Raw genomic sequence first — 209,838 nt, forward strand, 5'->3', positions numbered from 1 at the left:
GTGGAAAATGAGTGAGAGTGATCTCCAAGAGAGGGGGGCGGGAAGCGCACGTTGTCGAGCTTCTCGCGCACTTCGCGCACGAAGTCGGCGATGAAGTCCTCGTCTATGTGCTGAGCAGTGCGAAACGTCAGTCAGTACTCCAGGGCAGGCAGAAGTGCGAACGGGCACGCACCTTGATGGCGTCGAAGCGGAATCCGGCCGCGCCCGTCTCGCGCTGGACCCACTGTGAGCACATGGAAGAGCGTCAGCATATCACAAAGGTCGGCGCGCGACATGGCCGGGAGGGAAGGCGCAGACTCACCTCGCCCCACTTGATCATGTCGCCGCGCGCCTCCGGATGGCTGTGGTCCACGTCGGCAAACACTGCCACCCGACCGCTCGTCAGCTAGGACATGTGCAGAAGGAGAAGAGTGCAGAAGACGCACTGAGGTAGTCGTAGTTGCCCTGCTCCTTGTCGACGTGCTTGGCCCACGTCTTGTTCTCGCCCTGGATCTTGAAGATGGCCTTCTTCTGGCCCTTGTCGTCCCAGTCGACGCCGGTCTGCCCCACGAGGACGGGTCAGCGTCGTCGGGAGCGAAGCAATGCCGCGTCCTTGAGACGAGGAGAGGAAACGCACAAAGTGGATGTGCGACCAGACCATGTCCGAGTACTTGCCCTTGCGGCCGGGGAAGCTGAAGCCCGTCCATCCTTCGATCTCGTACTGCCCCCGTGGAGTCCGTCAGTTCCGCCTCCGCGCGTAAGAAAGGCAAGGGAGGGAGCAGCGCCGGCACGCACCAAGTCGCTGACCTCCTTGTTGCGGTCGTTCCAGTCGACCTCGGTCGCGTGGAACTTCTCGGTGTAGTCGGCCCCCGCCTTGTGGTTGAGGACGGCGTCTGCAGTGGTGAAAAGCAGTGTGAGAAACGAAGTTTAGAGCGGCTTGCCCTTTGCAACGAGACCTACCGATGTAGACGACGATACCTGCGTCGTATCACAGCGTCAGCGCTTCAGCGGGATACAATCACCGCAACACGAAAGCGCGAGAGAGAGAAGGGCACGCACCGCAGGCCTTGAGCTTGTTGATGCAGCTGAGGAGCTCGTCCTTCGTGCCCCACTTGGTCCTCACGCTGCCCTTCTGGTCAAACTCGCCGAGGTCCCACATGTCGTAGATGCTGTAACCGACCGACTGGTCCGTGTCGCACTTGGTCGGCGCTGTCCGAAAGCAGAGTGAGCGGGTTGCACGCGCACGCAGCAATAGGGGAGAGCACGAACGGGGGAGCCAGATGGCCGTGATGCCCAGGTCTCCGAGCTCCTGCGCCTTGCCCTCGAGCCACTTGTAGTAGGTGCCGTCGCCGCGGGTGTACCACTCGAAGCTGCGGCCGCCGTCGTCAGAGGGTCAGGGATGCGAGACGGGCAATTGGAGCAGCAGCGGGGAGGGTTCGAGGCGCACCCCTGCAGCATGGTGTAGTTGCTCGAGCCGGTCGGGTGGTCGGCCTTGCCGAGGGCGCGGGCGTTGGCCCTGTAGTTCTGGGTGCGATAGCGCGGTGCGGGCGGGGTCTGGTCGACGGGCATGGTGGATGCGGCGGTGGAGCGGGCTGGAGTGCGGAGCGAGCAGGGGCGGTGGAGTGAGAGTAGCTACTTGAGAGACGCTGTCGACTAGAGATGCAGACACTCGGAGCACGGGAAGGAGAGGGGCGGGAGGACAAGAGCGAGCAGAGAAGAGAGCGGAGCCGAGGAGGCGATCGAAAGCTTGAAGCGCAGCACGTGCAAAGGGGCGCCGACCCGCGAGATTGCGGTCTCGCTGCGCGGCAGACGGGAAACGGGAAGCAAGTGACAGCCAGGCCGAGCGAGCACCGAGTGATCGAGCGACAGAGTGCGGGGGATTGCCAGCACGTGCAGCAAATTCGGTGCTGGGGCAAGGGCGTCGCACAGCCTCGCTGAAGGGGAGCAAGCAGGTGTCAATCCCAGCTCGAACTGTCTCGCTACGCCTACTCTGCCCGTCTGCTCACGCGGGCGTTCGACCTCGGTTGAGCGACGGTCGATCGAGCCGCTCGTGGAGGCTCTTGCTCCCGCTCCTCACTCCCTCGCCGCATAGAGCTCCAGCACACTCGTGAGTAGTCAAGCTACGTGTGAAAGAGCTCCCCTGATCCCTGCCCCCGCCAGCAATCCCGTCCACCGGCCCCGTCGCCCCATGCGGTCCTCGTCCCCACTCATCCTCGCGGCGCTCTCGCTCGCGTCCGCCGTGCACGCCTTTACCTACTCGGTCGGCGTGGGCAAGTCCGAGGTCACCGGTGACCCTGGCATTGGCTTCGACCCGTCGAGGTGAGCGTCGTCGCCACCCCCACCTCTTCCCCTCAACCGTTCTTGGCGGCCCACTTCGCCCCCGTCTCTGCAGCGACAAACGCTCACGTGCCCTCACGCACCCGCAGGATCGTCATCATCGGCCACGAGGACGAGCAGAACGAGGTCGTGTTTGAATTCCTCGAGGGCATCCACCGCGTCGTCCAGGTCTCGCCCGACCAGCCCTGCGCCTCGTCCGGCGGGTTCGACAGCGGCGTACAGCGCGTCCAGGCTGGCGTGCTCCAGCAGCAGGGGCCGAGCGCCACCTTCAACATCGACAACAACACCGGCAATTACTAGTGCGCTGCTTCCGTTCGTCACGCTGAACCCTCTCCGAACGCTCACCCATGCCCTCCGCTCGCGCAGCTTCGCCGACATTGCCGAGGACAACTCGCCTTGCTACCTCGGTGCCGTATTCTGCATCAAGTCAGTCGCCTTACCCTTCTCCTCCGCGCCCCGTACTGACGCTCTCTCTCCCTCGAGCAGCTCGGACGAGACCTCCGCCACGGACGCCTGCCACGCCGTCATCGCGCGCGCCCAGGCCCTCGGCACCCAGTACGGCGTCTCGACGACGCCCGCCGCGCCGGGCGCGTCCTCGTCGACCTCTGCCTCCTCGTCGGGCAGCGTCTCGTCAGCGTCGACCTCCTCCTCCTCTTCGACCTCGTCGATGTCGGCCCCGAGCTCGACGGCCAGCCGCACGTCCAGCGGGACGGCCGCGCCGGCACAGCAGACGGGCGGGAACGGCGGGAACGGCGCAGCGGCGATCCAGGTCGGCATGGGCGCCGTCGCCCTCGTCGGCGCTGCGGTCGCTGTGCTTGCCTGAGCAGACACTCTCTCGCATCCTTCTTTGAGCTGTCGTGACAGACACTGCTTCTTTTTGTGTGTGTCTTCTGCTAGTCTCGGTCTCCTCTGTCCTATCGCCTCTACGTTGCGCTGTTTTGCCCGCCCCTGTCGTCCTCTACCCTTCCGCCAGCATTGCATGCCGTTCTATCCAGAGTGCAGTGCCAAGACAGCGCTCTGTTGAGAGACGAATCGCACGCTGCCAGATATCGAAGGACGATTCGCGTGAAGTTCCGGCTCAAGCTCGCCAAATGCGAGCCTTTGCCCTGCGACCAAGCCCTGTGTGTGCCAGCGATATGATGGTGCACATGCGCTTTACGACCTCTCGGCGACGCAGTAAAAGAGGAAGAGCCGACCAAGGTTGAGAAGGTCAAGGCAACTGCTGTTCGGACACAAACATGCACAGACACGTCCAGGCCCGCCTACAAACCCGCGCCTCACCCGCGCGACGAAAAGATGCGGTGCCCATGCTTGTTGTACAGCTCGAACGCCGGCCCGCCCTCCTCGTCGGCCGCGCGGAGCACAAACTTTTCCGCGCCGTTGTCGCCGTTGGTCCCGCTCGCCCAGCACGGCCCGCCCTCGGCGTACATGACAAAGTTGCCGTCGCCCTGGAACGTCAGCCACGCGTTCTTGGGCGCGGGCTGCACGGGCGGGTTTGGGACGGACCAGTGCACGTGCTCGGGCTGCGGGTTGGTCGGACCGGTCGGGGACGAGTGCAGGATGAGCTGCGACGTCTCGGGCGAGAGGTACAGGAACGTCGGGACGAGGTGCGGCTGCCCCTCCTGCTGCGGAGGAGGGAGAGCGGGAGGGTGCGAGCCCGGCCGCGGCGGGATCGGCGGCGGACCACCCGCGCGGCTCATGTTGGGGAATGCCTGGCCGACGTTGATTCCGCGGTCCTGCAGCGACTGGCCAATGTCGCGCACAAAGCTGCTGAACCGCCCGCCGTGGTGACCCTGCTCATGCGGCGGCGGCTGCTCCGACGATGGCGGCGGGGGCGGAGCGGCGCCTCCGTCCTGCGGGTTCTCCTCGATCCCTTGCGGGTCGAGGTACCCGCGCAGCTGGCGCGGCGCGATCGCGATCCACTGCCCGGCGTGGAGCTGCCACCCGTCCTGATTCGTCCACTCGTACGACGTCGAGTAGACGAGGTGGCCGTCTCGGTGCTTGAGCTGGAGGTACGGCTGGCGGTTCTGGAGGATGAGCTTGGGGTGCGCGAGCCACTTCTCCGGCGGCGTCGGCTCGTTTGGGTCCGGGTCGCTCGGCGCCGGCGGGAGGTGCGCGAGGAACGGCGCGAGGTACGACGTCGGGTCCCACAGCGTGTCGCCGTGCCCGCCCTTGCTGCGCGTCGCGAGCGTCCCGTCGAGGTGGAAGTCGAGCTGCGGCTCCTCGACCTCGCGCACGCCCTGCGCGACGGCGCTCGACCCGCTCGCCCAGATCACCGACCCGCGGCCGTACTCGCCCTGCCCGAACTGGTCCGTCTTGCCCTCGACGCGGCGCAGGAGGAGCTCGCCCGCCTTGCCGACCTCCCAGCGCGCGCCGCGCAGCGCGAGGCCGCCCTCGCCCGCGCGGCTCATGCCGCGCACATCGAGCGAGACCTGCCCGCCCTCGTACTCGAGCTTGTCCCCGACTTCGGGCTCGATGCCGATCACCCACTGCAGCTCGCCCTCGACAAAGTCGGGCTGGACGTCGCAGCCGAGTACGCGGCCGCGGTCGGGCCACTGGCGCACAAAGGCCGATGGAGGCGCGTTGATCGTCGCAGGGTAGAAGCGGTGCGTCGAGCCGGCGAAGCGCGTCGACGGCATGATTTCGTTGCCCAGGACGGTAAAATTCTTGGTGCCGGAGAGCGTGATGCCGTAGCCGAGCTGGCCCGGGCCAATGTAGTTGTGCAAGACTTGACCGCCGTAGTTCTGCGAGCGAGCTGTCAGTCGCGTTCTGCCTGGACAAGAGTTGTGAGGCGCACGAGCGTGTGGCCCGGACCCCAGGGGTTCCAGCTCGTCGGGCCGCAAGCAATGGCGACGCGGATGAAAGCGCCTTCCGTCTTGATCGTGTTGCCGATGACCCGGGTCTCGTCAAAGTTGCGGTCGAAGGGAAAGTCGTCGACCCTGTCGCGCGGGTTGCGTCAGCCTCTTCGCCACGAGATGGACAAGTTCTGCGTCACGCACATGTTGATCGCGCCGAGAAGGTTGCGCTCGCGGGCGATGATCGTGTTGTTGGCGCAGACAGTTCCGGGTGCGCAGAAGAGCACGATCGCCCCATCTGTCGCATCAAAGACGGTGTTGCCGGCCTGCAGTGCATATAGTCAGTCGCAAGCTCACGATCGCGCGGAGGGAACACTCGCACCACCACCGAGTCCTTGCCCGCGATACTCAAGCCGTCAGCCCAGGGTCCAGGAGCTGCAGACGGAATGAATCAGCGAAACGACGTTGTGCAGCACGCGTGTAACGCACCTTGCTGTCCGCAAGGTCCGACGAGGTTGTTAATGACCCGGCAGCGCTGGGCAAAGTCGACGAGGTGGACCTGCGGCACGCAGTCTCGTCAGCCGGCAGCTCAGCCCGACGAGGGAGAGCCACGCACGCCCGTCCAGCCACGCGGGTCCTCAAGCCTGCACCCTTCGACCATCTGCTCGTACGCCTCGGGCCCGCCCATGACGATGAGCGGGCCGCCTCCTTCGAGCCAGCCCATGCGGCCCTCGTGCTTCCAGCGCTCCTTCTCCTCGTCGCTCGGCGCCTTGGTGCCCCAGCCGCGGCACCCGCGGATGTGCACGCGCTTGACGGCGCAGCGCGGGAGGTTGAGCATGCGCACGCCGACCGAGTTGTCCTGCGCGCGCGTCTCGAGGACGGCCTGGTTGCCCGACTCGAACGTCGGGAAGCCCTGCGTCGCGAGCGTCGTGCCCGGGTGGGCCATGTCGATCTCGCCGAAGAGGACATAGGTCTGGCGCTGGGCGAGGAGGACGGTCGTGCCCGGTCCGCCCGAGCGGAAGAGCTCCGAGATGGCGGCGCCGTTCTCGACGTCGGCGCCGCCCGGGCGGGCGTGCGGGAGCGGGTGGAAGATGTGTGTCGGAGGGCCCATGGTGGGGAGGCAGATCTGGCGGAGCGAGAGGAAGAGCGGCGGGGCGAGCGAGACTGCGGAACGTGCAGCCCAGCGGAGCGAAACCAGCTTGGGCGCGAGGAGCAGCGGCAGCCTAGGAACCTCTCTTTCGCGGGCTGTCAAGCGGGAGCCCAGCGAGCACGAGGAGGAGGCTGAGGAGGAGAGGCAGAGCGGGAGCAAGTGGGGCAGGGCTCGGGGACCAGCCTCTCTGCGCTGGTTACGCAACGCAGCGACTCTTGTCAGGCCGTCCCGGCGAGACTTGCTCGAAGCGGCAGGAGTGGGACGAGCGAGAGCGTCGACCGTCGAGGTCAAGATCAACGCTTCGACCTCGCTCGCGCTGCTCGAGCCGAGCGGGCACGCATTAGACACGAGCACACAGATGAGCGCACCGCCAGGCCCGTCCCGCCCACCTCAGCCTCGCGCCAGCTCGGGCAACGGCCCCACTTCGTCCACCGCGTCTCCGTTCTCCGCCAATGCAGCTCGCGCGACTCCGCCGAACGCGCAGTCGAGCGTAGCGCGCGGTAAGCAGCCGGTACAGGCGGGAGCGGTGACACCAGGTGCAGCGGCAGGTGCTGGAGGGAGGGTCGTACAGCCGGGAGGAGGAACGCCTCAACCGGGGGCTGCAGGCGGAGCGGTGTCTGTAGGAGGACCAGGAGGGATCGTCAGAAGGACCACGCTCAACTCCGTCCTCGTCAACACCCGCCAGGTGCGTTCCCGTTTGCCGCTGTCCTCCTCTCCCACGCTTCTTCGAGATCCGGTCCGCTCATGCTCGCTCCTTTGCACGTGCAGAAGGGCAATCCGGTCATTGAGCATATTCGCACCGTGCCGTGGGAGTTCAGCGACATAAAGTGCGATTATCAGGTCGGCGCAACAGCCGGCGTGCTCTTCCTCTCGTGCGTTGCGCTTCATTCCTGAGCCACGACTGCTCTACTGATGCTTGTACGATACACAGCATCCGGTATCACCTTCTGCATCCCGAGTACATCCACCAGCGCATAGCCGACCTCGGCCAAAACTACAACCTCCGCATCATCCTCGTGCAGTGCGACGCCGACAACCATGTCGCCGCGATGAAGGAGCTGACGAAGATCGCGCTCGTCAACGGCTACACGCTCATGACGTGCTGGAGGTGCGTGGTTCACCTGTTTGTCGGCGGTCTTTGCCTAGGCCATTCGCTCGCAGCAATCGGTCCTGTGCAAATGCTCGCGCGACAGTTCCAGTCTGGTCCGCTGGAACAGCAACTGACTACGTCGCTCTGACAGCGCGCAAGAAGCGGGTCGCTACCTCGAGACGTACAAGCAGTTTGAGCGCAAGCCGCCCGACATGATCCGCGAGCGCACCGACGACAGCTACCAGGCGCACCTCCAGAGCGCACTCACGCAGGTCAACAGCGTCAACAAGACGGACGTGACAACGCTCATTTCGAACTTTGGGGTGAGTCGCTCGCTGGCAAAGACCGGTTGCGCCGGCGCTGGCCTTACGGGGTCGACCGCTAGTGCTGCGGTCGAAGTCCAGCTACGAGTGGCGAGCTGACTTAGTTGCCTCTGCAGTCTTTCTCAAAGATTGTCACTGCCCCCGCCGCGCAGCTGTCTACCCTCCCTGGCCTCGGCGACAAGAAAGTTCGCCGGCTGCGCGAAGCCTTCACGTCGCCTTTCGTGCTGCAGGGCGGCAGCGGTGCCAAACGCCGCAAGACGGCGCCAGGGGCGGCGGAGAAGAGGGGCGAGAAGGGCGAGAGGGTGCTCAATTGAGCGTTCGGTGGTAGAGCGGTAGAGGAGGAAGAGCGGACGCAGCTCGCGAGCGCGCACGGGCGAGGAGCTCAATGGTGGATCGGCCAGAGCGCGGTCCGCATGAGCTGCAGTACAGTGCATTTCACATCGCAGCTGTGCGACAACCTCGTGCTCTGCTCGCTAGACGTAGAGGATGCCGCTTGCGAGCCGCACGCTTTCGCAGGTCAGATCCGTGCTTGCCCGGTGAGCGGAAGCTCGAGTCCACTTCCGGTCTTGGGTAAGCCGTTCGGAAAGCACGTTGGCAGGAGTGTCTTGCGAACTGCGGAGTGTCTTGCGAACTGCGGCGGGACGACGGACAGCCGTCGCCGTTCCGCGTCGAGGAATCACGCGCAAGACGTCCCACTACGCTTGCCCAACGTCGTCCGCGAGCGGCGCAGACGAGCTCCACCTGCCTGCACCGTCACCTGCACGCGCTGCGACCCGGGAGCTAGCCTGGCAGCGTGCGCGAATTGACCTTCCCGCTTGCTCGACCTCGGCCTGTCCCGCAGGCCTCACCCACTCTGGCCACCTGCTTGTTCGGTGCTGATGCGGTCATGGCGGCCGAATTGCGCACAGTGCTCCTGGACTCGCATCTGTCCCGGGCAGGACGGGCGAGGAACCCTGCATTAGCCGAGGAGGGCAACGGGAAGGAGGGCCTCATTCCGGCGACGGGCAGCTGCGGGGGCTCAGGGGGACCGCGCTGCCACGCTGAGGGACAATCTACACGATGCTCAGCCGGGCAAGGCGCGCTCTGGGTACCCTGACGAGCCGCAGACGCGATGCGACGCACTCGCGGATTCGTCTCTTTTCCTCCTTCTCTCTCGTCGGCTGCTCGTCTGTCGAAGCTGCGCGCGCGTCTGTCGTTTCTTACTGTGCTGTGCTGCCACGTAACGCGTCGAGCGCGACAGCGTCGTGCGCGCCCACCTTCCCTTCCCAGCCTCCCGCCATCTCGCCGCGCCCGCCAGCTTGCCTCGTTCGCCTAATGCAACGTTCGCCGCGCCTGCCCAGGCGTAATGCCCCACTCCACGATCGTTAATGCGGCATTAGAAGCCGTCATCCAGCCGCCGTCTTCGGCCTCGCGCTCGTTCGGGCAGTCGTCCACGCGACCCACCCAGCCGCGCACGCTGCGATACTCCAGGCGCCGCATCGAGGAGGATACCCTGTTGAGGCGTTGATGCAATCAGTGGGCACTCTCCGAATGCGAGGGACCGACTGCTCGTTTGGGCCAAAGGCCACTGCGGCCGCTTCGGATTTCTTCGCTGGCCTCGCCGAACGCAGCGAACAAAGCAAGGGAGCGTCCCGCACTAGCCTGCGCTTGTCCTCACGCTGCGGACTGGTGCCCGTCTTGCCTTGCTTCGGTCGGGCGCTTCTTTCTTCTCTCTTCTTCACTCCCCCTCCAGGCGCACTCCCTTCGACAGGCCGCTTCCCTTCCAGCGCCACCCTTTTCCTCTCGACACCGACTCGCTCCCCCTTCTCTCCTACCTGCTCTACCGCACCCCGGCCTCCTTGCGGCCTCGGCTCCCAGCCCAGCACCCTTTCGTTCCAGCTGCCTCTTCACGCGCCGGTTCGCTCTGCCCAACATGCGCTCTGCTCTCTCGCTCTCCATCACCTCGGCGCTCCTCTTCACGGCACCTTTCGCTTCGGCGGTGCCCACTCGCTCTCCGCGCGACGTTGTCGAGCTGGCCTCGCCCGTGTCGCCCGCCTCGCCCGAGGAGACGACGACCGGAGGCCACAAGATTGCGCTGCACCGCCGCGGCAGCGCCGAGATCCAGAAGGAGGACGGCACGGTCGACTTCAACAAGGCGCACGTGAGTCGAGAAGTTCTTCAGCTGCACTTCGGCGAGTTCCAAGTCGAGCGAGCCGGCCGCTGACCCGCAACCCTCCTTCCTTTTCGGACGAAATGCAGGCCCACCTCGCTCGCGCCCGCGCAAAGTATGTCCGCGGCCTCAAGAACTTTGAGCTCAACACGGGCGAGGCCCACTTCCTCGCGCCGTCGATGGTCGACCCGTCGCTTCTGCCCGGCGCAAAGGACGGTAACAATCTCGCGCGCCGCGGTGCCTGGGGCGCGGGCGACGACGCGTCGCTCGACTGGGAGGGCGACCGCGTCAGTGCGGAGAAGCGCGACAAGATCTTCGGCGCTGCGGGTTCGGGCCGCCTCCATGGTGTCCCGCCGCAGAAGCCCGCGCCCGTCGCGAACCGCCGCGCGCTCGCCAAGCGCGCAGTCAAGAACCCCAAGTACGTGTGGAACCCGAAGGCGCACCCGTCTTCGTCGAGCTCGGCAGCACCGGCGGTCAAGACGGCTGGCGTCGGCCTCGACAGCCACAACGGCGGCACGCTCTACACCGGCTCGCTCTCGATCGGCACGCCTGCCAAGAGCTTCGTCATCGACTTTGATACTGGGTGCGTCTCCACGTCGGCGCGCCCCTTGTGAGGCAAAGCGACGAACTGACTTTCGCGTGTTCCGCCCGCGCAGCTCTGCCGACCTCTGGGTTCCGTCCAGCACTTGCAACTCTGCGGCCTGCAACACGCACTCGAAGTACAATCCGTCCGCGAGCACGACGGCGGCCGAGGTTGCGGGCAAGTCGCTCAGCCTTACGTACGGCGATGGCAGCTCGACCCGCGGCAACGTCTACACGGACACGGTCACGATCGCTGGACTGACCGCGACGGCCCAGACGCTCGGCGCAGCGACGTACCTTACGTCCGACTTCCAGGACGACCCGTACGACGGCCTGATGGGGATGGCGTACGCGTCGATGTCGACGCTCGGCGCCAACCCGCTGTTCCAGACGCTCGCGGCGCAGGGCAAGGTCGCGCGCAACCAGTTCTCGTTCCTCCTCGCCGACTCGGGCTCGGAGCTCTTCCTCGGCGGCATGAACGCCGCGCACTACCAGGCTGGCTCGACCGTTGCGTACCCGGTCACGTCGAAGTCGTACTGGCTCCTCGGGACTCAGGCGAACGTCGCCGGCTCGCCCGTCAGCTCGACTGGCACATTCAACTCGATCATCGACACGGGCACGAGTGTCATTGTTGTATGTCTGCCTTCCCCCGGCTTCCAGGCGGTCTTCCGAGATTTACCTCTTTCGTCCCTCGCAGGCTCCTACGCAGTCGGCCGCTGCCTTCTGGGACTCGGTCCCCAACTCGGGCGTCTACGGCTCGGGCTACTACACGTACGAGTGCGCCAACCCGCCCGACGTCTCATTCTCGTTCGGCCCTCAGTTCGGCGAGCAGTGGGCGCTCTCGTCCGAGTCGCTCAACCTCGGCCGCGTAAGCGCCGGCAGCGACCGCTGCGTCGGCGCCATCGTCGGCGCAGACATTGGCATCAACGCATGGATCCTCGGCGCCTCGTGAGTCTCACCTTTTGCGCTCGTTGCCGCGCTCGACCCGACCAGCAGGCTGAACTGTTTCTCCCCCTTCCCTTCCGCCGCCGCAGCTTCCTCGAGAACGTCTACTCGACGTACGACTTTGACACCAACAGCGTCTCGTTCTCAGACCTCGCATAGGCCGCGCACTTCAGTTCCGCTTGTACACCTAATCTTGCTTCGCTTTCGCTGTTGTTTTCGTTCCGCAACCACCCGTTCATAGACGCCGGTCCGCCCGGCCCTCCCTGCTGTAAATAGCCCTGCATGCACGCTTATTAAGTCATTCCACCTCACCGAGTCTGCACTTACGCTTGATGGGCGGGAGAGCGAGGCTATGAGGCAAGGCCGAGCCCAAGGGGCGAGACGGAGCGACTGGGCCTGTGCGCGGATGTGACGGTCCGGTACTGCGAGCGGAAAGGGCGAGAAACTCTGCGCTTGCCGCCACACGCGACGGAGCGCCTCGCACGCCTCCACTCTCGACGTGAGCGAGTGCGGGGACAGTTTCGGTGCCGACTGCGCCCCACCTCGTCCGTCCGCCTCTCTGCTTACTTCTCTCACACTCACAAGCACACTCGAGTACTGCACAATATGGTCAAGGTCCGTTCAGCGGTCGCAATCCCCTCCTCCCGCTCGACCTTCGCAATTCCCCACATCGCTTCGCTGACCCTGGGGACACCATCCTGTCGCTCGTGCACTCTGTCCAGGTCCTTGCTATCCTCTACGACGGCGGTCGTCACGCTCAGGAGCAGCCCCTCCTGCTCGGAACCGTACGCCGCCTACCTTCACCTTCGTCCTCGCAACCGATCACGGGGCTTTCTCGCTAACCAGCTTTCTCCATTCTGCAGACCGAGAACGCTCTCGGATTGAGGCCCTACTGCGAAAAGCACGGCATCGAGCTGGTTGTCACGTCCGACAAGGAGGGACCGAACTCGGAGTTCGCAAAGCACATCGTCGACGCCGACGTCCTCATCACGTGGGTTTCTTCTCCTCGACCTGCTGCGTCGGCTCAGAGTTTCAGTCGGAGTCGTCTGCGGTGCGAGAGGAACTATTGAGCTCTCCGTATCGAACTGACACGCCCCTCGTCTTCGTCTCTTCTCGCTTTGGTTCGCCATTCCGCCCGCACAGCACGCCCTTTCACCCGGGCTACCTCACGCGCGAGTACATCGAGAAGGCCAAGAACCTCAAGGTTGCGATCACGGCTGGTGCGCGGCTTTTCGCTTTTCCTTGCGGTGCCAAAATGGACAGCTCACGTCTTGCCGTGTCTTCACTGTGCTGCAGGTGTCGGCTCGGACCACGTCGACCTCAATGCTGCGAACGAGAAGAAGATCACGGTGGCAGAGGTCACCGGGAGGTGCGCCGATTCAGCTGGATATGCGCGAGACGACGTTCTGAACTTCCTTTAATTTTCGCAGTAACGTCGTCAGTGTCGCCGAGCACGTCGTCATGACGATCCTCCTTCTCGTCAGGAGTGCGTACCACTCGTTTCTGGCCAAACTGCCGACGATGCCACGCGAGCCGGCATCAATGCAAGGAGACTGACCGACGTCTCGCGTCGCAGACTACGGCCCCGCTCACGAGCAGATCGTCAGCGGCGGTTGGGAGGTTGCCGCAGTCGCCAAGGCCGCGTGGGACCTCGAGGGCAAGGTCGTCGGTACCCTCGGCGCCGGTCGCATCGGCTACCGCGTCCTCCAGCGCCTCAAACCGTTCGACTGCAAGGAGCTCCTGTACTACGACTACGCCGAGCTCCCCGGCGACGCTGCGCAGCAGGTCGGCGCGCGCCGCGTGGAGGACCTCAAGGAGTTCCTCGGGCAGTACGCTTGTTTCCGCAACGCCCTCTGTGGGGACCAGGTCTGACGATCTGTCTCGCAGGTGCGACGTTGTGACGCTCAACTGCCCGCTGCACGAGGGTACGAAGGGTATTATCAACAAGGTCCGTCACTTCGATTATCAAGCTCCGCTCAGCGCTCACACTTGTGGTCGAACTGCCCTGCAGGAGACCCTCTCGTACTTCAAGAAGGGCGCGTGGCTCGTCAACACGGCTCGTGGCGCGCTCTGCGTGGAGCAGGACGTCGCCGACGCGCTCAACTCGGGCCAGCTCGCGGGCTAGTGCGTCTCGTTTGCCTCGCCGCCCTTCTCTCCTGGTCTCTATGTGTGTGCGCTGCTGTACTGACGTTGCCGGGTTCGTGAAGCGGCGGAGACGTTTGGTACCCGCAGCCGGCGCCGGCCAACCACCCGTGGAGGAAGGCGCTCAACCCGTTCTCGGGCGGCGGAAAGTGAGACCCTTCCAGCTGTCATTCGGCCGAACTCGGGGGCACAAGCTGATCTCCTGCCCTCACAGCGGCATGACGCCTCACTACTCCGGCACAACTCTCGGTGCGCCCTTGCCGCATCTTCTGGTCGCGCAGTCAGACGTACTCACCCGCCTCGTCTCCCTATCGCAGACGCCCAGAAGCGCTACGCCGACGGTGCAATCAAGATCCTCGACAACTGGCGCAATGGCAAGCCCCAAACGCCGAGCGACCTCATCGTCGAGAACGGCGAGTACGCCACCAAGGCGTACGGCCAGCGCAAGTAGACCGGCGTCCCGCCTCTGTATTCTTGAGTCTGGCAGGATCGGAAACGACATTCAAGCAGTCTTTCATCGTTTCCGGCGGTGTTCGGAGTTGTGGCGAGTCGTAGGAGCACGTTGAGCGAGGTTAGGAAGGTCGCAAGCGAGTCCGCTGCCGCGGCGCAATGCGATGCCCTTGCGAGGAAAGCCCGAGCGTCCAGCTCTGATGCCCACCTGCAGTATGAGAACGTCTACAAGACCCTGTCAAGGCGCCTGGAGAAGTCGAGCAGAACTTCGTCACAGGCGAGGACAGCTGAATAGCTTTCGGGCTGCATTCACCTTCGTATTCGCTCTTTTGCGCGTGGGAGGCGGTATTTTCGGTCGTCGGAGCCTCGTCGTTCTCTGAACAGCTTCGGCTGGCGCGCTCAATGCAATACTAGAGCAGCTGAATCCTTTGCGTCGCGTCAGAAGCTTCAGCGTCAAGGCTAGTTCTGTTCGTCTCTCATCGGTTTCGCCTCTCTGCTCACGCGCATCTCCCACGCGCAAGCCAGAACTTCACGCTCCGAGTGTCTAGAGTGCCTGCTGTATCCGCCGCCCTCAGCACCATCAGCAGCAGCGCGATGCTCCACGCGATTCTGTCGATGAAGCGAACCACGGACTTTATCGCTCGCTGCATCTCTGCTCGTATTTGGGTGCTCAGCAGCTCAGGCTGTCTCTAGCTCTATGCTCGCAGTCGTAGACTGGTTGCTCGGTTCAGTTCATCGAGGGAAACGCGACCACTTGATCAGCTTCATCTCGGCCGAAGCGGCCGGACTCCCCCGCCTTTCGTCCCTGCTTGTACAAAGCAAAGGCTCCACCCCGCTTTTGCTGTCCGATACAGTCGAGCCGAAGTTCCGAAGTTCCGAAGCCGCAACGCGAGCGCCGCGCCCAGCTCCAGCGGACGCTTTCTCCTTATCTTTCCTCATCTCATACTCACCAACAAGCTACTGCTCGCAACATGCCGCACGCTACTGCTCAGGAGGATCCTTACAACTTCTCGACGGCCTGGGCGGAGCGCGACAGCTACGGCTACGGCCGCAACCCGCCCAACCCTCAGTGCGTTTCGCTTCAACCGCGTATTTCGCAAGCATTGGCTTACCTTGCTCGCGATTTCAGCTGGCCTAACGGCGCCAAGGTTGCTGTCAACTTCGTGCGTGTGCTCGACACGCGAGTAGAGATGCGCGGGCGCTCACGCTGACGATTTCCCTTTTCCCCTCTCCCACTACGTTGATCACGCGCTCCCCACAGGTACTGAACTACGAAGAGGTGTGTACGGCGCTCTTCAAGCCACTGTGACCTGCTCTAATGTCGGCTGGTGCAGGGCGGCGAGCGGACCATCGAAGACGGCGACGCGGCAGCCGAGACCAACGGGCACGAGATGCCCGGTCTTCCCGCGAAGGCTGGCGCCCGAGCTCCGGAGACCGAATCGCAATTCGACTATGGTAGCCGCGTCGGAATCTGGAGGATCTTGGACCTCTTCGAGGAACGCGGGATCGTGCGTGGTTGGTCTCTCCTCCTCTTGCTCGTCCATCGTCCCTGATCCTCCGCTCTACAGCCCATCACGTTCTACGCTGTTGCACGTGCATTCGAGGTGCGTGCGCAAGCCTCATGGCACGGTACGAACGGAGTCTCGCTGTCGAACTAAGCTCACTTCGTCTGTTCCGGCAGCGCAACCTTGATGTGGCGCAGGCGGCGATGGAGAACGGTCACGAAGTCGCCAGCCAGTACGTCAAGTCACACTCAGCGAGTGGAAGCATGTGCTGATGATCCCGCGGTCTTTGCCTTTCGATCGCAGCTGCTACCGCTGGCTCCCGCACCACGAGATGGAACCTGCCGAGGAGGAGGAGCTGATTCGCAAGGCTGTTCAGTCTTTCCGCAAGACGTCAAAGGTCCCGTGCGGCTGGTTCTACGGGCGCCCGTCGGCCAACTCGTGCGCTTTGGTTGAGAAGGTCTACAAAGAGGAAGGCGAGGAGTTCCTCTACTGGGCCGGTGAGTCGACGCATTGCTGTGCGAGCTTGTACTCTGACTAACTAGCTACTTTCGTACGCATAGACTACTACGCGGACGAGCTCCCCGTCTGGACGTGCCGTCCGACGCACGTCTCGGAGGAGTCCAAGGAAGGCCTCCTGCTCATGCCGTACAAGTGCGTTGACCGCACGGCACATACACTTGCCGGGTACTGAATATATTCTGGTGATTGCACAGCCTGCACAACAACGACTTCAAGCTCTGGCACGGCCAGTACGGTGCGTTCTGCCTTCCCTCCTCGATCGACACTCCTCTAGCGCAGGTCTCATGCTGCGTTGTCTACAGGGAGCGCCGAGTTGTGGGCGCGCAACTGCGTCGACTCGGTCAAGACGGTCATTGACGAAGCCAAGGCGGGCAAGCGCCACGGCTACATCACCATCCCGCTGCACACACGCTGGTCGGTCCTTCTCACACAAATCCATTCTGCCCGTCAGCGTCGAGGAATTTCTGACCCAGGCCCTCTGCTTGCTGTGCACCCGCAGGATCGCGCAGCCGGGCCGCTTCCAGGCGCTCAAGCGCATGGTCGAGGACATAGTCGCCATGGGCGACGTGTGGTTCGCCACGCGCGAGTCGATCGCGCGCCACTGGATCAAGGAGTACCCGTACGGCAGCCTGCCGAAGCGCAAGCCGACGCACGAGAAGATTGCGTAGCTTCGGCTTGGACGGAGGAAGGTCTTGACCATCATGCAGTGCTTTTTCAGTCTTCGGGGCTTTCATTCATGGAGAGCTGCATCCTGCCGTAGTTGCTGGGCAAGGGAAAGGCCGCGCTAAAAGTAGTCGGAAGGTGGGTGAGCGTTCGACGGCGAGCGAAAGGAAGAGAGCGAGAGGCGAGAGACGCACGCTCGTTGGTGATGGCGGCCTGGCGCATGCGGTTGAACTGCGCACGACCCGGACCCGCGTCAGCACGTGCACCGAGACGCTCGAGAACGGAAAAGAGAGAGCGCGAGAGAGCGTGCGCGAGAAAGAGAGTAGGGGACGAGAGAGAGAGAGAGAGTAAAAGACGAGGGAAACGCACCTGCATCTGCAGCTTGCCCGACATCTCGTCGGCATTCTTGCTGGCATTTTCCATTGCATTGCGCCTCGCAGAGATCTCGGCAGCGTAGCCCTCGACGAGACCGGCGTAGATGGCATTGGCCATCGCAAACGAACCGAGGTCGGCAGACAGTCCGTTGCTCTCGATCTCGTCTGCGGCAACCGACCAGCACGAGCTCCGACACCCTCAGGTTCAGTCGTAGTCAGCCCGCTGAGTCCCTCTCGTCCAGGTCTCGTGCAAGGATCGCACAGAAAAAAGAGGATTCCAGCCAGTTTTCGACTCTACGTCTCGACAGACCCACACAACTCGAGCGCTCTGCCGTCGTCGTCGTTCTACGCTTAGAGCGCACTCGCACCGGTGATGATGTCGACGACTGCACGAGAGCGAGATGTGAGTGAGCCTTCGACGGCGAGCGAGAGGAGAGGGACGCACGCTCGTTGGTGATGGCGGCCTGGCGCATGCGGTTGAACTGCGCACGACCCAAAGCCGCGTCAGCGCGTGCGTCAAGAGCTTAAGAACGGAAAAGAGAGAGCGCGCGAGCGAGAGAGAGAGGGCAAGAGAGAGAGAGAAAGACGCGGAAACGCACCTGCATCTGCAGCTTGCCCGACATCTCGTCGGCATTCTTGCTGGCATTTTCCATCGCGTTCCTCCTCGCAGAGATCTCGGCAGCGTAGCCCTCGACGAGACCGGCGTAGATGGCGTTGGCCATCGCGAACGAACCGAGGTCGGCCGACAGCTCGTCGCCCTCGACCTCGTAGGCGGCAAAGGCGGGCGAGGCGGCGAGCGCCTTGGGCGAGTAGATCTCGAGGGCCGACGCCTCGTACGAGATGACCGAGACGAACTTGTTGTAGATGACCTTGACCTGCGTGACGGGACGAGGGTCAGTTCTCGGCGTTGGAGCATGAGAGTCACACGAATGAGCGGACGCACCTTGTCAAAGTCGAACTTCTCCTGCTCGATCTTGTCGGCGATGGCGAGGGCGTCGCCAAAGGTGGGGACCGACTTGCCGATCTGCGAGAACGAGAGCTCGATGTCCTTGGCGCCCTCGCCACGCGCGAGCTGCTGCTTGGGCTTCTCGCCGAGCGCGACGACGCGGATCTCCTTGCCCTGGCCCTCGCCGTGCTCAATGTCCTTGCGCGCGGCCTTGGAGACGGACGAGTGGATGCCGCCGCAGAGGCCGCGGTCGGACGACGCGACGATGTACAGGATCTTCTCGACCTTGGTCTCGGACTTGGACGCCTCGGACTGCTCAAAGACGGCGTTGTTGGCCGCGCCGTACTGCTTGGCCTCGTTCATCGAGCGCTGGGCGCGCGCAAGACGCGACGCGGCAACCATCTTCATCGACTTGGTGATCTTGCCTGCGAGTGTGCGACGTGTGTCAGTGTCGAGTGTGCATACGGCGCCTGTGCATGGGCGAGCGCGGCTGGGTAGCGTGGGAGACCGTCGACTGACCGATGTTGCCTGGAGGGGCGGCGAGATAACAGCGAAGTCGGCGAGTGAAGGGCGGATGCGAGGCGTGTGACAGAGTAGAACAGGACCAGAGGCGATTGAACGAGTCAGCACATGTCTGGGCCGTTGACGAGACGGGACAAATGATGCGGTGACCGCACGCTGAGGTGCCGAGGCGAGGCGATGCTGCATCGCCTCGACGGCACCCGCGCGAGTGCGACCGCGGCCAGGTGAGAGCTGCACGCACCGACCGACCTGCAGGCATGGGCAGGAGTGGAACGCAGCGACGGGAGCGGGTGCGCGAGGGAGCGAGGGCGAGGGCGGGAGGACGAGGGCGGGCGATGCAGGACGGCGACGACAGCGCGCGAGGGGTTGGTTCGAGCGGGAGCGGGTCAGCGAGGGGGCTACGGGGAGCGGGCGCGGCGGGCTGCACGCACTTGATGCGCTGCTCGAGCTCGCGGAGGGTGGCCTGGGGGGCCGGGGTCGACGAGAAGGAGCGCGCGCCGGCGACGGCCTTGGGGGCGGCGCGGCGGGCGGACGAGGCAAAGATGGTGGCCATGGCTGCTCTGCAGTTGCTCGGCGGGTGCTCGGTCGCTGCGTCTGGGCGCGGGAGCGGGTGCGGGCGAGGGGCGGCGGCGGGCGCCGTGAGCTGGGCGCGCGTGTTCGGTCCGCGCCTCTCGACGCCCCCGACCCCCGCCGCTGCAGCCTCGCGCACTCCATGAGAGGTCATGCTAGCTGCTTCCGTGTGCTCCACCCGCTCAGGTTGTGCTTCCGCTTCTTGTCCCGCACGCCGAGGTGCCGCCGCTGCACAGCACGGCGCCCTTCCTCGCTCGCCTCCTCGGCCATCCTGTATAAATGCTGCACGAGGCACTAGGGGCCTGCAGACTCTCTCATGCACTTGCGCTTTCTTGTCGATGCTCGGGCTGCTCTTCCCGAGCCAAGCTTGCTAGACCTGTCTTCCAATCGGCTCCCAGACCGCCGCCCTCGCTTGAATGAGTCGCTCTTTGCATGCTCCGTCTGTATACCTACTGGAACGCCGAAACACCCGTGATGGCCTTGCCGAGAATGAGGCCCTGCGAACAAAGTGCACGCCGCGCATCGTGAGCCGACTGGTCACCCTTGTCATGTCAGGAAGTCGGCAAAGACAACGCACGTGGATGTCGTACGTGCCCTCGTACGTAGAGACGACGCTGTACGCGGGCAAACAGTTCGTGAATGCGGGGAGAAAGTCAGCGACCCATCTCTGACCTCGCCCACAAGACACAGGCCGCAGGACGCACTGCGCGTTGGCGGCGATGCGCGCAATCGGGTACTCGTCGCTCGCGGCGTTGCCACCAAAGACCTCCATCAGGAGCCGCGAGTGGTACAGCGCCTTTTGGCAGTTGTTGCGCTTGAGAATCGACACCATCTCGGCTGTGGGCGGGTACGTGGTCCGATTCGACGAGTCCGGTCCGAGATGGTCAGATGCGGTTCCGGAAACGTCGAGCGTATGCACTACGGAGGAAGCGCTGAGCTGCAGGACGTACGAGACCAGTTCTTGCTGTCCTTGAGGCGGCCGAGCTGGATGCACGAAACGAGCCCGACTGTGCAACCAGACACGAGCCGAGCAAGGTCAGTCAGCTTATGCCCTCTCTTCAGCGCATCAACTGGCAGTGTAGTGCCGCGCTCGCGCGAGGGACGCACTGGCAGCCTCGGTGTGCGCGTCGGCGAGCTTCTTCTGCACGAGCTGGAACGACGCCAGCGGCTTCTTGAACTGGTGCCTGTGTTCACGGTCGACAATGCAAATCAGCGCGATTGCGCACGTATATAGACACGCAGTGCACGGCGAACGAGCGAGTCGAGCGACAAGACGTACCGCTCGAGGGCGTACTCGCGCGTGACCTTGACCGCCTCTTCGAGCGCGCCGATGATGCCGTACGAGATCCCGTATCGCGCGTTGCTGAAGTGCAAGCAGTATCATGAGTGAGCGGGCGAGGCGCATGAGGTCCAGGCGGAACGAGCAAAAGCGCACTTCAAGCACGAGAAGGGGCCCTTGAGCCCTTCGACGTTGAGCATTTGCGAGGCCGGGACCTCGACGTCGTCCATGAAGATCGAGCCCGCTGCGAAGCGGGCGCACTGCGTCAGTTCTGCCCATCAGAGGAGGGAGAAGAAGCGCGGAAAGACGCACTGATGGATGCGCGGAGGGCCGTCTTGTTCTTGATGGCCGGCGCACTCAGGCCCTTCTGGCCCTGCAGAAACAAGACGAGCGTCAGCACCTTGTGATCTTTACTACGCGGGAAACTTCCACCGCCCACGCACCTTGTCGAGCACAAACCCGCGGATCTTGCCGTCCCACTGGCACTTGGCCCACACGACAAAGACGTCTGCGATGGGCGAGTTCGAGATCCACGTCTTGGCGCCCGACAGGATGTAGCCGCCGCCGCCGGGGGCCTCGCGCGCCGTCGTCTTCATACCAGCGGGGTCTGCCGGGTACGAGATAGAGGAGTGAGCGGGTTGTGGCAGGCAAACAAGGGGACCGGGACGGACCAGACCCAACGTCGGGCTCGGTCAGACCGAAGCAGCCGACGAGCTCGCCCTTGGCCAGCCGCGGGAGGTACTTCTCCTTGAGCTGCTCGCTGCCGAAGGCATCTGCCGCGAATTTATCATTAGCCGGCGGATCACCAGAATCGAGAGGGCGAGAAGGAGCACGCACTGATCGGGTGCATGACGAGCGAGCTCTGCACCGACATGGCCGAGCGGTACCCCGAGTCTACGCGCTCGACCTCGCGCGCGACGAGCCCGTACGCGACGGACGACACGCCCGCGCAGCCGTAGCCGTCGATCGTTGGCCCGAGCAGGCCCAGATCGCCCATCTCGCTCAAGATGGCGCGGTCAAAGTCTGGAGGAGAGGAGGAGAGGGGTGAGATAGGCACCGGAAGGCGAGGAGGAAGAGAGGAACGACGAACTCTCGGTGCGGTACGCCTCATGGACGCGCGGCGCGAGGTTCTCCTGGCAGTAGTTCCGCGCCATTTCCCTGTGAGCTGGGTGTCAGCCAATCCCGCTGAGATGACGAGACGGTGTGGGTCCTCTCACAGGATGCTGCTCTCCTCCTCCGTGAGCATCGTGCTCTCGACCTTGAACGGGTCCTCCCACTGAAAGGGTGCAAATGCAGGCGTCTCTGTGGGGCCATACAGCGTGTCAGCGAATCGTGAGTGCCGCGTCGCTAAGGCCCGGCGTACTCGCGAGTTCAGGCGGTGCAGCAGCCTCGGACGACAGGCAGCGCGCCTGGAGCGAGCGTGCACCGGTCTGGCGCGCAAGTTGACGGAGAGGCAGGCGTAGCGACATTCTTCTTCAGAGTGCGGGTGGCGTGAGAGAGCAAACGGGCGTCGAAGAAGCGGGGGGGGCGCGGGGATCGCACGAAGCCGGCTTGCCGGGTCTCGTCCATCGCAGTGTGCAGGCCTGGTAGTAGCTTCATGATGCATACGAAGGCTTCACATGTAGCTGGCACCGACCACAAAAGCAGGTGAGGACTTGAAATTTCTCGTGCATGAAGAAAACGAATCTTCGGTCCGTGACAAGTTGAAGGGCGTGAGGGCGTCTACAGCCTGCAGCAAGCTCACCTAGCCGCTCGATAGACTCTGCGAGCTGTGCGAGACGTCGTTGCGAGGTCGTCGCCGGCCTTCTCAAGCGAGTCTGGCGACCTCGACTTGGCGCGCCTCGTACAGTTGTCTCGGCGCAAGACACCACTCCGGAACATTTGACACCGTCGCATCTCGAAGCGAATTGCTTGCATGCAGGCTTGGAGGGACACAAGGCGCGCGAAGCGATACAGGACCGGAAATTTAAGACCGCCTCACGTCCGCTCGTCATGCACCTGGACTGCAACGAATTCCTCCTCATCCTGCCTGAGAGCCGCTGTAGGTCAGCAGCTGCGGCGCCGGCATGCCCTCGCCCTTCCTCTCGTCCATGTGAAATTCGAAGCTGGGTTCGGCCGATATCGACGGTGAGCCTCGCTGCTCATCTCGTAGGTTGACATGAAGCCCTTGCTCGGAGGCTGGTGTGTATTGCTGCACTTGCTGAAACTGCTCAAGCGCTCAGCGGACTCGTTGCGTCGGCTGAGCGAGGTCGTCTTAGCCTTAGGGTGTGGCAAGCAAGCGGGCGAGGGCACCACAAGAAATCGATGACTGCGAGAATCCAGGCATCTCGACAGGGTCGGAGTGTAAGCCAGGCTGCCTGGGCGCTGCTCTGCTCCAGCTCGCCAGACGTAGCCTCAGTAACAACACTAGCAGCACAGTGGCAGTCTTCGTGTGCGCGCGACGAAGTCGGACCGGAGCGTCGGCGTGGCGCAACTCGGGCGCAACTGATGAAGGGAGGGTTGGGGTCGAGGGCCTCAGGGCGCATTGTAGCACACAAGGCCGAAGTCAGTGTAGCTCTGCCCAGCCGTTGCGGGCGCACATGGTCGCACCAGCTGACGCCGGAGTGGCGTGCGCCGTGCAAGCCGGGTGCTTCCCCACCTCAAGCTCGCAGTCTCCACCTCGCCTCGCTTTCGCGCTTCTCTCGTTTGTTCACTTGCTCGCTACCCGTAATGGCTCCCGACGCTGCTGCTCTCGCTACCGGCCCTCCCAAGACTGGCACACGCCAGGACGGCGACGCCGAGGGCTTCGGGTTCGGAAAGGGCGACCTCATCTCGCTTTCGACGCCGCCCAAGTTCGACGACGTCGAGGCCGAGAAGACCTACCTCAAGACGCGCCTCGCCCTCGCCTGCCGCATCTTTGCGCAGTACGGGCTTGACCACCATGTCGTGCGCTTCCGCTTTCGTTCCGACCGTCCACCCGAACAGCTTGCTCATTCGAGTTGTGTCGACAGGCGGGACACCTCACTGTGCGAGTTCCTGACGAGCCGACGAGCTTCTACGTCAACCCCTTCGGTCTCGCTTTCAAGCGTGAGTTTCGCATTGCGGTTTCCTTCTGCTGCACAGCACAGCGCTCCCGGCTGTTCTGATGCTGTAGCTCTTGCTGATGCCGGTACACTGCCGCACAGTTATGACTGCGGAGGACATCATTACGGTGTCGCACGATGGCGAGGTCATCGGTGGGGGCAAACCGGGGCGCAGGGTTGTCAACAAGGCCGGTTTCCTGGTCAGCTCCCTCTCTCATCCTGCGAGAAGCTCCATCGTAGCTAACACAGCACCCCGCAGATTCACAGCTCGGTGTGGCAGAGGAAATCGCTTGATTGGCTGCTCTTCCACGTTGCTGACAGGCCGACCCGTTCATCAGATCCACAAGGCTCGTCCCGACGTCCAAGCCATCTGCCACAGCCACTCGCCCTACGGTAAAGCTTGGTCAACTCTCGGTCTTCCGGTACGTTTGCCCCATTTCGCGACAAGTTTGCAACAGATCCGCGTATCCCTCTCTATGCACATCTCGCTGATGCCCGTTTCCTTCTGTGCAGCTCGAGTGCACGACGCAAGACTCGTGCTCTTTCTACGGGCGCCAGGCCGTCCTCGACTCGTTTGGCGGCGTCGTCCTCTCCAAGTCCGAGGGCGCTCGCATTGCCGAGAAGCTCGGGAACGGAACGCTCATCATCCTGCAAAATCACGGCCTGCTGTACGTTCACTCTCAGCTATTTTGTGCTGATGCAACTGACACATTTGCAACCGCGCAGAACCGTCGGCACCTCAATCGATGCCGCCGTAGCGTGGTTCCTGCTTGCCGAGGAGCAGTGCAAAGTCCAGCTCCTTGCCAACGCCGCCGCGGCAAACCCGGCGCTCAACGCGAGCGTCATCTCCATTGATGAGGAGGAGGCCAAGTTTACGGCAGAGACCAACGGCGAGAACATTGGGTACTTCCTTGCGAGCCCGTACTTCCAGGTTGCAGAGGCCGAGTGGGGACAGGCGGTGCGGGCTTAGGCCTCCATCTTGCGGTGTCATTTGCGTTGAGTGTTGTACATGATTTCGGTTTGTACTGGCTTTGCTCATGTCTCCGGTGCCTTGACATGTATGAGAAGTTCCCATCGTTACGGACGAAACGGTGCTGTCTGGCTGCAGATTGTACAATACAGCTACGGCTGCATTACATTTGTGTAGGAAAGGGGAGACGGTAGGGATCAAAGAAGGAACAAGTCTATGAGAAGTGACAGGGCAAGGAAGAGATGCGACGAAGCAGGGTAGTGAACGAGTGGTGCCTATCCCACTCCTCCTTTCCGTCATTCAGTCTCCTGTACTTGCTGTGTCCACTCCTGAACATTGGTCCTGCGCAAATCAAGCAGACAGTGGTCTCTGTCAATGCAGCCAACACAACGGGTGACGCTTACATCTGCGTGTTGGTCTGTGGAACAAATGCGCCACTCAGGGTCAGCTGCGCATTCAAGCTATCAATATAAGGGAGGCGCACAAAGAAGTAGTTGCCTGCAGCCTTCTGCTCGCTGCAGACGTCAAACATGGCAAATGTCAGCCACAAGTCCCATTCACTCGCCAAGGCGCCAAAAAGAATGACATGCACGTATTGAGCTGCGAGCCCATTATTGATACGTGGGCGCTGCAGCAAACAAGCCAGGGACCGGTCAGGACTTTGCCCGTGACCGGGGAGGGACGAGGGCAAGGAGGGGACGCCCGAAGTTGGTCGGGTCGCGGCGGAACATTGTCTCGGTTAAGCTTGTAGAATGCGGGTGGTGAAATATCTCCCCTAGGACTTTTGCCTTGATCCCAGGTGCTGGGCTGCGCAGAGGCCGTTGTTGTTGACCTTGAAGTGGTTTGTGGCGTCGTTGCAGCCGTAGCCAAAGCACTGTGCGCCGTCGGCGTTGATAGTAAGCTGGACCGTCATGGTGCCTGTGACCGTTGCAACCCGCTTGTTGTTGTGGTCAATCCGGAAGAAAGGGGCAATGAGCAACCAGTCCGCAATCTGGCTGGTCCTGTCACTGAAGAAGAGCAAGACCCGAATTGTCTGGGCGGCAGTCTTGAGATGAAGAGCAATGGGCGGAGACGGGTAGGACGTCATGCACAGGCGGCTGGTTGCCAAGCTCACATGCGTGAAGCAGTGTGCGATGTTGTCGAGAACCTCCTGGCGCTCCACCCGGAAAGTCGCAATGACCTGGTGTTTGCACGCCTGCGCAAGGGTTGTCCACTTGCAATTGGCCATGTAGTGGCTCGGCAGTGCAGCAAGGGCATACCTGCAACGGAACTGGAAGTCAGCATGTATCAGTTGAAGCACAGAGATTCACGCACGTCTGCAAGATTGGGAGGCGCAGCTCAGCGCGGCAAGCCTGGTTGGCAAAGCAAGGGTGCCTCGTTGCAATGACGGGCACAAGCAGACCATCCATGTTGACGAGGTACACCTGCAAGCCTATGACAGGGCACGAGCCGCCCGTCGAAGGAATGTGGGGCGCAAAGTTGGTGGCAAACAATGCCGTCAGGACAACAAGAACGGTCGGAAGTGGGTCGTTTGACTCAAGAACGGCTTGGAGACAGCGCTTGAAATCTTTCTTGTTGGTCTTGGACATCGACATCAACTTGACATCCGTGCTTGTTGTGCAAGCTGTCGGCAGCAAATCTATGAACTGCCCCTCGACGTCTGTGGAGTTCAACAGGTCAGTCAACCGCCTTGAGAATTCCGGAGAGCCGCACTCACCCTTGAGCTTGTCGAGGAAGTCTGCACAGAGGATCGACTTGAGCTGCGCATTGAGGAGCCGCTGGCTGAGCGCGACGCCGCCGCGCTTGTTGAGTGGCGGCGGGGCAGTCACATGGACAACTGCGATGACTTGTGCGCCTGCACCGCGCTGCTTGACAAGCAAGGCGAGCGCCAGGTTGAGGGACGAGCGCAAGATGATACCGCCGCCCATGGCGTTGAGCCACGGCTGGAAAAGCACCATCTCGCACATTTTGGCGGCATTGTCTGCCAGTTCAGAGGTGCTAGGCAAGCCTGGCAGCTTGGTGAAGACAACGCGCGTTGCGACAACCTGGCCGTTGGCCGACTTCCGCACACAGATGCTGCGCTTGTTTGTCCGCTCCATGCGCGCGCGCCTGCCGTTGCAAGCAATGCGGTTGAGCTCTTAGCGGAACAAGAAGGTGCGCTTCTTGTGCCCAGCGTGAGGCTTGACACTGCCAGAGGACGCCTTGTCATCGTCCTCGTCCTTGTCCTCCTTGCCCTCGTCCTTGTCCTCAGCTTCCGCCTTGTCCCTGTCCTTGTCCTCAGCTTCCTCCTTGTTGTTCACCGTGCCCTCCCCGCAAGCACGGGCAACTGGCGTGCGCTTTGGGCCGGCAAGGCCGAGCACGCGGAGGAGAGCATTGACACGACGACAAGCGAGGCAGGGAGCGCAACGCGGCTGTGCCGCTTCTTGAGCCCCCGTTGGTGATGCCAACATAATCCTTGTACGCTTTGGGCAAGCTGGCCATGCGCTTGAGCACCGAAATGAGCTTGCGGCGGAGCAGAAGCGGCTTCTTTGCCTCCTCCTACATGAGCTCAGCGGCGGCCTTGCAGAGGAACGGCGTATTGCAGCAGCAGACAAGGAGCCAGTATGTGCATGACATGACCCCGTCGACGTGGCGCATTGGCTCGCGGAAGGCGTCGGCGATGCGAGCAGGCGCATCATCAATGGGACCGGCCTGCAGCACTCGGACAATCTCGTTGTGCACAACAGGCGCATTTGGTGACAAGGCAAGGCGGTGGGTCCAGTACCTTGTGACGGCTGGAGCAGGGGTGCTGCCGCCGCAGCGGGCAACGGCGGCAAGGTGCTCCTTGACACCGTTCTTGAGGCGGCCGGGGTGGTGCCGACAACCATGTCGACGATGGTGTTGTAGATGACGGGAAGGGCGTCAGCGAGAACCTTGAGCTGCCTCACCAGGTTGTTCGTGATTGGGCTCGCGCTTGTCCGCGAGCGGGACGGCGTCGTCGCGGTGGCCGGCGACTGGAGGCAGCCACCTGACGTTGCGCCGATGACGATGCCGGCAAGCGGGACAGGTGGCGGAGGCGGGGGCGGAGCCGTGGGGAAGGCGAGGGGCGGCTGCTGCAGTGTGGACAAGCCGGGCGAGACGTGTGCGGCGGCGTAGCTTGTTGCGACAGGCAGGCGGTAGGATGCAGTCAAGGTGGATGGGAGGCAGGATGGGCGAGGGTGCGGGATTGGCGTGCCGTTGGGGATAAGCGGGCCCTTGTAGTTGTACCGCCTCGGCCGCGCCGATCCGAGCTGCGCCGCCGCTTCCACCAGGTGCCAGCGCGCGAACAGCTCCTTCGCAAAACCCGTCTTCCCGCCCATGGGCGTGGTGTCCCCCTGCGGGTACCCGCAACCCTTTGTCATAGAGTGGTTGAGGGTCTCCTTGTGCGGGATGTTCTTGGTCTGGACGGTCAGCCTGCTGTTGACAATGCCGAGGAAGCCGACATAGTTGGAGGTGTTGAGAAGCGAGGGCGTGAAGGCTCCTTGCTTGGTCTCTGGGAGGCAGAGGACGGTGCAAGAGTGGCAAGGACGGGCAATAAGGGGCAAGTAGGGGCAAGGAGGGAAAGGCAAGCAGGGGCAAGGAGCGCAACTGGAGGAGGTGAAGCGGGCCAGGCAAGACACCACGCCAAGGCAAATGTTGCAGACCACTCCCGGCGGGCTAGACCAATGGGGGAGACGCTTTGTATTATTACTGAGCCAACTAGACGTGAAAACAACTCGTACCTAGACCGAGCGGGGAGACGCTTGAAGGAAAGGAGCGTCTCAGTCCTCCGGCTAAGGCAAAGCTATTTACCAAATAGGAAGCTATACAAAAGGGTTTCGCCAACAGACGAAGACTATCTGAAGCAAAGCTAAGCGACCTATTCCGCCTCTCCACAACAGCAAGCAACAAGGCTTGTTTGCCATTTGCAACGTAAGAGTGGCAAGAGGCAAGGCAAGAACAGCACGTCAGCAGAGAGCTTGGAATAGGACCAGGCCCTTGCACTCTGTAAGCCTCGAGCGAAGTCGGCGGCTGACGGAGGGATCGTCCTGAGACGTCAGGCGCGCAAATAGACGGTCGATGCGGTATGGGATAGCAATCTAAGCAACTCTAACCAAACTCTAGCGAGAGTGAGGGGAGAGCGAAAGATGGTGAGGACTAAAGGGAAGAGCGGAGCGAGCGAGGAGGCTGGGAAGGGGAGCGAATACAACGGTGAGATAGGGGAAGTCTAATCAGAATAGCCCTGGCTCACACACTCCTTGTTCACAGGAACTTCCTAGAGCCCATGTTGACAGGTTACAGAAGCTGCGGCCAGGCAAGATGTGACGCAGAAATCATCTCGCAATGGTCATTCTCGAGAGGAGGCACAGAGAGCTACTCATTTGACGATGCCTTTGTCATTCAAGTCTTCGGTGCGGCACGGGAACGGAAAGGTTTTGTCTCGTTCGAAGGGCAACGAGCTGTGCGGCTGCAAATGGTACAGTACAATTACGGCTGCAGTAAAGGTGAAGACAAGAGGGTGGCAGTGAAGAAAGGAACGAGTCTATGACAAGCGACGGGGAAGGAAGGAGGAGAGGACGAGGAGGGTATCGTACAGGTGGCGCCTGTCCCGCTTCGCTTCTCGCCACCAATCTGTCACCCTCAGCACACCCTCTCCTGCACCATTCTCCTGCACAAGTGCGGCGAAGAAGGCGTGCAACCCTGCGTGGCGCCGCCACCGCGTCCACCGGATGACACTTAGATCTGCGCGTCGGTCTGCAAAGCAAAGGCACCAATCATGGTTAGCTGCGCATTCAAGCTATTGATAGAAGGGAGACGCACGAAGAAGTAGTTGCCCGCGGCCTTCTGCTCGCTGTTTGTGACAGATGGCAAGGATCAGCCCCAAGTCCCATTCACTCGCCCAGTTGCCAAAAAGAATGACACGCACGTATCTAAGATCGAGCCAAACTTGTTGATACGTGGGCGCTGCCGCAAACAAGCCAGGGACCGGTCAGGACTTGCCCCGCGACCAGGGGAGGGACGAGGAAGAGGGGGGGACGCACGAAGTTGGTCGGGTCGCGGCGGAACGTCGTCTCGATCGACTTGAGGAACTGGTTCATGCCGCTCAGGAGGCTCTGGGGACTGTGGGACCATGCACCGTCAGCGCTGCGGCGAGAGGGAAGCGAAAAGGGCGAAAAACGCACGCGGTCGCGAACGACTCGACCGAGGGCGTGCCCGAGTAGACGACGACGCGGTCGGCGAGGTAGGTCGCCATGACGATGTCGTGCTCGACGACGAATGCCGTCTTCTTGGCGTGGAGGATGAAGCTGCGAGCGCGCGGAAGCCGTCAGTTTCAACCGCAGCGTCAGGGATCTTGCCAACGCAGAGAGAGGACGCACCGCTTGATGACGCGCGAGGCAATGATACGCTGCTCCGAGTCGAGGTACGCCGACGGCTCGTCGATGAGGTAGATGTCGGCGGGCTTGCCGAGCGCGAGGACAATGGCGACGCGCTGAAGCTCACCACCCGAGAGGGTCGTGACGTACTGGTCCATGATGTTTTCGAGGTTCATGGGCTTGAGCACGTCCGTGTTGAACTGCGGGTGCATAAAGGCGGCGCGGATCTGCTTGAGGAGGAGCTCGCGGACCGTGCCCGGGAACTTGGGCGCGATCGTCTGCGGCTTGAGCGAGACGGAGAAGTGCTGCACGTCGTCCTTGTTGTCGGGCTCGAGCTTGCCTGCGAGGAGCTTGACAAACGTCGTCTTGCCCGTGCCGTTCTCGCCGAGGAGGACGATGATCTCCGAGTCGGTGAAGGAGCCGCCCTCGAGGTTGAGCTTGAAGTTGCCCTGCGTCTTGGTCATCGGCGGGTACACGTACCGCCGCGTCTTCTCGCTCAGGACGTCGTCGGTCGCCTCGGCAATCTTGAACGTCAACGACTCGTCGCGGAACCGGAGGTTCTCGGTCGGGATCTTGCCGTCGAGGAAGATGTTGATGCCTTCTCGCACCGAGAACGGCAGAGTGACGACACCGTACATCGAGGGCATGCCGTAGAGGACGCAGATAAAGTCGGAGAGGTAGTCGGCGACCGACAGGTCGTGCTCGACGACGATGACATAGTCGGTCGGGCGGAGGAGGGAGCGGATGATGCGGGCGGCGTTGAGACGCTGCTTGACGTCGAGATACGACGAAGGCTCGTCAAACATGTAGCTGCGTTGTGCAAAAGCATGAGTGCGGGTTCAGAAAAAGTCACGGAACAGGAGGACTCACATGTCGGCCGCCTGCACGCACGACATGCCGATGGCGAAGCGCTGGAGCTCTCCACCGGACAGCTGCGAGATCTCGCGGTCCATGATGACCTCGAGGTCGAGGTCGCGCACGACGTCGTCAAGGTTGTCGAGCTCGAGCTTGCCCTCTAGCATCTGGCGCACGGTCTGCTTGCCCTTGATGGCGCGCGGGATGTGGTCGACGTACTGGGGCTTGATGAGCGGCTTGAGGTTGTCCTCGAGGACGCGGGTGAAGTAGTTCTGCAGCTCGGAGCCGCGGAAGTAGCGCAGGATCTCCTGCCAGTCGGGCGGCGCGTCAAACTTGCCGAGGTTCGGCTTGAGCTTGCCCGCGAGGATCTTGAGCGCCGTTGACTTGCCGATACCGTTGGTGCCGACGAGACCGAGGACCTGGCCTGGTCGGGGAGTGGGGAGACGGTGGAGCTTGAACGAGTTGGCCGAGTAGCGGTGCGTCACCTGCGACTCGAGGTTGGTGGGAAGGTTGATGATGTTGATGGCCTCGAACGGGCACCTGTGGATGAAGCGCGTGAGCTGCAGCAGTCGGAAGGCAGAGAGCCGACCACACGCACTTCTTCGGGCAGATACCGCAACCGATGCAGAGCTCCTCCGAGATGAACGCGATCTTGGACGACGGCGAGACCTCGATACAGAGCTTGCCTGGACATCGAGAAGGCCCGTGAGCTGCGATGCACAGCGGAAAGCAGGAAGTAGGGGAAGCGCACCCATCCGCACGACCGGGCACGACTTCTTACACTCTTGCCGGCACTTCTTCGGCTATGACCGTACAAGAGCACGTGTCAGCTATCTGCACTCCGGGACAAGATCAAGGGCGGTGAGAAGTACCTTGCACCTGCACACGACGAGGCGAAGCGGGGTCAGCAACCTGGTCCAACTGTCTTCAACTCGAACAGGAGCGGCGCACCGGTCCGGGTTGACCAACGCAATCCTCGTCAACTTCTCGCTCATAGTGGCTGGGCTGGGTGGGGCGAGCCGGTTGAGGGAGAGGGAAGGGAAGAAAGGGCGAGCTGTGAGACGAGGAAGATGCGCGAGTCAGCCTCAAGATCGGATGCAAGGATGCCTGGCTTTCTGTTTGGCAGTAGTTCTGTCCCTCTGGCCGCACTCAGGCTCCGCCAGCGCAGCGTAGAGACGAGCGCAGTGCCGTCAGCCGTAATGCGCTCGAATGCGGTGCAGCCGAGTGTCGTACGGCTCCTGCGGATCTGCGCGCCTGGCCAGAGCTCCTGGCTGCCGGTCTTGACACCCGCAGACTCGCTCTTGACGCTCCTAGGCGGACCAGTCGAGCGATGCGACGGGTTCCCGACTTTTTGTCGGCGACGGTGCTCGACAGAGGCACCTCCGGGACCGGGTCGTTCGGGCGTCGAGTGCGCCCGAGCTGGCTGATTCAGGCTGCACAAGCGAAGAGAGCTCACGAGGCGAGGCGGTGCGGTGCGAGCAGGCGAGTTCGCTGGTCGCTCGTCGCTCGTCGCAACCACGCAAAGTCGCGCGTAGCCAATCGCAGCGAGCCCGTCTGGAAGTTTCAGCAATCTGCAGCGATCTAATGGAGCAGTGCAGTGCATTCCGTTACTGCAAACATTGTACTCGGCCCTGTCCGCCCTCGCACTCGCTCGCTCGGACTTCGACTTTGCCGTGTCTCGACACGCGTCTCGCCGTCGCCCGCATCCTCGCCCCGCCGCGACCCCGCAGCAGCCCGAGCGATGCTGGCCTCGCTCGCTGCACGCGTCCTCTCGCCAGTCAAGCCCGCCCCGGCGGACCCTGCCCCCGCTCCCGCCGCCGCTGCTGCCGATGCGCAGGGCGACGCGACTCCGACGCGTCCCTCGCTCGTCCGCGCTGCGTCGGAAGACAGCGCGCTGAGCGAGCTGCCCGAAGGCGACCTCGACGCGCCTCCCGCGGCCAAGAAGGCGCGCGTGTCGCCCGCGCCGGCGCAGGAGCAGCTCCCGACGCTATCTCCCTCGCGCTCCGTTGCCTCGTCGTCCGCTGCAGCAACGAAGCAGCGCTTCTCGGCTGCTGCGCCCGCAGTCAGGAGCCGCACGACGCGCGCCGGGATTGCAGACAATGAAGTCGCCACTGTGGACGAGAATCCGGCGCTCGGGAGGGACGGCAAGGCGTACCTCACCTCGGGCGTCTACTGGTCTGCTGCGCTCCCTGCCCGTCCAACGAGGCGCGACGACGGAGAGGGCGCCGTGCCCTCGTCGTGGCGAGCGGTCGAGCCGTCGAAGGAGACGGCGTTCCCGCCGCCTGCGTTCTACGGCGAGACGCTCCTCGACGAAGACGGGCCCATGGCAGAGCGCGGCTTCCGACTCCCATTCGACATCCTGCGCGACTTCTGGTACACGGACGAGGCGGCGGGCCGCAAGGGCAAGGGGCGCGCAAAGGGTCGCGTCGTCGACGACGCGCACCTGCCGGTCAGGGAGGGCAAGGGCGGCGACAAGACGACCGAGGAGGACATCGCGCGGCGGGAGAAGAGCAAGAAACCCGATCCCTACCGCTACATCAGCAAGAGTGCGTTTCCGTTGCTCCCCTTTCTGCGCCAGCCTGTGCCGCTCACCCTCCTCCGGCGGAAACAGACGTCTACTTCGGTCGTGGACCGGACAAGTCGCTCCTCCCCGCCATCTGCGCGTGCAAAAAGCCCGCACGGCCAAGCGAGATGGGCTGCGGCCAGGACTGCATCAACAGGTGCGTCTTGGTCGGCGTCGCTCCGCGCGACCTTCTCAATTCGTGCAGGAGGAGGTCTCGTTAGTTCCATTGCGCATCGAGCTCACGCTCTGCACCTTCGATGCGTCGACAGGTTGATGCAGTACTGCTGCGACCCGAAAAAGTGCCCCTGCGGCGAGCAGTGCGGCAACCCGCCGCTCAACAAGCGCGAGGGTGTCCCCGAGGGCAAGGACGGCCTGCGGGTCATCTGGGTACGCTCGCTCCCTAGTATTCCCGCTGTATCGTCACTTACGCGATGTCCACAATGACAGACGGGCAACCGCGGCTTTGGGCTGAAGACGATGGTGCCCATCAAGGAGGGCGAGTTTGTAATCGAGTACCGAGGAGAGGTGCGTCGCGCTCGCTGGCTACACTCAGTCCGTCTGCTTCGGGTATCAGGGACACGAGCTAAGACCTTTTCGTGCCGTACAGATCATCTCGCGGGACGAGAGCTACCGCCGCGTCCTGACCGACTACAAGGACCGCACTTCCTAGTCCGTCCCCTTGCTCCTCCTCGCTCGTTCGCAGCTGCTCATCGGATGTTTCGAGCAGCTACTTCATGGACTATGACGGCTTCGAGGTTGTCGACGCCGGGCAGCGCGGCAACTCGGCGCGCTTCATCAACCACTCGTGCGGGCCCAACCTGCAGGTCGTCCGCTGGAGGCTTGCGACGATGGAGGAGTGGCAGGTGCGCAGCGCGTTTCAGCTTTGTCTGCGCTAGTGCGTCTGTGTGCTCTTTACTGATCAACTCCCCACGCGCGAGCGCAGATGGGCCTGTTCGCTCTGCACGACATTCCCGCCGGTACCGAGCTCACCTGTCCGTCCCGCTCCTTCGCGCTCGCGTTGCCGCTACTGACCATGGCTGCGCACGTACAGACGATTACGGCTGGCAAGACTTTGCCTCGATCAAGCCCACCGCCGCAGCTGTCGCCGCCGTCGCAGCTGCGACCGCGGCCTCGGCCGCTGCCGAAGCCGCATTCGCCGACGCTGCAAACTCCGCTCCTTCGGCCGACGCACTGTCCCCCGCCGCACCCACGGTCACTCCCGCACCCGCGACCGCGCCCGAAAGTGCGCCCGCCGCGCCGCCCGCATCCGCGTCGCTCATCGCGCTCTCGACGAGCACAGCGATCGACCCGGCGCGGCAGCGGTGCTACTGCGGCGCGGCCGAGTGCTCCGGGTTCCTCGGCGGGCGGAAGAAGGGCGGGCCTGGGGGCGCGCGCAAGGGCAAGGGCAAGGGCAAGATCGAGGTCGAGCTCCCAGAGGAGCGGGACGAGGGGAGCAAGCCTGCCGTCGCGTTCGCCAAGGCCAAGATTCGCCTCGAGGCGCTCGTTGGCGCCGGGTCGGCGAAGGAGCGCGTCGCGCGCAGGGGCAGCGCGGCGGGCGTGGCCGAGCGGCGCGCCAAGGAGAAGGAGGAGAAGGTCGGGCTGCTCAAAAGCGGTAGGGCGGCGGCGAAGAAGGCACTGGGCAAGTTGCTCGGGTGAGTGCGTGCCGAGGTTGGGATGGCGTGCCGAGGTTGAGAGGGAGTGGGGGCCTACAGGAGATGAGGGATCCCGTATAATTAGCCAAACCGAGTCATTCGATTGCTTCTCCTGCATCGCGCATCGATTTGTCGTTACCGTTCTGTCTCGATGAAGGCAGGTTCCCGCTGTTGATGAGACGATTTGCGGTACACCAGAAACGACGACCGACCAATCTACAGCGGAATGACGAGCGGACCAATCTAGATACAGGCAACTTGGAGAACGCGACCACGGAGAATTGTGTACGACCGGCGGGATGAGAACAAGCTCAAATGAAGAACAGCTTGTTGCCGTGCCCGGCGTGCACCGTCGACCCAACGCGCGTCGAGTTTGTCGTAGCGAGGTACAGCGCCGCACGTGTGCAGACAAGATCGGCGTAGTACGCCGGGGTTGCAAGCGAGACGGAGCGGGTGCAGCGGGCAAAGGTATAGCAGCTTTGTTGCCAAGTCAGCTCGGGGTGCGGGAACAGGCAGAGGGTTAGTGACGCACATGTTGTAGCAGAGCGCCTGCAGGTCGTCGGCGCTGAAATGCGAGTCATCCGTTAGCACGGTGAAGTGCGCTGACCTTGACGTGCCGAGGAGCGAGGCGTGGCTGCGAGAGCTGCAGGTCAGCCGATTATTCGTCTTGCGTGCGTGAACGGGACGGACGCTTGCGTGTACCAGTCGAACTGGAAAGGACTGGTGATGACCGTGTCCTGCAAGCGAAGCAGCGTAGGTCAGCCGAGCTGCAAAGGACTGGAGCAATGCGGAAAGGACACACGATCGTGGTGTCTGCAGGAACGTTGCCCGTCTTTCCATCGCTGTCCTGTGGGCGGTCCGGGAAGATCGAGATGTGGTGCTTCTGCAGGCGCGACAGCGGGCGTCAAGGAAGGGAAGGTCTGCGCGCAATAGAGAGGTAAAGACGGCACCTTTCCGCAGACAATGAACGTGATTTTGGGCTTGAAGTTGACGTCGATGCGCTGGCAGGCGAGGCGGATGGCGTTGACCTCACCCGTCAACACGCGAGCATACTCGCCCTCAGACACGCCGTCACGGCTGAGAAGGAGCGCGGTTAGCAAGCCCACCGTAGGAGCGCAGAGTACACGCACAAGAAAATGAGCTGCGGAAGGGAAAGCGTGAACTTGGAGTCGAGCACATTCGATGAGCGGTACAGACGCACCTGCTCCGGCTGAATCCTGACCTCCTTGCGGAACTGCTCGAGGAGCGACTGGACCATCTCGGCGAGGTTGGCAATGATCTCCTGTCGGCCCTGCTGCGTTGCCATGCGTGTGCCATAGCGCGTGATCTGCAGAGACCAGAGTCGGAGACTCAGACTAAGATCGAAGTGTTGAGGACGAGAGGCGGACGGACCTCCTTGTTGAGCGAGCCGACGACGGCTGCAACTGAAGGTCCGTCTAACCCCGGCTTGGGATGCGTGACGTCGATACCGAAGATCATCTGGGAAAGACCGGTGAGCGCAGGATCGATGTAACAATGCTCTGCGGACGCACTGTCGGCTTCTTCAAGATCGGACCAAGCGACGCGGTCCAGTTGGTCCCGCCGAGACGAGCGTTGCTGTGCGTGAACCAGGTCAGTTGGATGGAGCAGTACGAGGCAGGTTCCGCATTGAGCGCAAGAGGCGTACATCTTCAAGGCGACGTTGGCGAAGTCTGCGCGAACATCCAAGCGCGAGTTAGCAAGACATCCCGAGTGCCACCGAAGTCTCAAGAGCGTACAGTTGCGGTCGTTCCTTCTCGCTTTGGTGATATTGAGGCAGTGAGTCGGCGTTCCCGTCTGCACGTCGCCGAGGAACTGCAGAGTAGCGGTGTCAGCAATGCTCAGCAGCCGCAAGAGCTGACGCACTTTGATCTTGCCGTAGAACGGAGACGGCTTCTCCGCAAGGAAGCAGACAATGAGCTGCGGCGGGTTGGCGGGAGCTTTCGCTCCAGCGGGCACAACCTTGGAGCGGATGAAGTTGGGCGCGTCGTCCGGTCGGACGTTGACAGCGTAGTGAACGGGCGGCGGAGTGGGCACAACGCGAACGCCTGCGTGATGTAGGGTCAGCCAAAGTCAAGAATGACGGAAGCTAATGACGAACCCGCTTGCGTGAGCTGCTGCTTGAGCGTGCCGAGGAGAGCCTCCGTTTCTCTGCGCGGAAGCTCTGCTTCCCTCGCGAAGACGAAGACAACCCTGGAGAACAAGGCTTGAGTATGCGCTCAAGTCAAACCTGTGCGCGAGCGGAAGCAGCGAACCAGTTGTCGAGACTCGCGGGCTGGAGGAACTTGCCGCGCATCTGGAATACTCCGGCTTGCGGACGGATGGCACTGTGGGAAAAACATGTCACGGTCTCGAGAGGACAAAGGAGACCAAGATCAGTCACGCACTTTGCAGCGGTGACCTGAGGAGGCGGAAGAACCCGCGCCTGCACCCGCAGCGGCTCGGTCGCGACTTGGAGCTCCCACTGCTTGAGGCTGCGCAAATATGAGCAGACATCAGTCGGACTACGTCAAGCGAGAGTGCGGAAAGGAAGTGCAGACCCACGCCGGGTTGTTCTGGTTCGGCGTGATCGCACGCAAGCCAGCCTGCAGCTTGGCGAGGCGCTCCCTCGGCCTGATGCGATGCGAGTCTGCAATCAGCGTGCTGTCGTACCCTCAAGAACAAGTGCAAACGTACTTGATGGTGGTAAAGCGGATGACCTCCGAGACCTGCGAGGGGGAGAGCTCCATCGTGTACTTCTGCCCGACGTCGACCTGGCACAGCTCAATGGGCCAGCGTGCCGTGCGCGTGACGAGCACGCAGGGCCACCCGGGGTGACGGAGGTTGACGCCGTAAGCGGAGCGGAAGTAGTTCTGCGCGAGGAAAAGCGGATCAGCGCCTGGCGATGCGCCCGAGTCGATGCGGTCGCAGAAGGCCAGCGAAAACGTACGGCGACGTTGATTGTGCCGGTCTCGGTCTGGAAGTGGTAGTCTCGCGCGCTTTCGGACGTGATCGACCTGATCCTGCGCTTGACGGGCTTGCCATTGCGATCGCGCACCGTCAGGGTGATGTGCAGCCCTTTCACCATGCTGTGGGAAGTAGAATGCCTTAGTTGCCCCTCTATGCCAACACAGAGCATCGGGTGATCCGTACCGCGAAAGCTTGATGAGCGCGACCGGCGGAATGCTGGCCAGGTTCCCATGCGTAACCCTGCCAAGCTCGACCTGCGCGAGATCGACAAGCACGTCGGGAAGGCTGCCTGGCTTGTGGAATGGTGCGCCGGCGAGATCGAGGTTAATGTAACCGCCACCGATCCCTGGACGGAGAGAGCTGCACATGCGGAAGCCTCAGCATCTTCTGTGGCCGAGGAGCTGCAAAAACTGCAACGCACCTGTAGTAGCCTCGCCAAAGCTCGAAGCCGCGCGCCTGCTCCGGGTTGTCGCCGCGAAGGAAGAAAGAGGCTCCGCGCGAAGGGTTGACCATCATCGGGCCATGCTGAAGCACGACGTTGACTGTGCCGTGGTAAGACGTGAAGGTCGGGAGGTCAGACGTGTTCTTCTCGGGGCATCGAAAATGAGAGACAGCAAACTCACGAGCCTGCAAGCACTCCATCACCGTGTCGGAAGTGGCCCGCCCGCCGACGAAGGCACGCAGGGCACCAAGATTGATGGGCCCGATGAGCTTGAGCTGGACGGTGAAGTGATTGCCGCGCCGGGCGGCTGACCCGTCTTCCTCGGGCAAGTCGAACGACCAGGACCCTTCGTCGGCCGGCAGGCGAACGGGCGAGTACGCCATGGCTTTACCGTCGTACGCGACCGCAACACGGCCGAAAGGTGCCTGCGAAGAAGCGAAATACTGCCAAATACGACGGTTGAGACGCTTTGGGCGGTCCGCGTCGGTCGGGAAGATCTTGACCTGCGGGGAGAGAAGGAATGTAAGCACGCTGGTCGTGCATGAGATCAGGCAACCCCGCTCGCGTACATCGTAGTGGTAGATGGTCTTGTCCGGCGCATTGACCGGGAAAGCGTTGACGCGAACCGAGATGACCTGACCAGTCGTGCCGACGCCCGGGCGGCGCATGGGGACGAGGAGACTGGATGGCGGAGGAGCAGGGCCCCCAATGGCGAGACGGCCGACCTGGGTTGCGAGAGTGGAAGCCATTCTGCGCCAATCGGTCGCTCGGACGAAAGCGCAGAGTCCAGAAAGGCGGGAAGAAAGCAAGAACGAAAGCGAGCAGACCGAGCGAGCGGCGCCTGGCGCAACGTGGCGGCACCGCCTCGTTGCGTAAGAGACTCACGGAGCTTCCGGCACTGAAACACTGGCTGCGGAGGACGAGAGCCGGTCCGGTCAGCGGGAGAGACACGGGGCGAAGAGGGCGTGAGCGCAAAGCGGCAGCAGCGGAGACGACGAGCGACAGACAGTCCAGCCTGGCAGTGCGAACACGCAGGGCCCAAGTCAGGCAACCTCGGTGGCGAGCAAGAGAAACAGACGCAAGAGTTCCCGGGCAACCTGCGACGACGAAGGTCGGCTCCGTACGACCGCGCCGACATCGCTCGACGACCGCGCGAAGCAGACAGCAGCTGTGACACACGCTCACAGAGCTCACACAAGCTTCCACCGGTTCGACAGACTGCGGGAAGGGCTTCATCGCCTCGTTTCCAGTCGAACAGTCTCTCGCTCTTGATCTCGCTGGTCACGCCTGCGAGCCTCATTGCCAGTGCGTGGACACAGCTGTATGGGCTTGGTCAGTGCTGTGTTCGCTGACGTTTTCGGCTCCGACAGCACTCGGCATGGACACCTCCCTCGTCCCCCCACTCCTCCTCCTCTCGGTACCCGTCGCCTACGTCGGATACCGCGTCTACCGCGCCCTCCTGTCCACGCCCGCATCCAAGCGACCCTACGACCCGAAGACCGGCGTCGGGCGCGGCGCACCCGGGTTCCAGACGGGCGTAAGGCGCGTCGCCATCCCGCCGCACATCGCGGCGCGCATCCGCGCAGGAGAGGAGGTCAGCGGCGAGGAGATCACGGCGGCGCTGGAGGCGGAGCGCGAACGGCTCGACCGGGAGGAGAGGGAGGGAGCGGAGGAGAAGGTCAAGCTGCCCGAAGGCGTCGACGAGGACTGGTTGCCGGCGGGCGCGGTGAGCGGCAAGAAGAAGGCGCGTAGCCGGAAGAAGTAGCGAGGCGCACGGCGTTAATGCAGGATCATGTATTGGCTCTTTCGACGAGAGCTGGCTATCGGGAACATGAACCCTCGCCAAGAGGAGTCGTGGACGGAGGCTGCTTCTCATGAGCGCCAGGCAAGGATGCGACGAAGGTCTACCGGTACAACAGCGGTTGGTACAGGTTCTACAAATGGTGGCCCGAGTGCGACCGTGTGAATCAGGAATCGAGTTCTGTTCACCAGTACCCCTTCGGCAAACAGCTGTTGCTGTCTTGGTCGTATTCATGGCCAGAGCTGCACGAGACTGCAGTTGCGAGAAAAAGAGCAGTCAGTAAAGGTAGGCGGCAGCACTAGAAGGGCAAGTTGGAACGCACAGATGCGGCACGTCGAGTCCACGCATGCAGAGCTCGCAACGCCGGGCAGCGCCGTGCAGTCGACGCCCTCAGTCCCTTCCGCATTCCACTCGTCGGCGTTTGCGCCCGTGCACCCGCCGCAGTGCGTCGCGCTGCTCGACGTGTCAAAGCACGCGAGGATGAAGCCGCTCTGGCTGCCCTTGCGCGTGATTGGGCACACGTTGAAGCCGACTGGGCAGGACGCGCCGGCGGGAACAGCCGGACGAGGGGCACGAGAACCGCCTTCGTCGCCCGACGTTCCCGGGCGGTAGCGCTGTTGCTGCGCCTCGACCTCGTACAGCGGGCCGGAGATGGCGACCGGACGAGGGCGACGGTTCTTCGGCTTTGTGCCGCAGGTCAGGGTCGCAGGGTTGCAGTAGTCTACGCAGGCACAGGGCGGCACGAGTCAGCCGAGGGGAGCCTAGGGGGCGCAGGAGCGGATTGGACGCACTCGACAAGCATGCACCGTTGTTTGGTGACGCAGCAGGCTGGTACGAGCCCGAGAAGGAGCAGTCGGCGCCGAGCCCGCCGCAAACAGCCTTGCCCTTGACCGCGTCCACCTGACAGCCAAGGTTGCCGGCGCAGAGCGAGTCGTCGGGCCCATCGGGTCCTTCGCACGAGTCTCCTAGGCCACCACTGCAGGTGGAGAAGGGCGCACCAGGTCAGCGGGATGGCGACACGAGCGGACCTGGGTTGCCGAGGTTTCGGGAAACTTGAGAAGGTCAAACGCACTTGCACACGCCCTCACCGCCGTCTTCCGCTGTGCAGCTGCCAAAATCACATTGTGCGTCTGTCGTGCACCTGCAAGCATAGGCAAACAACGAGCGGAGTCAGTCTCGAGCGCGACGGAACTCCAAGTCTCCAGGTCATATCAGCCCGAGGGGCGGGCACCTCGCGCCTGGCAAGGACGGCGTGGGACGGAAAGGACGCACCGTGCACCTGCCCAGCCGCAGAAATAACCCGCCGACCCTGCACGGACGCACTGCGAGTCGACAGGGACGATGATGCCGCGCCGCGCCGTCGGGTGCGAGAGCGACTCGCAGGTGCGCTGGTTCGGCGCCGACGAGCCGCAGGGGAAGCGACCCGGCTGAGCGTGCGCGACGGCAGCTAGGAGGATAGAGAGCGCGAGGATGGAGCGCTGCATTCGCTTCTTTGCTGGTGAGAGCGAGAGGGAGTGTTGACGGCGTCGGACACGGGGGACGGCTTGCTCGGTGTGGAGGACCCGCACAACACGTCGGTCGCAGTGGGCACCGTCGACGCGAACGTAATGAACGGCAGACGCGATCGAAAGTCTCCACGCAGAGGGCGCGGCAGATCTGGACAGCGTCGAGGAGTGGTAGCAGCGAGGGCGGGCGGGACAGCAGCAGGCGCGGCGATGGCAGGTGGTCCACGAACGCCAGCCGGTCAGCAGGGACTCGCAGCAAGAAAAGGGCAATCCTCAAACTGGAGCCTCGAAACAAGAATTGCGGGGGGCCAAGCATGATTGCCCAAAGGGGCCTGGCCCGATGCCGGCAGCGAATCACAGCGCAGCTTCGAGCTGCCGGACCTGCTCCCTGCGGGCTGTCCGCTCGTCTCCCGACTGTCCAAGTTGCCCCTCTGAGCGGCACTCGACGGTGCGGATTGTGATCGCGCCCGCGCTGTCCCGCTCGTATGGCCCAGCGGATCTAAAGGCCGGCGGGTAGCCTGCCTGTCCTGCAATGCACGGGACGTTTGCCAGCCCATCGCACGAGCGTCGATGATCAGGCTGGTCATATTAACCCGAGCGCGATCAGGCGACTTGAGCGCAAAACGCCGACATTGCTGGCGCGGTCCATCCAAGCGCGCCTACAGTACGACGACGCGCCTCGATCAGCCGCGGAATGTGTCTGAGAGCCTGCTTGAAGCCCACCTTTGTCGGCGCGGCGGTACCGATTGCCGATCAGGCGCATACTGGTGGTGGGCAGCGCAGAGTGCGTTCTCGAGCATTCCGATGCAAATCGCGCTAAAGCATGATGAAGCAAAATGACAAGTCTAGGCTGCAAAGCGTCGGAAATGAAGCAAGCGCCAAGGCATCGGCGCGGGCACGGCAGACCGCCGGAGACAGCGCGAGAAATGCAGCACAGCTGTTGCGACAAATGCGACGGGTCTACAAAACAAGCGGCAGAGTGAGAGAGGGCTATACCTTGACTACCGCTTCTCGGCGAGCCAGCGGTTCGTCCCGCCTGGCCCGCGCTGGTCCCAGATGATGTCGATCCGCTCGCCCTCGCGGTTCTTGTGCTCGAGGCGGAAGATGCCCGCCGCGTCGAGCTGCCGCACGTTCGAGAGGTAGTACGTGCGCTTGTCGACCGCCTCTTCCTGCCCTGGGCGGATCGGGTGGAACGTCTCGAACTCCCACCAGGTGTGCTCCTGCGAGCGGACGCGTCAGCATGGCGTTCTCCCCTCTTCCAGCACGCTCGCGAACGCACCGACTTGTTGAGCTCGTCGAATGTGAGCGGCGTCGCCTCGACCGTGATGCTGTACCCGAGCGCGACGATCACCTTGCCGTCCTCGAAGACGTACCTCCTCCCCCAGTTGTCTCCACCGACGGCCTGCGCCGCCTTGCCGACGAGTACGATGCCCTTGCGGAGGTCGCCGACGCCTGCGTCGGTCCAGGGCGGGAACAGCGTGTACCAGCTGCCCCAGTGATGAATCGACGTGAAGAGAAAGCCCGACTGGAAGAAGCCCGTGCCGTCGCCGCGGATGTCGAGCTGGTGCATCGTCGGCTCGATAGTGAGCGCGCGCTCGACCGACATGTCCATCGCGAGCGCGGCGCAGTGCGACACCATCGCGTCGCCGCCGAACGCGGCGCCAAACTTGGCGAGGCAGTGTTCCCCTATGGAAAAGCAGCTTCAGCGGATGTACAAGAGAGAGCGAGAAAGAGCAACGCACAGACGCCGTCCTGGTTCATCTTGGCGAGCAGGCCGCGACTGACGATGATGCCGGCACCGCCGTAAGCAATGTGCCCCCACTGGTTGACCTGTCGTGCAATGTGCATGCGTCAGCCACGCTGCTGAAGGCAGACCCGGTCTTTCGCTCGGGCTGATGCACGCGGTCGGAACGAAGCGAGCGATGCAGACGCACCTGCTTGGTCGACTCGCTCAAAGCACCGATGAGGTGGTCGTCATGCGAGTCGAGACTGCCGAGCATGCGCCCGAGCGCGTCGACATCAGGGAAGAAGGTGTCATCGTCGCTGCGGAATGGAGCGGGTCAATGCGGGATGACCACAGATGACAGGCCCGTGCTGGTGAAGGCCTGCGCAGCTCGAGACAAGCGAAGTGGACCCACGCAAACACGAACCACTCGGTGTGGACGCCCTCCTTCTCCTCGCGGGTCTTCGCCTCGCGCCACATCTCCTCGGCGAGGGCGAAATACCTCGTCTCGAACCGCTCTGCCGCACGGGGACGCAGCGCAATGTGCATCCCATGGATCGCCGCCTCCTCCTCTGCCTCGCGCGCGCGCAGCCGCTCAGTCGCCTCGATCGCGTCGCGGTGGCGGTTCGAGTCGCTCGCGGTCGTCGGGGGCGTGAGAACGAGCACGAGCGGGAGACGCGCGACGGCGCCCTTGTCGTCCGGGTCGAGCGGCGGCTTGGGCACGCCGGGGAGCCACTGGGCCCAGACGGGAAGGTTCCACAGGACGCGGTCGGCCGTCGTGCTCATGCCGTACATGACCTTGTGGTGCGCGAACGCGCCCGCGAGGCGCGGGCGCGGGCTCGACGGCACGCGGTACACCTTGCACAGCTGCGAGCCCGACTCGTCGTCCGGGTGCACGCCCTCGTGCAGCCGCCCCATGCCCGGCCGGTGGTGCTCCTTGTGGTTGAGCGCCTCGTTCTGCGGCGAGATGGTCTGCGCGAAGCGCAGGTCGCGCGGCGGGTACGAGTAGGGGAGGAAGGGCGCGGGGACGTCGCCCGGCTGGTCGACGACAAAGACTGTGCGGTTCGCGTGGCGGTCGTGCGCCTGCGTACCCTGGAGGATGACGGTCGGGATGTGCTTGCGCGAGGTCGAGAACGGGCAGTGCACCGTCAGCTCAGCCAGGCTGCGCTGCGCGGCCGACTGGCGTCGCGTAGAGCCTTTCGAGTTGCCGCCGGTGAAGTAGAAGAGCGAGAGGGAGAAGAGGGCGAGGGCGAAGAGGAGATGGCGGATCTTGAGGCGGAACGAGGGGAGGGTGCTGGCGAGCCCACCGCTGCTCGCGTCGCCCGACGGCTTGCGGCGGTGGTTTGTGAGCACTCGCTTGTGCGCCAGCTTGGCTGCTCGCGGTGGGAAGGCAGAGAGCTGGGTCGGGAGAGGGGGCGCAGGTGGAGCTGCAACAAACGAGGGTCAGCGCACGAGGACGGCGAGCAGCGAGCACCTGCGATAGACTGCGCACCTGCAGTTAGGATCACTACGGCCAGCACGCAAGCTCAGCGTGCGCCAGGAGACGAGCGACGAGGTCGAGTCTGCGCGGGGTTGAGCGAGGACGGCACGACCTGCAGCTGGCGCACTACGAGGCGCAGTAGCGAGCAGACAGGGCTACGAGCGTGCGTGCGAGCAGCGTCGAACCAGTCGCGCGCTCTCCAGCGATGCAAACGGGCGAGACCAACCGTCACGGTGAGAAGGCTCGCTCCGTGCAAGCCAACTCGCCCGCTACACGCCCACCTCGCGCGATAGGCTCAAAAGTGCGTGCATGCAGTGCTAGAGTTACAACAAACCGACTCGATCTACCCAGCAGTCGAAGGAGAAACATGCTACCATCGCAAAACCGCCTTACTTCCGGATCTCGTGCTCGGCAAGGAGCTGTGCATGTCGGGCAGTCAGCTCGCTGCACTGCAAAGGGACATAGAAGTACCAAGGAGAAGAACGAGGGCGCACCATGTTTGGGATGGTGTCCTTGATGCGGAAGACATGCTCGCATTGCGGGCACACCATCTCACCTTCGGCAACCACAATCTGCGTTGAGCTCTCCGATCACCTCAGCAACCGTCGCTTCCGAGCGATTGCAGAGACGGGCAAGAGAGGCGCGCCGCACCTCGAGCAAGACGTGATGCAGCGTCTTGAGGAGGTCGAGCGAGATGGCGTCGGGCTGTGTCAGGTCGGGCGACTGTTCCGGCAAGTCCGTGTTGCCGAGCTACTCAGGGAGACGATGGGCATAGTCAGCGAATGCTCGAGACGGCACAAAGGCTGCGAAGCGATTGGGTTGTGCGGGAAGAGGGAGGTCGAAGAGCAGCAAAGTCCGGAGGAGCTCAGAGCGGGGTCCAGCGGACTGCGCGGCTGCACCCTCTAGAACCTCATCGTCCGAGCAGACGGCCTCACACGGCCAGACTGCCTTCGAATGCTGCTGTTGCGGGTCCTGCACCGCCCCCTCGACGAGCTGCAAGGTCGCCCCAACTTCTGTCCGCGGCCTGTCCTGCGTCTCACAGCCCTCACAAGTGCCCGAGCAGTCATTCCAACGCACCTCTGCCGCGCTCTTCCTGAGCGCAGCCCACTCGAGGCGGCTGAGCACGCCGCGGAGGAACTCCTCGTTGAACTCTGCGTCGGTCATTTCAATCCGCTCGACGTTGCGGAATGAGAGCGGGAAGTTGGTCGGGTAGGCGCAGGCGCGCGAGGGGCACGAGAGGAGGTTCTGCGTGATGAGGCGGACCATGGCGGGCGACGACGGGGAGGGCGAGGGGTCGGAGGGCGGTAGGAGCTGCTTGGGCGTGGCAGGAGGGTGCGCAGGGCTGAGCAGGAGCAGTGCGGAGCTGGCTGGACTCGTCGGAGCAGAGTGGGCGGTGCGAGCCTTGCCCTCGTCCTCCTCGAGCTCGAAGCTGCTTCAACCTGGACGTCTCCGTCAGCTCGCTCTCAGCAACCTGCGACTCTCTTGCGAGCTACTACTGGTCCACTGCTGTGATCTCGCTTCACTGCTGGACACTGGCGGCTGTTGTGTCGCTCTCAAGCCTCTCGCCAATTCTCATCAGCTGCAATTGCCAGACGGGAATATATAGCTCGCCAGGACCTGTACTTGGCTCGAAGGCTACAGCATGGAGCTCGAGGACGCGATGCTGGGCTCTTTAACCGTGCCTGCTCGCTTGACTGCTTGACCTTGTGCTTGCTACCCAGCTCCTGCTCGTTTCTGTCCAGCTTCGACGCACTCGCATCTCTTGGGCTTTCTTTCGAGCCGAACCTTCATCTCCGATGCAGGATCGAGATGCGAGGGCCGCCTATCTTGGTTAGCCGGGTACCCTCGCTTCGCTGCGCAGGTCCCTCGCGCGCTTCTTGCAGACTATCTAGGTCTCGCGTCCCGGGACGGAAGGTGGCAAGAACCGCTGTATGGGTATTCTGAGCAGGTATCTACTAGCCAAAGGTGACCAACAACAGCTGAAAGTGGCGACAGAAACGGTGGGCGTCGCGGTCGTCAAAGGGGTATCTAGCGCGCACCGCACGCACGTGGGCGTTCACGTGCTCACGCTTCGCACGGGCGCAGTGTCGGGAGTGTACCAAGAGCTACGCGACCGTCGACAGGAGCCTCACGAGTTCCCGCACCTCCTCGAGCTCCCTCTCCCGCTGAGCATCACCAATCGTCTTCGTCGGACCGCCCAGCACCTCTTGCTGCGTCTCCGCGGTGTCACCCACGACGGCCGCCGCGAGGCTATCGACCTCGGTCCCGACCTCGCCGAGGAGCGCGACGAGCGCGTCGCGCTGCGCGGCTGGGAGCGCGGGGAGGAGCGCGCGGAGCGGCGAGGTGCGCGCGTGGAGGAGGGTCAGAGTCGAGAGGAGCGCCGAGGCCGGGGCGGGCTGCGAGAGGTGGTTCGTTCGTTCATACGCGGGGAGTCAGTCGTGGTGCTCGCGAGACGCGGGAGGCCGACGCTGAGGGAGGACGCACCGCTTCGCGCAAGGGAAGGTTGCGCTTCGTCACGATTGCGCCGGAAGGTTGCGGTACCGGGGATGCGCTCGCGGCAGCGAGGCGGGGCGCGTCATCTGGCGCGGCTGGCCGGAGGGGCACGATGGCCTCGCTGTTGCGCTTGGCGGAGCCGCCCGAGGTACTGGCGGCGCGGCGCGCGGGGCGGATCGAGGTGCTGCCTAGGGCACGGAGGATAAGGTACAGATTATCGTGCTGCTCGCGCGCGGGCACACGGGGAGGTCAGGAAGGTCCACTGCGAATCAGGCCCCAAAAAACGCACAATCGCCTGTCCCTCTTCGGCAGCGACCTCCGCAGCTCTCGCGCCCGGAAGCGCCCGCCGAACCCGCTCGGCGCGCCGCCCAAGCTCGTCCCCGTGCACGCGCAGCTCCCCCTCGAGCTTCACGAGCTGGCGGACCGTGTCGCGCGCGTCGCGCGCCGCAACGGCGGCGGCGAGGGAGGCGGGAGAGGCGGGGACGACCTGGCGCGCGCGGACGAGCGCGCGGAGGGCGCGTTCGGGGGTGAGAGGGGTGCGGGCTGGGGAGGAGAGGTGCGCGTGGAGCTCGACGCGGTCGGCGTGGATCGCAGAGGCGAGGGTGGCGAAGGCTGCGAGGACCTTGACGTGAGCGTGTGAGTGCAGCACGAAGTTGCAGAGACGCACCGCAGAGACAGACGAGGGCGACGAGGAGAAAGGAGCGGAAGGGCGAGGCCGAGGCGGACATGTCGCAGGCTGGTGAGTGAAAAGAGTGACGGACAGGCTACAGAGCCTGTGTGGTGAGAAAAGTGCCGAAGGGCGGTGGGAGTGCGCGCGCAGAGCGACGGAGCGAACAGTAGCAGCAGCAGCAGCAGTTGACAAGGGAGCGAGTTGAAGAGGAAGCAAGCGAAGACGATGCGCCGGCACCATTCAGAGTTGCAGTGCTCAGACCCTCGAGAGGGAGAACAATGCGACACGCCCGAGGCTGACGCGCCAGCACAGAGGGCAAGAGGCGCGAGCGGGCGGAGCGAGAGGCGCCGTGAGAAGGCCCGAGCGGAAGAAGGGCCCGGGGGCCTCAGCGAGCGAGAGAGTCGGATCCTGTACAACGAGCACCGCACATTCTACGCACTTCGCAGATGCGCGTGCTCGTGATACGGACCGGAAGGGAAAAGGGAGGGCGGGGTAACGAGGGGAATCGAAGCGAAGCGAGGCCGAGAGCGGCGGGAGCGGGAGGAGCAAGCCTCGACGATTGCCGAAAGGGGTCCGGTCGCGATACCAACTGCGCGAGACACACTTCGTACGGCACTTCGTGCACTGCAGACTGCGTGCGTGTGCACGGCAGCAAGAGTGCAACTCGGAAAGAACTGCTCGCGCGAGAGAGAGCCGCGCTGACTCTGCGCCTCGCAACCCGGCGCACCCGCTCGAGCGCGCGCTTTGCTGCACCCAGAGCCGCTCCCTGCCCGGCCCAGTGCACCCACCGCGCCACCGCACCCACTCGCACCGTGACCGCGGGTTAAGCGAAGCGCCAACCTCGCCCCTGCGCCCGTCCTCGCTGCTCGAGCCCGCGAGCGCCGACCGCGCCGAGCGAGCGAGCACCGCAGCGCCTGCAGAAGCGTGCCCCTGGCTGGCAGCACGATGAGCGGCCCTCCCCACCCGCAAGGTGAGCGCGATCCGACAAGGGCAAAGGGGGACGCGGACGCGGAAACGGGCGCTCGTCCGCGCCCGACGCGCCTCGAGGCGGGCGGGTCACGCGCCGAGGGAGCTGCGATCGGCTGGGACAGGGTCTCTGGGCTGCACAGAGAATCGCGCGCTGGATGGAACGGGGCAGAGGGGAGCCGTGTTTGCACTGCCTGGAATCGCCGGATTTGGCGCTACCGACCGCGACGAGGTCCGTTCGGGCCATGTGGGGGCACGCCGAAGCGGTGCACCTGCTCCTGCACCCGCTTGCTCGAGTGCAAGCTCGCGTGGACTGGCGTCTCTGCGGCCTCGCACCGCGGCTGGCTGTCTCGCGCACTTCACTCGACGCGCGCTCCTTTGGGCGAGACTAGCAGGTCGACCTGTTCCGCGTGGACAAACTCGAGCTGACTCTCTCGTTCGTGCCTCCCTCCTGTTGCACTCGCAGACGACGCCGCGTCGGCCAAGCGCCCCCTCGCCGACTCTCCTACCCAGGCCGTTCAGCCGGGCACCGCCTCCCCCTTTGGCACCACCGCCGACGCGTCCTCGAACCGCACCATCTACTCGTCCAGCAAGCTCGGGTTCGGGGCGGGCGCCGTCAGCAACGGCGGGTCCGCCTCGCCCGCATTCGACGGGTCAGCCGGCGGCCAGGACGACTATGCCAATGCGAGCTTCTACCAGGGCGCCCGCACGACTGGCATGGGCCGGCAGCCCTCGGGTGACTCGTCGGGCGTGGGCACGCCGGGCGGGAACGGGTCTGTCTCCGCGCAGGACCAGCCGAGGAAGCGCTTGAGGCGCGGCGGTCCTGCTCCGGGCGACGAGGTGCGTTTCGATGCTCTCCATTGCGATTTGTCAGCCTTCCTCATCGTCATGTGCGCAACAGGCCGACGAGGGACCTGGCAGTTTCACCGCGAACCTGCAGAGCCGACTCGCCGACGTGCACGTCCAGTCGGCGGGCAATTCGGATGCCGGTTCTGCGTTCGGCAGTGCCAGCGCGAGCATGGCTCACACGCCATCGTACAACGGCAGCACCGACATGAAGCCCGACCTACAGTCCGCGTCTTCGCCTCCCGTCGTCCGCCCCGGCACGCGGCAGCGCCCGCCGACAGTGCAGGACTCGCCGTCTGCTGGCGGCGGCTCGCCTGGCATGAACACTCAGCCGCTCCGCTCCCCTTCGATGGGCTACAGCGCTTTCCCACAGGGCCAGCAGCAGCCCCATCCGCAACACCCGGCTCAGCAACACTCCTCCCCCGCCCTCAACCCGGCCGTCCTGAGCGATCCCGCCTTCCGCTCTTTTCAGACGTCCGTCGGCTCGTCCTTCCCCATCGAGCAGGTCTACGCCGCGTTCGTCCAGCATCCGAACAACCAGCAGAATGCGATTGCCGCCCTCGTCGGCGCGAAGCCCGCCTCGAATGGCGGCGCCATGCCGAGCCAGCCGAGCGCGACTCCGCCTCTGTACAGCACCGCCTACTCCGCCGTCAACGCCGCTGGCTCGCCTGCACCGGGCACGCCCGGCTCTTCCTACGCGCCGCCGCATCAGCAGCACCCGCAGCAGCAGTATGGCGGTGTCCCTCAGCAGCAGCAGCAGCAGCAGCATCAGCCCGTCCCGCGCGTGCAGACGGTCGTGCGCACGGTCGCGGGTCCGGCACCGGGCACGCCAGGCGCGTACGGCGCGGGGCCGCAGATGCGCGGGCCGAACGGCGTCGCGATGACGCCGCAGAACGCGGCAATGATGGCGCAGCAGCAACAGCAGCAGCAGTATCAGCAGCAGATGGCGTACCAGCAGCAGATGGCTCAGGGCCGCGGAGGGCCGATGACGCCCCAGCAGCAGCAGCAGATGGGAGGGCCGCAGGCGCGCTCGGCGGGGCTCGTCCCCGGGCAGCCGTACATCTTCCCCGTCGCGCACGAGGGCGTGGCGGGCATGACGGGCGCGCACGTTTCGCACTACAAGCAGCTGCAGGCGGCGTACGAGCGCGGGACGATCACGAACCAGGAGTACACGGCGCTGAACCAGTACCTCAACGTGCTTCACAAGTTCGAGGCGAGCAAAAACCCGAACTACTCGCCGTACCCGCCCGGCGCGGGCGGGCCGTACGCCGGCGGGCAGCCCGTCGCATACTCGCCGCAGGGCGTGTACGCCTACTCGGGACAGCAGCAGGCGTACCGGGTCGGGCCGAACGGGCAGTACTACGCCGCGAGCGGGCACCCGTATGCGCAGCCCGGCCACCCGGGCCACCACGGCGGGCACCCGCCGCCGCCGCAGCCCGTCAAGCAGAAGGCGGCGCCCAAGGCTCAGGTGCCGCAGACGAGCGGGTCGATCCTCGCGCGCCAGCTGCAGCTCGCGAACGTGCACTCGAGCCAAGCGAGCGCGAGCAAGAAGAAGCCCAAGAAGCGCGCGTACGCGAGCGACTCGGACGACGACGGCGGCGACTACGACTCGGCGGGCTCGGGCGACGAGTATGGCACGAGGGAGAACCCGGCGCTCGTCGCCAAGCGCGAGACGCTCGCGGTCGAGTTCTTCAACGACTGTACGAAGGAGATGCTGATGGAGCTGGCCGGTGCGTGCATGGGCCCGTCTCGTCTGCGGATCCTGCACATTAGCTGACCCCATCCCGCGGACATAGGTTGCAACGCCACTCAGGCGACACTCACGATGAAGCTGCGACCGTTTGCCAGCGCGAACGACTTCCGCACGCGTACGCGCAAGCAGAAGGGCGTCGGCAACAACATGATGGACACGTACCTCGACGTCGTCATGGGCATGGGCGAGGTCGACAAGGTGCTGAGCGAGTGCGAGGCCATCGGCCGCGAACTCGCGGGCGTCATGCAGATCTGGGCGTCGGGTGCGGCCGTGTCGGCGACGACAGACGCGAGCCGGCCCGGCGCGTCGGGGGCCAACGAGGTTGGCCTCGACCTCGTCGCCATTTCAGAGGAGACGATCGCGACCCGCGTCGACACGTCGAACGACCCGCGCGTGCGCGACGCATTCAAGGACTACATCCGCAAGCAGCCGCAGGGCGTGCCCGACTCGATCTCGCTCAAGGACTACCAGATGCTCGGCGTCAACTGGCTCAACCTCCTGTACCGCCGCGGCACGTCGTGCATTCTCGCCGACGAGATGGGCCTGGGCAAGACGGCGCAGGTCATCGCGCTCCTCGCGCACCTCAAGGCGACGAACGAGGAAGGCCCTCACCTCGTCATCGTGCCGTCGTCGACGCTCGACAACTGGATGCGCGAGTTCAGCGTCTTTGCGCCCGACCTCGTCGTTCGCAGCTACTACGGCTCGCAGGGCGAGCGCTACGAGCTTCGCGGCGAGCTGAAGCACATGGGCGACGAGCTCGACGTCGTCGTCACGACGTACAACATCGCGACCGGCTCTCCCGATGACCAGAAGTTCCTCAAGCGCAAGATGGACTTCAAGGTGCGGTTCAGACCCTTCTGTGCACGACGACACGCACAGCTGACTGTCTCGCTCCCGCAGGTCACGGTCTTCGACGAGGGTCACCAACTCAAGAACTCCGAATCGAAGAAGTACAAAGATCTCATGCAGGTCCGCGCGCAGTGGCGATTGCTCCTCACCGGCACGCCGCTGCAGAACAATCTGCAAGAGCTTGTCGTACGTCTCCCTTCCTTGTACTCGAGGTGCAAGACCGCTGACGAAGACATTGCGCAGTCTCTCCTGTCCTTCATCCTGCCCGACCAGTTCCGCGATGCGAATGAGTCCCTCCGCGCCATCTTCAAGGTCCAGCCCGGCTCGCAGACCAACCTCCTCTCGCGCGAGCGCATCATGCGCGCCAAGAAGATGATGACGCCGTTCGTCCTGCGGCGGAAAAAGGCCCAGGTGCTCAAGGACCTGCCGGAAAAGACGGAGCGCATCGAGTACTGCGATATGACGGACCTCCAGCGCGAGGTGTACGACGAGGCGATTCAGCGCAGCCGGCGCGCGCTTGTCGACGCAGGCGAGGAGGACCTTGACGCGCTTGGGTCCGAAGACGATGAGCCGGCGGCGGCGGCGGAGGGCGATGAGGCGGAGAAGAAGCCGGCCAAGCGCGGCCGGCCCAAAAAGACGGTGGCGCCGTCGACCAAGATGGGCAACAAGGCCGACACATCTTCGAGCGCACATGTCTTGACGGACTTGCGCAAGGTGCGTGCTGCTCTGCAGCTAGAGAACGAACAGCTTGCTAACGGGCTATTCACGCTCGCAGGCCTCGAACCACCCGATGCTCTTCCGCCGCCTGTACGACGAGAAGCAGCTCAAACTCATGTCGCGCGACTGCTTGAAGGAAGAGGAGTTCCTCGACCGCAACAAGGATCTCATCTTTGAGGACATGGAGGTCATGACCGACTTTGAGCTGCACCGCTTCTGCCAGACGTACAAGGTGTGCTTTCACAGCTTATCCGCCTCACGATTCACGCTCACCATGTATGCTTCGGCACAGCAACTCAACAAGTACGCGCTCAAGAACGACGAGTGGATGTCGGCGGGCAAGATTCAGAAGCTGCAGGAGCTTTTGCCTGGCATGAAGGAGAAGGGCGACCGCGTCCTCCTCTTCAGTCAGTTCACCCAGGTTCTCGACATCCTCGAGGTCGTGCTCGATACGATGGGCCTCAAGTATCTCAAGCTCACGGGTCAAACGAACGTCGCCGACCGCCAGGGCCTCGTCGACGCTTTCAACGGCAACGACGACATCACCGTCTTCCGTGCGCCAGCCTTCCATTTCTTCTTTCACTATGGAAATGACTTGATCTCGTCTGTGCAGTGCTCTCGACGCGTGCCGGTGGCCTGGGCCTGAACCTGACCGCAGCAAACACGGTCATCTTTTACGACTGCGACTATAAGTGCGTCCCATCGACTGCAGGCTTCACGGTGCTCCCGAGACTGACTTGGAAACTTTGCAGCCCTCACAACGACAAGCAGGCGGAGGACCGGTCCGTCCAGTTTGCTTGCGTTAATTGCGCAAGCACGAACCTGACTGGTGCTTCCCTCTCTTTGCAGCGCATACCGTATCGGCCAGACGCGACAGGTCAACATCATCCGGCTGCTCACGCGCGGCTCGCTCGACGAGGCCATGTACGATCTGGCGCAGACGAAGCTCAAGCTCGACGCCGAGGTGTCGGGCCAGGCGACGGGCAAGGCCGAGGGCCAGGCGGAGGGCGAGGGCGAAGAGACGGGCTCGGCCGAGCGCAGGATGAAGAAGTCGCTCCTGAGCGGGCTCAAGCAGCAGTTCGAGCGCGAGCAAGGCGGGACGCAGAAGGCGTGAGCCGAGCCGATGTGGACGACGTTGCTTTTTCCTCTCTCCCCTTTTCCCTTCTTGTACCTTTCTCTCCTGTCTTTGCAGTACTCTGGGCTTCTCCCCTTGCCTATGCGGTTGCCGTGCAGCGCAGATCAACTTATCTCGCGGCAACGAAATCGAGGCGAGACAGCACGTCTGGTCGGAGTTCCCTGTCTTCCAACAAGCGCGGCCAAGCAAGTGGCTGCAGCTAGCGCGCTTCCCAGCCTGCGGGAACCAGGCAGCGAATCAGCGCGAGCCGTCGACAATGACCTGGCTTTCTCAGAGTCCCGCGCTCCTTCCCTTCCTGGACGCGACCGCTTCTCATGCTGTCGGCGTGGCGTGTCCCGCTGACCGCCTTGCTTCCCTCGCGTGGCCCTGGCACTGCACTTCCCGCTGGCAAGAAGACCAGCACGACCGGGCGGCGGGAACTGGGGCGTGCTAGACGGCGTCGCTGCGCTGTGCGTTCGGCTGATGAAGTCGCATGGGAGCGCGACTGACCGCGTCGTACAAGGCGACGTCACGTGTGTGCAAATGTCTGGCTTCGCATCGCTGCGTCACCGTCGGCCTTTGGTCTTTTCATCTCCTCGAGCTTGGCCGCTCCGCTGCGGCTACCCGGCTGACGTCCGAGGCTGCCAGGATTCGGTCAAAGGGTCTCGGAACTCGACAGGGGCTCTCGGGCACGCAACCCGTGGCTGCCGACCTTGGCTCCCGCTTACGTTCCCTCCCGTCTCCGTGTTCCCACGGCCACGCACCCTCGTGTTCGCGGTGCATTTCGGCGCTACCCAAGCATTCATCGACTAGTCAGGGCGCCTTTCATCGATGGTGCGCCCGCTTGAGCAGTCTGAGGTGCCTTCGCCCCTCGCCGGGCAGACGCGATCTCGTGGGCCCGCAGCCTGCGCGTGAACTGTCCTTCGGTGTGGGCGTGCTCGCATGAGAGGCTCCCCGTTTACTGCTCGAATGAATTGGAGCTCCATCTGGGAACGTGCGCTACGGAGAACGTAGCCTGCGCAGCTAGGGTACCCCCTTCGTTTCCGGCCACGCAAGCTCGCTCGTCCTCAAAAGCGCGCGCTCTCCTGCTCTCCTTCCTTCTCTCTCTTTCTCCATCAACTCGTCGCCTCTTCCGTGGCACCGTCGACGTCTGCCCTCTCCCGCTTGTCGCTACCTCCCTTCCCCTCTCGCATACCAACCGACCTCACACACTCGCTCAACTACACTCTCCTTACTACGCACCATGCTGTTCAAAACCACCCTTCTCCTTGGCCTCGCGGCTTCAGCTTTTGCGGCCGATGTGGCCAAGCCCGTCGAGGCTCGCAGCGTTGTGCGTTCTTCTCGCGGCGCGATCTCGTCTGCCGTGCACGAGCTGACCCGCCTCCTGCGTTTTAGGAAAAGTCCGCGAATCGCATGGTCAAGGTCAAGCGCTCGCAGGCGGACTCTGTCGACACGCTCGCCAAGCGCGCTCCCACGCCTGCCGAGGAGGCTTCGCACCTTGCCCGCCGCTCTGGCGTCAACCGTCAGGCCAAGCGCCACCACGGCGACCTCATGAACGCCAAGCGCCACGAGGCGCCCTCGCAGGAGGAGCTCACCAAGCGCGAGTTCGGCCTCATTCTCCAGCTTCAGCAGCTCCTCCGCAACGCTGCACCCCACCTCGAGACCACCCTCGGTGGTGTCGGCGGCACGGTCGACTCGGCTCTCACCGACGTTGACAAGATCCTCAAGCGCGATGGCGTACGTTTGCTCGCCTCAGCCACTTTTCGAATACTCGCTTATGTTGCATCCGCCTGCAGACTGACAACGAGAAGCGCGACCTTGGCCTCATCTTCGGTCTTCAGCGTCTCCTCCAAAATGCTGCGCCCAATCTCCAGGTCACCCTCGCTGGCCTCGGTGGCACGGTCGACTCGGCGTTGACCGACGTTGACAAGATCGTCAAGCGCGACGCGGTGCGTTTGCTTCCCTCCCTCGCAACCAAACAAGCACTGATCAGCTTTGTGTTCCGCGCAGAGTGATGCCGAGAAGCGCGATTTCGGCCTCATCCTCCAGCTCCAGCAGCTCCTCCGCAACGCTGCACCCCACCTCGAGACCACCCTCGGCGGTGTTGGCGGCACGGTCGACTCGGCTCTCACGGACGTAGACAAGATCCTCAAGCGCGATGCTGTACGTCCTGCTCTCTTTCTTGGCTGTCAGCGGCGACCTCGAGCTGATCGTGCGGTGAAACTCAACAGATCGCCGCTCCTGTCAACGAGAAGCGTGACCTTGGCTTGATTCTCCAGCTTCAGCAGCTCCTTCGCAATCTTGCGCCGAACCTCCAGACGACCCTCGGCGGCGTTGGCGGCACCGTCGACTCTGCGCTGGGCGATGTCGACAAGATCCTCAAGCGCGACGCAGTGCGTGCACTCCCGTCTGTTCACGTAGTATACATGGCTGACGCGTGTATGACTCTAGAGCGACGCCGAGAAGCGCGACCTTGGTCTCATCCTCCAGCTCCAGCAGCTCCTCCGCAACCTCGCGCCGAACCTTCAGACGACCCTCGGCGGCGTCGGCGGCACGGTCGACTCTGCGCTCGGCGACGTCGACAAGATCCTCAAGCGCGATGCTGTGCGTGAGATCTACCTCGGGGCCACCGGCACGATCTGACTGGCCTGCCATCCTCAGGGCGACGCCGAGAAGCGCGACCTCGGCCTCATTCTCCAGCTCCAGCAGCTTCTCCGCAACGCGGCTCCTCACCTCGAGACGACGCTCGGCGGTGTCGGCGGTACGGTCGACTCGGCCCTCACAGATGTCGACAAGATTCTCAAGCGCGACGCCGTGCGTGCCCGTCCTTCGCCTAGCCACGGAGCCAGAGACTGATCCTTGCGTCTCTGCAGAGCGATGCTGAGAAGCGCGACCTCGGCTTGATCCTCCAGCTCCAGCAGCTCCTCCGCAACCTTGCGCCGAACCTCCAGACGACCCTCGGCGGCGTCGGCGGCACGGTCGACTCTGCGCTCGGCGACGTCGACAAGATCCTCAAGCGCCAAATCAACGACAACCAGATCCTGATTGGCGCCAACCTGAACCAGCTCCTCGCCAACCTCCAGAGGGCCCTCGCCGGCCTCCTCGGTGGTCAGGGTCTCGGCGCCCTCAACCTCGAGGAGTGAACGCTCCGCATTCCATACTTGCACCTTCTCTCACCGCATGTAACTAGACTGATAACCCCCTCCTCCGCCTTTGTACATAGCCTCCCTTCCGCGTTTCTCAACCGCAGCATCAGTGTCGTGCCCTCGTGCCTGTAGCTATAGCCTCGCTGATCTCTGACGACCCGTCTATCAATCTGCCAAGCAGTCCATCATACCGTTTCTCGCATACTTTTCGTTGCGCTGTGATGAGAGAGGGCGCGCCCGAAGAAACGCCTCGCCGGTCTCTCGCAAAGCTTTTTCTGTGACCGTCTCTCGAAGAGTTTGAATTATTGATAATGGCACTACTGGGCTCGCTGGCCCACAAGAAGCAGGGGCAGTGTTCAAGGGCGGCGTCCCCCGCCTCCTCGCGTTTCGGCTCCCCTTGTCTCGACTTTCGCGCCTTCGCCGCGTCCAGAGGCCGCGTGAAGAGCGCAGTGCTCTCCAAAATTGACCAGACTAGCTGCAGGGCGCTTCTCCCGTCAGCGTAGACGGACACAGACCCTCGCTGCCCTTCGTCTCCTTGGATCGCCGCTCTAGCGTCTCCTTCTCCGACGACGAGTCAGGCTGTCCAGTGCGCCCGCCCAGCCGTGACAGTACCTCCCTGCGGTGCGGTAGGCTCGCTCGGACCTCCCGACAATCGGTGTTGTCGCCCCACGCACTCACCTCGCCGTCTCCCGACCCCGACACGCGCTCCGTTCGCCCGCTAGACGGTCTGGCAAGGCGGGCCGATCATCGAGTCGTACTCGGCGACACTTAGTCACCTGGCTTAGGCGTCACGGAGACGCGTTGAGGGGTCGCCTTTTGGAGCACCTGCGCCGAAAGAGGGACTGTGAGTACGCGCCTCTTCGTCATTCGAACGCGAGACGGTGCTGCAGGGACAGTGCATTGTCCAGTGATGCACTTGGCGTCGGAGTGAGGGGACTGCAGAAGAATGGCGGACCATGCGACGACTACAACCCTGCGTCGGGAGTCGTGCAGTCGGGCGTGAGCACGCTGGGCACCAGTCGCACAGGTACTGACATGCCGTCGGGTTTTCACAGCACAGTGCTTGACCGTGTCAACGCACGCTCGGCCCACCGTCGACTATGTCGGCCCCCGACGCTCCTTTCGCCTCGACATCCAAGTACCGCGCCTCCGCCGTTCCCCTCTCTCCTCCGCTCGGCGGCGATGACGAACACCCTCCACCGACACCACCCAAACCATCTTCAATGTCCTCGCCTCACCCGTCGGCAACATCGTCTTCGTCCCCATATGTCGCCTCTACCACCTCTCCCCTCTCGAGCACACCCTCCGGCTCGCCCGATCTCTCGTCGAGCAGCATGTCGCCTTCGCGATCCTGGCAACGCATCACGCCGCAAGCAACGTTTGTGAACGGGCGCGGGAACGTGCAGCTGCCCGGTGCGGCGAAGCAGTACGTTCCCATCGGCTCATCGGCCGGCTCGCCCGGCAACGGCAGCACGTCGCCTGTCGTTGGCGTACAGCGCGAGGGACAGCAGATGTACGTGCGCGGCGAGTCCTCGGTGCCGATGGGCCGACGACCGAGCGAGGGAGGCGGTTCGCTCGACGGCAGCGGCGCAGGGGGAGAGACGGCGGCGGTCTACCTGCCGAACCAATTCGGCGTGCGGCAGCGGGTCGCGATCAAGACGAGCTCGAGGCCGCAGGCTCCCCGAACGCCGTCGATCGCCTCGACTGCGACTGGCCCGAGGCGGAGTTCGGCCGTTTCCACCGTCTCGACTATCGAGGCAGCTTCGCCTGGCGGTTCGACCACGCCGACCGCCGCGACGCCGAGTGGACCCTTTCCTCCTACACGGCCCGAAGAACGCGCCACCGTGCCTGCGTACCCGCCGCTCTCCGTTCCTTCGAGCCGCTCGAACTCGCTGCAGCCTCCCTCGCCATACGCGTCCGTCGCGTCGGGCTCGACGACTCCGACTAGCGCTCGCAGCCCTTCGCCGTCGCCATCGGCTCGGTCAGGCAAGACATCCATCCTCGACCGGCCGCGACCGCGCGCCTCGGACGCTCGCAACGACGACTCGAGCGTCTCGTCCTTCGCCTCTCGCCACGCCGGGCACGTCAGTGGCTTCTCGCAGCCCTCTTCGCAGCCCATCTCGCCTTCTGCATCTACCTCTACTTCGGCTTCGATGCTCGACCGCCCGCGTCCGCGAACGCCGGACCCGAGCGAGCCCTTCCGCTCGGCATCTCCCGCCGTGTCTGTGCCCTCGCTCGGTGACGACGCGACACCCTTCACCGCGCCGCTGCCCACCAAGACGAGCGTGCTGGACCGACCTCGCCCGAAGACGCCCGAGACTGGCGCCGTGTTCCGCTTCGGCGAAGCGCGCGGCGGGACAGTGGCTGGGAGCCGACCGCGCACGCCCGACTCGACCAGCGTCTTCAACTTCAACGCGGGCGGTTCGGCCGCCAGCTCGAGCGCGCTGGACCGCCCGCGGCCAAAGACGCCAGACAGCTCGAGCGTATTCGCCTTCAACGCGCCTAGTCCAAGCACCTTCCCGGCCGCGGAATGCGCCGAGGCGGCTGAGCCGGCCACGAAGCGGAGTATGCTCGACCGCCCGCGGCCCCGCACGCCCGACTCGCAGGCGTGGCTCGACAGCGCGTCGACCGTCCGTGGTGCGCCGAAACCGTTCGGGAGCACGTCGCCGTCGTATCAGCAGCATCAGCATTCGCCGTCGGCACCGGGCAGGTTCTTCGGCGCGCACCACCATCGTACGCCTGGCTCGGGTACGACGACGAGCGGGTTCTCTTCGTCAAAGGGCGGGTCGTTCGACTCGCTTGGTCGGACGGCGCTGTCGGCGTCGACGCCAGCGTCGACCACGACGGCGACTTCTGTTCGACCCTCGCTCGACTCGAGCTATTCGGCCGCGTCGGCGAGCCGGCTGTACGACCCCGCGCCGCTGCTGGACTTTTCCTTCGATTTCGGCAACGCGTTCGGCAGCACCGAGACGATGTTTGGGCTGAGCGACCTGCTCAAATCGAGTGCAGGAGCTGCGGAAGAGGAGTACAAGGGCTCTGCAACGCCCAAGCCGTCGTCGAACGCGTTTCAGCCGGGTCCGACCGTCGTGCAACCCGCGCCCTCCGCAGAACCGCCGCTGCACGCGCGCACGCCCTCAAACACGAGCCACTCGAGCAGCTTTCTCGGCGCGCCGCTCGGCGGGCCCAATGGGCGCACGACGCCGCGCAAGGAGCCGCCCAAGGTCGACCTCAAGCTCGAGCTCGAGCTCGAGATGGAGCGCGCCATCCCGCCCAACCGCCCCATCGTCGCGCCGGACGAGGGCGGGCGGCTCGTACGCGAGCAGGCGTCGATGAGCTCGATTGGGAGCAGCACGGCCGCGAGCACGAGCATCTCGGGCCGCTCTGCCTTTGGGGCTGCGGGCGCGGCGGGCACGGGCGCGAGTCCCAAGCCGAAGCGTCGGCGGAGGCGGAGCCTCGCGAGCTTGCTCTCGCTTGGCTCGTTCTCGCAGAGTGGGCACGGGCACGGCGAGCCGGAGGAGGTCGCGTCGGAGCGGGAGAAGAGACTCGACAAGGGCAAGGGGAAGGAGCGCGAGCGCGGTGCTGACGACGAGGAACAGGACGAACGGGCACGGAAGGTCCCCGCGTCTGGCCCGGCGGCGCCGAGTGCATCTGTACCGAGACCAGGACCGGCGCTCGGAGCGATGCGACTTGTCCAGCCCTCCTCAACGTCGCTTGCGCCGCCTGTCGGGCGCCTCTCGCTCGACAAGTCGCTGCCGCCCACCCCGGTCGGTGTCTCCCCACTGCCTCCCGCCTCACCGTCCCGCGCAACCTTTGACACCGCAGCGCCTCCGCGGCCAGATGACTCGCCCTCGAAGCGGTCATTCGGCGCTGCTGTTGACGGCGCAAGCAAGGGTCTCGGTCGTCAGCTTTCGCGCCTGCGCAACCGCAACGCCACCTCGCCCGATGCGACGCGCTCGCGCAACCCAAATTTCCAGGTGCTGTCGGCCACGACGACACGGCGCCGCTCGCACGAACGCAAGGCGTCCGTCTCGTCATTCGGGACGGCTGACACGCACGCGTCGATGCGTCGCCAATCGACCGAGTTTGGCCAGCACCCGTCTCCCGCGCCCTTCGTCTCGACTTTCCCTTCCTCTATTGCTCCCAATGCCGATGTAGCCGAACCGATTCTCGCGCCTTCCGCTCCTGTTCCCACGCCCGCCTCGACGTCGGTTCCGTTCGGCCGCCGCCTTGTCGAGCGCTTCTCGAAGAATTCGGGCAGCAAGCAGACCGCGCCAACCGTCCAGGCAAACTCGTGGACGATGCCCGTTCGCGACCATTCTGCCGAGCCGAAACCGCGTCTGGGCCGGCGTCGGGCTTCGCTTTCGAGCCTCCTCGGCGTCGGCAGCAGCAGCGCGAGCGCCGACGGGCACGCCGGCGCGTCGACATCCGGTGCGACGGCGCCGAAGCGGATCCTCGGCATGAGCCTGCCTGCGGGGAGGAAGAGCGAGGACCTGCTCACGAGCGGAAGGATGCGCGGACCCGAGCGCGACATGCGCCGCGAGTGGGAGTCGGGCACTCTGCCTCAGGAGCAGAAGGAGCCGCAGGCCAGCGGCATTGACGGGACGCAGCGAAGGAGCTTTGACTTGCTTACAGACCGTTCGGCTGTGCCGCGCAGACCCAGCACGGATGACCTTCTCGTGCGTCTGTCTCTTTCCTCAATATCCCTCATCCAGTACTGATCTTGCGCAACCAGGCTCTCGCATCTGCCAAGCTGTCGAAGATTGGCTTGTCGACCGAGACCACAACGGGCTCGTCCGCTCAGCCGTCGACGGCTCAGTCGGCACAAGCCTCGGCGTTGTCTTCGGGTATCTCGACACCGGTAGAAGAACCTCCCGACAAGCCAGTCATCGCGCATGCGACGGTTGTCGATCGCGTCGAAGGCGGCGCCGGAGCAGCTCAGCAGCCAACCAGCTTGTCCGAAGCGTCGGTCCCGCAGCGAGGCGGCGCACCTGTCCTCGTCAGGTCTGACAGCCAGAAAGGCGCGAGTCGCCGTCCGTCGCTGCCGCTCGCGGCGACTCCGCAGCGTACCACCTCACCCGCGCCGTCGAAGGCTCCTGCTCCTGCCCCACTTCCTCCTCGACAGACTGTGATGCCGCCAAAGCAGCCTGTCTCACCGACCGTCGAACCGATCTGGGCGAGGCCGCAGACTGCACAGGTCACGCCGGCGCCGCTAGCCTCTCGCATGACGCAGGACTGGCACGAGGTTGAAGAGGCGCTTCACGCGTGCGTTCACTCGTCCGATCAAGCATCTCAAGACCGCGTTGACACGGTTGATTCCCAGATACGTCTCGCTCGTCCGCGAGAATCGCTCAGACCGTGGCTATGTCGTCAGCAACACGCTGCTCCCGTTCCTTCGGCGCGAGGAGGACCACCCAAGCCCGCAAGCGGTCGATGCGCTCGCGAAGCACCAGCGCGCACTGCTCTTCGATTGGTGCGTCGCAGTTGTACTCGGAACGGGAAAGCAATTTACCGATTGACCTTTGCAGGCTTAACATCTTGACGACGGAGCTGACCGACCTGCAGCCGTCGCACCGCGGGGCCTGCCTCGATGCGGTCGCTGCCATCGCCGAGAGGTCCGAGCCTGCCCTTGCTGCACATGGAAGCTTCGCTGACACTCCTCCTATGCAGCCACATCCTGTCAATCGCGGCTCTACAAGACGATAAGGAGGGTCAGGATCGCTACCGCGTTGCGATGGTCCGCCTCGTCAGTTTCGCCGTCGACAAGCTCAACGACAAGGGTACGTGGCACACGATCGTCGGTGAAGAGCACTGTTGACGCGCACTCTGCACAGCCGTCTACGCCAATACGCTCGTCTTCTCCGGCCGCATCTTTGCGCTGGCCTTCTTCCGCATCGCCGGTGTCGCGCTCAAGCTTCTGCGTGCACTGCCGCCCGTCAAGCGCTTAAGCTTGCGACGAATCCTGCAGGAAGCCGGCCTGAACGAGGAGTGGGTCCTCACCTGCCCGATAATTCCGAATACCGGATAGCTGATCTGTCTTCTGCAGCGCGCTCCCGCCTGCGCCGACGCACGTCTTCCCCGCCCACCTGAGCGACCTGTGCCTCCGCGATTTCCAGGCGTATGCATCTCTCCTGCTCCTGCCGAAGCAGATGTCCCAGAACGTCGACGTGCTTGTCCAAGCGGGCGATATCACCATCGAGCTCACGGGCAACTGGTCCGTTCTCTAAGGCCAGCACCGAAGTTGGGTGATAACGCGCTGACTTGGCATTTCACCAGGCTCATTCGCTGGACCGCCTCCGACTCGGATCTGCCGTTTGCGTTCTACCGCGCGTATCACCGGCAGCTGGCGACCTACCTCGTTCCCTTCAATGCCCGCGCCGACGCTGCTGGTCTCGCGCCGGTGTCGCCCGCCGCCGTCGTCACCGCTCCCGGCTTCCTTTTCCTCGCCGCCTCACTCCTCGACAAGAGCGATTCGCTCGTACACCGCAATCTTCGCTCGGTCACGTCCATTGGGCCGACCTCGGGTAGCTTCAACACGAACGACTCGGCCAACCTGTCCTTCGGTCAGAAGCCGAAGGTGCTTGAGCTCGCGCATCGCCGGATCGTGCAGACTATGGTCGACATCGCGGGCGGTCCACCCTCTCCTCCTCCTGGTGACGCGGATGTAGCGCCGGACGCTGGCGCTCGGCGCTACGTCTTCAGCGGCATGCTGCAGGTCTGGATCCGCGCGTGCGTCAAGCGCACCTCGATGTGGGACGTCCGTAGCGTCTTCCTCGTGCTCGACCTCGTCGAGGGTCTCCTCTGGGCTCTCGCCTACACGACTGCCGCGCGGGGCTCGCAGGACGACGAGGCGCCCGGGCCTAAGCCGGACGATCGCGGTCTGCGCCTGTTCGACATCCCGTTCCTGTTCGACGTCGTCCGCATCGTGTTCACCAAGGCGGACAATACCGTCAGCATCCTCCGCGTCGTCTCGTTCTGCTACAGCTTGTGGGACAGGTGAGTGCCCGTGTCGACGCCCAAATCAAAACTCAATCTGATCACATCGCAATCGCAGTTTGACGCTCAACGTCGAGCACCGCAAGGCGCTGTGCGAGCTCATCCTCGATGAGACGGTGTTCCAACGCTTGCTGCTGCACTGGAACAGCGGCGTCCGGGGCTACTACATCCGCCTTGTGCGTTCAGCCCGACCCAGCGCTGCGTACCTAGGCTGACTCCCCGCTTTGCAGCTCGTCTGGCGCCTCTCGCGTCTCGGAGCCGTCGCACAAGAGCAGAACCCTCAGGCGAAGCCGGACGAGGGCATCGTCGCCATCTTCAAGCTGCTGAACGTCCGGCTCGAAGCCATCCGCAAGCGGCACGACCAGCTCGAGCCTGTCGACAACTTGAGCGACGACAACGTGTTCTTTCGTCCGAAGCGTTCGACGATCTGCTCGACGCGAGGTGTCAAGGAGGCGCCGTGGACGGTCGACGAGCTTGCAGAACCCCTCGAGGAGGAGCCCGAGTCGGACGAGCAGTCGCAGGAGCTCATGCGCTCAAACCCGCCGTCGATGCACAATGGCGTGGGCAGTGCCAGCAGCCTGAACGGCAAAAAGGGCGACAGCAAGGCCATGTCCAAGGTTGTTTCGTGGCTCAAGGGTGGACGGGGCAAAAAGCAGGGCGGCAAGGGCTCACGGCCTGCGCCAATCTCGACCGAGTCTCGCATCGACCCATTCGTCCTCGAGCGCACCGACAGCAATTCGTCACGCCGGACGGGTGTATCGGCCTCGACACTTTCGCAAGAAGGTCCGGCGACCCCGCTTCCGACCACAATCGAGACGGGCCTCGTCCCTTCCGATGCTTCGCCAGGTCCGCACACACCCGCAGCACCCATCGACGGCAATCTTCTCTCGCCACCAGTTTCGCCCAACCGGCCAAACGAGCCGACGCACAGCGTTTCGAGCAGATCGGAGAAACGGCGGTCGCATAGCCCCGCGTTTTTCTCGTTCGAGTTTGAGAACGGCGTTGTCACCCGCTCGGACGTGGACCCTACTCTGGCCTCGTCCGCTGCGTCTGTTTCGTCAGTTTCGACCACGGCTACGAGCGACACGACCTTCCCGACCTCGCCCATCCGCACCCGCCATGCTGACGTCGCGCACGCCGCCCTCTCGCCGCGCGTGTCGCTCCGGTTCTCGAAGCGTATCTCGATCCTTCCACCGGCAGCCCTCGATCTGCTCAAGGAGGTCAACGGCGTCGAGGCGGTCCCGCCGATCCCCGCCCGCTTCCGCGAGAACGTCGCCGTCGGCTACGACAAGAAGCTCCACCCGTACGCTGTGCGCGGCCTGCGTGACTACGAGGACGCGCTCGATGAGTGGAACGACTGGGTCGCTCAGCTCGCCGAAGACGACGAGTTTGTCCGCACGCGCGGCGCCTTCGACACGGTGCGATGCTGGTGTTTGCGAACCGGGCGCATGCAGTGGCTGACGTGGACCTTGCCCGCAGGTCCCCCGCCTTGGCGTCAACTGGCCTTTGCAGCAAGGCGAGGACTAAGCAGACTTCCTTATCTCGTGCGTCTCTCTATTCCGCTTGGGTTGAGTACTCGCAGCCACGCATGCTATGCAGGTACTGACGACGGTCTTTTGCAGCTTGTAGCACCTTCCGCCTGCCCTCTTCATCGACGTTCCTCTCTCGGCTCTCACCCTTCCGCATCCGTGTTTTCTTATGTGATCTTACCGCAGCAGCGCAACTTGGCTATTTCGCAGCGAATTGAGAGGCGCCTGAAGAGTGACTCTGCGCGAGGTGCTTCCTCACCTCAAGAATGCCTCGCTTCAATCCCGTCTTGCAGGCGGCATAGACAGCTTTCTCGCGCTTGGCACGGCTCCGCATGCTATGCAGGCCCGGACCTCTTACTTCGCGACCGCGATGCCGTCGCAGTTGGTTAAAGCTATGGTGGGACCATTGCATCCGCGGTGCGGAACCGTCATACGACAGGACGTCGCGGTCAGGTCTTCGAAGGAGGCGTTCGGCCGCACGGTAGACCACGACGAGCGGCACACGGTGGCGAAAGGAGCGGGCTGTGAGTCTGTGGCTATTCAGCTCGAGCTCCGCTCCGAGCGGTTTGCAGGGCAGGCGTCTCGCGTCCCCGGCGTCCTGTTTGACGCAACTCGCAAGCCTTGGTCGTAAACCTTACCTCCCGGCTGCCGCCTGCGCGAGCGGTTCGAGCAGCTGCGTGACCTTCTCGGCTGCCTGGCGAGCACCGCACTCGGGCTGGTGGTGCCGCTTTGACCGCGTTCCGGCCCCACCGCCCGCGTCCCCTAGCCCCCGAACGCTTTCGTCTTGGTCCACCGGCTCGAGCTCGGCGAGATGGACAGCGACGAGCTTCACAGGCGCTTGTGTCTCGCAGTCGAGCAGCAAGACGTGCTCTACACTCTCGTCTGGCTCCGCGAGCTCGAGCAGACGGGCGACCTGAAGGAAGACGACGACGACGGGCTCAGCGCTTTATTGCGCAGGAGTGGGTTGCCTCGCTCTCTCGTCGACCTGGAGCGACTGCTGACAGTAGGTCTGATGCTGCACAGCCTCGCCGGATGATCGCTCTCCACTTGACATTGCGACTTCCGCGCAGGACTCTCCGTTTGCTTCCCTCATCCTCAGCGTCCTGGCGCTCCGTCTTACTCTCGGGACCCGCTTCAGAGCTGCCGAACGGGCGAATACGGCCTGGGCGACAACTCTGCTTCGCAGCAGCGAATCATCGCAAGGTGCGCTTCTTCGTCGCGAAAGACGAACCACGTTGGCTGACTGACTCCGGTTCCTGCCCATCGCAGACGCACAACACCTTCTCGAGCTCGACCTACACTCGGCGGCCGACTGGATCGACCGGAGTTTGCCGCCTCATCCCGCGCCCGATACTCTCACAGGCTTCGGCCCTCTTCCGTCCGCCGCCTGCGGCCATGGGCAGACTGAGCCGGCAGCCTCTACGCCGCCGGAGTCATCGGAAATGTCAGCAGCCGAGGCAGTGCCGTCCATTGCGGACGGCCCGAGCAATAATCGCTCGCCGTCTCGCGCTTCGGCGGGCTCCTCGCGAGTGACGAGCACAAACGTCCCCATTCAGCCATCTCGACAGCTGCTGCAGCAACGGCGGCCAGTCCAGATCCATCTCGGTGAATTGCCACTTGACACAAGTCTCGAAGAAGTGAACCGCCTTTTCCGCGAAGCGGGCGTCAAGCCGTGCCAGACGTTCCTACGTCGGCGCGCCAACAAGTACTCGGCTTACTGCCACGTGCAGCACGCGTCCGACTATCGCCATGCTTCGACCGCGCTTCACGGCCGAGTCTTGCGCGGACAGCGGCTCCTGATTGAGCGCAATCCGCCGCCAGTCGAGTCTGCGTCCGACCCGATCGTCTGCGTGCGCGGCCTTCCACCGCACATGGACGATTCGTCCATGCGGTGGATCGCGCGCGCGACACGGTGCGGGGCGTGGGGCGAGCGGATCGAGCAGCGCTCTCCGGCGCCCGACGCAAGGACCGCGAGTGGCGTCTTCCGCGTGCCGAGCCCGGTGTCGGCGCAGGAGGCGGTGAATTACCTCGACGGGATGACCTTGCTCGGAACTGAGGTCCTGGCGGATTGGAGATTCGGCGACGAGGACGAGGGCATGCGGCGGAGGAGTGCGCAGTACGAGCGCGGACGGGAAATTCAGGGTATGCGCGGGCGCGAGCGGCACACGGCACTTGATCAGGAGGCGAGCCGCGTCTCTCGCTCGCGCTCGCCGCGACGGCGCGAGACAGCGGGCACAACGCGACCGCCAAGAGGGAGGTCTCGCTCGCCAGCACGCTCGCCACCGCGGCGCGCCCCCTTCGCCACTCGACTTCAGGCGACCGCGCACAAGGAGTATCTCGAGCACGACGGGATGAAGCAAGACTCGGTCAGAGACGAGGGGGACTGGTTCCAGCGGTATGAGCGAGAGAAGGTGAAGGGAGTCAGCAGGGTGGAGCACCGGTCGCAATAGGAGCGAAGCAGGTCGCGACCTGCTCTGCAAATCCGTTTCTTGCAGAAGTCCGAAACTCGTTCGCGATCCGCGCGTGAGTCAACTCGAGAGGGCCAGCAGACGGAATGGCGAGGAGGAGACGCAGGGCAGCAACTCTGCGCGTAAAGCGGACCAACTCTACGAAGTGAGCGATGCAAGCATTCGACGAAGCTGTACGAGCAAGCACACGCCGTAGGAGCGGGTAGAGGGCGAGAGCACACTCTCGTGCTCGGGCGTTTTCTCGGCGACGAGGAAGACGTTGACTTGTCGCTTGCTCGGCTCTCCAGTCCGGTCAAGACCAGGTCAGGGCTTTTCGATCTGGGCACTGCAGACGTGCGCACCTTCGCTGACGGCTTTCCCGCAGTCGAAGAACAGCTCGAGGTTGGCTCACTCTCATCACCCGCGATCCCGACTCGCTCATCTCACAGAGCGCGTGGGAGCTTCACAGTCCACGAGGAGCGCTAACTCGTCGCCAGCAGGCCAGTGCATGCTCTTGCGCCCCCTCAAGCTTGTCTCCCGATCCGCCTGCACCGCTCTCCGCTCCCCGGCCCCTCTCGCACGCCCGCTCTTCGCCCTTCCTCCCTCGTTCAAGCACACGATGGCCAGCGTTCCCACTCCCGAAGTCGCCCCTGAGCAGGCCGCCAGCGCACCCAACCTCCAGAAGGACCCTGAGACCGGCGAGATGATCTCCAAGAGGTGCGGTACTGGACAACCTCTTGATTCTGGCGTTCCGTCCAGGCAAATTTGCTGCTGAAGCTGACGAACCATGCTTGTGGACTCGCAGCGAGTTCAAGAAGCGCCAGAAGGCCCGCGAGGTCGCCAAAAAGAAGGCGGAGAAGGTGGTTTTGCGGCGCTCTTCTCCCGTGTCGCGGCTTGCTGACGGTATTTCTCCATAGGCTGCCAACGCGCCGGCTCAGCCGACCGCCAAGACCTCGGCGGCAGACGCTGAGGAGGAGCTCTCGCCCAACGTGCGACTTATCCGCGATCTCGCACGCTGTCGACTTGTAGAGCTGACTCGTCTCCCGCCGCAGCAATACTACGAGATCCGCTCGCGCGCGATCCAGAAGCTCCGCGCCATCCCCGATGCGGAGCGCACCCTCACGACCCCGAACCCGTACCCTCACAAGTTCCATGTCACCATCTCGCTTCCGTCCTTCGTTGAGAAGTACGGCGCCGAGTGCAAGGAGGCCGGCTCGCGCAGCGACGACGTCGTCTCGGTCGCTGGCCGCATTCACAGCATGCGCGCGCAGGGCGCCAAGCTCCGCTTCTACGACCTCTGGAGCGAGGGTGTCAAGATCCAGGTCATGGCCAACGCGAGGTGCGTTTTCAGGGTTCTTCTTTCACGCAATGCACGTCCTCACACAGATCTATACGTGCAGCGAGTCCGAGTCGCCGGAGCAGTTCGAGGCGCTCCACAACCTCTTCCGCCGCGGCGACATCCTCGGCATCACGGGCCACCCGATGCGCACCAAGCGCAACGAGCTCTCGATCTCGCCGTCGACCTGCGTGCTCCTCTCGCCCAACCTGCACCAGCTCCCGAAGGAGCACTTTGGCTTCAAGGACCAGGAGCAGCGCCACCGCAAGCGCTACCTCGACCTCATCATGAACCAGGAGGTCCGCGAGGTCTTCATCAAGCGCGCGCGCATCATCAACTACATCCGCAAGTTCCTCGACAACCTTGGTTTCCTCGAGGTGCGTTTGCCGTTACTTGTCGCGGGCGCAGGCGACTGACCTTGCCGTGCCCTCAGGTCGAGACGCCCATGATGAACCAGATCGCTGGCGGTGCCACGGCCAAGCCGTTCATCACGCACCACAATGCCCTCGACCTCGACCTCTTCATGCGTGTCGCGCCGGAACTCTACCTGAAGGAGCTCGTGGTTGGCGGGTTGGACCGCGTCTACGAGATTGGACGCGTGTTCCGTAACGAGGGCATCGACCTCACCCACAACCCCGAGTTCTCGATCTGCGAGTTCTACATGGCCTACGCCGACATGCACGACCTCATGGACCTCACCGAGTCGCTCCTGTCGGGCCTCGTCAAGCACATCACGGGCGGGTACAAGATCAAGTACCACCCCGAGGGCAAGGATGGCAAGGAGCTCGAGCTCGACTTCACGACGCCGTGGAAGCGCTTCGACATGATTGGCGAGCTCGAGAAGCAGCTCGGCGTCTCTTTCCCGCCCGGCGACCAGCTCCACACCGCCGAGACGAACCAGTTCCTCCGCGACCTCTGCGTCAAGGTTGCTATCGCGCTCGTCACATGCTCTCTGCTGCGTCGACTGACTCTTTCCCCGCACAGCACAACGTCGAGTGCAGCGAGCCCCGCACCAACGCCCGCCTCCTCGACAAGGTCTGATCTCTCCTCTCTACGTTGCGCGGCCCCGCTGACGTTCCTGCTACAGCTCGTCGGCGAGTTCATCGAGAACCAGTGCATCTCGCCGTCCTTTATCGTCGGCCACCCGCAGATCATGTCGCCACTCGCCAAGCACCACCGCTCGATCCCCGGCCTCTGCGAGCGCTTCGAGGCGTTTGTCGCGACGCGCGAGATCTGCAACGCCTACACCGAGCTCAACGACCCGTTCATCCAGCGTGCCAACTTTGAGGAGCAGATGAAGCAGAAGGCGCAGGGCGACGAGGAGGCGCAGGGCTACGACGAGACCTTCGTGGGTCCCTCTTTCCTTTTCGTTTCCCATGTTCTCCAGTTCTCCGTGCTAGCAGAAGTCGTCGTACACTGTGACTGCTTGGCGGAGCTCTGTTGCCGGGAAAGGAGCTCTCGTGCTGACCGCCTCCTTCGCCTCGCCTCTTCGCCCTCACCCCTTCACTGCCCTCACTCGCTCTCTGCAGGTCGATGCTCTCGAGCACGGTCTCCCTCCTACGGGCGGATGGGGTCTTGGTATCGACCGGTAAGTGAAGAAACCCTTGGAAGGCCGATTCTCGCTGCGCTGCCCTCCTCTCGCCTCTCCCGCTCCTCCCTTCGCTTCCGGACACTCGCCTGACCATTCCTGTGCGTTCAACAGCCTCGTAATGATGCTCGCCGACCACGCGTCAATTAAGGAAGTCCTCTGCTTCCCGGCAAACAAGCCTCTGCCGCGCGCCAACGTCCCGGGCGAGCAGCTCGCCAAGCCTGAGGAGTCGACCACGACGGGCGACGTCAAGGCGTAGAGGGGCTGTCGACAAGTCTGCAACTCCAGTGTCTCTGTGCTGTGCCTCCATCGAGCCGCGGAAGCTCGTCTCGTCCGCCTCAGGGGGAGGAAGCTTGAAGTTGGCGACAGTGTGCGGTATTGCCAGGTTGGCTGTCGGTGGATGCTGACCTTCGGATCAGCACGTGGCTGCCCTACGCTGATGGGTCCGATCACGGCGTGCGGGCACAGCTGGAAACGGGAGTCGCGCCCAATCTCGTTGTTTGCCTTTTCACGATGGCCGAACGGCAATCGCGCTGATTTGTACATCAGTGCCCCGCGGAAGTACAGCAACTGTAGAGCGAAGGAGCTCGACTTAGCGAAAGGCGCCGAACGGCCAGGAAGTTGGCAAGACAGTCTGACGAGTGTCCTACCGCCGATGCAGGCTCGAGCCGGCAAGCGGTGACCCTGCATCACATGGGCGGGTCAGCAATGTAACTACCGTCTTTAAACGCGAGGAAGCATGTCGTGCAAGAGGGAAAGAGGCCAATCACACTGCGTTTCTCCCCTCGAGGTCCACCTCGTAGTGAGTGCTTCAGATTGTCACCGTCGCCACCGGGCGATGAATACGACAGCGTGGTGTGACCGTGAGATATCCGGAAGGAACCCACGCTCGAATTGCAAGCTCCGTCCTGTTCTCTCACATCTGTGCGTCGAGATTGCCCCTTGCGAAGGTCATCCAAGTCGCAACGGCGTCTTTGTCAAGCACGGCCGGCGTCGCTGGATCGCAGCTGCAGATATCGGGCAGATATAGAATGTCATTGACGTCCACGTGTCAGGAGTAAGGCGATATGAGGATGCTTGAACCAAGGCTCAGCAGCGAGGGACTGGCGCGAAAGGCAAAGCGGCGGCTCGGCGGTGGCGGATTGGCGAAGCATTTATCGCCACGCGCGAGGTATGCAACGCCTTTACCGAGCTCAAAGACCCCTTGATCCAGCCTGCCAACTTTGAGGACCAAACGAGGCAGCATGCGCAGGGCAATGAGGAGACCTTCGTAGATTTCTCTTTCCTCTTCCTTCCCCATCTCCACCGATCTGAAGTCCGAGAAGCAGCTGCCACACACTGCGGATGCGAAGTCGAGCTCTATTGCTGGGAAAGGAGACCTTGCGCTGACCTCTTCCTTCACCTCGCCTCCTCGCCCTAGTTTGTCCACTGCCGTCTCTCGCTGTCTGCAGGTCGACGCTCTTGAGCACGATCTCTCTAATACGGGCGGATGGGGTCTCGGTGTCGACCGGTAAGTAAAGAAGCCCTTTGGGGAGGGCCTTTCTCGCTGCGCTGCCGTGGCCCTTCTCTCGCCTCTTTCGCTCCTCCCCTCGCTTCCGGAAACGCGCCTGACCGTTCTCGCCCTTTCTACAGCACCGAATGTTGGAAGTCAAGGAGAGGAGTCTTACAACAAATCCGGCTTCCAGTACAGTACGAGAACGACTTGCTGGGTGTAGGGCGTGGGCTGTACCTTTCTGGCGGGAGCACCTTGTGAGAGCTCGAGGCACGTCTACTGCTCGTCTCTAGCCCGCAATCTTGTAGACACAGTCAATAGTGTAGACGCAATCAGTAGTCCGCGGGATTGAAGCGAATGCCAGTGTCTGTGCAGTCTAAGCGAAAGAGAGAAAGAAAGAGGGTATCTACAAGCCATTCAGCGTCTTCATGGCGGGGAGGCGTGAAGGGATCTAGAACAATTGTCAAGGCGCCAGAGGAATGTGAAGGACGTGATGTTCGATGCGAGGGGGACGTGAAAGGACTAGGTCCGGGAGCGGAGGGAAACGGGCTGGACATGACGGTGTGTCCCCTACGCAAGGGCTGCTGCGCCAGCCAAGGCACCAGCCACCATGGCAGCGAGACCGCCAAGACTCGACAGCGAAGTGGCGCCGCTCGTGTTGTGCTGAGCGACGGCGGTCGCACCCGAAGCGGACGTCGAGCTCTGCGCGGAGGCCGCGCTCGCCACCTGAGTGAGCATTGACGACGAGGTCCCAGTGCTCGAGGCGGAGGCCGGAGCGCCGGTCTGAGCACCGTACGAGCCTGACGCGGTAGCGAGAGTTTCCGACGCGGCGCCTGCGGCAGTCGGAGCGGCCAGCGAAATCGAGTGCGTGCCAGCCACGTATTGCGCGTAGTTCGGATAGGTGTAGGCAGACGTCTCGGCGTAAGGCTGCGTGTTGCTGCGAGAGAGCGAGAGACATCAGTTGGAAGATAGAGAGGGGTGCAACAGCAGCGGACTCACTTGAGGCAGACAGCGACGGGCACGACGCCACCCGTGAACTGCTTACGGATCTGCGGCAGGAACTCTTCGGACAGCGCCATTGTGCCGTTATTGCTGGCGTGGTCAACGCTAGTCAGCAAGACGTTCGTTCGCTCGACGGTGTTCAGCGGTCATGCAGTGTGACAGGCGAGCCGTCAGCCAAGGCGCTTCCACTTACAGCTCGTGCGAGAGAACGATGACTCCGCTCGCGTTGTATTTGCCGGCGGCCTGCTTGTTCAAGATGCCCTGGTAGTTCTTGCGGATCGCGTCCATGCCCAGCGTGACCCAGTTGCTGCGCCGTACAGACATGTAAGCATGGAAGCCCTCCCGCAAAGAGAAAGGTGCGATCGTCTCCACACGCACTAGTCATCCGTGTCCTCGTTCCAGACAACGGTGCGCATATCGAGCGCTTGCGCGATGAACCGAATGCGATCATCGACGTCGCCGTAAGGTGGGCGCCAGCAGCGCACGGTGACGCCGAGGATGTCGAAGATCGCCTTCTTGCTGAAGTAGAGCTCAGCAAACGCTTCCTCGTTGGTCATCGAGGTCATGTCTGTGCGCAGTATTGTGAGTCAGGGCGGACCGACAGGAAGGCGTGGACGACTGAGCTTACACGGGTGCGACCAGGTGTGGGCGCAAATCTGGAAGAACGGCAGATGGTCAGATCAGTTGCGAGACTGGGGGGCTCGCATGAGCAGCCGCAGCTGCCGCACCTCGTGCCCGTCGGCAAGGCCGCGCTGCGCCTCGAGCGGCCAGTCGAGCACGTTGGAACCAATGTCTGTGGAAAGCGTGCAGTGAGCGGCTGTAAAGCCTGGACGGCGTATCGGGCACGGCGGATCGCTTCGACAGGATCGGCTCGCAGGGCAGACTCAATGCAGAACATCGACGTACAGAAAAGCGTCGCCTTCTGGTCGATGGTCTGCAGGTAGTCATAGTAGGCATTGTGGGTGCAGTTGGGACCTGTTGTGTCCGGATTCGCGTCAGGGCCTTTCTCATCAGGCGCGGCCGGACAGCGGACCGTCATCAAGCGTGAAGCCCCAAGTGTTCGGCTCGGGGCAGCGCGTGATGTCTGCGTTGAGCCCCTTCATCTTGGGTTTGTCGCAGCGCGTGTAGGACCACCAGCAGTCCGGGTCCGTGGTTCCATCTGCATCACCGCAACCCAAGGGTCAGCCTCCGCGCGTGACATAGACTGACGGAAGGACCTAGACGTGCCGTAGCTGACGCCCTGGAAATTGCCCTCGCGATCACCGCGAGGCGCAATGTTCGGGATGGATTGGTTGATGGAGGCGAAGAGCTGTTTTGGTTCGTCGGCGATTCCGCTGCGGCGAGGGAAGCGCGTCCAAGCGGTGAAGGGGTCAGCACGCAGCCTTCCGAGACGCGTTTAGTCCAGTGCGGCGGCGGCAGAGGCTCGGTGTCGCGCTGCGAAGTAGGTCTGGCGGCAGAGGCAGAGGACCGGAGGAACCGACGAGGATGCGAAAGATGACTGTGGGACGGCAGGACTCACGCTGACGAGAGCGTAGCCGTCTCCCAGATCTCGGGATACGTGTTGACCTGCGTTCAGACGTCGAGAGGGGCTGGTAAGCACGCGTCGCTTGATCGGACCTTCTCTGTCGCGAGATTGGGTCGCGAGCGGGTACATACGATGTTGTTGACGGGTGCGTAGTCGTAGTAGGTGCACTCCTGCGTCGGGTCTGTGATATTTGCCTCGCCTTGCCAGGTCGTGCGGTCGACAGCCCGGCGAGCCGCGTTGAGCGCACGGCGCTCGACCGGGCGGTGGTCTGCGCAAGCAGCGAGAGCAAGCGCTGGGAGGGTCGCCGAGAGGAGTGCGGCGCGTCGAGGCATCTCTGCGGTGGTTGTGGCTAGAAAGAGACCCGACGGAAGCGCGTTGAGCAGAGAGCAAACACGCTCTCGCGGCAGCCGAGGACGCGGGTTCGGCCCGTCGCAGATCTGCACTCCGCGTGCGCGCCAAATGTGGATCACGCCCAGAAATACTCGCAGGCGGGACCCAAATGTCGCGGAAAGTGAGACCAAAGCAAAGGAGGAAGTGCGGGCGAAAGAAGCGGAGCAAAGGGCGCGGAGAGGGGCGTCGGAGACGACGACTTCGAACGCGCGCGCTGTCAAGCTGGAGGGACACGGTGCTAGCGGGCACACGAGCACGTGCCAGCTCGCCCGCGTCGACCTGTACGCCCGCCTTGGCCTGTCGCCATCGTCGTCGCAGGCAGAGATCCGGCAGGCGTACCGCGCCCTCATCCTCGTGCGCCATCCCGACCGTGCTGGTCACGATGCTGCACAGCTAGCGGAGGTCGCTGCACGCGGTCAAGCGAGCGCAGAGGAGCTGAACGAGGCTTGGGAGGTGCTGAGCCACGAGGACAAGAGGCGCGACTACGACGCAGCCCGTGCAGGTGCGTACCGTGGCGCGGCACTTGAGCGTGTATGAGATGTTACTGACTGCGTTGAAGCGACCGCGCAGCCCATCTCGCCGCGTCTCGCGCCTCGGTCAACGCCTTCGCCGTCTCGCTCTCGCTCGACCTCTTCGAGCCGCACTTCGCGCCGCTGAAGGAGCAAGCCGGCTCTGAAGGCGGAGAAGACGAGGACGAGCCGGCGTACTACACGCACCCGTGCCGCTGCTCGTCGCAGTTCCGCATATCGCGTGGGCAGCTCGAGGACGGCGTCGAAGTCGTCACGTGCGAGGGGTGCAGCGAGCGGTGCCGCGTTGAGTACGACGTGGTTGAAGAGTAGGAGCTAGAGACGCTTCCGTTATCGTCATTGCGCATGTTGTATAGATCCCGGACATCTCGCTTCTTCAGGGCCGCTCACTTGTGAGAAATGCACCCGGGGCAAGGAGCAATGCACAGGGCTCGTTGAAGAATTTGTGAAGCTTACTGGAGCCCAGCGAACGCCGCTCGTGCAAGCTGGAAGACCCGATCGTTCGTCGGCGGCTTCATCGTCTGTCGTTCGTCGACCTCCATCTTCCGCCGTCCGCAGCTCGAGAGCAGACCGGCCGGGCTGCTCACTCACCCGAGAGACTTCGTTTGACGCGAGTGGAGCGTGTAGAACGCGTCCATCGCGCTCTCCTCGCGCTCCCGCTCGACCCGACATGGCCTTGGCGGCACCACCGCGGCCGCGACCTGCCGCAGGCGCAGGCACTTCGGGGGCGCCATCAGTAGCAGCAGGTGCGTCTTGCCGGATGCTTTGCAACTGTCGCGGCGGTCCAGTCGACGCAGACTGCGATCCGGCCCTGTTGCTCCTTGTTGTGCTACCCGCTGCGTCGCATTGTACGGCGAGGAAGCTCCATGGGGGTTGCTGACAGTATTGCGTGCTTGTGCAGAGGACGTGGCTAGCGCCGACAGCCCAGCAGAAGCCGGTCCCTCGAACCCGACTTCGTCCTCTTCCCGACGGCGAACCAACTTCTTCCAACCTCCCGCTCCGCTCGCCCCTCCTGCCTCCACCGTCTCGACTGCGCCGAACGCTCCCGCCCATGCATCGTCTCGCAAAGCTTCCAAGCTCCCCATGGCCGTCCTTCTCGCGCAACACCGCCTCGCGACGACTGTCCTGTCCGATTGCGACGGCCCGCTCCTTCCGCCAGTACCTGAGCCGCTCCTGCTCCGCGACATCCTATATCTCTTTCAGGGCATCGACGGCGAGTTTGTCCGATTCAAGCCTGTGCCGCCCCGCCGGTCCGGCCCGAAGCGCACTCACGTTCGCGGCGAGATTATCGTCGAAGGTGGCGGCGTGACGGACGCCTTGCCGGAAGACGACGATGGCGCGGGTGAATACGGAGGATCGTACGAGGACGGCATCGAATTTGTCCTCGACGGCAGCGGGTTCAGCCTGCCTGCGCCGATGCGAACCCTCCTCCACCAGCTCAGCGAGCTCGGGTGGCTCTATCGCAAGATCGACGACGCCCTGCTGCGCTCGACCGAGGTGCTGTCCGCCGGTCGCGCCAGGGGAAAGGCGCGCACCGGGACGCCCCGCCGACCGGTCGGCATGGTCGAGCAGAGTCTGCATGCGGAACTCAAGACCGAGATGACGGAATACTTCCGCCTCGTGTCGGTCCTCGAAGCCAAGCTCGAGGGTGTAGAGGAGGACGAGGCCGCCGACGAGCTGAGCGGGTTGGCGCGCATCGAGGGCTTGTCGGGCTGGTTGACGCTGCGCAAGCTCGACGTCTGGACGCAGGACGTCAGGTTGCGCATGCGCATGATGGGAACGCTGGTTGCAGACGTCGGTGGTACGTCTTCACGAATCTCGCGCAAGCAAGATCGCTTACGTTTCGCACCTTCAGGTCCCAACGTTGGGGGCGCGTTCCTCTCGACCCTGCACGCCTACACCTCGAACGGCGACCCCTTCATCTCTTCCTTCTCCTCGCGCCTACTCCAGACGCTCTCCGTTCCCTTCTTCGCCACCCTCTCCGCCTGGATCTATACGGGCGAGCTGCACGATCCGTTTGACGAGTTCTTCGTCGCGCTCAACCCGGCGCTCCTCGAAGGCTCGGCGAACCAGTCCGCCGGGAGACGCGCAGCGGACGAGTTCGCGGACCGCAGCGCCGAGGCAGGCGTGCAGCCGCACGAGCTTTGGGCGCAGAAGTTCGAGTTCCGCGTGGAGATGCTGCCAGCCTTCCTGGGCGAGGCATTCGGGCGCAAGGTGAGTCTTCGCCATGTCCTGCCATCAGACCGTGTACTGAACATGCTGCCGATGAAGATCTTCTCGACCGGCAAGTCGCTCAACTACATGAAGTACAGTTGCGAGGACGCCGAATGGGTCGTCGAGCGGAACCGCGCCGAGTCTCGCAGTAAGTCTCTCGTCGATCGCCCTGACACTCTAAGTACCGACCACTGTACCGATACAGCACTGCAATACGCCGACATGCTCGACCTCGAGCGTTCGATTGCGCTCGCATATTCGCGCGCGTCGCAGCGGCTGTTCGAGCTGTTTTTCGACAAGTTCCGTTTGATGGATCACCTTCGCACGCTCAAGGACTACCTCATGCTGGGCAAGGGCGACTTTGTCGAGATCCTCATGGAACAGCTCGGGTGCGTTCAGCACTCTTGTCGTTGAAGACCAGAGCCTGACGGCTCACACCTGCCACTTCAGACCGTCACTCGGCAAGCCTGCCAATACACTGTACCGTCACAACCTCACCTCGACGCTGGAGACCGCCATTCGCGGTTCGACGCCGCCTTCCGATACGCTAACCGATGTCTTGCGGCGACTCGACGCGCGCATGCTCGACTTCGAGCAGGGACAAGTCGGTTGGGACGTGTTTCTCCTCGAGTACAAGGTCGACGCGCCGCTCTCGACCGTGCTCGACCCGCAGAGCCTCGAGGGGTACCGCAGCATGTTCAAGCATTTGTGGGAGATCAAGCGGGTCGAGTACGCTCTCAACGAATGCTGGAAGACGCTCATGACCAAGACCAGGCTGCTCAAGCAGGGGTCCAGTGCGTGACAACAATTTCTCCTCTTCGTGCCCGCGCCCAAACTCAAGGAACCACGCTGATACGTTGTTCGCGCTTCCGCAGCCCTCGCTTTCGACCTTCATCAAGCGCGCATCTGTCTGAGCGAAATGGTTTTCTTCGTGCGCCAAGTCGAGTACTATTGCCATCTCGAAGTCGTCGCGTGTCAATGGGCCGAGCTTGAAGACTTTGTCGCCAAGAAGGACGGCGACCTCGACTCGCTCATCGATGCGCACCGCAAATACCTCGGCAAGCTGATCGAGAAGGCCATGCTGAAGGCGCAAGGGCGGCGGAAGAAGGAGGTCAAGCCGCTGTTGGACCAGCTGCGCGACATCTTCAAGGTCATGCTACAGTGGAAGAATGTCGCAGTGCGTCGTTTCTTCCTCCGCCGAGTGGCCACGAGCGCTCGACAAAGAGGTTGACCGGCCGCTATTTGGGCGATCGCAGGACGACCTCTTTGCCTATGCCATGCAGCACGAGTCGTACGCACGAAGCACCGCCGACAGTACTCGCGTGCGTCCACGTCTTTCGTCGGTCTACGTCCCTGTGCGTCACTGACGTCTGTGCGTTGTCGCAGGCTCTGCACATTCGACCGCCGACAGCTGAGCAGCTCGAGAAGCTCGAGGATCGCCTCGCGAGCTACGGGACCCAGTTCCGCGAGCGCGCGACAGAACTCGTCACGGGCCTCGAGCGCAGCCCGGACCTCGACATGAAGTTCCTCGCTGTGCGACTCAACTTCAATTATCAGTTCCGTGCGTCACCACGTCTCTGTGCTCAGGCGAGGGAACGAGCGTTGAGACTGATGTTGGGACGTGGTGCAGGTCCCGATCCGACGAGCGCAAAGTCAGAGGCCTAGTTTCTGTACTGCGCAGACTGCGAGTCGTACCTCTGTTCTGTTGTACTACCTAGCTCCAAACGGGACAGCATCGCGACGGCGAGAGAGGGGTTTTCAAGTTGAGAAGGCTGATCGCTCATCTTCGCGTCATCCTGCCATGCATCTGTCTTGCCTTCTAGTTCCGGCTCCGATACTTTCAGACGCTTACGTCCGGGTGCCAGACTTCCAGCGGCGTTTTGATCGTGTCGTCACCACGACCGCGCTCGTCCGTCTTCCCCACACCGGCTCGTGCATCTCGCTCGTTTGCTTCCCCCAGTCGAGCTGATCCGCGGTCGGTCAAGTCAAGGATGGTCGACAACGGCTGGCCTGCCGGTCCCAGCGCGCGCACAGCCTCGTCGTCGAGTCGCACTTCGGGCACGCTCATGCCGCTCGAAGGCACTCACCGCGCGCATTGCGGCGGTGGAGCGGCGGGCAACGACATGACGCAGGACCTTGTGAACTACCTTGTCGAGGCGTGCGAGCGCGCAGACGTCCAGGCGGTCCTCAGCTGCCTCGAGCAGCTGCGCTCGCTCGACTTGTCGCATCTCGTGCAGCGCAAACGTCCTATCTGGGATCCCTCCTCCTCTTCGGGCGAGCAAGATTGACCTGGCACTCCCGCAGACGGCTACAAAGGTATCACGGCCCTGACCGCCGCCCTCGGCAGCCCGTCGCACCAAGGCCTCCTCCTCGTCCAGCTGCTCCTCCTGCGCGGCGCCAAGCTTGACGGGGGCGAGCTTTACCAGTTCCTCGGAGATGACGACTACTACGTGGCGGAGAAAGGCTTGCGGATTGTCGACCGTTTTGCGGCGCGGCGGACAGACGGCTGTGAGTTCTTTCCGACTTCGGCGTCTTGGGCTGCAGCCGAGGGATTAGGTCTTGTCCATCGCAGTCGAGATCGCCTCTCATCTACTCGAATCGACCGTCTGCAACGCAATCAGCTACCTTCGCCTCGTCGACCTCGATTCCGTGTCAATTACGCCGCGTGCGTCCAGCGTGTTTCACAATTCACTCCACCTCGGCCGCGACCGCTGATGACGGCAGCCGCAGCTCCTTCACCGCGCCCTTACTCTACCAAGCCGTCTGGGGTACCGCAGCGGCCGCTTGCTGCGCCGAAGAAGCGTAAGCGTCCGACGCCGACCGAGCACAACGGCGATGCCGCCAAAGGCCGGTACTGGCAACAGGCGGACAGCGTCAGCTCGGCCATGTCGACTGCAAAGGGCACGAAGAAGACCAAGAAGTCAAAGAAGAAGGTGCGGAAAGAGGTGAGGGTCTTGTCGCCAGCGGAAGGTGCGTTCTGCCGGCCCTACTTATCTCTCGCTCGCATCTTCCGCCCTCGCTCACGACTCGGGTCACAGCACACCACGAGCCCGAAAAGAAGGTCGACAAGCCGCCGCGCTCACTCTCGCCTGATCCGTTCAGAAACTCGACCGAGTTCATCCAGCTCTCCTCGCCGACCCCTCCGCCCGCTGCATCTCCCGCCCCGCCTTCGCATGTCAAGTCCGCCGCTGACCCGTCAGACCTCGCGCGCATGAAGGCGCTCGAGCTCGAAGAACCGGACGTTCGCGCGATCCTGCGCGTCGAGAAGCTCAAGGCAAAGGTGTCGGCGGCGGACTTTGAGGCCGTCATGAGGGTGCTGAGGGCGCTCGGGAAAGTGTAGCCTGCGTCGTAAGGAGCGGATTCTCGTTTGGAGACGGTGCTCGCGGTCCTGTGAGAGCGGGAGAAACGGGCAAGTGACATCCGGAGTTGGGAAATCTGCAGTCTGCCATTCTGTTGGTATGCGAGAGGCTACGTTTGGTGAGCGCATGCGCGCTCGACGTGTTCCTCTCTATGGTCGGATGCCGCACTGGCTGCTCTGACTCTGTGAGCGGCACGTTAAAAGCGTTCGCAGCACGGCCTGCTTGAGGTCAAGCGCTCTCTCTCACTCGCTATCGAGAGTGAACGGCATGATGGAATGACAACAACAGGGATAGCACTGACAAAGGGAGGCCACAAGAACACCACGGAGCGAAACCTTCTAGAGTCTAGACGATACCGAGACCGGCAAACTGGGCAATGACTGGAGCAGACGGGCTCGTGTCGGGCTTCACGGCGGCAGACTAGTCAGTGAGCGGCTCAAGAGAACGTGGAAGCAAGCACAGCGCACCTTCGGTGCTGCCACCATGGCCTGCAAGTCCCGCATCGACACGGCCGCGTAGCCGAGCTCGAAGCCGTACTCGCCGACCTTTTCGCCGACCGAGTCGAGCGTCGTGAGGTGCTCAGCATGCGGAAGTGTGGGTGCGACAAACATGAAGACCTTGATGATCTGCGGCGGGTTCGTCGTTGTCGCACGGGCTTTGTCGATGGCCGAGTTGAGCTTGACGAGGCCGCCGGTCTTGAGCGGGTGACGCTGGCCGACCGTCACCTGGAGCATGACGATGAGCGTTGTATTGGATGGCAGTGTTGGCGCTCCAGGCGAAACACCGGGGAGGACGAGGAGGGCGTCGCCGGACGCTGCCGTTTGAGGGAAGCGGTAGAGTCCGCTTTGCAGCAGGCTGACGGGGGCAGAGGCGGGCAAGTACAACATCTCGACCTCGGCGTTGTTGTTGACGACGACCGAGAGGGACGGAAGGTGGAGCGGCGTAGGCCGGCGTGCAATGTGCTCAATCGCGAGGTCTGCGTACGGCAGTGCAAAGAGGTGTGGTTCTGACTCGAGCTGCGTGCAGATGTGCAACCTGACTCTCAACGAGTGCTGTTGCAGCGCGTCCATGAACAGCCGGCGGAGGAAGACCGAGGGAATGTAGACGTGACGGGCGGGCAGCGTTGCCGACCAGGTCCACGGGCGGACCGGGCGCTCGTGGAAAATACGGTGGAAGCTGGGGCCCTGTGCCACGCTTGAGAAAGCAAGACCCGCTGATGATACTCCGTAGTCCGACACAATGGACGCGATGACTTTGGAAAAGTTGATGTCCGGCACAAGGTCGTGCACAGGGTCTGGAGGCGATGACTTGTGGAAATGGGTAGTTGCAAGGCAAATTCTGGGCCCCAGGTGCGCGTAGATCTGAATTGGCGTGTATCGGTCCTGGCCGACAGTCTCGTTGAGCCAAGAAGCAATGATGGCGACGCGCTGCTGCAGCGCGCCGTCTTCGATCGGCGCCACCGTCAGATCCTCCTGTTCTGTTGTGATATCGTCGTCGTCAGGCACGCTGGTGCTGCTTGCAGGCGATGGAGCGGGGAGGGAAGAGAGCCGGAAGCAGGAATCGGAGGAAAGGGGCTCAGAGTAGCTGCTGATAAGGTGACGATAAGCGTAAAGGATGGACCTAGAGATGTACAATAGGTCAGATGCGTGCTGCGCTTGGTACATGATCATTTTGACGCACAGAAATGCGACAAACTCTCGCGAGCGCCACGGCTCGAAGCAGTAGAAACTGGCGCGGGTCTGCTTGGCCATTTCGCGGAAGCGAGACTGGGGCGGTGAAGAAGCAAGCACAAGGAGATACCGCGAGTGAGTGAAGTACAGAGCAGCTGGGACGGCGTCTGCGTCTCCGTCGCAGAGGAGGAGCATTCGCTGCGAGAGGTGGACGTCCGCGATATGGTGACGCCGAAGCATGAAAACACCTGTACAAGCAAGGCGTAAGCGGAAGTCGCGCTTGTAGAAGGCTGACGGGGCTGCTACTCGTCACCTTCATTCGAGAAGAGAATGGCCTCGGTCGACGCGGTGGACGTCCAGAAGAAGGAGCGCTTCGCCTCGCACTCGGCCAGTGCAGCGTAGCGGAGGAAGACGCTCTTGCCTACGGTGAAGCATCAGCAGACTAGCCTTGCGAACATGGCTCGGGAAAGAGCGGACCGATTCCAGGCTGCCCCACCAGCACGACCGCTTTCTCTTCCTCCTCCAAGCGCTCGAGAATGCCCTGGTACACGTGCTGATACTCTGGGCGGATGTAGAGCGGGAAGTTCTCGTCCACGTCGAACGAGTGGGCGAGGTGGAGAACGCCGTCGGTGAGGGCAGCGGCAGGATGGCCCCAGCAGGAGTCGTAGAGCTTTTGCCAGTCGGGCGTGATAGGAAGCGCGACCTTGCGGATATACTCGAACACGTCTGCGTCCGCCATTGCCCGTTGAGCGCGGACAACGAGCTGTCGCCGTCGTCGTCGCCGTCTCGCCGCCTCGCGGCTGCGCGGGGCTGCGCTGACCAAGCTTCGGCTTCCCTCCCTCGTCCCCCCGGCGCTGATCGAGCGAGCCGGGCAGCACGAGCACTGCCTCTGCGCGCGCACAGTCCAGCAGCAGAGCCGCGCAGACCCCGGCGCAGCGCAGCCGTTTCTTGATCGCCTCCGCTTCATCGCGTGCTCGCGGCCCGAAGTTCGCGCTCGTCCGCTCGGCGAAGCACGCCAGCCCGGACGCTCGAGAGCACGAGCACACAGCAACGCAGTGATCCCCGCCCACCCCGCCTTCCTCTCCCGCCGCTCTCGCCCCCGCTCTCGCGCCGGCTGCTCACGACAAGGCCAAGATGGGTCTCCTCGCGCTCGGCACGCCCCTTCCGTGGTCCGAGGCAAAGAAGCACGCCGACTACGTCCGCGAGCATGGGATCGAGCAGCTGCTGCACATCTGGAACCGCCTCAAGGACCGCACGGGCGACAGGCTCCTCTGGGGCGACGAGGTGCGTATCGAAATGGAGCGCGCTCCTTCTCCTGTACCAGCGAGCACCGAGTGCGGCTGCGTGGGCGTGCAGCTAGCGAGTCGTGTTTGGCCGCGCTCGCCCTGCTGCCGCACGACTACCGGCCCCTCTGCTTACCTCCACTTTCATGCTGACGCTTCCGCTTCTTCATAACGCAGATCGAGTACCTCGTCATCTCGTACGACGACGAGGGCAAGAACGCGCGACTTTCGCTTCGTCAGACCGAGATTCTGCAGGACTTGCAAGCCGATGCACAGGAGCGCAGGGATGCCGGAAGTGGGAAGGGCAAGGAGTACGTCCTTCTCAAGCTCGCACGCACGCCTCCCTCTTTTCAGTGTCACTGTTGGGAGGCTGTCTCGCGGAATGCGAGGAGCAGACTGCTGACATATCACGTCGCTCGCAGGGCGTGCATCCCCGTCTTCCACCCCGAGTACGGCCGCTACATGCTCGAATCGACGCCCGGTGCACCCTACGGCGCAACGCTCGAGGATCTTCTCCTCGTCGAGGGGAACATGCGCTTCCGGTCCGTCCTTCTCTGAATTCGGGCTGCTCAGTCAGCGCTCACGAGTCGATTTCGCGTACAGACGCAAGCTCGCCAAGTCGCGCATGAAGCCGCATGAGGTCCCACTCACGCTCACGAGCTTCCCGCGCCTCGGCGCGCCGGGCCAATTCACCGACCCGTACTACCCGCCAGGCGGAGGCGTCGCGCGGAGCTTGTTCCTCCCGGACGAGGTCATCAACCAGCATGTGCGGTTCCCGTGAGTCCAATCGTCCGCTTGCTGTCTCTGCGCGCGAGAGCTCCTTAATTTCGAGGAAACTCGTACGTGTTCAAGACGGAATGCACGCTCACGCTGCAACTCATTGCGTGCCGCAGGACATTGACGGCCAACATCCGGCGACGACGCGGCTCAAAGGTCGCGATCAACATGCCCGTCTTTTTCGACGAGAAGACGCCGCGACCCTTTGTCGACCCGACCGTGCCGCGCGACCGGGACGAGTGGCCCGAGGACAAGAGTGCGCCTCTCGCCGCTCGATCTGGATCACTCGCCAAACTGACACGCTGATGCTCTTTGCTCTGGCCGCAGATGCTCGCGAAGGCGCCGCGCTCGACGATCACATCTACCTCGACGCGATGGGCTTCGGCATGGGGTGCTGCTGCCTCCAGCTCACATTCCAGGCGTGCTCGGTCGGCGAGGCGCGCAGAATGTACGACGCGTTTGTCCCTGTCGGACCCATCATGGTGCGTCATCAACTCTTCTCCGTCCTTACCTCAGACGACGGAGCTGATGAAGAGGTACATAGCTCGCTCTCTCGGCTGCTGCGCCAATCTTCCGCGGCTTGTTGGCGGACGTCGACTGCAGGTGGGATGTCATTGCGGGCAGCGTGGACGACCGAACACCCGAGGAGCGGGGACTCGAGGTGCGTCGTCGCTGCTGGTCTCTATCCTCCGCGGCGAGAGAGGCTGACTTGACCACCTCGCGCCGGCACAGCCCCTCAAGCACGACCGCTTCCGCATCCCCAAGTCGCGCTACGACTCGGTCGACTGCTACATCGCCGACACGCCGTCGAATCGGCCCGAATACAACGACAACGACATGCCGATCGACACGGCGATCCGGGACCGCCTCGTCTCGCGTGGCATGGACCAGCTCCTCGCGACCCACTTTGCCCACTTGTTCATCCGCGACCCGATCGTTATCTTTGAGGAGACGATGTGCCAGGACGACGAGAAGAGTTCGGACCACTTCGAGGTGCGTGCCGCGCCCGCCTTGTGGCTGTCTGCGCTGCCCTTTGTGGCAGACGGTCCCTGCGGTCTATGGCTGATATGTTGCCGCACAGAACATCCAATCGACAAACTGGCAGACAGTGCGCTTCAAGCCGCCGCCGCCCGGGTCGCCGATCGGCTGGCGCGTCGAGTTCCGCTCGATGGAGGTCCAGCTCACCGACTACGAGAACGCGGCCTTCTCCGTCTTCATTGTGCTCCTGACGAGGGCAATCATGACGCTTGGTCTCAACTTCTACCTTCCCATCTCCAAGGTGCGTCCTCTGCCCCGGTTTCGGAGTTGCCTGCTCCTCGTGAGCCGCAGACATTGCTGACGCGGATGCCGCTTCAACTCGTCCAGGTCGACGAAAACATGCACCGCGCGCATCGCCGCGACGCAATCAACACGCAGCGCTTCTTCTTCCGCAAGAACCTCTTTGACCCCAAGCCGGGCCACCCGTGCGATCCCGGGCTCGACACCAACCCCGCTTCCACCACTGCCTCCTCTTCCGCCTCTGCTTCCGCACCCCCGCCGACGCACGTAAATGGTAACGGGCACGCGCGGGAACCGTCGAGCGCGAGCGATTGCCCCTCGTCGCCCGTCACGGCGTGCTCGTCGCACGCGCCCTCCCGCGCGCCCTCGCCCTCCGCCTACTCGAGCCCGTCGACCGCCCCTTCCTCCGCTACTTCATCTCCGGCGTCCTTCGGTCCCGTCGAGGACGAGTATGCAGAGTTCACTCTCGCAGAGCTCATCAACGGCTCGACGCGGCCCGAGCACGGCGGCGACTTCCCGGGTCTGATCGGCGTCGTGAGGCGGTATCTCGCTGGGCTGGACGTCTCGGACGAGGTGCGGCGCGGGATCGAGCGGAGCTTGGAACTCGTGCGCCGGAGGGCCGACGGTGCGTCGTCTCCTACCTCGCCCATCTTTCCCACTCTAACTCACGCGCTGACACTGCATCGCGCTGTCCACGCAGGCTCCCTCGTCACACTCGCGACCTACATCCGGCGCTTCGTGCGCGCGCACCCGCAGTACCAGGGCGACAGCGTCGTGTCGCAGGAGATCAACTACGACCTTGTGCGCGCGCTCGACGAGATCGAGCGCGGCGACCTCGACGCGCCCGACCTCCTCCCCGCCGGGTGGCGCGACGAGTACGAGCGCGACGACGGGTTTGCGCGCTGCTGCGGGGACGTGCTCGGAGAGGCGCCGCGCGGGGGCGCAAAGGTCGATGGCGGGATCAGCACGGGCGCGGCGGTCATCGAGGACAAGGGGCTGTGCGTGGGGCCGATGGAGCCTGCGCCGGCGGCGTCGGTGTGAGGACCGGGGAAGGGTCGGGGACAAGGTAGACAGACGGCCGAGTCGTTCTCGTTATTCCCAGCATTTTCCCTTCCAGGCAGAGATTCTTCCCTACACGTGCTCGTGCCCGGTCGGCTAGACATTGTACTTCTGCCCTCTGCGTCTCTTACCTTCTGGCTCGTTCTGTCCGCTCGACGCATTGCATCGGATCGTTCTTTCTCCTTGTCCATCCCGGCACTTCTTCTGTCACTGCGCACCTCTACTATACTCCTCGCTCGAATGGAGAGACCAAGCAGCTCTGAGAGGCAAGGGAGGCAGGAAAGAAACGTCGTTACGGCAAGATTGCAGACTGCGAAGGTTGTACAGAGACCCCAGCGCACGAGTGCGGGACTGATGCGGCACTCGGCGAGCGTAATCAGAGCGTCTCGACGTAGTCGCTGCGGGCGAGCGCAAGTCAGCTCGGAGGCAAGAGCGAAGAGGAGAGGGGAATGCAGTGGACGGACCCGCACAGCACGTATTTGTTGGCAAAGTGGCCTGTGCGCGATCGACAAAACGGTTAACCCGTCTGATCAACCCACATGGAGAAACATAGTAGGCGCAGAAGTGACTCGGACGCACTCTCCCAGTCCTTGAGGTTGTCCCACTCGCTCTGGGTGAGGTCCTCGAGGCGGTCGATGGGCTCGTCGACGGGCGTGAGCATCTCGGCCTCGAAGCTCTGCTTTGCGAGCCCGCGCGAGGCGTCTCGCCCGGCAAAGATGGCGTAGGGCCCGCCTGGTGCGTGCGAGACCGTGGTCCGAGGGTCAGTCTCGTGTGGGGGACAGGAGAGAGAGGAAGGGAGACGGACCGGGCCCGTAGAAGTTGCGGCCGCTCGAGACGTCGTAGACCTTTCTGCGGATGGCAAAGAGGATCCTGCCTTGCTCGTGGGCGGGGTCGGTGCCGTCGAAGGCGCGGAGGCGCTGCGGGGTCCAGGTGCGCCAGCGGAGGGCGTCGGGGTGGCGGGCGGGGCGCCAGTTGTAGAAGCCGTCGGCGGGCGAGGCGGGGAGGCCGTAGGGGGCGGGCGGGTCGGGCGGGGCGGGGAGGGCGAGGCGGAGGACGAGGACGGCGAGGAGGAGCGCGAGCGCGAGGTTGAGCGGGTTGCGGAGGTGCGCGACGTCGACGAGGAGCGGGAGCGGCGGCGGCAGGTAGCCCAGCGCCGTGTCGAGCTGCATCCTGGCGCGTTTGAAATGCTTGCAAGAGTCTGGACAGAGCCAAGTACGGAGTGCGGCCGGACCACCTTGTCCTCGCCGTGTCTCGGCTGCCTCGCTGTTCCGCGCGCTAGTGCCTGCTCTGCGGTCTGTGGCCTCGAACGCGCGGAATGGAGCCCGCGTGGGATGCTCGCGCGCTCCTCAACACGGCCCCGCTCCGCCTCGCCCTCTCGTGCGCTCCTCCCCTCCCCCCACTTGCTCCCCGCCCCGTCGTCACCGCGCACTCTTCCCGCTGACTCGCTCTGGACGCGCCCGCCGAGCAGCGTGCACTCGGTCTCGGGCTACCACGGGCCCTTCCACCCAGACCTCGTCCTCGTCGACCGCCCCGCAGACGAGTCGTCGCGCTGGACCTCGCCCTCGCCAGAGTCGCGCAACCACTCGGCACGCAGGAACCCAGGCCACGCCCGGCGCAGAGAGCCAGAGTGGATCATCCTCGAGCTCGAGCAGACGGCAATCGTCCGCCGCATCGGCTTCGGAAAGACGACAAAGCGTCCGTCTCGCTCGCGCTTTCGCTTTCTAGCTCGCTCGAGCGTGACAAGAGCGGGACGGAACTGACTCGTTGGCCACTACCTGCAGCCCATCCATGCAACCTCGCCGACTTTACCATCTGGGGCGGTCTCACGCCCGACCCGCTCGCCATGGAGTCGCTCGTCGAGGGCGGCCTCAAGAACGATGCCGCACCCGAGCGCTTCGAGCTCCCCATCGAGGTCGGCGAGTCACTGAGTGCTGAGGGCGTCGTCAAGGGCGCTGCAGTGCGTCCCTCTCTCTGTTAGACTACCTCGCCCGGACGCGGAACGGGCACTGACGACGGGTATGCAACAACGTCAGCCTCTCCCCGTGCGCTATATCAAAATCGACTGCCACGTCGCCGCCAACGCCAACTACAGCATCTCGATCTGGCACCTCTTCCTCGAGGGATACCTCCCTCCGCCATCGCCTTCCACGCTTTCAGCGTACCCCTTGCCGCTCCCTACTGCCGAGACCCTCACCCGCCTCTACGAGTCGTACCGCCAGACGCAGACTACGCACCTGATTCTCGCGCACCTGCGCCGCAGCGGCCCCGCCACGCTCCCAGCCTACACCTCTCTCCTCTCGACTCTCTCGCCCGCGCCCCATGATCCGGCGTCCCCTTCGTCGTTCGAGCACCCGCTCCTGACCGCGCTGCACACTGCGCTCGTCCAGCGCGGCGCCTTCCCCGAGTGCGAGTCCCTCCTCGCGCGCTGCCTCGCCGCGGGCCTCCTGCGCGAGTGGGCCCCCGGCGGCGCAAAGGGCCACACCGTCGCGCGGTGGGAGCGCCTCTCGCCCGCGGCACTTTCGCCCGCCGGGCAAGACGGTGCGTGGCCGGCGGGAAGGGGCGGGCACGCGATGGTGCGCGTCGGGAGGAAGTTGGTCCTCTTTGGCGGGTGGGACGGGACGCGCGAGTGGGGCGACGTGTGGGAGTACGAGCTGCCGCTGACGGCGGCGGATGAGAGCGTGGGCAGGTGGAGGTGCGTCAAGGCGGAGCAAGGGGCGGGGCCGGGAACGGGACCGGGACCGAGGAGCTGCCACCAGCTTGCGGTCGACGAGAAAGAGGGGTGGGTATACCTCCTCGGCGGGCGAAGGGACGACGATGAGGATGACGATGAGGACGGAGACGACGATGGCCAGGAGCAGGAGGAGCACGAGGGTCGTGCCGGCCAGCAGGGCAACGGCGCAATGGACGTCGACCCTTCCTCCGCCGCAGACCCGACCTCGCTCTTCTCGGCGCCGCTTCGCCTACCCACGGCCGCGCCGCCCTTGGGTTCCTCGACCTCGCCGCGGACGCTCGCGCGCGTCGCTTCACGCCTCGAGCGCCGACAGCAGAGGTGGAAGAGCGACTTTTGGCGGTACAAGGCCGTCGGGCCGGGGAGGGGCACGTGGGAGTGCTTGAGCGAGGACACGCGGAGAGACGGCGGGCCGGCTCTGCTGTGAGTCTGCTTTTCTGGTCTGCACCTCTCTCCCCGGCCTCGGCCGCCGAGCCCACGCGGGTGTGGGTCAGTCAGACGGTGGACTCACGAGACGCGTGCGCACTCCCGCAGGTTCGACCACGCCGTAGTTGTCGACTCGGCCACGTCGCGTCTCTTTGTCTTTGGTGGCAAGAACCAGCCGTACGACCCAGACTCGCCGCCCGGCTCGGCGACCGATGACCCGAGCGTCGATGTTGGCGGCGGCGGAGGGGCGAACAAGGAGGGCAGGTACGGCGGGATGTGGTGCTACGACATTGCTGCGAGGAGGTGGAGCCACTTGTTGTGAGTCAGCGCTTCGCGCGTCAAGCGGGACCAGTCGAGCATGCTGCCCTCGTGATCAGCCCGCTCTGCGTTGCGGTCGCTGACTCTGTCACCGCACACAGTGGCGACCCTCGTCCGTCTTCCTACGCACCGACACCCTCGCTCTCCCCCTCTGCGTCGGATCGCCTCCTCTCGCGCGCGGGCCATGCGCTCCTCCTCGACCCCACAACGCCGGGCGGCTCGACGCTCTACATCCACTCGGGCCAGCGCAACGAGCAGTACCTCAACGACCTGTGGGCCATCCGCCTCGCCGGCGTGCCGCCCGAAGGTGCAGACGAGCGGAGGGGCCGCAGTCCGCTCAGCCGGCGGGACGAGCCCGAGCCTGAGGAAGAAGAGGAAGACGGCGAGGCCAATCTGTGGCGCCAGGGCACAGTCCTCGACTTTCCCTTCGCGCCGTCGAGCGCGACTTCCGCTGTGCCTGCGAATGCCGCGCATGCTGCGGTCAATCACTCGCTCATCGACCTTTCGGCGCTCCCAGCCTCGCCCGAAGCGTCGCCTTCGCGCGCAGGATTCGCTTCCACCGCCTCTGCGCCGTCGACGCGGCAGCCGACGATCCTTCAGATCCGGCGCCTCTGGCCATCGTCGTCGTCGACGGCGGATGGCGCGCCAGCGTCCGAGTACCCCTCGCCCGGGTTCACGCAGCGCGTGACGCTTGACCCGCACACCGGCGTGTGGACGCTCCTCACGGGTCTCACGCGCGCCTCGCCTGCGAGCGGCGCGGGCGCGGGCACGGGCGAGGACAACGAGTGCTTGCGCGGCGTGTGGAGGCGCGTGCCCGGGTCCAAGCGGGGCCCGCTCGGGTGGGAGAAGATCGACGTCGAGACGCACGCTGCTGCTGGGGCGGGTGAGAGGCACGGGACGGAGGCGGGAGCGGAGGAGGCGGGACCGATGGGGCGGTATGCGGCACAGGTGCGTCGGGCTGGTTCCGCTTGTTCTCCATGAAGCGCTAAGCCAGCGGCCTGGCGGCGCCTCTGTCGGTAGGTACAACTCGGCTGACGTAGCGTGGATGCTACAGGTCGTCTACGACCCGCTGCGCAAGGAACACTACGTCTTTGGCGGGCACCCCGATTCGAAGGAGCCGGTCGATTACCGTCTTGCGGACATGTGGCGCCTCAGGATAGTCGAGTGCGTCTTTTTGTTGTGCTGTTAAAATGAGTGATGACGGGGCTGACCGGCGGAAATCGAACAGCCCGACACCGGAAGAGGCGCTGCGCAAGGCAAAATTCCTTGTCCGCAAGCAACGGTACGTTCGCATTTTGCTACCTCACCGTTTTGCGAGAAGGCGCTGATGTTGACGTTTGCCCCGACCGCCGAACAGCTTCACGGAGCTCTGCGCGACTGCCCCGACCGTCCTCGCATTGCAGTACCTGCAGAACGACCTCGCAGACGTCGTCGACCACTCCTCCCCAGCCGAGTCGGCCTCTTTCCGCGCGTGCATGTCGTCGCTCCTTGCCGCACCCGCCCGCATGAACGTCGAGGTCGCGCTCGACGGCTCTGGCGAGTTGCCTCCGCGCTCGCCTTCGTCTTCGGCCTCGTCCTCATCCGAGCACAACTCTGGCTCCGACATGCCCGACGCAGAGCTGTATGCGCAGAGGCACGCGCTCTGGGAGGAGCTCGTGCGGTTCTTTCCGCGCGAGGAGCGGCAGCCCGACGCGCGGCTCGAGGACACGAGCCGCCTGTTGCGCGTGTGGGAGTCGAGCGGGCGCAGGTTGTAACGCGCATCGTACTTGCGTACCTGTATCTACTTGGCGAGATGCAAAGGCTGTCGAATGTTGCGGGAGAGGCTGTAACGAGCCGTTTGGGAAGGCCCATTCCGGAATCGACTTGCTGAAGCGGTGCGTCTCTTCCTTCGCGCTTGTTCAGCTACAGTAGGCATGTACGTGGCACTACCTTACCATTCCGCTTACTTCCGCAGCAGGCCGAGCCCGTGCGAACGGACTTTCGTGGCTAGGTCCTAACCACCTCTTGCTCACTCTTTTGCCGCACCTGCTCTTGGCTTGCTTCCGCTCACTCAGCTCTCTCACGTTCTCTGCGTCACGACTCAGTCGCACAAGGGTCGCTGACTACATCGTCCAGCCCCGCAACCTCGCCTTGTATCTGCTTCCGCTCGTTCTCGACCGCCACACCGGTGCCCGCTCCAACTCGCTCGGTCGCACGCCTCGCGCGGTCTGGGCGCTGATAAGCGTCATCTGAATACCTGCCGGACCCAGCCGAGCCCGTCCCGAGCGATACGCGATGTCCATCGACCACCAGCAAGAAGGCGTCGACCAGCTCATGCCGGACGACGAGCTCGGCGACGAGCTGTTCGAGGCAGTCAAAGCTAGCGACGTACCGGCTGTCGTCAGCTGGCTCAAGGAGTTCGAGCGCCGCGGCCGGCTGTCGAGCATCAACGATGTCGGTGCGCCCGATCTCAGCTTCGTGGGCTTTGCACTCGCGGGCACTGCAGCTGAGCATCTTCCCGTAGACGGCATCACGGGCATCTCGCCGTTCGTCGCTGCCGCCGCGAAAGAAGCGTCGCCTGTCTCGTTCCTCCTCGTCCGCCTTCTCGCCGCCAAGGGCGCCGCACTTCCCTCGGCCACGTCGCCTTCGCGCTGGCTCGAGATGGTGCAGCCGTGGGCGATCGAGCTCATCGAGGGCGAGAAGCAAGCTCACGAGGCGGCCGAGATCGAGCAACTCTTCAAGATGCGCGACTCGGAGGTTGCGGCGTGGTGCAAGGCGCGCTTCGGTCCCGAGATCGCGCCTGCTCCGCTCGTGCGCGATATCGAGCCGCTTCACATCGGCTTCGACCGCCTGCGTGTCGCTTCGCCCGCCTTTGTCGGACCTTTCACTCGCAGCACGAGTGCCATCTCCCGCCCGATCGAGCTCGTCCTGCCGCCGCGTTCGGTCAGGTTCTCGCCCATCGTCGAGCACCAGACGGTTAAGAGCGAGGAGGAGCAAGACCAAGTCTTCGAGGACCAGCCGCCGTCTCTCGGCTTCGTCGACCTCACCCTCTCGCGCACGCCGTCGCCGCTCCTTCAGATCAAAGAGGAGGACAAGAACGTCATTGACCTGACCGAATTGGGCGAAGACGATGATGTGAAGCAGGAGGTCGTGCGCTTCAACGCCTCGGCGGTCCGCGCGCACCTGCGCATTGCGAACCTCCCGTCGTCTTGCACCGACAGCGAGCTTCGCGACGTCTTCTCGGCGCTGCCGGGCTTCGTGGACGCCTCGATCGAGAAGACTCGCAAGGGCGAAGTCTTTGGCTTCGTATCGCTCTCGTCCTTCGCGGCGGCGCAGCACGCATTCGCCGTCATGCACGAGCGCTACCTTCGCTCGGAGCATGCGCTCGACCCGAGTCTCGAGCCGCTCCAGCTGCGCGTGTACAGCGCCGACGGCCAAGCGCTCGACCCGGACGTCGGCCCGATCGAGATTGTCAAGCAGCCCTACCACCTTCCGGCTGCGCAGCTTCGCCGCCGCCTGTACCTTGGCGCCCTCAGGACCGACATCACCGGCGAGGAGATCCTCAACCTCGTCCACACGGTGGCTGGAGTGCCCGTCGAAGTCCGCGTACTCAAGGTCGCGCGCGACGAGTCGCATGCATTCGCGTGAGCGTCCTTCCGCTGGCGCTTCCGTCGATATGACGATCGTCGTGCTCACGTCGGCGCACGTCCGCAGGATCCTCCAGTTCCCCGACTCGGTCACGGCGACGCATGCGCAGACGACCCTGCACGGCACGCCCTTCGGTACGCTCAGCGCATCGCCAGCATGTTACGTCGCCCAGACTGACAGCTGCTTCCGCGCTTCGCAGACGGCCACCTCGTCAACCTGCACCCGGTCAACGAGCTGCGCCACAACTGGACCAAGTTCTCGCTCCAGATCCACGGCGTGCCGCCGAACTGGACCTACCGCGTCGGTGCGCTTTCCGACGCTCTCTCTCCCAACCCTCCGGCACCCGTCTCACTCTCCGTACTTACTCGCACGCAGTCTCGGACGCCCTCGTCACGACCATCTGCCGCTTCGCAGGCCTCGTCGCGCGCCCCAAGCCGCCGCGCTACGACGAGCTCAAAGTGAAAGTCGAGTTCTGGTACGCGTCCGAAGCCGTGTGGGCCGCGCGCGAGCTTGACGGCAAGCTCCTCGCCGAGGGGCACCCGATCCGCGCCGTGCTCGACAGCCCGCAGCTGCAGCGCAAGGCGCTCGGACCACAGCACGCGCACGACGAGGGGAGCGCGAGCGAACGCTCGCCGTCGCTGTCGGGCCCGCCGCGCTCGACCGCGTCGTCGTCGCCCGCCGCGACGACGACGCACCGCTCGCGCGAAGGGTCGCGCGACGTCGAGATGCGCGACGTCGACGTCGACGTCGCTGTCGCGCCGCCCGTCGTCGTCAAGCCGCTGGGCGCGCTGTCGTCGAGCACGTCGGGCGCGGTGACGGCGCGGTCGGGGAGCCGCGGCGCGAGCGACGGCGTGTGGAGGGGGGCGAGGAAGATGCATGGGGTGGTGTGAGCGGGAGCGGGAGGAGGAGAGGGGGAGGGGGCAGAGAGGCAAGGGCTTGGAGGAAGGTTCGGCGTGCTTGGTTCCGACGTTGGCTTGAGTAGGGAGACGGCGCGCACGAAGGCTTGTTCCCTAGTTTCTCTTGCTTGGCCGCGTTTGTGCACGTGTCCTTTCTTGCGCTTCTTGATTGCCCACCGATTTTACTCTGACCGGTCGGCGCTGTGTCAACCTGTCGATAGCAGCTTGGAGACCCTTGCAGTCAAGCTTTCGACGATGTCAAGTCACTCTGCGCAGTAGTCTGGTTTGTGTGGGATTTCGCAAGAACCCGCGACGGGGGCCGACAAAGAGGGAGCCGGAGGCTTCGCGCTCTGCGAGTGCGCATTCGTCAGTCGCCAGTCAATGCAGGGTCTGCCGAAAAGCACAGAAAACGAAGGCGAATGCAAGACGCACAAGTGACCTTGATGAGCAAAAAGACGAGGACCCAAAGGACCGCCACAGCCGCGAGGAGCGCGAGCGTCCAGCACGTCGTCCCCCTGCTCTTTCCCCTCGCGTCCTTCAGCCGCGCCTGCTGCGCGCCCATCCCCTGCTCGTTCTTCTCGAGCTGCTCCTTCGCGCGCTCGAGCACGTCGCGGTCCCTTGCAAGACGGTCGCCAAACTCGCTCGCCGAGCTCTTCAACGCGCCCGAGAGCGACGTGAGCGAGCTGAGGAGCGAGGCCTGCACGGCGTGGTGCTGCGACACGAGGTCGCTCGCCGCTTCTCCTCCTCCTCCTCCGGCGGCGGCGGCGGGGGCCAAGTCGGAGGGGAGGAGGGCCTCTCTCGCGCGCCGGGCGCGCTCGGCTTCGTCTTCGGCGCGCTCCTCGCGCGCCTTGCCCTTGTTGCGCTTGGCGGCGAGGTACGCTGGCACGTCGCCCTCTCCACCGGCGGCGGCGGCGGGTTTTCTCCGCGCGCGCTGCCGAATCCCCCCTGCCGGGGCGAGCGACTCGAGTGGGGTACCACCGCCGCTGCGCCGCGACGGGGAAGACGGGACGGAGGGCGTGGGCGCGCGGCTCGACGCGGCGGAGGCGGAGGGGGACGAGGGCCGGTCGGCGGGAGGGTCTGCGACGGCGGGACGATGCGGCTTCTTTCCCTTTGCGTCCACTGGTGCGTCATGCTCGTGGCCCTCTGTCAGAGCGAGAGGGTCTGCGTGTGAAGATGGGGGAAAGGCATAGGGCGTGATGTCGGGGAGGCGTTTGAGGAAGGCGATGTCGAGCGGGTCGGGCGTGGCGGGTGCCGCGTCCTGTGCGTGCGGCTCGACGTCAGTCGTGTCGTCGAGTGAGAATAGAGCACGCGAAGAAGGGGCACCGGGAGGGAAGGAGAAGAAGGGCGGGGCGCGGAAGCGAGGTGGGCGAGGCGGAGCTCTGCGCGCGAGAGGCGGGCGTCGAGGTCCTGGGGCGAGTCGCGCGGGAGGGTGCTGTTGCGGGTGTGCGTGTCAGTGGGTGTTGGGTGCTCCCTCGGAGGAGAGGCGGACCTGGACGAGGCGTGCGGCGGGGGAGGGGCTGCGGCGAGGAGCGGGTCGAGGAGGGCGCGGGCGTGCTTGGCGGTCTGTTGGCGGGTAGTTAGTGCAGCTCTCTCGAGATGCAGGCTCGTGGAAGACTCGCTGCGTCGATGCGGGTGCGGGTGACGGGGTCGTCGAGTGGGGCGGGGGCGGCGAGGGCGGCGTCGACGAGGCGGACGAGAGCGCAGAGGGTGACGTGGTCTGTGCGAGAGAGTCCCGTGGCCATGGCTGCTCCTGGCCCTCTCTGCCTCGAGCGGCGTGCTGACGTGAGCCGACGACAGAAGTGCGGCCGTGGCTGCTTCCGCTCGACGCACCTTGGACTCGCCCGCTGTTGCCGCACAGTCGAGTAAGAGTGAGACAGAGGCGCTGTTGTATTACGCAGGTACACCCACACACACCCACACTCACACTCACCATGGCGTGCGTCCCTCTCTCTATCCCTCCTCGTCCTCGTCCTCGTCGTGCTCACCTCGCTGCACTCGCACACAGCCACTACGGCGGAGGAGCATCCCACCTGGCTGCCATCTGTGAGTAGTACTCTCTGCTGGCACCCACTGCCTCACTCGCCACCGTCGCTGCGAAGCCACCGCTCCACCGCCTTCGACCGTGATCACCCTCGAATCCACTCCACCTCGCGCTCTGGCGAGGGCTGACAGCGTGCCAAGTGCACCCGAAGAGCCCTACTGACCGAGTGCACCCACCCCCGCGCAGATGGCTCCGAGCAGGACAAGGTCAACTGCAGCTTGTGCGTCCTCGCCCTCCCCTCGCCCGCCTACCCTCCTACGAGCTGACCCTGCGCATGCCTCTTTCCCACCCAACAGCTACCTCAAGATCGGCGCGTGCCGGCACGGCGAGCGCTGCTCGCGCAAGCACATCAAGCCCCAGTACAGCCAGACCCTCGTCCTCCTCAACGCCTACCAGAACCCGGCCTACATCACCGGGTCCACCAGCAACCCGCACCTCCGCCCCAAGGACGCCCCGCCCCTCGACCCCAACCCGAGCTCGAAAATGTCGGAGCAGGAGACCCAGGAGTACTTTGACAAGTTCTACGAGGACGTCTACTGCGAGCTCGTCAAGTTTGGCAACCTGCTCGAGATGCACGTGTGCGACAACGTCGGCGACCACCTGATCGGCAACGTCTATGCGCGCTTCGAGTGGGAGGACCAGGCGCAGCGCGCCGTAGACGACCTCAACAAGCGGTGGTATGCCGGTCCGTCCCTTTCCCCTTTGCTCTCTCTCTCTCTCTTTCTCTTTCTTTCGCACTCCTCGCACTGTCGGCCTGGAGAGCGCAAGGGTTTGATGAGATCTGTCGACTAGCGCTGACGCGCCCTGCCTTTCCCCGACCCAGGCCGCCCGCTGTACGCCGAGCTGTCGCCCGTGACCGACTTCCGCGAGGCGTGCTGCCGCCAGAACGACATGGGCCAGTGCGACCGCGGCGGGTTCTGCAACTTCCAGTTGCGTCCGCCCCTCCCGGAGAGACTGGTGGTGCGGGGGCTGACGTCCCCTTTTTGTACTCGGCAGCCACCTCCGCTACCCGACGCCGTCGCTGCTGAAGGAGCTCCGGCGCGAACAGCGCGTCGAGCGCCGCCTCAACCCCGAGTGCGTCTTCGTCGTCCCCTCCCCTCCCTTCTCCCTCTCCCTTTCCGCACCCTCTGACTCGGACCCGCGCTCGAGCTCATCACTGACCCGCCTGTCTCGTGCACGTGACAGTCCCCGCGACGAGGAGCGCAAGAAGGAGCTCGAGATGTTTGGCGCGGAGTTTATGGGCGCGGGAGCGGGTGCACCAGGAGGAGGAGGAGGGGGGAGGGACCGCAGCCCGCCGCCGAGGAGGTACTGAGCGCACCTGCGGGGCGGCAGTGCTAGGTTGTAATAGGGAGAAAGTGTGCTTGTACCGTGCGGAGCGGAGGCGAGAGAGGGAGAGAGAGGGCGTGAGCTCTCTGTGCTCGACCGAGTGAGACGATATGGGAGGTGTTGGCTTTCTCACTCTGCTTTTCGCTCGAACTAGCTTGTCCTTGTCTGGTCCTGCAGTACCACCACATTCACGTCCTGACGCTGCACCGCGGACTTGAGGCGGACTTTGCTCTCCCCACATCGCTTGCGTCGTCTGCGATCACTTTCGCGTCCGCTGTCGTCCCGTCTCGTCATTTCGCTCAGACGTCGCCATGCCGCACGACAGTGCCACACAGACGCTCCTCGGCGACCTCGAGGCGCCGCTCGCGTCCATGACCGGTTCTGCGCGCTCGCCGTCTCGCCGTCGGGCCAAGGACGGCGGCGGACACCCTGCGCACCACTTCCACCCGCAGACCGTGTCGAGGGTCGTGACGCGCGCAATCGCCCTCACGCTCGAGCTGCTCCCGATCCAGGTCGACCTCGCCGAGCTCACGTCGCCGACGTCGAGCATCCTCACGCAGGACGTCGTCGAGGCGTACGGCGCGCTCGCAGGCGACTTCCACCCGTGCCTCCCGTTTGCGCTCCTCCAGGCGCGGCGCTACTTTGCCCGCCAGCAGCGCCTCAACCCGTCGGACAGCGACGAGAACGCCGGGCGCAAGCTCGCGTGCGAGGCGCTCGCGCGCAAGCTCGTCGCGCGCACGCCCATGCACGACCAGTACGCGCTCCTCAGTCGCCGCTTCTCGGTCGTCGAGCCCGACGGCGACGAGTCGCTCCCGCTCTCGGCGCTCGAGAGCGCCGTCGACCAGCACGCGACCTTCTTCCTCTCGAGCAACGAGGCGCAGCGCTGCGTCTTTGCCCTCTGGAAGGGCCTCCTCGTGCAGGACCTCCGGGGGGACAACGGCGGCGCCAACGTCGAGTACCGGCTGTACAAGGTCGGCGCCGACGAGCAGGGGTTCCTCGCCCACTTTGACCCGGGCCGGATCGCCGTCCCGCGGTACCAATTCTTCTTCCGCATCGTCCTCTGGGTCCTCTTCCTCGCGTGCTACACCATCGCCATCCAGACCCCCGAGCGCGGCTTCGGGCCCGAAGACGGCATCCTCTACGTCCAGTTGCTCGGGTACCTCCTCGAGGACGTCGTCAAGGTGCGCCTCTCAACACTTCTCCTCTCACCCTGTCCCGACGCGGGCCTCCGTGAGAGGCTGCAGTCGTGTTGACGCAAAGGGGACCCCGGCGCCCTGCAGATCTACAAGATTGGCTGGTGGGCGACCATCTCGTTCTGGCAGATCGTCAACTTTTCCATCTACTCGCTCTCGGCCGTCGCATTCGTGTACCGCTGCCTCGACCTGTCGACGCACGACCCGGAGAAACAGGACCGCTTCCGCCTTCTCGCCTTCCGTGCGTGTTTGCCCGCCGCCTCGTGCTGCTCCTCGCCCTCCACAGAGCGCTGATCCGCGCTCGATCGCTGCGAACGCTGCACAGAATGGCTCTCGACAGCCGCGCCGCTCATCTGGGCCAAGATGCTCACGACCTTTGACCTCTTTCACTTTTTCGGCGTCCTCCAGATTGTCGTCTTTCGCATGCTCAAAGAGTCGGCCGTCTTTTGCGTCCTCCTCGCCGTCCTCGCTGTCGGGTTCGGGCAGGCGCTCACGGGACTGGATGTCGCTGACGAGAAGCGCGACTCGACCAAAGGTGCGTGTTATCGCGTGTCCTGACTCCCGCCCTCTTACGTCTCAGATGCTGCCGTTACACCTCGCCCTACCGTCCCTTCTCGCACTCGAGCGTCGCCAACCCCATCGCAGCCCCTGACTGAGCGCCTTCGTTCCCCGGCACACAGCCGTGGTCAACTCGCTCCTGCAAGCGCTCCTCGGCAGCCCCAATTTCGACTACTACGACGACCCCGCCGGCTCGTACCCGTTCGGACTCGTGCTCTACTACTTTTGGTCGGTCGCGACCATCGTAATCCTGCTCAACGTGCTCGTCGCCCTCTTCTCGTCGTCGTGTGCGTGCTCGAGTTTTGCTCTGACGCGAGGCCGGGGAGAGGAGCTGACTCGAGGTATCCTCGTCCTGCGACGACAGACCAAGAATGCGTCGGTGCGCTTTGCTTCTGGCCCTCCTGATCACTGTGTGGCGCAGACTGACGAAGATTTGTCCCAATGCAGACGAGTCCGAGCCGACGTTTTTGTCCTTCTTTGCGGGCAAGACCGTCTCGTCCATCCGCGCGCCCGACTCGTATCCGTACCCGGCCCCGTTCAACGTGCGTCCAGATGTGCTGTCTCTGGAGATGCGATCGTCTCCATCAGACGCTGACAACGTTGCGCTCGCCGCAGTTAATCGAGCTCGTCATCATCCCACTCGAATGGGTCGTGAGTAAGGAGACGTACGCGCGGATCAACCGCGTCCTCATGTCGACCCTCTTCTTCCTCCCGCTGTGCGTCGCTCTCGCATTCCTCATTCATTGAGATTGCTCCGCTGACGCTTGACGCATCGTTGACAGCTGCGCCATCTCACTGTTCGAGACGCGCATCTCGCCTCTCCGCGCGTCCGACCTGCAGGACCTCCTCACCGAGCCGGACGAGTTCCAGTCGCCCGAAGAGGACCCCGAGCCGTACCGCCCCTCGTCGGGCGAGGCCGACGACGACCGCCACCCGGGCGAGCGCGAGGGGATGCAGATCTCGCGCGTCAAGTTTGCGGACCTCAAGAAGCGGCTGCCGAGCTTGGAGCGGAGCGTAGAGGGCGAGATCCTGCACCAGGTGCGTCCGCGCGGATCTGGCTTGCCCCCTCGTTCCCGCCCGAGCTGGTGGAAGGATCGCGCGCGCTGACTGGGTGGGCTGAAATGCTTGTTTGCGCACGCACAGGTCCTCGCGCTCAAAGCCGAGCTCGTGACCCTCCGCGCCGAGCTCGCCGAGCTCAAGTCGGAGCGCGACAAGGCCGACAAACTCGAGGCCAAGGCCGAGGAGGTCAAGGAGGAGGCCGAGGAGCAGAAGGTGCAGGATGGGGAAGGGGCGCCGCTCGGTTGAGGTGAAGTCGAGTGCGGCGAGGGAGGAAAGTCGGGAGGGTGAGAGGGAGAGGGGACGGGGGTCGTTGACCTGGACTAGCCGTGTACTACAACGTTCCAATTGGTTCGTTACACCCTACACGACGCTGTAAGAGTCGCTCTGCAGCCCAGAAAAGCGGCCAACAGAAAGACGCTCATCAGCTCGTCTGCAGCTTCCGCGCTTCCGCTTGAGCTTGTTCCTCTCGCCGACTTGCCGCGAATGACGGCGTCGGCACTCGAGGCCCTTCCGCCCGAGCTCTTGACGCACCTGCTGTCATTCCTCGACCTCGCCGAGCTCCTCTCGCTCTCGGCGACCTCGCACCCCCTGCACCATGTCGTCGCCGCCTCTTACCTCGCCCACTTCGCTCGCGCATCGCTAGGCTATGCCCCGCGCACGCTAAAGCACCTCTCGTTCCACGCGCGCGCGCCCTGGCCCGTCCGCGCACAGTGGGCCGCCCGCGTCGCACAGCGCTGGGACGCCTGGGACGCCCGCGGCGGCGTCGTCAGCGCGTGGAGGGAAAAGTGCCTCCCTGTCGTGCGCCTGTGGGAGCCCGCACGGGGCGTCGGGGCCGTGCTCGCGGCGCGCGGGCGAGAGGTCGAGATGTGGCTCACGAGGCAGGATGGGACCGTCGAGCCTGTCCCGGTCGTCATTGCCTATCCCTGGGCGCAGCGGACTCGCAGAGGCGGCGAAGCAAGGGGCGCACACGACGACGTGACGGCGCTCGCGGCGACGCAGACTCCGGGCGAGGTGCTCGTCTCGCGTGTGTCGGGCCAGGTGCAGCGCCTCGCCGTCGTGCAGCACGCCTCTGCGAGGGACGGCATGCCCGTCGTCCTCGAGGAGAGGGCACGGTACACCTGTGGAACCGAGGCTGGCGGCGCGCAGACGACCGTACAGGCGCTTCATGCGCAGGGAAACGTCCTTGTCTCGGCTGCGACCTCGCGGCTGCGCGCAGCGGCAGCCGCGGCACCGACAGCGGTAGCATCTGCACCAGGCGCGGGCGCCGTCGGGCGTGTTACCTCGCTTGCACAGTCGCTCTCGTCGCGTGCGGCTCCGAAGCGTCACTTTGTTTCCCTCCACTCGCTCTCGTCGCCGTGGGAATCGCCAGTCGTCCTCCCTTTCGCACACAAGCCCTGGAGCGTGCACCTCTCGCCCTCGGCGCGCTGGCTCGCCGTCGGCCACAGCGGCACCACGCCACTCTCGCTCTTCCACCTCGACTCGACCGGCGCACCCGCATCAAGCGGCGACGCACAGGTCCTCGCGCGCACCAAGCGCAACACGTCCGTGTACGGCCTCGCCAGCCCGAGCCCGAGCTGCTCGCTTCTCAATGCCGAGCAGACGCTCCTCGCCGCGTTCTACGACTCGACGACGCGCGTGTACGACCTGCGCGTGCCCGGCCCCTCATCGGCCGTGGCCTCCGCGTGGAGCGACGGCGACGAGGAGCGGCCGCAGAACGAGGTCATGCGCCTGGTCGACCCGTGGTCAGACGACCCGTGCTACTCGGTCGCAATGGGTGGTGCGGCGGGCGCGTACGTCGCGGTCGGGACTGCGCGCAACGCTGCCGTGCGGCTCTTTGACGTGCGCTACGCGTCCAGCGCCATCGGGCAGCAGGGCGGAAAGGGCAAGGGACAGGTGGCGGGGAGGAGAGGCGGGATCACGGCTTTCGCGCCGGGCAGGGACCGCTCACCCGTCTATGGCCTCGAGATCGAGGGCAGCCGCGTGTGGGGCGTCACCGACAGACGCGGGTTCGTGCTCGACTTTGACGCGTTCCGCCCGCGCGGCGGGAGGGCCGGCATCGGCGAGAAGGTCGCGTTTGTCGGGCACGGAGAGGGGGAGGGAGGGGTGCTGAGGTGGATGGGCGAAGAGGACAAGCGATAAACCTAGACGGCACGTACCGCCGGAAATCTCATAGACGACTCAGTCCCTTCTTGCACAGCACATGGTCTCGAGAGCGAGAAGCGGAAGGACTTGCAAGCTTGCAAGCCTCAGCTACGGCTTGTCATCCTCCCCCGATACAACGCCCGCCTCTGCTGCCGGAGCTCGTATTTTCTCAGCACTCTGCTCCACAGAATCCTCTCCGGCCCTCCCCCTCACCCACTCTTTGTACTCGTCCACGCCCCACTCGTCTCTCCCGCTCCTCACGCCGTCCCTTACCCGCGCGACAAACGCCCGCTCGTCGTCATCGCGCACGCACCAGCACCAGTAGTCGTCGAACGAGCGCACGAGCGCAGGCGAGTCGAGGTACGGCCCGCCGAGCGCGAGCGTCGAGGGCGCGCGCGACTGGAGCGCGAGGAGGAAGAGGAGGAACGAGGGCGGGTGCTGCGTGAGGCCGAACTGCGGGCGCGCGGGCAGCGAGCTGGGGTCAACCGATTTGCTCCTATCGAGTGTCTTGGCTAGGACCGTCCGTAGCCGCAGGGTACGGTTACGCCCATTCCACCCGCGCAAACGAAGGAGCAAACAGTGCTGGGAAGACCAGCTCACCTCACCCAAAAACTTGAGTATCCTCGTGACGCGCAAGAAGTTGTGCCAATTGCGCTCGAGGTTGCGGAAGCGCTGACGGTAGTTCTCCTGCGCTGGGGCAGGCACGGCGTCTGCAAGGGCGAGCTCGCCTGTCGAGGGGGAGACGAGGCGGAGACCGTAGAAGGCGAGAAGAATGCGGTAGCTGCGGTCAGAGAGTGAGTGTCGGTGGGGACCAGGAAGCGCGGAGCAGGAGGGGCGGAGACGCACGACTCGAGCAGGCGTGCCATGGCGGCTGGATCTGACTTGATGGCCTCTATCTCGTGCAGCTGGAGCGGCTGTGCCGACCAGTTGACGCCTTGTTCGCTGGTTGTGAGAGGCAGCGCCACGTCAAAGGCGATTCGTAGGGCGGGTGAGACGCAGTGGACAGCAAGCGGAAGTCAGTTTCGACTATGTACCAGCTCGTCTCGTGCCGCAGTGAAGCCGTAAGGCGTCCAGCTCACCGAATCGGGAACAGCCACTGCACAAAGTCGTGCCTGTCCTCAAGCTCGTCCCAATTTCCCTTGAGCTCGCGCTGCAGCTCCTCGCACCGACTCCTCCTGGGTCTCGCCGCGCCCTCGTTCCTGTAGAAGCGCAGGTTCGCATCCGCCGCGGGGTCGTCGCGCTGTCCGGGGTAGTGCAGGAGAAAGGAGAGGATGTCGCGCGGGAGGGACGAGGGGATGCGGCGGCGGGCGAGTTGCGACGAGAGCGGCTCGCTGTCGCGTGGTGCGCCGCTTGACGACGAGGAAATGGACATGCTGGAGGCCCGTGCTACAGGTATTCTCGGTGCTGCGAATGCGCTAGCGCTGCGCAGGAGGCGCAGGAACGGCGAAGGGGTCGAGCGAGACGTCGTGTTGGCGATGACGAGTGGGAGAGAGTCGAGGAGCCTGGAGTGCAGCACTGAAGCGCCTGTAGCGTTCTCAAGGCAGATTCAACCGCACAGCGTAGCTCTGTGGAGCTTTACGTGAGAGCGAGACGAGGGACAGAGCGAAAGAGTCATGCACCGCCTCGTCGACGAGGACAACGGCCCGCATGCTCGTCTTTCATGGCACTTTGAGCCCTCTGCAAGGGACGGAGCAGCATACATCTCGACCGAAGCTCAAAGACGCCGCCTAGTCAGGATTCAGCACGAAGTGACAACAATGCATGCCTTGCGATTGCGAGTTCCGGGTATACAATGCTCTGTACGGTCCTCCTGGGTATCTCCTGCACGACCTCCAGCTCCATCGAGGCACTCTCAATCGTCTCCACGCTCGAGATTGATCGAGTCTGCGGGAAGAGGCCGACTCGTCAGCATGGAGGTCGTCGGCGTTACGAAGTGCGCTCGACAACCTCGAGCGACTCTTCGGCGAGAAGCGACAGAATCATACAGAGAAACTCACTGCCAAACTTTGCATAGAGCTCCTTCTTGAGCTCGTCCATGAGCTCCTCGCACTTGGTCTTCTCGTCCTCGAGCGCGTCGACCTCTGTGCGGATCTTCTCGAGCGCCGCCTGCAGGTGCGAGAGGGCCTCCTCGGCAGGGAGGTGCACAAAGGTCGAGTCGAGCTTGTACCTGCGTAAGACGAGATGAGCGGACGGGTGAGGGGCAGCGGCGAGACGAGGAGGTCAAGGTGTCAGCACGTGAGGCCGCACCTACTTCGGAGCCGAGCCGGAGCACAGCCGTCTCCCAGTTCAGCGACATCAGCGGTGGGCGCGACGCACATGATCTTGTCCTCGTCGTCCACCAGCTCGAGCTCCGTCTCGACCTCCTCGAGGTCCTCCTTCTGCTTGCTGAGCGCGTCGAGGAGCTCGGCAATCTCGTCCGTGCGGCTGTTTGCGCGGCTAAAGGCGTTGATGCGGTCCTGGTCGACGCGCGTCACGGGGACGTCGGCCGACGACTCGTCCTTGTCGAGCTGATGAGGCGGTTGGGGGTGGGGAGGAAGGATTGGAGGACAGCGGGACTCGGTCAGGGTGTCAATCAAGCATGTTGGAGTGTGCTCTCAACTCACCATGCGCATCGTGAGGGTAGGCGGAGTGAGGTGAGATGTCAACCCTCCTCTCAGACGAATCCGCTGAAGACTGCTTTTCGCAACCCGCTTCTTTGAACCGCTGCGGGGCTCGCATAGCCTCCCAATCTCGATCTAGCGACGCGTCGACCCCGGGCTTGCCCGAACACCCCTCTCAGCTACGCCTTCGCTCTCTTCCGCTCCAGAACAGCCGCAGCATGGCCGACCGCTGACGACCAGCACGCGTCCAGCAGCGTTCCTGCTCTACGAGGGCGGGTCCAGAGCCGGATCGATCGAGGCAAACTGCGGATGCAGGCGCGATACATTGCTGAACGCCATGAACCTCTGCTCTGCGCGCGGAATTCTGCTTCTTGTCCTTCGCCGGCTTCTTGCATAGCAAGTATGGGTGCAGGAGAGTGAGCTCCACTTGTTGACGAAGTCCGTGTCTGCAGCCACGATGCAGCTGCGAGGAACAAGAACGCAGACCCACTTTGACATCAAAAGACGCACCTCCGAGCCCCGCCTCTTCTGTCAACAAAACAGCAAGGGCGACCGACTGCGCGCCGCCAGACTCGCTCTGCGGCTTGTCGAGGTGGCACGTCACTGCCTGAGAGCGTCAACTAGATCGTGAGCAGAGGATTCCGAGAGAAACGCGCAGTGCGGGTGGTCGAGCTGGGTCGAGGACCAGTTGCTCGCCGCGTCTGCTGCGGCTCGTCGCTGGATACGCAGCTGTTGTACAGTCAGTGTGCTCGATGGACCAGAATTGGCGGAGTAGGCGGGGCAGCGGGAGTGGGAATGACAGCGGAGCATGCCGGAGCGAGTCGAGGAAACGCAGTCTGGCGGCTCCGACTCATAGACGTCGAGTAGAGCAAGACAGAGGCCCAGCAAAGCCCCACCCGGCTGTACGACTCGGAAAGAGGACGGGCGCATTCGTCTCCATGGCGGCGAGCGAGGAGCGGAGGTATTGGAGCGTGATCAGGGTCGCAGCTTGCCTAGGTGCAGCGAGATCTGAAGCAGCACAGCCACATGCGTCTTCTCTATTTGGTGGGACCTCGTTGAGGTGCCGTGTCAACCTTGTCGCGTCTCCCCCTCGTCCTGGTCGTCTTCGTCGTCCCCGCAGCTTTCGCCCAGGATGAGCGCCAGTCCCTCGCCCGGCCCGTCCACCGGCCCGCGCGCGCCCAAGCTCTCGCGCAATGCAACGCCCGCCGAGCGGCAGGCCGCGGCGCTGAACCGCCTCCTCGCCAACCCGGACAAGGAGGTCCGCATCCCCGACCGCCCGCAGGAGGGCGTGGCGAGGACCCTCAGGGCCCCGAGGGAGATGATCAAGAACGTGCAGGGGTCCAGTGCGGGCGCGGGCAGCGGAGAGTTCGTGAGTTGACCTCGTCCTGCTGAGGTGGGGATGACGGGTTGCATTTGCGCGGATTGACGGGACAAGTGTGCGAGGTACGGCGAGCTGACACTGCACGATGCCGTCTACAGCACGTCTACAAGCAGAGCCGGCGGCGCGAGTACGAGCGCCTCAAGATCATGGACGAGGAGGAGGAGTTTGTACGTCCGCTTCCCTCGCTGCGGCACTCTGGAGCGCGAGAAAGCTCGAGAGTGCTGCTAGCATTGGCGTGCCCTTGTTGGATCGCCACCTGACGACTGGCTTTCCCTCTTCTCCTCCTCCTTCCCCTTTCCTTCCGCTCTCCTCATACGCCTAAACAGGAGCGTAAAAAACGCGAAGCCCTCGAGCGGCAACTCGCAAACCAGACCGCCGCCGACGAAAAGACGGCCAAGAACCGCCTTAAGCGCCAGCGCGCGAAAGAGGCGCGGCAGAACAAGAAGGGGGGCGCGGCGCCCGCTTTGGGCTCGACCGGCGCCGGAGAGAGCGGGCCGGACGCGGCGAGGAAGGCGCTCGCTGCGGCGGGAGGAGGTGCGGGACAGGTGGGCGAGGACGAAGCGGGCTCGAAGAAGCGGAAACTGGCGGCGGGACCGGGGGCCTTCACGTTCCGCAGCGCGGAGGAGCGCGATGCGGATGAAGATGCTGGTGCGGACGAGGTGACGGCAGCGGAGGAGGCGCGCGAGAGGGAGGCGGACGAGCTGAGGCGGTTGCAGCGCGAGGAAGAGCTTGCGAGGCCGGCGCAGGAGGCTGGGATTGTCATTCAGGACGACGACTGAGCGCGTCTCCCGCTCCTGCACTGTCATCATCCTGTTGTGCTGCGCAGCCTTCTCGCAGCCAGGCTCGACGCGAGGGATCTGTGCAAATCGGCGTGTTCTGCTCCTCCAGCCACGCTCGCATGGGGATACACAAACAAGTCAACAAGCGGCTCCTCCTCCATTTGCTCCTCTCTTCGCCTCTGCGGCGCCGTCACCACCTGAGCAACGTCACGTCGACGAGCCCAGCGCCGAACCCGACCACCTCGCTCTCGGGCTCGGCGAAACGCACCGCCTTCTTCTCCCTCCATCTCGCCTGCTGCGCCCGTTCCGCGCTTGCGCTCGAAATTGGGCTGGACCTTCGCGGCTGCTTGACCGGGTCGCCCACCGCGGTGCCCTGCACGTCCTGACCCTGGTGCCGCGAGCGCTTCAGCGCCGATCTGCGCCCCGCCGGTGCGCTTGTCACCTCGGCTGCTGCCTGTGCTGGCGACGGGTTGCCGTACGATGCGAAGATGCCCGCGAAAGGGTTGGACGACGGCTCTTCGGCCCCGCTGCGCAGTGCTTCCGACGCGGTCGTCGCGGCGATGGTGACCGAGCCGGCTGTTGGCAACGGAATGGCCAGCGATGAAGCTCCGGCCGTCGCGACGAGCGAGTGCAGCTTGGCGGGATGCGAAGCGGGCAGCGGGACGTCGAGCGAGCTTGAGTCGGGCGCGGATGCCGGGGCCTTGACCTGACCTGGCGACGGAAGCGCGAACGACGGTGGCGGCGGCGAGAGCTCTGGCGAGGGATACGGGCGAGACGCCGAAGTCGGTCTGCCCATCGCCGCAAGCGTCGCTGTCTTTTGCGCGACAGTCTCGCTGGGCGAGGGCGACTGGCGCGCCGCCGGAAGGCTGAAGGGGACCTCAGTCGCAACGCTCCCACTTGTGGCCGAAACAGGCGTGGGAAAGGCGAACGTCGCGCTGGAGAGCGGCGGAGACGCTTCGGGCGAGACATACGGCGATGAAGCGGTCTGGAGCGTGAGGCGCGGGAGGGCGCGTGGCGGCGACGCTCCGTCTGCCTGGTGGCTCTCGATAGGTGAAAGGCGGGGCTTGACGTCCTCGTGCTCGACGATGAGGGACGCGAGGAGCTCGAGCGCTGCGAGCGGTGAATCGCTTGGGGCGGGAAGAGGGCGATCCGCCTGTTCCTCCGTCGTCGACGGGGCGCCGTTGAGAGGCTTCGGTCCTTCCTCACACGACCCAGTGATGAACGTAATGCCCACAGAGAAGAGGGGCGGCGTCGTGGTGACGGTCAAGGACGGCGTGTCCTCTTTCGCGCCTTGACTTGTTCCTTTCGTCCCCGCGCTCGGAGCCTCTCGCCGCGGCGGCGACTTTCCTAGATATGAACTGTCCGGCTTGGAGTCGAGCGTCTGGGGTAACGCGCTGATGTCGGTTTTTGACAGCGAAAGCGAAGGGGGTCCGGAGCTCCCAGGCGACGCGGACGAGCGATGCGCCGGTGGGGCCGCTGCGGAAGTATGAGCGTGTCAGTCGCACAAACACGATGGTGCAAAGAAGCGCACACGCACAGCGAGAATGCTCACGCGACCCCCCGCCCTTGCTCGAGCTTGAGAAGGCCGACCGCTCGCTCGACGCCCGTCTTTTGTCGCCCGGCAGGGCGCTCCCTTCGCTCGTCGGTGTTCCTCCCAATGAGGGGGGCCGCAGAATTGGTGCGGGAGCCAGGTTTGGCGGCAGGCGCGAGACGGACGAGCGCGCGAGCGGGCGAGGAGGTGCCGGGGGAGGGTACGAGCTGATACGGCGCGGAGCGAGCGGAATCGCGTTGCTGGACGAGGGGCGTGCGGGGGCGCTGACGATTCGTGCATGGTGATGCGCGGCAATGGCGGTCGGGAAGGATGGCGGAGCGGGAGCGGAAGAGGGGAGGGGAGAACGGCGGAGTTTGGTCGGCGCGGAAGCAGGAGGACGGATGGGCGGGATCTGGGTCTGCAGGAAGGCGGCGACAGAGGCGTCGTCGGGAAGTGAGAGGAGGTGCTTGGCTGTCGGAGCTGTGGGGTACCACCCGCAAGCACGAGCTGATCTGCGTCAGCACGGGAAAGCAGCAGGGACCAGCGGAACAATCCGCACCGCATCCTCCCCTCGTCCGGTGCATCTCTTGCACTATGCGCCTCGCCCACTCTCGGATCGCTCCTTCAACGTCCCCCAGATGCGCGAGGACCGAGCCGTCGACGTTCTCGCCGTTATTGAGCCAGAGGAGGAGCAGCTCGAGAATGAGCTGGCGATGTGGCGTCGACGGCTCGCGCACGACGAGCTGCACAGCCGACTCCCTGGTCACAGAGTCTGCTCTGGCCGGCTCTGTCAGCTCAGCGAGACGCGAAAGAGCGAAGAGAGCAACTTGCGTTCTTTTGCGACGCCATCGGCCCCACCTCGCGCAAAGAGGGCGCCTCTCGCGTGCAGGGCACGCAGGAGCGACACGACCGCTGCACAGTCTTGCACCGCGCAGGCTTGCACGAGCGCGTCGACGAGCGCCTGCGCCGAGCCGCTCGCAGGCGAGGAAGCGGGAGGAAGTGGGGAGGGTGCGAGCGAGGAAGTTGGGCGGCCGAAGGGGGAGGGACCAGCTGGACGTCCCGCTGGAGCTACGAGCATGCTGTCCCTGGCGCCGAGCTAGCGCAGAGGAAGGAGCGCGTGCAGGGCGGAGGACGAGCAAAGGCAACCTCGCGCTTCATGCGCATTTCCTCTGGGTCCCTTCCTCTCGATCGTGCGGTGGACTCCGCGTTCACCACCCTCGTTTGTCGAGGTTTGCGCGTTCCTGATCCAACCCCGCACTCATGCCAACAGGAGAGCGGGCTCTCAGTAGCTGCGCCAGACAGGAGATGGTCTGCGATACGCGGGACATCGAAAGGAGGCCTCCTCGTGAGAGGTCCGTGCACCGGTTAGAGGGTACGAGTGCAAGTTACAAGATGGAAGCGACTGCAAAAGGAACGAGGGAGCAAGGGAAGGAAGGAGAGAACGAGAGCGATGCTGTTGCAGCGAGGGGATAGCATAACGCGGGCGCGAGTTGTCACGCTCCAGTAAGTGTCTATACGTCTTCGCACGTCTGTGTCTAAGCCATCGCGAACCCCGCAGCAGCGGCAGCGAGAGCAGCGACCACGAGCGAGGTGAGCGACGTGAAGGCGGTCCGTGCGGCGCCGCTCCCGGGCGACGTCGTCTGGGAGGGGCTGCTCGAGCCGAGCGTGTTTGTGCTGTGCGTCGAACCACGAATAGCCGGTCAACACGCTGTCGCGGAAAGTCTCAGGCGAAGCTGCAGCGGGCGAAAGCGCCGACGCACCTTCCCAAACCACCCGTCGTCGCCACTCCTCCCCCTCCGCCCGGCCTTCCCGAGCTCGCCGTCCGACTCGCCGTCGGTAGCGGTGCGCCGCTCCCAAGGCTGAGCGTGCCCGCGACGGCAGGCTGCGAGAAACCGCCATCATCGTCAGAGGTGCTGTTTGCTGCGCCAGCAATGATAGACTGCGCAAGGCCGATTGCCGGGGCGCCGTTGTGAGAGTAGCTGTAGATCGAGTAGGCATTCTTGAGGCTGCGGAATGAAAGTGCGGATGTCAGCTCGGAGACCTGCAACATCCATCGCAGCGCGTGTCCGAGCGGATCACACGACGCTGCAGGATCGCGCCAGCCAATCTGACTCACAAGACGTCACCAATGATGGCGATGTAGTTCCCGTCGACATCCTGACTGTCACTCGCCGCAACGGTGAGAATGCACTGCCTCCCGTCGATGCTGATGGCGCGCAGCAAGTCCTTGTCGGGGATCTCGTAGCGCGTGCCGCCAAACACGAGCGACAGGCTCGAGAAGCGCGTGGAGCACGGGACGATGTACGATCCGGGAATGTTGCGGGCGGGGACAGCGCCGGGAATCGAGGCGTAGAACGCTTCGGCTTGGGCGGTCGGGACCTGGATCAACCTGCGAGGTGTGCAGAAAAGTCAGCCTTCATGCGCCTGGACAGCAGGGAGATTCGAGGACGAAATCTCCTGCGGAAAGCGAGAGAGAGCGTACGTTGTACCCGAGTCGATGACCGCTCGCACTCCCGTTCCGTCGATGACGGTCCCGTTGACCTCGATGCCATCCATCGGAATCGCCCAGAAGCCCTCCGACTCGACAGGAATCCAATTGCTGTACGTACAACGAACAGGACGCATCAGCACAGCCACGACCAGCAGCATCTGTCTACTGGAACGGGAGTGCGGAAAGCTCGCGCACGTACATCTCGCCCGTGTACTTGCTCGAGTCGACGCAGCCGATGCACAGCTGCGCGCCGGGGAGGCTTCCCTCCGGTTGAGACGTGACGTCCGATGCGCGCACGAGATAGATCGAGAAGTACTGCTCCGTAAGGGTGCCGTCGTTCAGGAGACGCTCGAACCAGGGGGCGTAGCTGCAACGAGCTAGGGGTGAGCTGCTGTGCAATCGCTGGCGAGGGAGGCAAATCGGACACGCACCCGCTCGCCGAAATGGACCCGAACCCGAGCCCGAAAAGGCCCGAGATGGGGTAGTACGTGAACGCGTCGTTGAGCGTGTCGGCGGCGGCAAAGATGGTCGCGTTGACCGTGTAGCCGCCGAGCGTCACCGTGTCCTGGTTTAAGTACCCGGTCTGCTCGCCCTTGCCGTAGCGGATCTCCCAAGAGATCTGCGGGCTCGTGACCGACGTGCTGGATGCGCTGGCGTCCCACTCCTCCTGCGTCGAGCCGGTTCCTTCCTGTTGAGTGCGCATGTGTGTGACGCAGACCAGAGCATTTGAAGAGGGCGGAAGAGACGACGAGGAGGATCAGGCGAAACGCGGAACGATCAGAGTCAGCCGTCTCGTCTCATCTCGTCTTAGCAGTCGAACAGCATGCTTCGAGTCCGAGGATCGACGCACCGCATACACCCACATATCTGCGCTGCCCGTGTCCATCAGGAGGTCGAACGTCTGTGCGGGCGTGCCTACGCTCACTTCGCCGTACACCCTGCAGACGAGAGTCGAGGTCAGCCGTCGTCGTCTGTTAGCTAGACGACAGCGGGACGCACATGATGTCGAGAGGCTGAGAGCTGTGCGTCCATCACCGTCAGGCCAGAGGCAGAGCAAGTCGTCAGCGTCGACCTCCCGTTCTCGTCGTGCAGAGATACGGACGCACAAGAAGTCGAACAACTCGACGACGCCCCGCTGCGCCCCGCCGCCCTGCTGCTGCCTCCTCTCGAACCTCGTCCAGCCCTGCCCGCGCTCCCTGAGCCGGCCGAGCCCATGCTGCTGCTCGAGCTGCACGGCGCGGCTCTTTGCACTCTTGGCAAGGCGGATCACCTCGGGGCGCGAGGCGACGTTGGTGCTGTAGGCGTCGAGCGAAGCACGGTGCCGTTCTTGCGAGGCGGAAAGCAGCCGAGAGAGCTCTCTGCGCGGGGCCAGCCGGCGGTCAGCGAGGACGAGAATGTGGGGGAGAGCGATGAGGAGGACGAGGCGGCGCACGTGGGATCGAGGAACGGCGGGCTCGCTTGAGCACAGGCGAGGGGCGCGCAGACGCTCAGCAGCGCGAGCACGGCGACCAGCATCGTCGACTTGCGAGAGAGGGGACGGAGAGAGCTGCTTTCTCGGCGGATGGAGGCAGTGCTGCCCGCTCAGAACTTCCCGATCGAGCCCTTGTCCCTGCCGAGCTGCAGCTGCCGCACCAGCGAAATCGGTCCGAAGCTTGGACAGTACTCGTACAGTGCAGGTCACCGTCTACCGCCCGCGCAGCTCGCGAATCACGTCGACCAGCTGCTCGTCGTCGTCTTCCTGCGCCGCCTTGACCCACACCCGCCCGTTCATGCCCACCGCCACCTCGAACGGGAACCGCGCGCCGAGCGTACTCAGGATCGGGTTCTTGGGCGCAAGTAGCCTGTGCGCGTGGGCTCCGACTAATCAGCGACGCTCGCCAGGAGAGCAAGCAAACTCGTGAGGGAGACAGCAGAGAGACAACGCACGCGCGACACCGCCCGAGCTCGACGCCGCGGATGAGGAACCCGCCCTGGAGCTCGCCGAAGCCGGCCGCCTTCTGCGTCGCCGGGTCGACGCACGACAGTTCCGGCTCGGAAAAGGACGGCGTCGAGAGGAGGTGCGCGTAGACGAGCGTGCCCACCTGCGAGCGCGGTTCGGGTCAGGTGTTATTCGTGACCTTCTCTCGCAGGACGGGAGCGAAGGGGCGACGGGGCTGCCGAGCAAGGGCTCCTCTCATGAAGGAGACAAGGCGCCTCGCGCACCCGCCTCTCGTCCGCTTCGCCCGCTCCGGCACAATCAAGTACTCGCTCACTCACCTTGAGATTCGGCTTGTTGCGCTTGGTTGCGCCTTCAAACGCGAGCGCGTCGAGCGAAGCAGCCTGCGAGGAGCCGATGTCGACGCGGTATCCTTCTGCGTGACGCGCGATGATGATGCCAAGGACGGGCTCGGGCGGTTGCGGGGTGTACTGCCGGTTTGCAGAGAGGTGAGTAAGGTCAGCAAGTGATAATCAATCCCAGTTTGACGTGAGATTGAGAGGAATGCGAGCGGAATGCGACGAGGTTGCCCCTGCGCACAGCGCCGTGCGGAGCATGTGCATCCTTGAGGATCCGTTTATCCAAACCCAGTCGCCTTCTGCAGAAGATTGAGTCCCGACAAGAGCCGCTTTTGCCGCACACATCGCCCGCAGCGAAACGAGCTGCGTCGGCAAAAGCGCCTGGTCGTAACCCCGTCGTCGCTGCCCGCCTGTCGATGCAACACTGGCCCTGTTGCGTCCCTTGCTCCCGAACGAGCGCATTGTAACGCAAACTCACGCGCTTTAGCGTCCCCTCAATCCACCACCGCTCCTTGTCACCCTGCTCGAGGTGCCCGAGCAGTCCCGCCCGCGTGGCGGCGACGTCGGCACGCTCCTTACCCTTGCCCTTTGCGGCTGCTGCGGTGGCGGTCGAGGTGCTGAGGCCCGGGCCGAGGTGCAGAGACGAGGACGATGCGGAGGACGACGAGGGGAGCGGATCGCCGGGGAGGAGGACTTGCATCGTCGGAGGTCGAGCTGGGTGTATCTCTAGCAACACGACCCTCTGTTCGAGCGTCTTTCAGCGGCTCAACCGAGGAGTGAGCGGATGTCGACTTGGGAAAGAAGCGAGCGAGAGGTTGGGCATCGACCCTCGCCAGCTCGACCTGCTGCGAGCCTGCACGAGCTCGCGAGGCGACGAGATGGCTCACATCGTCACGCGGAGATCACGCCAACCCGCTCGCAGGGCCGCCGGCGCTCGTCCTCTCCCTCGCTAATAGCGGTTCTCATCAGTCGGGCGCTCACGGCATTCGCTTGGCTTGAGGGGCGCTGTGCGGGATCCTACCATGCTTTAACCAGACTGAGAAGGCTTCTGATCACCGCTCAAGCGCCTCCGACCTCGCACAAGCGACCCGGCAAACTGCTGTCGTCTTGAACCTCATGCACATCGCCATTAACGCTGGCGGATGGGCAGCCGGGACCATCATAGCACTCCACTGGGCTCGGGTGAACCGCAATGGGGTCAGTTGAGGTCTTGCATGCTGTATCTCCCGCACCGCGGCAGTGCTTCCGCACCTTGCCTGGCGGATGCGCCCGAGGTAACGCTCCTATCGTGTTCTGCTGACACAGCAAGACGCGTGGTTCCTGGCATGTGCGTTCAGTACTGAACCGAGCGAGGAAGGCTGCAAAAGAGCCGCCTGCAGCGTGCAAGGCGAAGGGCTCGGGGCGTGGAGATGGCCTTTTCAGTCTCAGTCTGAACGACGGCTTCTCAGCTCGTTCAAGCATTCACGCACTGATTTGAACCTGACACAGCTTGCAGCGGTAGGCTTCGCGCGAGTACGTCTCGGCAGCGCTCGTGCAAGAAACATTCGACCCCTCGATGGAAGAGGGCAAGGTCACAGCTGCCTGTACACACCCTTTGGCCTCTTGCAGACCCTCGTAGACGCAAAGCTAGATTCCAAGAGAGGCTGTTGTTCTGCCCAAGCTCAAGCTTAGTGCGCCGGGACCCGCGACGCGAAGCGCGACAGCCAGCCGGCGAATCCCGCCTACTGAACGCCCGTCAGTGCGGCATTACGTTTCCGGAAGCTCAGAATGCAGACTATAGTTGCCAGCAGTCCTCATTGCAACAGCACGTCTTGGGAGGATCCCACTTCGGAGTCGGCCGAAGGGAGGCTCGGAGCGCACCGAGACCTCTCACTTCCGCTCCCATTCTAAAGTCGCCAGTCTTAAGCCTCTGCGGATGCCCGAAAACGAGGACACTGTTCCGTCAAAGAGGCAGCGCTCGCGCTCGCCCGCGCTGGCCGCACCGACGGCAATGCCCGCGGACGCGAAGCTTCTGCGCGCGTGCACGCAATGCCACTCGCGCAAGGTCAAGTGCGACGGTGCCGTACCGTACTGCACGCCGTGCTTCAAGTCGCAGCGCACGTCGACGTGCGACACGCTCGATTGCGTCGTGTGGACGCATCGCAACGTCCTCGCCCGCGAAGAGCGGCACGCGAGACTCGCTGCGCGCCTCGACTGGCTCGAGGCCGAGCTGAGCCACTGCACGGGGCTCAGCGCCGCGGACATCGAGACGGGCACGTCCATCGCGGCGAGACTTGCGAGACCGGAGGCTACTTCGGCGAGCGATCCCCTCGCGCTGGAATTGGGCTTGCTTGCGCTTGAGGCTGGGTCGGGTTTGAGAACAGCTCGCTACGGTGTGTCGCACTCAGGGCTTTTCGATATCACCCTTGACTGATCCTTCGATCCGCGCAGTGGGGACTGCGAGCGGGCTCACCGTCGCGCGACGACTGTCGTCTTTACTGCACTACCGTGCCAATGACGAGGGTGAGGGCGAGCCGGAATTGCGAGTGGTACGCTGCCTTGACTACATTCGGCTACTGCCGTCTAACGAGGCAATGTTCTGCAGCATCGGGCATCCAGCATTTGCGCTGGCCTGCCACCGTTGCCCTTGGCCCGAAAACACCTCACAGCGTATATCGACAAGGTGCACCGCTGGTCGCCGATTCTCGACCTCCGCCGGCTCTTTCCCGTCTTTGACACGCTTTACAACCCCGACTCCCCCTCCTCTCCTTCGTCGCTTGACCCCTTCTCCCGATTCTCCGTCTTTATGGTGCTTGCTCTCGGCCGACTTGACTCGCAAGGCGCTACTGCCCAGGCGCAACAGCAGGCGACGGATGGCTTCTCCGCAGAAGAGTACCTGAATGCGGCCGTTGTTTCGCTCGACCGCATCATGCTGCACAGCGATCTCGATGCGGTCGCTGCAGCGCTACTGCTTGTTCTGTACGGTTTGAGTGACCCTACGCATCCTTCGAGTCCGCCCTTTCCTTTCCTCGGCGGTAGGAATCCGATTGACGCCGACCTGCTTGCAGTCAACGTTTGGCAGTGGAGCGGCTTTGCGCTGCGACTAGCAGTCGAGCTCGGCTGTAGTCGGCCAGCGCGGCCTTGGCAGTTTGACGACGCTGAAAAGGAGCTGCGGAGGCGCATCTGGTGGACCGCGTACAGGCTCGAACGGTCTGTCTGCGATCTTCGGTTCGTTCCTTGAGGCAGCGCTGACTTTGCTACCCCAGCACCGTCGCGGTACGGCTCGGACGGGTTCTTTCGATGCGCAATCAGGGCATCGACGCCGATTGGCCGATCCAGCTCGAAGAGCTCACGCCGCCTTGTCGTCTGCTGGAGGCGCCAATTCGCTACTCGCTTCGTCCCGCCCTACACCTCATGCGCCTTGCGCGCCTGCTTGGCGATATCCTGGAGTCGGTCTACATCGCGCGACCGCTCGGGCGCCCCTCGCCAAGCGCGGAAGAAACGCTCGAGCGTGTGTGGGCGATACAGAAGGAGCTCATTGAATGGGCAAAGTAGGTGCAGTTACTTGCCGTCATCGACTCTTGCTGACCTCCTGTCGCACAGTCAAAACACCTCCATTGCCGAACCAGGCTCATACACGCTCAACACGCTTTCACTTGCATTTCACCGCGCCTGCGTCCTCCTGCACCGCCCGTCGCCGTCCTTCCCTCAGCAGCCGACCAGCGTGCATACCGTGTGCCTGACCTCGACGCGCGCTGCCATCGTGCTCGCAAAGACAATGCTTGCCAAAGGCGAGCTTCCGCGCACCTGGGCAAGCGTGCATGATATCTTCGTCGACGGTCTCGTGCTGATCTACGGCTCCTGGTACGTTGCGGGCTGCTGCGGAGCAATCTCCCGATTTCTGACCTCTCTCCGCAATTCTAGGGTCAGCCCGGCTTCGGAGAATGCCCTCTTCCTCTCGACGCTCTCGACCAACCCCGACATGACTTCGTGCTTTGACACGTTGACGACTCTTTCCCACTCAATTCCGCATGCCGACCGCTTCGTCCGTATCCTACGCCGTGTAGTCAGCGCGGTAGAGCGGATCGCCGCTCCTGCCCTCAACAACCCGTTTCAGGACGGCGTTATCGGGCAGGAAGCCGACGCCGGCCCCAGCGAGGCAGGCTGGCCACTTCCGGCGCAGGTCGCGCATGAGGCAGCGTGGGAGGGCTGGGAGGACTTTGGTCTGGACAGCTGGGCGATTGATGCGGTGCAGAGCATGCTTGAGACGGGCGAACCGGGTATGATGGGCTAGACACCTGAGCTGAACCTGCCGTAATCTGTCGGATGGGTTATCATGTCGACCCGACGAGTCGCTCTTCAAATCCCGGAAACGAGATCTATGAGGATTGTTGCAAAGAGCGCCTCAAGCGCAGCCGTTCGCCGGGAAAATGACCTTCTTCGCGCCTTGCACCTCTGCCATCACTGCTTCGCGCCCTCGTCCCACATCTGCAGCCACCAGCTCCTTGTAAACCTTCTGCAGGCGCGCAACCATCGGGCCCGGCTTGCCATCCCCGATAGTACGGCCGTCGACCGAGATGACGGCAAGTTGTGAAGGGAACGTTCCAGTGACAAACGCCTGAACGATGCGTCAGATCAGTGCGCGCTCTGAGCAGGACTGGGAGGCGTCGTACGCACCTCGTCCGCGCCGTACACCTCGGTCAGCGTGAAATCGCACTCTTCGATGGGAATGCCGTGCATGCGACACAGCTCGATCGTCTTGGCCCGCGTGATACCCTGCATCTGGTACTTGCGCGTGGGTGCCCATACGACACCGTTGCGCACAATGAAGAAGTTGGTAGAGTTGCACGTCTTGACGAAGCCGTCCTTGTCGAGCATGAGGGCTTCATCGGCGCCCATGATGTTGGCCTGGACTGCAGACGCAGACGAAGGTGTTAGCGCGATGAATGGAGCTGATGGCTTGGAGCTGATGGCCTGGAAAAGGAGCTTACTGCAAGCCTGAATGTCGGTTGCCTTGCTCAGGTGGTTCCACATCTCGTCCTTCGTGTCGGCGCAGCCTCTGCGCAGGTCAAGTAAGGTCAGCGGTTCTGATAGTGCGTTTGAGAGGAGCGTGGCGCACCGTCGGACATGGACCGTCATCAAAGTGATGCCGCGGAGACCAATACTGGGATCAGGCTTCTTGTACTCGGGAATGATCACAATGAGGGGAGCCTGCGAGCAGGGTGCAGATGTCAGTTCAGCAGGTTAGGCAGAGGGTTCGGAATGGTCAGCTACGTACGCCGATAGTCGATTTCGGATTTTGATGAGGCGTCTCCTTGAGCCCGCGCGAGACGACAAGGCGAATGTGCACGTCGTCGCTCGTCTGCATGCTGTTTGCGTCGACTGTCCGGTGGATGAGTGAGAGCAGCTCTGGCTTGTTCAGGTGCAGGTTCATGAAGAGTGCTTTGGACGTCTCGAAGAGGCGGTCGAGGTGTTCCTGCAGAATAGACGTCAATAACCCGGACCGTGTGCGAGCGTGTCAAACGGGTGGCAGCGTCTCCAGCCTCGCTCGACGCGCACGAGCACGTGCTGCAATTGCTGTATAGCACACACCTTGGCAAACTGCATGACACCCTGCTTGATCCGGATGCCCTCCCAGCAACCGTCGCCGAGTAGGAAAGCAGAGTCGAACACCGAGACGACAGCCTTTTCCCGAGGAACAAGCGCAAAGTCGCCCGTGACTCCGTCTCGCATGCCAATCTGCCGAGGTCAAGGTGAGCGGGCTGCACCCTAAGTCGCTGGAGGAGCGGAGGAGGTCCAGCGTACGAGGATGGACGAGTTGCGATCATCCTGCACGACAGCGTGGGTGGTATGGCCGGTCATGTTGCACAGGTGTCAGAGTGAAGCAGCAATGGAGCAGTGCAGGAGCAAGACGCGGGTAGCGAGCGCAGGGACAGCCAGGAGATGAAGAAGCGCGAGAGCCCGGAGCGGTCCGCCGCACGCGTACGGCGGCCTCCTTGCGCACGAGACACGCATCCAGATCAGCAAGGGTCCCCACAGCCAATCTCGGAGCTTAGCCGCGGCAGGGGCGATCGAGTGCGCGGACCGCACCGAAGAGGTGCTTCGGCGACGCCGCGATCTTCCCCTCGACGCTTTCGCACGCAATCCCGCGCAGCAGACGAGCATGCACGGGACCCGCCGACGAGATTGAGAGCCTCCTCGCTTGGCTCCTTCTTGTCTCTTCGGCGGCACCCGAGAGCATCTCGTCGCCTCCCATCGCCCCTTCTTCCGCCTCCGCGTGACCCGGCCGACCCCGCCTGATACCGGGCCAAAGCATCGACCGATAGACCACCGCTTGTCTCTTCGCTCTTCGCTTCTTTGCTCTCGCTTTCCCACACAACTGCACGATGGCCTCGCCCGCGCCTCTTCCCGCTGGCGCCGACAAGGAGTCCCTCGAGGCTTCGGTCGAGGTGACGGCTCACTCTGTCTATAACATGCACGATCGTGCGTCTTCCCTCCAGCTTGTTCTGAAGGTTTGCCTGACTGCGCAGGTTCGTAGGCACGCCCGAAGAAGTGCGTCTCGACCGTCGAGTGCTCCTCAAGACGGACCTCTTCGTCCTCACGCTTCTCGTCGTCGTTGCAACGCTCGAGTTCCTCGACAAGAACGCGCTGGCGTATGCGGCCGTCTTCGGGCTGCGAGCAGACACCAACCTGGTCGGGCAGGAGTAGTGCGTGCAAAACCTGCTCTGCGTTTCGAAACGCTGTTATACTGACCTAAGGCTTACAGCTCCTGGGTTGCCTCTATCTTCTACTTTGGCTACCTCGCCGCGGTCCCCGCCTGCATGTTCATCACGACCAAAGTCGGTCCGGCCAGGCTCGTCGGCACCTCGACCACTCTCTGGGGCATCGTCCTGCTTTGCATGGCCGCATGCCACAACTACGGCGGCCTCCTCACTGTCCGCTTCTTCCTTGGCGTTTTTGAAGCCGCGTACGCTCGCTTGTTACGATTGCATGTCAGGCACTCTTGCTTATCGGTTCCGCTCGCAGCATCTTGCCGTGCTACATGGCGCTCAACTCGATCTGGTGGCGCCGTGAAGAGCAGGCTCTTCGCACCGCGCTGTGGTACAACACCTTTGCTGGTATTTTCGGCGGCGTTTTAAGCTATGCCATAGGTCACATTTCAGGCAACTTGGCAACGTGGAAGGTTTGTTCGTCCAGAACTCGGATCTCAGGCCGAATGCTGACATTGTATTTGTCCAGTACCTCTTCCTGATCTATGGCGCCGTCACGGTGCTCTTCGGCATTCTCGTGATTGTCATTCTCCCGACCACGCCTCAGACCGCCTGGTTCTTCACGCAAGCTGAGCGCGAGCGAGTTGCCATCCGCCTGGCTGACAACCAACAGAGTAAAGACACAAAGGTGCATACACGCTGTGGCCTCTGTCAATGACCACGACATCTGATCGACTGCATCCACAGAAATTCCGCCCGAAGCAGATTGTCGAAGCCCTCAAGTCGCCGCAGTACTGGCTTCTCGTGGTCTTTGCCGTCGCACAAGCTATCACGAACGCCGGCATTACGAACTTTAACCCGCTTATCATCAACGGATTCGGGTTTTCGAAAGTTCGAACGACGGTAGGCACCATGCCGCCAAGGTTTGACGTTGAAAGCACCCGCTGACAACTCCGCAACAGCTCATGGCTACTCCGCAAGCTGCAGGTATGTCAATTCGCGGGGCAATGGGCAATGAGCAGCTTCAGACCGCTGACGCCTTGTGCCTCTCAGTCGCGCTGATCGCACAAGTCACTTTGTCCACCATTGCGCTTTTTGTTCCGAATATCCGCTCCCTTCTTTGGGCTCTCAGCACGCTTCCGGCTATTGCTGGCTGTGTTATGATCCATGGTGAGCCTGCAGAGTCCCGCTCGTATCGCTTCCGCGCTGAACCGTTTCATCGCAGTCCTCGACCACGAAACACAGCGCGGCGCCTCTCTGGCCGGTGTCTACCTTCTCGGCTTCTACAACACGTCGTGGGTCCTTGCGCTCTCTCTGGCAACGTCAAACACCAGCGGGACAACCAAGAAGCTGTTCCAGTCGACTTCGATCGCTGTCGCCTAGTGCGTTCTCTCTCTCCGACTCGTCCTGCTTGTCACATCGCTCTCGTGACTGACACCTTACTGGCAGTGCCGTCGGCAATATCATCGGACCGCAAGGCTTCCGCGCCGACGAAGCGCCGACTTGTGCGTACCGCTCTTCCAGCGCAGCTTCAAGTTTCGCCTTGTCCGCTGACCCTACGGTCGCTCTGAAGATCGGTCGGGCATCATCATGATGCTTGCATGCTTCTCAATTATGTGTGTGACGGGCATCTTGTACGGGTGCGCTGCGTCCCGCTTCCATTCCTCTCGACCTCGGACCTCGAGAGGAGCTGATGCTCGTTTGCTGATTCATTCACAGCCTCACCTGCGTCTCGCTCAACAAGCGCCGCGACGCCTCGGCCGTCTCGCCGCTAACAGCGCAAGAGCTGTCCGGAATGGAGGTCGACGAGGACCTAACCGACCGCGAGAATCCGCTGTTCCGGTACAGCTACTAAGCGGAATTGGCCAGGTGGTGAACGTTGGTTTGTGCTCAGATTCTTGTATTACCATCCGTAGGTCACGCCGTGTGCCATCCGTGCCAGAACCTGCTCAGTGGATCCGTTGAGAGGGGGAGAGGAAGGCTCTGATTTAGCTGCGGGCTGAGCACAAGACTATTGCGCAGGCCTCTCTATTGCGTCACGGACCATCGTTCGGCTCAGCACGAGGCTCGTGTGTAGGTCGGCGGGAAGTGCAAGCACGAGGGCCGGAAGCGAGAGGTTGTGGTCCACCACACGCTGTCCGGCTCGTGCGAGAAACTTGCGCTTGCTGAGTAGACTTCTATAACGTCCACACGCCCAGCACAAGCACTAGCGCCGCCTCGAGTAGCCATCCTCCCGCGCTCGCCGCCCTCCGCCCCGACTTCATCACTTCGGATCTCGCCCCTTTCACACAGCCGCTGGGAGGTCGCTGAGAGCTTGTGCCGGTTCGTTGACTGGTCTTGCGAATCGTGCACACCTTGAAAATGCGTTGCTGACGCGGTGCAGCTTACAGCCTCGCCCCACCACCGCCCTCGGCTCGACCGCCCTCCCTACACGCGTTTCCCGGCTGCTAGCGGGCTCTCCCCCCCGCGCAACCGTCTACCATGACGGTCACCAAGCGCAAGCAGAAGCCGCGCGAGACGGGCGGGCCCGACACGGCCGTCTCGGCGCCGCAGCTCGAGTCGGGCATGAAGGCCACCTGCGACGCGTGCTCGACCGACATCACGCACACGGTGCACATCCGTTGCGCCGAAAAGGTCGGCGAACGGCTCACGTGCCCCGATTTCGACCTCTGCGTCGATGTGCGTCCACTCGACCGCCCTGCCCTGGTCCGCTTGCTCCGTGCGTGTGCAGCTTTAACTGACCCTTGTGTGGCTTGCTTCCTACAGTGCTTTCTCCACGGCAAATCCCTCGGTCCACATCGCGCGACGCACGCTTACCGCGTCATCTCGTCGCACGCGTTCCCCATTTTCAACCGCGACTGGGGAGCCGACGAGGAGCTGCTCCTGCTCGAGGGCGCCGAGATGTACGGTCTCGGCAACTGGGCCGACATTGCCGAGCATGTCGGCGGGCGGACCAAGGAGGAGTGCCACGACCACTATGTGCAGACGTATCTCGAGAGCGATGAGTACCCTTTACCCGTGCGCTGCCCTTTCTTTCCGGGACGCACTTCGCATGCTGACCTGGCACGCGCCCCCACAGCGGATCGAGACCGACTTCTCCCCGCTCGACGCCGAGCCCTTCCAGCAGCGCAAAAAGGCGCGCCTCGAAGAGCTGCAGTCGCGCCCGATCCCGCTCCCGCCGCCCAAGCCGCTCGCGTCGGCGCCGACGTGCCACGAGATTGCAGGCTACATGCCCGGGCGCCTCGAGTTCGAGCACGAGTACGAGAACGAGGCAGAGGTCCTGATCAAGGACATGGTGTTTGGCAAGGTGTACCACTTTGGCGGGGAGGACCAGCCCGAGGCGCCGCCACCGGTCGCGGGTGATCTCGCGCCGCCGTCCGAGCAGCCCGGCTCAGGTGCACCCGCCGAAGGCGGCGCAGGGGAAGGAGGGGCCGCGGCGGCGGAGGCGGCGGCGGCGGGCGAGGAGGAGAAGCCGCTGCCCGACGGCGAGAAGGACGGCGACGAGCCCGAGGCCGAGCTCGACCTCAAGCTCGCCATCCTCGAGATGTTCAACGAGCGGTACGACAAGCGTATGGCCGCCAAGGAGCTCATCTTCGACCGCGGCTTGATCAACTACAAGATCGTGCGTGGCGGGCTCCCTTGACCTCTCCCTCCTCGTACCTTGCATTGACTCGCGCTCGTTCGCTGTACAGCTTTCGGCCGCCGAGCGAAAACGGTCAAAGGAGGAGCGCGACCTGATCATGCGCACCAAGGTCTTCTCGCGCATCCAGACCGCACAGGACCACGAGGACTTTGTCGAGGGTCTCCTCTGTGCGTACCGGCTGTCATCGCGCACCCTGTACTGTCAACTGACATCGATCTCCCTTCTCAGACGAGATCACGCTCCGGAAGCGCATTGCCGAGCTGCAAGAGTACCGCCGCAATGGTGTCACGACGCTGGTCGAAGCAGATCGCTTCGAGCAGGCCAAGCAGTCGCGCACGACCTCGCGCGCCGCGTCGTACCGCGAGTCGATCTCTCTCGCGTTCGACCGGTCGGGCTCGGCCTCGCGCCGCCCGACGCCAACCTCCGGCGGGGCGGGCGCGGGCTTTGTCGCGCAGCAGCGCGCGCGGCCCGCGCCGCCTCTGACGCTCGCCAACGCGGCGAGCCTGCAGCTGCTGAGCCCGCTTGAGACGCAACTGTGCTCGACGCTGCGCATCCTCCCGCGACCGTACCTCTTCCTCAAAGAGGTGCTCCTCCGCGAATGGGTCCGACTCAAGGGCCGCATGGGCCCGCGCGAGGCACGCCGCGCCGTCGTCCGGGAGCAGCAGCTCGTTGGGCCCGACGGCGAGGTCGTCGCGGGCGACGGCGGTGACGGCGCACAGGGCGAATGGGGCGAGAAGATCGAGCGCGTGTGGGAATTCGTGCGCGACGCAGCGGGCCTCGCGGGTGCTGGAGGCGCGGGGGACGACGATGAAGATGACGCGGACGCAGACGCAGACGAGGACGCTGTCATGGACGAGATTGCGGCATGATGCGGCCAGCGCCAGGAGCGGAGCAAGGGGTGTGTACACATGTCGTCGCGGTCTCTCTTTTGTTGTAAACCGCACGCCGTTGCCTCTACGCCAACTGCTCATCTTACCCTGACCCGCTCGTCGGCCATGGGAGTCGGGCGAATTTTGGACGACGTCGTTGCACCGCCTCGTCGCACTCTTTCGCCTCGAACTATCGCTGTCAGTCGCTCGTACGCCTTAGGAGCTGCTCGACCCGCCCTTCGCAGTCTCGCAACGCGCTTTGCCGTGCGCTGCTGCTGCCCAGATCGCCCTGCACAGAAGTTGAACGCGGGCGAGGATGGACACGGCAGAGCTCGTCGGACGCCTCGCGACGGCCGTTTCCGAGCAGGACGTGCTCTACGTCCTGTGTTGGCTCAAGGAGATGCATGCACGCGACTTGCTGTCTTCGGAATCGGGCGTGCGTGGTCTGCATTTGCGATGTGCGTCCCCTTTATCTCATGGTTCCGTGGCTCGGAAGCCTTGAGATGGGCGCTACTGACGCTTTCGGGAGAAAGCGGACTGGCATGCACTCCCCGCCCTGCACATTGCCGCCCTGCGCTCGCACAGCGAGCTCGCCGAGTTCATTTTCCTTCTCCTCCTCGACTTCTTGCCGAAACCGAGCCTCGAATCCTCGGTCGTCGTCGCGGCAGGACGGGCAGGCTTCCGGTGGGTGATGGATCTGGTCAACAGCTCAGCCGAACTGGAGCGACGGGGTGCGTGACGCGCTAGAAAGGTCGCGCGGAACGAACGCTCACAGCTTACGTGCGGCTGCAGCGACAGCGACAAGGCACCTGTTCTCGCTCAATCTCACCGAAGCAGCAGAGTGGATCGACGCCAATCTACCGCCGCATCCTGATCCAGACAGCTTGACCGGCTGCGGTCCATTGCCTACGCGCTCTTCCCCTTCGTCCCCGGCCGCACCGGCGTCGTCAGCCGACCCTGCTTCGATCCCGCGTCCGTGGCGGCCTCCGCCAGCGCCGTACGAGCTGCACGACGCGTCGTGCCAAGTCCGCGTCTGCGACGTCGAGGCCTACTTCACGCCGTCCAGATTCCGCGAGTTCCTCCCCGACCTCGAAGGCGTGGTCGACGTCAAGTACGTCGGCGACCGTGCGTGGCTTATCAGCTTTGGCTCGAGCGAGACGGCCGGCGAGGCAATCAAGGCGCTGCAGGGGGGTTCCGGTGCGCCTCATTTGCGTCTTTCCGCTTCAAGGCGAAATGCTCACGTAGCAAGGCGCTCGCAGGCTACAGCAGGGCGATGCTCGAGTCGACGTACCGCGTCGCGGCACGTATCGTGCAGTCAAAGCCATCGGTCGAAAATAAGGACGTCAAGTCGCAATCTTCGCCGAGCGGACCGCCGACGGACTGGCGTCCACCGGGCCAGATTGACGAGACGCCCCCCAAAGCCTTCAGCGCTCACCTCGGTGACTTACCGCTTGATGCAACGCTGGAAGAGATCCTCTCGCTGCTCGCTTACGCCGGCATTAAGGTGTCGGCGTCGCAGCTCAAGTTCGTCAATCACTACAACCGCAAGTCGGTGTACTTTCCGGTAGCCGACTCCGCCGCCTTCCGTCGCGCCTCCGCCGTACTGCATGGCTCAAGTCTGCGGACCCGTGTCCTCACGCTCGAGCGCCGCCCAATCGGTGCGGGTGGGCCTTCCTTTCACCCTTCGCAGCCGCTCATAGTGGTGCGGCACATCGCGCTCGCGAGCGCCTCCGAAACGCTGAACCGCCTCTCGAGATTGACCCGCTGCGGACCCGGGATGAAGGAGGTCGTGGACGTTGGCAGCGGATGGGCAGAAGGGCGCTTTCGCGTGCCTTCTCCTGACTCGGCACGCGAATGCGTTGAGGCGCTGCAGGGAAGGTATGTGGACGGATATCCCCTCCAGGTGGAGTGGTTGAACGCGGCCGAGATAGGCGCTGTTGAGAAAGACGGGGAGCAGACCACCTCGACCAGCGCCGGCCCGGCAACGACCGTCACACCTTTCACGGTTCCGCACGCACCAGCGACCGTCTCGCAAGCTACGCCTACCCCTCTCGCTCCTTTGCGCACTTCATCGCTCGACACGCCGCCGTCGACCACCTCGACTCCCTCTCTCGCCTTTCCCACCGCGACGCCATCGCAATACCCTTCCGCGTACAACGAGCCTTCAGTCTCGGCGTCAAAGCTATACCACTACCGCTCGTTTTACGCAACTGCGATCTCGCCGCCGCCTCCGCCTCACGCCCCGACGAAGCCGCTGTCCGACGTCCCGCTCGCGCAAAACTCCGTCGCCCAGCCCGCCCTTGCGGCGCTCGCTCCTTTCGGCGGTAGCGGCAGCTCGCCGCCCGAGTCGCCTGCCTCGGCGCCAATGAGCCGCACTCAGTCGGGCGCGAGCGCGACGAGCGACGTTGAGACGGTCAAGCCAGAAGTCTCGGACGGCGGGACCATCCCGGAGCGCGGTGCGAAGAAGCGCGCTGCGGTTGTCGAAGAAGGGATTGCGCGCTTCAGGGTCCACGTGCCTGAGCCGAAGAAGGGAAGGTGGGAATGAGGAGGAGGAGGAGCCTTCTTCATTCGTTCCGCTTGCTTGTTGTGCTCCCGAAACTCACTCGCAATCACAGTTCTCGTCTGTATAGGTATCTTCTCTTGCACGCCGTCGCTCTACTCGTGACGCTCGCTCTCGCCTGTGAACTAGTCTACGTCTTTGCCTCGTCCTCACTCTTCAGTGGCGCTTTGAGCCAAACGAGACGAATTCTTTCGCGCGGCGCTCGAGTACGACCTAAAATGAGCACGGCATTGCAAGTTTGCTGTTCATGGAATGAGGGAAAGCTCTATGGGACAGAAAAGGGGGGAGGTGGACCACGGTCGGGAGCGGGAGAAGCGGTAGCTTCATCCTCGCTTGGAGATGGCCGCGAAACGCTCCAGGACGTTGATCATCGCGGCAGGACTGCGAGGCCGTAACACGAGTCAGCCTTGTTTGTGAATAAAGCGTCCTCTGTTAGGAGCAGGACGCACCTGTCGAGCATCGCGTTCGCCATCGTCATCTTGGCGCCGGCCGTCTCCTTCGCCTCGATTGCGATCATGAACGTCGCGCTCGGGTCGAGGCTGCTCTCGACGGGCTCGTTTAGGTTATCGGGAAGCGTGCCTTGGGGCGCCTCGGACCGCGCGGCCTTGGCGAGCGACGGGAAGAGCGCGAAAGACTCGGGCGGGTGGACGAGCGTCTTCGCGCCGCCGGGAGTGTAGTTGCTGAAAATGCGCGCCATCGAGTGGAACTGTGGATGGGAGTCGGTCAGCCGAGTCGTGAATCGGCGGCGGAAGAGCCGGACGCACCATGTCCTCGTCCGTCTTGTCGTCGCCGGCGCACAGGCAGAACTCGGCGTCCGGGTGCTGGTACAGCAAGCGGCGGACGATCTCGCCCTTGTTGGTGTGCGCGGGACGGACCTCGACGTTCTTCTTGCCGACGAGGACGTCGATCGGCAGGCTCTCCTGCATGCTCTCGAGCATGGCCTGGCACTCCTTGGCTGCGAATGGGCATCGAGGAAGTCAGTAGGATGTCAACGAGGGAGAATGGCACCGCACACCCTGGAAGAGGCCGAAGACGGGGTCGGCGTTGCGGTAGTGGAACGTGACGCTCGAGACCTTCTTCTCGACGAACGCGCCCTGCGTGCGCGCCTCGTAGTCTGCGCAGATCACCGTACGTCAGTCTCAGCCAGCACCAAGACGTGGGGAAGGCGCGGCACGCACAGCGGAAGATGCGCACGACGTCCGACTTCCAGTCCATGTTGAGGTCGTCGGTGAGCGAGATCCACTTGTCGCTACCCGGCGCGCGGAGGAAGCACCCGTGCTCGGCGCTCATGCCCAAGTTGGGGATCTTGCCGAGGTGCTCCTCGAGGAAAGCTCCGTCGCGCCCGCTGATGATGTAGACGATGTTCTTCGGGTCGGCCGCGAGCGTCTCGAGCGCCGAGACGAGCGCCGCGCTCGGCGTCGCTGCCGACGGGTCCTTGACGATAGGCGTCAGGGTGCCGTCGTAGTCGAACATGAGCAGGCGGCGCTTGGCGCCCTCGTACTTTGCGAGGACGGCCTCCTCGTCGAGCGGTGGCGTGTTTTGCGACGCCTGCTCGCCGTGCAGCGACTCGAGGAGCTTGAGAATGTTGGTGTGCGCCCACACGGACGCCGTCTGGCTCGTGACGGCGCGGTGCAGCGCGCCGTGGCGCACGGCACGCTCGTCGGCTGGCATCGTCAGGCACTGGTTGATGGCGTGCGCGACGCCGCCAAGGTCCCACGGGTTGATCTTGATCGCCTTGTTGAGCACGGCAGAAACGCCCGTGAACTCGGAGACCATGAGCGGACCCTTCGCCTCGGCCTGGCAGATCACGTACTCCATCCTGCAAGACCGAAAGCAGGGTCAGTCTCGCCGTAATGGACACAAAGAGAAAAAGCAAGACGCACGCCGTCGTGTTCATGCCGTCACGGCGCGAGGTGATGAGCGCGAGGTCGGCCACCGAGAGGAGCGCAAAGTACTCGTCGCGCTCGATCGTCTGGTGGTAGTGGTGCACGGGCTGGAACTCGAGCGAGCCGTACGTGCCGTTGATCTGGTCGACGAGCTCCGACACCTTGGTCGCGAGCGCGGGCGAGTCGCCGGGCGAGGGCGACGTGACCTGCATGAGGACGACCTTGTGCGCCCACTCGGGGTAGTCGTGCAGGAAGCGCTCGAACGCGCGCAGCTTGGGCAGGACGCCCTTGGTGGGGTCGAGCTTGTCGCGGCCGACGATGATCTTCTTGCCCGCGTACAGGCGGCGCAGTGCCTCGATCTTGGGCGCGACGCCCGGCTGCTGCCGGTCGTGCTCGACGTTGTCGACATCGATGCCGATCGGGCAGTGCGCGAGGTGGACGATCCGCCCGTGGACGTCGACACCGCCAGCGCGGGCCTCGTAGCCGTTCACGCGTACGCACGACGAGAGGAAGTGGCGCGCGTACGAGTGCGTCTGGAAGCAGACGACGTTGCAGCCGAGCATGCCGTCGAGGAGCTCTTCGCGACGCGGGAGGCAGCGGAAGAACTCGGACGAGGGGAAGGGGCAGTGGAGGAAGAGCGAGATGTTGGGCGACTCGCCCTTGAGGAGCTCGCGGAGCATTTGCGGCACGAGAAGGAGGTGGTAGTCGTGGATCCAGATCTGCGGATGAGACCAGGTGAGTGCGGCTTCACCGTAAGACCGCGGAAACGAGACGCACGAGGTCGCCAGGCTTGTACACGCTCGCGACCTTTTTGGCGTATACGAGGTTCGTCTCGTAGTAGGCGTCCCAGGCGGCTTTCTCAGCCTTCTTCGAGATCTTGTCCGGGAGCGAGAGGTAGTGGAAGATGGGCCACAGGTACTCCTTGCACATGCCCTCGTAGAAGCCTGTAGAGAAGCGAGTGAGCGGAGCTTCGCCCAGAAAGGAAGAGGCCGTCGCAAGCGGAATCATCCACATGGCGAGCTTCTGTACTCACGTCCGTGGAGCCCATCGTCGAGCCAGACCGGCACGCAGCCGATCCCCTCCTCGCTGTCGCCCGCCATCTTCCTCAAGCCCTGCTCGAGGTCCTTCTTGGCCTCGTCGCTGAGCGAGTTCTGGCCGAGCAGCTCGCCATCCGAGCTCAAGAGGTCGTCCGGGCGCCCAACAACCAGGAGCGGGCGGTCCTTGAGCGAGCGCAGGCCCGAGTTGAGCGCCGCGTGGCCCCGCCGCGGGTGCAGCACCCAGCGGTGCGTCTGCTGCTGCGGGATCGAGCCCGGCGCGGGCGTGTGCGCGCGCGTGTGCGCGAGCGAGTCCGGGTCGGGCGAGGGGGCGCGCGACTCGGGCAGGGCGGGATGGAACGAGGGGCGGAGCGACTTGGACGGGTTCGGGAACGACGTCGGCGGCATCTTGTGCTTGTTGGTCTGGTGCGCTTCGGACGTCGGCGAGTGGAGCGCCCGGGGGCGGAGGAGAGGGTCGCCCGGCTGGATTTCGAGCGGCGTGTTGGCGCCGGAGCCGATGACGGACTCCTGCCCAGCGTCGGGGAGGACATGGTTGTCGAGCGCGGTCGAGTGCGAGTGCGCCGTCTTGTGGAGTGTGCAGACATCTGCAGGTGTAAGAGGGTGAGCTGAGAGTCACTGAATCGCTGTGGTCGGCAGAACGCACAGGGAAGCGAGTGGGTCACGACGCTGCGGGCGAGACGATAGGGTCAGTCTCGCATCCCTGCTGTCGCCAGGCTTGCTCAAGTGAGTCTCAACAGTAGCTAGGCGCTTCCTCGGCACGCGCACAGAGCAGGGCGACGGCGGGGACCCCAATCGATCACCTGTTCGAGCCGCATCATCCGCAGCTGGAGCAGCCGCCTCCGTCCGTCCGTCGCGGCCGCGCCCGGCACCTCACGCCAGGGTCACACAGGAGCCTCAGAAAGCACCACAGCAGCGGAAGCGCGTGCAAGGAGAGCGCAGACGCACATGGTCCTCCCGCTGATCTCCCTCCCCTTGCCGCGCAGCTCGTCCTCCCACTTGCCGACGGCGTCGCGGATCTGGTCGAGCGTGAGGGCCGGGTCGTCGCTCGTGGGCTCCCACTCTTCGTGCTCGGGAAGGTTCTCCTCGGTGAGCGAGACGGTCTGCCCGCGCGTCGAGCGGAGCCGCTCTGGCGGCGCGGGGCGGGACAGGGCGCGCACTCGCGGGTTGGTGGGCATGGCGTGGGTGCTCTGCATGAGCCCGACAGAGTCAGCAGCTGCCCGGCGCGGTCTGCGGCGGTGGAAGCGGGTCGAACGTGGTTGCGTCAAGGCGAAAGACGGGAAGCGACGCTGGGCGAGCGGGAAGGGCGGGAGCGGGTGTGACTGGGGCGAGGCGTACCTGCGGGTGCTTGGTGGAGTGCAAAGGCGCTGCACTGGTCAAGAGCAGACTCGCAGCTGTGCAAGGCAGCGAGGACGAGCGACGCTGCGGAACTTCGCGCGTTCGCGACCTCGTCATCCTCGCGCGACCTCGTCCCGTCCCGGCCGGCCTCGCTCGGCTCGCTCGAGCAGCGCAGCATTTGCTTGTACTCGCATGGATTGCATGGCGGATGCCCTCAGTCCTGCTTCCCGGGCGAGTATGAAAAATGACCGGTTTCGCGTGAAAGCGTCTGCACAAAAAGCTTGTGCGATCAGGAATTTGTGCCACAACAGGAGTCAGCCGTTCCAGCGCGTCCGTACAGCGGTGAATGATACAACAGGAGGATAATGCAAGGCGGGCACATGCGAGGGGGAGGCTCTGGCTGTTTGCGGAGGAACGAGAAGAAGCGAGAGGGGGCGGGGATTAAGGTGTCTGGCTGACTCGGTAGTCGATCGCGGTTGGTATGCCGAGCGCAGAGGTGCAAGCAGAAGACGCGGTGCGGCGCCATGTGTGCGTGCGGGGCGAGTCGACGGTAAAGCGCCGCAGGGCGGTGCAGGGATTCTTACTGGTGCTTGTCCTTGTCGGACAGGCCGCGCGAAATTTGCTATGAGAAGGAGGGACGAGGTCAGCATGGCCTTCTGCTATGCAAGCAGCAGCGAGTCGCGCTTATCGTCGAGCGACCGCAGAGAGAGCGAGGTGCGGAATCGACGCACCATCTTGTGCCACAGCCGGAGCAAGTCTCGCCGGGCGGCCTTGACGAGCTCGACAACGTAGCCCCATGCGCACAGGAGAACGGTTGCGACTGTGCGGGGGAAAGCGGGAGTCAGGAGGAGACGAGGGTCCCGGCGAGAACGAGACAGGCGCACCGGACACGGGAATGACGATCATCCAGAAGCGATGAACGCCTACGGGAACAATCAGCATCTCCTCCGCGTTGATACGGCCGTGATAGGCGGAGAGACGAGAGCGAGGACGCACCGACGTCGAGCTCGTCGACAAAACTGCCGGTAGCTGCGAGGACGTCAAGGGCGGTTCAGCGGCCAGGTCGGGATGGCGCAGCGGAGCAGGACGCACAGAAGTTCATGCCGAAGTAGCTCGACAAGAAGGTACTTGGTAGGAAAATAAGCGAGATGCTGTTTCTCCGACTCGGTCAGATCCTGCGGACAGGGGAGCGTGCGGGAGAGGGACGTACACCGAGAGTGCTTGCTGCGAGCGCAGAATCCGGCCAGCGACATATCGCAGTTGAGGAAGGACGGGCGTAAATGCGGACAGGAGAAAAAGGAGTCAGCTTCGAGCTATCACGGACGTGCTGGCTCGTCTTTGCGGCTCGCGGCTCGCACAGCAAGACACCAACGTGGAAGCGGAATGCAACACTTGCCATGTACGCGTTGGACGAGTAGGACAGATTGTTCTGCGATGTGTGCTGTGAGCATTGCACGCCTGGAGGGGCCAAAGCTCGATGTGACGGACAAAGGTGAAAGCAATCTGCGAGTGGCGGGAGAACGTCAGCTTCAATACCTTCTATGCGCCGACGCCTACGCCACTAGCAATGCTGCACACGCAGCAGAGGAGAAAGGCGAAGCGGAACGCACCAGGTTCTCTGCCAAGTCGGAAAACAGGTCGAGCGACCCGAGCACGCTGTCCATGTGGTCCATCACGTCCGCCAAGTACACCCTCGCCTCGTAGCTGACAAACCCGCGCTTGACGACCTGCCGCCCGCGCCCCTCGGCCGGCGGCGCCGGGCTCCCCGCGCGCGGACTCCCGCCCGCGGGCGAGTTGGCCGCGGTGGGCGGGGCCGTCTCGACGCGCGCGGCGGCGGTCGCTTTCGCGTCGTCTTGCGAGCGGAGGGATTGGAGGAGGAGCTGGAGTGGCGTGAGGGTCGATTTGAGGAGGAGGAGCTGCGAGGAGAGGATGTGCAGGTGCTGTGGTTCACGGTGGCGCGAGAGCTCGTCAGTACCCCGGAGCGGATGACAGTGAGAATGCCACACGCACCCGCACGTCGTCCATGTCGGGGCGGGACAAGACGCGGCTCTCGAGCCCCGTCAGCTGCTCGCGCACCTCGTCGACAATGTCGAGCGCATCGTCAGCCGTGACGTCGAGCAAGGCCTGGAGGACAAACGACGCGTCCTCGGAATCGCGCAGGATGTCGTCGCGCGACTGGATGCGCTCAAACAGCTGCGAGATCTGGTGATGGTACCCCGAGTCTTGCGAGAAGGAAATGACGGTCCCGTCGCGGAAGAGAAAGATCGACAGCTGCTCGACGTGGATCTGCGCATGCGCCGCGCATCAGTCGCATTTCCGACAGGGGGTAACGCCATGTGGCACGCACATGCACTCGCACGTCCTTTGTCAGCGCCGCGACGGTCCATCGCGCGGCCGCGCGCTCCTCCTCGTCTTTCCGCAGCCGCTTCGAGCTCTTGCCGCGCACTCTCAGGCGAGTCGACAACCCCGAGCGGTTGTGCGTGAGCTGCAGACCCGCAAACCGCGAGCGTCAGAGCTCGCTACCGGCACGGATGTGGCGAGCCGCACGCCCGCGCGCAGCTCGGGCAACGGGCCGTGACGCGTGAAAACGCACCGTCCTGATCGACGCTCCCTCATCGCGCCTCGGCACGCCCTTGAACGCGTCCCTGAGATTCCGGCGGTACTGGCTGAACGCGCGCGGATGCACCACGACGGGCGTCGACCCGCCGTTCGCGCCCGTCGCGCTCGTGCTCCCGCTCGGAGAAGCGCCCGCGGGGAGCGTCGGGACGCCGAGCGCGAGGGACGAGGCGGACGCGCCGGCGGAGGAAGGGGGCAGGCTCGTGCGCGACTCGACGATGGCTTCTTCGTCGCGGCGGTGGTGGTGGAAGCCGAACCTGCGTCGAATCACCGCAATGAAGGATCAGTCTCCAGGAACATTCGTTTCCAGAGCCCGCAAGCTGAAAGGACTGTGCGCTCGACGACGCACTGCAGGTGCCCGGACCGCTCCTTGCCCTTTTTGAGCGCCTTTGTCGTGCTCCTCGTGATCCCAATCGCCTCCTCGGGAACTTCGACGACGCCCGGCTGGTCGAGCGTGCGGTGGACGATGACGCTGCAAAAGAGGTGCTGGCGGTAGTAGTCGGCCTTGGAGCGCGTCGACGAGGACGAGGTCGAGTGGAGCATGTCTTCGAGCGAGAGCGGGTGCAGGTCGAAAGCGAGCGCGATGGGCTTGATCACGTCCCACGAGAGGCCGTTGGCATGAATCCATCGCACCTGCGAGACGTCCCTATTGAGCTAGATTCCTGCACGGAAGAAGGGAAGCCGCACCTTGGCAAACTCGGGTCGCGGCGCCTCGAGGAAATCGTTGAGCGTGTCGTTTGTGTAGACGCTAAACTCGGCACGCTACCATGTACGGTACGAGATCAGCTTAGGCGGCTCCATCAAGCCACGCGGAAGCAACCTCGCACGCACCTGAGCCGAGTAGTCTGCGACCTGAATCACGCACTTCGTGCGGAGGTCGGGGATGTCGACCCTGCGCGGGTCGATCCCCGGCGGGCGCGTGTCCCAGTCGGTCTCTGCGCCGAGCGAGATGATGTTTGCCGCGGCGAGGGCATCGCGGACGGCGCGCAGGCGCTGAGACGACGAGCGGGCTGCGGCAGACGCGGCAGCCTCGTCAGCATGCAGGCTTGCTCGAGAAGAAGGTGCTGAAGGGACGCACCGCGTGGGCCTGGACGCTCTACGACGTCTGGCTGCTGGAGGAGCGCGTCGTCGCTGTGGGCGACGTCATGGGACGAAGCGCCCGTCGCCGTCTCGCGGCTCTGCGCGGGCGTGAGGTCGTCGCGGTCGTCCTGGACGCAGCCTGCGCCCTGCTGCTCGTCGTCGGGGCCTTGCACGGGCGGTTGAACGGTAGGGACGGCAGGGTCGATGGGTTGGTCTTCGCGGCGAGGTACGCGGCCGTCGCGGCGAGAGCGGGTGGGGCTGGTCGCGTGGTGCAGCTGTGCGTTGTGGTGCAAGCTCGACATGCCCGCGTGTCTCTGCGGCGGTGCACGCGGCCCGACGAGAGGAGCCGAGGTCGATCCGTCCCAAGTTGCTTCCGCGAGAAAGGCGCGTCTCTCTGCCGCGCTCCTTGCACCGCGTGCGCAGGCTGGAAAGTGCAGTAGAAGGCACAGCAACCCTTGCGACTCTCCAGCCCGCTCCCTCCCGCCTCTCCCCTTCCGCCCTCCCTCCCGTCTCCTCCTCGTCCTCCTCATCGCTCGCAACTCCCTCCACCCCGGCCCACCGCCCCATCGACTGCGCCATGACCGACGCAGCGCCCGCCGCCCCTCCTCCTGTGCGATTCACGACCGCCCTCCTCTCGGGCGCGCTCGCCGGCACCGCCGTCGACACCCTCTTCTTCCCGATCGACACGCTCAAGACGCGCGCCCAGTCGGCCCAGGGCTTCTTCGCCGCCGGCGGGTTCCGCGGGGTCTACCGCGGACTCGGGAGCGCAGTCGTCGGGAGCGCGCCGGGCGGTGCGTCTGCCTCGGCCTTTGCGTTCTCTTGCTCGCTGAGATCCTCGGGCTGATGGAACCCGACGCTTCCCAACCGGAACCAGCGAGCTTGTTCTTCACGAGCTACGAACTCGCAAAGGAGTGGCTGCCGCGGGTAGCGCCGAGCCTGGGCACGCAAGAGTGGGCGCCCGTGCTGCACATGCTGTCGGCGTCGTCGGGCGAAGTGGTGCGTCCCGTCCCTCTCTCGCTCTCGTTCATCTTCTGCATGCACTACGTGCCGTTCGAGGTCTACTTAGCCTGTCCGAGAGTGAGATGCACTGACGTTCTTTGCCGCACGCGCACACAGGCAGCCTGTCTCGTCCGCGTCCCGACCGAAGTGGTCAAGCAGCGCACGCAGACGGGCGGGAGCGGGCAATCAGGAAGCGGTGGCGGAGGGAGCTGGGCCGTCGCGCGCGGCGTGTGGGCGCGCGAGGGGTTGCGCGGGTTCTACCGCGGGTTCGGGAGCACCGTCGCGCGGGAGGTGCGTCTCGCTCTCGCTCGCTCGCTGGTTCTGGCGCGAAAAGGAGAAGAGAGAGAGAAAGAAGCTGACTCGCTCGCCCATCCCGGGCATGTCTCGCCGCAGATCCCGTTCACCTGCCTCCAGTTCCCGCTCTACGAGCGCCTCAAGCTCTTCCTCGCGTCCCCCTCGGGCCTCGGGCGCTCTCCCACCGGCCGCGTGTCCGACCTCGCCGCGCCCGAAGCCGCGCTGTGCGGCTCGCTCGCCGGCGGCGTCGCCGCGGGCCTGACGACGCCGCTCGACGTGTGCAAGACGCGCATCATGCTCGCCTCGTCTTCGTCCGGGGCGGGGTCGGGGGCGAGGCCGGGGATTGGCGAGACGCTGAGGGCGATCTATGTGCACGAGGGGGCACGCGCGCTCTTTAGCGGGTGGGTGCCGCGCGTCGTGTGGATTTCGGCGGGCGGCGCCGTGTTCCTGGGCGTGTACGAGGGCGCAAAGAAGGCGCTGTCGAGGCGGGACGAGGGGCGGAGAGCGGAGCTGGTAAGGGAGAGGAGGGACTAGAGTATACAGCATAGAGAACTCTGCATGGCCATGGCTTTCGATGTGGAGAGAGTCCGCTCTCGGGGTGAGAGAGGGTATCGTGCGGGTTGTGTTGCAGTAGGGGGAGCGGTGTGCGGTGGGATCGAGATAGCTACAATGGGGTGGTGGTGGTAGTCCAGGTGGAGTGGCTGAAACGAGGTCCTGCAGTGACGGACTGATGAGCTCGATGAGGGAGTGATGAGGGAGATACGCCGGGCGCACCTCGTGAGAACGCGTCTAGGCGAGTGCGGGGACGAGGAGGTCGCCGAACTGCGAGATGGCGACGACGGCGGCGGCAAAGGTGCCGAACGCGGTGAGGACGACTGCGACGAGGAGAGGAGGAGGAGGAGGAGGAGGACGACGACGGGGTCAGCATCGCGCGGTGCGGGTGGCGCGGGTACGGGAGGGCGTGAGACGGACTCTTGTTGGCGGCCCAGGACTCTGGGTCCTGGTACTGGGCCTTGAGGATCATGCCGAGCGTGATCTGCTGCTGCTGAGGAGGAGGAGGGGCCATGCTGACGAGGGCGAGAGGGCGGGTCAGCGGGGGTTGCTGTCGGGTTGCTCAGCTGCAGGTGCTCTGCAAGACCGACTCACACTTTGCAGACTCGAGAGTGGACGCAAGCAGCGACGTTCGGGCGAGCACACCTTCGCCTCGTCGCGACAACTCTCGCTCCCTCTCACCTCTCCCGCGCTGCTCCTTCCTCTCGAGAGCCACCGAGAGCTCGACCACACCGCAGCCATGGTCCTCCTCCGCGCAACCGGCCCCGCCCGCGCCGCCCTCCGCCCCTCGCCCCTCCTCCGCTCGGCAGCATCCACCACAAAGCCCTACGCCCCGCCCTCGCCCTACCCCTCCGTCCCGCTCCAGCCCCACCCGCACTCGCTCCCCGTCGATGGCTTTGTCGGCGCAGTCGGGAACACCCCCCTCGTCCGCCCCCTCCCCCTCCCGGTACCCCCCACCTCTCGTTCTGCTGACACAAACCCTGCTCCGCGCAGATCCGCATCAACTCGCTCAGCGAAGAGACCGGCTGCGAGATTCTCGGAAAGGCAGAGTTCATGAACCCGGGCGGGTCCGTAAAGGACCGCGCCGCCCTCGGACTCGTCCAGTGGGCCGAAAAGACGGGTGCGTTCGCTCTCCCTCTCTAGATCTCCGCCGCAGAAACGCTCACGTGAACTGGTGACGTCCGAACAGGCCGTATCAAGCCCGGGGGGACGATCGTCGAGGGCACGGCGGGCAACACGGGCATTGGCCTCGCGCACGTCTGCCGCGCCCGCGGGTACAAATGCGTCATCTACATGCCCAACGTGCGCACGCTGCCCCTCCTCTCGACTTTCCTTCGCAAGCGGGGCTCACAAACGTGCGAGAGGGCAACAGACGCAGAGCCAGGAGAAGATCGACCTGCTGAGGATGCTGGGCGCAGAGGTGTACCCGGTTCCCGGTCAGTCTCGCTGTCTCGCTGACCACTCGACATTGTCGCATAACGTTCACTCTGCGGGGTTCCCTTCGGCGTCGACCGATGACTGACGAGTTCAGGGACTCGCAGCTGTTGCATTCGAGAACCCGGAGAACTACAACCACCGTGCGCTCTGCCTTTCTCTCTTCTTCTCGAGCACAGTCTCAACGCTGCTACTGCTACAGAGGCACGACGACACGCCGAGCGCCTCGACAACGCAGCATGGTGCGCTGTCTCCAACCGCGACCAGTCGACCTTCCTGAACTGACCCTTCCTACATCACAGGGTGAACCAGTTCGAGTGCGCCTGCTCTCGCCGCTGGCCTCGGACCGCCTTCTGACCACTCTTCAAACTCTCCAACAGCAACTTTGAGGGCAACCGGGCCGCCCACATCCACACGACCGGCCCCGAGATCTACGCTCAGACGTCGTCCCTCCCCGGCGGCCTGCAGGCCTTTATCTGCTCGACCGGCACGGGCGGGACGCTCGCGGGCGTCACGCGCGCGCTCAAGGACCTCAGCGGCGGAAAGGTCCAGTGCTGGCTCGCGGACCCGCCCGGGAGCGTGCTCGAGAGCTGGATCAACCGCGGAAAGATGGAGCGCGGCGGGTCGAGCATCACCGAGGGTGCGTTCTTCCTTGCCCCCTTCTTTGAGCCTCACATGCGTGGTGCTGATGCGGGGTCGACTTGCTCGCGCGCGTGGCGGGACAGGCATCGGCCAAGGGCGGGTGACCGACAACCTCGCGCAGGACATTGCGCTCCTCGACGGCGCTTTGCACGTCCCCGACGCCAAGACGATCCGCATGGTCTACCACCTCCTCGACCGCGACGGGTTGTACGTCGGCGCGAGCACGGCCCTCAACGTCGTCGCGGCAAAGGAGCTCGCGGAGAAGCTGGGGAGGGGGAGTAGGGTTGTCACCATCTTGTGCGACGGCGCGTACCGGTGCGTGCTCTTTCGCTCTCGGCGCCCTTCCGCCGTGCTGGACGTTTCGGGCGCTGATTTGAGTCGTTGTCCGGACGAACGTACAGCTACCAGTCGCGCCTCTTCTCCAAGAAGTGGCTCGAGAGCAAGAACCTCTTGCACGAGATTCCCGCCGAGCTGCAGAAGTACGTCGTGCTGCCCTAGACGCGCGCGACGCACTCGGCTCTCCGACAAGAACACAGAAGGGGTATTTCTCGCAATCTCAAGCAGTACACAGGCGACGGTGATCGAGACTCGGTCGAAATTGGCCATGCAAGCAAGGGAAGGGGAGAAAGGGGAGGAGAATTTTGCCACTGTGAAAGCGATGACGGTCCCCTCGAAGCGCCGAAGCGCATGTGAGCGAGCACCCCAGATCTGCCTCTGGCTGAGCCGGCGGCAGCTTGGCGGGCCTCGCAAAGGTTGTCGTCACCCACCTTGGCGTTCCGGACGCGTGACGCGGTCCTTCCTCCGACGACGACTGCGCAACGCCCAGAGATGGAGATCCGAGCGGTGCGGGTTGGCGGAACTGTTTGAGCGTTCCGACCTGCCGAGCGGTTGCAAAAGGGACCTCGTTCTTAAAACTGGGCGCTCACTCGCCCGCAGCGGAAGGGACGGCCGTGCCGAAGCGAGTTGCGAGCCCGGCGACCCACTTGAGCGAGACACGCTTGTCCTTCCACCCGCCGTGATCAGCGAGGACGTCGGCGAGGCGGCACGCGAGGAGGTGCTTGCACTGTGCGGCACTTTCTGCTGCTCATTAGCGCCTGCTTCGTCGAGCAGAGAGGCAGAGCGGGAAGGAATGGCGGACAGGAAGCGCACGATGACCTGGTTTCCTTGCGCGACAACGCCGTACGAGAAGGCGGGGCAGGGGCAGTGCCCGCCGCCGTCTAGGTTGGGGAAGAGCGTGTAAGGTGGCCCGCCAGACGACGACGCAACCTGGTAGATGGGCCGGCCCGAGGGAGGGGTGATGCGCGCGACTGTCGCACGAGCAGCCCAGGTCCAGCGGGGTTCAGCCGAGGCAAAGGCAGAGCAGAGCAGGATCGGAGAGCACCTTGGTCCTTGTCTACGAGGTCGAGGGCGTCGACGAGCATGGTGGGCCCGACGACGAGCGCGAGCGAGCGGAGGTGGTCGTCCGAGAGCGGGACCGAGAGGTGCGCGAGCTGGCCGTGCACGAGAGACTCTAGCGCGGCCGTCGCGGCCATCTCGCAGCGTCGGAGCGGGAAAGAGCCGAGAAGGAGCGGAGGACTGGACGCGGCGACGACGGCGACGACAACCCCGAGTTGCGCGCGAACAGCTTCAGAGGGCTCGAGACTGGGCTGACAGGACCACCAGAGCTGCACTCGACCCGCTCGCTGCTTTACACCGCCCGCTGCCGCCCCTCCACCGCCACCCCGCCTCATCGCACGACGCCAACTCGCGCAGACACGCTCGAGCAGCAGGTGCGCACGTGCAGAGACGCCTGATGAGCACCCAGCTGACCGGACGACTCGCAGGACTAGGCCAGGATGCTCGACCTGGACGGGGCCATCTCGCAGCTCCTCCGCAAGAAGCTGCTCGGCGAGGCTCTTCTCAAGGAGATCTGCGAAAAGACCAAGGAGCTGTTGATGCGCGAGAGCAACGTCGTCCACATCCAGGCACCCGTCACCGTCGTCGGCGACATCCACGGGTCCGTCTCTCGCTCCACCTCTTCCTCGCTATCGAGGCGAAGCGAGTGCTGACGCTCGCTGCTGTACGCCCACAGCCAGTTCTACGACCTGATCGAGATCTTCCGGATAGGCGGCTACTCGCCCCACACCAACTACCTCTTCCTCGGCGACTATGTCGACCGCGGCCTCTTCAGCGTAGAGACCATCTCGCTCCTCACCTGCCTCAAGCTGCGATACCCGGACCGCGTACAGCTCATCCGCGGGAATCACGAGAGTCGCGCAGTGACGCAGGTGCGTCCCTCCTCTCCACGTCTCCCTCGCCAGTCGTGCGTCTCGCCCGCTGACGCGCGTTCATTTTGGTGATGCCTCGCACAGACGTACGGCTTCTACAGCGAATGCGTGCGCAAATACGGCAGCCCGGCCGTGTGGCAGTACTTCACCGACATGTTTGACTTTCTCACCCTCTCGGTCGTCATCGACGACCGGATATTCTGCGTGCACGGCGGTGCGTCCTTTGTTTCTCCGCTTGCTCATGCGGGACACTTCCTGGTCTGTCGTAGCGTCGATACTGACCTAGGAGAGTCTCTCTGCGCAGGGTTGTCGCCTTCGGTGCATACGCTCGACCAGATCAAGGTCATCGACCGCTTCCGAGGTGCGTTGCGACAAGACTCGTTCGCTCGGCCCGTGTGCTGCCATTCAGCAGATTGAGCTGATGTAGCAACTGCTTTTGTTCGCGCAGAAATCCCGCACGAAGGGCCGATGGCAGATCTCGTCTGGTCAGATCCGGATCCCGACAAGGAGGAGTTCTCCATCTCACCACGGTGCGTCGCTCTCCCACGCTCCACCTTGCACGACATGCTCACCTCGCCTTGTTGCACTGCAGCGGCGCGGGTTACACCTTTGGCGCCCAAGTCGTCAAGAAGTTCCTCGACTCGAACAACATGGTGCACATCCTGCGCGCGCACCAGCTCTGCATGGAGGGCTTCTCGGTCTTGTACGACGACAAGCTCTCGACCGTGTGGTCGGCGCCCAACTACTGCTACCGCTGCGGCAACATGGCCTCGATCCTCGAGGTTGGCCCGAACGGGGAGAAGCACTTCAACGTGTTTGACGCCGCGCCCGAGAACGAGCGCGACGGGCCGCAGCAGCACCAGCAGCAGCAACAGTTGCAGCAACAGCAGCAGCAGGCGAATGGCGCGCAGCAGCAGGCGCCTCCACCCATGGTGCGTCTCGCTCGATTTGTCTGCTCTCTCACTCCTCGTCGCTGACTTTCCCCTTCCCGCCTTGTGCGCTACAGATCGAGTACTTCCTGTAGACACCGCATCTCTGCCCCCCGCAACCTCGAGATATCCCGTTCGCTCGCTCGCACATACACCGCCCACGATACCCCTCTCCGCGCCGTCGTCGTTGTCTCTCTGCCCCCTGTTGTCGGATTGCTCGAGGCAAAGGTTCTCCTGTCATGATACCCCGCGCTCTCTCTTCTCGCTCAGTTTCGGCCCGGTTCGCTACGTCTGTGGGGAGGAAGGCGACGATGCGCTGCAATTGCGATCGAGCTCGCAACCGAAAGCTACACCAGCTCGTAACCGCTGCAGCGGCCGCAACTTCGCGTCAGTGCACAGAGAAAGGAAGCGAAGCGCAAACGGGACGCACTCTGCGGCGCGAGGAGCGGAAGGCGAAGCCAGCGTGGTTTTCCTGTGCGCTCAAACCGCATCAGCACCGACCTCGATGACGTGATGAGACCGCAACAAAGGCGATCAGTCGGCAAGAAAGACGCACTTTTCCCCGCTCGCGACGCTCGGAAAGCTGTTGAACATGCTCGGGTCCTTGGGCAGCGGGCTCTCGTCAAAGTACGGGTGCCGGAGCGCCTCGTCGGCCGTAATGCGCCGCTCGGGGTCGTACGTCAGCAGGCGCTGCAGGAGGTCGAGCCCGGACGCGGTCAGGTAGCGGAACGTGCGCGAGAGGGTGGAGAACCTGCACGGGGCGGCGCAGGGAGGGGCCCGTCAGCTGTGAGAGAGACGGCGGAGCGCAGGAGATGCAACACACGGTTGAGCTGCTTCGACATTGAAGGACTTGGCGTTGGGGAGCTTGCGGAAGTTCGGCCAGAGCTCGTCGGTCGGCCGGCCGAGGAGCCTGAAGATCTGCGCGGAGGCACCTCGACTGTCAGCGCCTGCTTGTGAGTGAGTCTCGCAGTGCAGCGTACCTTGTTGACCTGGTCGATCTCGCCCCGGCCTGGTAGCAGCGGTTCCCGCAGGATAAGTTCGCCAAAGATGCACCCGATGGACCACATGTCGACGGCCGTCGTGTACTCGGTGGCGCCGAAGAGGAGCTCAGGCGCACTGCACAGCCGCTGTGTCAGACCGTAATCGCCCTCGGAAGACGTTCAATGGGCGCACCGGTACCACAGCGTGACGACAAGCTGGGTCATGTCGCCGAGCGGGTCACCGAACGTCCTCGCCAGGCCAAAGTCAGCCACCTTGATCTGCCCGCGGTTGTTCATGAGCAGGTTGCTCGTCTTGAGGTCGCGGTGCACGATCCAGTTGTCGTGACAGAGCGCCATGGCCGATAGGAGCTGGAGCATGAGCGTCTTGATCTCCGAGGCGAGAAAAGGGGTAGGCATGTTGGCGAGGAGCGTCTTGAGGTCGTGTTCGATGAAGTCCATGACGATGAAAACTCTGTGTACGAGCCAGTCAGTGTGGGAAGCCGAGAACGGGGGCAGGCAGGACTGACTGCGTGAGGGTATCGCCGACGACCACCTCGCGCACTCGCACGATGTTCTCGTGCGGGACCGTCATGAGCGTCTGGATCTCGCGCAGGCTCGTGATCGGGAAGCCGTTCTTCTCCTTGTCCATCTTGAGCTTCTTTAGCGCGACGATGTCGCCCGTCGTCTTGCATCTTGCGCGGAAGACGATGCCATAGCTGCCCTCCTCGATCTCGTTCAGCCGCTGAGTATGGAGACAATGTCAGCACGAGACTCAGCGAGCAGGTCTGTAAAGTCAGCGCACCTCATACGAGTAGACGGATCTGCAGCTCTCGAGGAGCGGATGCGCCTCCCTCCCACGCTTCGGTATCCGCCTGATCCGCACTGACGCCTCGCTCCTGAGCTGCGCAGGCGTCCCCTCCCTGCTCGTAGCGCTCGCCGTTGCGCTCGCACCGGCACTCGCGCCAGGCGACGCTCCTCCGCGCGACGAAGCGAGCTCCTTCTCGGTCGCGAGGCGCGCCGCGAGCGCCGCCTTCTTGACGCGCTTGCGCTCGCGCTCGGCGGCGAGTTCGGCGGGGTCGTCGTCCCACTTGGACTTCTTGCGCGGCGGAGGTTGGTCGGGTGCCGAGGTCGGGTGAGGCGGGCTCATGGTGAAGGCTGGGTGGCGCTTTTCCGGGCGCTGGGTCGCGTCAAACGGAGCTCACGAGCGGACCCGGCGTGCGGCTAGACTCCTTCGAGCCGAGGGGCGGAGTTGGCGGTGCTCGACCTTCTCATCGCTTGTTCGCCGACTCTTGCCCTTTGCCGCTTCTTGTCGTCGCTTTTAACGGCTGGCTCGACCGTTCAGCTGGCTGTATGCACTGTGCGCAAGTCATACAGCCGCTCTCTCTGCATCCCAGCGCCTCGACCCTGACCTTGAGCTGCGTCTCCATCGAGGATCCGGCAGGCAGACTCCCGCCTGACCCGTCACTGTTTGAATCGTGCTAATTGCTGACTGGGTGCTCCTGGTGCTTGCGCGAGCGTGAATCAGAAAAGCGGCCGATCCTGTGTGATCTTGACCCAGACCTCGTTTCCTGCTCCCCTCATCGTCTGTCGACTTGAATGTCCTCGCAGTCGCTCTGGCTTCACTTGCTGCTCGCTGCTGGGCGTCGAGTTGTAATCAGCTTCCGACCCGGCCTGCGGGAGAAAAACCTAGCGCTCAAGCCACAAGCCCTTTCCAAACACAATCCTTTTCCGAATGTCATGTTCGCCGCTAGGCAACGCGAGTCCGCAGTAGGTCACGAATAGATTCGCTCGTGCATCACAGAAAGGCTGCCGGCCACGTGCACGGAGATTATGCCAAGCTCGCAAGCGTTTTGCGAAAGCAAGAGACCGCGGCTTCCGCTTGAGACGTTTTCCAACTTTCTCTGGGTCTGCGTTGAATCTAGCTCTTTGAACTGCAGAGTGTGCGACGATACGTCGATTAAACAGCACCGCCACTTCCGTGCCGCACCTCGCCCCCGCTCTGTCGGACCCTGCCCTCCGCTCCTCGTCTCTCGTTCTCACGCTACTCCGAAAAACCATGCCCGTCACATCTGTAGCAATGTGAGCTCCAACAACAGCCCGTGCCAGGCGTTTCTCGCTGACTGCAGCCCTCAACACCCGTTCTCACCTCCTCGCTTCTTTCCCCCACATCGCCTCTGCACCGTCCCTCACCGGCGCGCAGCGTCCGTCCCAAGCCGGGCAAGTCCGCCGAGCTGCAGCGCCTCCTGTCGGCGATCCGCAACTTTGCCCTGTCAAAGCTCGAGCCGGGTTGCCTCTCGTACCGCGTCGTCGCGACGCCGCTCGGCGACGGGAGCGACGAGGTCAAGGAGTTCGTATGCATCGAGGAATACGTGCGTTGCCTTTCTCGATCAGTCCGCGCTTGCTGCTGGATGCGAAGCTGATGCAAGGGGCATTTGCAGGAGGACGAGGAGGCCGTCCAGGCGCATGGGATCGCGAACCCGGGCGTGAAGGACTTGGTGGAGGCGCTGCAGGCGGGCGAGGTGTTTGCCGAGCCGCCTACAATCCTCGGGCCGCTCAAAGAGGTGTGAGGCAAAGACCAGAAGGCAATAGAGAACCGTGGTTGTGCAACGAAGGGAAGTGCCAATGCTACGGACACGAAGGGAGACAAGGGCCATGCAAAAGAGGGGGAATATAAATGCGCGAGAAGGTGGAGAACAAGGGGCACGAACGACAGAGACGACGACAAAGGAACAGAGCAACATAAGGATACCGCGCGGGACGAGAAAGAAAAGTAATCAGTCTCGCTCAGAGACGTCGCCGAGCAGACTCGAGGTCTCGCTGGCACTGAGATCCTCCTCTACAGCTGCGCGAAGACGAAAGTCAGGACCTTGCCGTCAGAAGAGGCTGTAGGAGGCAGCGCACCGAGGAAGCTGGCACGACCCAGCACGACCACCCCTTCGCCGTTGCCCGGGTCCTCCTTCGTGAGGTTGACATCCTTCATGGCGCACAGCGAAAGCAAGCCGGGGCCGAGCATGGCGAGCGCGAGCCAGTTGAGGATCTTCTGCACGTCGACGTACGAGCGGTTGATCGCGAGGCGGATGGGCGACCCGGCCGGGAACGAGAGCGCGTAGGGCAGACTCGCGATGATCTGCGGGATCTTGTCCCAGTCTTCCTGCGGGAGGTGGACCCCGAGCCGCTTCGGCAGCGCTGTCGACCAAACGGCGCCCGCGATGGACCCGCCAACCGCGCCGCCGATCTGCGTGATGCAGAGGAACATGGCCGTCGCGATGGCGAGGTCCTGGTGGCTGACGACGCTCTGGCATCCGATCTGGACGGCGATGGTCGTGAAGCCGCCGCCGATGCCGCCGACGACTTGGCTGAGGACAAGCTCGAACGTCGTCGCGTTCAGGTCGCGCGAGCGCATCATGAGCCAGACGCCGACGGCGTGGATGAGGACGCCGAGTATGCCGAACCACTTGTACCGGTTCGTGAGCTTCGCGAGCGAGCCGGCGACGATGGCCGAGATGCACGCCGCGAAGAGGTACGTCTGGCTGATGTAGGATGCGTCGGCCGGTGAGTGACCACGTGCGACCCTGTGAAAGCTCAGAGTGAGCCACCAGCATTCGACAAAGCAAGGAGAGTGAAACGCACTGGAGGAAGCTCGTGAAGAAGCTTTCGTAGCAGTACTGGCTGACGAAGTGGAACAGGCCCATGAGCGACCCGCCGACGAGAGTGCGGTTGCGGAGGAGGCGCGGCGGAAGGAGCGGGACTGCAGCGATGCGCGTCTCGTAGTATCCGAAGAAGACGAGGATGCCGGCACCGACGAGGATCGACAACCAGATCCAGGCTGCGTGCAGGCAACGATTGTCAGCGAGACTTCGAATGGAGCGCAGAACAGTAAACGCACGATCGGCCCAGCTCTCGGGCGTCTTGGTCGCGAGCGTGAACGGCAGCAAGAAGAGGATGCACCCGAGCGTGAGGGCGATCAACCCAACCACGTCGAGGTCCTCCCAGATCTCCTTGGCCTTGCTCCACGGCGTCGCATTCCAGCGCTGCCGCTTCTCGAGCTCGTGCGCCGCCGCCTCGGCCGCGCTCGCCTCGCGCCGCTCGCGCGTGCTCATGCGTTCGTGCCGTATGCGACCGCCAGATTCGAGGTCGGCGTCAACGTTCACTGGCGGGGCACGCTCCCGCTTCGGTCGCGAGGGCGAGCTCGCGGCGGACGCGGTCGACGGGACGGTCGACCCGCTCGGGTGGTGGCGGTGGTGCGAGTGTCCGCTCATCCAGCTCGCGCGCGTGGCGACGCCGAAGCCGAGGTCGCGCGTATTGGGTTTGCGCCCCTCGGCAATGGCGCGGCCCTTGAGCTTGCGCCATTCGAGGCAGAGGGTGAAGAAGAGGACGCAGGCGACGAGCGGGAGGAGGATGCCGAAGACGGCGTAGGCGGCGCGGTAGCCTGCCGGTCCGCGTCGCTGGAACCAAGCGCCTATGGGAGGGCCGATCCAGGTCGTGAGGATCCAGGGAAGCGAAATGGTCGAAGTGATCAAGCCGCGGTTGGCGAGAGTCGTCGTGTCTGCGGATGATCACGGTCAGGTCCGCATCGCGCAAAAATCAGAACGGTAATAAGCACCAGCCACGATGATCTGTTGTGCGAGCTGGATGCCCTGCCCGCCAAGCGCCGAGAGAGCGCGTGCAAAGAGGTAGAAGCGGGCATCCGTCGCTGCGGCGGTGAAGAGGTATCCGAGCGAGTAGATGATAGCGGCGAGGCAGATGCCTTCGGCGCGACCAAAGACGTCGAGGATCTTGGTCATGGGCGGCTTGCCGACGGCGTAGCCAATCTGTCGGATGTGACGATGAGCGCGCGGAATGACAACGGTTTCAACGAGAGCAGCGCACCGACATGACGATGACGACAGAGCTCAGCATCGAGTGCTCACCGAGCAGACTGAGGAAGTACGGCTCGATGGTCGGGGTGGTGTTGCCCTCGAGCGAGGTGAGGGTCGAGATCAGATAGAGCCTACGAAAGCGCCGAGGTCAGTCGTTAGTGACCACAGCAGAACCGCCAGATCGCACGCACCCAGCATAGATGGTGAGCAATCCTTTGCGCCCCCAGGTGCGCGACATGAGCTCCATCTTGACGACACCCCACTGCTTGTCGCCCTCGGGGACGACGACCCCGCTATGCCGGCTCATGACGCTCCCCGCCTTGTCCTTCCCGTTCCGCCGCACGTCCGCCATGTCGTCTTCTCCTGCCGTCCACGGATCGCCGCCGTCCTCCTGCCCGAAACCGTCCTGCGTGAACGGCGAGTGCTCGTGCGACGCGGGATGTTGCTCAACGCTCGCGTCGCTCGCATCGCCGTCCGAATCATACACGTCGTCACTCCGCCTCCCTCCGACACCAAAGGGGATGAGGCGCTCGCGGCTGCGCTCCCATCGCCGTCGGCCGCCTCGACTCGTGCTCGCCCGAGGCGACGACTCGTCCCCGCGCTCGTCGGGCGACGTCTGGCGGTAGAGTTTGGAGCGCAGCGCAGACTCGACCTCTTCTCCTGGAGGAGGGAACGAGCCGTAAGACGTGCTCGGCGTGGCGGACCCGCTTGTCGTGCCAGTCAAGGCCGATGACCCGGTCGGCCCTGACGGAGTCGTCGCTCCACCAACGCGCGAGAGCGAGGCTGGCCGGCTCGACTGGCCGAATGCTGCTCTTGCAGCTGGTGTCGCCATCGCTCGAGATCAGCGAGCGCGAGTTGAGGCGGAAGTGCGGCAACTGGGAGGGCGAGACCGCAGGCGGGGGGCGAAGGTCGTTCGACAGGGGACGTCGTCGTGTGAGGGTGCGGCGCGTTGCTTGAGTAGCTCCCGCTACGCAGCTCTGTCGGGTGAGCGTACTTGCGGGGTTATCGCGCCGTGTGGGCGTGTGCGCGAGGGGCGAGGCGAGGGGCGGACGCAAGAGGCGAACGCCGCCGGTGTGGCAGGCGAGATCGGCGAAGAGCGCGTGCGCTGCAGCAGTGGCACTGGCTTCGGCGTAGTGGTCTGCCTGGCGTCTGTGCGGTCGCGAGGCAGGTGCAGGCAGAGCCGGAGACGAGGACGTTGCTTGTCCGCTGCGCCTCCGTTCCGCCGAAGCGCGGCGCTCAGAGCCCTCGCCCGCGCGCGATTATCAGACACGCTTCCGCTTCCACCCGCTCCCTCCCGCCGCTCGCAGCTGCCTACAGCGCGGCCATGCCGTTGCGATCCACGTGTTCTCGCTCGCTCTAGTCTGCACCGATCCGCCAATGAACTGCTCGGTTTCCCGCTCCGCACGAAACTCGCCCGAACGTCTCGGACCGCCCTTCGCGGGTTCCCTCGCTACTTCGTCGCCGGCTTGGCTCATCTTCTCCAGATTCCGCTTCCGGCTGCCGGATCTTGATCGCCCAGCCGATGCCGTCCCCGCCCATGCTGTACGGCACCGCCTGGAAGGGCCACCGCACGGCGGCCCTCGTCGAGCAGGCCATCCGCGCTGGATTCCGCGGCATCGACACTGCTTGCCAGCCCAAGGTGCACTTCCATCGCCCGCTGTCACGTCTAAGTTCTGTCTGAAAAGCCGCGCGCCAGCACTACCACCAGCCTGGGGTTGGAGATGCCCTTGTGGCCGTGACGCAAGACGGCACCGTCTCGCGCAAAGACCTGTGGATCCAGACCAAGTACACGCCAATCGGCGGACAGGACCTGAACAAACCATTGCCGTACGACCCGAAAGCTCCCCTCGCCGAGCAGGCGCGTTGACCGCCATTCGAGTTGCTTCTGTCGCCAACGGTGTTGCTGAGGTTCCATGGAACGCAGGTCCGGCAAAGTTTGGCGACTTCGCTGCGAGAGCTCAAGACCGACTATTTGGATGCGCTCGTGCTCCACTCGCCGCTGCAGACCAAACGAGAGCACAGGGAAGTTTGGACTGCGTTTGAGAATGCGGTGGACGATGGCAAGGTTTGCTCGGCTTCCATCTCTCGGACTACACGTCTCACAAGCCGTGACTCGTGACTGAAGAGCGGACGCGTAGGTCCGCCATCTCGGCATCAGCAACATCTACGATGCAACTTACCTCGCCTGGATCTTCGAGACGGCGCGGATCAAGCCGAGCATCGTGTGCGTGTTCTCTCGTTTGGTCAGGTAGAAACGGGCCTGATGCTCTCGTCTACAGACAGAACCGCTTCTATGCCGACGTTGACTATGCGGCCGACATCTTGCCGCTCTGTGCCCAGCAAGGCGCGGATCTGCAGACCTTCTGGACCCTGACCGGCAGTGCGTACCTCTGCGACTCACGCCAAACACAGTCCTGACTCAGTTCCTGTGTCCGCACAGACCCGCAACTGCTTGCACATCCGTCCCTCGCCGCACTCGCGCGCGCGTACGAATCGCCCTCGCTTTCGCCCGCCTTTGCGCTCTACGAGTTCTTGATGCGCAGTGCGTCCCTCGCGCCCGGTGAGCGCGGGAGGGTCGTGCCGCTCGATGGGACAACGGATGAAGACCGGATGCGGCTGGCGGTCGAGGTGGTGAGAAAGGTCGAGGAGCGGAAGGACGTGAGTGCGGAGGTAAGGCGGGCGGAGCGGGAAGTCGAGCGGTTGATCTGGGGGTGAAAGGGAGAAATGGAGCTGTCAAAGCCATCGTGCCCTTTGCGATGCTCGTCTCCTTCCACATGACACCGGGACGAGGTCGCGCAGAAGGGTCTCGGAGCTGCCTGAGAGGCCGGTCTATCCTCGAGCGGTTCTGCTCGGGGTTCCTCGCAACTTTGGAACTGGCTCTCTGCCCTGAGTATTCCGCTTCTCAGGCAAGCAATGGTTTGGTGTCACGTGCAAATTACGCGGAAGCGGTGTCGCGCAGAATCGAGGATGAGGGGGCACAGGATCCCAATCTAGAGGCTAGACTGCTCCCGTCGGCGCAGCAACAGGGCGTGCGCTGTCCACGGCCTCCCAACCCAGCCAGCGGAAACCCAGCTGATTGAACCCAGGCAGCTCGAACTGATGAAGTCTTGCAATCGCTCTCCCTTCACCCACCGCGCTCATAGCGTCTATTGCTTCCTTGCACAGCTCAAGACCTGCGAAATGGACGAGGCAGGCCCCTCAGGCGGGCACCGTGCGCCTTCTGCCCCGCCCCAGCCCGCCGCTGCTCCTCCCGCCCGTCGCATCCGCCATGGCGCCCTCGGCCCCGCGACCGACGTGCTCACGCCTGCGCAGTACGCGCAGCACGTAGAGCAGGCGCTCGAGAAGGCCCAGCAGAAGGTGCAGGAGATCAAGGGGACGTGGGAGAGGATGGGTGCAGAGGAGAGCAGCAGGACCAAGGGGCGATGCAGGTGCGTACGCCTTCGAAGCTGCTGCGGGCCTGATCAGCTGACCTTGTTGCACCGGTGCAGCGTATCTGACTTGCTCGACGAGGCGAGCAAGCTGTATGACGACCCGTGGACCCGCCCCGACCTGCAGCAATGGGTCGAGTCGCGCTGGATCCCTTCGGCACCAAACCGCAAGAAAGGCGAGCACGACGTTGACGACGACGGGGCCGAGGACGGCGCCGAGCCGGACGTCGGGTCGCCTGTCCCGCTCGACAAGGTCGTCGGGGCCAAGCTTCCGGACCAGCCTGATTTGCAAACGGTGCTCGACGAAGCGGTCGGGACAGGTCTCAACCTCTACAAGTAGGTGCTGTCCTTCCTGTGAGGCGCTCAAGCCTTTGACTGATCGCAAGTGTCGTCCAGAGCGCCGCAAGTCCGTCCTTTCGCGCGCAAGACCCGCTTATTTGATTACAACGCTCTCTTCGCTCTCGTGCGCCCTCTATCTGCTACATGACCGTCTCTCCGGAGTTTGACTGGACACGATCCGCAGCGCCCGACTACACGCGACGCCCCGCCACCCTCGCCCGCCGATCCACTTGCACATCTCGTCTACACGATCACCTTCCACTCTCTGCCCGGCCCGAAGACAGGCCACACGCAGGCGCGCTCGGCCCGCCAGGTCCTCAAGTGCCTCGGCTCGACGACGCTTCAGCAGCTCCGTGACGAGCTGACCATCGCGAGCGAGACGGTGCCCGCTGAGGACGCGTTGGCACGGAACGGCGAGGACTCGACGGCTGGCGATAGCGCAGACGAGAACGAAGAGGCGGAGGATGACACCGCTCCGCGCCGTGTAGCGATGACGGGCACGTTTGGCGGAGGGCAGGGCGAGGAGGAAACGGAGCACGTGCGGTGGCTGGACGAGCCAATGCGGTCTGGCGCGGCCTTCGTGGCTGAAGGACAGGTGTACGGGGCGAACGAGGAGGGTGTGCTTGACTACGCCGAGTGCGCTGCTTTCTTCCGTTCACTGCGTCGCCATGGCACTGATTCTTCGCGCCTCTGCGTTCCCAGCTGGATCATCGAGTCGGTTGACGAGCTCAAGTGGTCGGAGACGGCCGTAGAAGCGGTCAAGAACGATGCGGACACCGGAGCAGACGCCGCTCCGGAAGACCTTCTCGTCGACCCGGCGCTCCTCGCAGCGGGCGCCGCCAACACAGCGATGGCGGCTGACGATGGAGCGTTGCCTGCTGCGTCTGCGGCCGCGCCACAACGTCCAACTCGCCATGTCAAGCCGGCACTACAGAAGGGCGCCCCGATTCAGGACGCCAAGCTTGGCGCGATCCCGCTTCGAATTGGGCAGCCATACCTCTTCGTTCAGCAGGGCAACGCCGAACACGTTTGGACCGTCGACGAAGTCCGGTTCGTCTTTCATCGCACTCGCCCGTGCGCAGTCTCGCTCACACGCGCAGTCACCGCAGCTACCTTCACCCATCCGATCCCGACCCCTTCCCTCCGCAAGGTATCAATCCTCGCTCGAACGCCTACAAGCATTTTCGATGCCCCTACCCGATTACGACGTTCCTCTCGCGCACGGCGTCGCAGCCCAAATGCCGCCTCTGCGACCGCGACCCGGGCGTGTTGCACGTCCTCGAGGACGAGCTCGCGGGCGAGACGCCTGCCGTGCTCTGCCGCACATGCTTCGAGGCGCTGCACCCCGTACCGAAGGAGGTGAGACGGAAGAGGGCTGCGGCGGAGGAGGCGCGCGCTGCCGAGGAGGCAAAGAAGGTGAAGGGCAAGGGAAAGGCGAAGGCGAAGGGCAAGGCTGTCGAGGAGCCAAAGGACATGCAGCAGATGGCCGAACCGGTCCCAGACGATGAGCGGGAGGGTCTGGAGGGCGTTCAGGTCGTGCCGCTTCTCGCAGGCTCGTAGGACCAGCTCTTCAATGTACCGGAATTGAGCTGTTTGAGCGCAAGTTCGGCTGCGTGTCTGCAAATTTGAGCAGAGCGAGCAGGACAAAAGCTGGTGGTGCGTAGTCGCGAAAGGACGTTCGCAAGACACGCAAAGACTTTTTTCCCTCAGGCCATCCACTGCCGCGTATGGTTCCTCATGCGATTGTCACAGATCATGCAGTACGCTTCCGTCCCGTCCCTGCCACCGTCGGCACTCCGTGTCCGTCGCGCGTCCTCTGTCAAAGCGAATCGAGGATTTGCCGCTCGCGCACCCTTGTCAACGTCTGCGCAAACTCTTCCATGCCCGCCTCGTCGCGCGTCAGGCGGAGACGCTCGAATTAGCCCTGTGCCACTCGAGGACGTTCTGCACGGCGTCTGAGCGGGGCGCAAAGACGTCGAAACCATCGGTCAACGCCGGGTCCGGTCGGAAGAATGTCAGGTCGGGCGGGGCCGCAAGCGTGACCCGAGTCGTGCACTGGCCGTCGACGTAGTCCGATGGGTGGTAGGGGAAACGTGACAGGTGGAACTGCGTCGAAAAACGGATGTCGAGCGTTTCAACGGATGGAGGAATGCGAGAAGGCGCGAGCCGGCGCGCGCTCCAGTCGTTCAGAGAACGTCTCGTAATGACGACTGAGATGTGACGTAACGATGGAAAGTTCCGGAAGTGCGGAATCGCAGGAGTCCGGCCGCGATAGCTCAGGTGGCGCAGGGAAGAAAAAATCGGAGGACGAGCCTGACTTGGCTCAGGATGGGCGACGATCTCGCCCGTGTCCAGCTCGAGGTCCTGAAGTCGGGGAGCGATGGTGTCGGCGAAGTGAAGCGCTTCTTCTGGCCGACCAGCCGGATTCAGCTCGAGCGTCAAGGTCCGTAGTCTCCAGAGCCGATGCTCAGTGCGGACACTCAAGCGAATGCGCTCGACGCCCTGCAGTTCGAGTGAATCGAGATGCCGGAGCTGCACGAGCGCGGCAAAGAAGGAGTGCTTGTCGTTGCTCAGAAGCGCGCCCGCGTCGGACAGAACAAGGCTCTGGATGTTGGCGAAGGATCCGCGCTGGACCAAAACGTTGAACACATACGTCTTGATGCGTGGCAGCACCTTGAGCTCCGTGATTTGCGCAAATGCCGTCGTGCACGAATTGACGAAGTGAAGCCAATCTGGGTTCAGGAAAGACTCGAGCCGATCGGGAACGCCTAGACCATCGTACCCCCGCGAGGTATAGACTTCGATGAACTGAACGTCGAGAGAGACTGAGCGGAGGTTCGTGAGCTTCGAGATGGCGGAGGCGAGGGACAGGTAAGAGCTCGACTCGTCCCGATCGATGTCGAGATCAAGGTGGCGAATGAGATGAGCTTGCGGTCGCTTCATCACCTTGCGGATGAAGTAGGCCTATTCGAGCTGGTCGGTGCTTACGTGCTGCGTACGAAGGTCAGAGCGGTGTCAGCACGCCAACGGAGCGCGGCAGAGAGGGCACAGCTTGCCTCGTACAGGTGCGGCAGCGCGACCTGGCGCAGCTGCTTATTGACGAGGCTGAGGGCTTGTACCCCGCGCTCGTAGAAAGGGGAGAAGCGACCGGCAACGACGTCAACGGGCCAGACGGGGGCGTCGTCGCGGTACAGAGGGGGCGGCTCGGCGATCTCGACGTCGCCTTCACAAGATTCGAGATCTTGCTCCTCGACGAGGCGGACGATCTCCCTGAGCAGCTCGACCGGGAGAGAGGAGAGCGATGCAGTCATCTGGAAGGCGGGAGACGGAGAGAACACTCGAGCGGAGCGATGCGAGGGGCAGAGCGCAGCGTCGGCAAGCTCGTTAAGTAGCACTGAGACTGGTCCAGCAGCACAGTGCGTGGTCTAGCCAAGCACGAAAGTAGGAGGGAGGTGAGAGCCTCGTCGCCGCGTCGACCTTGGGTCGAGCCCAATCTCGCTGGGCCCGCTTTGTCTCTGCATCCCACCTGGTCGCAGATCTAGACCCACCGGCCGCATCGTAGAGCAGGGCGATGCCTCGCGGGAGGCGTAGGCGATGCGTCAAGGGTTGCAAGGTATCGACAGAAACGGTGCGACTCGTACAAGCAACGGGAGGGGAGGGGTAGTCGACACGGCGCGAGACAGAACGACAAGCTGTAAAGACCACGGCGAGAAGGCAATGCGATGGGGAGGTTGGCGGAGAAACGCGGGAAGAGGCAACTAGTACCGACCACCGCCATTGTGAGGGTACGAGTGTGGCTGTGGAGGCGGATACGAGTGCCCGTGCTGCGGATAGCCCGAGTACTGCGAGCCGCCACGCGAGTGGGGTGGCGGCGGACCCTGCTGGTGCTGGTGCTGGTGGTGCTGCTGCTGGCCGTACTGGTTCGGCGTTCCGCCACTGCTGTACCCACCCGGCGACTGCGAGTAGGGCGAGCCGGCGCCATGCGGCATTGGCGGAGGCGGCGGCGGAGGATGCGCGTGCGAGTAGTGCGGTGAGGCGGAAGGACCTGGGCGAGCGGACGGGAGGCGGTTGAAGGACGGCAGCTCGCTGTTGCTCATCGTTCTGGGCTTCTTCGCCGGCGGCTCCTCTGCGCGCGGCTTGCTCGGGCCGATCGCAGGTGACGGTGCTGGCGAATCCTTGTTGGCGAGCAGCTTGTCGTACCTGTCTCGTGGTAAAGTCAGTCGCGGTGCGGCGTTCGGCAGGCGGATGAGACGCACATCTCGCGCAGCTTGGACGACGACACTTTTGTCGGCCAGAAGAACGTAGCCCATTTCCCTGCGGACAGAAAGGTGCGTCAGCGACGCGAGCACAACGCGGCGGAGGAGCAGGCAACGCACAGAGGTGCTTGCGCTTCTGGTCGCGCGCCGACTTGCTCTTCTCAAAGCCAGCGACGACTTCGATGCGAGCGCCGATCGACCCGAGCGTCTCCTTGAGGAAGAGGAGCTTTTCCTTCGGGTCCGTGATGTCGCCCGACTGCTTGAGGCCCTTGAGGTCCTTCCTGACGGGGCGCAGGATGTCCTTGCAGTCCTCCTCATCCATGCTTGAGTATTCGGAGCCGTCGTCGTCAGAGCTGGAGTACTCGGGCGTCGCTTTGCGCTTCGCCTTGGACTTGGGCGCCTTGGCCAATGCATCAGCCTTGGACGACGACGCGGCAGGCGTGGACGCCTTCGAGCCTTTCACCGCCTTGGGCTTCGACTTGGAAGACATCGAAGCCGATAGCGACACCGAGTCGACCGAGCGCTCCTTGGACGGCTTCGGGCGCGGCGCCGAGCTGCCCGCACGAGGCTGATGCGTCTTGCTATCGCCCGATGGCGCGCTGCCCTTCGACGCGTTGTCGTGCTCGCGCAAGAGGTGGCACAGGTAGTCGGCGCGGCGCACGAGGTGGATCGAGTTGGGGATGCGCGGCTTCTGATCGTCCGAGGCCTTGAGTTTCGCATCCTCCAGGAAGAACTTGTCGGAGAAGCCAAGCGTCTCGTCCTTCTGCATGACGTCCCAGCATCCGTGGCCGTACTTCCAAACGCCGACGAGGAGCTTGGCGTCATCGTCGACGCTCCACGGGCAGTTCCAGGCGGACGTCGACTTGACGTTGTCGACGGGAAGAGCCCACTTCAGCGCATCGGGTGCCTTGTGGAGGTCTGCGTGGAACATGCCGATTAGTGTTCGTTGCCGTGGACGCGATGGGCTTTCGCCGAGAACGCACAGGAGTGAAGAAGCTTCAGCTCGTCGGCACGCTGGACGATGGTCTCGGCGTTGAGGTTGCCGACGTTGCGAAACTCGACAAGGACAGCCTGGTTCTTGACCTTGGCGGTAATCTCCTCGCCAGCGACCTTCATCGCGTCGAGCTTGTCGTGCTTCTTCTGAATCTCGGCGCGGCACAGCTTGAGCAAGTCGTCGACAATCTGGGTCACGACGGCGCGGCTCTTGCCCTCTAGGCGTGCGTCCTTGACGATGGCGTCGTAGCGGTGGCGAATGTCGCCGAAGCGGGTGAGGCCGCGCACGAGCGTGCGGATGTCGCGGTCCTTGAGCTCCATGGACCGCTGCGCCTCGGTCTTGCGCGGCGCTGAGGGCTTCTTCGACTTGCTCGCCTTGGGCGAGGACGGTGGCGACGACTCGCGCGAAGCCGGAACCGGCCCACCGTACGCACCGGGCGCAACCTGAGCGGCGGCGCGGCGCGTGCTCTCCTCCTGCGCCTTCTTCTTTTCCTCCTCGGCGAGGAGCGCCTGCACGCGCTCGCGGTCCTCGGCGGGAATGATATCCTCCCACGACGTCATATCGGCCTTGACGTCCTGGACGGCAAACTGGTTGAGGAACTCTTGTCCGCCGAGCGACGTGCCGGTCGGCGCCGTTGCCGTCTCGTACTCCTCGGCCTTGTTGATCACGTCGTCGAGATCGAGTTCCTCGAGCTTGGCTTGCGCGCCTTCGGACTTGAAGATGTTGGCCGCGCCGAATTTGAGGATCGAGGCGAGCTCCTCCTTGGTGTAGTTCTCCGGCTTGGTCGGCGCGGCGTTCTGCCCGAGGTTCTTTCCAGACGTGTCCATCTGGTTGACGACTGTAGTAAGGAAGCGTAAGCTTGGATGCAGGCGAAGTTGAGGTGGGAGAGCGGTACGCACTGGCATACTCGAGGATCATCTTCTTGCGCGCCCGCTCGAGCACGTCCTCCTCGACCGTGTCTTTCGTGACGAAGCGGTAGACATTGACGTGCGACTTCTGCCCGATGCGATGCGCGCGCGCCATCGCCTGGAGGTCGTTTTGCGGGTTCCTGCAAGCCAAGGATAGCACGGTCAGCGGACACGCTTTCGGGCTTTCGGCGAGGCGGGCCTTACCAGTCGCTGTCGAAGATGACGACCGTGTCGGCCGTCTCGAGGTTGATACCAAGTCCACCAGCGCGCGTCGAGAGAAGGAAGACGAAGTCGGGCGAACCAGGAGCGTTGAAGTGCTCTATCGACTTGCGGCGGACCTCGGACGGGACCGTGCCATCAAGGCGCTGATAGATGTAGCCGCGGTGTGCGCAGAAGTCGGACAGAATGTCGCTGCGCGAATGGGAGATTGGTATCTGCCGGACACTTCGGGGAGACGAGCGCGAGACGTACAGCATGCGGACCATCTGGCTGAACACGAGGACGCGGTGACCGTCCTGCTTGAGTCGCGCCAGCAGCTTGTCGAGGAGGACCATCTTGCCCGAGTTCATCACGAGGCCCTTGAGCGTCTCTTCGCGAGAATCGGTGCGCGTCTCGGCGCCCTCGAACAGGTACGGGTGGTTGGACGCCTTCTTCAGCTCCATCGCGATGTTCAGAAGCGAGACGTTGTTGTCGGTTCCGCTCAGCGCAGAGTAGTTCTGCGAATATCGCCCGGCGAGATCAGCTTGGCAGGCTAGGAACAAGGCAGTCCGGAGAATACCGTACCCTCGTCAGGATGTTCTTGTACCACCACGTCTGCATGTTTGACATCTCGACGCGAAGAATGCGCTCGCTCTTGGTCGGAAGCTCCTTGATGACGTCGCGCTTGAGACGGCGGAGCATGATGGACTCGAGCTTGCCGTGCAGGTCACGAATCTTGGCCTCGTTCTCCTCGTCTGCACAAGTGGGAGGTCAGGTCGTCTGCTCTAGTTCAGTAGAGACCAATACTCACCGTTGAGGTCGAAGTCCCCCGCAAGCTCGAAGCGGTCCGGGTGTAGGAAGTGCATGAGGGCAAGAAGCTCTGCGAGCAACAGCAGGCGAGACGCATTGTCAGCACGAACGCGCGAAAGGCGGTGAAGCTCAGCGACGTACCCCTGACGTTGTTCTGCAGCGGCGTGCCCGTGATAAGGAGCTTCGCGTTGGCCGAAAAGGTCGCGAGCGCCTCGTACAGCGCCGACTCCGAGTTCTTGAGGCGGTGAGCCTGTACGAGCGGAACGTGGTCAGGGCGGCGACAAGCGAACTGGGGCAACGAGCGGAACGCACCTCGTCCACCATGAGATACTGCCACTTGAGCGCGCCGAGCTCGGCGCGGTCCTTGAGCGCATACTCGTACGTAGTGAGGAGCACGTTGAACTTGGGCTTCTTGGTCGTACCAAACTCGTACTCGCGGATGAGATCGCGGCTCGGGGCATTGCCGATGTATGCGATCGTGTTGAGGTCGGGCGCCCAGTGCGCGAGCTGCGCCTGCCACGCCGGTAGCGTCGAGAGCGGGACGACGACGAGGAAGGGGCCGTACTGCTGCTGCTCGTGGAAGAGGTACGAGAGGAACGAGCACGATTGGACCGTCTTGCCGAGACCCATCTCGTCGGCGAGAATGCCGTTGTCGCCCTTCGACCACAGGTAGGCGAGCCAGTTGAGACCCGTCATCTGGAAGTCCTTGAGCGTGCCGCACGACGAAATGTACTCGGGCTCTGCCGTGAGTTTGGTGAACTTGGGCCGCGTCTTGCTGTAGTTGGCGCTCTTCGACGGGACGCAGACGCTCGAGACACGCGCGAGGTACGCCTCGATAGCGTCGGGTGCGATGCCGTGCACCGTGTCGTGATCCTCCCAGGTCGAGTCGGCGTAAGCCAGACCCTTCCACTTGACGAGATACTCGACTGCGATGAGCGTGGGACAATGTCAGCAGGAGTGTCGGGACGGCGACACATGGCATTGATGGTAGCGGTCGGACAGCCTAGACGCACGGTGGTCGTGGTCGATGTCGTCGTTGGCGGGAGCGTCGCGCTCGGCGATGATGCGCTCAACGATCTTGTACGTCTCGAGCTGCTCGGCCTGACGCTCGCGGTCGAGGTGCACGGCCTCGAGGTCCTCGCGACTCAGCGTCGGATCGTTGAGGAGCGCCTGCTGGGCGTAGAAGACGTTCTTGATGTAGTTGTCGAGGCGCTTGAAGCCCTTGAAACCCTTGAGGTGCTCGTACGTCTCCCAGGTGTCGTGGATGTGGCTGTACTCCTGCCACTTGACGAGGAAGCGCAAGTTGGTATGCGGGTCGTCCTTTTCGTCGTCGACTGCGTGACGATCGTCAGAGTGTATCGACTAGGGCGATGTCCAGCGACACTCACGGTGCTCTTCGTCACGCTTGTGCGCGAAAATGCCGTCGATGGCATCGCCGGTGCCTGCGTACAAGCGCTGTCAGCAGATTCTCGGAAGACACAAACAGCCTAGACGCACTTTGTTCCTCGTTCACCGGCGTCTCGTGCTCCCACCCATCGTCGGAGTACTCGTCACTCAGGTCCGAGAACATGTCGGCCTCGTTGTAGTTGGGCAGCGCCTTGCCGTTGCGCGACGAGACGCGCGGGAGCTCAAAGTCGCGCTGCGTGCGCTTGCGCGACCCAGACGCGGCGGCGGCCCGGCGCTTGGGCGCGCGCAGCGCCTTCTTGTTCTGCACGTAGTCGCCATCCTCGTCCTCAGAGTCGTCGGCGTCCGAGTCACGATCGTCGTAGCGCGGCGTGCCGACAGAACCTGCAGACCGACAGCATGAGCGATGAGCGGCAACGGCAAGGGGAGGTAGAACGTACTCGCGCGACTCTTGCCCTTGACGTTGCGACGTGGGCGAACGGACGAGTCGTCCGACTCGTCCTCGTCCTCGTCGTACGTTTTCTGAACATGAAGAAATGGGCAGTCAGCGAGGAGGGAACCACAGCGTTGACAGATGAAGGCACCTGGACGCGAGCAGTCGACGCGCGACCCTGCGAGGTAGCACGGAAAGCGGGTCAGCAAGAATGCGAGGAAAGTAAGAGCAGGGGCGAGAGCAACGCACCGACCTCCTCAAACCGTACAGGTCCGCGTCGAGCGCCGCGATGTCGAGCTTTCCCCTCCCGCGCTTCGTCCCCCTCGACTCGTCGGCGTTACCGTTCTTCCTCGCGCGGCTCGCATGGCCGGGCGCGACGACACCGTCGGACGAGCTCGCGTCGCCGCTGGCCATGTCGTCGTCGGACCCTGCTTCCGCGTCGTCTTGCTGCTTGAACTCGGCGTCGTCCGCGTCCACGTCTTCCTTCTTGGCCGTCGAGACAGCCGTGCTCGGGCCGGCAGCGTCTGAAACTTCGCTCTCGGACATGGGGGTGTCCTCCAGCGCCGGCTCGTCCTTGACCTGAACCTCGACCTGCTGCTCCGGCTTGATCTCGACGGGCGGCGGGACGGGGATGCTCGCAGCGTGCGGATTCGGGTCACCGACGGGCGGGACGACCGCGAGCACCTGCTCCTGCAGCAGAGCCGGGTCCATCGTTCCGAGCGAAAGGCGGCGGATCGGACGCGACGAGCTGAGAAGCGACCAAGCGGAGCGGCGAGGCTCGGTGCGGCTCGCTAGGGCACTCGAAGGGTCTGTAGACGGAATCAGGCAAGCGGCGGGTCAGCTAGTCTGGTGTCCGAGCGTAGTGAGCGCCCGCGAGGACCGACGGCGACGGCGGGTCCTGCGGCTGCGGAGGCGCGCCTCGATCACGCCTCGCGCGGGGGCAAGAGTCGCACAGGCTCACAGAGTGCGAAGAGGGCTCTGTCCTCGTGCTAGACAGGCGGGGCGCGAGGCGGGAGGGCGCGAGCGAGCGCCGCGGGAAGCTCGTCGTCGTTCGCGGGAGGGAGAGCGAGAGAGGCGACGACGACGGCGCGCGAAGCCCAGGGGCGAGTTTTCCCGCGCCCTGGCGCTCGGAGCGTCGCCAGAAAGCTTGCTGGCGGACGCAGACTCTCGTAGGGACGCTTGCACGGCTGTCAGAGACTGGTCTTTGCAGGCTAACTCGACGCGGAGGCGAAAGCGAGGCGAGAGCGAGTGGGAGAGAGGCGGGAGGAAGAGGCGAGCAGGGCCGGCCGGTGCGCAACGACGAGCTGACGACGCCGACGACCGGCTCGAGCCCGTTGCGGGCCAGTAGCGCGCAAGACGAGCCGGCGCAGGATCGCAACCCATCGCGCCGCACTCGAGGCCATGTCGCGGGCGAAGGAGGACCGCAGAGTCAGGCGGACCGAGCGCGCGAGGGCGATGACGACGGAATGACGACGATGGCGACCTCGGCAAGCCCGGAATGATGCGGAGGACGTGTAGAACGGGAGGTGGAAGAAGGGGAAGAGGAGCGGAGCGTCGGATAGTTGGCGCCTCGCCCACCGAGTTTTCGAGAAGTACAGATGACGACGTAAGCGGCGAGAAAGGGGAATATTACGCCCGGGTCGATGGGGGAGCGACGGGGAATTGGGGTGCACAAAGGAAGGTACAGCAGGCGGGAAAGCGAGGACAGAGCGCGGAGAGACGAGACGCGTTAGGCGGTCGCCTCTGCGGGCGCCTCGGCCTTGGGCTCGTCGGCGGCAGGCGCGTCGGCCTTGGCCTCGGGCGCGGGCGCAGCGTCGCCGTTCGCGGCGGGCGCGGCCTCGGCGGCAGCGGGCGCGGCGTCCTCCTTCTTGTCCTCGTCCATCTTGGCGTCGGCAGCGGCGGGCGCAGGCTCCTCTGCGGCAGGCGCAGCGGGCTCGGCAGCGTCGCCGTTGGCTGCGGCGGGCGCGTCGGCCTTGTCGTCCGCGGCGGGCGGCGCGGGCGAGTCGGTCGCGGCGCCGCCGAGGAGCGAGGCCCACTTGGTCGCGAGCTTGGACGAGCGGTCCCGGAACGAGTACTTGTCCTCGTCGGGGATCGCGCCGTCCTTCATGAGCGCGATGCGCTTGAGCACCTTGGCGAGCTTCGACTCCTGCGGGCCGGGCGCGCACGCGTGAGCTGGGTCGCCCTTTGAGGGATGCGAGGTCGACGTACAACGAGCCAGTCCTTCTTCATGTCGAACGCTTCCATCGCGTCGAAATACTCGGCGCACTTGGGCATCTCCTGCAGGGGGACTGGTCAGTCCGGCGCCCGAGGCGAGCAGCAAGACGCGGGAAACGCACGTCCGCGGGAGGGTCGTTCTTGCCGAGGAAGACCTGTGATGCGAGGCGTGAGCTGCAATCGAATGACGTGAGCGGCGGGACGCACCTTCTGCAGCTTGTGCCGCCAGCTCTTGACCATCTCGGCGGGGTCGTCGGCTGCGAGACGCGAGCAGGTCAGCGTCGTCCACTCGACAGCAGAGAGCGTCGACGCACAGTTGGCCGACGTCTTGGCCTTCTTGGCCGCAGGTGCGTCGTCGTCCTGCCGGCGGGAGGACAGTCAGTTGCGCGGTCCGGCGGCAGCGACCCACAGATGCGGGAAAGAGGTGCGCACCTTCTTGCCGCCCTTGTCCGACTTGCCCGTCTTCTTCTTGGGCGCCGCGCCGTTGTTCTGCGGCGCGCGCTTGCGCTTCTTGCCCCCGGCCGCGCCCTTGTCGTCGCCGGCCGCGTCGTCGTCGGCCAGCTCGTCCTCCTCGAGCTGCGCCTGCTCGAGCGCCGCCTCGTACTCGGCCTGCTTGTCTGCGCGCTCGCGCTTCCAGTCGGACGGGTCCTGCGCGACGCGGTACGCCTCGAGCAGCTCGCCCTTCTTCTTGCTGCCCGACGACGTGTAGGCCTCGATCTCGCGCGGCGTCAGTGCCGACAGGTCGCGCGACTGGAGCCACGAGCTGCGGGGCGGGCGCGGACGCGGTCAGCGTCGGTGCTTGTCGTGCTGAGGCGGGGCAAAGGGGGGACGGAAGGGAGCGCACTAGTCGCCGACGGGGAAGAACTGCACGAGGTTGATGTTCTTGGCCTTGCCCGGCCGTTCCCTGAGCACCTTGGGCGGTGCCTCGCTCTCGGCGACAATCTGCGCGGGACGCAAGCGCGCGCGAGGGGCCGGGCACGGTCAGCGACGAGATCGAGGGGTGCGATCGTGCGCCGAAGTGCGCTCTTGGTCGCCGGGTCGAGCTCGACAGCGTGTGCGAGACTGAGCACGACACGTGCCGAGCCCTGCGCGCCAGCTGTACGCGCAGCGGAGCGCTGGATTGCGGAGGAGTAAGCGGAGGACGAGGGCTCACCTGGCCAGGCCATGCTGGAAAGCCCTTGAGCTTGGCGAGGACCTGCGCGGCATTGTGTGAGTCAGTCCAGGCTCGTGCTGCAACCGCTCCGAGCTGCCGCGCGGCGAGCAGCGCGCCCCGCAAGCGCTGGCCCAAACGCCGGCACGACGCGAGGGTGGGACAGCTCGGAACGGGGCAGTCGCTCGCCCGGCAGCGCAGCGAGCGGGCGGGAGGCGGGCGGGACGCACAATGTCGCCGACGCTGTACGAGTGGCTCGGGTCGCTGTTGGCGCTGGCGCCCTTCTTGTCGCTCTTGGGAGGCATCGTCGAAAGGGCGGGCTGGCGACGAGGGACAGGGGAGGCGGAGAGGCGGGCGTGAGCGAGACGCGCACTCGGCAAGGCAGAGCGCAGGCACAGGGCGTGCTCCTGCGAGCAGAGAGACGCAGACGCACGGTGAGAGCTTGCGGGGGGGCGGAGGAGGAGGGCGCGTCGGAGAGAGCGCGAGGGCGAGGCACGCGGGCGGCGCACGACAGGGGGCCAGGCGAGGCGGCCGCACAACAACCGACGAGTGCAGCTCTCGCACAGCACAGCAGAGACAGCCAAAAAGTGGTTCTTTTGTTCATCGTCACCGCACAGACACGCCCGCTACCTCACCGCTGCTCTCGACTCCTCCACGTCTATCGCGACCCAAGGCCTGCTTAGGCCTTGAGCGCCGCCTGGAGCGCCTCGTAGACCGAAACCTCGATCTGCGCCTCGGCCTTCTCCTCCTCGGTGCCCGAGCCAGCCGCGACGCGCTGCGCCTCGGCGAGGCCAGAGCGGATCGCCTGCACGGAAGCGAGAGGGTCAGTCTCGACGGACCGGGCGGGCGCGGGCAGGAGCGGAGAAAGGACGCACCTCCGGCGAGAACGCGTCAAGGGGGTCTGTATTGAACAAGAACGGACGAGGGTCAGTCGCGTCCCGATGCGCGTCAGACGAGGACAAGCGAGCGAGACGCACAGGCCTCGACGGCGTTGACGGTCAGGGTGTTGTTCTGTGGTTGACGAGCGGAGTCTAAGGTAAGTGTGTGTCCATCGCTACTCACCAGCGCATTTCGCCCCCTTCGTGGAGCGGCTGCACGGAGGGACAGGTCGCGGCGAGACGTACGGGGTGGACGTTGGCAAAGCCGCCCGAAACTGTGCGAGAAGGGCTACTATGAGTACCGCCGTAGGAGCCAGTCGAACCGGATGGGACAGTCCGGGGCGGATGCGCGGGCGCGAGACGCACCGAACCACTTCTTGGACTCGTTGGCCGAGCCCTCGATGACCTCGAGGATGCCGGGCTTGAGCGCCTCAATCGAGGGAACGTGGTTGGCGAGGCTGACATACGGCAAGCACGCGACAGAAGCCAAAGAGAGGGTGTGGAGAGGAGGCGGTCAGTGAGGATGCTCAGAGGTTCAACTGCGGCGCTCGTGCGACTGCCCAAACGCGGCGCGTTCGAGCCTCAACCACCACGACACGAAGCTCGCGCACAGCACGCGCGTTCGGAAGCGCGTTATGGGCGCCCAGCGGGCGCAAGTGGGTGGTAGGACGGTGTTGCGACTCACACACCGAGGTCGCCCGACTCGGCGGCGAGGTTGACCTGGACGACGTCCTGCGAGGTGAAGATGGTCTGTGTGCGCGCGAGCACGGTCACGGTGACGGCAGCGGGGACGAGAGGGGAGCGTCAGCTCGGGGGTGGGCTCGCGCTCGCGGGCAGTGCGGGCGAGTTGCGCGCGGACGGTGAGGGGGGCGCACCTCGTGGGGGAGGACGAGGGAGAGGCGGAGCTTGTCGCTGGCGCTGGCGACCTCTGCGTAGCCACGGCGGGCGAGGACGCGGGGGGCAGCGACGGCAGCACGGCGGAGGGCGAACATGGCGGGCTGTCGCGGGTGCGCAGGGGGGTCAGGGAGGGTGGAGTGGGTCAGCACGGGGTGCGGGTGCTTGCTCTCACTGTCGCTGGACGCACTGGAGAGGGTCGGGGGGCGGGAGAGCGGGGGCGAGGCCGTCGTCTGCAGCTGGCGCTCGCGGCGGGCGGGCCTCGGCGGCGGCGCTCCCCCTCGGCTCGTTCTCTCTCCACTCCTGCCCGCGCAGAGCACTGGCAGAGAGTCCTAGGAGCCAGGTCTCTCCACGCCTGCACTAGCCCCTCCCCGTCCCCCGCCATGTCGAACCGCCAGGTCGTGCGTCTCCCCTCCCCTCCTCCCCTCCACTACCAGCCCGTGACTGACCCTCGCACCTCGCACCCGCTCCCCTGGCCGCCTGCTGTTTGTGCTACCTGTCTCCTTGCTGCCCCGCTGCTGCCCTCGCGCTTCTCCCGCCGCGCTCTCGTGCGACGCTCTCGCTTGCTCCGCGTCGACCCTCCCTCTCTCCTCGACAGCCGGCGGTCTACCGCACCGTCATCACCGACGTGATCGACAACATTCGCCCCGAGTTTGACCAGCTCGGCGTCGAGGAGGCCGTCCTCCAGGAGCTCCTCCGCCTCTGGGAACTCCGCCTCGCCCAGAGCCGCGCCGCCGACTTCACTCAGGACCAGCGCATGGCCCCCGTCGCGCGCCAATTCCCCATGCTTGCCCCGAACGACCGGCCCCAGCAGCAGAGTGGCTCGGGTGCAAAGGTCAAGGACGAGGAGGACAAGCCCGTGCGTCTGCGCGAGTCGACCTTGCCGCGCATGGTGTGACTGACCCGCCTGCCGCTCGCAGGACGTCAAGAAGGACAAGCCCAAGCCTGATGCGGACGACGATGCCATCAACTCGGACCTCGACGACGACGACGACCTCGACGACGAGGACGACGTCGACGGCGCAGAGCCCGGGGGTGACTTGGTCATCGCGCTCTACGAGAAGGTGCGCGGACTGCGCGGCGGGAGTCGGCCTTGCACGGTCTACTGACACTTTACCCGCACTCACAGGTGCAGCGCGTCAAGAACAAGTGGAAGGTGACGCTCAAGGACGGCCTCGTGTCGGTCAACGGCCGCGAGTACCTCTTTGCAAAGTGCAACGGGTACGTCTCGGCTCGCGCCTCCACGCTGCTGCCAGACGCGCGCGCTCAACCTTTCTCGCTTGCTCGCGGTCGCGCAGCGAGTTCGAGTGGTAGTAGGCGCCTGGCTCGAGTTGGCGGTTGGCGGTCGCGGTCCGGAGGCAGCGCAGCGGCGTTTGTAGCATCACCACCCCCCTTGTTCCGTTCATCACGTTACACTACCCACACACACACAACGCACAAAGCAGTGCCCCCCTTGGCCAGTCTCTGCAATGCCCAAGACTCGCTTGTAGACTTCGCTCTGCGAGAAGCGTCGTCGGTCTCCGACTCTCTCCTTTCCTCTTCTCGCCGCCTCGTGCGTGCGTGCCCTGCTCCGCTGATGGCAGGCACAGACTCGCCCGCCCCGTCAGCAGGCGAGTCGAGCCCGTCCTCGCTGGATCCCCAGGCTCCCTCTGCCACCGCCTCCGCCGCTGCATCTGCACTCGTTGCGCCCGCAACCGCCGCAGCGCCCTCGCAGACCGGCGCAACAGGCGCACAAATGGCCTCGCAGCCGCTCACCATCGCAGGCGCAGCGAAGCGCTCCCGCGGCGACGAAACCTCCGCCGCTCCCTCGGCCGCCTCGACCTCGTCCACTGCCCCCGGTGGCGCCAAGCGCGCCGGCCTCAGCTTCTCGCTCAAAGGCGCTGCGACGCGCAGTCCGAGCGGCGGTGCGCCCGGCGCAGCAGGCAGGCGCGTCGTCTCGGGCGGCGCCAAGGCGCTCCCGGGCGTGGCGGCGTCGCCGCCCAAGGGATCGAGCGTGTTTGAGCGCGCACAGGCGCCGAGTCGCGGAGTCAAGGAGGCGAGTGCGGCGCTGAACAGTGCGCTCAGAGGGGACGACGCTTCCGAGGCGGGCGGATCGAACGGTGCTGCTGCGTCGGCGTCTGCCGGGAAGGGCAAGGCGAAGGAGCTTCCGACAGATGCAGGAGCAGCAGCGCTGGACGAGGCCGCAGAGCGCTCGCGCCAGGAGGATCTTGCTGCGCTCCTCGCGCTCAAGGGCGACTCTCCCTCTCTCGCACCCGCGCACCTCCCTGCTCCGTCCTCCTCAACCGCCTCGACTTTGCACGCACCGCGACCGCGCTCGTATCGCCACGGTTCGACGCCCCCTCCTCCAGCCCACTCTTCCTCCTCCCGCTCTTCGTCGCACCGCCCTGCGCCCGCTCTCGGCCCATCGTCCTCCTCCCTCAGCCTGCACGAAAGTGGCGGGCTGCCATATGACGAGGGCTCCGCAGCGCAGTACGACCGCGAGGCGCGCGCGGGCGAGATGGAGCGCACGAGGGAGGAGGACGCGCGTCGCGAGCGCGAGCGCGAGCGTGTACGCGAGGGGAACGAACGCCGCGAGCGCGCGGAGCGCGAACGTGAGCGCGACGAGATGCGTGCGACGCGAGGAGCGAGGTCGCCTATCCATCTTGGGGGCGGACGGGGCTGGAAGGATGGGTACGACGATTCGCCCAGAGGGAACTATGGCGGTGAGCGCTACGCTCCGCCTCCGCGCGGCGGGTTCGACCGTGGTCACGGTGATCGGCGCTACGGCGACGGGAACAGATGGCCCGACTTGCGGTCTTCGCTGCCGTACCACGATGCTCAGCCCGACTATCCTCGCAACGGTCGGAACGGCGATCATCGCTCGCACTCGCGCAGAGACGACCGCTCGAGCTACGACGGCCGGCGCCGCGGCGGACCCGACGAGGACGACTACCGCCCGCGCTCACCGAAACGCCAGCGGACCAGCTCGCCTGTGCGCTCCGCCGACAAGCGAGACCCGTCGCGCTCACCCGCGAGCGACGACGAGGGCAGCGCGACTCCGCCGCCTTCGCGTTCGGGCACTGCGAGCGTGCTCGACGAGGCGGCGCGCAAGCGGGCGCAGCAGGGCCTGCCGCCGCCTCCGCCGGCATCCCTTCCGGCCAAACCGCCCCCACCGACCGCGAGACTGCCGCCGCCGCCTCCTCCGCCAGCAGTGCCTCCTGCCGAGCCTATGCAGTTCCAGCCGGGCGCTCCAGCGTGGGAGATCCTGAAACAACCGCGTGAGCCCGATCCGGGGCTGGCTGGAGACGAAGCTCGCGGCCAGCCGCCGTCTCGCCGTGATCCCTACGCCGCGACTCGCGCGAACCCTCCTCCCCTGGCCGACTATAACAACAACAACGTTCCTGCCCCCTTCCCGCCAGCACAGCAGCCCCTCCCGCCTCCGCCTCCGCCTCCTCCCGCCGCTGCGCCCATCCGCCCCGAGCCGCTTCACGCCCCGCTTCATCCGACCAACAGCTCTGGACCCTCTCGCCATGGTTCAAATCTCCCTACCGTGTCTCCGGCCTTTGCCGCGAGCGGGCAGGCCACACCCGCCGCCGCGAGTGCCACGAACGGCATTGCGCCTCTCCCGAGCGCCCCGATCGACCCGGGCCCGCCGAGCCTGCGCACGAGCGAGGCGGCGCAAGAGCTCTGGGTGCGCGCGCCGTCGCCCGTCCCGCCCGAGCCTGTGTCGGCGGCGCCCAGCAGCAGCGACAAGCAGTACATTGGCAGCTCGCACATCCGCGAGTACACGCTACAGGAGAAGCTCGGCGAGGGGACCTTCGGCGTCGTCTACAAGGGCGTGCGCGGCAAGCAGGGCGTCGTCGTCAGCGAGCTCGAGCGCGAGGAGGAGGACAGGCTTGTCAGGGAGCGCGGGCTCAGGGTGCGCAAGGGCGATGTGGTCGCGCTCAAGCAGATCATCTTCCACAACGAGGGCGACGGTGTGCGTGCCTCTCTCGTTCACTCATTTCCGTCGCGCTACTGACCAGCATGGGCGGCCTGCAGCTCCCGATCACTTCGGTGCGCGAGATTCGCATCCTGAAGATGCTCGACCACCCGAACGTCGTCCCCGTCGTCGACATGGCGTACGAGCCAGGTGCGTGCCGCTCCTCGGGTCGCAAAACTAGCATGACGATGCTTACAGTGCCTCGCGACGAAACGCCCTGCAGCCGACTCGGCGAGCTTCTCGCACGGCAAGACGTACATGGTCTTTCCGTACATGGACCACGACCTCGCCGGTCTGCTTGAGAATGCCCGCGTCGTCCTCGAAGAGTCGCACATCAAGCAGTACGCGAAGCAGCTCCTGGAGGGCACGGCTTACCTGCACAAGGTCCGGCTCCCCGCTCTCTCCTGTCTCTGCCACGACTGACGAACTCCCCTCTCCACGCATACAGAATGGGATCCTACATCGCGATATGAAGGCCGCCAACCTGCTCATCAACAACGAGGGCCGCCTGATGATTGCCGACTTTGGTCTCGCTCGCAGCATTCATTCGCGCGCCGAGAAGCGCGAGGTGCGTATTGATAACCCTTCTGTGCCAGCTGAGCGTTTGCACTGACGCCTCGAACTCCGTAGCAGTACACGGGGACGGTCGTCACGAGGTGGTACCGCCCGCCTGAGCTGCTTCTCGGCGAGCGCTGCTACCACACGCCCGTCGACATGTGGGGCGTCGGGTCCGTCTCCTGCCTATTCTGCAGTGTGAGCGGCACGACTAACAGAGACTCATGCGCAGCTGCGTCATTGCCGAGATGTACCACCGCAAGCCCATTTTTCCCGGCGAATCGGACCTCGACCAGGCGCGCAGGATTTTCGAGTGCGTACATTGCTTTTCCCCATCTCTACGGGGCTGACGAGATGCCATTCTCAGAGCATGTGGCCCGCCGACCGAACAGTCGATGCCAGGTTGGCGCCAGTTGACCGGCGTCGAGGGCTTCAAAGACCAGCAGTGGCCCGACTGCGGCCGCAGCATCAAAGCGAACTGGGCTGCGTGCGTAGTCTCCGCTCTCGCGGCTCGCAGCCACGCTGACTTGGTTATTGGCCGTTTCAGGAAGAGCAAGAGCGATCTCTTCGGCGACTTGATCGACAAGCTGCTCGTGCTCGACCCGGAGAAGCGTCTTACGGCCGACGAGGCGCTCGACCACGACTGGTTCTGGTCGGAGCCCTTTCCGGCGGATCCTGCCGAGTGCGTCTCGCTGCCGCTTCCCTATCCGCTCCCGCCGAGACTGACTATCTCCCTTGCGCCGCGGCACAGCATGCCTAAGCACATGTCTTCGCACGAGTACGACAAGCGCCGCCGGATCGAAGCGCAGCAAGCCTTCGCCGCGGCGCAGCAGCCCGCCCAGCTCCCGCCTCCGCAGGGCATGCCGCACAATGGTCCGCCGCCTCCGCGCGGCTACCCGCCCGTCCCAGGCGCGTACAATGGCCCGCCTGTCGGTCCCTACGGCGGTCCGCCGCCCGGTCAGCAGCAGATGCCGCCGCCCGTGCCCATGCAGGGGATGTACAACGGCCCGCCCCCGCCCGGACAGGCCCCGTACGGCGGCTATCCGCCTGGCATGGCCGCCGCAGGTGGGTACGCGGGCGCCGGAGGTCCGCCGCGGAGCTATGCTGCCGCAGGGAAGGGCCCGCAGACGCATATGGGCGGCGGCGGCAGCGGTGCACCGGGAGGGTACGGGCAGGGGCCGGGCTGGGGACAGCAGACGAGGCAGCCAGGATTGGCGTCCGCGCAGCTGCCAAAGAAGGGCGTCAACTTGCTTGCTCGGTTTGCGAAGAAGTAGGTGCGACGTCCATTGGTGCTCAGCGGGTGGCAGGAGCAGCGCTGCAACGCACTCGCACGGTCAAGCTTCGCTCGGAGACATCGTCTGGTTTTACACGTCATCGTGAGAGAGGCATAGCTCCAGCCGCAAGTAGAGCGAAGGCGTTGCAATCGCGAAGGTCCGTACGCGGAAGCGCAGTGAGAAGCGCGCGACACTGTCATTGCCGCATCAGACGTCGCACACCCTCCATTTCATCTCGCGAGTGACATGCAAGCAAACAGACCCGGAAAGTTGACTGCGTCGCGAAGTACGAGGAAGAAACACCCACGGCGAGACGTCAAAGGCGAGCGGGAGTCCCCATTTTCGAGCGCTGACAACCTCACCGAGCATGAGTCTGTAAGTACAAGCCATACGGGTGGCTCGCAACATCCAGGAGAGTGCGAGTCGGTCGCGAAGAGTTGGACGACGTCGCCGCGCAAGCGGGCGGTGCTCTTTCGCCACACACCTCTGCGCCTCGTCGTCGAGATGGTCCGGATCCAGTTCAAGACGCTGCAGCAGAAGCAGTTCTTTATCGAAGCCGAGCCCTCCGAGACGGTGCGCCCCGTGGTCGTCGCAGCTCCCCCGCTCTCCGCTCACTCGACCTCGTCTGCAGGTGGCCGACCTCAAGAAGAAGATTGAGACCGAGCAGGGCTTTGCCGTCGCCAACCAGAAGATCATCTTCTCCGGTGCGCACTTTAGCCGAGCTCCCGAGCGTGCGGACGAGCTGACGGCTCATCGCCCCTCCAGGCAAGGTCCTCCCTGACGACAAGACGGTCGGAGATGCCAACTTCAAGGAGAAGGACGTGCGTGCTGCCCTCCCGTGTTGCTTCTTGAGGCCGCACTGACGCCCGGTTCCGCAGTTCTGCGTCGTCATGGTGACGAAGCCCAAGGCAGCACCCGCCGCTGCTGCTGCTGCTGCTGCGCCCGCTGCCTCGACCTCTGCGCCCGCCGCCGCCCCTGCCGCTCCCGCCCCTGCTGCCGTGCCCCAGACGCCCGCGCAGCCGAGCGCGACGCCCGTCGCGCCGAATGCGCCCGGGCCTGCGCCCGCTGCCGCCGCACCCGCATCGACCGAGGCAGAGACGCCCGCACCAGCGAATCAGCCGGGCGACTCGTCTGCGTCGTTCCTCGCGGGCTCGGCACTCGAGACGAGCATCAGCGAGATGGTCAGCATGGGCTTCCCGAGGGACCAGGTGCAGCGTGCGATGAGGGCCAGCTTCAACAACCCGCATCGCGCTGTCGAGTATCTCATGACTGTGCGTTCCTGTCCTTTTGCTGCACTGTGGGCTCTGTACTGACGCTCGCAAGCGTAGGGCATCCCCGAGACGGCGCCCGAACCCGCACCGGCCCCCGTCCCTTCTGCCGCCAACCCTCCCGGCACTCCCTCGCCCGCTGGCGCTGGCGCCGCCGCTCCCCTCGCCGCCACGCCTGCTCCCGCCGCTGCGCCCGCGGCCCCGAACGCCCCGCGCAATCTCTTCGAAGCGGCCGCTGCCGCCCGCTCGCAGCCGCAGGCCGCCGCCGGTGCCGGTGCCGGCGCTGCTGCCGGCGGCGCGGCGCCGTCTGCCGAGCTCGCGGCGCTCCGCAGCACACCCATCTTCTCGCAGCTGCGCTCGCTCGTGCAGCAGAACCCGGCGCTGCTCCAGCCGTTCCTGCAGCAGCTCGGCGCGAGCAACCCGGAACTCCTCACGGTGCGTCTGCGGTCTTTGCCTGGCGTCTGGCTCGTGTCACAACGTCTAGGGTTCGACCATAACGCTGTCGCATTGCTGACTCGCTTCTCTGTGATGGTCTCGTCGCTTGCAGCTCATCGAGCGTAACCAGGCCGAGTTTGTCGAGTTCCTGCAGGAGGGCGCCGAGGACGGCGAGGGCGTCGACGCGCTCATGGACCAGTTTGGCGACGACGACGGCGAGGGTGGCGGGCCGGGCGGCGCGCAGTACATCCAGGTGACGGAGGAGGAGCGCGCCGCGATCGAGCGCCTCGTCGCGATGGGCTTTGACCGCCAGCTCGCCATTCAGGCGTACATCGCTTGCGACCGCAACGAGGAGCTGGCAGCGAACTAGTGCGTGGTGATGCTTCTTTCCGTTGTCAGGATGAGCTGACGCAGTCGCTGGGTTGCGCGCAGCCTGCTGGAGAACCAATTCGACTTTGACGATTGAGTTGGGACGCTTGCTGTACGGTCTCTAGCATAGTGCCCTGTAGTGCAACAGCCATTTGCTCGACAGCCCTGTTTCGGAACAGAAGCGAGACGAGCGCGTCTTCCGCGGGCTCGACCAACCGGCGTCCGCTCGACTCCGTCGCCGCCTTCGCCTCGCCTGCTCGCTCTCCCCCACTTTGCCCGCTCCGCCCAGAATGGCGTTTCGCGCACCCACGCAGCTCCTGCGCACCGCCCTCCGCCCCGCGAGCAGCCCGCTCGTCGCCCGCGCCGCGCCCGCCGCCTGCCCCGCCTGCATCGCCCTGCGCCACTCGTCCCGCCCGCTCTCGCACGCGTCGACGTCGCGCGCGCCCATACTCGACCAGACCCCGACGCCTCAGGTCCACCCGCCGCCCATACCCGCAAAGCCGCAGCCCGCCGCGCAGCGCAAGCGGACAGTGCGACCCCGCAAGGCGGCCCTCTCCTTGGTGAGCTCATCCGTTCTCGCTCTCCGCCGTGCAGCTTGCAGCCGTACTGACTGTGCATACTTCTCGTCTACAGAGCCCGGGGGCGGTCGAGCGGATCCGCGGACTGCTGAACCAGCCCGAGCCAAAGCTGATCCGCGTCGGCGTGCGCAACAAGGGTTGCGCCGGCATGAGCTACCACCTCGAGTACGTCGATAAGCCCGAGAAGTTCGACGAGGTCGTCGAGCAGGACGGCGTCAAGGTCGTCATCGACTCGAAGGCGCTGTTCAGCATCATTGGCAGCGAGATGGACTGGCAGGAGGATGCGCTGCAGGCTCGCTTCGTCTTCAACAGTGCGTGTTGCCTAATCCTTTCTCGCGGCCCCTCATACTGATTCACGCTTTGCGCAGACCCGAATATCAAGGACGCATGCGGATGCGGAGAGTGAGCCTCGTCTCCAGCTCCGGCCCCACTTGCACCGGCTCGCCCCGCGTCTCGCTGACCCTCTCGCTGCTTGCAACAGGTCCTTCATCGTCTAGACTAGACGCGCCCCGGCTGTATGTAGCACCACCGCAGAGCAGTACCCGCACCTGTAACTTGACGACACATGATCCCCCATCCTCGCCCTCACTCCTCGGCTTTCTTCTCGCTCGCTCCGTCTTCATGCTCTCACGAATGCTCTCAAGCGATGTTGAACATGCGGATCCGACTGCACACAAGGCCATGCTGAATGATGCGACAACGGGAAGAAGTATGAGACCAATCTATTCGCTACAGCTCGTCTTTGCGCTCCGCGCCGGCCACCGCGCCCCCGACGCCCGCGACCAGGTCGACGCACCTGGACCACCCATCGCCGCACAGCGAGACGAGGCGGGTCCACAGCGTCCCGAGCGAGAAGGCCTCGCCCGCGGTCGAGGCGTTGCCCGCCGCGCGCGGCGGCGCTCGAGCACTGGGGAAGGGCGAGCGAGCGACCTGCGCAGCAGAGCTGAAGACGGACCGTGCCGCGTCGGCGGGCGCGCTCGTCGGCAGAGGGGAGGAAGCGGTCGGGAGGGCGGCCGCGTCCCGCTCTTCGTCGACTGCGATCCGCTCTTCGACCTGGACGGGCGACTCGCCTTGCGGTCGCCGCGCGCTGGCCGGCCGCTCCTCCCCGCGCTCCTCGCCGCGGTGCGCCCACAGCGTGCGGAACTTGTCGACCGCGGCGAGGCTCTCGCTCAGGCGGTGGAGCGTGTTGACAAACGCGACGACCTCGCTGCGGCTGAGGACGACCGCGTGCGGGTCGTCCTTGGCGCGGAGGGCCGTGTCGGACGGCGAGGCGAGCGGCGAGGCGCCGTCGTACGAGAAGAGGAGCTTGAGCGCCGTGCCGAGGCCCGTCACTTGCATCTTGCCCCACAGACGGCACTTGTCGCACCCGACGCAGTCCATGATGCGCGAGACGTTGCGGAAGTGGTCCTTGAACTCGTCCTTGAGCAGCTGCAGTCGCATTGAGAGCCGCCGTGAGTCGCTGGAAGCGCAGGAGAGGAGACGCCAAATGCCTCACCTGAGCTTCCGTCCCGCTGAACATGCTCGTCTCGTCAAAAGTGCTCGGGCACCCGTTGGCCACGTCGACGAGCTGCGCGAGCTTGGCGCGCGTGTCGACCTCGCCCGCCGTGTCCTCGAGCGTGCGCACGAGCTGCGGACCCGAGCGCGACAGGGCGCGCAGGAGGAGCACGTAGGTAAAGTACATGTTTTCGAGGCGCTCGGGGTGCTGGCCAATGCGCGTGATGAAGCAGTCGAGGTTCGGGGCCTGCGGCGCGCTATGGTCAGCTCTCTGCGGGCAGCGGCAAGAGGAGCAGTCAGCGTACCCATTGCCCAGTACTCTGGTCGAGGTAGTCGTCGCAGATGTGCACCGAGATGGACGCATGTAGACCTGAAGAGACGCACGAGTTAGCACTGCACCGCTCGCTCGCAGACGGCAGTACCGTAGGACGCACCGGAGATGACGCGGTAGAAGACGCGCTTTTCGAGGCAAACCTCCTCGTCCGGGTCCCTCGGCCCCGCCAAGCTCCCCATGAGCCTCTTCTCGCTCTCGCCCCACCCGCCCATCGCCAGCCCGCCAAACCCTCCGCCCCCCATCCCCATCCCCGTCCCCGCGCCCGAGCTGAACGCGTCGACGTGCGCGAACCCAGACCCGCCGTCGGCCGTCGAGCGCGACGCATCGACAAAGGGGACGGGCGTGAAGCAGTTTTCCTCGTAGATGGCCTTCCACACGCGCGAGGATGACGGGCCAGCGTAGCCTGTGAAGCGCTCCGGATTCTCGAGCAGGTCGACGTAGACACCCTCTGTTTCCACACGCCGCAGATGTGGTGGGAGGTCAGCAGAGCTTCGGACCGTGAGAGACACGGAGTTTGGGGACGCACCCGAGTCGAGTTCGTCCTCGAGCACGCAGAAATCGCTGTCGCTGATCTCGGAGCAGCCTGCCGGTGAGCTCTGCGGATCCAAGCCGGTCAGCCCGACGTGCCAGGCAAAGTAAGGAGACTGCACGCCGCACCGTTCGACGCGCGCTCGTCTCGTTCAGCTTTCCAAGCGTGTACGACCGCCACGCTTCGGGGATGTGGTCCTGTCAACGTACAAAGTGAGCTCCTTGAAGTACTAGCACAACAGTGCAGTTGGAGAAAGCGCACCTCGTCGGTCGTCTCGACTCCACACGCCCGGTTCATGCAGCTCCCGTCCTCCTCCCAGAACGGGCATTCCTTCGCCAAGTCGACCTGCAGTCGCCATTCCGGCCTAGTCAGCAAACGGCGCACATGATAATCCCGCCACGAGGGCGCGGCCTCACCTTGTGGTAGCGAAAGTACGGTGTCGCGACGAGCTCGTGCAGGCGGCCAAACAAGTCCTCGTTGACGCTCTCGACCGTCTCGTAGTCGCAGCACGCGTCGTGGATCTGGCCCGTCGGCTGGCAGACGCGTGGCGCCACACGCGGATGACGCAGCGAGGGGTGGGTCAGCTTCGCCGGACTCGGGCGGATGAAGGAGGGGCAGAGGGGAGAGGGCACCTTGCAGTAGTTCTGGCCGGCGCCTTTCGACTCGAGCACGTCTTGCAGGAACCCGCTGCGCGGGTGGTCGAGCGACGTCGAGGACGCGACGGTTGACAGGGCGACGAGCGCGGCCGCGGCGGCGAGCGGGAGAGGCGGGCGGTGCATCGGGTTTGCCCGCAGTCTAACCAGCAGTGCAGAAGGAAGAGAACGTCGGCTACGGAACAGAGGGGGCGAAGGGCAGACGGCGAAGGCTGAAGAAGAGCGGCGCGTCGGCGTCGGAGATGAACCTGCCGACGCGACGTGGAACTCTCGCATGCGCTTCCTGGGCGGGCTTGCAAGGTGGATCCAGTTGCTGAAGTTGCTCAGAGCCTCACGCCGTTGCACGACCGCGCAGCGCGGGGGGAGCGCGAGAGTGAGGAAACTACATTGCACCGCCTCCTCGCCTCGGACCCGCTTCGAGGACTTGAGCCGGCACCAGGTCCCCCCGCTCTGCACGTCCCGTGTACAGACGCTTTGTGATGTGTTCAGATTGCCGCAGAGCGCCCCTTGAGTGGTACAGTGCGGTCAGGCGCGACAACGGCAGTCCCGTCGGGCGGAAAGTAAGCTTGAGTCGACCGCCAGAGCCTAAGCCCGGTCGCGACGTGGCAGAGAGTAGCGAGTAGAGAGTGAGCATTCCGCGATGCGCGCAGCAGATGTGTGAGAGACGCGAGCCGCGAATGAGCGATCCAGCGGGTTACGAGTTCTGCCGAGCAGACAAGGGAGACAACAAGCGTCTAGCGTGAGCTCCGGAAGTCCGCCCTCATCGCCGACCTCCCGCAAAGCACGCCCCATCAACCTCGGAGACGGGACAAGCAAGAAGGAGGCGGTGAGGTGCTGGGACGAGCTGAGAGGGCCCGAGTAGTGGGCCGGGCGAGTCGCGCGCGATGAGGCAGGCAGAGCGGAGACATGATGAGACGCTAGCAGGAGCGTGGCGTGCTCGGATGCCGAGACGGATGTGCGCGGGTGCCGGCAAGCGGGAGCGAGGACGAGGGGCGAGTGTGGGTGGAGCGGGGACACGGCGAGCGAGAGCAGCGAGGGACGTGGGCCGAGCAGTGCAGTTTTGCGAGTGCCAGCGAGTGTTCGGCTGGGCCTCTGTGCGGCGAGCGTGGTGGTGGCGAGAGGCAGAGTCAGGTCGCGCGAGATGAGCGACGGAGCTGTCCCGGCGGAGGAGCTTGCTCCGTTGGCCCCCGCCGAGTTGCTGCTGTTTGCTGTGCGAGCGAGTGCACGCCCGCTCTCTGCGCACCCGCAGCCCACCACGCTCCGCCTCGCCCGCACCCGCACCCGCGCGCCGCTTTCTTTCCTCCTCGCGCCGTCCTTCTTCCACTCGACCGCACAAATGGCTGCCGCCGCCCCGACCGCCAGCCAGTTCGGCGACTGGCCCGCCAAGAAGGTCCGCCAGACCTTCCTCGACTACTTTGGCCGCGACAACGCCCACACCTTCGTCCCCTCGTCGTCGACCATCCCCTACGACGACCCCACCCTCCTCTTTGCCAATGCAGGGTGCGTACCCAGCGACCCATAGATAGCCGTACACGCTCATGCTCGACCCCCCTGCTCGCAGCATGAACCAGTACAAGTCCATCTTCCTCGGCACCGTCGACCCCTCGTCGGCCTTTGCCAAGATGAAGCGCGCCGCAAACTCGCAAAAGTGCATCCGCGCAGGCGGCAAGCACAACGGTGAGCCGAGAGTCAGAGCGTGCCCGACCTTAGCAAGCGCTGACGGATGACCGCTCTCGCCGCAGACCTCGACGACGTCGGCAAGGACACCTACCACCACACCTTCTTCGAGATGCTCGGCAACTGGTCCTTCGGCGACTACTTCAAGGTGCGCTTCTGCTCTCCGTCCACGCGGTCGTCGACAGCCTCTGATCATGCGCCTTCGCACTTGTCCGCAGGTCGAGGCGACGGCGATGGCATGGAACCTCCTCACCAAGGTGTACGGCCTCCCCGCCGACCGCCTGTACGTCACCTACTTCGAGGGTGGCTTTGGGCTGCCCGCCGACCTCGAGACCAAGGAGTACTGGCTCAAGCTTGGCGTCCCCGAGGACCACATCATCCCCGGCAACGCCAAGGTGCGTGTCGCGGCCCCGTCCACGCGCTCGATTTCGCGCTGACATCCACGAGTGGTACAGGACAACTTCTGGGAGATGGGCGCGACCGGCCCGTGCGGTCCTTGCACCGAGATTCACTACGACCGCATCGGCGGCCGCAACGCCGCCGACCTTGTCAACATGGATGACCCCGATGTGCTCGAGGTGCGTGGACCCACGTATGCGTTGGACGTACACAGGGCTGACGCCTCTTCCGCGCCGCGCAGGTCTGGAACGTCGTCTTCATCCAGTACAACCGCGAGGCCGACTCGTCGCTCCGCTCGCTCCCGGCCAAGCACGTCGACACGGGCATGGGCTTCGAGCGCCTCGTCTCGGTTCTCCAGGACAAGCGCTCCAACTACGACACGGACGTCTTTGCGCCCCTCTTTGCCAAGATCCAGGAGCTGACGGGCGCGCGCGCGTACGAGGGTAAGCTCGGCAAGGACGACGTCGACGGCATCGACACGGCGTACCGCGTCGTCGCCGATCATGTCCGCACCCTCACCTTTGCCATCTGCGACGGCGGCGTCCCGAGCAACGTCGGGCGCGGCTACGTCCTGCGCCGCGTCCTCCGCCGCGGCGCGCGCTACGTGCGCAAGAAGTTTGGCGTCCCCATCGGGTCCTTCTTCTCGTCGCTCGTCCCGACGCTCGTCGACCAGATGGGCGACTTTTTCCCCGAGATCCGCGGCAAGTACGACGACCTCAAGGAGATCCTCGACGAGGAGGAAGAGTCGTTCTCGCGCACGCTCGACCGCGGCGAGCGCCTCTTCGAGTCGTACGTCCAGCAGGCCAAGGCTGCGGGCTCGTCGACGCTCCAGGGCGCCGACGTGTGGCGCCTGTACGACACGTACGGCTTCCCCGTCGACCTGACGCTCCTCATGGCCGAGGAGGCCGGCCTCACGTTCGACCAGGCCGAGTTTGACAAGGCGCAGGAGGCGTCCAAGGAGGCGTCCAAGGGCGCGGGCAAGAAGGGCGACGGCCAGCAGGTGCGCCTCGACGTGCACGACCTCGGCGCCCTCGAGGCCAACAGCGCCGTGCCCAAGACGGACGACTCGGCAAAGTACGGCACCGGCAACGTCGACGCCGTCGTCAAGGCCATCTACCGTCAGGGCAAGTTTGTCGCGTCGACGACCGAGCTCGCCGACCCGGCCACCGAGTCGCTCGGCGTCCTCCTCGACCGCACCAACTTCTACGCCGAGTCGGGCGGGCAGGAGTACGACACGGGCCGCATCGTCATCGACGGCAAGGCCGACTTTGTCGTCGAGGACACGCAGGTCTTCAACGGCTACGTGCTGCACATTGGCCGCATCGTCGAGGGCGCGCTGGCCGTCGGCGACAGCGTCGTCGCGTCGTACGACGAGCTGCGCCGGTGGCCGCTGCGCAACAACCACACGGGGACGCACATCCTCAACTGGTGCCTGCGCGAGGTCCTCGGCGACCACGTCGACCAGAAGGGCTCGCTCGTCGCGCCCGCGAAGCTCCGGTTCGACTTTTCGCACAAGGCGCCCGTCTCGACGGGCGACCTCGAAAAGATCGAGAACCTCTCGAACGAGTGGATCAAGCGCAACGTGCGCGTCTATGGCAAGGAGATGGACCTTGCGACGGCGCAAAAGATCCCAGGCCTCCGCGCCGTCTTTGGCGAGGCGTACCCGGACCCGGTGCGCGTCGTCACGCTCGAGTACTCGGTCGACGAGATCACGAGCGACCTCGAGAACCCCAAGTGGCGCGCGACGTCGGTCGAGTTCTGCGGCGGGACGCACGTGCAAAAGACGGGCGAGATCAAGGACTTTGTCATCACCGAGGAGTCGGGCATCGCCAAGGGCATCCGCCGCATCCTCGCCATCACGGGCGAGGACGCGCGGCGCGCGTCGCAGCTCGCGGGCGAGACCGAGCAGCGCTTTGCCGCCATCGGCCGGCTCGCCGCCGGCGCCGAAAAGGAGCAGCAGCTCAAGCAGTTTGAGCTCGACCTCGCCCAGCTCGCCATCTCGGTCGTGCGCAAGGACCGCCTCAAGACGGCCGTCTCGGCCGAGCGCAAGGCCATTGCCGACGCGGCGCGCGCGCTCGAGAAGGAGCAGGGCAAGGCCATCGCCGACCAGGTCGCCGCCTTCTTCCAGGACAACGCCGACGCAAAGGTCATGGTCGCGCGCCTCGACTCGGCAAAGGGCAACCCCAAGGTGCGTCTCGCCTCGCCCGCCCGCTCTTGCATTCCTACTCAGACTGATATCCTTGCCCCTCCTGACCCTACAGGTGATGCAGGCGGGCGTCAACCAGGCCAAGACGCTCAACCGCGCCGCCTACTTCTTCTCGGTCTCGGACGACGGCAAGGTCGCGCACCTCAACTCGGTCCCCAAGGCCGAGATCACCGAGGAGTTCTCGGCAAAGACGTGGTTCGCCGCCGTGTCGGCCATTGTCGGCGGCAAGGGCGGCGGAAAGGACGACGGCGCGCAGGGCTTTGGCACCGAGGCTGCCAAGGTCGACGAGGCGGTCGCAGAGGCCAAGCGCATCTACGAGTCGCGATGAGGGCTGAGCTGAGCAGGTCCGGCGGTCCTCTTGGGGTACATCTCTCGTTTGCATCAGTCTGTAATCGCGCGTGCATCGTACAACATGCCTCGAGGATAATAAGCTACAACAAGAGAGGGCCAAGAGCTGCGTGCCACTTCACGACATCTCGCCGTTCTCACGGTCATCTGTCACCTGCCCCTCCTCGCGGTCCCGCTCCTCCTCCTCTACCCCGTCCATCGCGACATCGCCGTCCGCTGCAGCAGCTGGCGTTGTTGCCTCGCTTGCCCCGGGCACAAACGGTTTTGCCGTTGGGTCGAGCGGTGCGCCTTGTCCCTCGCCCGCCGCTGCCGCTGCTGGCGGTGGTGCTGCCGCGTCTGTCAGTTCCTCCGAGTCGTCCTCGTCGAGTGCTCGTCGCCGTTCCTGCTCGGCCTTCTCCTCCCTGCATGATTCAAACAGTCAGTCTTCGACATCCGCAACGAATAGATGTGAAAGGGGAGAGAGCGCACCGAATGGCTTCCTGCATCGCCTCGAGGCTGGTCACGATGGCGTCGAACGCGAGCTTGCGCGTGCGCCACGTCTCGGCGTACGTGCGCTCCTCCTGCCGCAGCAGCTCGATGTCTGCGACGAGCTTGTCCTGCGACCTGCGTCCAAAGAATTGCTCGTCAGCCGTCTTGGACCGCTTTAGGCTGTGGATGGGAGGGACGCACTCCTTGCCCTTCTCGCGGTCAGGTAGCCGCGTGATCGTCTTGGCGATCGCGTCGTATTCGATCCGCCGTGCGCGCTCCTGCTGCGCCGCGACGAGCCGCTCTCCAAGAGAGACGAGTTTCGCACTTGTCTCGCCGCTTGATTGTTCTGTGCGACGTGGCGCCGGTAGCCACGTCAGCTTCGTCGTCGTTAGGCCGTAGCTGGCGAGACCAGGGTGGAGACGCACCGAGCGAGACGACCTCGTTGCGGTAACCCTCGACCTCCCACGCCGTGACCTGCTCGATCCGCTTTGCCTTGTCGAGCAGCTGCTCGAGCTGGCCGAGTCCTACCTCGAAGTTCGCATGGGCTGCTTGCCTGCGCAGATGAAGCCGAGCCCGGTCAGCGGGACGGCCCGTTCAAGTCGAGAGCGATGAAACGGGACCGACAGCTTGTCGCCCGTTGCGTCTTCTGCTAGCAGCGCGTAGAAGCCCTGGATCGCTTTCCTGTCAGGCTCGGAGGGTCAGCGAGGTCCAGGCTGAAGAAGAGGAGGCGGCGCACTTGAGGACCTTGGTGTCGGAGGAAGCGCGAGTCTCTGCGAGCGAGGGCACGACTGTGGGAAGGCCAAGGTCAGGAGGTGTCGCCAGAGTGGTGCTGAACGCTCTCACGGACATTCTGGGTCCATCGGCGCGAGCGGAATGCTGGCGCCGCGAGCAGGCGGAGCGAGACGTCGACGGCAACCTCGCGCCCTTTTCCCGTCTCGACCGGACCCGCCCCTGTGCCGAGCGAGCAGAGATGCGCCGAGCACAGCCACGGCCACGCCGACGAGCTGCACCCGCGGCGCCCTGGCTCTGCGTCCTCTCGCTCGCCCTCGCCCTCGCGTCCGCTCCACTCGCATCTGCCGACTCGCGCGCGCTCGACCGCCGCGCAACCACTGTGCCCGGAGTGGTCGACGCAGGGGACTACCTCTGTCGCGTCGAGGGCGACTGTCAGCCCTGCTCGCCAGGAGACGTGCGTTCCCTCTCTCCCATCACCTGCCTCAACTCGTGCTGACACGCTGTGCAGGTCGACTCGCCCGTCTGCAAAGTGTACGGCAACCGTCGACCACTCCTCTGCATTCCCAAAGTCGCGTCCAACCATCTTCCCTCTGATTCATCCCGCGCCGACACCGCCTCGTCGCCCCCCACCCCGCCGCACCTCTACCCCGTCGACGCCGACTTCGGCGCGGCACGAGCAGACGAAGACGCCCTCCTGGCGGACGACTTGCCGCCGGACGGCTTTGTGCCGGGCGAGCGGCCCGTCGACGACGACGAGGCGCTCGACGGCGTCGACGCCGCGCCAGACGATCTGCTCTCGCCCGCCGAGGCCGAGCTGCGAGAGGCGCTCGAGCACGACCGGCGGCGGCAGAAGCGCGGGGTGAATGCCGCCGCGTGGGAAGCCGCGCTGCTGCGGCGCAGGTGGGACGAGGCGGTCGCGGCCGCGGTCGAGCGGAGACAGGGCGGGATCGTGCAGCGGATACAGACGTACGAGGCGTGTCCCAAGGTGCTCAGGCAGGAGTACCACGACTACTTCGAGTTCATCGTGCGTTCTCCGTTGTGCGCGCGCCGTCGAAGCCGCTTTGACCGACTCTCCTCCCTCGCTCGCAGATGTGCAACCTCGCCTTTGCGGCGGTCGCCGGGTCCATCCTCGTGTACCGGCAACGGACACTGGCGCTGCGGCAGTTTGGGCGGCTGGCAGCGCGCATCATGCAGACAGAGATGACCTGAGTAGACCCCCTCCTCGCAAGATGCGATTGTAAACTTCCATCCTCTCACTGCACGACCGAGAGAGCGCAGGCACGTGGAAAGAACGAACGAATGTGAGAGTACAAGCTAGTAGGAACGTCAAAGAAAATGCGGGTACGGCAAACATGCGGCTCTCCCCCTCTCCTCCTGCCGCCTCTTCAGCTCGAGCGAGTCGCCGCTCAGAACTGGGCCATCTCCCTTTTAAGGGACGCAATCGCCTGTGCCGGGTTCAGGCCTATATCGAGGAAAGAGGTCAGTCAGGGTCGTGTTTGGTGTGCCAGGACGAGTCCTGGAGGCTTCCGGCAGCCTCCGGGGTGGTCCGAGACGCCCTGGAACCACCCCCGGGCGCAGAAAAGACGTCCAACGCACCCTTGGGGCAAGTCTTCGTGCAGTTGAAGCTGTGGGCAAGCGGATATGTCAGTAGAAGCTCGGCAGACGTGTAAAGGTGACGGCTGCACGCACATGGTGTGGCAGCGGAAGAGCGAGAACGGGTTGGCGAGCTTCTCGAGACGCGCGGCCTTCTGCGTGTCGCGCGAGTCGGCGACCCAGCGGTACGCCTGCATGAGGACGGCCGGGCCGAGGTACTGGTCCTGGTTCCACCAGTACGACGGGCACGAGGTCGAGCAGCACGCGCAGAGGATGCACTGCGGGTCGAGACGGGCACAATGTCAACATGCTTGAGCAGCTGCAGCAACAAGCGCAGGCATCAAAGCGCACCTCGTACATGCCGTCAAGCTTGAGACGGTCCTCCTTCGACTGCAGGTGCTCCCGCCCGTCTGCCGGCCGCTCCGCCTGGAGGTACGGCTGGATCGACTTGTACTGCTTGTAGAACCTATCGCAATCGCGCAAGTCAGCTACAAGTTCGAGAGAGCCGCGAGGCGGGAGAGAACGCACTGGGTCATGTCGGGGACGAGGTCCTTGATGACATACACTGCGGGACGGCCCGGATCAGCTTCCTGCTCGGCATCATGCACGAGAAAGGCAACACACTGTGCGGGAGGGGGTAGATCTTGATGTCCTTCTGGTCTTTCTCGATGCGCTTCAGGCAGGCGAGGGTGTTAACACCTGCAGGTGCGAGCTTCAGGTCAGCCCACTGCTCACCCAGGCGCACTGCGCGCACTGCTCGGCTGGCCACACAACGAGGGCCCGGCCAGCAGCCCGCCAACGCCAGTCCGTGCAGATCGGGACTGCCGACGCACCGTCGATGTTCATGGCGCACGAGCCGCAGATACCCTCGCGGCACGAACGACGGAACGTGAGAGTCGGGTCGAGCTCGTTCTTGATCTTGAGAATCGCGTCGAGGACCATGGGGCCGCACTTGTTCATGTCAATCTTGTAGGTCTGGAGGTACGGCTTCTCGGCGGGCTTGTCCGGGTTCTGTTGACGGGCAGCACATGCCATGTGTCGTCAGTACGTGTACAAGCGCAGATCGGGCGCCTGGAAGTCGATGATGGGCGCGAAGTGCGCGAGCCGCGGGCGATCGGGAGAGCGGCAACGCACCCAGCGGTAGATGGAGAACGACTTGAGCGCCTCCGGCTTCGACTCGACGGCCGTAGCGAGGCCACGGGCATGCTGGAGGGGCGAACAGCGCAACAAAAAGGCGGCCGTGAGCCAGGCGGGTGATCGAGAGGTGGCGGAGGCGGATATCGAGGGGAGAACGGCGACGGCAGCGGTAAGTGGCGGTGGGCGAAGGTCAACGAGTGTCGTGCGCAAGGGTACATGCAAGGCAGAACGTCAGCGTGGCTCAGCGGCGAAATGCATGCGGCACTCGGAGTCGAGGATCCGGTCGGGGACGAGCGGCAAGAGCGAGCGACCCACCCTGGGAACGGCACGGGCGGCGCGAGTGAGAGCAGGGTTGAGCATCTTGTCGACCGTAGCTGACTTGTAGGCTCGAGGGATGAAGAAGCGATTCGGAAGAACGCGGGTCGAATGAGGGAGGAGGGAAAGCGAGGGAGCCGCTCGCGCTCTGAGACAACCCGCTCGAAGCGGCGTTCTGGTGCAGTTCTCGACGTCGTTGGTGCAATTCGGCGTACAGCCGACTCCCTGCACACGCCTTTTGACGCCAGCGCGAGAAGTTCGCTTTCGCTGCCCCCTCTTCGCCTCCGAGCTGCCACGATCGGCTCGTCGCCTTGCGCCTCGGCACTCGCTAGACCCGCTTCTGCTCCGCTTGCAGGCTTGCATGAACCAGCGGACCAGATCCGTCCGACCACCGCTGCCCTTGAGCTGAAGCTGTCGCTCTAGCGCTTCGAGGCCTTCTCAAGCACAGTTGCCCTTCCCCATCGCAGCCTATGTTCGCCTCCCGGCGAGACTTGAGCTGCTCGAGCGTGCTTCTGCGCTTCCACAAGTGTCTCGACCTGTCCGGTGTAGGCGCCCTTGCCGTTTTGCGGGTCCCGCTCCTCATCGCAATGGCCGGCCAACCCGTCTCGAGCTGATCATGCATTTCCCTTGCTCGCTCTTTCCTGACTGGGCAGGCGTCATGCGTCCACAATGTGCTGCTTGCTTCTTGCGCGTAGCGTCACGCTGTTGCTGGCGTAGCGAGGACATATGTCCGCATTTCACCGTCGTTGCAGTTGCTTCCAGGACCCTGCTCGAATCGTTTTCGAACTTGGCCTCTCCTGCACGGGTCACTATCGATCGGGCCGCACGCAGATTGATCATCGACATGAGTCGTGAGAGGCGTTGACGTAGCCAGGCCGGGTGCTCGAGCAAACGTTCGATTCGGCAGTACTGCGAAGGGACTCCTTGTCGGTGCGCGTACCATCACTACCCGATCTGCATGCCCTGTGACCAAGTGGTCCTCATACAGCGTTCCGACCGGGTGCAGGCGTGTGGAAACGTAATCTTGCCCGAGGCTGCGGCTGCGTGCAGCTGAAAGCTATATCGGAACTTGCAGCAACTTTCGCCGCGGCCCTTGTGCTCCTCCGAACTCGCCACTCGTATCGTTCAAGATCTCGATGCTTCTGTACAGACACGGGACAGACTTCGAGGCTGGCTGTCGCACTCTCTGGTGTCGAAACCTCGAGGGAGGGGCTGAAAAAGCGCGAGATTGGATTCCGCCTCTACAGCTCGCCACATTCTGTGTTGCAAAGCGAGAATTAGCTTCTCGCACGGCCTCGCAGCAGCGCATGAGACGCACCCGTGATCGTGCACTGCAGCTTTGGCCGGTTGTTCGGGCCTGTCGCAATGTTCTCGATCTTGCGCACGACCAGCATGCTGTCCTGCCCAAGGACCTTGCCAAACACGACGTGCTTCTGGTCGAGGAAGGGTGCAGGCTCGGTGGTGATGAAGAACTGGCAGCCGTTTGTGTGCGGACCCGAGTTGGCCTGCGGCGAGACAGACAGCGGATCAGCTGTTACGATTTGGCCCGAGAGGCAGGGGACGGGACCAGAGCGCACCATGGAGAGCAGGCCTGCCGTGTCGTGCGGCAGATCAAAGTTCTCATCCTCGAACTTCTGCCCGTAGATACTCTTGGTCCCCGTCCCGTCTGCGTTGATGAAGTCTCCGCCCTGGATCATGAAATGAGGGATAACACTGAACGCATCCGGTGTAAGCCAGACCCTCGAGACGAAGGGCGCGCAAGATGAGCGCACCGGTGGAAGATGGCGCCCTTGTAGCCAACCGGCAAGCTATTCTCGCGGAACTCGCCCGTGCAGAACTGTCGGAAGTTCTCTGCAGTTCTGTGTGCGACACAACCGCCCGTTTAGCCTTGTCAAGAGCGGAGACGGGGGATCACGACAACGCACTTGGGCACGACGTCGTTAAACAGCTCTAGCTTTATCCGACCGGCGGGTGTCTGGCCGATAGAGATGTCGAAGAAGACGATCGGGCGCGGCATTGCTGGCTAGAGGGGGAGATGTCAATCAATTGTAAGCGTCTGGCCACGTCTGGGGGGTCCTCAAAGGCCGTTGGAAGACTCTGGAGGCTCGGGAGGACGTACATGTCTGTGGGGGCGGGTGACGACGATGACGGGCAGATGGAGGGCCAGAAACAGCAGAGACGGGTAATGTAGGGATGCAGTATACTGTCAGCCAACTTTCGAGCCGAACGGAGCGAAGGAAGGGGACGCACCGCCGAACAGGGAGACGGGAGATAGAAACTGATGAGGCTGGCTGGTGAGCAGGTGAAGCCGAGCTGCTGCGAAGCTGCAGGAGGCATTGCCAGAGCTGTCAGCGCCGACACGAACATCTTCGGCAAGCCATACAGCGCGAGGGCAGCTCTGCCACCGCCTCATCACTGGCAGGAGGCGCGAGTCCCGGAGTGGGAGCAACGAGTCGTGCGCACCTGCGATGAATGATCTGTGCGTACTGTTAGAGAAGGCGCAGCGATCTGGCGCTCTTTCGCCGTGGATGAGCGGAATGGAGCGAGGTGTCCGAAGTCGAGATCATGTTGGCGGCCTTTCGCACGCACAAGACGTCAGGCATTGACTCGGTATAGCAGGACAACAGGTACGAAAGACAGATCTACAACGGTAGCAACAGGCCTGTCTACTTCTTGGTGCCGAAACTGCGCAGACGCTCCACCACCGGAATACGCGACGGAGCCGGATCACGGCCTTCTGCCTCGGCCGCCGCCTGCTGCGACGCTTTTCGCCGTCCGAACCCCAAGCTGAATTTTCGCTTGGGCTTTGCCACCTCTGGCGCCACCGTGGTGTCGAGCGAGGACGTGCTCGAACGAATGGATGCCGTCGAAGCGGAAGGAGTTGTCACTCGACTGACTGGTGCTCCGCTTGGGCGTCCTAGCCCGACACTCGCAGACTCTGCGCGCCTGTTCGGCGGGCTGGGAGTAGGCGAGGCATGCGGAATGTCGTTGTCGTCGTGGCTGACGTTCAGGACCGGTCCGACCGCCGAGGACGCCGCAGGGTGGAAGCCCGTGCTGGCGATGGAAGACGAGATTGACGAGCGGCGCGACGTGATAGAGGGTGCCCGGCGCAGCGGGCGCGCCGAGGTTGGCGTTAACTGCGGTGAAGGGACGGGGAGGGAAGCGCGAGGTGAAGGTGGGGAAGGAAAGTCGGCGGCGGCAGGGAACGGGAAGGTCACAAGCTCCTTTGCGGGGCTGACGGTCGAGCTGACATGCCGCTCTTCTGCGAGCGGAGAGGTCGGCGGAGGCGTCTGACGCGATGATGAAGGCGAGTCGGCCAAGAGAGGGGGTGCAGCTCGAGTGCTTGACAGTCGAGGCGAATATCTGCGGCGTCGACAGCGTCAGCGTGTAGCTCTCATCGCTCCGACATGCGCACGCACTTGGACGCCTTGCTCGTATGCCGTCTCGGTGCGGGTGAAGGGGCGGGAGTCGCGGCGATAGGCGGTTGTGGAGCGGGAGCGGAAGGAGAGCGAGGGTCCTCGTCCAGAGGCCCGGCGCGCGCGTGGCGGCTCTGGTACCACGCGATAGCACGGAAGAGGAGCGCCGTGCAGATCAGCGGCGCCGACATGCTCGACCGGCGAGCGAGCTGATGAGGACAAGCAGCGCCGACGGCGACTGCCCTCGACCTCTCTCCGCACCGCCGACCCGGCTTTGCAGGGCTCGCGAGGCGCTCGAAGAAGCTTCTGCAGTCCACAGCGAGTCTGCCCACATGGTCGCAAATCGCGAAGAGGCCCTCCGCGCCCTCTCCATCGCCCAGAAACGCCTCGACGCCGGACAGTACGACTCGGCCATCCGCTTCGCCAAGAAGAGCATCGCCCTCGAAGCCACCGCAGAAGCCCGCGCCCTCCTCGCCCGCGCAGAGCAGCTCGAGCGAGACGGCGCAGGCAGCCCCGGCGGCAGCGCCGAACCCGCGCCGTCCGCGTCCACGTCGGCAACCTCTGCAGGTCCGTCGAGCGCATCGACGACGTCGCGCGCAAAAGGCGCTGCGAAGGCGGAGAGCGCCGACACTGGGTCGGCCAAGCAGTACACGTCGGCGCAGCTTGCGGTCGTCAAGCGGGTCAAGGCGTGCCGCGTTACCGCCTACTACGAGATCCTCGAGCTCGAGAAGTCGTGCTCGGAGAATGACGTCAAGAAGGCGTACCGCAAGGTGCGTGTCGAAATCGTGCATGTCTCGCATACCGCAAGCTGACTTGGCATTCCCTCGATTGCGCGTACAGCTTGCCTTGAGTGCGCTCGCCCTTTCTGCTGCGGAATCCCGCGACAGCGACAGCAAACTGACTTGCGTGTTGTAGGTCTGCATCCGGACAAGAACTTGGCGCCAGGAGCCGAGGAGGCCTTTAAGAGTGCGTGCATACTGCAGGCTATCTCGTGTTACGCGCTGACCACGCTGTTCGCAGTGGTCTCGAAGGCATTCCAAGTGCTGAGCGACTCGAACAAACGCGCCATCTTCGATCAGACAGGCGGCGACCCTGATTCGCGAGGTGGTGGCGGAGGAGGGGGAGGAGGAGGATTCGCTCGCGGGCCCGCCGGCGCAGGGTTCGGCGGGCAGGGTTTCGGCGGCGAAGAAGTCTCGCCCGAAGACCTGTTCCGCATGTTCTTTGGCGGGCAAGGAGGCGGGTTTGGCGGTGCGCAGTTTGGCGGAAGTCCGTTCGGGGCATTCGGCGGAGGGCCCTTCGGCGGCGGCACGACATTCCAGTTCTACGGTCCCGGCGGTGCTCGCATGGGTGGCATGCCGCGCGCTGGGGCGGGCCGACCCGCCAATGGCCAACAGCAGCAGCAGTCGTCGGCATGGGTGCAGCTCGCGCCGCTCCTCATCTTCTTCGCCTTCTCCCTCCTCTCGCAACTCCCGTCCTTCTTTGGCTCGTCCGGTCCCGCCGATCCCGCCTACAGCTTCGAGCAGACGCCTCAATTCTCGGTTCCGCGCGATACGGCCGCAGGCACGCGCTATTTCGTCAACCCAGAGCAGTACGCTGCGCACCCGCAGTACTCCTCGCTCCTGTCCGCCAACCCGTCACTCGGCTTCTCGTCCAGTCACCCACCGAATTCGCCATTGTACCGCCGCGACCTGGTCGAGCACCTCCGCGCGTCGCAGGCGACCGCGGAGCCCGTTGCAGGTTCGGGCGGCGCTGCACCGGCGCACGAGGATCATGAAGCTGCGGCGCAGGCGCAGGAGCAGAAGGCGAAGAAGCCTGCGCGGTTGAACGTGCCGCGTGATGTGCAGAAGTTCGAGGCGAAGGTCAACGAGGCGTGGGTGAATCGGCTGCAGTACCTGTGTCGGGTAGAGGTATATCATCAGCTCTATGCTACACTGGGTCTCTCGGCGCTGACGTCTTCATCCCTGCCAGATGAACCGGAGGAACGACGAGGTGGAGCAGGCCCGTGGATTCCTCGGTGCGCCTTCATCTCCGTCAGTTGCGCTCGCATCCTCCCACTCATCGTCCTTGCTCGTGCAGGCATCGGCACGGACCACGCAAGACTAGACCGAGCGCTGAAGCAGCGAGTGCGTGTTTCCAAAGCGAGACTTCCCCGAGACGACACTGACCGCTCCCGACGTACAGCTTCCGCACTGCGAGGAACTGAGCAAGGTGCCCGGCTACCGAACATCCTATCGCTAGCCCACGTGCAATGCAGGCTTCGTATCTATATTCGCTCCCGGGAAAGCTCCCAAGCCAGTATCGATTTTGCAGTCATTCGAGCAAGAGCCTACTACGTTTCTGTACACTGGCAGCACGAGTCACAAAGCGGCGAACCACCCAAGCGAGATCCTCCGCACCCTGTCCCCTCTCGCGCGCGCGTCCGAGTCTATGTTCAATCCGATGCGGCAGAGACCAGGCTTAGACGTGCATAGCAAAGCCCGCGTCCTTGCGCGCCTTGGTCATGGCTATGTGGGGTGGAACCGAGTCAGTCTGGAGTCGCAGCCTCGAGCGCAGAAACAGCAGCTGGCGCACCGGCAATAACGGCGGCGCCGACGCCCGAACCGTCCTCGGCGTGGTACGTCTTGATCGCACTGCAGGAGCCCGGTTCTGTCAGTCCATGCTGTGGTCACCTGCGCAAGGAGGAGTCTTACCGGCCCTTCTCGCCGAAGATGTCGACGAGGCCCTCTTCGAGGCGCTGCGGGAACTTCGGGTATTTCTGCAGGCGAGAGAGTGAGCGCAAGATTGATAACCGTGATGCCCGATGACAGACGCACGTTGTAGAGCGACCCGTCCGTCGCGATGCCGATCGTCTTGGCCGGCTCGGTCGAGTCGTCGAGAAGGCCCTGCTTCGAGACGATGGCTGCGATGCCGCATGCCGACAGGCGAGCGGCACGGGTGCTGTGCCGGCCGGAGTGTCAGTTCACGAACAAATCTGCTCGCCAGTGTGAGCGCCACGCACCCGATGAGCACAGCAAGGCGGCGCATGAACTGGCGCTCGGCCACAGTGGTGTCGAGCGCGAAGAAGTGCGCAAAGAGGCCGGTGACGGTCAGGAGCTCGTCGGTGGTGTCACTGTCGTCCAAAGTCAGTCGTGTGCGTTCGAAAACGTTAGAGCACTATTCGGGTACTCACCTCTCGATGAGCGAGAGGAACGCGGTGTCGAAGACGAAGCTGGAGACACCGGGACGTCAGCACACGCCGCGACGAGCCTACTGTGATCAGATCAACACACGGCTTCTCGACCTTGTACGTCTCTTGACCGAGGAAGAGGATGCCCTCGTCGATCATTTCGCACATGATGAGGCGGAAGATCTCGCCGAGGTAGAGACCGGCAATCATCTTCTCGAAGGCCTGCTCGCCCGGCTTGTTCGAAGTCTCGTCGATGTGGACGTCGTAGGACGTGCGCGGAAGAGTTTCGTGAGTCGTCGAGTCGAAGGCGCCCCATTCGCAGTTGATCGCCATCTGCGAGGAGCAAGCTCCGTAAGCCCGGCAGTCTTACCGCTCGCCCGAGTCGATGATGGCTTACCTCAGCGTCTTCCGGGAGGCCAAGGTCCTTGATCTTCGGGATGTTGGCGACTTTCTCCATGTAGGCGGCGTTGCAGCCCGTGCCGAAGATGATGCCGGCGCGCGTGGCGGGGTCGACGTACGACGACGCGATGAGCGTGCCGGTTGTGTCGTTGATGAGTGCCACAAGCTTGACGGGAACCTTCTGCGAATCGCGGTGGACCTTTCAGCAAACGCTCCGGCAGCCCCGTCGAGTCGAACGCACGTATTTCTCGAGGCCCTGCTTGAAGAGCTCGGCACAGTCCTTGCCTTCCGCGCCCGGCGCGCCGAAGCCCTTGGTCCAGCGGATCAGAACGCCGTGGTCGATGCGGTCCTGCCTGTGAAACGTCGTCATGATCAGTCGGCGGCTTTGTAACGCGGTTCCTGCGGCTTGTACCTACTCGCAAGGGTAGCTGAAAGTGAAGCCGACCGGGATGGGCTCGTCGAGTTCGACCTTGCCGTCCTCGTCGCCGAAGTGGTCCTTGACGAAGTTGTCGAGGCACTCGGCGCAGAAGTCGAAAAGACCCTGCGCATCCGCGTGCTTCTGCTCCTCCGTACTGATATGGCGATAGTCAGCTCTGCGCAACAGCAGGGGCCGCGGAGATTTGCAGGGATACGCACAGGCGGTACTTCGTCTGCGTGACCTCGAACTTGCCGTCGCCCTCGAGTTCGACATGGCAAACGCGCAAGTTCGTGCCGCCAAGGTCGACAGCGAGGTAGGAACCCTTCTCCTTGCCAGTCGGCCAGCCAAAGACGTACGTCGGGAGCATGGGCTGTGCACGGATTGGCAAGAGGGTTTGATCAGCGCACGGTCTCCTCAAATCGGCAATAATCGCGGCGCAGAACGCACCACTTCCTGGCCCTTGGCCGTAAGGCCACGCTCGAGCGTCTCGATGAACGAATCGACAATCCTGTGGAGACCGAACAAGCGGCAGCCGGGAAGCGTCAGCTCGAGGCCGTCGGAAGCGGAAGGACCAGTGACAGATCAGGACGCACATGCGCATGCGCTGGGGCGTGAGGGTGAACTGCTTCTCGAGCTTGACCAGGTAGTCGGCCATGTCCTTCTTGGCGGCGGACGGAAGGTTTGTCTCATCCTGGGTGCGGGTGAACTGGAGGCGTCCGGCCTCGCTGCGACGGCCGACCTCCGAAACGGATCCCCTGGCAGTGCGCGAGGACCGGCGAGTCGACGTACGGCTCTGCGGGGCGAGGCAAACGAGTGGCATGAGCGGACGCCGAAGCGAGGAGATGGGGAGATGACGCTGTTGGATCGATACGGCGACGCAGCGAGACGAGCGCACCTCGACCGCTTGGGATCCACGGCGTGCAGTGGTGCTCATTCTGACAGTCGGTGCGGGTCAGAGTCGGTGGGAGACGGGAAAGCGAGCGTCGAGGTTGCTCTCGCTTGTCGCCGGCTCTCGAGGTCGGGCTTCTCCACACGCAACCGAGCGCTTGCACCCTACCATGGCCGTGCGTCTCTCTGCCGTGTGGACCAGGACTGCTACTGAGTCTACACCACGCCAAACAGCCCAAGCAGAACGCAAAGGCTGCTGCCGCAAAGGTGAGTGCGCCTCGTCCTCGAGGCACACTATCCCAAGCCTCCCGGGCTTGCTGCGTTCGCGAACTTGGTGCTGGGAAGCTTGCGGAGCAACGCTGACTGGTTCGCTCACAATCGCAGGCTCGCAAGGAGGAGGCGGCCGATGGCAAGAAGGCAAAGGCTGCTGCAGACGCCGAGGCGCGCGAGGCGGAGAAGTGGTCGCAGGGTGCGAAGGGCAAGGGAGCAAAGGAGTCCAAGGCCGAGGCGGCAGAGGCTGCGCGCGGTGAGTGCAGCTCACCCTCGCAAGAACGAGCACCGCCCCCTTTGCTCGCTCGGCGGCTCGCGTACTGACCATCCCGCTCTGTGCAGCCAAGAAGGCCGAGCGGGACCGTCTCCTAGCTGAGGAGGAGGCGTCGCAGCCATCCAAGCCCAAGGCAGCGCCAAAGGCGGGCGCGAAGAAGGCGCCGCCCAAGGCTCCGGCGATTCCCAGCTTTGATGCTGGCGTCTCCGAGCTACCTTCCTCCTTCAGCGCCTCTGGCATTGTGCGAAACCACTCACTGAACAGAACTGCCGGCACGACTGACGCGGATGGGGCCGCCAGGATGACGCTCTCGACATGCTCACGCTTGTCAACGCTAAGACGGACAAGGCGTCGGTTGGTAGCCAGGCGGCGAAGATTGAGACTCACCCAGAGAGGCGGTTCAAGGCGGCTGTGCGTCAACCTTGTGCATCTGCCCTGGCGCCGAGCTGATTACCTGGCCTGTCCCCCCTACAGTTCGAGGCGTACAAGGAGGAGCAGCTTCCAATCCTGCGGAAGGAGCACCCGGGTCTCCGCCTGCAGCAGTACCGTGCGCCCAGTATCCGGCACGGGCTGCACGCTTGCAATTGCTGACGGCCAAGTGTGACGCAGATGACCGGTTGTACGACAACTTCAAGAAATCGCCCCTGAACCCGTTCAACCAGGCGCACATTGCCCGTACGGTCTGCTCGGTCTCACTCCTACTATCTGATCTGACCATCTCGCCTTGCGCAGACAACTCGACCAAGGAGGACAAGGTTGCGGCACTTCAGGCCCAAAAAGATGACATCGCGCGTCGGTGCGTCCCTGTTGCTAACTCGTCATTTCTTTTACGCGCGCTGATGCTTCCGTGCTTTCGTAGTCTCGGGGAAAAGTAAGAGCTGCTTGCGCGTCTTCCGCAGTTCCCGCATCCGCCTCTCCGTGATGAGCCTCCCGATCAGATACTTCCGACTCGCATCTTACCTCCTGAGCTGGAGCTGCTGCGTGCGGAACCGCTCATGAGGCTATGTTGCGAGGCAGACGAAGCTGTTTTCGTGGTTTAAGTGCTGAGATGAGGCGAGAAAGGCCAATTGCAACACTGCCGTTCCTCAATCTGCCGCTTGGCGAGCTGCAAGTAATGCCTGCCCCGCCACACCGTGCAGAAGACCGCAGACCTCGTACGCGCGAGCCAGCGTCTGTGTCCTGACAGATCAGTCGCGAGAAGGTGAAGGAGTGGCGAGAACCACTGACCTCTGCGAGTGCGTCGGATGCCACCACTCCGTTGACACGCAGATTTGTGACAGTGCCAAGAGCTGGCATACAGGCCAACGTCACGAAAGATGCGGCCTTTTGCACCTCGTCCCGCGTCGGGTCGAGAACTGCGGTTGACGTCGAAGGGAGAATTGCCTGCAGGAAGACATTGTCAGTAGAATTCCCCGTAAGCTGTACGGATCGAACGCACTGCAGAGCAGCTTGTGACGATTCCGCGCATGCCGATTCCAGCTTCGGCGAGAGCAACGGACGCCGCCGTGACGCCTCTGCGGATTGACAGTCAGCACCTGTAATGGGCGATCCGAGCGTAGCAACGCACATGGACAGGTCCCCGTCCCACCCGTCGGACTCGAGCACCGTCACAAAGAGGTCGATTTGCGACTTCGGCATTGTTTCGAGCAGGAGAGAAGGGACGAGCGATTGCTGCACGACCGCAGCGAGAGCCGTGGCCTCCGTATCCTGTGTCGAGGCATGGCTTTGTCAGCGTCGTTGAGCTTGCTGATGAACTCCGCGAAACGCACCTTTCCCGGTACAAACCGTCGTACGCCTGAGGCAAAGGGTGCGAACTTGACCTCAACGTTCAAGCGGGCTTTGGCGTTGAAAGGGGCACTGGGTGGTGTCGGCTTTGGTCCGTAGCTGCGAAGAAATGGGACATCAGCACCCGAAAGCCCTCTCGGTCTGCCGGCGAGCACGCACACTGCGCAGAGTACCTTCGTCCGCCCCGCCTCGACGTAGGCCGATCCTGCCGCTTCTGTAACCAGTCCTGGCTTCAAAACTACAGCAGGACCGTCAAAATCAGCTCGCATACATTTCTGCTGAGCGGAACGCGCACGCACAGACAGGCCGCACTTGAGCTGCCTCGCGTCCATCGAGGCGCGATGTCGAAGGCGGGCTCGACTGAGCGTCCGTGGGATCATTGAATCGTAGCGGCGCTGCTCCTTCTGGGGCCGTGAACCTGCGACGGTCCTGCGCTTGCATCTCTGCGCGTGACACGTGCGTCTGTTTCCAGAGCAAGATGAGGACGAAATCGGCGGGCTCATCCTCGATCGTCCGCCCTCCCCTGAGCCGTGCGCTCGAGGCGAACCAGGCGTTCCGCGTCCATTGCTCGTGTGCTGCTCACGGCCTTGCCGCGTACACGAGACCGCTCAGCGGCTGTGTGAGCTAATATTGAGTGTCGTAATCTCTGCTGAGTCTTCAATTGGTACCTGCTCGCTATGCTTCTCTTGTTCGTCAAGTACGCCTCCCCGCCTCGCGCCTTAGTCGTGTGCGGTCCTACTGCCGTCAAGCCGGGTCTGAGGGCCATACACTGGGCTGCACAACACTATGTGCCTGTACAGGCATGAATGAGCTCGGAAAAGGCTTGCCTCGCGCGGAGTGGCTTGCAGGATTGTTGCTGCTTGCTACTATCATTCTCTGGGCGTCAGCAGCTGCACGTACCGTGGACCAACATCTTTGACATCAACAACAAGCTTACGTCCAACAATGGGTACATCACAATTGTCCACCTCCAGGCTGTTGCTGACACTGCCCGACAGCAACACGTTTGACTTGTTCCTGCTTTTACAGGTCAGCGAGCACAAACATCAGGGCCGTGCTGTCGAAGAATGGCAACCTCAAGCATGTAGCACGGCAGCGGACCGCTTGCGGCGCCCGCTTTGTTGCCGTAGCCTGTTGCAGTTGGTCCCTCGATATTGTGCAAGGCGTAAGGCTTGTCTGGCGTCTCTGGCAGGAAGGCCGGCTGCGCCGCATGCTCTGATGCAGCTTCTTAAGGCAGCAGACAACATCCTGGGGCAACAAGTTGAGCAGGTGCGCAAGCAAAGGCTGCGCCAGGGCGGAGTTGGGCGGTTCCATGCTGAAGCGGAATTGCCGTACTCGAAGCGCGGGTTGCTCGTCTCAAAGGCTGCCGAAGGATCAACTTCATGGACAGCGTCCTGCAGACTGCCGGCGATGCGGGTTGTCTACTCGCAAGTAGTGGTCAGTTTGGCGTGAGCGCTAAAGTGGCAAGTTATTGTGCGCGCCTGAGCGCCTGCCGGCTCGCGTAGCGCCATCTTGATTGCCTCCGCCATCCTCACCACAAGAGGCAGCGCCAGTGTGCCCACCAGTGTCGCTGCCGACTCAAGGACGGCAAGTCCTTTGCAGGCAGTGGCGTAGTCAGAGTTATCCTGGTACACGTACCAGATTGCCTTGTGGAACTCTTGTGGCAACAGCTGTAGTAGAGTGGATGTCAGAGCAATCGTGCAGGCCTGCTTGGACGTACGCACCTCTGGCCGGCGCTGGTAACTGTAAGTTGCGCCAGGGAGCTCGCTCCAAGGTTGCGCGCCAGCTCTGCTGCGCGCCAGGCGTGCAGCTCGTTGCTCTCACCAATGCGACGGAGAGCGCAGATCTCCATACACGCCAAACGCCACATCAACAGCGGCTTCGACGGGTTCTGCGGGCAAAGAGGCAGCTCGCAAACAGCATAAGCCCACAAGCAGAACCGCACAAAAGACTCAGACGCACGATGTAGTCGGGCTTGACCGGCTGCCCGGCAATGTTCCGGATCTCGCAAGTCCATCGTTCTGAGTCTTCCTTTGCGAGCTTGAGCATGTCCTCATATGCGTTGAGTGCAAGCTGCACAGGCTGAACAAGCGTGTGCGCCCGCGCGAGGAGCCACAACCACTCGTTGAGCGTCGGCGGACCAAGCGGCAGAGACGGTGGAGCAGCGGCTGCGGGCTTACAATCAGCTCAGTAGATGCTACTGGTCCATCTCTGGCTGCTCCTTACCGGCCTGCGGCATTGCCTGCGGCTGGGGCGGGAGGCGACTGCGTCCCCTTGCGGTCAAGACGGCGGGGGCGGCGTCTGGCCGAGAGCACCCTGCGAGATCTCGCGCGCCCTGCGAGATCTCGCGCGCCCAGCGCAACGCCCCTGCGGGCACCCCGCTCAGGGGAGGCTCAAAAAGGTTCTTTCAGAGGGGTGAAGCAAGCAGTAGGACAGCGGAGGAAAGCGGGAGGGTCCAAGATGAAGCTTTTCCTCCTCCCCCTCCCAACGCTGCTTTGCCTCCACAAGCAACTGCCAGAGACTCCTTCCTGTGTCGAGAGTCGCTGCTTGATTGCGCTGGGCGTCTGATCAATCGCGTTCTGCCACATGCGCCCCCCCTCCATCTTCTTGTCGACGTGGTCAAGCTACCCCTTTTTGCTCACTTCCTTGCGTTTCTGGCAACCGCGAGTCTGTCGCAATGGTTTCTGTGCACAGTCATGGCGCCTGGGCAAGTTGCAGGCTCCATGCACGGCGCGAGGGGCACATCGTACTCGGTCCCGCAGCAAGACCAGATCCTCAACGTGTTTGCTTTGCCTGCCCCTCTCGCCGCAGACCTGCAGCCATTCAAGTTCTGGAGGCACATCATCCGCAACTTCCGCTTCCACAAAGGCTCGTGGTGCGTCTCGTCCTCTGCGTCAAGCGTTCTCCTGGATTCTGAAGACGGATATGCCTGCAGGATCCCGATCAACACGTTCTTCCACGAGGAGTGCAAGCGCCTCTTCCCACAGGCCACCGCTCTTGTTGCCACGCCAACCCGCATGTTGAACACGTCATCAACGCCGTCTTTCAACTTGGCGCTCTCCTACGATTGCCAGATCGTGAAGCGCGGCATCGAGACTGGGGGTTGGTTTGGACCAAATCTCACATACAACGACGTCTTTGGCGTCAACAACCAGTTCACCAGCACAGACACGTCCCAGTCGTGCACGTCCAGCTCGTCACCGACTCGGACATGTTTGATTCGCTCCTGCTCTCCGTCTTTGACCTTGGTGTCAACGTCTGGATCCTTGGCAGGATCATGCGGAACCTGCGCCACTCAGGCAGTGGCAAGACAAAGCACTGCACTACCAACGAGTTCTACAGGGTGCATTTGGCGCTTCCAGTCAAGGCAATCAGCGGTGCAGAGCTGATCCCAGCGTCTATACTCCCCGCAGGGCGCAAAGCAGATGCTTGTTGCCGTCTTGCCGACAGCCGCTGCAGGCGCCTTGACCCGTACTCCCACCCAGGTCCGCCCGTCCTACATTGCCCAGCCAAAGCCCTACCCTCCGCCGGACAACCTTCTTGTGCATGCCTTTGTTTGCTGTCCTTTGCACTCCAATTGCACACTGACGCTTGCTCAGCAGCTCAAGAACTTTGCGGTGCCCGTCCGCTCCTACGTGCACTTGCAGCACGTCCGTCACCTCAATGTGCTCCTCACGGGCGAGGCCGCATTCCCGAGGGAGACCTGGCTGCATTACAAGTGCATGCAGCCCGTAATCCGCCACGGCTCGCTGCCCCCGCAAATCCCAATGTTCATCCCGAACATGCGCACAGCAGGTCTCTTGCTTGCCCAGCTTGGAGAGCTTGTTGCGCTCGCACAGCAGGAGTACGGCTCCACGCCCAGCACAGTGGCCGACAAGGGCTACTTTGTCTTTGGCCTGCCATTGTGCGTATCGAGAGCGCTTTCATTTGGTGCTTGGGTGCTGTGCTGACTTTGACCCCGCGCAGCTGCGAGACCAAGCCTGAGCTTTGCTGCCTCAATTACACCACGCTCGACCATGTTACGTACCTCAGCTTCAAGGAGATCCTTGACTTCTGGCAGGCCCAGCGCAGGTGCGTGATTGCCTGCTCCTCACTTCCAATGGCAGACTCACATCAAGCCAATCCGTCCGCAGGCAGGACAAAGTCCCAAACAAGGATTGCTTTGTCAACCAGGGTATGCTGCAACTGACTGCGGCCCTTGCCCGCGCACATGCAAAGATGCTTGGGTGGCCAACCGATGCGTTGGTCAAGTGCGCTCACAATTTGGTCAGGATCTTGCGCTGCCTTGTCGGCGCCACTCTCTGAACGTTGGCGTGGTAGATCTGCACAATCAGGCACATGCAGCGCAGTGTGCGCCTACTCGCGTGTGTGAGCCACACTTTCTTTCCCCCTCTCCTTGTCCCATCAAAGCCACGCTTCTCCTTTGTACTGCAAGTGTCAGTGCACAGCTCTTGCAATTGCATGACCGGTAGTTACACCAGACTGGACCTTCTTCTACATCTCAGCCTTGCCAGATAGCCCAAGCACACCTGCATACCTAGCGCGAGACCTGCACTTCTTTGCCTCATCCGCCCTCATCCCCAGTTCTGCTGACATGTCCATCTGACCTGCGCAGCAGACAAGCAAGCTGCGGGGCATACCCTTGCCAGTGAGTGTGTCCTCCTCTGGCTTGGCCCAGACAAACAAGATGTTTGAGTACTCAAGAAGCAAGGCGGTATAAATTGCACAGCAGCCAGAGGGAAGCTTGGCAGCAATGTCATTGTGTCAAGGTTATGAAAATAAATTCAGTGATGCGGACTTGAGTCAAACTTGCCTGCAAGTGCACAAAAAGGTCAAGGACGAGTACCTGGTTCAGGTGCTGGTTCAGGTGCCGGATCGGCTTTGCAGAACCTCTTCTGGATCAACAGAAAGTAGAGTTTGATCATCTCACTGACAAATTTGCTATTCACAGACTGTCAGCACACTGGAGTTTGGCCGCTGTTGGCCAAGCTGCAAAATCATGACAGGGGGTTCCTTGATTCTACTGCCGCCTTTCTGTCTTGTCTGAAGCTGTCAAGTCAATCTTGTGCGTCTGACATATCAAAGTCTGGTTTCACTGCCGGAGGCAAGAGTGCGCTTGCAGTCAGGCCTCTTTGTGCACCCACTTGTCAATGCAGTCCAGTACAGTCTTGTGCTGCAGGTGCATCTTTCTTATGCAGACAAGCCACCTGCGTGCAGAAGGAAGAAAGCTGCTCTGGAAGCAATAGCAAGGACCACACACTCCTGAAGTTGCCTAGGCGCATGCATGCATTTTCCTTGCTGCCAGTCTGCTCCTTGTAGAACTCCTTCTGCAGTGCACGTAAGGACAATAAAGGAACTCTGCAGCAGATAACCGAAAAGAATACTCCCGGGGGGAGGAGCTGCAGAAGCTGAACAGGTCAGCCATTCTCACCTTAAGGTGCACTACGCAGTCACAAGCATGCAGTCCTGCCTGCACCTGCAGTGACTTGCCATGGGGCAACACTGAGGCTTGCTGTCACGGCTAGAAGCTTCATGAGATGCTGAGACAAGTCCAGTCTAGCCCGGCAAAAGTGCTGGGTTCTTGGGAACGTAGCGCAGTCAGCATGTGCTGCAAGGGGCTTGTTGCCAAGCCGCCAACTCACCGCTGCTTGTGCAGGTTGTTGTGCTCTAATCTGCCGCTGATGTGTGCAGATGCGCAAGATGCAAGAAGCTGAGCAATGAGCAGGAGGCGGTCAGCTCACTTGCTCCAACAAAGGGGAGGATGGGCCAACTTACAAGGCAAGGCCTGCAGTAGTAGTAGCAACCACCAGCTCCTTGCGGTAATAAATCACCAAGGAGGGAGGCACACTCATTGAGTTGCACATAAGTGGGTGTTTCAAAGGCTCCGCAAGGCTTGCGGTGCAAGAAGTCCTGCGCTCTGCAAAGGCACAGCTGTGTTGTCAGGACACGGTGGCACTTCTGAGAGAGGCAAGGAGACATTGACGCGCCAAAGCAGTTGTTTAGGGTTCACGGATGCAAGGCAGCAAGCGGATGTTGCCTTTGGACAGGGGGCAAGGCTAAGGATGTCATAGCCATGACCGGGGAGCCCCGTTACCGGGACCAGACCGGGCTTTTGGGCCAGATCCAGACAACGGCAACGGGACCGGGACCGGGGCCCGTTATTGCCCGGTAACGGGCTGCAACGGGCATACACTGACCTTGGCAGCTTAGGAGAGGTACAGGAAGCTCTTGAGAGCTTTTACAGATAATAGTGGGATCTACAGGGTGCCCTGCATGGAAGAGAGGCTGTGCATGCAGCACAGTGCCACTCCAGGGTAGGATGCGAGCAGAAGCCCGCTCTTGCAGCCCAGTCATGATCACGATCTTGCTTGTTCGTTGATCTTCTCGCTCTCTCGAGACTTTGCAGAGCATGTGATGGTGTTCTAAAGATGCACGAGAGCATAGAAAACGCTTCTCTAGATCCCGCTGTCCCCGTTATAGCTTGTAACGGCAGCTTTTGCTGCCTTTCTGCTGAACGGGAACGGGAACGGGCCGGAGCCCCGTTATATTGGGGTGCCTCCCCGGTATAACGGCCCGTTCCCGTTCCCGTTCCCGGTGGTGGCTGTGACATCCTTAGGCAAGGCGTGAGTTGGGACCGCCTTGCCCCCTGAGCACTGCTCCTTGCGCGCAGGCAAGCTATGTGACGCAGAGGAGGGTGCGGGCATAAGGGCGGCACAGGGAAGCGCAAGAAGAGCGCCAGGCGTCAAAAACATGCAGCCCCCTTCAAACTTGCAGTGGCAACAACCCCCTCAGTGTTTCAACCATGCTGGCAGTGGGGATGTCCATGGACCAGGTTGTGTTGTGGACTGGCTTGCAGATTGCCATGCAGTGAGGGGGAAAATGATTGATGCGGTTGTGGATGTGCAGGTTGCGTGCAGCAGCATTAGTGCCCTGACTGTGGTGGCAGTGCTGGGTCAGGGCGGCGGCAAGCTCACCACAACTTGTAAGCGTCTCACAAAGGGGGCTAGGCTTTCCGCAGTGAGGAAGAGGCCAATATACTCTGCCTCAGTGGAGGAGGCACAACACAAAACTAAAGGCAAAACTCCAACAAGATGGCCCAGGACAAGAGGACAAAGATGTGTGCCATGATGGACTGTCATTTCAATGGAATGAGCACCCTAAACAGAAGTGCCATGCACCTTGTAACCAGTAAGCGGCAATATCTACAAGACAGACCAATATTGGGGTCAAGCATGCCTATCGTGAATTGGCATGCGCAGACATACATAGTTCAACAATGGCTGATCTGGGCACGCAGAGTAGCAGCTTACAAAGCCAACAATGTGTGCAAGGTCCCAGCTGTGTGCCACGCGGCCGTGTGCATCAGGCAGCGGGCAGCTGGATGTGCTACACAGCAGCAGGGTCAGGCAATATGATTCGGTCCTTGGCAATTTGCAAGAGCTGATCCAGATGGCAATTATTGTACAGGAGTGCGGACTTACTTTGCTCGCTCTGGCACTAGGTGTTGACATTGTGCACAAGCTTGGCGCAGTGCTGCAGAAGTGACAAGAGCAGGGAGGATGCTGCTGCACCTTGGGCAGCACAGCCTTGAGGTTGCTCTCTGGTTGGCAACAATCATCCCCTGTGCTCAGGGTGCAGTGGTTTCTGCACAGTAAGCCAAGCTCACTTCTGGCACCTGCCTGCATGGTCCCCCTTCTCTACCGCGCGCCTGGCCGGCATGGCGGGCTTCTACAAGAGCGTCAAGGATGTGTTTGCATGCGCTGCTGTTCTTGTCCCTTCCCCCTGATGTCTTTGCTGTGAAACTTGCACCTTTGGATCCTCCAGAGCCAGCAAGGCATGCACGTTTGCCTCAACAAAACACTGCATTGGCTAATTGCTGCCGGCACCAACGGCGCAACCTGCACTCTCCACACCGGCGCATGTCCTCGAGCAGTGCGCTGTTGCGCCTTTTTCATTTGCACCTGTCCAGATTTGCCATGTCAATATGCAGCAACCGGCGCATGTCCGCACTCTTGCACTATCTCTGCTGCCAGCACCGTGCTTGTATCATGTGTCTGACCGCAGTTTGCTGCCACTTGGAAAGCACCTTAGTCTCTGCTTTCTCTACTGTCAGAAGGATGACCAGCACGGCAAAGCCACTGGGCACAAGGTCCGGCTTGCTGCCCACAGTTTCTTGCAGCAGTCTGGCATGAATTTTCCCAAATCTTCTGACCCAGTTGTCAGGTCTTCTGGCCTGGTTGCCAGATTCCTGTCCATCTGCACCCTGTGTGCGCTTGCAGCGCGCACAGCACTTCTTGTCCACCAGGCCAAAAGTTGACAAGGCACATGTCCGCTGCACTACAAGGAACCTTAAACTGGAGCACACACATTACGGCTCGAGCAGCCCATCAATGGTGGAATCACTGCATCCAGCCCTCAAACAAGCACCTTAGCTACATGTGCACGAGTGCATGCCCACTCAATTGACTCCAACATCAACAACATCATCTCCAGATTGACCAGGTTGGGAGGAGATGATTGTACAGCATCGAGGCCCTTGGCAAGGCCAAGTACATTCTGGGCGTCCAGGTACACTGCTGCTCAGACAATCTCATCTGTCCCACATTGTGTACTCCCAGAATCTCCCTGCACATCTTAATTTCTCCGCCTGTTGTACCACAGCCACACCACTGGCTCACAAACAGCAGCTTGACCCGGCCACCAAGGACTGCTAGGCACTGTCTGACCTCTGACGGCGCTACCTGCAGGTCTCTGTCTGCCCCAAATCATCCCTACTTGGCTGCTGTCAGCTGCATGTGCCAGTACATGAAGGGCACATTCGTGTGCAGCACTGTGTACATCCTGAACAACTTTCCCCTGGCCAGAATGAAGGCTTACAGCAACTCCGCTTGGGGTGGCCACACATCGACACTGCATCCAGCAATGGTAGTGCATCTTCCTACCTTTGTCCATTACCGTCTGCCGGTCCTCCTGCCTCCATTTCTGCATTGCAGCCCACTCACCATAGCCAAAGATTGACCTCTTACACACCAGCAAGGAGGCCATCTTCCTTGCCCAGCTCCCTGTGCCACTGCGCCAATCTGCCACCTCAACAAACAGGGTGCCATTGCTCTGGTGCACAATACACAGTTCCACAAATGCATCTGCCATCTTGGCCTTCTTGCACTCCCTCCTCCCATGCGTAGAAAAATGACGCGCAAAATGGCATTGCAGGACTGTCAAATGGGCAAGCACAACACAAAACGGACCTGCTCCTAAGGACATAGCAAGCGCAAAAGAAAGGAAATCTGCCAAACAGGAGCTGGCAACAAGAGCAAAGGGTTATCTGGGTCTGAAGAGAGCAGCAACAGACTGCAGATTGCGGGGCTGAGGTTTGCTATCAAAAGGTGAGAGATGCGGAAATATATCACAGGAAATTGTGCCCTGCTGGCCTGACTGCGCAAAGCACATTGTACCGTCAGCACAGCAGCACGGGGAAGGCAGGTGGACCACCGGAGGGCAACCTCAGGCCTGCGCTGCCAGAGCTGCAGCAACTCCATGATATGATTTGCTCATTGGCTTGTCTGCCCTCAAGATGCTTGCTCTGTCAGTAACAAGTTCTGCTCAATCTGTTCTGTTTGAGCTGCTCCTTGGCAACAGGAGTGCATGCGCTGAGAGTGACTTTAGGTGTCACGGGCAACCGGTGATGCAACAACATGTTCTGCCTGGCAACGCCTGCACTGCCTCCCCTGCTCAGCTCTGAGCCGGCACTGGTCCTGCTTGCGCCTGCTCCCAGTCCAGCCGCACAAACTCCAGCTGCGCACCCTGCACTTGCTGCTGTTGCCATCGTGCCTTGCCTTGCCACCACAACATCGGCATGCCGCAGGAGCCCCTGGAACCAGTCAAAGTTTTTATTGACCCTTTGGGCATCCTTTGCCAAGGCCGCCGCTTCTTGCAGCTGCAGGAGACACACTTCACGCGCACAACCAGAAGGTTTGGCTGCTTTCTGCAAAGCTGCGCAACTGCGGCAAGGCCGTTTGCAGCACTGATGCAGACAAAGGGCACATTGGCAAGGTAAGCAAGGTCTACTTGCTCTGTCAACAAATTTGGAGTTTTCCACGCCGTCACTTGCTTGACCGTTCCCGCTTGCGCCAAGATGCTCGGTTGCTGCTTTGTCTGAAGACCAGCACGGCTGCATCACCAGGCAAAAAGTCCGCCTTGTTGCCCAGGGTTTCTCTCAGCGTTCTGGTGTTGACTCTCGCAAGACCTTTGCCCCTGTCATCAGGTTCATTCTGATCCGCATGTCCCTTGCCTTTGCCGCCTGCCACCCTACAGCGCCTTGAGCACCGGGGGCCTGAAGTCTGATGCGGGAGTTGACATCCCAACAAGACAACATTAACCTCCATTTCGATCAATCTCCTCTCCATCACCCCCTTCTACTGCTGAGATTGGCCAGACCAGAGACAGCTGCCAAGACCGGAAGATTGAGCAGTCTGCGCGGGGGTTCACCCGGATGCTAAGAATGAACCTGGCCTTGCCAAGGTCTTCGACACTGCACTCAGCTTTGCGCCCCTTCAACCTGGTCAATCTTGGCAGCAGACGTAAAGATGAAGAGAAGATTGTTGCCATAGAGGGCAATATAGTGGTGTTGCCCACCCTTGCTCCAGACATCAATGCAGGCGTTGGACCTCGTGCGCGCGTAGCTAAGCTGCTCAAGGGAGGTGTGGATGCAATGGTTCCACGCCCAGCTGGCCTGCTTGAGGCCGTAGAGCGTGCGGTCAAGCTTGAGCACTCTTGCAGCTAACAATGGATTGTCAACGCCGCCAGGGACACACATGTAGAGCTCTTTGTTGAGCTTGCTGTGGAGGTACGCCTTGTCAACACCGGGAGGTGCACTCTCCAGATGCTCCCCTCTCCTGTCTGCTGTCTGGGCAGACCTCCTGCTCTCCCCTGTGCTTCTCATCTCTTCACGCCTGGGAGTAGGTGTGTCTTGCATTTTGTTCTCCCATCCTTGAGCCCTGCATTGCTGACTTGCGCTCCTTGTCTCTCTGCCCCTGGGAGCAGCGAGCGATAGGTTGCAAGCCCAACAAACTTTCCCCCCAGCCGGGGGCTATCCAGATGCGCGCCCTCGTTGGCGCCCCCGCCAGTTGCGTGATGACCGGCATCTCTGCGCGAGCCGCGGCTGCCGGAAAGGGGGGGGGGGGGGGGGGGTGTATTT

General features: G+C 63.8%; 78 protein-coding genes across 78 annotated transcripts; 41 read left to right on the plus strand and 37 right to left on the minus strand.

Annotated features, from left to right (window-relative positions):
• Window positions 1–50: 50 nt before the first annotated feature.
• JCM10292_001303 (alpha-amylase) lies at window positions 51–1,548 on the minus strand (the record flags this gene model as incomplete). The annotated part of the gene is made up of 10 exons (XM_076650443.1): window positions 51–110; window positions 173–223; window positions 302–363; window positions 426–540; window positions 617–700; window positions 775–872; window positions 940–957; window positions 1,039–1,188; window positions 1,249–1,349; window positions 1,427–1,548. Coding segments are annotated over 10 exons (861 nt in total), but the record flags the coding sequence as incomplete, so codon positions are not given.
• Window positions 1,549–2,167: 619 nt separating this feature from the next.
• Window positions 2,168–3,139, plus strand: JCM10292_001304 (uncharacterized protein; the record flags this gene model as incomplete). The annotated part of the gene is made up of 4 exons (XM_076650444.1): window positions 2,168–2,298; window positions 2,406–2,615; window positions 2,683–2,742; window positions 2,803–3,139. The coding sequence occupies 4 exons, from the start codon at window positions 2,168–2,170 to the stop codon at window positions 3,137–3,139; spliced, it is 738 nt and encodes a 245-aa protein (XP_076503929.1).
• Window positions 3,140–3,593: 454 nt separating this feature from the next.
• JCM10292_001305 (uncharacterized protein) lies at window positions 3,594–6,222 on the minus strand (the record flags this gene model as incomplete). Its single annotated transcript, XM_076650445.1, has 6 exons — window positions 3,594–5,060; window positions 5,114–5,255; window positions 5,316–5,437; window positions 5,494–5,546; window positions 5,601–5,670; window positions 5,728–6,222. 6 exons carry the CDS (start codon window positions 6,220–6,222, stop codon window positions 3,594–3,596), a joined length of 2,349 nt encoding a protein of 782 aa, XP_076503930.1.
• Window positions 6,223–6,619: 397 nt separating this feature from the next.
• On the plus strand, window positions 6,620–7,988 carry RAD10 (DNA repair protein RAD10; the record flags this gene model as incomplete). Its single annotated transcript, XM_076650446.1, has 5 exons — window positions 6,620–6,946; window positions 7,030–7,133; window positions 7,193–7,369; window positions 7,503–7,674; window positions 7,791–7,988. 5 exons carry the CDS (start codon window positions 6,620–6,622, stop codon window positions 7,986–7,988), a joined length of 978 nt encoding a protein of 325 aa, XP_076503931.1.
• Window positions 7,989–9,586: 1,598 nt separating this feature from the next.
• Window positions 9,587–11,509, plus strand: JCM10292_001307 (uncharacterized protein; the record flags this gene model as incomplete). Its single annotated transcript, XM_076650447.1, has 5 exons — window positions 9,587–9,814; window positions 9,913–10,406; window positions 10,480–11,038; window positions 11,103–11,353; window positions 11,440–11,509. The coding sequence occupies 5 exons, from the start codon at window positions 9,587–9,589 to the stop codon at window positions 11,507–11,509; spliced, it is 1,602 nt and encodes a 533-aa protein (XP_076503932.1).
• A 447-nt stretch (window positions 11,510–11,956) lies between these two features.
• JCM10292_001308 (formate dehydrogenase) lies at window positions 11,957–13,943 on the plus strand (the record flags this gene model as incomplete). The annotated part of the gene is made up of 12 exons (XM_076650448.1): window positions 11,957–11,965; window positions 12,073–12,135; window positions 12,214–12,341; window positions 12,494–12,570; window positions 12,647–12,719; window positions 12,781–12,836; window positions 12,927–13,179; window positions 13,238–13,298; window positions 13,362–13,474; window positions 13,558–13,641; window positions 13,707–13,741; window positions 13,810–13,943. The coding sequence occupies 12 exons, from the start codon at window positions 11,957–11,959 to the stop codon at window positions 13,941–13,943; spliced, it is 1,086 nt and encodes a 361-aa protein (XP_076503933.1).
• A 970-nt stretch (window positions 13,944–14,913) lies between these two features.
• On the plus strand, window positions 14,914–16,634 carry JCM10292_001309 (uncharacterized protein; the record flags this gene model as incomplete). Its single annotated transcript, XM_076650449.1, has 11 exons — window positions 14,914–15,011; window positions 15,072–15,105; window positions 15,204–15,221; window positions 15,277–15,450; window positions 15,511–15,546; window positions 15,624–15,679; window positions 15,751–15,944; window positions 16,008–16,098; window positions 16,161–16,201; window positions 16,269–16,380; window positions 16,466–16,634. 11 exons carry the CDS (start codon window positions 14,914–14,916, stop codon window positions 16,632–16,634), a joined length of 1,023 nt encoding a protein of 340 aa, XP_076503934.1.
• Window positions 16,635–17,354: 720 nt separating this feature from the next.
• Window positions 17,355–19,024, minus strand: ATP3 (F1F0 ATP synthase subunit gamma; the record flags this gene model as incomplete). Its single annotated transcript, XM_076650450.1, has 6 exons — window positions 17,355–17,389; window positions 17,449–17,485; window positions 17,603–17,878; window positions 17,947–18,374; window positions 18,713–18,720; window positions 18,903–19,024. 6 exons carry the CDS (start codon window positions 19,022–19,024, stop codon window positions 17,355–17,357), a joined length of 906 nt encoding a protein of 301 aa, XP_076503935.1.
• A 466-nt stretch (window positions 19,025–19,490) lies between these two features.
• JCM10292_001311 (acyl-CoA dehydrogenase) lies at window positions 19,491–21,789 on the minus strand (the record flags this gene model as incomplete). The annotated part of the gene is made up of 14 exons (XM_076650451.1): window positions 19,491–19,538; window positions 19,619–19,655; window positions 19,746–19,878; window positions 19,992–20,048; window positions 20,149–20,225; window positions 20,321–20,404; window positions 20,477–20,564; window positions 20,633–20,693; window positions 20,764–20,927; window positions 20,992–21,093; window positions 21,158–21,343; window positions 21,411–21,478; window positions 21,538–21,622; window positions 21,684–21,789. 14 exons carry the CDS (start codon window positions 21,787–21,789, stop codon window positions 19,491–19,493), a joined length of 1,296 nt encoding a protein of 431 aa, XP_076503936.1.
• Window positions 21,790–23,029: 1,240 nt separating this feature from the next.
• Window positions 23,030–24,352, plus strand: JCM10292_001312 (uncharacterized protein; the record flags this gene model as incomplete). Its single annotated transcript, XM_076650452.1, has 6 exons — window positions 23,030–23,245; window positions 23,311–23,386; window positions 23,485–23,582; window positions 23,721–23,804; window positions 23,896–24,050; window positions 24,109–24,352. The coding sequence occupies 6 exons, from the start codon at window positions 23,030–23,032 to the stop codon at window positions 24,350–24,352; spliced, it is 873 nt and encodes a 290-aa protein (XP_076503937.1).
• Window positions 24,353–25,127: 775 nt separating this feature from the next.
• Window positions 25,128–26,451, minus strand: JCM10292_001313 (uncharacterized protein; the record flags this gene model as incomplete). The annotated part of the gene is made up of 3 exons (XM_076650453.1): window positions 25,128–25,611; window positions 25,667–26,012; window positions 26,070–26,451. 3 exons carry the CDS (start codon window positions 26,449–26,451, stop codon window positions 25,128–25,130), a joined length of 1,212 nt encoding a protein of 403 aa, XP_076503938.1.
• Window positions 26,452–26,490: 39 nt separating this feature from the next.
• Window positions 26,491–27,732, minus strand: JCM10292_001314 (uncharacterized protein; the record flags this gene model as incomplete). Its single annotated transcript, XM_076650454.1, has 2 exons — window positions 26,491–26,688; window positions 27,184–27,732. 2 exons carry the CDS (start codon window positions 27,730–27,732, stop codon window positions 26,491–26,493), a joined length of 747 nt encoding a protein of 248 aa, XP_076503939.1.
• A 1,354-nt stretch (window positions 27,733–29,086) lies between these two features.
• RLI1 (Fe-S cluster-binding ribosome biosynthesis protein) lies at window positions 29,087–31,574 on the minus strand (the record flags this gene model as incomplete). Its single annotated transcript, XM_076650455.1, has 11 exons — window positions 29,087–29,104; window positions 29,171–29,201; window positions 29,277–29,314; window positions 29,392–29,470; window positions 29,533–29,655; window positions 29,728–30,534; window positions 30,595–31,119; window positions 31,178–31,265; window positions 31,331–31,382; window positions 31,452–31,458; window positions 31,531–31,574. The coding sequence occupies 11 exons, from the start codon at window positions 31,572–31,574 to the stop codon at window positions 29,087–29,089; spliced, it is 1,812 nt and encodes a 603-aa protein (XP_076503940.1).
• Window positions 31,575–32,320: 746 nt separating this feature from the next.
• JCM10292_001316 (uncharacterized protein) lies at window positions 32,321–34,798 on the plus strand (the record flags this gene model as incomplete). Its single annotated transcript, XM_076650456.1, has 8 exons — window positions 32,321–33,125; window positions 33,191–33,299; window positions 33,412–33,529; window positions 33,590–33,667; window positions 33,750–33,811; window positions 33,870–34,005; window positions 34,086–34,134; window positions 34,194–34,798. 8 exons carry the CDS (start codon window positions 32,321–32,323, stop codon window positions 34,796–34,798), a joined length of 1,962 nt encoding a protein of 653 aa, XP_076503941.1.
• Window positions 34,799–35,105: 307 nt separating this feature from the next.
• On the minus strand, window positions 35,106–38,952 carry JCM10292_001317 (argonaute/piwi family protein; the record flags this gene model as incomplete). Its single annotated transcript, XM_076650457.1, has 22 exons — window positions 35,106–35,271; window positions 35,327–35,428; window positions 35,485–35,531; window positions 35,597–35,677; window positions 35,745–35,871; window positions 35,925–35,935; window positions 35,996–36,121; window positions 36,187–36,273; window positions 36,327–36,390; window positions 36,461–36,485; window positions 36,552–36,627; window positions 36,679–36,860; window positions 36,914–37,005; window positions 37,068–37,139; window positions 37,200–37,286; window positions 37,357–37,425; window positions 37,489–37,664; window positions 37,742–37,880; window positions 37,945–38,121; window positions 38,183–38,303; window positions 38,385–38,706; window positions 38,773–38,952. 22 exons carry the CDS (start codon window positions 38,950–38,952, stop codon window positions 35,106–35,108), a joined length of 2,529 nt encoding a protein of 842 aa, XP_076503942.1.
• Window positions 38,953–39,581: 629 nt separating this feature from the next.
• On the plus strand, window positions 39,582–39,968 carry JCM10292_001318 (uncharacterized protein; the record flags this gene model as incomplete). The annotated part of the gene is made up of 1 exon (XM_076650458.1): window positions 39,582–39,968. The coding sequence occupies one exon, from the start codon at window positions 39,582–39,584 to the stop codon at window positions 39,966–39,968; it is 387 nt and encodes a 128-aa protein (XP_076503943.1).
• A 220-nt stretch (window positions 39,969–40,188) lies between these two features.
• On the minus strand, window positions 40,189–41,488 carry JCM10292_001319 (uncharacterized protein; the record flags this gene model as incomplete). Its single annotated transcript, XM_076650459.1, has 5 exons — window positions 40,189–40,256; window positions 40,327–40,725; window positions 40,796–40,980; window positions 41,077–41,145; window positions 41,328–41,488. The coding sequence occupies 5 exons, from the start codon at window positions 41,486–41,488 to the stop codon at window positions 40,189–40,191; spliced, it is 882 nt and encodes a 293-aa protein (XP_076503944.1).
• A 1,022-nt stretch (window positions 41,489–42,510) lies between these two features.
• JCM10292_001320 (uncharacterized protein) lies at window positions 42,511–45,023 on the minus strand (the record flags this gene model as incomplete). Its single annotated transcript, XM_076650460.1, has 7 exons — window positions 42,511–42,729; window positions 42,789–43,195; window positions 43,252–43,339; window positions 43,444–43,552; window positions 43,648–44,659; window positions 44,840–44,867; window positions 44,994–45,023. The coding sequence occupies 7 exons, from the start codon at window positions 45,021–45,023 to the stop codon at window positions 42,511–42,513; spliced, it is 1,893 nt and encodes a 630-aa protein (XP_076503945.1).
• A 78-nt stretch (window positions 45,024–45,101) lies between these two features.
• On the minus strand, window positions 45,102–45,978 carry TRM112 (RNA methylation protein TRM112; the record flags this gene model as incomplete). Its single annotated transcript, XM_076650461.1, has 4 exons — window positions 45,102–45,131; window positions 45,207–45,284; window positions 45,364–45,462; window positions 45,790–45,978. The coding sequence occupies 4 exons, from the start codon at window positions 45,976–45,978 to the stop codon at window positions 45,102–45,104; spliced, it is 396 nt and encodes a 131-aa protein (XP_076503946.1).
• Window positions 45,979–46,817: 839 nt separating this feature from the next.
• On the minus strand, window positions 46,818–47,933 carry JCM10292_001322 (uncharacterized protein; the record flags this gene model as incomplete). Its single annotated transcript, XM_076650462.1, has 4 exons — window positions 46,818–47,108; window positions 47,197–47,427; window positions 47,495–47,817; window positions 47,873–47,933. 4 exons carry the CDS (start codon window positions 47,931–47,933, stop codon window positions 46,818–46,820), a joined length of 906 nt encoding a protein of 301 aa, XP_076503947.1.
• Window positions 47,934–48,820: 887 nt separating this feature from the next.
• On the plus strand, window positions 48,821–54,120 carry JCM10292_001323 (uncharacterized protein; the record flags this gene model as incomplete). Its single annotated transcript, XM_076650463.1, has 11 exons — window positions 48,821–48,845; window positions 49,308–49,681; window positions 49,743–51,417; window positions 51,484–52,280; window positions 52,341–52,475; window positions 52,533–53,003; window positions 53,065–53,238; window positions 53,299–53,560; window positions 53,620–53,698; window positions 53,759–53,788; window positions 53,856–54,120. 11 exons carry the CDS (start codon window positions 48,821–48,823, stop codon window positions 54,118–54,120), a joined length of 4,287 nt encoding a protein of 1,428 aa, XP_076503948.1.
• Window positions 54,121–55,363: 1,243 nt separating this feature from the next.
• On the plus strand, window positions 55,364–57,263 carry JCM10292_001324 (uncharacterized protein; the record flags this gene model as incomplete). Its single annotated transcript, XM_076650464.1, has 8 exons — window positions 55,364–55,450; window positions 55,516–55,857; window positions 55,917–56,069; window positions 56,131–56,283; window positions 56,352–56,513; window positions 56,572–56,724; window positions 56,782–56,934; window positions 56,994–57,263. The coding sequence occupies 8 exons, from the start codon at window positions 55,364–55,366 to the stop codon at window positions 57,261–57,263; spliced, it is 1,473 nt and encodes a 490-aa protein (XP_076503949.1).
• Window positions 57,264–58,366: 1,103 nt separating this feature from the next.
• JCM10292_001325 (uncharacterized protein) lies at window positions 58,367–65,786 on the plus strand (the record flags this gene model as incomplete). Its single annotated transcript, XM_076650465.1, has 11 exons — window positions 58,367–61,942; window positions 61,999–62,528; window positions 62,587–62,736; window positions 62,792–62,878; window positions 62,934–63,043; window positions 63,098–63,251; window positions 63,310–63,477; window positions 63,540–64,259; window positions 64,318–64,435; window positions 64,490–65,677; window positions 65,739–65,786. The coding sequence occupies 11 exons, from the start codon at window positions 58,367–58,369 to the stop codon at window positions 65,784–65,786; spliced, it is 6,849 nt and encodes a 2,282-aa protein (XP_076503950.1).
• Window positions 65,787–66,599: 813 nt separating this feature from the next.
• JCM10292_001326 (uncharacterized protein) lies at window positions 66,600–68,315 on the plus strand (the record flags this gene model as incomplete). Its single annotated transcript, XM_076650466.1, has 4 exons — window positions 66,600–66,791; window positions 66,859–66,991; window positions 67,058–67,930; window positions 68,284–68,315. The coding sequence occupies 4 exons, from the start codon at window positions 66,600–66,602 to the stop codon at window positions 68,313–68,315; spliced, it is 1,230 nt and encodes a 409-aa protein (XP_076503951.1).
• Window positions 68,316–68,854: 539 nt separating this feature from the next.
• Window positions 68,855–71,418, plus strand: KRS1 (lysine--tRNA ligase KRS1; the record flags this gene model as incomplete). Its single annotated transcript, XM_076650467.1, has 10 exons — window positions 68,855–68,952; window positions 69,041–69,095; window positions 69,153–69,224; window positions 69,288–69,574; window positions 69,636–69,948; window positions 70,005–70,496; window positions 70,556–70,606; window positions 70,659–70,919; window positions 71,101–71,159; window positions 71,274–71,418. 10 exons carry the CDS (start codon window positions 68,855–68,857, stop codon window positions 71,416–71,418), a joined length of 1,833 nt encoding a protein of 610 aa, XP_076503952.1.
• Window positions 71,419–73,221: 1,803 nt separating this feature from the next.
• Window positions 73,222–75,510, minus strand: JCM10292_001328 (uncharacterized protein; the record flags this gene model as incomplete). The annotated part of the gene is made up of 11 exons (XM_076650468.1): window positions 73,222–73,588; window positions 73,651–73,743; window positions 73,847–73,960; window positions 74,032–74,221; window positions 74,282–74,309; window positions 74,382–74,446; window positions 74,560–74,628; window positions 74,687–74,812; window positions 74,881–74,987; window positions 75,173–75,219; window positions 75,310–75,510. 11 exons carry the CDS (start codon window positions 75,508–75,510, stop codon window positions 73,222–73,224), a joined length of 1,407 nt encoding a protein of 468 aa, XP_076503953.1.
• Window positions 75,511–75,637: 127 nt separating this feature from the next.
• On the plus strand, window positions 75,638–76,407 carry JCM10292_001329 (uncharacterized protein; the record flags this gene model as incomplete). Its single annotated transcript, XM_076650469.1, has 2 exons — window positions 75,638–76,070; window positions 76,139–76,407. The coding sequence occupies 2 exons, from the start codon at window positions 75,638–75,640 to the stop codon at window positions 76,405–76,407; spliced, it is 702 nt and encodes a 233-aa protein (XP_076503954.1).
• A 358-nt stretch (window positions 76,408–76,765) lies between these two features.
• Window positions 76,766–79,974, plus strand: SPC98 (Spc98p; the record flags this gene model as incomplete). The annotated part of the gene is made up of 9 exons (XM_076650470.1): window positions 76,766–76,841; window positions 76,997–78,309; window positions 78,367–78,457; window positions 78,515–78,698; window positions 78,760–79,103; window positions 79,185–79,486; window positions 79,566–79,631; window positions 79,696–79,870; window positions 79,940–79,974. The coding sequence occupies 9 exons, from the start codon at window positions 76,766–76,768 to the stop codon at window positions 79,972–79,974; spliced, it is 2,586 nt and encodes an 861-aa protein (XP_076503955.1).
• A 326-nt stretch (window positions 79,975–80,300) lies between these two features.
• On the plus strand, window positions 80,301–81,649 carry JCM10292_001331 (uncharacterized protein; the record flags this gene model as incomplete). Its single annotated transcript, XM_076650471.1, has 5 exons — window positions 80,301–80,553; window positions 80,614–80,817; window positions 80,882–80,974; window positions 81,040–81,279; window positions 81,348–81,649. 5 exons carry the CDS (start codon window positions 80,301–80,303, stop codon window positions 81,647–81,649), a joined length of 1,092 nt encoding a protein of 363 aa, XP_076503956.1.
• A 364-nt stretch (window positions 81,650–82,013) lies between these two features.
• On the minus strand, window positions 82,014–84,077 carry JCM10292_001332 (uncharacterized protein; the record flags this gene model as incomplete). Its single annotated transcript, XM_076650472.1, has 5 exons — window positions 82,014–82,073; window positions 82,136–83,288; window positions 83,349–83,586; window positions 83,652–83,759; window positions 83,816–84,077. 5 exons carry the CDS (start codon window positions 84,075–84,077, stop codon window positions 82,014–82,016), a joined length of 1,821 nt encoding a protein of 606 aa, XP_076503957.1.
• Window positions 84,078–84,472: 395 nt separating this feature from the next.
• On the plus strand, window positions 84,473–87,717 carry GSH1 (glutamate--cysteine ligase; the record flags this gene model as incomplete). The annotated part of the gene is made up of 11 exons (XM_076650473.1): window positions 84,473–84,622; window positions 84,799–84,932; window positions 85,044–85,163; window positions 85,225–85,398; window positions 85,515–85,654; window positions 85,726–85,880; window positions 85,943–86,059; window positions 86,131–86,391; window positions 86,480–86,677; window positions 86,764–87,301; window positions 87,377–87,717. The coding sequence occupies 11 exons, from the start codon at window positions 84,473–84,475 to the stop codon at window positions 87,715–87,717; spliced, it is 2,328 nt and encodes a 775-aa protein (XP_076503958.1).
• A 394-nt stretch (window positions 87,718–88,111) lies between these two features.
• On the minus strand, window positions 88,112–88,904 carry JCM10292_001334 (cytochrome b5-like heme/steroid binding domain-containing protein; the record flags this gene model as incomplete). Its single annotated transcript, XM_076650474.1, has 4 exons — window positions 88,112–88,133; window positions 88,200–88,230; window positions 88,315–88,467; window positions 88,541–88,904. 4 exons carry the CDS (start codon window positions 88,902–88,904, stop codon window positions 88,112–88,114), a joined length of 570 nt encoding a protein of 189 aa, XP_076503959.1.
• Window positions 88,905–89,050: 146 nt separating this feature from the next.
• On the plus strand, window positions 89,051–92,961 carry JCM10292_001335 (uncharacterized protein; the record flags this gene model as incomplete). The annotated part of the gene is made up of 9 exons (XM_076650475.1): window positions 89,051–89,112; window positions 89,204–89,430; window positions 89,517–89,692; window positions 89,769–90,886; window positions 90,998–91,207; window positions 91,309–92,155; window positions 92,262–92,371; window positions 92,436–92,489; window positions 92,565–92,961. The coding sequence occupies 9 exons, from the start codon at window positions 89,051–89,053 to the stop codon at window positions 92,959–92,961; spliced, it is 3,201 nt and encodes a 1,066-aa protein (XP_076503960.1).
• A 520-nt stretch (window positions 92,962–93,481) lies between these two features.
• Window positions 93,482–95,724, plus strand: JCM10292_001336 (RNA-binding protein; the record flags this gene model as incomplete). The annotated part of the gene is made up of 4 exons (XM_076650476.1): window positions 93,482–94,830; window positions 94,901–94,968; window positions 95,034–95,138; window positions 95,210–95,724. The coding sequence occupies 4 exons, from the start codon at window positions 93,482–93,484 to the stop codon at window positions 95,722–95,724; spliced, it is 2,037 nt and encodes a 678-aa protein (XP_076503961.1).
• A 1,937-nt stretch (window positions 95,725–97,661) lies between these two features.
• On the plus strand, window positions 97,662–99,083 carry JCM10292_001337 (zinc finger CCCH domain-containing RNA-binding protein; the record flags this gene model as incomplete). The annotated part of the gene is made up of 7 exons (XM_076650477.1): window positions 97,662–97,666; window positions 97,736–97,773; window positions 97,958–97,991; window positions 98,068–98,456; window positions 98,595–98,700; window positions 98,768–98,845; window positions 98,957–99,083. The coding sequence occupies 7 exons, from the start codon at window positions 97,662–97,664 to the stop codon at window positions 99,081–99,083; spliced, it is 777 nt and encodes a 258-aa protein (XP_076503962.1).
• Window positions 99,084–99,408: 325 nt separating this feature from the next.
• Window positions 99,409–102,153, plus strand: JCM10292_001338 (uncharacterized protein; the record flags this gene model as incomplete). Its single annotated transcript, XM_076650478.1, has 8 exons — window positions 99,409–100,278; window positions 100,378–100,531; window positions 100,616–100,825; window positions 100,971–101,135; window positions 101,296–101,390; window positions 101,464–101,564; window positions 101,631–101,886; window positions 101,992–102,153. The coding sequence occupies 8 exons, from the start codon at window positions 99,409–99,411 to the stop codon at window positions 102,151–102,153; spliced, it is 2,013 nt and encodes a 670-aa protein (XP_076503963.1).
• A 237-nt stretch (window positions 102,154–102,390) lies between these two features.
• Window positions 102,391–104,046, plus strand: JCM10292_001339 (F-box protein; the record flags this gene model as incomplete). The annotated part of the gene is made up of 1 exon (XM_076650479.1): window positions 102,391–104,046. The coding sequence occupies one exon, from the start codon at window positions 102,391–102,393 to the stop codon at window positions 104,044–104,046; it is 1,656 nt and encodes a 551-aa protein (XP_076503964.1).
• Window positions 104,047–104,157: 111 nt separating this feature from the next.
• On the minus strand, window positions 104,158–105,421 carry JCM10292_001340 (uncharacterized protein; the record flags this gene model as incomplete). The annotated part of the gene is made up of 4 exons (XM_076650480.1): window positions 104,158–104,502; window positions 104,650–104,830; window positions 104,896–104,991; window positions 105,129–105,421. The coding sequence occupies 4 exons, from the start codon at window positions 105,419–105,421 to the stop codon at window positions 104,158–104,160; spliced, it is 915 nt and encodes a 304-aa protein (XP_076503965.1).
• A 480-nt stretch (window positions 105,422–105,901) lies between these two features.
• Window positions 105,902–106,661, minus strand: GIM3 (tubulin-binding prefolding complex subunit GIM3; the record flags this gene model as incomplete). Its single annotated transcript, XM_076650481.1, has 4 exons — window positions 105,902–105,933; window positions 106,047–106,216; window positions 106,366–106,556; window positions 106,653–106,661. 4 exons carry the CDS (start codon window positions 106,659–106,661, stop codon window positions 105,902–105,904), a joined length of 402 nt encoding a protein of 133 aa, XP_076503966.1.
• A 1,120-nt stretch (window positions 106,662–107,781) lies between these two features.
• JCM10292_001342 (PRKRIP1 family protein) lies at window positions 107,782–108,809 on the plus strand (the record flags this gene model as incomplete). The annotated part of the gene is made up of 3 exons (XM_076650482.1): window positions 107,782–108,018; window positions 108,129–108,197; window positions 108,357–108,809. The coding sequence occupies 3 exons, from the start codon at window positions 107,782–107,784 to the stop codon at window positions 108,807–108,809; spliced, it is 759 nt and encodes a 252-aa protein (XP_076503967.1).
• A 190-nt stretch (window positions 108,810–108,999) lies between these two features.
• Window positions 109,000–110,924, minus strand: JCM10292_001343 (uncharacterized protein; the record flags this gene model as incomplete). The annotated part of the gene is made up of 3 exons (XM_076650483.1): window positions 109,000–110,285; window positions 110,347–110,820; window positions 110,900–110,924. 3 exons carry the CDS (start codon window positions 110,922–110,924, stop codon window positions 109,000–109,002), a joined length of 1,785 nt encoding a protein of 594 aa, XP_076503968.1.
• A 951-nt stretch (window positions 110,925–111,875) lies between these two features.
• JCM10292_001344 (uncharacterized protein) lies at window positions 111,876–114,346 on the minus strand (the record flags this gene model as incomplete). Its single annotated transcript, XM_076650484.1, has 10 exons — window positions 111,876–112,014; window positions 112,101–112,346; window positions 112,457–112,729; window positions 112,823–112,939; window positions 113,031–113,198; window positions 113,263–113,519; window positions 113,682–113,769; window positions 113,831–113,851; window positions 113,938–114,189; window positions 114,264–114,346. The coding sequence occupies 10 exons, from the start codon at window positions 114,344–114,346 to the stop codon at window positions 111,876–111,878; spliced, it is 1,644 nt and encodes a 547-aa protein (XP_076503969.1).
• Window positions 114,347–114,515: 169 nt separating this feature from the next.
• On the minus strand, window positions 114,516–115,805 carry RRP40 (exosome non-catalytic core subunit RRP40; the record flags this gene model as incomplete). The annotated part of the gene is made up of 4 exons (XM_076650485.1): window positions 114,516–114,672; window positions 114,758–114,912; window positions 115,088–115,237; window positions 115,584–115,805. 4 exons carry the CDS (start codon window positions 115,803–115,805, stop codon window positions 114,516–114,518), a joined length of 684 nt encoding a protein of 227 aa, XP_076503970.1.
• Window positions 115,806–117,095: 1,290 nt separating this feature from the next.
• Window positions 117,096–119,378, plus strand: JCM10292_001346 (uncharacterized protein; the record flags this gene model as incomplete). Its single annotated transcript, XM_076650486.1, has 6 exons — window positions 117,096–117,477; window positions 117,536–117,607; window positions 117,754–118,294; window positions 118,351–118,635; window positions 118,688–118,948; window positions 119,009–119,378. 6 exons carry the CDS (start codon window positions 117,096–117,098, stop codon window positions 119,376–119,378), a joined length of 1,911 nt encoding a protein of 636 aa, XP_076503971.1.
• Window positions 119,379–119,489: 111 nt separating this feature from the next.
• Window positions 119,490–120,946, minus strand: JCM10292_001347 (uncharacterized protein; the record flags this gene model as incomplete). Its single annotated transcript, XM_076650487.1, has 7 exons — window positions 119,490–119,702; window positions 119,762–119,997; window positions 120,076–120,143; window positions 120,204–120,295; window positions 120,363–120,560; window positions 120,677–120,823; window positions 120,890–120,946. The coding sequence occupies 7 exons, from the start codon at window positions 120,944–120,946 to the stop codon at window positions 119,490–119,492; spliced, it is 1,011 nt and encodes a 336-aa protein (XP_076503972.1).
• Window positions 120,947–121,470: 524 nt separating this feature from the next.
• JCM10292_001348 (uncharacterized protein) lies at window positions 121,471–123,649 on the plus strand (the record flags this gene model as incomplete). The annotated part of the gene is made up of 11 exons (XM_076650488.1): window positions 121,471–121,567; window positions 121,623–121,791; window positions 121,851–122,051; window positions 122,111–122,267; window positions 122,324–122,482; window positions 122,542–122,697; window positions 122,757–122,781; window positions 123,020–123,176; window positions 123,244–123,299; window positions 123,368–123,434; window positions 123,514–123,649. The coding sequence occupies 11 exons, from the start codon at window positions 121,471–121,473 to the stop codon at window positions 123,647–123,649; spliced, it is 1,380 nt and encodes a 459-aa protein (XP_076503973.1).
• A 626-nt stretch (window positions 123,650–124,275) lies between these two features.
• ADA2 (chromatin-binding transcription regulator ADA2) lies at window positions 124,276–126,306 on the plus strand (the record flags this gene model as incomplete). The annotated part of the gene is made up of 5 exons (XM_076650489.1): window positions 124,276–124,473; window positions 124,561–124,812; window positions 124,874–125,416; window positions 125,487–125,604; window positions 125,666–126,306. 5 exons carry the CDS (start codon window positions 124,276–124,278, stop codon window positions 126,304–126,306), a joined length of 1,752 nt encoding a protein of 583 aa, XP_076503974.1.
• A 316-nt stretch (window positions 126,307–126,622) lies between these two features.
• On the plus strand, window positions 126,623–128,851 carry JCM10292_001350 (uncharacterized protein; the record flags this gene model as incomplete). The annotated part of the gene is made up of 4 exons (XM_076650490.1): window positions 126,623–126,764; window positions 126,840–127,037; window positions 127,099–127,503; window positions 127,566–128,851. The coding sequence occupies 4 exons, from the start codon at window positions 126,623–126,625 to the stop codon at window positions 128,849–128,851; spliced, it is 2,031 nt and encodes a 676-aa protein (XP_076503975.1).
• A 338-nt stretch (window positions 128,852–129,189) lies between these two features.
• Window positions 129,190–132,982, minus strand: JCM10292_001351 (uncharacterized protein; the record flags this gene model as incomplete). Its single annotated transcript, XM_076650491.1, has 10 exons — window positions 129,190–129,247; window positions 129,316–129,572; window positions 129,631–129,821; window positions 129,882–129,980; window positions 130,045–130,685; window positions 130,750–131,471; window positions 131,530–131,696; window positions 131,786–132,391; window positions 132,451–132,473; window positions 132,753–132,982. 10 exons carry the CDS (start codon window positions 132,980–132,982, stop codon window positions 129,190–129,192), a joined length of 2,994 nt encoding a protein of 997 aa, XP_076503976.1.
• Window positions 132,983–133,722: 740 nt separating this feature from the next.
• JCM10292_001352 (uncharacterized protein) lies at window positions 133,723–137,140 on the minus strand (the record flags this gene model as incomplete). Its single annotated transcript, XM_076650492.1, has 15 exons — window positions 133,723–133,764; window positions 133,874–133,962; window positions 134,027–134,065; window positions 134,139–134,171; window positions 134,235–134,293; window positions 134,546–134,571; window positions 134,631–134,645; window positions 134,753–135,082; window positions 135,153–135,428; window positions 135,490–135,627; window positions 135,736–136,015; window positions 136,108–136,391; window positions 136,446–136,520; window positions 136,590–136,768; window positions 136,837–137,140. 15 exons carry the CDS (start codon window positions 137,138–137,140, stop codon window positions 133,723–133,725), a joined length of 2,169 nt encoding a protein of 722 aa, XP_076503977.1.
• A 275-nt stretch (window positions 137,141–137,415) lies between these two features.
• On the plus strand, window positions 137,416–138,665 carry JCM10292_001353 (uncharacterized protein; the record flags this gene model as incomplete). Its single annotated transcript, XM_076650493.1, has 4 exons — window positions 137,416–137,629; window positions 137,713–137,834; window positions 137,955–138,128; window positions 138,231–138,665. 4 exons carry the CDS (start codon window positions 137,416–137,418, stop codon window positions 138,663–138,665), a joined length of 945 nt encoding a protein of 314 aa, XP_076503978.1.
• A 757-nt stretch (window positions 138,666–139,422) lies between these two features.
• On the plus strand, window positions 139,423–141,257 carry JCM10292_001354 (cysteine synthase A; the record flags this gene model as incomplete). Its single annotated transcript, XM_076650494.1, has 10 exons — window positions 139,423–139,608; window positions 139,677–139,803; window positions 139,873–139,985; window positions 140,056–140,119; window positions 140,225–140,260; window positions 140,320–140,359; window positions 140,420–140,434; window positions 140,498–140,757; window positions 140,843–141,074; window positions 141,161–141,257. 10 exons carry the CDS (start codon window positions 139,423–139,425, stop codon window positions 141,255–141,257), a joined length of 1,170 nt encoding a protein of 389 aa, XP_076503979.1.
• Window positions 141,258–141,681: 424 nt separating this feature from the next.
• On the minus strand, window positions 141,682–142,291 carry JCM10292_001355 (uncharacterized protein; the record flags this gene model as incomplete). Its single annotated transcript, XM_076650495.1, has 3 exons — window positions 141,682–141,822; window positions 141,909–142,066; window positions 142,141–142,291. The coding sequence occupies 3 exons, from the start codon at window positions 142,289–142,291 to the stop codon at window positions 141,682–141,684; spliced, it is 450 nt and encodes a 149-aa protein (XP_076503980.1).
• Window positions 142,292–142,594: 303 nt separating this feature from the next.
• On the plus strand, window positions 142,595–144,050 carry JCM10292_001356 (serine/threonine-protein phosphatase; the record flags this gene model as incomplete). The annotated part of the gene is made up of 7 exons (XM_076650496.1): window positions 142,595–142,755; window positions 142,831–143,026; window positions 143,111–143,240; window positions 143,331–143,387; window positions 143,475–143,556; window positions 143,619–143,958; window positions 144,033–144,050. The coding sequence occupies 7 exons, from the start codon at window positions 142,595–142,597 to the stop codon at window positions 144,048–144,050; spliced, it is 984 nt and encodes a 327-aa protein (XP_076503981.1).
• A 252-nt stretch (window positions 144,051–144,302) lies between these two features.
• JCM10292_001357 (CDC2/CDK family serine/threonine-protein kinase) lies at window positions 144,303–146,082 on the minus strand (the record flags this gene model as incomplete). The annotated part of the gene is made up of 8 exons (XM_076650497.1): window positions 144,303–144,321; window positions 144,386–144,427; window positions 144,512–144,706; window positions 144,779–144,873; window positions 144,936–145,071; window positions 145,129–145,407; window positions 145,463–145,677; window positions 145,738–146,082. 8 exons carry the CDS (start codon window positions 146,080–146,082, stop codon window positions 144,303–144,305), a joined length of 1,326 nt encoding a protein of 441 aa, XP_076503982.1.
• Window positions 146,083–146,991: 909 nt separating this feature from the next.
• On the plus strand, window positions 146,992–147,502 carry JCM10292_001358 (putative quinol monooxygenase; the record flags this gene model as incomplete). The annotated part of the gene is made up of 3 exons (XM_076650498.1): window positions 146,992–147,014; window positions 147,136–147,304; window positions 147,374–147,502. The coding sequence occupies 3 exons, from the start codon at window positions 146,992–146,994 to the stop codon at window positions 147,500–147,502; spliced, it is 321 nt and encodes a 106-aa protein (XP_076503983.1).
• Window positions 147,503–147,709: 207 nt separating this feature from the next.
• Window positions 147,710–150,626, minus strand: JCM10292_001359 (uncharacterized protein; the record flags this gene model as incomplete). Its single annotated transcript, XM_076650499.1, has 7 exons — window positions 147,710–147,777; window positions 147,837–148,507; window positions 148,566–148,761; window positions 148,822–149,481; window positions 149,539–149,746; window positions 149,805–149,925; window positions 149,986–150,626. The coding sequence occupies 7 exons, from the start codon at window positions 150,624–150,626 to the stop codon at window positions 147,710–147,712; spliced, it is 2,565 nt and encodes an 854-aa protein (XP_076503984.1).
• Window positions 150,627–151,316: 690 nt separating this feature from the next.
• Window positions 151,317–155,121, plus strand: JCM10292_001360 (uncharacterized protein; the record flags this gene model as incomplete). Its single annotated transcript, XM_076650500.1, has 12 exons — window positions 151,317–151,433; window positions 151,491–151,621; window positions 151,730–151,859; window positions 151,933–152,018; window positions 152,074–152,174; window positions 152,235–152,452; window positions 152,960–153,222; window positions 153,283–153,558; window positions 153,619–153,685; window positions 153,746–154,197; window positions 154,264–154,611; window positions 154,671–155,121. The coding sequence occupies 12 exons, from the start codon at window positions 151,317–151,319 to the stop codon at window positions 155,119–155,121; spliced, it is 2,640 nt and encodes an 879-aa protein (XP_076503985.1).
• A 339-nt stretch (window positions 155,122–155,460) lies between these two features.
• Window positions 155,461–156,872, minus strand: JCM10292_001361 (uncharacterized protein; the record flags this gene model as incomplete). Its single annotated transcript, XM_076650501.1, has 3 exons — window positions 155,461–155,667; window positions 156,040–156,293; window positions 156,611–156,872. 3 exons carry the CDS (start codon window positions 156,870–156,872, stop codon window positions 155,461–155,463), a joined length of 723 nt encoding a protein of 240 aa, XP_076503986.1.
• A 447-nt stretch (window positions 156,873–157,319) lies between these two features.
• CHD1 (chromatin-remodeling ATPase CHD1) lies at window positions 157,320–163,275 on the minus strand (the record flags this gene model as incomplete). Its single annotated transcript, XM_076650502.1, has 17 exons — window positions 157,320–157,761; window positions 157,818–157,875; window positions 157,938–158,735; window positions 158,801–159,649; window positions 159,711–159,859; window positions 159,924–160,130; window positions 160,191–160,435; window positions 160,503–160,672; window positions 160,729–160,797; window positions 160,869–160,977; window positions 161,040–161,653; window positions 161,741–162,061; window positions 162,116–162,169; window positions 162,225–162,515; window positions 162,572–162,653; window positions 162,716–162,742; window positions 162,814–163,275. 17 exons carry the CDS (start codon window positions 163,273–163,275, stop codon window positions 157,320–157,322), a joined length of 4,947 nt encoding a protein of 1,648 aa, XP_076503987.1.
• A 1,018-nt stretch (window positions 163,276–164,293) lies between these two features.
• On the minus strand, window positions 164,294–166,233 carry JCM10292_001363 (uncharacterized protein; the record flags this gene model as incomplete). Its single annotated transcript, XM_076650503.1, has 9 exons — window positions 164,294–164,710; window positions 164,773–164,841; window positions 164,901–164,933; window positions 164,986–165,035; window positions 165,093–165,138; window positions 165,211–165,541; window positions 165,623–165,720; window positions 165,932–165,973; window positions 166,159–166,233. The coding sequence occupies 9 exons, from the start codon at window positions 166,231–166,233 to the stop codon at window positions 164,294–164,296; spliced, it is 1,161 nt and encodes a 386-aa protein (XP_076503988.1).
• Window positions 166,234–166,607: 374 nt separating this feature from the next.
• ATP16 (F1F0 ATP synthase subunit delta) lies at window positions 166,608–167,798 on the minus strand (the record flags this gene model as incomplete). The annotated part of the gene is made up of 7 exons (XM_076650504.1): window positions 166,608–166,733; window positions 166,804–166,829; window positions 166,906–166,939; window positions 167,053–167,081; window positions 167,173–167,264; window positions 167,492–167,556; window positions 167,682–167,798. The coding sequence occupies 7 exons, from the start codon at window positions 167,796–167,798 to the stop codon at window positions 166,608–166,610; spliced, it is 489 nt and encodes a 162-aa protein (XP_076503989.1).
• Window positions 167,799–168,083: 285 nt separating this feature from the next.
• Window positions 168,084–169,014, plus strand: JCM10292_001365 (uncharacterized protein; the record flags this gene model as incomplete). Its single annotated transcript, XM_076650505.1, has 5 exons — window positions 168,084–168,101; window positions 168,299–168,559; window positions 168,621–168,764; window positions 168,830–168,921; window positions 168,999–169,014. The coding sequence occupies 5 exons, from the start codon at window positions 168,084–168,086 to the stop codon at window positions 169,012–169,014; spliced, it is 531 nt and encodes a 176-aa protein (XP_076503990.1).
• Window positions 169,015–169,276: 262 nt separating this feature from the next.
• Window positions 169,277–173,490, plus strand: JCM10292_001366 (uncharacterized protein; the record flags this gene model as incomplete). Its single annotated transcript, XM_076650506.1, has 9 exons — window positions 169,277–171,658; window positions 171,721–171,811; window positions 171,885–172,045; window positions 172,110–172,229; window positions 172,292–172,389; window positions 172,449–172,529; window positions 172,584–172,703; window positions 172,764–172,898; window positions 172,968–173,490. 9 exons carry the CDS (start codon window positions 169,277–169,279, stop codon window positions 173,488–173,490), a joined length of 3,711 nt encoding a protein of 1,236 aa, XP_076503991.1.
• Window positions 173,491–173,994: 504 nt separating this feature from the next.
• Window positions 173,995–175,659, plus strand: RAD23 (Rad23p; the record flags this gene model as incomplete). The annotated part of the gene is made up of 7 exons (XM_076650507.1): window positions 173,995–174,063; window positions 174,122–174,194; window positions 174,256–174,311; window positions 174,369–174,761; window positions 174,819–175,193; window positions 175,306–175,562; window positions 175,626–175,659. 7 exons carry the CDS (start codon window positions 173,995–173,997, stop codon window positions 175,657–175,659), a joined length of 1,257 nt encoding a protein of 418 aa, XP_076503992.1.
• Window positions 175,660–175,852: 193 nt separating this feature from the next.
• On the plus strand, window positions 175,853–176,637 carry ISA1 (Fe-binding Fe/S cluster assembly protein ISA1; the record flags this gene model as incomplete). Its single annotated transcript, XM_076650508.1, has 4 exons — window positions 175,853–176,122; window positions 176,196–176,451; window positions 176,509–176,542; window positions 176,622–176,637. 4 exons carry the CDS (start codon window positions 175,853–175,855, stop codon window positions 176,635–176,637), a joined length of 576 nt encoding a protein of 191 aa, XP_076503993.1.
• A 232-nt stretch (window positions 176,638–176,869) lies between these two features.
• ERO1 (ER oxidoreductin) lies at window positions 176,870–179,276 on the minus strand (the record flags this gene model as incomplete). The annotated part of the gene is made up of 9 exons (XM_076650509.1): window positions 176,870–177,568; window positions 177,636–177,881; window positions 177,940–178,004; window positions 178,069–178,416; window positions 178,495–178,564; window positions 178,626–178,694; window positions 178,759–178,842; window positions 178,914–179,030; window positions 179,130–179,276. The coding sequence occupies 9 exons, from the start codon at window positions 179,274–179,276 to the stop codon at window positions 176,870–176,872; spliced, it is 1,845 nt and encodes a 614-aa protein (XP_076503994.1).
• Window positions 179,277–180,486: 1,210 nt separating this feature from the next.
• Window positions 180,487–183,760, plus strand: ALA1 (alanine--tRNA ligase; the record flags this gene model as incomplete). Its single annotated transcript, XM_076650510.1, has 7 exons — window positions 180,487–180,650; window positions 180,712–180,827; window positions 180,893–180,975; window positions 181,046–181,222; window positions 181,283–181,405; window positions 181,468–183,414; window positions 183,488–183,760. The coding sequence occupies 7 exons, from the start codon at window positions 180,487–180,489 to the stop codon at window positions 183,758–183,760; spliced, it is 2,883 nt and encodes a 960-aa protein (XP_076503995.1).
• A 138-nt stretch (window positions 183,761–183,898) lies between these two features.
• Window positions 183,899–185,108, minus strand: JCM10292_001371 (uncharacterized protein; the record flags this gene model as incomplete). The annotated part of the gene is made up of 7 exons (XM_076650511.1): window positions 183,899–184,181; window positions 184,249–184,383; window positions 184,450–184,594; window positions 184,674–184,801; window positions 184,873–184,929; window positions 184,985–185,036; window positions 185,096–185,108. The coding sequence occupies 7 exons, from the start codon at window positions 185,106–185,108 to the stop codon at window positions 183,899–183,901; spliced, it is 813 nt and encodes a 270-aa protein (XP_076503996.1).
• A 110-nt stretch (window positions 185,109–185,218) lies between these two features.
• Window positions 185,219–186,189, plus strand: JCM10292_001372 (uncharacterized protein; the record flags this gene model as incomplete). The annotated part of the gene is made up of 3 exons (XM_076650512.1): window positions 185,219–185,434; window positions 185,489–186,004; window positions 186,070–186,189. The coding sequence occupies 3 exons, from the start codon at window positions 185,219–185,221 to the stop codon at window positions 186,187–186,189; spliced, it is 852 nt and encodes a 283-aa protein (XP_076503997.1).
• Window positions 186,190–186,386: 197 nt separating this feature from the next.
• Window positions 186,387–188,070, minus strand: SDH2 (succinate dehydrogenase iron-sulfur protein subunit SDH2; the record flags this gene model as incomplete). Its single annotated transcript, XM_076650513.1, has 9 exons — window positions 186,387–186,442; window positions 186,577–186,605; window positions 186,670–186,851; window positions 186,925–187,039; window positions 187,102–187,138; window positions 187,198–187,272; window positions 187,407–187,584; window positions 187,708–187,779; window positions 188,026–188,070. The coding sequence occupies 9 exons, from the start codon at window positions 188,068–188,070 to the stop codon at window positions 186,387–186,389; spliced, it is 789 nt and encodes a 262-aa protein (XP_076503998.1).
• A 1,196-nt stretch (window positions 188,071–189,266) lies between these two features.
• On the minus strand, window positions 189,267–190,042 carry JCM10292_001374 (peptidylprolyl isomerase; the record flags this gene model as incomplete). Its single annotated transcript, XM_076650514.1, has 5 exons — window positions 189,267–189,283; window positions 189,344–189,530; window positions 189,603–189,738; window positions 189,798–189,884; window positions 189,951–190,042. The coding sequence occupies 5 exons, from the start codon at window positions 190,040–190,042 to the stop codon at window positions 189,267–189,269; spliced, it is 519 nt and encodes a 172-aa protein (XP_076503999.1).
• A 649-nt stretch (window positions 190,043–190,691) lies between these two features.
• On the minus strand, window positions 190,692–191,632 carry JCM10292_001375 (uncharacterized protein; the record flags this gene model as incomplete). The annotated part of the gene is made up of 2 exons (XM_076650515.1): window positions 190,692–191,388; window positions 191,445–191,632. The coding sequence occupies 2 exons, from the start codon at window positions 191,630–191,632 to the stop codon at window positions 190,692–190,694; spliced, it is 885 nt and encodes a 294-aa protein (XP_076504000.1).
• A 141-nt stretch (window positions 191,633–191,773) lies between these two features.
• On the plus strand, window positions 191,774–193,679 carry JCM10292_001376 (J domain-containing protein; the record flags this gene model as incomplete). The annotated part of the gene is made up of 7 exons (XM_076650516.1): window positions 191,774–192,211; window positions 192,282–192,291; window positions 192,357–192,407; window positions 192,462–193,348; window positions 193,410–193,455; window positions 193,518–193,564; window positions 193,623–193,679. 7 exons carry the CDS (start codon window positions 191,774–191,776, stop codon window positions 193,677–193,679), a joined length of 1,536 nt encoding a protein of 511 aa, XP_076504001.1.
• Window positions 193,680–193,898: 219 nt separating this feature from the next.
• JCM10292_001377 (uncharacterized protein) lies at window positions 193,899–196,358 on the minus strand (the record flags this gene model as incomplete). The annotated part of the gene is made up of 14 exons (XM_076650517.1): window positions 193,899–193,945; window positions 194,013–194,071; window positions 194,132–194,196; window positions 194,255–194,378; window positions 194,440–194,550; window positions 194,611–194,649; window positions 194,711–194,940; window positions 195,005–195,187; window positions 195,248–195,359; window positions 195,423–195,578; window positions 195,643–195,794; window positions 195,872–195,932; window positions 196,018–196,217; window positions 196,320–196,358. 14 exons carry the CDS (start codon window positions 196,356–196,358, stop codon window positions 193,899–193,901), a joined length of 1,578 nt encoding a protein of 525 aa, XP_076504002.1.
• Window positions 196,359–196,482: 124 nt separating this feature from the next.
• Window positions 196,483–197,731, plus strand: JCM10292_001378 (coiled-coil domain-containing protein 124; the record flags this gene model as incomplete). The annotated part of the gene is made up of 9 exons (XM_076650518.1): window positions 196,483–196,488; window positions 196,547–196,579; window positions 196,697–196,838; window positions 196,925–197,097; window positions 197,157–197,267; window positions 197,331–197,403; window positions 197,466–197,531; window positions 197,589–197,652; window positions 197,716–197,731. 9 exons carry the CDS (start codon window positions 196,483–196,485, stop codon window positions 197,729–197,731), a joined length of 684 nt encoding a protein of 227 aa, XP_076504003.1.
• Window positions 197,732–197,941: 210 nt separating this feature from the next.
• On the minus strand, window positions 197,942–199,082 carry JCM10292_001379 (exosome complex component MTR3; the record flags this gene model as incomplete). Its single annotated transcript, XM_076650519.1, has 7 exons — window positions 197,942–198,028; window positions 198,084–198,239; window positions 198,295–198,370; window positions 198,424–198,563; window positions 198,626–198,740; window positions 198,801–198,879; window positions 198,941–199,082. 7 exons carry the CDS (start codon window positions 199,080–199,082, stop codon window positions 197,942–197,944), a joined length of 795 nt encoding a protein of 264 aa, XP_076504004.1.
• Window positions 199,083–201,337: 2,255 nt separating this feature from the next.
• Window positions 201,338–202,946, plus strand: JCM10292_001380 (uncharacterized protein; the record flags this gene model as incomplete). The annotated part of the gene is made up of 7 exons (XM_076650520.1): window positions 201,338–201,516; window positions 201,577–201,743; window positions 201,821–201,984; window positions 202,055–202,183; window positions 202,244–202,545; window positions 202,608–202,712; window positions 202,775–202,946. 7 exons carry the CDS (start codon window positions 201,338–201,340, stop codon window positions 202,944–202,946), a joined length of 1,218 nt encoding a protein of 405 aa, XP_076504005.1.
• Between the last annotated feature and the right edge of the window lie 6,892 nt (window positions 202,947–209,838).

Source organism: Rhodotorula paludigena (genome assembly GCF_050403205.1).
Source record: "Rhodotorula paludigena JCM10292 DNA, Rt_paludigena_JCM10292v1_ctg36, whole genome shotgun sequence".
Classification (NCBI taxonomy): Eukaryota; Fungi; Basidiomycota; class Microbotryomycetes; order Sporidiobolales; family Sporidiobolaceae; genus Rhodotorula; species Rhodotorula paludigena.